Below are 288,358 nucleotides of genomic sequence, written 5' to 3'. Positions count from 1 at the left end.
TAGTCATCTGAATTCTGCTTCACAGATAGCAGAAATTGTTATTTTTTTCCCCATAATTTATCCAATTTTGATCAACTATTTTCCTGCGCTTTTCTGAAGCAATTCACATGATACAGAACATCCTTCCCCACATGGGCATCTGGGACTGCAACTCTCAGAATTGGCCATTTTGGTTGGGGATCCTGACAATTATTGTTCCAACTCATCCAGATTGGCACAGACTGAGGTACAGCCTGCCAATAATGGATAACTGCACCAACTCCCAAATGTTTTTTCCATAATAAACATGGCACTTTTGGAATGTAGAGCTGAGATCCCGTTGGTAGTGGAAAGTCTGATAATGAATTTTTTTGCTTATTTGCTTCCTATCTTTTCTAGGTTTTGGAGGATAGTTGGGGGAGGGTGGGGTTCTTCATTTTATCCCCAGAACACTAGCCTATGAAATAGGTTGAGCTAAGAAGCAGTGACCCACTATATTACCATAGTCATAGTGGATTTGAACTTGTTTCTAGGCCTAATGATTACTATATTACAGTATACTATATTCAGTCATGTGAAGATTATTGTTCTTATTTGCACACAACTTCAAAATAGTGATAATATCCCTTGAGAATGAAATTAGGACTCTTCTGTCTGTCTCAGCTTTAGGGAAGATAGTTTTGGCCAGAAGAATGCATTGTTCCATTGTTGGCTAGAGTTGGTTGGTTCATTAACACAAGAAGACAGCACCACTGCTCCGCTCCAAACCCCTGATTTTTTGTTTTAATATTTTGTAATTTTAATCTGTTTTTATATTTATAATTGTTTTTATCTGTGTTTTTATTACATCATAAGCTTCTCAGAGTTGCCTTGAACTGCAAGATAGGGAGCATATAAGATGGCGGCGCCTGGAATGGCTGCATTGGCTCTTGAAGGCAAATAGTTTTGGGAGGGATATTAAGGGCTAGTATAGGCCACATGATCAGGAAGATTTTAATGTGTTTGAGCAACATGGTGGAACTAAGGTAACATACGACATACAACCAACAATCTTTGCTGGCACGGTGAGTTTCTAGTTGTTTTGGAACTGTTGGTGAGACCGTTAAAAGTCGTTGGCACTGTTTGAATTTGTTCTACCAGCAGCAAGATCTGACTGCTGGCCCAGTGATGGATTCTACTGCAAATCAGGGCTGTTTCCAGAGGAGGCAGAGGAGGAGAGGACCTGGAGCTTATGGAGCGAAGGAACTGGATGAGGCTGTTGGCAGGCCCAGAGGAAGAGAGAGAGGCTTTTGGAGGAGTTGGTGGCGGTGGCAGCATGCTCCAGGGGTGAAAAGAAGCAAGGCCTCTTAAAAGAAAAGGTGGAAGAGTCAGGATCAGAAAAAGGAAAGAAGGGGAGGTTGTCAGAATACAAGCTAACTTGAGGGCTAATCCACATGGAGCCCCATTTCCATCTGTCCTGTTTGCCATCGTTCACTCCCTAGAGACTAAAATGGACAATGTGAAATTTGAGCGGGCCACGAACAAGGAGTATATATTGGAGGTGGTGACCCTTTGAGAGCTGTATGCAACGAAATTTCATTTTGATGTATGCCGATTGGTGTGCATTCAAAGTGACAATAAAGTTATCATCATATAAATTTAACAATAATAATTTAGCAACTCATTTAGATAATTTAGACTAATTCATGTATTTGTGGAGCCATCCTTGGGGAAAAAAATCAAACATCAACTGTGACTCCACAATGTTGTTACAAAATCAAGACAAAAACATTAAAAGTCACATGTGCACAATAAAAAATAAGTAAAAATCCAGCGCAACATAAGCAGCATTTAGTTAAAACTAACATAAAGGCCAAATGGGCCCTGGAAAATGCTTTTTTAATTTTCAAAATGACTACAGGTAGTGGTTGGGTTATGATAGCAATTAGGACTAGAATTTCCATCACTATTCAATGTGGTTGTAAAGCAGGAGGTGCCACATGGCCCCATTGCATAGCAACAGCAATCCAGAAAGTACTGTGATGTGGGAAAAGGCAGGAACCTCAAGCAAGTAGGTTGATGGGTGAGAGCTATAGGTTAGAGCAGGGGTGTCAAACTCAATTTCATTGAGGGCTGCATCAGCATTGCAGTTGCCCTCAGGGGGCCGAGTGGGTATGGCCTGGGTGGGCATGGCCTACTGGGTGGGCGTGGCTAGAGTGCATATGGCCTGCTGGGTGGGCGTGGCCAGCTCTACATCGTTCGCATCATGGGGGCCTATGGGGGCCTGGGCAGGAGTGGGACATATCTGAGGATCTCTGGCAGAAGGAGGGTCTCTGGGCCAGGGCCAAGGCAGTGGGGGCCGTTCCCTCACTGTTTCCAGGATGGCTTCGCAGGCCACATGAAACCACTTCGCGGGCCGGATCCGGCCCCGGGGCCTTGTGTTTGACATGTCTGGGTTAGAGCCACAGAAAGGCTAGTGGGTGCTACAGGCAGGTGCTATGGAGCATGAATGGGTAAATGGGTTGGTTGTTGTCCCAGGAAAGCAACTGTTGCAAGCAGCAAACTACAGAGCATGGGCAGATGCCATGGCCAGGCACTAAGAAGCATGAGGAAGCAAAAAAGTAATGGGAGCGACTTACGACCTGCTGACTTCCCACTGACTTTCCTTGTGTAGCAGATGACAATCCTGTGCCTGTGGAATGCTGCAACAATTGTACTGTAATTACAAGCTGGCTGCCAAGTACCCAAATAGTGACCATGTGGATATTGCAAGGGCTGAAATTTTACAGACTAGACACATGCTGTCATGAACATTTGAACAGTCGCTGAACGAGTGATCATAATCTTAGTACTACCTGTATACAGTAGGAGTTGTCCTTTCCTTTAGTAGGAGAGTCTTCAATAAAATTGGAGCCACCACTGAGAAGGTCTTATCATCTGGCCCATTCTCCATGAACTTCATTTGTAGGAGGACCTAAAACAGGCCTTATCTAAATGAATGGAGCAAGACAGGCAGATCTGATTTTGACAGGGCTTTGCCTGAACTATTTCAGTTCAGTACTCCATTCTAAAGAGCTTTAAGTCTGTTTTAAGCTTTAAGCATTTTTAATTAAGTCCAGGACCTTATTAATAACCAGAGCAGCAATTTCAAGAGATGTTCTTGCCTGACAGAATTGTCAGATGACTGGCTACCATGACTTACTTCATAATTTGCATGGCTACTCACTTAGATCCAGTTTTCATAACTGCTGTCTGATTGAAACTCTAGCCCAGGGCTTTTCAACCAGTGGTACGGGTACCACCTGTGTGGTACATTGGCACCTGGCAGGTGGTACGCAACCATCCTATAAAAGTAGCGGGGGAGGGGAATGAGCTGAACTGGTGGCAGCACTGCACAAGCCTGAGTGAGAGACAGCTGGAGCTGCAGGGCTGTCAGGGCTCAGCTGGAGCTCGGCGCTGATCCCGGCACGTCTGCTAAGCCCAGAAGAAGCGCCGATCAGCTGAAATGTTGCAGTATCTCCAGGGTCTTGGGATTTACATTCAGATGCTTGGCAACTGATTCATATTTATGACGGTCACAGTGTCCCGTGGTCATGTCAAGTGACCAAAAACCTGCTGCAACCACCCAGCAGATGGGGAGGGAATAAAAACCAAACCCCCCACCCCACCCCCGCTGCCAATCCTCAACAGAAATGCTCACAACAATGAAAACCTCGGTCAGGAGGAAGAGTGCCGCTGGGCAGGCAAGCAGGTGTCTTGCTCTGCTGTGGCTTGGGGGGGTAATATTTTCATTGCCATTGTAACTTCGAACAGTCACTAAGCGAACTGTTGTAAGTCGAGGACTACCTGTACTTCATCACTTTTTTCCTTTTTTTTTTGGTCATCAAGTTTTTGACACCCTGCTAGGCGACTGGTGGTACTCAGATGTTGCCATATCCTAAAAGTGGTACAATGGGTGAAAAGGTTGAAAAGCTCTGCTCTAGCCTATGCTTTTTAGAGGACAGATATATTAAAAGTAATATGATTTATTAGCCAGAACTGTTTCATATGCAACATGTTGGTTGCATAATACTATAACATAAAATACTATATGCATTTTAAGTTGTTTATGTGAATGATCTAAGATCAGTTTCTGTAGATAGTGCTGTATGAAAAATCAGAAGTATCAGTTCGCACACACGTGTGAGTAATTGAAATGCTTATGTAAGCTAGCACTTTCCTCACTGTGAAGAATGCTTGACTCAATGAAAGTTTAAAAGCAAAACAGTTATAAATACAAAGGGGAAACAAATAAGGGTTTAAGGCTATTTGTAAATACTGTGTACTTGTACTAGGAGAGGTAATACAATTTTCTATCTTAAGAAAACTTTTTTCCACTTATTTTAGAATGCACACAGTTGTTAGCCTTTTAATGATGCCTAGATGAGAGATCAACATGCAAAACAGTAAGAACTAATACAGCCTTAGGACATACATATATAAAATCAATTAAGGGATTTTGTTTTGTTTTGTTTTTTGTTCCTTCTGAAATTTCACAGGAGTCATATTTTTGTACAGTATCTCATTAGCCAAAAAATAAATTTAGTCTCTTGACACTAAGGGAAACAATCTTCATACACTTCATCACTGTAGCAAAATTAAATGGAGCATTGGCAAAATGAACATTGCCATCTGTTTCCTTTAATCCTCTCGTGGGGTTTATAATTAACATCCAACTTTTGCTTGAAATTGATCCCCCTTTCTCTTGGTAGTACCTGTTCTCTTTAAGTAAATTCCTGAAATATACTAACATTTATACATGGTATAAAGATCATTGCTTCCTATGTCTGAAATCATGGACATTTTTAGAACTAGAGAGAAAAGTAGGAAAAGTGCTAGAGAGTTATTTCAGCAATGCCAGTAATATACTTCTTCATATCTATGTGCCATTATCAGCAAAACTAACTATATTTCTCTGTCTCTCTCACAGATAAGATTTTATTATGCCGGCTGGATTCTTCCGGGTGTGTTTGGTGGTAATCACAGCTATTGTCAACCATCCATTTCTCTTCCCAAAGGAAAACGTTACTGTTTTTGAAAACACAGAAGAAATCATTGAAAAGATGAAAGAGCGTGAGGAGAACCTGAGGTTAGAGCAACTCAAACTGGAGCAGGAATTAGCAGCACAAGAAGTTTCAGTGGATTCCTCAGAGGAGAAGACTGGGCCAGAAAAACAGTACGACCATGATTCACTTTCTTGGAATTTCTGGACTGCATTGTCCATGATAGTCTTCCTTCTGATTGAATTCTGGAGACAGGATTACCAGGAAGGGAACTGGCAAGATTATACCAAAGATGATGAAGAAATTAATGTTCTGGGAAGAGCATTCAAGGGTTTTATTCTACCAGACAAAGTCACATTGGACAGTTTTTATGAAAGATGCCTCCAGAATGTGACAAGTGATATTGCTAGGAACCGAGAACTTGTGGAAGGCTTTGCAGATGACTTATTAGAAGCTTTGAGAAGCATGTGTAACCGGGATACTGACATGGAGGTGGAAGAGTCTATAGGAGTTGGGAGCATGTATGAAAACTGGAGAACAAACAAGCCTTTCACTTGTGATTTCATTGTCCCCTTTAATCCTCCAGAGCCATACTGTTTCCAATTTGAGACCTGGTGTTCAGGAGAGTCTATTCTACCAGACAAAGAAAGTTATGGTATGATAAAGATCACCCGGACAGATGATAACTCATCAAGTTGTATCTGTGATAAAACTAAATTGGGAGAAGATTTACTTTGTCTACTTCATAGCAAAGTGAGCCAATCTAGGCAGAATAACCATGTGGAAGATCTCCTTTGCTTCAAAGACACTCAGTATCTTGATTCTGACCAGGTTATGACGTGGTTCCAGATGGCACTTACCAGGGGATGGAATAAAATTGCACACAAGTATGAATTCAGTCTTATTTTCAATCACCTGGATACTCCAGGTGCCCTGAAAATTAAGTTCAGGTCTGGAAAAACCATCACATTCAATCTCAGGCCTGTGGTACAATATGCAGATTCTGATGTATATTTTATCTCTCACTTTCCATTCAACAGCTTGGCACAGAGCTCCACCAGCAATACTCATTGGTTTCTCACCTTTACTGTGTATGAGAAGAGATATATCCAGTTTATTTCCAAGACTTTGCCTGCTAATCCTTGCCACCTCAGTTGCCTCCAGATTTTGTCTTTCCTTCATGGAAAGCAGTGCAGTCTGACAGAACCGAGTAGCCTGACAAACTACCATTTCAAAACAATAATGCTGCACTTGCTACAAATCCATCCTAGTTCAGCATGGGCTTCTGACTGTCTAGAGGCCAGGCTGCAAGATGTACTCAACTATTTGGAGAAAAGCTTGCAAGAAAAAAGGCTTTACCACTTTTTCATTGGAAATAGAAATCTGCCACAGGAACTGGGTGTTCCGGTGGAGTTCCAAAAGGCAGAACCACTGAACCTTTTCCGCCTCTTTGTACTGGAACGAAGTACTTACAGAAAAACTATGGACATGTTCCACGAAATGCTTAAAAATACACCAGCTTTAATTAATGAATATTCCATGCATGTTCCAAATGGACGGGCAACTCCACTAAATAAAGAACTTCTCTGACATCTCCTTCTTTGACATACCATATATGCAAATCTCCCCATGGGAGAAGATGTATACATGTAGAATTTACAGATGGCTGTATAACAAAATACCATTTTCATTTTCTTTCCAGTGATCTTGGCTGATATTTATGTAATCTTCAACATTTTTATCACTGTGTATCTCTTTGTTGTAATGAGTTTAAACAAGGAAAAACATTTTTAATTTATTTATCATATTACAGTTTTAGGAATATAGTAGAATCTGTGTTAAGTGTTTTATTATTGCTGCTGTGGCACAAAGTACAGTAGCCAGACTGTACCTGCCTTATTTACAAGGTCTAACATATTTGTTGAGAGAAGAATGTACAATTAAGTAATAGATCTTTAGTCTTGTTCTCCCATTGGCATAAAACTCTACTATTATGATTTTTTAAATGTAACTTTAAGTTCGTTTAGATATATGTAGCAAAACATATAATTCAGTATAACTTCCTGCATTTGACTGCAATTCCAAATTATGCCTTTAGAAGCAGGTTCTACTAAATTTGGAACAGCTTACTTCTAAGGGATCTCAACTTAAATAGGCTAGTCATATTTACAGTCAGAAACTCTTCAGCAGATCCAACTTTGCCCATCTTCACTTAAATGATTCACCTCTGTAAATCAGCAGGAATAATCCCCAAATCTATGTAATGACATAAAACCAGGCTCTTGGGTAACCTTTCTACATTTCATCGAATATTATTTCTTCCATGACTGGTTCCTCATCCAAATACCCTCTCAAATGTTTTCTCTGATTTTTAAAATTTTCCTCAAAAATACCATTTGAAAGAACAAAAACAAACAATTACCTCTGCTGCGTGGTTGCAGCAGGTTTTGGTCACTTCACATGACCCTTGGACACTGACCATCATAAATATGAATCAGTTGCCAAGCATCTGAATGTAAATCACAAGACCCTGGGGATGCTGCAACACTGCAGCTGATCGGCGCTTCTTATGGGCTCAGAAGCACCAGGATCAGCGCCAAGCTCCAGCTGGAGCCTGGTGTTTCCACTGAGCCCTGACAGTTCTGCAGCTCCAGCCATCTCTCGCTCAGGCTTGTGCAGTGCTCCCACCGGTTCAGCTCATTCCCTTCCCCTGCTACCACTTTTCTAGGATGGTCACGTACCACCTGCCAGGTGCCAATGTACCACAGGTGGTACCCGTACCACTGGTTGGAAAGCCCTGCAATAAATTTAAATCAATAATTTAAATCAGACTCAATAACCCATGGCTGGCTCAGGAATTCTGGGACTTGAAGTGCACGAGTCATAAAAGAGCCAAGGTTGTCTACCTGACTTAAATGATCCCTTCAGAATTAATTCTACAGCTACAAGGATAGAGCTATTCTGTATTTGCATATTCATTATCAAATATTTATAAAGTCCATCTTTCAATTCATTCAGTGATTCTCTTTACTAACAGAAATATTCAAACTATTCCTGATCTGATTTAACAGTATTTAAATAAGACTGCTATATAAACTTTTCTTGCACTCTTGGTGTACAGTGAATCTTTGCTTGAACAGACCTTGATGGTTAAAACTGTTGCTATTTGCATCATTTCATTAAATAACAGTTTATATTATTTGTATGATGTCATTATGCCAATGACATAATTTTCACTAAAATGCTGTAGTGCACGGGTGTCAAACCCGATTGCATCACATGACGTATCAATGGTTTTTTTGCTTTTGCGGAGCTGGTGTGGGCGTGGCCTGCGCATGACACATCTGGCCTGCGAGCCATCAGTTTCACACCTCTGCAGTAGTGGGTTTTCAGGAATAACGAACATCTGTCACTGGTCAATGTGTTAAATTAGTTTTAACAGTACAGTGTACATTTGTGGCCACAAGTTTTTATAAAGGTGAAAATACCAAAAAGAGTCACCAAGTGATGACATTACTGGAGCCCTGTCAGAAAAGGTTCCTAGTGGTTTAGGGTGAAAAAGGCAAATGGAGAACTTTATGAAGGAATAAAAAATTATGCAATCTGTGTCGTATAATACAGTGCTTTTCAATCAATGGTACAGGTACCACCTGTGGTACATTGGCACCTAGCAGGTGGTAAGTGACCATCCTAGAAAAGTGGTAGCGGGGGAGGGGAATGAGCTGAACCAGTGGCAGCACCGCACAAGCCTGAGCGAGAGATTGCTGGAGCTGCAGGGCTGTCAGGGCTCAGCAGAAGCTCCAGGCTGATTCTGGTGCTGATCCTGATCATCAGGTTTTTGACACCTTGCTAGGTGACTGGTGGTACTTGGATGTTGCCATATCCTAAAAGTGGTACAATGGGTGAAAAGGTTGAAAAGCCCTGCTATAATACTAAACATATTTTGGAATTTTCTGTCACAAGTTGTATTGATTACAACTGCTATGGAATCTTTACAAAAAATCTAGCAATAAAACATAAATTCCAGTTCTGATCAGTAGATTCTACTGGAAACAGCTTCCTAATGTATATCTGATCTGTTCACCCATCATATATATCTGATGCGCCCACCCCCATATAAATAGCTGCTGTTTCACTGTAAAATGGGCATGGCTGTTTGTTAAGACTTTTGTTTAGAACAGACATATCAAACACAAGGCCCGGGGGCCGGATCCGGCCCGCGAAGTGGTTTCATGTGGCCCACGAAGCCATCCTGGAAATAGTGAGGGAATGGCCCCCACTGCCTTGGCCCTGGCCCAGAGATCCTCCTTCTGCTAGAGACCCTCAGATCTGTCCCACTCCTGCCCAGGCCCCCATAGGCACCCTTGATGCAAATGATGTAGAGCTGGCCATGCCCACCCAGTAGGCCATACGCACTCTAGCCACACCCACCCAGTAGGCCACGACCATCCTGGCCATACCCACCCAGCCCCCTGAGGGCAACCGCAATGCTGATGCGGCCCTTAATGAAATTGACTTTGACACCCCTGGTTTAGAATGAGGATGAAAGTTGAACAAGTCCAGTCTCCCAACAGAAAATAGTATGGCAATCTTATCAAATGTACAATACACATGGCCCTTGACTTATGACTGGTCATTTAACCACCATTCAAAGTTATGGTTTCCTTGGAAAGAATGTTTTTCTGCCCATAAACACTTTCAGCCATCATAAAATGTGTTCCCCCCACCCTGTAACAACTGCATTTTAGGCCCTTGGGAGGGGACTCCCATTTACAACTGGTTGCCAAACGCTGCATGATCAAGTGATTGCCATTTGCAATCTTCACTAGCTTTCCCAGAAAGTCAGTGGGGAAGCTGGTGAGGAAGTTTGCAAGTACTGTAGAAGGACTAGAAGGGAGCCCAAATCCTTCTGAAGGCTACAGAAATGGCACTCAAAACCTGAAGATTTCAGCATGGTTTCTGCAGCCCACTGAAGGATTTTTCCTCCATGCATGGAGATCTGAAATTTTAGCATGGAGCTGAAATCCTCCTGGCAAGCAGCAATTTCATCCTGTCCACTTAACAATCTTAAGAGATTGCTCAGTGAACAAAACTGGGAGTGTCAGGATTGTGGTTGTTGAGCAAAGCAGTCGTGCGAGTGCTTCCCTTTAACTATTGATAAAGGGGGTTTGGCACATAAAACAATTTTTAAAAGGAAATTCTATAATGCAAATCCCAAGAATAGGGAAAATGTGGAAAATTTTATGTTTACATTTTTAAAAACCATGATTCTGAAAAACTGGACTTTGCTAAAAAGACTGAAAATTCCTTTGTGCCATCAATGGTGTTGGAATATCCATTTTCTGATAGCATTCTATTTTGCAGGCAATTTTTGCACTTAAAAAAATGTTTCCTCTATTCATGTCAACAATCTGCTATATAACTGATTCCTTGTAAAACACAGGCTCCAGTTAATAGGTCTATTAAACAGTCCTCTGTGACTCCAGTTATTTTAAGTAATTACATGGTGGAAGTGGAAAATACCTGTCATCTTTCCCTGTCAGCACTATTTCTAGTTTTGTCACTTGAACAAAGTCTCTCAGGAGAAACAAAATATGTTGTAAAATATCCACAAGTTCCTTTCTTCAGGGTATCACTGAACATCTGGAAAGCTTTATTAAAGTTTTAGTAAATACAAATTTAAAACTTTTGCCTATCTCAAAAGTTAGATTATAAGAAAGCAAGGCTGAATTCATAGAACACACAGAAAAGTGGTTCAAGAAATGTGAATACACAGGCTCTCTTTAAAGATAATGAGTATTCCTTTTTCATGCCATTTTTAAGCCATAAGCATGGTCTATACACATACAATAAGCCAAAAACAAAAACATACAGTAATTGAGTAGTAAAACCAATGTTCTCTCTAATTTCTGACATGCTATGAGGGGGGGAGGGAGAAGCTTTGTGCAGCCTTTTCCAAACTGAGTACAAATTTGTGTGCCGCAATATATGAGTAAAATGTAAATACCCATAATAGCATGTTGAAATATTTGTATATTTATAGATTATATAAACTTGAAAGTAAGAGTATGTTAAAGTTGGGCCCTAAAATTATTTATCCTTGCTGGCAACTGCCGCCTGCAGTTTTCTTGGCAACATTTTGAGAAGTGATTTACCACTTCTTCCTAAGGCTAAGAGAGAGGGATGTACCTAAAGCAGGACTAGAATACAATCTTAACCCAGGCAGGTCAAACTGCTGGCCCGCAGGCCGGATGCATCATGCTGAAACCGCACACACCCCATTGCCGGCAATGGGGAAAAGTTGCGATAAGTTTGACATGCCTGATCTAGCCTAGCACTGTAACTACTATACCCAACTGGCTCTACATATACGTGTTTATGGGTTATAAACTCACTAATCACTGGTAACAAAATTATAATCAACCATACCCAGAAGCTTCAACTGATCCAGAGTGCTACAGTGTGGATGGTGATGGATATGCCTCAGTATGGCCATGTAACATCTTTGCTTCGTGAGCTGTGTTGGTTGCCAGTTTCTGGGTGCAATTAAAGGTAGTTTTTTTATTTATAAAGACTGGCATGGCATGGTTACTTGAGGGACCACCTGTCTCTCATAGTATCTGGATGATTCTGTGACAGGATTGACATGCTGCGAGTTCCTTCAGTTAAACAATGCCATTTATTGGAACCCCCAAAGTGCCTCTTCTCTATAGAAGAAGCACTTGCCCTCTAGAACAAGGTTCCCCACAAGATTCAGATGGCCCCACCTTACTGGTGTTTTGAAGGGCTTCAAGACCGGGCTGTTCTCCCAGACCTTTAGAGAATGTGAGGGAAGCCCCCAGATTCTTTCTGTTCCACTTTAGTTGTCTTTTTGCTATATTTATCTCCTACTTTTGCTCGTATTTGAATAGAATAGAGCTGGAAGGGACCTTGGAGGTCTTCTAGTCCAGCCCTATGCTCAAGCAGGAAAACCTGTATCATTTCAGGCAAGTGACTGTCTAGTCTCTTCTTAAAAATCTTCAGTCATGGAGCGCCCACGATTTCTGGAGGCAAGGTGTTCCACTGGTTACTTGTCCTCACTGTTAGGAAGTTTCTCTTTAATTCCAGGTTGCTTCTCTCCTTGATCAGTTTCCAACATTTGTTTCTTGTCCTGCCCTCTGGTGCTTTTTAAAAAATGATGTTTACAGTTATCGAGAGTCGAGTCCTATTTAATATATTTAATAAGTAAAATATTTTGCAAACATTTCAACAACAAAAAATAAGTATTACACACAAATTCTTTATAGTCTCTTTTTTTGGTTTTTTTCCTTCTTTTCTAAACATAACTTAAAAATGACATCTGTAACAAAAATAACAATCGTGGATCTTGTGCTGTCCTAAACTTGAGATATTAAATCTTTTTTGCAGTGAGGATGGGACTCTTCGGTAGATGTTCTGGGGTCATACTCAGTATATTTCCAGCTTGGGCACGATGTACAGGACGATGGCTGCTTACAGTCTTAGGAAAAACATGCCTTCCCCAGGAGCTCCTGCTCAGGTCTGTGCCACTGAGTGACCCATCTTGCTTTACGTAAGCAAAGGTGGTGAGCTTGTGCATGGCTCCTCACAAACTGCAATTTGAAAGCTCATAGTTTCATGGTATCTAAAGTTATTATTTTTGAACTTGAGTTTTGTGTGTATTTGATTTTTTTATATCATGCATGAAGATTTGATAGTACACACAGAGATCTTAGAAAGAACATAGAATAGAAGGTGCATATAGAAAGTTCCAGATTCACTTCTTAGCATATTCAATTATTAAAACTCCTGCCTGAATGGCAAGAACCTCTGCAAGGCAGAGCAATGGTCTGTTTAAATTGCTTTCTTAAGTTGCCACATTTTTTCAAATCATCAACAGGATTCTTGGCCATATAATAAAAAGTATACCTAACAAAATGGGTTTTTTGCACTGTTCCCAGCACCACACCTTCCCCTCCCCCTGGCAAACTTCCCATATTGCAGGCTGAAACAAAAGCTCATAAAACATGTCTGAACACAAAGTAGTCTCAAAGTGAGATTACTACTTGATGTGGGTTTTCTACTTGATGTGGGTTCATTAAATTGATTTTGACTTTATACCTTTAGACTCCATTTAAATGTATCTCTATTACTGACTTAATTATTGCTACTTCATATTTCCTTCTACAGCAATGCAAACACAACTAGTTTTATAGAGATTAAAAATTACTTTAAATCTATACAAAATGCCCATTCATTCAACTCATATTTGCCTATATTGAGATGGGCAGACCTGAAACTTGCAGGTTCTACAACTTTTTTTAACTAGCATCCAAGATCTACCATCCAGGGCTTGATACAAAGAAATGCATGAAGTATTAAAGAATTTTGACTGTAAGAAAAGGAGAACCAAACTTGGCTCCATTTCATAGGATAGTGTTGAACCAAACAAAGGTAATTTTGTGACAAGCTCTGATATACATTTGCATGCCAAGTACTTTATAAACAATTCATACCCCTTACAGAATCCCTAAGTAAACAAGGGTTGATACCATCTACATACTACAAGGTAAACATTGCATTCAGCAAATTTGAACTCATAACTTGCCATTTACATGGGATTATTTATAAGTTTAAATTAAGAAAACAATAGAGCAAGTGCAGATGTTTAATCAGTAAAGTCCTTAAGCCAGACATGTCAAACACAAGGCCTGGGGGCCGGATCCGGCCCGCGAAGTGGTTTCATGTGGCCCGCGAAGCCATCCTGGAAATAGTGAGGGAATGGCCCCCACTGCCTTGGCCCTGGCCCAGAGACCCTCCTTCTGCTAGAGACCCTCAGATCTGTCCCACTCCTGCCCAGGCCCCCATAGTCCCCCATGATGCGAATGATGTAGATCTGGCCACGCCCACCCAGTAGGCCACGCCCACCCTGGCCACACCCACCCGGCCCCCTGAGGGCAACCGCAATGCTGATGCGACCCTCAATGAAATTGAGTTTGACACCCCTGCCTTAAGCCTTCAGAATGTAATTGATTCATTAGACTTAAATTACCCATTTAAGACAATTCCACAAATGCAAAAAAATAGCTTCTCGGATGGTATTGATCTTTCTACCTTCAAGAAACACGAACAGCTATAAATAGCGTCTAGGCATTTGAAAATGAAGATAATTCACTTACAAAGCGGGAAAAGTGTATTTTGAAACATATGTATAATTTCTAGTTAGCATTTGCAGCTGTGAGAAACATTAAGAAATTGAAATTACATGGAATTGTAGAAGACACCATATCAAATATCAAGAAAAATATCTGCTACAACCTACTCCTACTCATAAATCACTGGAAACTTGGCTGGCCCTGCACTAGTAGTCCACACTGTAGTATAGTATTGCTTATACTGTATAACCACAATCTGCATGTGTCAAAAGGAAACCTTTTCTCCAAACATTGCACAAGTCATTGTCTATGTATGTAAAAGAAAATCTAGGTAAATGTGAAATGTTTTAGACATTAGCTGCTCTTCGAACTAATGAACCAGTTAAACTCTTCATTCCCAGACGCACAAGATACATTTGGAGAAAAAAAATAGTTGAAGTATTTGAAGAAAATCTTCCCAACTGTTAAGCAACCAGGCAGCCCAAGGTTTTTGGGAGGTTCTATGGCAACCAATGCCACAGGAAAAGACATGCAAGTGGAAGCAAATATGGATTCACCTAAAAGTCTCAAAGTCAATAAAGAAATTGAAGCTGAAAGTGGATATTTTAGTGCAATATTTTTTTATTTTTTATTTTTTTTAATTCCATTTATATCCCGCCCTTCTCCGAAGACTCAGGGCGGCTTACAAGCCTACCTAATTATGCAATATGTACATGACTGAAAGATAAATATTTTGCCATGGCCTTCACAGTCCCCAGCTTGAACATAATTAAAAATCTGGAGATCTCCAACACACAGTGTATGCAAAGAGATCTAAGATATTTTGGAACAGGACAAGTTCTGCAAGGAAGAATTCCAGAAACAAGAAGTTACTTTAGCTGGTTACAGGAAATGTTTACAGAAGCTATTTTTGCCAAAAGTCATTTTCTAAAGAACAAATGAAAATACACAAAAATTTCTAAATACACAAAAGTTTATATCTCCGACCTATTTTGAGCCTATAACTGTGCTTTAATAAAAATGCACAACTTTGCAGAAAGATGTGTTCAACCTTGTACCATGTAGATGCACATCTTGTTTATGTGGGGATTCATGTTTGATGCAATTGTACCTATCTAGGTCAACCTGCTTTTCAAGCATTATTACTTGGAGAGTACTCATGCTGCTTCAGACCAGCACCAGGTAAGGCAACACAAATCACAGTTCACGCCAATGCAAAATTTTCTGAAGCAAATGGGATCATGGATTAGATGAGAATACTACTCTCAGTTAGAATTGAATGGAATACTTTATTTGGCCATGTGTGATTAGACAAACCCTAACCACTGAACTAGAGTCACTATCTAACACTCCAATTTTACTTTGATTTAAAGCATAGACTTAAATATGGAACAGTAAATTTATGGTTGAGACTGACAAAAATAAGTTCAAGCCTGAGATGGAAGGTCATGTCCTGAGATAAATACAAGTAAATGAAAACCAGAAGTGTGCATTTATCATACTGATCTCAATTTAAGTGCCAGTTGAAAAAACAAAATACTTCCTATATAGTTGCCTTCCCCAATCTGATTTTATCTAAATATATTAGACTAATATATTGATATTGCTTGCTGAAAGTGTCTGGGGAGATCACAAATGGCAATTGAGGATGTTGTTCCCATCATAAATGCACAATAGTCACCAATAACTCAAATCATGATCACATGACTGTGGTGATGCAGTAAGGGCAAAGACTGGTCATAATTCCATGTTTTTCAGTGTGTTATAGCTTCAAATAGTTGCTAAACAAATGCTTGTTAACTGACAAATACCCATAGTAGCAACAGTGTGAGAATAACATTTTTAGATGCTTTCAAAAGTAGTCATGGTTCATCTCTCTGCCATACTGAAAGACAATACAGAAGACCCAAAATAGCTACCCAGACCAAAACCCCTTTGCTCTAGGGACAATAGTTTTCTATGCATGCCAGGTTGCTCAAATTTCCTATGCAGTTGCCTAAATAAGGGAATACAAAATGGAATACCTATAGCGTCATAATAAAGCACAGGTTTTGCATGCAAAGCATCCATGGTTCAATCTTTTGACTTGCTAATGATACAAATATGCCAGTGATTGTATATAAATCTATTTCCAATATTCTTGGAATTCTCCTGCCTCCTTCTCTTACAACATTCTTCCAGGAAAAAATTCTGGATTTGTTCACAAGCATTTAGTTCTTTGACATATCTCCTAAACAGATAAACAAGACAAAAAAGACAAAATTGTCATTTAGACTGGTAGAAAAATGGTAAAAAAAACCCTTTTCTTCCTGATCAATGTTGGCCATTTTCCTTCTGAAAGGAAAACATTTATTGCAGATAATTACTATTTCAGTGCAATTATATACTGATTGAACAGCATATGACAAAACACATCAAGACTGAGCAAAGCATACTGTAAAAGATGAGATGCTGGAGCAATAGTTATCAATATCCTTTGTCATCCATTGAAAACGTTTCCCATAGTTTTCAGAGCCCATAATCACAGGCCTCAATACTATTATTGAAATATAGTTCAAGAAAGCCCTTAAAGATTTGAGGATCAGTTATTGTAGCCTTAACAGCTGGATCTAGCTTCATCATATCAATCCAGCATTTTAATCCTGGAGTATGGTCCAAACATCTGTAAAAGAACAGAAAAAGATTTGAGGTAACAGTAAAACTTTGAGGCAATTATCTGGTTATGCTGCCATTAAGAGAGTGTTCACTGGTATACCTAGGTCAATAGCATAGAAAGGATCCAGGTTCAGTATCCAAGTAAAACTGTGAAACAACTTTGTCTGAAGCGCTGCTATCATTAATTGGGATTGAGAATGTACAAATAGTCCTCAACTTATTACCATAATTGAACCCAAAATTTCTGCTACAGAGACATTTGTTAAGTGAGTTTTGCCCCATTTTAAAATCTTTCTTTCTACAGTTAAGTAAATCATTGGAGATGTTAAATTAGTAACACAGTTGTTAAATGAATCTGGGTCCCCCAGTGAGTCTGTTTGTCAGAAGGTCACAAAAGGTGATCACAAGACCCCAACCATCATAAATATGAGTCAATTGTGCAAGCATCTGGATTTTGGTCATGTGACTTTAAGGATGCTGCAACAGTCATAAGTGTGAAAAATGATTGTAAGTCCATTTTTTACAGAGCTGTAATTTTGAATTGTCATTAAAGGCACTGTTGTAAGTCCAGGACCACCTGCATTGATGGCTTGAGACACTTTCTTACATTCCTAAGTGTAAACATATATGGTTCTCAACTTGGGTTGTACAGATATAGCCAGATAGCTATAGTTTAGATCAAATCCATGATTTCATTAAGTTCTATCAGTTCAAATTATAGGGGGTTTCCAACATCCATGATTGGTTTCCCAAACTTTCAAAGTACTACCTAAAAAGCACTGCTGACAGTGGTAGGAAGTAAATACAGTGTTAAAATAATCTAGCCAAAGCTTTCTACTTCCACCTTTGAATTAGAGGAACAGACACTCTGGTTTGAAACTGTCTCAATATTCTTGTTTCCTCCAAAGCTCTAACTTCTGATTTGCTAACTCAGAAGAGCAGAATGTCAACAGACATAATTACATCACACCCAATTCAAAATATGGACAAGGGCATCAGTTATAAGAAGAAAAATAATGATATAAACTGAGCGGAAGTGAATTGCTAATAAATTCTGGTTCAGAAAAATGTATTTTATCTACTTGCCTTGGGCAGCAAATGCAGAAGAATGGACACATTAAAAAAATGATTCTCCTATTCTCTTTTGAGTCTTAATGATATTACTTCTGTGAACATTAGAAATAAACATATGAGGCTAGTACAGCTTTCCTTGCAGTAATCAGAAAAAGTAACCATGCACAAGATTTAACAGCAAAAACTATAAAAGAATCAAAAGCACTTACTCAAGTAACTGGAAGGCTTCTATCCGTTCAAACCATGGCCAGATTAGATAATCAATCATGGATACTGAATTTCCACCAAAGAACTTAGTTTTGTGGTTTGCAAGCATCTAAGATAAAGGAAGATGTGACATTTCTAAATAAAATGCAAGGCCTACCCCTATATTTACAAAAATTAAATAAGGAAAGATGATAAAAAATGGTAAAGATGGTTCACTGCAATTATTCTGATCGTCTGCAAATTAATGTATTTATTTAAATTATTTCTACGCTGCTCAATTGTGTTTACACTGGTTGGTACAGGTAACATTAAATCCAAATTTTAAGAAATGGATAATAGATACAGAAGTTTTAGCGCCAAAACATTTCCTTTCCCAAAACTTAAAATATATTATTAGGTTTAAGCTATTTAGAATTAAAACTAAAACACATCAGAATATTGTAAAAAAAAAATTAAAAGAAAAAACTATGAGTGAAAAAAATCTTAGAAGTGCTTATAAATAGAAGTAACTATAAAAGCGAGAGGGAATGAAACAGAAGATGGACAATAAAAATGAATCCATGCAGAAACAACCACCTGAAACAATCTTACAAATTAGAAATACAAAGACATTTTCACTGTAAACAGCTTCAAGCATGCATCTTCATAAAACTCAATTCAAGTACCTTGGAATTTTTTTGAATTCAGATCAACTTTGCTTGAAGTTCAACAAATTCCCAAAGCTTCTAAAATGCCAGAAATAACTTATTTTGAAAAACGAATTCCAAGAAATTTTTTCCAAGTCTTGCACTCAGACCGGCTTGAAACAAAATGTTTTGTATACTCCTACTACAAACATATTTTCACTAATGAGACTGTATTTCTCCATGCACACGTACGTATGTCAGCAGGGATATTCCGTCTTCTTTAAAATGATTTAAATAGAGTTTTTAAGAATATGTGCAGCAGTAAGATTTAATTCTAATTTCTACTATTTTGTTAACAGGAAGGGATAGGGACAAAAATGAAGGCATCAATTAAATTGATTAATCTTTAATGAAGAGAAGGGTGAGGGGGGACACGATAGCAGTGTTCCAATATCTCAGGGGTGGCCACAAAGAAGAGGGAGTCAAGCTACTCTCCAAAGCACCTGAAAGCAAGACAAGAAGCAACAGATGGAAACTAATCAAGGAGAGAAGCAACCTAGAACTAAGGAGAAACTTCCTGACAAAACAATTAACTGTTGGTCCACAGAGCTGGGAAGGCTGAGCACTGCTAGTCTAGGGTATACCTGAGGTATTTTCTTATTACTGTGTGCACATGTAACTTCTACCAGATTTGTTTAGTAAGGGAAAGGATTGGATAGAAATAAGGGCTATAATCTTTTGTAGATTTAGCCATTCATTTTGGACCCAAAACAAAGGTCTGCTCTTCAGACCACCTTCTCTTGATGAAATTAGTGCAGATCATCTCTCATACAAAACACAACGACTTTGCCAACCTCCCTAACTAAAGTTAGGAGTATCAGAAAGAATGTTAGGAATTGGAATTTCTCCAGTAAGTTCAAAATAAGAAACTGTTAGGAGCACTAAAAAGAATGACAAGAGAATCAGTGAATCATGGAGGGTGACATGAGCTTTATACATCTGGAGAAGCTGTATATGAATTTCCTGGGATTTCAGGAAGAGAATAAGTCCATCTTATTGATGCTTGGGGCAATGATAGAAAGGCAGCTGCAGCCTGATTCCTAGTGCTGCTGCTTTGTGGATTCTTTTTCAGTGTTCTTTCCATTCTACATCCTCCTGGATCCACAAGCCCTTCTCCTCCCTTTCTGTGGAAGAATTGGTAAAAACACGCACACCTGCTGAGTTTGTGCTCGTCTGATTTTTCTTAAAATAAAAATATTTTTTGTAAGTTACATAAATCTTTAAAAGATGCAAGAAGCATAAGGGACACACAGTTGTTAAGACTTCTTCCATGCAACTCCCCTGTAAAAAAAGTAACTTGCCTGGGATAAATAGCCTCAGACAAAACCACATCTACTCAAGTACTGTATGAGAATGGCTCCCCCTAGGGGACAAATTCAAGCAACTTCATATATACTGAATGAAGTTAAACTAGAAGATTTGACAGTTCAGTGTACCAAAGATACTGTTAGGATCAGATTATCACATAATAATTTTGTATTTACATTTTGATATTTATTGCCCTGTACACTGCCCTGAGTCCTTCGGGAGAAGGGCGGTATAAAAATTTAATAAATAAATAAATAAAATAAAATAATAAAAAGCAACATTGTCCTTAAAATGGCAATGCCTGATGGGAACAGAATAGAAAAGTTCACCTAGCATATACAGTATGTTAATCAGCATTCAAGGAATGCAGGGAATTCTCTAGTTCAGGGAACCTATGGGCCTCAGCCCACTACTGGGCCACGGCCTCTTGGCCAGTGGGCTGCAGAAGTGGCTGGCCAGTGTACATACATGTGCGTGTGCAATCCCAACTTGCGCTAGCACCCGTGGCCATTTGAGCATGCGTGCGTGTGGAAATGGGGCTGTTAGTGTGGGGCAGGTGTGCGCAGCCCATTTGCAGATATGCAAACGGGGCTGTTAGGGCCGGGCAGGTGTGTGCAGCCCATTTGCACATAGGGCTGTTAGCGCCAGGCAGATGTGTGCAGCCTGTTTGCACATGTGTGAATGGGCAAGTATGCGTGGCCCATTTGCACATGCGCAAACGGGGACACTAGTGCCACACCAGCACGTGCGGCGCATTTGCATGCACACCAATTTGGAAACTGCTCTCCTTCCCTCCAGGCCATTAGCCCGGAAAGATTGGAGATCTCTGCTCTAGTTCATTCTGCTCCAAGTCTCATGTCTTCCAGAACTATTCTGCCAATGAAAATCATCAACTATTTACCTCTTCAAGCTTCAGAAGCTTCTCCTGGTACTCATTCTTTGGTGCTGATGCATCTTCACCATTCCTGATAGCCAGAATATACTTGTAGCCTATTGGAGGTAGCTAAGTAAATCAGAAATGATACATTACCAAGATGCACAAAAGTATAGGATTTTCATTCAACAAACAAAAGATTACTATGGGAATATAGAGGTAATAATAATGAAGAAGATAATAAATTGTCCGCATAAAGAATGGGATCATACATATTACAACAACTGGACAAAGTGTCACATTGCTTAGCATCAGCAATCCCTGCTGTTAAACAAGAATTGTGGATAGTTAAGCAAATGCGTCCTCACCACTGCTATCTTCCAACAACCAGGTTCAGCAGGAAAGCTGGCAAGTACAAGGTTGCTTGCAAGCAGGCTGGCAGGCAGGTAAGTGGCTGCTGCCAAATGGCAGAAGCAGCAAGCCAGGGAAGCATAGCCCAAGTGCATCAGGGCTTGGAGTACTTGCTGCGTGGTGGGAGATGATACTTGAGAGAGCACAAGTGGAGGGGAGGCATGCCTCGAGCAGTGGGCTTGGGTGACTCTTGCTGGATGGGAGGGGATGCACAAGAGGCCACAAGTGGCAGACAGGCATAGTGGAAGAGGGTGTGCAAGGGCATATGAATGGAGAGGGAGGCACCGTGCGAGCACAGTGGGACCTAGGCTGGCTGCAGCCAGATAGGAGAGGACATGCAAGGGTGGACAGTGAACAAGGCTACATGAGTGGTGAAGAAGACACAACCCAAATGTGACAGGGCATGGGGTGGCTGTTGCCCCCTGTTGGAGGGCAGGTGCCCAACGTATGTGAGTGGCCAGGGAGGATGTGCGAGTGGTTGGAGAGGTTGGGTGTGAGCTCAAGAATCAGGGAAAATGCACAGGTGGAGGAGATTTCCCAAGCAACTTGCGACCTTTCCTGATGGCTTCCCTATTGACTTTGCTTCAAGGAAATCAGCAGAGGTTACAAATAGCGTTCACGTGAGTGTGGATCGCTACAACTGCTGTAGGTGAGAGCCGGCTGCCAAGCACCCAGATTATGAGTTAAGTGACCACAGATTGCTTGACAGATGGAACTTTGAGGACTAATTGTAACTACCAATTATTCAACACCCCTGTAATTTTGAACAGTCACTGAACAAGTGGTCATTAATCAGGAACTACCTGTATTTATTTAACAGCTCCTATAGATAGTCCCAAGATCATAGCTTTGCTGTCCTTTTGAATAAGGCAGCATTAATCACATCCTGTGTTGTTTAGAGTTATCAAGCATTCAGAATGTAGGAAAAAAGTTAAAAAACATTGTTCCTTTAATTTACCTTATATGAGATATAGGTGATAGTAACGATTCATCTCTAAACTGCCTATATATTCCTTTGTTCATACTGAAGCTCACCATATTGACTTCAGAAAGTAAGTTATCTTTCTAAAAGAGTTTTCATTAACCAACATAATTTTCATTCGGTGATACCAAAACCTTGGATATATTCTTCATGCTCTTTAGTAAATAATCTAAGGCAGTGTTTCTCAACCTCAGTAACTTTAAAATGTGTGGATTTCATCTCCCAAAATGCTAGCTGGAAAATTCTGGCTGAACCTGGGAGCAGTTAATAGGGGAATCAGCCTAGAATCAACTGAACTAACTCCAGCCTCTCTTGAATTTCATTGACCTTATCTAACTCCAAGCATGCGTGCTAGCCGCTAGTTGAGTATATCCCTGCATGAGTCGCAATATTTCAACTGAATTGGAGACCTGATCTTTTCCACCTGTCACAGTCTCCACACAGACATGGAATGATTAATATTGGGGAAGAAAGAACGTGAAAAACAAATACCTAAGCAAATAAAATCTTTGCCCTTCAGCACACCACTCAAATTGAAGCTGCTCCAAGTCTGGGTCAAAGAATATAGTTAGATAATAAAATCTTACTTTCCCTTTCACCTAGGAGTCACAAATCTTCCATAATCACTACAGACCCTTTCACCTATTTCCCCAAATTTACCTCATATAGTTCTAATAATATTTCTAATCAAATCACTATATTTTAGCCTTTATTTGTGCAAGATATTATAGAAAGTAGATTACAGCAAAAGCAGCTAGTTTTAAAGCATTGAGTCAGTCATAATTTAAACCCTACACAATTTAAACCACCTAGCATGAGATTGTACGGCCCAGTTATTTTAAGATGGATCGTTAACTTTCCTTCCATCAATGAATTTATTCTTTGGTAGAATTCATTTTGCCTACTCAAATACATATTAAGAATCAAAGAAGAAAGCCAGCCATATTTTATTTATTTATTTATTTAAATTTATATACTGCCCTATTCCCGTAGGACTCAGGGCGGTTTACAGGGAAATTATTTTAAAATAGATTTATCAATGCAGTATCAAAATATAGTCCTCGACTTACAACCACAATTGAGCTCAAAATTTTTGTTACTGAGACATTTGTGAAGTGAGTTTTGCCCCATTTTACAACCTTTCTTGCCACAGTTGCTAAGTAAATCACTGCACTTGTTAAATTAGTAACATGGTTGTTAAGTGAATCCAACTTCCCCACTGACTTTGTGAGAAGGTCGCAAAAGGTGAGCACATGACCCTGGGACACTGCAACTGTCATAAATATGAGTCAGTTGCCATTTGTCTGAATTTTGATCACGTTGGCCATGAGGATGCTGCAATGGTTATAAGTGTGAAAAACCGTCATAAATCACTTTTTCAGTGATGGTGTCATTTCAAATGGTGACTAAATGAACTGGTGTTAAGTCAAGGACTACCTGTATTAGTTTTAGTCTAATCCTCCACACTAAAATGAATTTCTTGCTATACTTCAGTAGTACCTTGGAGAAGTATTCCAGAAGCATTTTCTGATAAGCTTTTTCATAAGGGTCTGCAGGGTACAACTTATTTTCTGGGTAAGCTTCATCCAAATATTCACAAGTGATTGGGGATTCAGTGATCAGCTGACCCTTGCTTGTTTCTAGCACAGGTACCATTCCAAGCGGGTTCTTCTCAAAAAACCACTCTGGTTTGTTTCTCAAATTGATATTAACAATTTCATGACTGAGTAGAATGAGATGAAATCACCAAGTTAATTCTTTCAGAGATATGTTACTAAGACCAACTATACAAAAACAAGGAGGTTCAAAGTCGTGGTGAGGAAAATAAGAGGAGTTATGTTGGATATGTTCAAAACCTTGACCTATTTGTAAAAATAATAAAGGCAGGATAAAAAAAATGTAAAGAAAAAGATATGACTAGTAATTTCATGTTATATGCTGTTTGAAAAATGCAGCATGGTAATATTAACTCTTGGAAACCGGAAAAGACGACTTTTGGATTCTGATTTTACGGATATATCTGTGTGTCTCTATATAAGGCTGTCTCTGCACCATCTAACCAGGACAACCAGAACATATCAGTCTGACACTGTGTTCCATCATAGTTTTGGATTTCATGGCATGACTAGGGAAGTAACTCACAATATTACTTCACAATTACCATATATTAAAGTCATAGTAAAGCAAGTTTTATCTTTCAGTAGCATGCAGATGATCACAGAAGTTCAACAGCAGCAGTCTTCATTAGCATTAGGATAGGAAATCACCTGGGAATAAAAAGAGCACCCTGAAAAAACAATGGTTATTCACTTTCATATTGTTGCCAAAAATCTGAATGGAGAGACCTATCTATGAAGCCACCAGAAATAAAACTCATCTCTAGAATCCTGACTTTAACTTAACTTGTATGGCAGGGAGAACAGTCTTTTTTTTAAAAAAAATGTCCTATGGTTGTTCATACAAAAAACAATTTACCAATTATAATAAAATGGATCATAGGCAAATGCTCACTATGTAAAAGGAGAGAGGAGACACTATTAAAAAAAATATAACCAAATGTCACATTCCTTCAATTTGCTTTAGAATCCAAAAAGGAATGTAATTCAGGGAAGCCTATACATGAACTATTTCATCATCTAAAACCAATAATCTACTCATGCAATCAATTCTGAGATGATCTCCAATCAGCAGCAAGACAAGAAATCCTGCAAATGACCTGGAAAACATATAATCAGAGCAACAGAAATACTTGCCAGGATTTTAAAAGAAAACAACTACCTCCCTCCCTTTAAGCTATCCATCAATTTCCGCATTATATTTTTAAACTAGTTTTCATATGAAATCTCTCTGGAGCAGAATCCCCTATTGAAAACAAATCTGAAATTGAAAATGTTCTATAGCATTAAGAGAAGGTAAGTAAATGTCTTTAAAGGCAATTTTTATAAGCCCAAATATCTACCAAACTCTGCTAAAGCTGTTGGTATTTTTATATTAAGCCCTAATGAATATGGAAGGCAAAATATCTGCTTATACTCGATTCCTTTGGCTTTTAGGACGAGTAGTGTTCTCTGTGCAAAAGGACAGTGACGCATACTGTAGACACGGATGAATCCTTTGGGGACTGGCCCTGGAGCAGGGGTTCCTGAAAGATATATACAAATCTCTGGTCAGAATTAACAAAACCTACATTCTATACAACAAACAATAAGCCACTGTTCAAAAAAAATAAGGCAGGAAGAAGTAATTATAAACAGGTAGTCTTCAACTTACAACAGTTCATTTAGTGACTGTTCGAAATTACAATGGCACTGAAAAAAAGTAACTTATTACCATTTTTCACACTTATGACCACTGGAGCATCTCCATGGTCATGTGATCAAAACTCAGACGCTTGGCAACTGACTCATATTTATGTCAGTTGCAGTGTCCCCGGGTCATGTGATCACTTTTCGTAAACTTCTAACAAGCAAAGTCAATGGGCAAGCCAGATTCACTTAACAACCATGTTACTAACTTAACTGCAGTGATACTTAACAACCACCGTGTTACTAACTTAACTGCAGTGATTCACTTAACAACTGTGGCAAGAAAGGGCAAAACTCATTTAATAAAAGTCTCATTTAGCAACAGAAATTTTGGGCTCAATTGTGGTCCTAAAAGAGAGAAAAAAGGTAGGGAATAAAACCCTCAAAACAAGTATTGTCTATCTACCTAGTAATTATTGTTACTCATTCCAATAGTTTACACAGCCTGCCTTTATACATATGCTACAGCTTGTGAACTATGTTTATGGCTCTGCGTTGTACAAATTCTCTCATTCATAATAGTCAGTTGAATATAAAACGTCCTTTTGTTAGAATATTCCTTATTGGCCAAATTATAAGCAATTTTATGCACTCAAGTTTAATGTCTGTTAACATGCATGCAGTAAATATACTGTGGCAAGGCTGCATATCGGAGCATATATTCCACCAAAAGTCACATTAGAAATGTACATGCCCTCAACACATATTTATTTGGCTGTAGAATTTTTGATATGTAACATTTTTTAACCCTAATATTGAAATCCATTTATCGCTTCTGACCACACAAGACCAGGGATCAGGGGGTAACATCCTTAAGATTATATTCTCCCGAAAACCTCCATTGCATGTCGTCCCCCAGCTCTTGAAAAACGGTGTACGTGAAGACCAGCCCAGGCTGACAACCCACCGCCTTAGGGAAGGTCACAGAACAGCCTTCACCGAACTGATGATTGTATAACTCCCACAGCCCTAGAAAACGAGGGTTGCCTTAAGCCAGTTGAATTAGATACACGCGCTCCTGCTTGGATCAGAGCGCTTTCTCACCTTTTCCCAAACTTCTAGCGAATTCCCCAGACATCTTACTTCGGGCCACCACCAGACAGAAAACGGAACCAGCAGTGTACGTCGGAACTTCCCAAGACTCCGCCTTTTCTCTCAACCTCTATTTTCCTTAAGACTCCGCCTTTTCTCTCTTCTCTCGACGCAGTTTGGCTCCTCCCTCTTCATTGATAGACAGCATCTCCCTCCGCTGGATGCTAAAGAACTTCGAGCTGAGTGATTGATTGCGAAGTAAACTACTTGGCGGGCTGAGCGAATTGATATCGCGGTAAATAATTCCGCGTAGGAAACTCTGGGACATAGTTAGTGGTTAACTGTGAGGCTCCATATCACCGCAGTTAGGAAGAGTGCAAGTTCCACCGAATATGTAAATATAGGTGTAAAAGTCAAATACAAGAATTAAAAGGTGTAAGAACAAGACGGCAAAGGTGTAAGAACAATACGGCAAGTGGATTCTACTCCACGTCCTCTACCCGTGTTTATTTTCGTTTTGTCGGTCTTCGGACACCAGCGTGTAATTTTCTTAGGAGAGAATTCAAAACGTCCCACACAAAGCTAAAGTCATGTCATGTAAACCCCAGTAACACAGGACTTACACTAAACCCTGTGATTCAACTTAATGTGTAAATCAGGCAACTTGCCTGACGATGCAAGTAGCTATGCAACCAACACAGGAAGGTAGATATGAAACTTATCATCAGCAGTTATATTTTAAATGAAGGTATATTCTAGTGTATTATTATTTATGCTACTAAATATTGCATGACTTTTGTTGGGGTTAGGTGTTTTTGAACTGTTAAAATGCCCAGAATCTCTGGATTGGGTTGGTGTATTAATATTTGTATAAATAAATAAATCCATAAAACTTTGGTCTTGTGCGTGCTTACTGGCTGTGCAGACTTAAAATCACATCCAGAAGGGGAAAATAAATCCCACCTCCCGAAGATACCTTTTACATTCTGTAAAATGCTGATTGTAATTGATATCTCATATACCAGTAGTAATGTACACAGTATATTTTAAAACTATATAACCAATCTCTTAAGAATAAGAGGACATATCTGAAGGAAAGTTTATAAAAGAAGTAGACAATCTCTTGGGTCATTGTTTAAGAGATACTACGTTACCAGATTCCTTAATGCCTTCAACAATGGCTGAGCTCCTAGTGTACTGAAAAGTTCTTAAAAATTCAGGAAGATACTCAAGAGATGTATGTGGCTTGAAAAGTAGTCCTTGTTGAACTTATAGCACAGTCAAACACCAGCAGTTTGCAAAAGGAAATGTTTTATGACATTTTGTATTATGCCAGAAAAAGCTTTATGATAGTTTTTATGTGATAGCTTTATTATATAAAATTTGCCAAATTTCCATTCCATGGGAGTCATGGGTTCCAGATTTTGAACACATTCTGTAATTTAGCCCATTTGAAGGTACCTTGACTGAAAATGTATTGCCCTACAGTGCACTGTTATACTCAGTTAAAGGTTACAGAAACATACCAGTAACCAATGTCTGACCTCTTCATGGTTTTGTTATTTTGAGCCTGTAACTGTGCATTAAGCATGCATTCAAATTTGTAGAAAGATATGTGCAACTTTGTACCATGTAGATGCACATCTCGTTTATGTGGGGATTCATATTTGATGCAACTACTTATCTAGGTTAACCTGCTTTTCAAGCATTATTACTTGGAGAGTACTCATGCTGCTAGAGACCAATACCAGGTAAGGCAACACGAATCACAGTTCATGCCAATGCAAAATTTTCTGAAGCAAATGGGAGCATGGATTAGAAGAGAATACTACTCTCAAATTAGAATTGAATTGAATACTTTATTTGGCCAAGTATGTGATTAGACAAACCCTAACACCTGAACTAGAGAATCACTATCTAACACTCCAATTTTACTTTGATTTAAAGCAAAGACGTAAACAAAGATGGAACAATAAGATAAGTTCAAGCCTGAGATGGAAGGTCATGTCCTGAGATAAATACAAGTAAATGAAAACCGGAAGTGTGCATTTATCATACTGATCTCAATTTAAATGCCAGTCAACAAAACAAAATGCTTCCTATATAGTTGTCTTCCCTAATCTGATTTCACCTAAATATATTAGACTAATATATTGATATTGCTTGCTGAAAGTGTCTGGGAAGATCACAAATGGCAACTGAGGATGTTGTTCCCATCATAAATGCACAACAGTTGCCAAGGATTCAAATCATGATCACATGACTGTGACAATGCTGTCACAAGTCTAAGGGCAAAAACCAGTCACTTTTTTCAGTGTGTTGTAGCTTGTTCAGTGAAGAATACCTGTAGTCAGTCTTAGCAATAGTGAGAATTACATTTTTAGATGCTCACAAAAATAGTCATGGCTCATTTAGCAACAGTGAGAATTACATTTTTAGATGCTCACAAAAATAGTCATGGCTCATTCTCTCTGCCATTCTGAAAGACAGTAAAGAAAACTAAAGTAACTTCTCACACCAAAAACAATAGGGACAATAGTTTTCTATGCATGCCAATTTGCTCCAATTTACTATCCATTGCCCTAAGAGAATACAAATGGAATGACTATAGCTTGGTAATGAAATATACAATCCCATATCCTGCTATGTACCTATCTTCACTTGCTGCTGCAAATAAAAGGAAACCTCTGCATTTGAAGTGTTTTTATTCCTGAAAGACTATAATTACTTTCCAAACAGAAACAAAGTCAAATTGATGTCTCCCCTAAACGGATATACAAGGCAAAAAAAAATCAACATTGTCATTTAGATTGGTAGAAAGATAAGGATAAAAAAAGATTTTCTTCCTGATGAATGTTGGCCATTTTCCTCTTGAAAGGGAAATATATTGAAGATAATTACTATTTCAGTCCAATTATATATTCATTGAATAACACAACACAAAGCACAACAAAACTGATATCAGATGACATGCTGGAGCAATAGCTATCGATATTCCTTGTCATCCACTGAAAAAGCTTCCCATAGTTTTCAAAGCCCATAATCACAGGCCTCAATACTATTATTGAAATATAGTTCAAGATAGCCCTTGAAGATTTGAGGATCAGTTATTGTAGCCTTAACAGCTGGATCTAGCTTCATCATATCAACCCAGCATTTTAACTTTGGAGTATGGTTCAAACACCTGGAAAAGAACAGAAAAAGATTTGAGGTAACAATGAAATTTTGAGGCAATTATCTTTGCTTATGTTGCCCTTAAGATAGTGTTCAGTGACATATCTAGGTCAATAGTATAGAAGGGATCCAGGTTCAATATCCAAGTAAAACTGGAAAAGAACTTTGTCTGAAGCCCTGCCATCATTAACCAGCATGGAGAATGTATTAAATTAGATGGCTCAAGACACTCTTTTACATTCCTAAGTGTACATAGAAAGATATATAGTTCTCAATTTGGATTGTGCTTGACCTCCTTAAAGGAAAGTGCTACAGATATAGCCAGATACCTGTAGTTTAGATCAAATGCATGATTTCATTATTTCAAATTCCGTCAGTTCAAATTATAGGGGTTTTCCAGCATATATGATTGGCTTCCAAAACTTTCAAAGTACTACCTAAAAAGGTATTGCTGACAATTAGCAATTATAGAAAGTAAATACAGTGTTAAAAGAATTCAGCCCAAGCTTTCTACTTCCACCTGTGAGTTAAGAGGAATAGAGGACTATCATTTGAAACTGTCTCAATATTCTTGTGTCAAAGGTGCTTTTCCAAAAGTTAACTGGACTGGTTTTTTCCTTGAGGAAGAAAAAAACACTTCACTTCTCATCCAAAAAGCTTCATTAGTTGTGACTGGGATGGTGGGGGGGATGAAGCATAGATACCGACAGGTCAGGGGGGAGGGAGGAATAGAAGAATTGTATTTCTTTGCAGTTATCTGTTAGCATCATTCTGAGAGTCATTGAGGCCACCTGGGAGTTTATCTGTGCCCTCACAGGTCACTTGAATCAGAGTGCAAATGGCTCTGGCATCTTTTTGGAACTACTGAAAGGACTGCATTGTAGACAGAAGATAGGCAATGTCTTATTCTTCCCCCTCTGTTGACAGAGGACTGTTCTGGATCACTGACAATCTCCATAAACTCTTATTTTTCTTGTTTGTCCCAAAGCTATTAATTTCTGATTTGCTAACTCAGAAAAACAGAATGTCAAGAGACATCACACCCAATTCAAAGTATGGACATGGGCATCAGTCATGAGAAGAAAAATAATGATAGTCTAAACCGAACAAAATTGACCTGCTAATAAATTCTGCTTCAGAAAAATATATTTCATCTACTTGCCTTATGCAGCAAAGTTAGAAGATTAATGGACATATTCAAAACAGAAAAAAGATGATTCTCCTATTCTCTTTTGCCTCCTAATGACATCCCTTCTATGTAAATTAGAAATAAAACAGATGGCGCTAATATAGCTTTTCTTGCAGTAATCTACAAAAGTAACCATGCACAGGATTTAAGAGCAAAAACTGCAAAAGATTCAAAGCACTTACTCAATTAACTGCAAGGCCTCCATCCGTTCAAACCATGGCCAGATTAGATAATCAATCATGGATACTGAATCTCCACCAAAGAACTTAGTTTTGTGGTTTCCAAGCATCTAAGATAAAGGAAGATGCGACATTTCTAAATAAAATGTAAGGCCTGCCCCCATATTTACAGAAATTAAATAGGGAAAGATGATAAAAAATGGTAAAGATGGTTCACTGCAATTCTTATTCTGTCATCCATAATTTGATGTATTTACTTAAATTATTTCTATGCTGCTCAATTGTGTTTACACTGGTTGGTACAGGACACATTAAATCCAAATTTTAAGAATTGCACAATAGACATAGAGGTGTTAGTGCCAACACCTTTTCTTTCCCCAAATTCAAAATTTATTATGTGAAATTAAGCTATAGAGTTAAAACTAAAACATATGGGAATGTTACAATAAGAATACTGTAAAATCGGATTTTAAAGAAGAAACATATGAGGGGGAAAAAATCTTAAAAGTGCTTAAAATAGAAGTAACTATAAAAGTGAGGGGAGTGAAACAGAAGATGGACAGTAAAAATGGATCCATGCAGAAATTGTTTGTATTATTTAGGATCTGTCCTATCCAAAAGCAGAAACAACTGCCTGAAACAATCTTACATTAGGAGTACAAAGATATTTTCACTGTAAACAGTTTCAAATATGGATCTTCATAAAACTCAAGCTCTGATCAATTCAAGGATCTTGGAAGTGTTTTGAGTTCAGATCAGTTTTGCTTCAAGTTCAACAAATTTCCAAAGCTTCCTGAATGCCTGAAATAATTCATTTTGCAAAATGAGTTCCAAGAATTTTTTCAAGCCTTGCACTCAGACTGGCTTGAAACAAAATCTTTTGTATACAAGCGTATTTCTACTAATGAGAGTGTATTTCTCCATGCGCAAGTCTGTTACCAGGAATAGTCCATCTCCTTTAAAATGATTTAAATGTTAAGAGTTTTAAGAATATGTGTTAATCCACCAGTAAGGCTTAATTCTTATTTGTACTATTTTGTTAACAGGAAGGGATAGGGACAAAAATGAAGGCATTGATTAATAAAGAGAGCTAGCACAAGCAACAGCTTCAGAAATGTGCATTTTCCTACATAGAGAGATGTTTCTTTCTTATTTGCCTCTCTTCAGATATTTGATCTGCACATCACATGGTTAAATGTATTTTAACCATGGTTTGTGGAGTATCAAAATGGCAATGTGGCTTATTCTGAAGTATTCTAGTCACTGAAAGATGGAAGGGGTTATCTCCAACTATTCTAATGAAAAAGCATAAGTTTAAAATTTCTTCCTATGGAGAAAACTTATCTCACCAGTCGCACGCAGTCAGCTGAATGTGGCTCAACTCATTAGTATCCTAACAGATACACTTATTAGTAACAAGACCTTTGATTGCTTGAAATCTTTTATCTAGCCTCCTTTTGAGGTGACATTATCAGTTTCATCTTTCAATGACTAGAAAAATACTTTATGGTAGACTCAACAACCATTCCAGTCATTAAAAAGAGAGCTTTCAGGAAAGGGACTATCAAATTCCCAACAAGGATAGAGATTAAGAGACTCACTGTATCAACGTGCCACCAAATGCTAGATAAACTTGGCTATCCTATACAGTTTTAATAATATAGGTGGTACCAACAAGTCACTGCCCTGTTATTGGGAGTCACGTCATGTGACGTGTCGCAACTCTTTTTGCATTGCGGGTAATGGGGTGGGCGTGGCTTCGGTACGATGAAACCAGCCCACGGGCCAGCAGTTTGACACCCCTGTAGCTGAACCTCTAATTAAATGGAGTGTGATGAAAATGGAGGTTTCTTGTTGGCTGAGTATGCCAGAGCAATGCTTTCCCTAATTACTTGCTGATGGTGGATGGTGTAAATTCACATCTCTCCAGGTATCTATCATCTAGGGTATAGTCAATTACCTATCTAGGGTATACTTGAAGTATTTTCTTAATACCGTGTGCACATGTAACTTCTACCAGGTCTGCTTTGGATAGAAACGAGGGGATATAGTCTTTTGTGCTGAATAGAATTACAAATCCATCTTGGATCTAAAACAAAGGTCTGATCTTCACACCGCTTTATCTTGATGAAACACATGCAGATCACCTTTCATTATAGAATACCGTTCATTGGCCAACTTTTCTAGCTAAAGTTAGGAATACCAGAGAGAATGTTAATAGGAATCTGTCCAAAATAAGAAACTGTTAGGAGCACTAAAAAGAATGACAAGAGAATCAGTGAATCATGGAGGGTGACATGAACTTTATACATCTGGAGAAGCTGTATATGAATTTCCTGGGATTTCAGGAAGAGAATAAGTCCATCTTATTGATGCTTGGGGCAATGATAGAAAGGCAGCTGCAGCCTGATTCCTAGTGCTGCTGCTTTGTGGATTCTTTTCAATGTTCTTTCCATTCTACATCCTCCTGGATCTATAAGCCCCTCTCCTCCCTTTCTGTGGAAGAATTGGTAAAAATATGCACACCTGCTGAGTTCTTGCTGACCTGGTTCTCCCTTCTCTTAAAACAAAAATAATTTTTTGTAAGTTGATAAGTTTTTAAAAGATGCAAAAAGAATAGGGGACACACACTTGTCAAGGCTTGTGCCATACAACTTCCCTGTAAAAAAAGTAAAAATCTCAGACATAGCCACATCTACTCAAGTACTGTATGAGAATGGCTCCCCCTAGGGACAGATTCACACAACTTCATATAAATTGAAAAGTTATTTAAACTACATCTGACAGCACTGTGTACCCCTAAACAAGATCTTATTAGGAACAGAGTATCGTACAATAAAAAACAACTTTGCCTTTAAAAATGGCTGCAACTGATGGGAACAGAATAGAAAAGTTCACCTAGCATATACAATATGTCAATCAGCATTCAAGGAATGCAGGGAATTCTCTACTTCATTCTTTTCCAAATCTCATGTCCTCCAGAACTATTCTGCCTACAATATAAATCTCCAAGCCACCACATTTAACAAGATTCTAATCTGGAAGGCAGCTATAATTCATTATGACATTTCATTGCTTTCTTTTAAAGAATTAAGGTCATGAACCATTTACCTCTTCAAGCTTAAGAAGCTTCTCCTGGTACTCACTCTTTGGTGCTGATGCATCTTCACCATTCCTGATAGCCAGAGTATACTTGTAGCCTATTGGAGGTAGCTAAGTAAATAAAAAATGATACATTACCAAGGTGTCCCAAAATATAGGATGTTCATTCAAGAAACAAAATATTATGGGAATATAGAGACAATATCACCAACAAAGAATAAATTGTCCTTATAAATAAAAATGGGGACCATATGTCTTACAACAGCAATTAGGACCAGAGTTTCTATTGCTAAGCAATGTGACAAAGTGTCACATTGCTTAGCGTTAGCAATCCCTGCTGTTAAACAAGAATTCTGGACTGATAGGCAAACACCTCCTCACCACTGCTGTCTTCCAACAACCAGGTTCAGCAGGAAAGCTGGCAAGTACCAGGTGGCTTGCAAACAGGCTGGCAGGCAGGCAAGTGGCTACTGCCAGATGGCAGAAGCAGCAAGCCAGGGAAGCATAGTCCAAGTGCATCAGGGCTTGGAGTACTTGCTACGTGGTGGGAGATGATACTTGAGAGTGCACAAGTGGAGGGGAGGCATGCCTCGAGCAGTGGGCTTGGGTGATTCTTGCTGGATGGGAGGGGATGCACAAGAGGTCACAAGTGGCAGACAGGCATGGTGGAAGAGGGTGCGCAAAGGCATGTGAATGGAGAGGGATGCACCATGCGAGCACGGGGACCTAGGCTGGCTGCAGCCAGATAGGAGAGACAATCCAAATGTGGCAAGGCATGGGGTGGCGGCAGCTGCCCAAGGGTGTGAAGTAGCTGGAGAGATTGGGTGTGAGCTCAAGGGTCAGGGAGAATGCACAGATGGAGGAGACTTTCCCAAGCAACTTGTCACCTTTTCTGCTGCCTTCCCTATTGACTTTGCTTCTAGGAACCAGCAGGGAAAGTTGCAAGTAGTGATCATTTGAGTGTGGGTTGCTACAACTGCTGTAGGTGAGAGCAGTTGAGCAATTCAAAGGTAATTAATTTTGAGAAAATTATGGCTAAGAGTGGCTTGGATACAGTGGGGAAATTAAGCTTAAATAAAAATCTTGAAAACAGGACACATAATGATTTAATAAGATGATTTTCATAAATACAATTGAAATATAAGCTGATTAAAAAGATGTTATATGTTGATGTTATTGTTAGTTGTACAAATACTAGAAAAATCTTTATACTCAACCTTGTACGTATTGCAAATATAAAGAATTACATTTGTTTAATGCAAACAAAAAGGAGAATACTATTGGAAGAAGAGAGCATCAGGGAAATATATCATTGACTAACATATTGATTAATTATAGAAATTATTATTGATTGTTCTTAAATATATGAACCCAGACAACACATTGGGATTGTTATTGTAAAAAAAAATCAATAAAATATAATGATGAAAAAGAATTGTAACTATCGATTACTCAACATCTCTATAATGTTGAACTGTCACTGAACAAAGACTAGATATAAGATAACCTTTATTGTCATTTTTTACTGTGGGCACGAGGACACACATCAACGACTACCCATATTTACTTAGCAACAGCTCCTATACATAGTCCCAAAATCATAGTATTGCTGTCTTTTTGAAGCATTCAGAATTTAGAAAAAATTTTAAAAACAATGTTCCTTTCATTTATCTCATAGGACTGTGGTGGCGAACCTATGGCACGCATGCCACTGGTGGCACGCAGAGCCCTCTCTGTGGGCACGTGTGCCATTGCTCCAGTCCTAGGCCTTCAGCTGGGTTTTATAAAAACCTTTTCGCTTTAGGCCTCCGCCACCATGTGCAAAAAGAAAAAAGTTTCAATCAATCAATTTCAACTTCTCACGGGGAAAAAAAAGATCTTGCAAAGTTGGAATTGATTGAACTTTTGAGTTCCACCCACTCTGCCTTTACCACTGCAGCCACACCAACCCAATTGGCCACACCCACCCAATGGGCCAACCCAGCACACGACGATACATAAGTGCGTTTTGGGTTGCAGTTTGGGCACTTGGTCTCTAAAAGGTTCGCCATCACTGTCATAGGAGATACAAATGACAGTAAGGATTTGTCTCTAAACTACCTATTTATTCCTTTGGTCAGATTCAAACTCTCCATATTGCCTACACTTCACAGAATAATCATCTTCTTCCCAAAAGAGTTTTCATTAACCAAAATAATTTTCATTCAGTGGATCCCAAAACTTTGAAGAGTGTTCTTTATACACTTTAGTAAATAAACAAAAGACTGTGTTTCTCAACCTCAGTAAAATGTGAAGTCTTCAGCTCCCAGAATGCTAGCTGCAGAATTCTGGCCAAATTTGGGGGCAGAATTAATAAAGGAATCAGCCTAGAATCCCTATGTAGCCACAAGCAAAGTAAGTTCAACCTCTCTTGAATTCCTTTGACCCTTATCTAACTCCAAGCATGTGCTAGCTAGCCCTTAGCAGAGAATATTACTGTCCATAGGCATGAGTAATATACATTAATTTGATTTTTTGTACCTCATACCTACAGTTTCAACACAGAATGGAATAATTAATATTTGAGAAGAAAAAAGGTAAAACACAAAGCCCTAAACTAATAAAATCTTTGCTCTTTAGCACAAACTGAGGCTGCTCCAAGTCTGGTTCAGAGTATAGTTTGCTAATTAAATCCTACTATGACTCCTCACCCAGAAGTCGGAAACCTTCCATAATCACTACAGACACTTTGAACTATTTACCCAACTTACCTCACGTATTGGTAATAATGTTTCTAATCAAATTACCATTATCTGAGGCTTTATTTCTTCAAAAAAGCAGAGAAAGTATATTGTAGCAGAAGTAGCTAGTTTCTTTTTTTAACAATATTTTATTAATTTTTTATAATCACAAATCCTTAATATTTTATCAGCAACATGTTATCTGGGTTCCAATATTTAGCTTACTAGTACATGTTAAACTCCTTTCGTTCTACCTCATTTTTCTAGCCATTGATAAAATGTATCTCATGTTCTAAAGTATTCTGAATCTTCTTTCATTTTCAGCGTAAGTCTGTCCATTTCTGCACAATCCAAAATTTTCCTAATTATCTCTTCCTCCACTGGTAATTCTTCAGCTTTCCAATGTTGAGCAAATACAATTCTCACTGCAGTTAGTATATGTAACATTAAATATACACATTCTTTCTCATAATTTCCTACAATTATACCTAACAAAAATAATTCTGGCTTAAAAACTACATGTTGTTTTATCATTTTCTCTAACCATATATCTATTCTTGACCAAAACCTTTTAGCTTTAGACCACCACCTAGCATGAGATTACATTGCCCAGTTATCATAAGATGGTTCATTATCTTTCCTTCAATGAAAGAATTTATTCTTTTGTAGAATTCACTTTGCCTATTCAAACACATTTTAAGCATCGAAGAAAAAGAAAGCCACATTCTCAAGAACGTTTATGGAGATTGTCAGTCATCCATATCATGCTCGTCTCAAACATGTTTTTTTCAAAAGGCAACGGGAGTATCGAGGAAGATGTTTCGCTTCTCATCCAAGAAGCTTCTTTAGTTTTGAATTAATTGATCAATTAATTTACCGCCTGTCTCAATAGAGGGGGAGGAATACAACACCACCTATCTGGTTTACAACACAGTCCTTTCAGCAGTTTCAAGAAGATTACACACGCAAATGCATTCTGCTTCAGTTGACCCTGAGGGCATAGGATAAATCCTCATGTGGTCTCAACAGGTGTCAGAGAAAGTAATAATGTCCAAATGACTGCAAAGGAATATAATCCTTCCATCTCCCCCCCCCCCCCCGCCTCCTCTTTCCCCAACCATCCAGCCAGAACTGAAGCAGCTTTCTGGATAAGAAGTGAAATGTCTTCCTCAAGGAAAATAACATAGTCCAGTTACTTTTGAAAAAGCACCTTTGAGATACTCAAGATTTATCAATGCAATATCAAAATAGAAATGTATCAGCTGTATTGTAATCTTCCACACTAAAATGAATTTCTTGCTACACTTCAGTAATACCTTGGAAAAGTACTCCAGGAGCATTTTCTGATAAGCTTTTTCATAAGGGTCCGCAGGGTACAATTTCTTTTCTGGATAAGCTTCATCCAAATATTCACAAGTTATTGGAGATTCATAGATCAGCTGACCCTTGCTTGTTTCTAGCACAGGTACCATTCCAAACGGGCTCTTCTCAAAAAACCACTCTGGTTTGTTTTTCAAATTGATATTAACAATTTCATGGCTAGGTAGAATGAGAAGAAACCACCAGGTTAATTCTTTCAGGAATACATTACTAAGATTGGCTATACAAAAATGAGGTTGTTCAAAGTTGTTGTAATGGGGAAAGTAAGAGGAGGAAGGTATACTGGATATGTTCACAACCTTGAGTTATTTGTAAAATATTAAAGATGGGATAGAAATAGATAAATAAAAATGAAAGATACGACTAATAATTACTGCTATATGCTGTTTGAAAAATACAACATGATATTAACTCCTGGAAACTGAAGAGAATACTTTTAGATTCTGATTTTAGGGATCCATTTGTGTTCCTCTATATAACATTGTCTCCACCACATTCAAACAAGACAACCAAAGAAGTTAGTGTCTGTGGCTTGCATTTTACAGCCTGACATCCTGTTCCTTCCCTTCTTTCAACAAAGTTTTGGAACAAGACGCAGACTATGTCCGTCCTATTGGATTGCATGGCATGGCTAAGAGTGTAACCCCGTGGTGGCAAACCTGTGGCACGCAGAGCCCTCTCTGTGGACATGCGCGCCATTGCCCCAGTCCTAGGCCTTCAACTGAGTTTTATAAAACCTTTTCACTTTAGGCCTCCGCCCCCATGTGCAAAAAAAAAGGTTCAATCAATCAATTTCAACTTCTTGCAGGGAAAAAAAGATCTCGCAAAGTTGGAATTGATTGATTGAACTTTTTAGTCCCACCCAGTCTGCCATTACCACTGTGGCCACACCTACTCAATGAGCCATGCCCACCCAATGGGCCACACCCACGCAGCACCCGATGATACATAAGTGGGTTTTGGGTTGCAGTTTGGGCACTTGGTACTCTAAAAGGTTCGCCATCACTGTAACCCTTACTTGGATTACTATGGAGGACAGTTGTTTTTTTAATGTATCTAAAGCATGTCCTATGGCTGTTCATACAAAAAACAGCTTACCATTATAATAAAATTGACCACAGGCACATGCTCACTCACTATTTAAAAAGATTGAAGGATACTATTAAATAACTAAATGCCACATTCCTTCAAGTTTCTTTGAAATCCAAAAGGAATGTAACTCAGCCAAGCCTATGCCTGAAATACTGCATTATATTCTAAGACCAATAATCTACTCAGGCAATCAGTCTTGAGCAGATGACCTCCAATCATCACAAGACAAGAAATCCTGCAAATGATCAAGAAAACATATTAGATAATCAGCAACAGAAATTTACCAAGAATTTAAAAGAACACAACTACCCCCTTCCCTTTAGCTATCCATCAATTTATCTATTATATTTCTAAATTAGTTCTCAGATGAAATCCTTCAGGACAGAATCCCCCTGTCATGGTTCCGATAAATGAGACAATTCAAACAAATTACAGGCATATTATTTATCTAAAAAGTCTTAGTAATGAAATGAAACATCGGCACTCATGGAGGGATGCCAGAATCTGACCTCTCCTCCCCTTGATACATCATATCCTGCACAATCTCTCTCCCCTAATTACACGTCATAAATCACGTTCACCAATTAGTTTCACATGTGAAATTACACTTCCCCTTCTGTGCAGCTAATCTTATCTTCTCAAGATAGCCGTTTGAAAATTTCCTTCTCTTCAAGATTCAAAGCGAAGCAGTTTAAACAAAAGGCTTTCTCATATATTGTCAGTGCAAAAACATGTCAATGTTTGCAGCATTGACACCCCTATTGAACTAAGGAACAAATCTGAAACTGAATATGTTCTATGATTTTAAAAGAAGGAAGGTAACAAGTCTTTGAAGACAATTGCTATAAGTCCTGATATGTACCAACTATCTGCTAATTTTCAACCCAAATGGAGATTGATATTTTTACATTAAGCCCTAATGAATATAGGAGACAGATATCTGCTCATACTTGATTCCTTTGGCTTTCAGGACGAGGCGTGTTCTCTGTGCAAAAGGGCAGTAACGCATACTGTAGAGACGGATGATTCCTTCGGGGACTGGCCCTGGAGCAGAGGCTCCTGAAACACATACAAATCTCCAGTCAGAATTAACAAAAACTACATTCTATCTTGAAGATAACCAATAAGCCATCCGAAAAATAAGATAACCTTTATTGTCATTTACCTGTATAATACACAATGGCACATATTAAAATGAAATTCTGATGCCCCCTGCTCTCGAAAGGAGGAATGCCATCCACCAAACAATGTCACCATCCCAAGGATAACAACAACAGCAGCAGCAGCAACAAAGACGCCAAGTTATACAAAAATCACAGTCCATTTTGAATACAGAGCGGAAAAAAATGAGTCTTGATTGTTAGCAAGCTTGATAGTATATGGAACAAAGCTGTTACACAGAATCTAGTTGTTTTGCTTCAGATACCACAAAGCCTTCACCCAAAGGCAACAATGAAAACACGGCATTAAGGTGTATAATATACAAAAAGAAAAAAAGGTAGGAAATAAAACCCTCAAAACAACCATGGTCTATCTTCTTACTACACCTACTCATTATTGTTACTCACTCCAATAGTTTATCTTTCACAGCCTCCCTTCATACAATATGTTAAGCTTGTGTAGTGTGTTTATGGCTCTGTGTTGTACTGCTATTTACCCAGTGTGTTTAGTGTATAGTTCAGTCTCTTGCAAAAATCCACATAAAGTTAATTCAACAAACCAGGATTAAAACTACCCAAGCTTCATGTGTTTTATAAATGCAAATATCTACCTTTGAGTCATAAAAGCAAGGAATGAATACCAAGAATACAAAACATCGTTTTGTTAGAGTAATCCTTATTGGCCAAATTATAAGCAATGTTATGCACTCAAGTTTAATGTCTGTTAACATGCATACAATAAATATACCGGGGCAAGGCTGCATATCAGAGCCATACATTCCACTATCAAAGGCACATTAGAAGGGTACACGCCCTCAACACGTAATTGGCTGTACAATATGTAGCATTTTTTAACCGAATAATGAAATCCATTCATTGCCTCTGGCCACAGAAGACCAGAGAGGGGTAACATCCTTAACGACATTATAAAATTCTCCCGAAAACCTCCATTGCATGTCGTCCCCCAGCTCTTGAAAAACGGTGTACGTGAAGACCAGCCCAGGCCGACAACCCACCGCCTTAGGGAAGGTCACACAACAGCCTTCACCGAACTGATGATTGTATAACTCCCACAGCCCTAGAAAACGAGGGTTGCCTTAAGCCAGTTGAATTAGATAAACGTGCTCCTCCTTGGATCAGAGCGCTTTCTCACCTTTTCCCAAACTTCTAGCGAATTCCCCAGACATCTTACTTCGGGCCACCACCAGACAGAAAAAGGAACCAGCAGTGCACGTCGGAATTTCCCAAGACTCCGCCTTTTCTCTCAACCTCTATTTTCCTTAAGCCTCCGCCTTTTCTCTCTTCTCTCGACGCAGTTTGGCTCCTCCCTCTTCATTGATAGACAGCATCTCCCTCCGCTGGATGCTAAAGAAGTTCGAGCTGAGTGATTGATTGCGAAGTAAACTACTTTGGCGGGCTGAGCGAATTGATATCGCGGTAAATAATTCCGCGTAGGAAACTGGGACATAGTTTCTGGTTAACTGTGAGGCTCCATATAACCGCAGTTAGGAAGAGTGCAAGTTCCATCGTCTATGTAAATATAGGTGTAAAAATCAAATACAAGAATTAAAAGGATGCTAAAGACTACTAGAGCTACAACGCTAGTTGATTGACACGAAGCAAATGACTTTGGAGGGCTGAGCGAATTGATATCCCATTTATCGCGGTAAATACTTCCGCCGTAGCAATCTCTGAGAAACATGCGGATTAACAATAAGGTTGTATGCATTTAAGTACAGTTTGGAAGAGCACAAATTCCATCTACTATGTAAAAATACGTTTGAAAGTCAAATACAAGAATTAAAAGGTATAAGGATAGTACGACAAATGGATTCGCCTTCAAGTCGTCTACCCGTGTTTTATTTTCGCTTCGTCTTGTGTTAGGACGTCAACGTGTCATTTTCTTAGAGAATTCAAAATTCAAGGCTAAACGATAGTGTAAGTCATGTATGTAAACGCCAGTAACATAGGACATATTATGCCCTGTGATTTAACTTAAAGTGTAAATAGCTATGGAGCCAATACAGAAAGGTAGGTACGCAACTGCAATCAGCAGCTGTATTATAGATTGTAGTGTATTTTTATTATTTATGCTGTTGAATATGGGATGTTTTTTGTTTTGGGTTAGGTGTTTTTGTATTCTGGTAAAATGCCCAGAAATTCTGGATTGGGTTGGCGTATTAATATTTGTATAAATAAATCTGTAAAACCTTTGTCTCTTGCATGTCAAGTTAAAACAATGTTTAGTGGCTGTGCAGACTTAAAATCATGACTAGAAATGGAAAAATAAATCCCCCTCCCTAAATTATATTTTATATCTGTAAAATTTGATTGTAATTGATATGCCTCATAAGGTAATGTACAGTAAATTTTAAAACTATATAAAAATATAGCAATAAGAAGACATATCTGATGGTAGATTTATAAAAGAAGGACAGAACCTGTTGGGTCATTGTTTCAGAGAAACTACCTTACCAGATTCCTCAATGCCTTCAACAATGGCCCAGTTCCTAATGTACTGAAAAGTTCTTAAAAATTCAGGAAGATATTCAGAGATGTATGTGCCTTGAAAGGTAGTCCTTGTTGAACTGTGTAGCGCAGCCAAACATCAGCAGTTCACAACAGGAAATGTTATATGACATTTTGTATTACATTATAAAAAGCTTTATGATGATTTTATTGTAATATGCCAAATTTCCATTCCATGGGAGTCATGCATCCCAGATTTTGAATACATTCTGTAAGTTATCCGATTTGAAGTACCTTGAAAATAATTTTGCCCTGCAATGCACCGTTTGTTGTTGTTGTTGTTGTTAGTTGCGAAGTCGTGTCCGACCCATCGCGACCCTATGGACAATGTTCCTCCAGGCCTTCCTGTCCTCTACCATCTTCTGGAGTCCATCTAAGCTCACGCCTACTGCTTCAGTGACTCCATCCAGCCACCTCATTCTCTGTCGTCCCCTTCTTCTATTGCCCTCAATCTTTCCCAGCATTAGGCTCTTCTCCAGTGAGTCCTTCCTTCTCATTAGGTGGCCAAAGTATTTGAGTTTTAGCTTCAGGATCTGGCCTTCTAAAGAGCAGTCAGGGTTGATCTCCTCTAGGACTGACCGGTTTGATCGCCTTGCAGTCCAAGGAACTCGCAGGAGTCTTCTCCAGCACCATAGTTCAAAGGCTTCAATTCTTTGGCGCTCAGCCTTTCTTATGGTCCAGCTTTCACTGCCATACATTGCAACTGGGAAGACCATAGCCTTGACTATACGCACTTTTGTTGACAGGGTGATGTCTCTGCTTTTTAGTGTGCTGTCTAGATTTGCCATGGCTTTCCTCCCAAGGAGCAAGCGTCTTTTAATTTCTTGGCTACAGTCCCCATCTGCAGTGATCTTGGAGCCCAGGAAAATAAAATCTGTCACTACCTCCATTTCTTCCCCATCTATTTGCCAGGAATTGAGAGGGCCGGATGCCATGATCTTGGTTTTCTTAATGTTTAGTTTCAACCCAAGTTTTGCACTCTCCTTCTTCACCCGCAACAAGAGACTCTTCAGTTCCTCTTCACTTTCTGCCATTAGAGTGGTATCGTCTGCATATCTTAGGTTGTTGATGTTTCTTCCGGCAATCTTAATTCCAACTTTTGATTCATCTAGCCCTGCCTTTCTCATGATGTGCTCTGCATATAAGTTAAATAGGCAAGGCGACAGTATACAGCCTTGCCGGACTCCTTTCCCAATTTTGAACCAATCAGTGGTTCCGTGTCCAGTTCTCACTGTTGCTTCTTGGCCCGCATATAGGTTTCTCAAGAGACAAATAAGATGGTCTGGTATGCCCATCTCTTTAAGGATTTGCCACAGTTTGTTATGATCCACACAATCAAAGGCTTTAGCATAGTCAATGAAGCAGAAGTAGATGTTTTTCTGGAACTCTCTAGCTTTCTCCATGATCCAGCGTATGTTAGCAATTTGATCTCTAGTTCCTCTGCCTCTTCGAAACTGCACTGTTACATCCAGTTAAAGGTTACAAACACAAAAGTTTTATTACAGATAAATGTTTTTTAGCAAATACCACTCTTTTTTCATTGCATTGAAAATTGAAAGTTCTCTTTCAGCAGTAGAAAATAAGCTGATGTCCAATATCTATTTAGATGGATAGTTAGCTATCTCAAATTCCTTGATTCCAAAGCTTCTGTCTCTTAGCAGTTTTGAAATATGTTTTTCTCTTATTCCTGGTTTAAAAAGGAAGTCAAAGTTGATTGTTCTCAATTGTAGATCACTGAATTTTCAGAGTAAAACACATTATTGCCACATAGCATTTTGAAATAAGTTTGTCATCAAAAAGATGTTTGCACTACTTCCACTAATAGTAACTAAAAAATCGTCAGCACTTTAACTTTTTAAACTTGCAACCAAATCCCAGTTTTAGAATATATTAACGGGGGAAAAAGATATTGAATGTGTGGATTTTCTGGGTCAAAGTATGACCAGGTATCCAGCAGGACTGTTGGGACTGCAAAAACCTAGAATTACAGGTTGGGAAAACTGTTACTGCAAAAAATGCTCTAGAAAACTTGACAGAAATCTTTCTAGGTTGCCTAATTCTGTACCTCTATTTATGACTGAAGATTAGTGCCAATATTGATAATTGCCACTATTGTATGTATTTTTATTGTTATTATTATTTATTGATTAATTTATTCAATTTCTATAACCATTCACCTCAAGCAATCTGGGTGGGCTACCATTCACTATATTGTATATATAACTGACATTGTGTACAGGAACATCTACACAGATTATGAACTAGACCAGACATGTCAAATTTGCAACGTCGCACGACATATCGGAATTTTTTCCCCATTGCCGGCAGTGGGGTGGCCACGGTTTCCTCATGACATGTCCATCCCATGGGCCGGCAGTTTGACACCCCTGAACTAGACCCTCCTAAATCCAGATAGGAGATCCTGCAGAAGGTCGTTGAAAATGAGAAAGCTAATATCCTGTGGGACTTACAGATCCAGATATACAGGCAGGCACCAACCAATCAACAAGACCTCATGGTAGTAGATGGAAGATGGTGGTGATAGATGTAGCAGTGCCAAGTGACAACATCAGGAAGGTGAGTATGAAAAATGAAAAGTATAAGGGCCTGATGGAGGAAGTAGAGAGGAAGTAGAAAGAAAAGCCCAAAATGGTCTCAGTGGTGACAAGCACTCAGGGCTGTGACTCCTAAGCTGGGAGAGTGGTTCCAACAGATCCCAAGAACATCAAAACTCTGTCCAAATGACCCAGTTTGCTCTAGTGGTTGAGGCACCAGGCTAGAAAGCAGCAAGATTGTGAGTTCAACTGCTGCCTTAGCCGTGAAAGCCAGCTGGGTGACTTTGGGCCAGTCACTCTCAGCCCAATCAACTTCCCAGGGCTGTTATTGTGGGGAAAATAAGAAGAGGAAGGTGTATTGGATGTGTTTGTTGCCTTGAGTTATTTGTAAAAATAATAAAAGATGGGATATAAATAAATAAGAGTACAGTGCTAGGAACAGCTAAGACACCACAAAGACCCCTAAACTCCAAGGCATCTGGTAGAGAAAATGAGATTGAGAAACACATGCATAAGGGTAAGAAAATAATTTTATGTATTTACACACACGCACACTACAATTAAAATAATAAATATTTTAAAACAATAAAACCAATAGAAAATATATGCAGAAACCATTTTACTTGGCCAGTTAACAGTAAAGCGAAGAAACAGGGCTCTTATCAATTTCAAACAGCCAGGGTTTTAAAGCTTTATCAAAGGCTAACGGTTAAGCCAGATGATAATTCTTTGGCTGAGACAGGATTTGCAATGTGTCCAATTTGCTAGATTGAATTGGATGGGCAGAGACATTTGGAAAAAGGCAGTCCCACAGGTAATCTGGTCTCAAGCCATGTAGGGTTTTAAAAGTGACAACAAGCACCTTGAATTGCACCCAGAACATACCAGTAACTAATGCATACAGTACTGGTGTTACGTGAGCTGTGTATATCTGACACTATTTACTACTGCATTCTATATTAGCTGAAGCTTCCAAATGTTCTTCAGGGTCAGCTCCATGTAGAATGTATTGCAATAAGCCAAAGGATAGAAGGACATGAGTTGTTATTTTATTGCATTTTATGTCTATCTTTTATTCATAATCTATTAAATTTAATGTTTCTACATAGTATTTTCTAGTCTAAAGGCTACAGTATAATGAACCTGATCTCTTGCCTGGGGCAAAAAGATATATCTATCTTTATGTGGCAATGGAAAAAAACAAGAGTGACATTTAAAATTCTTCAAGATGTAAAGGAACAAGGACTATTGGAATTGCCAGATTCTAAATTGTATTTTGCAGCCTGATGCTTAGTTTGGATTAAAAAAATGTAGCTTTTGAGAAATAAAAGAAAATTACCATTAGAAAATAACAATTTGAGGTTTAAGGTGGCATGGCTTTTTATGATATGTTAAAGTTAATATAAATTTTAAAATCATTATATTAGGAATGTCATATTGAGGATAAATTGGAATAAATACAAATCCAGGCTGTGCAGATATCTTTATTAGTTTCAGCATAGGAAGAGTTTTACAGAAATAGAGGGTAAAGAGAAACGAACATACTCAAAATATATTAATTCAGGAGTATGGTGAATTTAAAATGAAATCAAGAGAACAATTAACTGCAGAAGGATTTAGTTTTCAATAATTTTCCTGTATACAATTAAGAAAAAAGTTTAACAGAAAAAAAACAAGCGAAATTGAATTATACAATATAAGATGGAATGCAAGACTGCATTAGGTACTAATGATGAACATAGAGCATACCAGAAGAATTATCAAGAATATATAAAAAGTACTTCAAATTTATATTGGAAATGTAAAAAACATGAAGAGTCGTTTTATCGTACACCAGGACAATGTAAAAAAAAGTTAGAAACGTTTGGGTCCAAATACATACAGTGATGATATACAGTACAGCATGTTTAAGATTTGAAACCAATTTTTTTTTAGGAGGGACTTTATGGACAATGAACTAGAAAAGATCATGGAAGACTGTTTTTTATATATGGCAACTGCTGCAAGATTATTATATGCAAAAAAAGGGAAAGGTTCAGAAATACCTACAATGGAAGAACAATTGGCTAACATTACAGAACTTGCAGAAATAGCAAAATTGACTTGTTTTATTAGGGAAAAGACAAGTACATGTACTGATGACTGGAAACTCTTTGTGGACTTTTTACTGAAAATGGGAAAAATTGAACTGGCAATTTATGCTTCTGACGATTACAAAGTGTAAAATAGGGAAAGAAGGAAACCATGATGTAATCTTAAAGAGGAAGGGACAGAGAATAAATTTATTTGCAATTGCTGGAAGGATTATAAGCTGTTTTTCTATATTTTTTCATTTTTATTTCTGTTCGTCACTTTTCTTTATTCTTTTCTCTTTTTCTTAAATTTGTATTTTTACTATTGTATAAAATTCATCAATAAATAATAACAATAATAATAATAGAATTTTCTCCCTGCCCCGAATCATCAATGTTAAGCTGTTGCCTTGAATCTTAGGCATAGTGTTTGCATGGAAATATTCCCTGAATTTGGAAGACAAAACATTAACCTTTGCAAAGTGGTTCCCCTTTCCCATAATAGGAATCACCAAGGGGAAAGCAAAAAGCAGTTTTTAAGTGTGTGTGTGTGTGTGTGTGTGGAAATGTCAAGTCTTTTTATAACGTACAGAATTATACATACAACTGATATATGTGATGCATCAAACATGCATCAAATATTCCCTGAATTTGGAAGACAAAACATTAACCTTTGCAAAGTGGTTCCCCTTTCCCATAATAGGAATCACCAAGGGGAAAGCAAAAAGCAGTTTTTAAGTGTGTGTGTGTGTGGGGAAATGTCAAGTCTTTTTATAACGTACAGAATTATACATACAACTGATATATGTGATGCATCAAACATGCATCAAATATTCCCTGAATTTGGAAGACAAAACATTAACCTTTGCAAAGTGGTTCCCCTTTCCCATAATAGGAATCACCAAAGGGAAAGCAAAAAGCAGTTTTTAAGTGTGTGTGTGTGGGGGGGGGAAATGTCAAGTCTTTTTATAACGTACAGAATTATACATACAACTGATAGATGTGATGCATCAAACAAGAAAAGACACTGCTTACGGACGAGAAAAAAACAAAGCCCTTCTTTGAGGGAGACGGACTATTTGGAAATATAAAATGTAAATCAATGAATTAATTAACAAACAAATAAGTTGTATCTTTGCTTTCTCATCCATGCTTCTTTCTTTAACACCTAGAATGACCAAGGACTCTAGAATATGCTTCCTATTGGTTAGTGTGGCTTCTCACAATATGAAAAGAAGAAAATGACTTTGCTTAAAAGGAAAACATGGTCTTCTAATTTCAAAAGGGGACATGAATGCCTAAAATGCTAATATCACCTTTATCTAAAAAAAACAGTAATGAAGCTTAAAGGCTCAAGTAATGCCATAAAGTGGCTTGTCTAATTTTGGAACAGTATGGCGTGTGAATGTAGCTACGCTAATTTACAAATCATATTTATGTCTTATCATATATAAACCTAATTATTTTCAGTTTATTCAAATCATAGTTATGGAAACTTTCCTTTTAATATTCACAGACGGTGAATTTCTCTCTCAAGTTGTTCTGTTGAAGTGGCCAATTGTTCCCGAAAGCTTGTTTAAAATAGTTCTTTTAAATGTTTTTATTTATTCATTTTCTTTAATTATTGCTACTAGTTATAATGCTGCTCTATTTTTGGAGAGTCTGAAAGGCTAACTTGGTGTGAAAAACAAATTAAGAAACAAACGTCATTCTTTTCTTTACTCTTGCTCTTCCCACGCAGGGTACTACAACGTGCAGCGAAACTTCCCCTTATTTTAACACTTAGGGTACCGTATTAAAAAAAAGGGGGGGAAATGGCAGGCAGGATAGCTGCAGTTAAGAGAGAAGACATTCCTTACAGTTATTTTTAAAGGCCCCTTTCTCATTTTCCTCTATAACCCACTTGAAACGTGAGCTGCAAAGGAGGAGGAGCTTATTAGCTTTAGCCAATCGCAGAAGAGCAGCTCGCGGTTGCTCGGATACGAACATAAACAGCACCGAATAACGTCAGCCTGACGAAGACTGCAGGGCAGCGGGCACCATGGACGCTCAGAAAGCGGGCGGCCGTCGCCCGGCATCCCAGATGCACAAAGCCGAGCTGGAACCCAAGTACGAGAGGAAAAGAGAGGGACGGGATGCTTTCTGGTGTTTCCGAGATGTCATTTCCTAAAAAATCTTTCCTTATTCCCTATCTTTCCTAAAGCTTATCCGGGAATAAGGGCGCTATACTGTAGAATAGTGCGATTTTCTTTCTTGAAGACTTTTTGCCTCGCAAATAAAAATATCTCCGGTTTGGTAAGATAAAGACCGCCGGGTTTTTAATTTGTCCTGTGTTTTTCAAGGATTCCACATGGAAACAAGATTGCCAGCTGCTCATTTAAAAAAAAAATGAAAGCCCCATTGTGTGTTTACTTTTTCATGTCAACATCCTTGGAGACCGTCCTGGGCATATTGGAAAGAGTATTTTAGATGTTTTATATTGAAGAGTGGGATTGAAATAAATGAGTTGACAAGGAAAAAAGACAGGTGAAAAAGAAATAAATGATTTGATATTGCTGCAATTGGTGAAGCTGAAAGAGAATGCATGGGTATTAAATAAAAACAAATATGTGAAGGAAGAGGTTGGATGAAGTTGATGACATTTTCAAAAGTGTAGAGATGAGAATTTTAAAGAAGAAAGGCAATCAATGAAACAGATCTGGTGAGAGTAAAGATAATGTACCCTGGAAGAACTTAGAGAGGTAGAAAGATGAAGGTCTTAAATCTCACCCAGAAGGAGTTTTCATATCTTGAGTTTCATATCTTTTCATACTTGTTGCAGTGTGGAGTAGCAGCTTGATAATTTAGATAGCTACCACCTACCTGCTCAAAAAGAATCAGTCTGGGTTATTGGTTAAAGCACCAGGTTAGAAACCAGAAGACTGAGTTTTTGTCCTTTGTTTGGCACAAAACCAGGTGGGAAGAAAGCAGTGGCAAACCTCTTCAGGAAAACCTTGCCAGGAAAACCACGGACTAACCTAGGTTATAAAGAGTAAAAACTGACCTGAGGGCACACAACCCCTACTAGGAAGCACCTTAATGTGTGAGATTAGTCATCTATAATTAAAAATGATCCAATTTCACTTAAAATATATATTTTTCCCTAAGGTGGGTACAAGGATTCACCAATAAGAAAGTTGGATTTATCAACAACAGGACTGTTTGTTATCCTTGCGGCAATTACATCCTCTTTATTAACATGGAAACACGAGAGAGGTCATTCTTGCAGTGTCGGTTTGGAAGTATTGGAGCCTTTGCAGTGAATGCAAGTCAGAATATTGTTGCTTTTTCTGATCGGCAGTTGAATCCTAGAATCTATGTTCACAATTTTCCAGGATTAAAGAAAATAGCAAAATTAAAAGGTGGGTGTGAGGGCACTTTTATATACAGCATTATTTCATATACTTATGGCAGCATTCAGTTAAATAAAAATCAACCATTTATACTTCTATGTCCTTTATTATCTCCATGCATGTCATGCTCTCAGGACAGCAGAATGTTCCTGGGAGAGATGAGAGAAGAATACAGGTATATGTGCCAAAATATATACACCCAGTAGGATTGCCCTAGGTGTAAAGGTCATTTCCAGTTGCCCAGCTAAAGCAAGCAGGCATTTATGTCAGGCAGTACCGATATATAGAAAGATGCTGAAGGTAGATGATCCATTCAGTGACAACAGCAAAGACATTTCATACTATGCAGGAAAAGGCAATATTAAACCACTCCTGTAATTTACTACAAAAACCAAAGGACACCATAGACATAATAAAGTGAATGGAGGTAAAGTGTGAGTGCAGGGCTCCTTAGGTTGGATGGTGCTATCTACGATAATCATAAAATATGTCAAAGAATAATGTATGATGTATGAATTTTGTAAAGAATGGCAAGTGAGACAAAAAAAAACTAGTAATTGCTGGTAAAAATGGAGGATTAAATTTAAGCATTGGAAATAAGGTTGGGAAAAGTCTATATGGCATATTTATTTATTTATTTATTATTGGGACTTATATGCTGCCCTATCTCCCGAAGGACTCAGGGCGGCTAACAACAATAACATACAATAATACAGAAGTTAAAAGAAAATTAAATTAATGGCCCCTGTAGAATAAATTAAAATTAAAATTAAAATAAGTTAAAAATTACAGTTAAAAATTAAAAACATAATTAAAATCCCTGTCAGTCCAGGTCAGCCAGGTGGAAAAGGAGTGTTTTGAGGCAGCGGCGAAAGGACTGGAGATCTGGGGCCATCCGAAGCTCGGGGGAGCTGGTTCCATAGGGCTGGCGCTCCCACAGAGAAGGCCCTCCCCCTGGGGGTTGCCAGCCGACATTGTCTAGCCGACGGTACCCTGAGGACGCCTTCTCTGTGTGAGCGCACTGGGCAATGGGAAGTCGTTCCCGGCAGCAGATGGTCCTGCAAGTATCCCGGGCCTAAGCCATGTAGGGCTTTAAAGGTAAGTACCAGCACCTTAAATCTCAATATGGGGCTGCCTTTTAAGACCCTTCTAAAATTCTGATTTGAGGGGTTAAAAAAAGCATGTTACATGGTGCCAAAACAGTTTTAATGAGTTTAAGTCAGATATTACTCATATATCATCACACTGTGCCAAGCAGGAATAAAGTAATAATAATATAATACTGGAATAACACATTCAGCTTATAACATGTATTATGGACTTGCAAATTTTTAAATCTATTTAACTTAAATTTAAAAAACTACGTTAAAATATTAAATAAAGCTGTTTTAATAGGCTTTAAAGTCTGTGCTACTTTTAACTTTTAGGGCAAGCCAGCCTAGACTATTCGTTGCTTGCATTCAGTCACACAGGTCCCTATCTGGCCAGTTATTCGTCGCTCCCTGAGTTTTGTCTTTCAATATGGTAAGTGTTGATCGCATATTTTCTTAGGGACAAGTGGGTCAGAATTGCATTCACACAATTTCTGGATCAGAATTCTCTATCTGCTGTATTCATGAATTAGTGTGCTTATTTGCAAATCTTCCTGCTTGGCTTTTTTTGCAAGTGAAGTGATTTACACTAACCAGAAACTTACCAGGAAAAGCTTTAGATTATGTTGAAATCTAGATTCTTACAAACCAGAGTCTGAAGATGGTTCTAGTTCCAAATCTGTTAGCAAAAAGTTAGGATTCAGATTCAAAAATAACTCTTTTGTCTTCAGTAAGTTCCTACTTAGTTTATTTATGCCCAAATGGAAGAAGAGTGGAAATATTATGTTTAAAGCTTGAGATGCATTTTTCCCCCTAGCATATTTTATCTAAATGATTGTTTTCAAATTGCTCTTAAACCTGACAAACATTTGTCATATTTGTCTAAGTGCAAGAAAAAGACTTAAATGTAACCAATAACTTTTTATCCATTGTCAACTAAAAATTGTTTTTTCCCCTCACTATATCACTTCTGATCATACAATGGGTTTGGAAATGAACATTAGAAAGGCAAATAACTTGATGCATGATTGCATGATAATGTTATAACACAATCATAATTTTTAAGCAGATTTCTATAGTTCACATAAATGCTTATTAATTATTGTGTTACTTTAATTGGATCAAATTTATTTATTAAATTTATATGCCACTCAATTCCCATCAATTCTGGCTGGCTTAATCTGGCTGGTTTTAATCTTTGTAAACCTGCCCAGAGTCACTGCTATGTAGATGGGTAGCTCTATAAATCATTTAAATAAATAAATAAATGCAGTTACTGTGTTCCATCATCATCTGTACAATAAACTAAGCAGATTTGTAATGTTCCCAAAAATCATTAATGTTTTAGTGTACCGTGTTGTACCAACCTGGACACACTGTAGAAAATAACAGTTAAGAAAAGACAGATTACAACTGACTGTCTTTCCTGCCATAGTTCTGAATAAATTGGCTGAGATTATTTATTAATATACTTGCCTGATAATTTTTTCAAAGGGACCTAAAATGGTGCAGCAGCGATGTTGAACCTTCATTTGTTTTATTTCATTCTTTTAATTGATATTATTAATAATATTGCAATATTATATTAACTAATATTATATTGCAAAATGCAGATCTGAATAGTTTTGCTTTTTCTTTTATTTATATATTGATATTTTGACCATTAGAATAGCTTCTGGAATTTTGGAGATAAAATCTATATTGACAGAATACTTTTGCAAATACAACAAATAAAAAATTACTTTCTTTCACTTTTAATTAGGGACTGGCAGAACAAACTCTTATTATGTAGTAAGTCACAACCTGAGATAGAAATAACTGCAATGAGTTTTAATCCTATGAATTGGCATCAGTTATGTTTATTTAATGGAGCCTCTGTTACCCTTTGGAGTATTGAAAGGAATAACAAAGAGCACATCTTGATTTCAAAGTAAGTATTATTATGATTTTTATGTCAGACACAAAAAGGATATGCTAGAAAAAATAGAAAAAGTTCTCTGACTAGGGTCTGTAGTTTGTGGAGAGCAACTGTCTAGTCCAAGGATGTCAAACTGCCAGCCTGCGGGCTGGTTGCATCATTTGGAGGCCACATCCATACCAGCTCCAGCAATGCAAAAAAAGTCACGATACGTCACGACATGTCACGTGACCTGGCAAGTTTGACACCCATGGTCTCTAGTCCATGTCTCATAGTAGAATATACAGTATGAAATATACAGTATATGTTTTATTATAGATTACACAGTATAAGTATAGTTCACATATTATAAAATATACTTTATAAATAAGGTGATTGTTTTTAATTCATATTTAAAGAATCATTCTTCCAAGTTATTTTCCATACTGTTTCAGGCCTGTCAAACTTCCTATTGAAGATGGATCCTTAACAGATGAGGAAAATAGCTTCTTTTCCCATCCCAATGTCAGTGATCCTTATTTTGGTCCTGTTCTACCCAATTCAGCCATTGCTGACTTGATAGGAGACGAGGCTGAAACATTTAAGGTTAGTTTTATTCTCAGTATTGCTTCTTATGATTAGAAATCACTGCTTGTTAGTTAAGAACCATAGAGATTAACACATTATGATATATAATTATCTTTTAAAAAATCAAAACTAGATTTTTTAAATTTATTTTTTAATTAAATTTAAAGAAATTTAATTTTTATTTAATTTTTATTTTTAAAAATTAAAATTAGAATGCATTAAAATGAAAGAGTGTTTTTTGTGTGGGCATACCCATACCTTTATATCTCAAGCTCCTGCTATATGTGTATATTTTTTGTAATTTTAGGTATTATATTAATTTAATTGTAGGAGGTTATGGATTATTTATGAATGTGTTTCTTGTACTGATGTGAGACTACAGTAAAGACATTTATGACATTTTCTTTGCTGCATTACATAATTCATTTGTGGTGGCTGTCTGAGATTTTTAACATTTTAGTCTAGAGCATAATAACGTAACTCACAATGCTCTGTAAATGCAGTACTTTAAGAGGAAAAAAGTGCTTTCACAAGCGCTTTTGGGTTTTAGTTGAGAAACGTATTTTTTTAACGTTGTCAGCTGTCCATTTGTGAGTCTTATTTGTGATACTGATGGTTCATAAAAAACAAGCTAAATAAGTAATATGTAGCAAATATATCCAAGCACAGAATGTCAAAGTCATTCATTATAATAACTTGTTAAAGTTTTGTTGTGGCTTTGCATTCGGGTCATATTAAGTGTCACCACCTACAGACCTTGGCTGAGCTTTTATAAAGCTTGTTGAACTGGATAATATTTAGATGAAGACTTGTCAGGAAATCGCAGAGCTGAGATCTTTATTGAGAAATTAAAAAAAAATATCCTAAAATAAATCAACAACAAACTTATATTATGTTCAATAAAACTGTATAGGCTTGTCTGTCAAGTAAGAGGAGTCTAGCTTAACTTGAGAAAGTCATTACCTTCAGCATGTTGGATGAACCTAGAGACCTAGGATACAATAATGTATGAACCTATCAATAACTCATGCTAAGCAAATGATTTAATTAAGTTTGTGGACCAGGCCTTAATAATAACTAAACTCCCCTCTTGCTAATCTCTCTATGTTTTGTTTATATGGACTTCTGTTTTCATAACCAAATTGACAGTAATTGTTTTCTAAATATTCAAGATACATGGGGAGAATAGCAAGGAAAATAGAAATTAAAAGTAAGAGTATGATATAATCAGCACAATATTTTTTTTAAAAAATAAATAGAATGTAGACTTTGTTAACAGGCTTGAGGGATAAACTCATAAACTCCACCCTATACATCTCAAAGCACAAGATTAGCAATGGAGATTAATGGGAACTAACCTAGGGCAACCATTCATTAAGCTTTCAATGAAGTATCATCATTTTTGCATAATAATTGTTAGCTTTGTTAAAACCGTCGCCTAACAAGCGGTGGGAATAGCGAATAAGATACTGGTTGCACATTCAGCTGCTGTTTCTCTTTCAAATGCCAGATGTTAATTAAAGCTCTTAATAGGGACTTTCTGGAATAAAAAATGGCTTCTCTTCAGATCTGCAGTTCTAGGCCATTAAGCCTAACTTAAGCGTATGTAAGAGTACACTATCTAGAGTGTGTATAGTAATTTATATAAAGGATGAATAATCCTTCTGATAAAAACATGTGTATTATATATGCCATATTATAAATATTTGAATACAATTAAATAGTAAAACTTTATGGGTATATAGTTTATGTTTTGTATATTCTTAATTCTTTTGTAACTAAAACTTCTTCATTTGTAATGATAGCCTAAAGATGATATTCAACCTTATGTCCACCCTACTGTCCATTGCTGGACTCCAGATTCTGAGCTGTATCTGGGCTGTGAAGAAGGATATTTCTTGAAAATAGGTGCAGACACATACAGGGCTGTTCTTCTCACTCAAATACTTTCTCCAGATGCTATTGGTGAGAAACATCTTTTTTCTGATTCATTGGGATTCAGGCAAAAGAGGGAAGGATGCTATTTCTCTTTATAGTCCTCAAATAATTATTTTTGGGGGAACAGTTAATCCTAATGAAATTGTGCCATGCACTAAAAAACTAGAGTTGTAAAAAATGAGAATTCTACCTAAAAAACACACGTCACAATCATAACTGATTTGCTGAATATTTTTTAAAAAAGAAATGACTATTCAAAAACATTAGAAAGATTAATTCCCTACCATTGCCTTTCTGATGAATTGAAATTGTCTGTTTCACTGGAAGGAGTAGTTAAACTGCATCCTCTGAAATGCAACTGATTCATGTTGCCAATTCAATACTGTAGTAGTACTACTTCATTGCCACAAAAATGCATTAGGTTTCTTAATGAGAAAAACTGTGAACTTATCAGTAGCTTTGAAATATGAAAACTTAAAATGTTCATAGTAAATATTATTAAATTTCCAAAGAATTTACTGTACTATATAACCTTTAGATTAATTATGTTGCATTATTATTATTGAATTTATCAGAAACATCTAAATCCAAGGACAACCTCTTAAGGAGAGTTAATTTTAAAAGTTGCTATTTCTATAATTAGGAATACAGGCTTCAGAAAAACTACAGGGTTCCCTTTCCATGTGGGGGGGTGGGGGTGGGGGAGAGAAAGAGAATAAAATATATAAATAGGCCATCAAAGCAACAATTAAAAGCCACTTCCAAAAGACATATTGTATTGCCCTGTTCACCGCCCTGAGTCCTTCGGGAGAAGGGCGGTATACAAATTAAATTATTAAATTATTAAATTAAATTAAACATATATTATGACTTAAAAAAAACCCCTAATAAGGATGTTAGACCCATTAATGCTACAGGAAATATATAACTGAAAAAATACCAAGTTACATTCAGACCAGGAATGGTAGACAAACCACATCTATGAGCAGGGTCCATAGAGCTCTAATTTAGATTTATACTATATGCATTAATTCACTTTATTAACATAAATAATGATAGTGTATTTTTTCCTGTTTTAATGGCAACTGGTTCTAATGTACTTCAATATGAGCTAAATAAGCTGCAACTGATATTTAGTTATTAGGTTTTTTTTAATCATTTCCTTTCCAGCGCAAAAACGGACAACGTTTCGATCACTGTCACACAGTTCTAGGAAAATGGAAGGTATTTATTTTTTAATACTAAATGACTTTACAGAAAACATTTGCCCGTGCACACACACACGCATACTGTACACACATACATACTCGATGTATATATTTAAAAAGCTCATGTTTTATTAATACTTTCTGTAGATGAGTCAAGGAAGGAATCTCAAAATGTGATCCTACTTGCTATGGCACTTCATAAGGATGGACTGTATGCAGCTGGAACTGTAAGTCCCTGTTCTGTTGAGCCCTACAACGTTTCACTGCTAAAATTAAATTAAATTAAATCTCAGCTACCAACATTTCAGAATGAAATGTTTTTTCATAACCCATCCCATAATTCTAGAGACAGTCAATAAAGAGAACAACAATGTTGTAAAAATTAAGAACTATTTTTCCTCTAATTGCTAATTAGGTACTGCTGAAGATACCAGATAATCATATTTATACTTTCAGGATTATATTCTTAATTACCACAAAATCTTATTATATATCCTCATGTCCTTTCAGTATGTGACGTGATACAGGCAATGTTTAGGAACAAGCGAACAAATAGCTGTAAATGAAGAGTCAATAATGACAACTTTGCTTTAAAAATATTTTTGGGAATACAAATGTTGAGTTAGTAACCGATGAATTCTGTGGATTATCTAAACATGCAAATTGATTAAATATACATTTTCAATACATATTTATCTGTCACCCCCTTCTACAAGTTTTAGGAACAATAAGTATGCAGAGATGTGCAGAAGATCTATTATTATTACAATATTTACCTAGCTTCTGTTATAATAGTAATAGTACTTAAATAATTTATAAATGCTTTAAGGTACAGATATCTTCACATGTATTATTTATATTATAACATGTCTGCAAAATAGTTATTATCACCAATAAGAGATTGAGACTAAGAATGATTGGCTTGTTAAGTTCTTAGAGGAGATCCTATTGAAGGAACCAGATTTATATTTCAGTTGTCAAAGGATAGAAGTTGGAAAGGCAGAAACCAGCTTTTCCCAGATCTGTTGTTCAGTTTAGTGCTGCACCAAGTATCTGTTAATCTGGAAAGACAGGAGGAAAAACCCCTCACTTCTCAAAAGTCTTTGAACTTATGCCATCAATCAACTTTATGTATATATTTTTTCTCCTTCTCTGTACTGAAGATTCTAGTTTAGTCAAACCATATTTGAGACATTTCTGGCAGGTCAAACCAGGTAATTGAGAGAAGTGTCAGAAGAAGAATTACTACTGAACCCCATGATTGAAGCTTGAGACTTACTTGATTACCATTTTACACTAGGTTACAGGTATTATTCACACATTGCAACAGGTGCTTTCTGTACATCAACTAGTTAACTCAGGCTTCATTGTTTTTTAGGAGCTAGGAACTAGCTAAAAGTTTATAATGAAAAAAGAAATTATCAGGATACTGAATTTTATACTGTGATCACATAAAAGCAGAAAATGAAGTTCTGTGTAAAAGGTAACCACATGTAGAAAGTTCCATAAATGAATGTGAGGTAAATTGTGATGTAATAACAATTTAATAATGTAATAAGCCACTAAAATAGGGAAAGGGCTTATTTTTATAACAAGGTTTATATCCAGTTTCTAGATGTTAAAATGAGAGACAAATGAAAATGAAGTAATAAGACTGTTTCCACAAAATGTGGCAGAGAGGTTTATTAATGCAAAGGAGCTAGTTTTCTGTACTTATATTTATCTAAATATATACTGCATATATTTGGATATACAATGAATTTCGATTTATACAAAATAGGTATAGGGTGAGGAATAAATTGTAATCGAATTTATAATTGTTGTGCAAAGCAAATAACAATTACTACTTTAAGAGATGTTTCCTGTATAAGTTACCCCTAAAATTATTTTCACCTATATACAATTTCTAATCTTGGGTGTTGGGAGTAACAATTTAAATCAAAAAATGAAGGAAGACTTTAAATCTCATAACTTTTGCCACAATTATAACCCAATTTCACATGTTCCTTTTCATCCATACACTCTAGAAAGTAAAAGAGAGCTGACAGATTCACTTAAGGATTTCCAGTGTCAGTATAGTTTGCTTTCAAATATTCTCTGATATTCATACAAAATAATTTTCAAACAACACAGTGCTGTAACTAGGGTTTTTTGAGGGGGAGGGATGGTTGGGAAAGTTGGTAGGAATCATGCTGTTTATGATGTATGTGTGCATTTTCCCCCTAGGATGGTTTTGTTCGCCTTTACAAAATCAAGGGCACAAGCTATCAAGCAGAAGATTGCTTCGAAATTGAAGAGCCAATAACAACTCTTTTCTTCTCCCCTGATTACATTTACCTACTAGTAGAAACAGAAAAGGTAGTTTGTACCAGGCAAACATCTTGTTATATGAGATTCCTAGTTAAATATGTATTTATTATATAATTTTTTCATGTATCAATATCAAGCATAACATAATTTAATGTGAATACAATAAAGAATACAAGCAATCACTTGTACTGTATTCTTTCAGTGAATGCAAGTGATTGCTGTCAAATGAGGGATTGATCTATTCAGTTCAGAAGCAAACTAGCCTAAGATCAGGCTGATTTGTTACTAGTGGGATGAAGGTCTAATAAAATTAAGGACTATAAGAATAACAATTCTAATTGAATTATTTTACTCTTAATGTTTTTGTTGTACCATTTATTTTCTTATACTATTACCTGGTAGTGAAAGGGCTTTTGTTTGTTTCAGATTAAACATTTCATAAGAAATCATTCTATGTGAGACAATATTAATGCTTAAAAAGTTGAAACCCCCTTCCAAATTTCCCAGTGAAACAACTGCGTGGGCATTCCAATTCTGACATCCAGTCAGGATTGGACTGGTTGGATGGGTGGATCTGTACTTTTCAATATTTTTAGACTATTCTGTTATATGAATATCTCCAGATTATTTTAAACATACAACAGATATATAAAAGTACATATTTAGACTTCACATTTGCATGATGCTCAAAAAAAATCAGACTAGGTTTGTCTCATAACACTTATTTTGATCATTTTGGATCCCTTTTGGAAGTGTTTTAAGCAATAGAATATTTTTCATTCTAGTGGATTTTAATGCAAAACATTAAAATTACCTAAAAAATGTAAACATTTGGGTGGAGATGATGACATTAAAAATGTAGTAGTGACAGTTTTCAGACAGGCATACGTAAGAAAATTAATATGATATATGCTTTCATCCTGAGTTCAGCCACAACTGGCAAAATGAGGTATGTATATTTTCTTAAAATAATTAAGAATATGTACTGAACACTTTCTCTGATCTTTCCATCATGGATCATTTTTAATTAATAGGGATCACTTTACATCTTTAATCCAAATTCAAATGAAGATGTTATTGCATTACTAGATGCAAGTAGGAGCCAGTTCTTTGCAGCTGATTTTATTGTTCCAGGCAACAAACACTGCTTGGTAAGAAAATTTCATTGTATTAAATGGCAGAAAAAAAAATCAGAATTTTTAGTATCATGTTGCAATATCATTTGATGAATACTCCCACCATGGCAGTTTCTAAATGAGGCTTGAAATAATATATCTGTATTAGTTGCTTATTTTTTTTTATTCCACTCATTTTCCCAAACTTTCTAATTTGCTCATTTGAATAAGGCAAGTGATGGTTAGCAAACAGATCAGTGGCTTGTTTCTTCAGCACACATGGATTATGAACAGATGCAAGCTAGTCTTGTTCAATTCAGCTGTTGCACAAGGAAAATAATATCTATAATATTGTATATTAAAATAGAATAGCAAAGGAGCTCCAAACTTATACAACCATCAGCTAGTATCAAGATAAAAGGAAAAAAATCCTTTAGAAAAATCTCACCCCAAGGAAGGAAAACAAACATGCAAAAATTCAAAAACTTGCTCAAGTGCATGCAGTGTGTGAGGAAACACACTACAAAGGTAGGAAAGGACAATATGACCCTTCTGAAGGAATGATTATGAGAAGTTAAATTATTTTTGCCCCTTAACCCTTTTTCAATCATTTTATATTTATTAAGTAAAAAACCCCAGTTTTCTTTGATTAATATTTTTGCTATCGCTTAAGTTTTATACTGAAATGAGGGTTAAAGTGAGAATTCAAAAGATGAGGTTTAATTAGTGATTAAGAAAGGTAAAAAATGAAAATCAGGAAAAAAGGTGTTTATAAGAAAAAAACATCCAAGCAATCCCCTTTTATTCTTTTTGCCCTTAAGACCTTGATAAGTGGCTGAAAAGTTTGGCCCTACTTTTACCAGAGGAAAAAATAGGTGAAGGATAGATATCAGCATGATGCAATAATTGAGGTGAACTTGGTGAATTTTACTTAATGGGAGTACTGTGAGGCAGATAACATAAAGTAGACTTATTATGGATATTAGTCAAATAGTTTTGTACAATGTAAATAAAATATACAAATTGCACAACACATGTGCCAAGTCACTCACCGACTTAATATTAAATTCTATAGTATAAAATAATCTGCTTCTATACTGTATATTGTATTTAAGATGTTGTATATCTGTTCTAAGTTTATTCTTTCTTTAATTATTTTGGTGGATTGCTTTCATTTGATACAAATGAATTAGGTGTGATGAGTGTGCTTGCTTTTATTATTTATTGTAAACAGCCCAAAGTTCCCCTATGGTAAGATGACTGGCCAATCAATTTTACAAAATAAAATAAATAAAAAATAAATATAATAAGAAAGGACTAGGAAATCTTTTCAAAATAAATTAATAAAATGTATACATAAATAATAGAAATATACTTTTGTTTCCTAATGTTCCCACATTTTTATTCCTCCTTACTTATAGTCTGTAGCAAAATCAGGAGAGATTCAAGTTTGGGAGCTGGATAATGGCGGTTTTATCAGCACACTGTGTTTACATACAGTGGTATGTACAAATGGAATTTGAGTTTTAATGTATTGGATCTGACTTACTATATGAATACTGCCATCGATACAATTAACCAAATGGAAAGCTAAAGTAAATATATACCAGTATTAAAATTAAATACTATTTTTCCTTTTTAAATATCTTAAATATTTTTTTAAAAATAATGTCTTATTCCTACAGAAAACAATTACATTGTTTCAACTGTTTAATTGTTCACATTAATAAATAGCAAATTGTTTTGAATTATATGTGCTAAGAATGTAAACTATGTACAGATTATTTTGTATGAAATGCTTTTTTGCACTATCAACCTTCCACAACAGTCCCAGTTTCTCATGTAGTTTCTTGGGAAAATTAATTGCTCACTCCTTCTTTAAACTAAGGTTGGTCTAATAAAAAATCATGAAAGAGAAAATAAAATACCTTTTCCCAAAGGATCCACATGAAAAAATTCATTATCATTTCTTCATTTCCAAGGTTACTGCAATGGCTTGTAGCCTCTCCTCTCACAGTGCTGCAGTAGGAACTCCAAAAGGCCGTGTCTTTTTCATAGATCTTACTAATGTTGAAACTCCTAGAGTAATTCACCGAATTCTCCTTTCTGAGAAAATGCCTGTGCAGTTTTTGCTGTAAGTATGTAAAATGGGCACAGCAAAGAAGATTGTCTGATACAGACCAAATGCAAGATTCTCAACATTTTCAGGAATATGGTACCTTTAAACTTTTGAAAGAGTTGTTGTGTTGCATCATGATAAAATTTTACTGTTGCAATATAGATCACATCTATCTACAAAATGGCTGCAGTTATAAATATGGCCAGTTATCACTCACCAATTGTACAAGAAAGAAATAATTGAAAGTTCAGAAATAGACAATTTACCTAAGGATGTGATTACAAAGCTGAGGTGGGGTTCCATAGAACAGTCAACTAGAGAATGCAAACTTCATCACCCCCTGATATCCCCCTTTTAATCTGTCTCTCATCCAGATGGTTACTGAGATAGAGAAAAGAATGTATATTGATACACAGAACTCCATTTACAAAGATGACTGGGGAAAAACCATATAAGCTCCCCTCTCCCTTATTTATTCGCCCCCATCAATTTTCTTCCTCTGATTCATTTGTCCTTATTCATTCTAATTCCACTCTCACTTTCTGATTTACCCCTTTCCTGATGTTCTTATGGTTCTTTTGGTTCTCCTTCATTCTCTTTTTTTCAGATGCTATAGATATTCCTTAAATTGGGAAGGGAAGCAATCATAAAGTACAATGTCACATAACCACATTGCTTACTGACAGGAATCCTAACAGTCTCGATTGCTGTTGTAACTGTCCCAGGATCGTGAGGGTTATTAAGCAGGAAGAGACTGTGGATGACTGTGTGGGTGCATAGAGGTAAAGGTCATTAAGCAGGAAGAGACGGGGGGTGACTGGGGGTGCATAGAAGTGATGGATCATAGAGGCTGTAGGTTAACAGATATTGCAAGTAGGTGCTAAAGAGTGCAAGCAGGCCAATGAGAGCAATACAGATGCCTGGACAGTTGCATGGAGCCCAGACAGGCTGGTAGGGTGATGGCTGGGTTGGCAGGAACCACATGTGAATCGGGGTGCTGCAGGTAGGCATGTGCTATGGAGTACAGGTGGGCAGAGGGATGCTGCAGAGTAAGAGATCACTGAGATCTCATACTCCATAGGAGGGCTCCTTGGGACAAAAAATAGGAGCAAATTAATGTAATGATTTGCAATCTTGCCTGTTGGCTTCCTCATTGGCTTTGCTTGTGGGAATCCAGAAGGGAAGGTTCAAGTGGCAATCACATGACCATAGAATGCTGCAACCATCAAAAGTGAGAGCTAGTTGCCAAGTACCCAAATCACAATCATATGACCACAGAACAGTTGTGACGGCTGGAACTTTGAGTACCACTCATTCAACCTCCTTGTAACTTTGACTGCCATTGAGAAAGACTACCTGTATTTGTCTAACATCTCTCTTTTTTTCTTCATTTTCTTATTTGCAATCTGATCAATACCCTTCCTTATTCTTTTTTTTTACTTCCTGGTGCCTTGTGAGCTCTATTTTTTTATCTGTTCATTTTCTGCCTTCAGCCCGTTATAATTCTATTTCCACTTGCATCCTAGCACTTTCATCCCCAATACAGAAGGAAAGCTAAATTTTCAATTGTCATTCTCAGTCTGCTATGTTGCTTTCCACATTCAGAAAAAAAGATAAAAAGGCAAAGCAAAGACTGAGCAGGAAAAAAAAACCCTTGCTTTTCTTCTGAGGGTCCAGTTCAAGAGACTCTGGCTGATTTCAATTTAAATTCAATCTTTTGGTCTGAGATTAGTTTTAGCATTTTCCCGGCTTGCAGTGCTGCTCTTACTGATCTAATATGTTTTACACTCTCTGTCTTAGAGTTTGGCTGATACATACAGGTTTTGCTCATGGTAAAAAAAAAAGGAATTAACAGGTAGTCCTTGACTTCTTGAGGATGGAATTACGGTTTTAAGTCATTAAGCAGGTCATCATGTGACTGACCCAATTTTATGACCCTTTTTGTTAAGAAAAAACTGCCAGTGTTAAGCAAACTGATTGTCCTTAGTGGGCATTTACCAGAGGTAAATGCCATTTTCTGCCAAAAATGTCATAAATTGTAATCATGTGACCATGAGACACACTAAACAGCTGTAAATTTGGGCTGCATGCTGATCACCCAAAATTTGGTCACATGGCTATGTAGGGGACGATCATCAGAATATCAAATCTTTTGACAGACCCTTTTTTGGGTCTGTCATAATTTAGACTAATCACTAAGAATTTGGTTGCTATAGGTAAGTACCTACTGTATAGCGAGTATTATAGTTGCAATTATTTCAGCAGCAGTAGCAGCAAAAACAAAGTATTTTTTTGTTATTTACAAATTAACCAATGTATTATTGCATAAGCTTTCATGAATCACAGTCCATGTTATCAATTATATTGAGGAGAAAAATAGAATAGTAATCTTTTTTCAATTAAAAAAATGCACACAATGCAGTTGGTCTATATTGTTTGATATTACATTAAGAAGTAGCAAGTGCTATGCTTGCTTTATTAAAAAAAATTCAGGGATATGTGTTGTTCAGTTTTTCTCTTATGTATCAGATCTATTAGAACCACACTTTCTAGCATATATATATATAGTAACTTCTTTCAAACAACTGATATGCCATAATCATGGTTACTAATCAATTGCCGTCTTCTTATTTGCTCTTTCCCCCCCCCCCTAAGGTATGAACAAACTGGTCAATTTCTCATAGCAGCTTCTACAGATGGAAGTGTTTTTATTTTAAATGCTCTCCCATCAGCAGCGTTTAAAGTACTGGGATATGTAGGTAATGTACAAAAATGGATGGATGTGTTATTTCTTCTGTATGTTAGATGTGGACAGTAATTTTTCATAGAATAAATGTTAGCTATCAAAATCCAAATATTTTATTTCAGAATGATCAATTTTCTTAAATCAACGAGAATATTATGTGAACTTCATAATATTTCTGTTTAAAACACTCTGTTGAGTCTGTAGGTTTTTGATAAAATCCTGAATGTTTGCTTTTTAAAAAAATATGGAGAAATTCTGTATTATAGTATGAATAGGTGCAATAGCATGAATAGGTGCAACAAAGAATATCCACTGTAAGCAAGAAAGTAGATTGTTATAAATGAGAAACATTTTAAAGGACAAGCTTATAATTTGATCATTTTTATCACTATACCAGGAAGAGAATTAGTGTTTTTATTTACATTCATTGGAAAGGAAAGGATTACAAGAGAGTAAGCAGATATACAATGGGAAATACACATTGAAAGGAATCTGCTAATACCAGCTCTTTGCCTAGCAGGTTGCTTAGGAGGCAAAGAAAAAAACTTTAGTGTGAAACTGACTACTGTCAATTTCAGGTGACAGTTATATCACATAGCTGAATCTGTTAATCTGTAATCAGCATTTTTTTAGAGACCTGCTCCCCTATGGGAAAAAAACAGCTCAGGCAGAAGGGGACCAAGAAAGAAATGGGTCAGACACAGGACAGTGCAAACTAACATGATTCCGTGAAGGTCATAAATGTGGGCATGGGTCACAAAGTTACTTTTTTGTTACCACTGTAATTGTGAATTATCATTATCTAATGCAGTCACTACCTGTATATTTATATAAACAATTTCTAAAATTGATATAATGCTTAGTAAAAGTGGATGCAGTGATTCAAGATTACAAAATATCTGTGATGCATTCCATATTACAGTTACTGTCCTGGCAACCTATCCCAAAAGCTAGTGAGAGGGTAGTCTTTGTGGGTAATATGGGCTGGGATGACTTTTCCCATATTATCTTGCTCTCATGATGGGATGCTGAAAAGTCAAAGGGTGAAGCCATACTGACAGTATTCAAGAACTATAAACTAGATTGGTGGCCCAGATGTTAGGCACATTATGTGTATTATTTTCTTGGAGATCAACAAGTTTTGGGCCTATGCATTGGCTAGATAGGACACTGCATAAGTCCCTTATTCACCATTTAGTGTTCAGTGATAAAATAAGACAGGATATAAATATCCAGTTTGGCTTTTCAGGGATTTCTAAACTATTGTAGGCCAAAAAAAGTGATAATTTACTTTGATGTTACATCTGGTTTGAATATTGTCTTCTCTTCACTGTAGTGTTGTCTGGTGAGATTGTGGACATAACTTCACAGTATAATGAGGAAAATGAGTTAATTGAAGTGATTGCACTTCTTACTCCAACGATGCTCAAAAGGGCAAGAGTGGAGATATTTATGCTTCCTCTAAATATTATTTCAGGTAAGAACCAATCTAGTGATGAGTTCTGTTATTTCAAAGTGCAGTCACCATTTTAAATGTATGCTAACTTCAAAGTGTGAGTAGATCCTTATGTCCTTAACATATGTTTATAATGTCATTGTTCTATATTTTTTAAATGCTAACTTAATTTTAATTTGTATATGTTTTATTTATCAATTATATTGTGTACCACCTAGAGCTCCTCTTTGAGGGAGATGGATGGTTTAAAAATATGAAATATAAACAAACAAGAAGACAGGCCAATAGGCCACAGAGTTGGAGGAAGGGAAGGAAAAACATCCAAAGAGGAGGGCTAGGTCTGGCTCCCCACTGCAAAATTCGCACTACCAGGCAAGGAGTAGAATGACTATGCAAGCAAGTAAAAGAACAAACAAGGGATTTCCCAGGCAAGGAGTAAGAAGAGAAGGGAAAGTAAACAGGAACAAGGCTGTCGTTCTGCTCAGCAAAGAAGAAAAGCAGGATTTTGACAGCTCTTAGTGGGGCAAATTTCCTAGACCAACTGATTGATTTAGCCTTAAAATTAGTATTGATTCCTGGTAAAAATGCCTGCAATTTTCTTGACAAGATTTTCAGAAGTGGTTTGCCATTACCTACTTCTTAGGGCTGAGAGAAAGTGACTGGCACAAAATCACCCAGCTAGCTTCATACCTAACACAAGAACAGAACTCATGATCTCTCAGTTTCTGTCTTGATGTCTTAACCACTATACCAAACTGGCTGTCTTCTTAGATTACCACCCTGGGTAATGATTTGAAATGTGTATCAGCCCAATAATAATATTTGATGAAATACTGATATTCTGGTAATAAAAACAGTATCAACTTCATTCCAAGGTGAAATGGCTCTATTTTGCAGCTGTGATTTGCAAGTCAATTTTGTTTGCCTGATTTTTTTTAAATTAATAAATGTGCATTTAATGGCATATTGGAATAATCTTTATGTATATCAATGTATGAAATGGTTTAAGTATTGTGCCCTTCCCCAAACTAATGAATGAGTCTTATGAAAACTTGATTTTGAGACTCTCAATATATACTGGTGGAATTTTTCTCATACTATTGCGGTCGTAAGGCCAATTACATCTGGTAATTTGTTTTCTTAACTAATATTCTCTAAGAGAAAAAATATTAACAGAAAAATATTTCTCCTCTTTATCTTTTTTAAATCTGCAGACAATGAAATCTGTATCACAGAAAGAGGGCTTTTGAAAGACAGTATCATTCAGAAACATATGTACGAATTGGAGTACCCACTACTTTCTCTGGTCAAGCGGAAGGATGAAGCAGTAATTGCCTATGCTAGCCAGGCTTCCTACATCTGTAAATATCATCTTACTGCAAAAGTATGTCCTACTTGTACAAGTAAACTTTAATTATGGGTCAAATTAAACAAGATGTAAATGTATGCAAGCATATTTATTTATTTATTTATTTATTTATTTATTTATTTGTTTGTTTTTATAAACCGCCCTTCTCCAGAGGGACTCGGGGCGGTGTACAGAATAGGGTAGGCATACAGAATGAACAATAGTGAAAAACAAACAATAGCAAAATACAAACTGGGACCCCAATTAGAGCTATCAGGCCAGGCCGGACTGCTGGAACAGGTAAGTTTTTAATTCGCGCCGGAAGGTGCGGAGGTCAGGGGCCATCCGGATTTCGGTTGGCAAGCTGTTCCAGAGGGCTGGCGCACCCACTGAGAATGCCCTCCCCCTGGGGGCCACCAGCCGACATTCCTTGAGCGGTGGCACCCTGAGGAGGCCCTCTCTGTGGGAGCGCACAGGACGGTGGGGTGCTGACATTGGCAGAAGGTGCTCCCGTAGGTAGTCCGGACCCATGCCATGTAGGGCTTTGTAAGTCATTGTTAGCACCTTGAACTTCACACGGAAGGCAACTGGAAGCCAGTGCAGCGCACGGAGGAGAGGTGTGATATGGGAGTATCGGGAGGCTCCCAAGAGTGTCCGTGCCGCTGCACTTTGCACCAGTTGAAGCTTCCGAGTGGATCTCAAGGGCAGCCCCAAGTAGAGAGCGTTACAGTAGTCTAGGCGAGAGGTCACAAGAGCATGGGTGACTGTACGTAAGGCATCCAGGTCCAGATAAGGCCGTAATTGGCAAACTAGTCGAACCCGGGAGAAGGCCCCCTTGGTCACAGCTCCTATGTGATCTTCCAGGGAGAGCTGCGAGTCAAGGAGGACACCCAGGTTGCGGGCCCTATCAACAGGGGGTAGTAACTTGTCCCCGATGTTAAGGGATGGGATGTTCTGAGTATCCTGGCTTGCCGGTATGTACAGCCATTCAGTCTTGTCCGGGTTCAGTTGAAGCCTGTTCCTCCCCATCCATTCCCGGACCGCTTTCAGGCAGCGGGACATCACGTCGAGGGCATCACTGATGTTGTTTGGAGTTGAGATGAAAAGCTGGGTGTCATCAGCATACTGATGGTACCCTACTCCAAAGCTGCGAATGATCTCGCCCAGCGGTTTCATGTAGATGTTGAACAGGAGAGGCGAGAGGACCGACCCCTGAGGGACTCCGCAAGCGAGAGGCCTCGGGGTCGACCTCTGTCCCCCTGCCAACACTGACTGCGAGCGACCCTGGAGGAAGGAGGAGAACCAACGCAGAACCGTGCCTCCCACTCCCAGTCCCCTGAGGCGTCGCAGCAAGATACCATGGTCGATGGTATCGAAAGCCGCCGAGAGGTCTAATAAGACTAGGACAGAGGAATGGCCCCTGTCCCGGGCTCTCCAGAGATCATTTATCAGAGCGACCAATGCCGTCTCCGTGCTGTAGCCCGGCCTGAAGCCCGATTGGTACGGGTCTAGATAAACCGCTTCATCCAGGATCTGAGGGAGTTGGTGCGCCACCACGCTTTCAACAACCTTCGCAAGGAAGCGAAGATTGGAGACTGGACGGAAGTTATTCAATGAGGATGGGTCCAAGGTGGGCTTCTTGAGGAGAGGTCTCACCACCGCCTCCTTCAAGGCGGTGGGGAAGTGACCCTCACTCAGAGAAGCGGAGATGACCGCCAGGAACCAGCCTCGTGTCCCCTCTCGAGCTGCATATGCCAGCCAGGAAGGGCACGGGTCCAGTAAGCATGTGGAGGAGCTCAACCTCCTCATAATCCTGTCCACTTCCTTCGGAGTCACAGGATCAAATTCCTCCCAGGTGACGTCGACAAGACTGTCCATGCCTTGTTCTTCCAACTCAGCCCAGTTGGAGTCCAGGCCGGTTCGGATCCGAGCAATTTTATCCAGCAGATATTGGCCGAATTCCTCGGCTCGACCCTGCAAGGGTTCCTCCCTCACCTCTTGGTTCAGTAGGGAGCGAGTCACCCTGAACAAGGCAGCCGGGCGATTATCTGCGGACGCGATGAGGGTGGAAAAGTAGTTGGATTTTGCCACCCTTATCGCAGCGAGATAAGACCTGGTGAGGATTCTTAATCGCAATCGGTCGGATTCGGATCGACTGGATCTCCAACGGCTCTCTAGGCCCCGTCTCCGACGCTTCATTTCCCGGAGCTCCGCGGTGAACCATGGGGCTCGCTGGGATCTGCGCCGGGTCAGAGGCCGCATGGGTGCAACTCGGTCCAGAGCTTCCGTGGCTGCCTTCTCCCAGGCTTCCACTAAGGCATCCGCCGAGCTGTGAGCAGGGAGTGCATGTGCGTCCCCAAGCGCTGCCTGGAACCTATCAGGGTCCATTAGGCGCCTAGGGCGGTACCATCTGGTTGGCACCGCGCACCCACGGCGGGGGGTGGCAAAGGGGAAGTCTAGCCGCACGAGGTGATGATCGGTCCATGACAGGGGCATAACAGTCGTGGCACCCCCACCGATATCATCGCGCCACCGTCCATTTTCTTAGAAATTGCACTTCTGGATCTTCACAGTCCAAACCAGAATTATAGAACAAATGGGAGAAAGTTTAAATCTATCTCCTGCTTCAATTTCCCAATAAAAGTTATTTCCCCACTCTGTATCCACAATAGGTGCTTCCTGTTAGGATGTAAAATAACATATTTAAAGGAAAGTAGTTTGGGGGAGCAATTAATTGGACATCACTGGATCCCAGGCATGCCTATGCATAAGTGGAGATGCTTTGATTGAATATAAAAGTTCAAAGAGATTAAAAATGATAACACACTTAATATGTCATCTAATTTGGCCCTTGGGCTGTTTATTGTCTGGAAAAAAATATTCAATATACTGTATTAAAACTCTTATTTTGCTCCAGATTGGATTTTTGGATTTTAAAATGCTCATATACAGATTATCTTTTAGTTCCAATTTTTCAACTTTGTCCTTTAGAAAAATGTTGATATCCTGGGAATGTTAGTTTTGTGCAGCGGAAGAGTACAGCAAGGAACTGCTGTGCTTGTAGAGGACATTTAAGAAGAAAACATTTCTTTGAATTATGAGGCAGCTTATCAGACAAATCAAACAAGTCCAGGATTACTGCCCCTGCTTTATGTAGCTCTGAACTGTATATAAAATAGAAGGCTCAATAGAGAGATAATAAAAACTGAAAGAAGTGCAAATGGGGTAAATACAAAAGTTGAATTAGTATCAGGAATGGGAGCATTGTATCAATGGACATTATTAGTGCATCAACAGAGCAGCTAACAGCACTCTATATAATGTTATAACCTGGTAGTTACTGGAGTCAATCCACTGTGTGTTTGGTTGGTTATATTGTACAGGTATTCCTCAAGTTATGACCACAATTGAGCCCAAAATTTATGTTGGTGAGAAATTTGTTGTGAGTTTTGCTCATTTTATGACTTTTCTTTCCACATTTTTAAGTGAATCACTGCAGTTGTTAAATTAGCAACACAGTTGTTAAGTGAATCCAGTTTCTCTATTAACTTTGCTTATCAGATGGTCACAAAAGGGGATCACATGACCCTGTTCACGGCAACTGTTATAAGTTTGAGTCAGTGGACAAGCATACAAAGTTTGATCATGTGACTGTGGGCATGCTACAACCAGGGCTTTTTTTGTCATAGAACGCCCAGAATGGAGTTCCGGCACCTTTTTTGGATGGAATCTTGTAGTGTAGGCAAGGCGGGTTATATGACGTGTGTGAGTTCTGGCACCTTTTTTTTTTCAAAAAAAGCACTGGCTACAACAGTCATAGATGTGAAAAATGGTCATAAGTCACTTTTTCAATGCCATTGTAACTCTGAATGGTCATTAAATGAACTATTGTAAGTCGAGGACTGTCTGTATTAGTTTTGTTAATTTGACAGGAGCTACCTTCAATATTCCTGTGACCCCATCAGCTATGTGGCATTGCTGTTTTGCTTTACAGGTGACATCAAAAGACCAACCAATATTGTCAGAGAAGAAGATACCAAGCAAACAGTTTGGACAAGCATTCCTGTGTTTGTCACCTCATGATAAATGGCTAGCTTCAGCTGCAGACAGTGGACTATTAATTATCCATAATGCTTCAACTCTGGTAATTGTCAGAATTTAGTTTTGATTTAATCTATGTTCCTCTGAGTCATCAAATGAATTTCTTTGGTGCTTAAAGTAAATATTTACATACAGTATTAAGTAAAACACTGATTTTACTTGTTCTGCTGTGACTGCAACATGCAACTGAGCTACTACAGAAATTGGAAATTAGCAGAAGGAATGAACAAGTGCCTTTCCCATTTGTTTCTGACCATATCCTAAGGCCATCTTTGGAGGACCTGAACTGCCTGCCCTCTTGTATTGAAGTGCAGCAAATGGATGCTTGAGAGCTCCCCAAATTTGAATGTCCTGCCTTTTCAGTACAAAGCAAAGACATTTTTATTCTCAAATGCCTTTTAATGTATTGATGCCGTTGCAGCATTTTTAACTTTGTTATTTTCATTGCTTATTTTGTATATTTTATGCAGTGCTTTAGTGTATGATCTTATCAGTTATTTAACCTGCAGTTTTAATTTTGGGGGTTTTAGAATCATTTCAAAGTTTTTTAATGGGAACTGGGGAAGGAAAGAAGGAAGGCTATGTTTCCTCATTAAAAAAGATTTAAGAGTTTCAAAGTTCCATCAATCACTAGCTTATCTGTATCTCAATAGTGATCGTTATCTCTAAACCATGGGATTTCCTTTTTTGAAATCTGACCATATTTGATATTTATTTATTAGAATTAGTATTAGTAAATAAATATAAAGTACATATTTGAGATATACTTTACATTTACAAATTTGCCAATACCTAAAATTGGGCCAATGCTACCAAAACATTTTTAGTCTTCTCACATAGTTAAACTATATGCAAGCTGCAAAAGTTTTCAATACCTCTTTCCAATCTTTCTTCATAATAAATTCCTTAGCCAGCAGATAAATCAATAATTTGTTTTCCTAAATCTCTTTCTTTAAGGATGTTCTGACTTGTGAATACAGCCATTCATATAATGGACGAGGAATTAAGTCATTGGCATTCTCATTGGATGGCCAAAATATACTTGTCACCGGAACTCAAGATGGAGCTCTTGTTTGTCTAAAATGGAAGTATGTACATATTGAAGAATAAAAGGATGATGTAAATATTCAGATTTTCACCAGACTGCTGCTTTTAAAACATGGCTATTTGCCTTTATATATTTTGATTTGCATTAGACCAATTGATAGAATTATTTAGCCTCAACCCATTTCAGAGATGTTTTAATTTTATTTAAACCAAATACTATCTCACTTTCTGTAGAAATAAGTATGCATTTATTCAAAATACATCAATGTGGGATGCTGTCAGAAGATCCCAGAAACAATTTGGCTGTGATGTGTCTGTTTTTCTAGATATTAATACTACAACATGGATGAAAAGGAAGGAAAAAGCAATATACTTAGTATAATATACTAAAACATTTCAGGAAAAATGACTTTCTCTTGTTTTGCATCTGCTCTGCAAAGTGGGGCTGCAATACTACAATTACTGACCAAACTTTATGGAAATGATTTTTGAATAAACCAGAAAAGTGGTATATTCGTATTCAAGGGAAGTCATCTTGCCCTGAGAATAAGACATTCTAGGTTGCTTGAATTTCTTGTGAAGGTATATAGATATAGGATGAAATTAGCTATTAGTTTAAATTTTATGACAACGAAAGTATATTCAGTGGTTATAACAATAAAGGTACATTCAGTGCTTGTTGAAGTCTGCAAGCATTAAATATTATAATAAAATCTGCACTAAATCTATTGGAAAATTTGCCAAACTGGGGAATCTGGTGTGTTCTTGTCTTTCACTAATAAATGGTTTCTTTTAAAAACAAGACACATAAACAAAACATGAAGTTGAATTTCTTCTTCAGGATGCATATGATTATTTTATAAATCATATCTGACCCATCTATTAAGGATTGCTTAACAATCTTACCCACATTATCTTCTCTGACTTTTTCTTTCTTTGTTTCTTTAATTCTTCTAGGAAGATTGGGGAACGCAAAATGAAGGATGCAGTAGACTTTGGGACGCAACTTCTAATCAAACTTAACAACTATATTTTCAGGGAAAACTCATTTATGAAGACTATGGCAGAATGGGCAACAGCATCAAAACCCACATATAGCATATCATTTGCCACTAGTTCTTCACAGGTCTTACAAAATTTAAATACATTAAGCTAAGCAATAGAACAAGTACAAACATGGGACATAGAATTAGATTAATTATTTGCTGTAAAATCTTTGAGCTTCAGACTTACTTTTTCATTTCATTAGTAATATAACTGGCTATGTAGATCTGTGATGTGTGTTCCTTCACAGGGAATAGAAACAACCAAGATGTCTTACTACATGTTAAAAAAATGGGCCCATGGTAGTTTCTTAACTTGGTTGTATTCTTGCACATGGGCTAGGTAACATCATCAGTGCAGTGTTACTAGCCTGGTAATATTATCAACATTTGCTAGAAAATAGCTGAGTTCAGAGATCACCAAAACTCAACAATTTAACTCTGAGCTTCAAAAATTCTCTTCTATTGATATTGAAAACTAAAGAAGCTTCAGTTGTTTAGCCATGAACAATTTAGTCAGTGATTTTAACTCTTGTCTATGAATATTTCTGCTATGAGAGATATAGGGAAATGTGTAGGTAAGTGGTTAATATTTATTTTTTTTAGAAATATGTGAGGAAACAACTGATGATCTTTATGGAAAAAGAAATGTGATATATTTGTGGAATTCTTAATACTCTTGACAGAGTGACAGAGACTGAGCTGAGTAGGAATGTGAGACAAAAATAATTTATTACCTTACATATGAACTGCTAAATATTTATTAGGATAGATGTATATGGTATGTAACTCTATATAAGTATTAAATAAAGCACCACTTAGGACAACATTATTCACACTGAATATCCTCTATATAGGCAGACTTTAACTTCCCAAATTCTCCATCTAATATTGCTACAGTTGAGAATTTTGGGGTTGAAACCTTGGAGAGCACTCAAATTGAAGAAAGCTGTAGCTATGGAAGGGAAAGAGACATTTATGTTGTCAATAGCGTTAGTTTTCAACAATCAAGTTTGGTTTATTATATTTAGGTCATAAATTACTGATGACTAGAAGATCACTAATGACTCAGGTCTATATTTCTGAACTAATAAAACTGATTAATAAACATTTGACCCCTTTTTCCATCCCTTTTACAATGACAAATATCAACCAAAATTGCAGCAAGTTAGAAGAATGGTAATGGATTATCTCTTTTTTCATAGTAATTTATTAAAGATTATAATTGCAACAGTAAAAACTAATACAAACCCAGAATAGAATAATATAAAGAGTTGAAAGTGCAGAAAAGAAAAAGAGGAAAATATAGAAAAAGAAATAGAAAAGAAACCAATTGACTAAACCAATTTTATATTCCTTCCTCTTCTAACAATCTTAATCCTTAATCCATTCAAATACTATCATAGCAGTTTATTCCTTTTCATTTCTTCTTGTCCTGTTTAACAAGATTCTTCAAAACTTTAATAAGTCTCTTTTGTAAATATAATATAAGAAAATAATCTAGGTCATTTTTTTGGTTTATTGTTTGTACTATATATCATTTTTAATTATGTAAAATATCAAATGGTTTCCAGGGCTTCATCTTTTTCCATGTCATTTTTGTAGCCTGTCATTTGTAAATCCATTTTCAACTTGTTCAGAAGCACTTTAATAGATGATCTCCATACTTTATTTAGCTCCAAATATGGAAGGAAGTAGGATTTTTGTAACATGTTTGTTGAATAGTTTGCAGAAAATCCAGACTTTTGTTTCGCTGCAAAATGGAGGTATAGAAAGAAGGTCACAGGCTTTCTACAAATCTTGTCACCTGTTTCCTTCTCAGATCCAAGCAGATAAATAAAAGTGTGTGTCTCTGCTTCTAGGATTTTCAAAAATAGGTGGGAAAGGAAAGGGAGAAAAATACTTAACTATACATGGATGCACCCACATTTACATTCTAAGTATGAACCATCAGGCTTTAAAAGTGCTGTTTTAATGACTTTCTGATAAATATAATGCTTGATATAGTACACAATCCTTTTTGAAGTAATAGAATATAATGAATGGCAAAGATGTATAAAATCAGGCAAGCCCTATATTAATAGCATACGTAATTCTATAATAATTGATCAGTAAAGTAATTCACTTAGATTAATTTGTACTTCCTACCCTGAAATTAAATATATACCAAAAATTAAGAAACTGATACTAAATATAGTTAAAATATAGATTCTATATCTATTCAACTAAACGTACAATACATTGTTACTTAACTATGTTGTAAATGAGATTTTTTTCATTCAAGTTACATGGGAAAACAAGCATTGAAGTGACCGATGAAGATGAATACTATTTACTTACAGAAGCAAAATCTGAGGAGACTTCATGGTTAGATCAGAAAGCAGAGAAGGTACTTTTCTACCTTAGTAAAGTATGAAGTATTATAGTAAGATCTAAAATGGACAAATGGTTGTTTGTCTCTTTGTTTATTGTGACTTATGTTGATATCTTATTGCCCTATGAAACTGACTATAAATAAAACCAAGCAACTTAGGACACATGCTCAATTCAACATAAGCAATACATTCATTTACCATAGGATGCCATGATTGGCTTTAGCCATGGTATATTGAAAATGTCAGAATTAAGAAAAAGCAGAGTGTAGGAATATTCTATATTCCTCAATCTATTAAATCCTAGCTGGTTGGTTTGATGGCTTATGCTGATATAGAACCAGAAAATATGGTTTGTAGGGAGCTATCAAATTGTAATTGTCCAGTTTAGATATCACAGGAAACTATTTTAATGTTAAAAAACAGAGATGTAAAATATGATTCAAATGCAGATCAAGAGGTTCTAGGTGGTTCATATTCGAGAACGGGAAAGGAAAGCATAAGAATAAGGGAAGGACAGGCAGGTCAATACTAGTAGCAGTTAAGAGAAGAAGAGGAAAATAAGAAATAGAAAGGAGTAGATGTACAGGCTATGAGGAGAGAGAGATAGGTGACCAGTTTTATCCTATTCACCTATTATTATTATTATTATTATTATTATTATTATTATTATTAAAAATTACAAAATACTGCAACCTGGCCATTGAAATTGCGCGATTATGGGGCACTGGGAACTATGTCCAAAAACTTTGCAAAATACATCAAGAAATTGCAGCTTCCTGCAATAACTCCAGCAAAGCTACAAAATACTGCGCTATTTGGAACATATTACGTTTTAAAGAGATACCTGGTTAATAGCTAGGATGCTGGCAGCAACCCGTGTCAACCATTAGTGCCAATCAATTTGAATGTTCAGTTGACTGAGGCTCATGTTTAATGAATAGAAGTTTTATAATAATAATAATAAAGTTGGAAGGGACCTTGGAGGTCATCTAGTCCAACCCACTGCTCAGGCAGGAAACCTTATACCATTTCAAATGGCTATCCAGTCTCTTCTTAAAAACTTCCAGTGTTGGAGCATTCACCACTTCTGGAGGCAGGTTGTTCCACTGGTTAATTGTTCTAACTGTCAGGAAGTTTCTCCTTAGTTCTAGGTTGCTTCTCTCCTTGATTAGTTTCCATCCATTGCTTCTTGTCCTGCCTTCAGGTGCTTTGGAGAATAGCTTGATTCCCTCTTCTCTGTGGAAACCCCTGAGATATTGGAACACTACTATCATGTCACCCCTCGTCCTTCTCTTCCTTAAACTAGACGTACCCAATTCCAGCAGCCGTTCCTTGTATGTTTTAGCCTCTAGTCCCCTAATCATCTTTGTTGCTCTTCTCTGTATTCTTGCTTTCTGTTTGGTTGGATTGCAACAAGACAATTGTCAAACCCTAATGTTTCAGACTAAAACGCTTTTTAAAAAATTTTGTACCCACCCTTACTGGTAATCCTCGGCTTATACCCCCAGTTCAGCCCAAAATTTCTGTTGCTAAGCAAGACAGTTATTGCGTGAGTTTTGCTCTATTGTGTAATGTTTCTTGTCACAGTTGTTAAGTGAATCAAGTTAGTAACACAGTTATTAAGTGAATCTGGCTTACCCATTGACTTTGCTTGTCAGAAGGTTGCAAAAGGTCATCACATGATCCCAGGACATTGCAACCGTCATAAATGTGAACCAGTTGCCACGTATCTGAATTTTGATCACGTGACGATGGGGATGCTGCAATGGTCATAAGTGTGAAAAATGATCACAAGTCACATTTTTCAGTGCTGTTGTAACTTCAAATGGTCACTAAATGAATTGTTGTAAGTCGAGGTCTACCTGTACTGAGATATAGACATTTTCGAAGGAATAGGAAAAGGAAGCAGACAGTGGATCCTAGTTCATTGCTAATTCCTTCTCTAAGAATGCATGGTTTTTTGGATGAGGTACTGGATGTGTAAACTAAATCTTTTTCTGAGTAAATATTCCAGTTGTTCCTTAGAATTTTTGTAGTCCAAACTAGAAATAGCACAGAATTCTTCATAAAATATGGAGGCTTAATTTATTTATTTATTTTATTAGATTTATATACTGCCCTTCTCCCGAGGGACTCAGGGCGGTGTACAGGGCAAATAAAATATGACATACAAAAGTTAAAAATAAATTAAATTAAATTTAGCCCCAAACAAAATTAATGCTTGAACTTTTATAGATTAATGGATCTGCTATTTTTTTTTCAGGTTTTGTACCAGTACTACTCAATCTTAATATGGGGAAAAGAGCTAGCAAGGGATAGTAGTTGGATTTTTTTTTCCAACTTTACAAACCATAGTTTTCACATTTTAATGCTCGTCTACCTTGTTTTGCTTTGTATGTCAAAAAAATTGCAGTTTCCATTCCTCTGTTTCTTGTGACATTTCAGGCAATCAAGGATGAAACTGACCGTTTTGCTGAAAAGAGAAAAGAACTAAAACAAGGAATTAAAGCGCTTCGTAAAAAGGTGTGCATTGATAAATCACCAGTTTGCTTCCAGAAGTGGTGTGAGGACATTACTTTTATGTTTTTCACGCTTACTTTCATGACAGCTTACCGTATATACTTGAGTATAAGCCGAATTTTTCAGCCCACTTTTTGGGCTGAAAAATTCCACTTCGGCTTATACTCCAGTCAACAAAAAAACTTACCGAGGACTTGTGCGCGGCCGAGGCTTTGGTGCTTCCGGGATCGCGCGCACCTCTCCCAAGCCACCGCAGTCCGAGACCTGCAGGTCTCCGTTCCTCCGCGCCCTGCCTGCCTGCTTCTTTCAGCTGTCTGCCCATCAGCTGTCCATAGGGATGCTGCAAAGCTCTCCTTCTCTAGGCCTTGGACTCCCTCCTGGCTGAAGAGTAGATGAACCAAGCCAGCAAGGAGACAAAATGTTTCTGCAGCTGTTTTTCCTCTGAAGGTTTTTTTTGTTGTTGTTTTTTTTAAGTAATCTCCGAAGGTTATGCCAGAAAATGGAGGACGCTGGGTCTTTGCAAGCTTTAGCTGTCCGCCTGGCTGCCTGAAGGCCGCCCTTTTCAGGCAGTCTGACAGACAGCTAAAACTTGCAAAGACCCAGCGTCCTCCATTTTCTGGCACAACTTTTAGGGATTTATTATTATTATTCCTACTACTACTATTACTACTACTACTACTTCAGGAGTAAAAAGTTGCAGAAAAAAATTCTCTCCTTACTAGCTTAGTTCCTCTACTCTTCCATCTGGAGCCAAGGTAAGATTTTAAAAAGGGATATTGGTTGGAAGGCAGAGGGAGAGTTTAGTTTTAGCATCTAAAAAAAGGGGGGGGGGAAATCAGCGAGTACATCCCAACCAGCTTTTTATGTTTTTGTTATTGAAGAAATATGGGGGAGGGGGAGGGGTTCTGGGGTGGGTTGGGGAGGGGATAATATTGTAACTTCAATAAAAAATTTCAATAAAAAAAAAAGAAATATGGCTTTCTGGGGGAAGGTGGGGAGGGCGTTAAGGAAGGAAAGGGTTTTTGGAAGCTCGTCCTGAAGCTGCCTTTTGTGCAAGGGGCCTTTTCTCAAAGCCTAGAGAGGCAGCTTTGTTGCCTCCCCGTAGACAGCTGATGGGCGAACACCAAAAGCTCCAAAAGGCTAGGGAACTAGTCCCAGAACACCTTGGTAGGAGGAAGGGCAGAGGCAGAATTGGGAAAGAGGTAAGACAGGGTTTTCCTTCCCAGATGTTTCTCTTTGGCAAGACAGCCAGCTGTGCTGAAGCCCAGTATCTGGGGGTGGGGGAGACCTGAGGCAGGCGGGCTGGTGCTTGCATTAGGCCTCCCAGGATCCCAGAGGCTTGCAGAGCGCGGATCCAGCCTCCGAGGCATGCAGAACGGCGGATCGGCTTATACTCGAGTCAACAACTTTTCCCAGTTTTGGGGGGTGAAATTGGGGGTCTCGGCTTATACTTGAGTCGGCTTATACTCAAGTATATACGGTATTTGATTGTGGCTTTTATGCAGTCTTAAAATCCTTTGTTTTCCCCTTGCCAAATAGCCGTAACTTTTTTTATGAGGGGTCCTTGGTGCTCTCTAAGCTTGCTTGTTTTGCTTGCAGACGTTTCACTACCCAAACAAGGTAAGATCCTCAGTGGTAATAACTTGCTTAGGATTCATGTAATGGAACTCCACAAAGATGTTGGTTGAATGTAAATAGCCAAATTCTTTATCTGAAAAGATAATAGGGAACTTTTGTATGCATCTTGAAATCCTTCATTTTTAGTTGGCGAAACATCAATACCACTTCAGCTGTATATGAAGGACAGTTGAGAGCAGACTAGCCACAACTAATCACTGAATTCATTCTGTTGGAAGTGCTTTAATTTGGATTTCTGTACTGAGCAGTGTTTTGGATTCAGTGGCCTAAACCACCCATTTCAATTTTATAATATTATAACTCTAAAAATGTAAGAGTTAGAAAGGTGTTCTAACTAAACATTGTCATTTTTATTTGATACTTAATACAAGATAGTAAAACATCATATAAACCATGTCTAATAACTATAACAAAAGTTGCACCTAGTAGAAATTTGCAGAGAAAACAGCCCTTTCAGTCACCATGTAAACGAATATGATCTGGAGCCTTTTTCAGGAAAAAAAATCATTTGATATATTTAAAGTTGCAAAATTTCATGAGATTTTTCTATGATCTCATACCACAATGGCAGAATCTTGTAAAAGTTGGTCATCTGTTGATATTTCAACCTAAAAAAAACAGTTTTAATATTGGTTGGAGAGATGTCTAGCTCTCAAAGACAACGTATCTCTTATCCTGATTTAGGCCTCAGGTGCTTATTTTCAGATGTACACTTAATTTCCTACTTATTGGGAATTAGATAATAGTTTGCAAAAGAACTATTGCAGTCCTTCAAACTAAAGATAGTTATTTTGTGACTACTGAAAATGATTAGTTTATAAAGCCAAATTGCTGTTGTGTGGAATAACTGCTTATTGTTTAGATTGGTTCTGTCAATCTAAACTAGCAATCTTCATGTTAGATTCCCTTGTTCTTGGCAATGACTACACTAGATTTAATTCACAGTGCAAATGATTATCATATATTTTTATGGATTCAGAATTTCCATTACTTTCCTGATATGAAATGGACCTGTTGTGTTTAAAAATGCTTTGCGTGGTTGCTGAAAAAGGTAGTACTGGTAGGGATAACTACAGTATATGAAAATGCAGTCTTTCAAATATTTGGAGACATATTAGCCATATTCCTTGTCTCTTCTTAATGATGTCCAATGGTTTGCATTTCCACTCACATTAAACTTAGCATGGCTAGTGATTTTTTATTATTATTATTAAAACTTACATATTGTGATTATACTTCAAACATACAGGATAATCATAGATTCTCCATCTCTTTATAAATACATACTTCCCTCAATATTAATTTCTGTATCCTTACAAAAATAGATTCAAGAAATGATGCTTGAAAATTCAGTTGCACCTAAAATTGAGAAACTGGACCAACAGGAATTCAATCTGGATGTAGAAGAACAAGAGAAACAGCAAACACACAGTGCTTCAGAAGTAGAAAGGGTATGGTCAACTTGTTGGGATTCAATTTACTTTTATTTGCTCTAAACCAAAAAGAAAACATTGTATAGAGAATGAGAAGAATTCTAGAATGCTGAAAGTCGATCAGAATTATACAGTATATATTATGCCTTAGGGCTAGATTTACATATTTATAAAGATCAAATAACTTCACCATTCAAATAAATAAACAAATCAGAAGTTGGAATGGGGTTATCCTAAGGAACTGGTTTATTTATTTCTGCCTTCATTTTTGTATTTTCTTCTACAGCTGTAGAATCCAAGAAAGGAAAATTGTCCTTGTCGGTCACAATTGTACAATTTTTGCTTCATTATAGAACTGACACTTAAAGATTTACACATATAAATGCCACTGATACTGATGAATAAAGCTTTTCTTTACTTTATTTACAGTTTCCAAACTGACATTTATTCTATCAACATAATCCAAGTGACAAATGTTTAAATCTATGGGTGTTTTCAAGGATTTTTCTGATACATAAGATTTTGATTAATATTATACATTACACGATTTACATGAGTGCAGGGTTAACATGAGTGATATATAAACCCAATGGATTTTTGATCCTCATTTGTTTTCTTTTTTATGATAAAGGTAAGGAAGGATATAGAGATGGAAAATCTAGCCAATTGCTATTTACGTGAGATGATCAAAAGAGAGTGTTGGGATACCATGTTGGTTAAAGGACGTTCAATTAAGGTATTTTTGTTTCTTTCTCACTTTTACCCCACTGTAACTAAAAGTCAAGCAATGCTTAAATTAATTAAAATCTAGGAAAATACTGCAGGTAGTCCTTGGTTTGGCAACTGTTTAAAGTTATGGTGGTGCTAAATAAGGAGACTTACTGCTGTTCCACAAAGCTCCAGCCTTTGCAGCATCCCCATGGCCACGTGATCATAATTTGAGTGCTTAGCATGGCTTTACAATTACGATGGTTGCAGCATCTGTCATGATCACCATTTGTGATCTTCACTGGCAGCTTCTAAACAGCAAAGTCAATGGAAAGCCAGCAAATGGTTACCCCTATGACATTGCACCTAACAAACATGCAAGATTTGCCTAATGACCACAATGGAACTGCTGGAATCATTATTGTAAGTCATTGCATTACATGATGATGTACCTTGTAACTGATGGAGTTCTTAATCCCAGTTGTTATTGTTAACCAATGACTACCTTTAATGTATCCAAAACTATTACCCAATCAGGAAAAGCATCTTGAGACTAATTCATATGGGAGAACATCCTACTATTTAGTAGAAGGTGGCTTTAAAAAGAAAAGAAACAACTAATAGTACAATAGTACACCTCTAATAGTACAACATGAAGCTTTTGTAAATTGAAACTATATTAAATATTGTATTTGGAAACAGCACAAATTATACTTTCAATTTTTTTCTTTCCAAAGACTTTCCATTCTTCTTCTGAAGTTCAGAATTATCCAATGAAACAGCAAAGTCCAGAAGAAAAACAAATGTTGGAAAGAGTTTTATATTTAAAGAAGATTGAATCAATAGATATGAAGGTAGAATCTTCTTTTTTTCTAAAGATGGAAAAATATTTTTCATTGCCATGTTTATATTGTCTGATGATTCTAACATTCCAGTTTTTCTCTTAACTATTGCCATGCTCTAATGGTTCAGGCAGATTATTCATCTAGAGCAGGGGTAGGCAGTCCTGGCTCTTTTATGACTTGTGGACTTCAACTCCCAGAATTCCTGAACTAGCCATGTTGATCCAGGAATTCTGGGTATTGAAGTCCACAAGTCATAAAAGAACCAAGATTACCTCCCCCTTATCTAGAGCCTAGCTCATAAAACATTCCATGTTTTTTGAATAATGGTCAGGTAATTCATGTACATTATTCACATAATGGAAAATGCCTCCAAAAATATATCAGAGAAATATATATTAAGCATAAAAATCCATGGTATAATGGTAAAATATTATATAAACCAAAAACAAACATAGTATGTATGGATTCTAGGACATGTAGAATCCCACTGAAAAGACCATGCTTCCCTGCTTCCCTGAATATTAAATTAACACTACCTAAAATGGCAGATATATGATCTGATAACTGAAATGCCATAAGATTTAAAGAACAAGAAGGTTAGTAATCTTTCATATAAAGTTTTTTTTATTCAATATCCTTCTCTGGTGCTGCTCTTATTGGTTCTGACATCCTGAATTTGCTGCTAGCCTATGTACTAAATTTACAGTATTGCATTGTTTTGGCTTCTGGGTCTTGAAATATGTCTTCTATTTGAGAGAAATGTTTTCTACAAAATTTACAGTTTATGGTATTAGTAATGATTATGCAATATATATATGTATATATTATCCAGCTTCGAAAGAAGATTGTGGAATTTGATGCCCAACCTTCAGTCGTTAAAGAGGAAGGGGAGAAGACAGAAGAAGAAGAAGGAGAAAAAATAGATGCTGTGGTTGGGAGTCTGAGTGCAATGTATGGTGGGAACACATCTCTTTTATATAACCAGCTGGAACTGCACACTAGAGAAGAGAAAATAAGTCAAATTATATTGCTACGGGTAACTTTGTCATTTCTGTTTATTTCTTCCACTATACGTAGGCAGAACTGCTCTTGTAAAGCATTCTGTAGCTTATAGCAAGAATAACTGAGCAATAAGTCCAGGTAGCTATAAATTGGTTTTAAACAAATCATATTTAAGTATGGAATTTGTATGATGCCATGTTTGGATGTCCATGTCATGTTTTCAGGAGAGAAAGCTTCACATGTACAATGGTATATGTCATCTCTTCTGCAGAAATATGTGTTCAAAATATGACTGTCTGCAGGAAGTGAGCAACATCAGTAGGGACAGGGTCTATAAAGTAAATTCTCTTAAATTTAAGGAATTACAGCTAAAATACCCAGAGGCATTTGTAAACTATTGTAATACCCTTGAGAACCTACAGTAGTTAATATTTATTTATTAACAAGAGGCTCATATGGGCCTATTTTACAATGCAGCTCTTAAATTCATTGCACTCTGTGATTAGAATATTACTTCTATTTCAGAAAACAATAAAAGCAAGTCATTATTAATTTGCTTGCTATGATGTTTATATATCATGTATGTTTATATAAAAATCCGAAAACAGTTTTCAATAATCAAATAAAAGATGAATATTAAGAAGAGGTATAAACAGGCAAAATCAACATAAAAAATAAACAAAAAGCCTAAAATGACATCTGGCATATCACAAAACATGGAGCATTCCACTTGTCAGGGTATCATTAAAAGAAAGTGTCACTGACAATTAGCAATCTGCTATATCAAGAATAAGGGACACGGTGGCTCAGTGGGTTAGGACGCTGAGCTTGTCGATCAGAAGATCAGCAGTTTGGCGGGTCGAATCCCAAGTGTCGCGTAACAGAGTGAGCGCCTGTTACTCGTCCCAGCTTCTGCCAACTTAGCAGTTTGAAAGCACGTAAAAATGCAAGTAGAATGATAGGGACCACTCCAGTGGGAAGGTAACAGCGTTCCTTTGGCGTCTAGTCATGCTGGCCACATGACCATGGAGACATCCTCGGACAAGCGCTGGCTCTTCGGCTTTGAAACGGAGATGAGCACCGGTCCCTAGAGTCGGAAACGACTAGCACACATGTGCAGGGGAACCTTTACCTTTACCTTATATCAAGAATGGTATCTTCAAAGACTCGTCCTAAAGACTTCTTTGTTTGCTATTAATCAATTTCTGTTAGAAAAAGTGCAAGGCTTTGAATTGCAAAAAAAACGTTTGGAAGTATAAATAGGAAAATGTAAATGTTTTTCTGAGCTTTTATTAAAGATCTGATCAGTCTTTCAGAAATAATTTTGGGCTGCATTCACAAAATTAGCATCTTGGATTGGGAATATGTTCTAAACAAAGACAGAATCATACTTAAGTAATTCAGTATTCCCACCTCACCCTATTCTTTTATAGGCAGCATGATGTGACAACATTTCTCCTCTCGTGTTTATCACCTATAGTTATTTGTTTGTTTGTTTAGTAAAGTTATTTCCCATTGCAAGCAACCAGCTCTTTGTGGCTTACAAAATATACACCATATAATAATTAAAACATCCATGGTAAATGACAATGAAAATAAAAGCAAATAAAGTATTAAGGATGGTGCAGTGGTTTAAATCAAGAAAATGCCTTGTGGAGTAGTTTGTTTTTTAACAACTTCCTAAAGGTTTGTAGGAAGGATGTGAGTCTGATCTCCAAGGGGAGACCATTTCAAAACAGCAGCATCACCAGAGAAGCAGTGCTGACTCATCTCAATTCAGACTACCTAAAAGTGATCTTCAGAGGTGTTTAATCAGTTATACTTCAAGCAGTATAAGACTATAACTTTGTGAATCCAGTCACTTTGGCTTATTCAAGAAGCCATGGTTGAAAAAGTGAACATAGTCTTGATCTTTTCTAACCTACTATAATCTATCGATAGCTGAATTTGTAGTCACACATAATGTCAAGCCCAACTTAAGTGGGTTTGGCTTAGCATCCTTTATGATTATTATGCAAGAACCAAGTTTAAAAATTATCCCATCTTATTATTAGATATGAACACAACTTTAAAACTGAATCTTATATAATTTTATCTTTCCAACCAATGCTTCTAAGCAAAAGCAATGAAATCAATATAGAATTTTTAGAAACCAGTAGTCAGAATTGCAAACAGTTTTAAACTACTTAAGGTCACTTAAGCAATATTACTACATGCTATTTGCTTGTAATATTTCCATGATATCCTTGATATTTCAGGATATTATCTATAATGTGAAGAGTGCTTTCAATAAGGAGTTTGATTCAGTTGCACGAATGAAAGAGCTGGAAATTTCACGTGTGAAAGAGAAGAACATAAGAATATCACAGATCTTGAACCAGCTTGATATTAAAGAAGAAATCTGGGTGCCAACTCTTACAGATAATGAGAAACCAGAGCGAGCACTGGTGGTTCAAGAATCTGAGGTCAGGTATTTGAGATTCCCAATGCTTCTCACTTGATATACAGAATAAAGATATATAGCAATACTAAGTATGTCATCTAACTTGAATCCTACTCATGGGATTGAGTACAAATTGTTTTAAATGTAAAGAGCATAGAGCTATCTATTTAAACTGATTGTTTTTGTTATGTTTTTTAATATTTTCTATCTTGGTTTTTAATCTTATGAGGTGCCAATTGCCTACTTAGACAGAAAAGTAAAGTAAAAACATTACACATGGAATGCATTTATGTGGTTCAGAGAAAAACTATTATTAAGATAACAACACACTTTTCTTTCCAACTACACCAATGTATAATAGTGGTACCTCATGTATAAAAGCCTTTAAACCAGGGTAGCACAGTTATTAATTTATAATACAATCTTAAATATGCACTCTCATTGTAGAATTCCAATGTTTAAATCTTGTAGGGTACTCACAGATTGAAAAATTCCATGTTTGTTATGAAGTAAAAATTTAAAGGAAATTGTAGCTGGGGAGTTTGTTAGGAAATAAAGTGAATTACTTGCTCATAGAAGAAGCTAAACCTCATCTTTTGTTCCCATAGATCAAAGTAGAAATGTACTTAACCCCAGTGCAGAAGGCAAAAAACAAAATTATGGCTCGGATTGAATATAAAAGACGACTTGCTGCTCAGGTAGCCTGATGACACGGTGCCTTATTTCCCACAGTTTTTCTAGCTTGACCCTTTATCTACTCTTTATCTGATCTTTTATTCTGCCATTCTTCAGGGTGACAATGCAAGAGAACGTGGCCTCATGGACATGATGAACGGAGTCCTTGAAATAAAAAAGGAAGATATTTTGAAGATGGTGAGTTATGTTTCTATTAAATCATAAAGATTTCATGTGATTACCAACTAATATAATATAATCAGTGCTTTTCCCAAAAGGTTATCTCTGATCCAGAGAGGTGCAGTTGAAAAATTTAGGTAGACTAGTAGGCAGGCAAGGAGGAAGATAATAGACAAGAAGACTTACAGAAAAATGCTGCTGAAAGACAAAGAATGAGGGAAAGATTGCTGAGTTTTCACATTCAGAAATAAAAATAAAAGAATTTCAGTATGCAGGCAACAGAGTTATTAAACCACGCAATAAATGTTAAATTTACAAGCATGCCATCCACAGGTGCCCACATGTATAAGTATACACGTTGTTACCTACAAACTAATAATACAATAAATGAATAAAAAATAAAAAAATCAACAGAAATTATCAATTAGAGAGAGTAAAGATCATAAGACACAGAACTCACAGAAAGGAGGAAACAATTCCCAATAGTTTAGGAAATACGTGCAACCCACTCCTTCCAGACAAACAGTTAAAGCAGTTGGATATCTACTGTATGTCCTTCAGTTACCTTCAGAAGAACATAGCTGTGAGTATCTTAACCTTATCTCAATGCCTGCACAGTTCAAATTATAAGTTAACTCTTTGACTTCGTTTTTTTTCCTGCTGCTGTAGAAATTTGGGCTAATTGCATAGTGGTAGAAACTCCAAAGAAAAGGTTAATCATATAAACTACAACATTTTAAGAACTATAATCAACAGAGGCAGTTTTGGGAGACAAAGGATTGGGGCCACATGTCCACCATCATCATCACTATTCCTAAATCATCCATAAAATTTCAAAAGCTGCAATTGCCACATGCCATTCATAGCAGCAAATATATCAGAAATATCCTGTGTTGAACATGTAACAATCCTGAAGAACAAAAAACATGTCCATTATTACTTGCTTCCTCAGAAGAAGCAGCTGATTAACCTGCTCCTTAAGTATTGTGGGAGTCATAAGAGCAGATACTCAGCAATGTACTTCCAAAGTATCATTAGAACCAATTGTATCACAAAGTACAGTATATGAGAGATTTCACACTCTGATTCCATGGCTCTGTCAATCCAGCTAACGGGTTTGTTCAAAATGCAAAGAACCCAAAAGTTTAAAGGTTTCAAACATTTATTTTCAAAGTTATTTTAAACAAGTTCCCATATCTCACTTAACTATTAAAAATTGGCTTTCCATAGGGTTCAACAGATACCAAAGAGAGATTGGAAAGTATGTTATTCTCATATTACATAGAAGATGGATGCATCAGAAAATACATTCTGGAACTTAATTAAATTAAATTAAATTAAGATTTAACTTAATTAAAACTTTTGGTTTTTGCAAATATCCAATGTCCACTGTTGTTTCTGATACGGTGTGCTTTCTTCGATAAACTTAGGAGATTCCACCACCTCCATTTGCATCAAAAGAAGAAACCCTTTGGAGTGAAGAAGAAAAAAAAATATATAAGGAATATGAAAAGAAGGTTAAAGAACTGAATGAAGAAAGAGAAAAACATCGAAAGGTAAACAGATACAAAGAAAGATTATTAAGCTCTTTTTCATTAAAGACTGGAACACTTTTTAAATCAAACATAGATAGTCAAATATGACCAATGTAATCTCTTTTCCAAATATTCCATTGTCAGATTTAAAAATAATCACATTTTATATTCAAAATTTTAAATAGGAATGAATTATATGTCTTAAGCATGAATGAGGCAGTGTTCTGTCCCCCCCCCCCGGGGTACAAACAGACAGACAAGCAGGCACGACTAGCAAAGGTTAATTCCTCAGGCTTTAGTAATTGCCTTCTGATAAGGCCTTGGTAGCAAAATACAAACAGTCAGCCAAAATAGGCTCCTTACCTCAAGCGTCAGCTGGAATGAGATAACTTCCAAACAATTACTCAAAATGAGTCCAAGCAAACAGTCCAGAAACAGAAGTACAGAAGCGTTGTCAAGAATTCAGGCCAGGGTTTCAAACAGGTAATAAATCCGACAGACTTCCGAAGATGTGACCAAAAGTTGATTAAATTATTGTTCATCACAAAGTCCTGAGAGCAGCCACACCCCCTTTTGTACCTTGTGGGGTGTGGCTCAGTGACTCAGCTAATCCCTGACCCTCCTACTCTTCCTACGCTGCTGTATACGCTTGGCTCTGTGCCGTTCTCGGGGATCTAGCCATGATTCATCTCCGCTGCTCTCCATCTGCTGCAGCTGCTCTGGCTCACTCCCAGCCTGGCTACTCACAGGCTGCTCCTGTCGGCCTTCAGATGGAGACGGAGGCCTTGCCAGAGGGGAGGGTCCCGGAGAAGGAGGCCTTGCCAGTTCCTCCCCATCATCCTCAGAGTCCTCTTCCTCGGGTAGGACAGTCTCGGCGTTTGGGGCCACAACAGGCAGTCTTCACTTTCCCTCATAAGACAAAGAGATCATGCCAGTTTTCCTGTATTCAGTTTAATTTCTTTTTATTCCATAGATGTCAGCAGCATGCCACCGTAGTTGTTTACTTTTATTATTTTCTGAATGCTATTCTTTTATAGTGTACAGTTCACAAGAAACTAGTGGACCAATTCACAGAAATAAGGGTAGCTTTTCTCTTAAGTTTTTCTTAATGTCATGAAATTAACAAAATATATTTACAAACCTGAGTTTTGATGAAGGGGGTTTTCTTTTAAGTTATTAATAACCTGATATTAAATTCTTGGTATTAAATTAAAAAGGTGCTAAACATTTCTTACATATTATTTTTATCTGCCATTAATATTGTCACATAGAGACACTGCACCTTTTCCTTCCACAGATTCTAGAAACTGAACTGAGAAAACTTCAGGGTTCAATTCAGGAAAGTACTCAAGGATTTGATGAAATCCTGAACAGGCTCTTTGACAAAAAAGTCCACTGTGAAATGGTTATATATCAGGTGAGCTTGAATGATATTTATCATACTTGCTTCAATATAAACAGCAGCCTTATTGTTCCCTTTTCAAACCTTTTATTAGGAAGAACTTAAAATAACTAACCTCATCTACTCACTGCTTCTGGATGAAGAGCTGACCTCAAGAGAAGCTGCACTCCATCACCATCTTAATAAAAAAAGGAAGGAAAAGGCAAGAACATCTGAGATGGGGTGGGGGGAATGTTGACAAAGTATTTATTTCTCATGATACCTGCCCTTTTGGAATCAAAGTGGCCCACTCAACAGTTTTCCCATAACATTCCCTCATCTTCTTGAAAATATTATCAATAATTCTTCATAAATATCCATTACATTTCACAAAAGTTCACATACTGCTAAGATAAAATATGTTTTGCTTGTCTGTAGTTTTCCATGTGATTAAGAAAGTGTCTCACATTTCTGACTGATGCCAGGAACATGCTGAATTCAGTAAAGATAGTCCAAGGTGGGGAACAGAGTTCCTGTATACAATCACCAGTCCAATTGTGCTAACATAATTTAATACCTTACATTCCAATGACAAGCAATCATATCCGCCTTTGTTTATTTTGCTAGGTAATATCCAGTGAAGCAGTAAAGGCAGCTAAAACAGAAGTGGATGCTTTTAGAGAAGCCTACGATATATTAATTGCTGAAGACAAAGTAAGAATTTAAACTTTGGATCAGTGTTTTTCAACCTTGGAAAATTGAAGATTTATGGAATTCAACTTCCAGAATTCCTTAGCCACACATTTTCAAGCTGCCAAGGTTGAGAAACACTGCTCTAGATTCACAGTTTTTCATCTGAAGCTGTAGTATTTAAGGTTATTGAACTATTGAAGCTTATTGAACTTGATTAATGGATTAGACTAAGCTAGATAATTAACAAATGCCAGTTCAATTTGAGATCATTTGTGTGGGTATTTTATTTAAATATTGAAGCAATTGCTCATCTTTAATGGACGTAATAGCCTTGGAGATTGTTTTGTCACAGCATGGATGCTTTCTTCTGATAAAAAGCCTACTTCATAAGCTGAAAAATCCAGCTAAGCAGACATTTCTTTCTTTCCTGAAATCAGTGAGAACCACTATCATTCTGGTTGTCTCTGTCTTCTTGCAGGGATCCACTGTGTCTGTTTTAATTCCCCTGAAGGGTCAGGGGATTTTTTTTTATTTTTTTTTCTGAACAGACTTTAAAAATCTGAATCTGAAAATCATTGAAGCTTATTGAATTAGTTCATTTTTCAGTTCTAAAGGCAAGACTGCAGCATCTGTAAAATGGGATATATGGCAAAATATCAAGATGTTGGTTGTGACTGTGCAATTGAAGCTCTGCCCATTTTGTATATACCACTATGTTGGCTACACATAGAAAGTAACAGGACTTCAGTCACACAACTCCCATCTTGACTGTTGTTCTGCCCACAAAAATATTGCAGCCAGCAAGTACAACAGTATCAAGGGAGCTCAAAAATGAAGATAGCATTCATAACAGTATAACTGAAGCCCTGACTTTTCTGTATGTGCATCAATGTTGCATATAGGGACAAAGGGTCAGGGGGGCTTTGATTAAACTGGCGACCACATGTTCTTATTGAATTCCTTATGTATGCTGCTGACTTGGGAAAGATCTTGTCATGTCACCTTGAAGTCAGCAACTGTTTTGCAAAGTGGATATGTCAATTAAAATTCAACATTCCTTAATTTAAAGTTTCTTATTTTCTGTAAATGTAATCATTATGTGTAACAGAACTGGAAATAGGTATAATAGTTTTAAACTTGGATGACTTCTGTTTTTTCTCTGACCAATAGGTTATGGAACGTGGCTTTAGAAAGGAATTTTCAGATCTTCAAACTCATTATATAGATCAACTATTCAAACTTTATAAACGTCGACCAAGGTAGAAAAAAATTCATTAGTTCCATCATTTTCTGAAAGTCTGTGAATTCCCTCTTAGTAATAGTCTTATAAGAACCATTACAGCGACATTGCTTTCCAAAGCAAAAAATTGAAGTTGTATAGATAGTATCTGGAAAAAAACTGAAAATCACTGAAGCTTATTGAATTAGTTCATTTTTCAGTTCTAAAGCAGATACGTGACAAGAATATCTAAACAGACCAATAAAGCAATCTTTGTTAAATGAGATGGTGGTAGCCACAGTTACTAGTGATATCATAAAAGTGTCTCTTTTGGCCTGCCACACTCCTTTTTCTTTTAAAAGATTTTTTTTAAAATAAATGGAATGCTATACAACCACAGAGCAAAATATCAGATGCTGTATAACCACGGAGCAAAATAACATAAGCTCCACAAAGAACACCTGCAATATACTGACTAAATGACAACAATAAAGCTGAATAATCTCTGTTTAAATTAAGAAATACTGCAAACATTCCTACTGATCTGTACGTAGAAATTAAAATAATAAAGGAGAATATTTTTAGCTCAGCGTCGACAGGAGGGGTGCTTACTGCCCTCCGAGCTTGCTTGTTTTCTTGCAGATGTTACATTACCCAAACTAGGCAACATCATCAGTACTCATCATCAGAAATTAAATACAAATAAATAAGAGTTTTTTAAAATGCTAGTTTATAATACACACATACTACTGAGATTTTTTTTAAAAAAAGACAAAATGAAACTAGTGATATATAGCTTTTTCTGTTGTATATGTAACATGTCGCAGGAGACATTAAATTTTTCTTTGCCTGTTGTGTTCAATAATGGAAGGGCTTTGAAGATGAAAGTACAAACAGATACTGCAAATCCGTATGGTGAACGGCCGGGCTCTGCCAAAATGTATCAAGATGCTCTTGCTCATTTAATGAAAGCAATTGATGAAATGGACAATCCTGAAAACAGACCTGAGGGGCTTGACATCACCAACTGGGAACGCTTTTGTGCAGCTAGGCGAGCAAAAGTAGAAAGTGAACAGCAAGTATGTAAAAGGTTCCATTATTTAAAAATTAAATTTGAATTTGACCTTTGTATTTTATATAAACAAATAATTCTCTCAGAACCGAGCTAATGGGAAACATACAGCATCCCAGTCATGCATAGGCAGGTGGCTGCTTTTTAAATCCTTTCTAGTTTTTATTTTGCAAAAAGTGGTTTGTTATTTTCATGGGACTCAAACATTCCATCAGCCTCTAGGTGTAAATGAATGATGTAAAAGACAATTTAATGTGATTTGAAAGTGGTATTAATCTTAAATTTCTAAAGGTTATTTTCCTTTTTGCAAAGATGAAGCAAAAAGCCCTGACACTAGCAGAGATGCAAACTTTCCTTCAAAAAAGAATTGAAGATGATGAACAGCTGCGGAAAGACATTGACCATGTTTTTGCTGAGATCAATTTGTAAGTTTGCTTTTTTCTTTTATATTATAAAAGCATATATTACATTATTATTGTACTTATACATATTATCTCATAATAGTATACATTACAGCATACTATAATAATATAGTAGTACAGTAGTAGTAATCTTAACTAAATAAACTTACACTACAGTACCCAAAGCATTAAAGACTTTTTTGTTATGGAGTGAAACTCTAAGAAAACATTATAATTGTTAATCATGTTCTTTATTCAACATTATTGCAGACAATGGAAGAGTTGCCCTCTGAAAAAGGAGGCATCTATGGGTCATTCGCACCTTACAGAATACAGAACCCATCAGATTAAAAATTCTATTTTTCCCCCCAATGCAGGTAGTCCTCACCAAATGCCTGAATTTGATAATGTGATGACAGAAACACTGTGACAGTTATAAATGTGAGAACTGGTTGTAAGATGACTTTTTCAGTACCATCATAACTTTGAACAGTTACTAAATGGACATAACCTGAGGATTACCTGTATAGTTAGATAAATAGTATGATCTAGATGGGTTGTTTTCTGATCAACATTCTCGTAAAATGTTAAAATAAGTTATATTATTTTTAAAATGTTATTTAATTCTAGGTTTCGGGAGCAGAAAATGAGATTTCAATTAGATTTGATGGTCCAGTTCCTTTTTAAACAAGGGCAAGTGGAACTAGAGGGAACCCACTTAATACCAGATTACACAGATGCTGTTCTGATCAACAGGACTATTATTGAAGAGCTGAACAGCATGATCTGGGTAACAACCTTTCTTTGAAAAGATAAAGCCTCTGCAGATGACTTATATGTAAAGTTATTTTTTTTGCATTTACAACTTCTAATTAAATACAGTTCTAATTTTTTAAATAACAATCAACCTTATTTTAATTCTCTTATCACATATTACAGGGGTGTCAAACTCAATTTCATTGAGGGCCACATCACCATTGTGGTTGCCCTCAGGGGGCTGGGTGGGTATGGCCAGGGTGGGTGTGGCCTACTGGCTGGGCGTGGCTAGAGTGCGTATGGCCTACTGGGTGGGCGTGGCCAGCTCTACATCGTTCGCATCAAGGGTGCCTATGGGGCCTGGGCAGGAGTGGGACAGATCTGAGGGTCTCTGGCAGGAGGAGGGTCTCTGGGCCAGGGCCAAGGCAGTGGGGGCCGTTCCCTCACTGTTTCCAGGATGGCTTCGCGGGCCACATGAAACCACTTTGCAGGCCGGATCTGGCCCCTGGGCCTTGTGTTTGACATGTCTGACATATTACAAGCCCCAACTAATATAATATAACCAACTCTCCTAAATCTGAACCTAAATACCAGTGAGCATATAACTTCAGTGATTTTTCTTTCTTATTCAATCTGGCTGTCTTTGCTTTTAAATCCTTCATATTCAATTAGCACACAAATGTTGTTAATTTGAAAAGAGTTAACTTTGCCATTTTCCCTTCAGTTTTACGAAATCTCATCTACATTTTATTAGACTTCAATTTTAAAACAATATGTTGCATGAAGAATTTTTTTTTTAAAGGCTCAAGGAGAAAAAAAGATTGCCAGTATGGTAGAAAGTAAAGATTTCCGTAAAGGGATATTTCAGCTGGAATGGGAACATAGAAAAATGCAGATGCAAGTAGATGATCTGAATCAAAAGGCTCGAGATATACAAAAACTAAATGTTACAAAAGATCATCAGATTGTAAGTTCATATTTTCAAATACATCATGATATAAAAATATGTAACTGTATTAGAAAGTCCATATGGTAGTGAGTGCTGTAAAGCACTGTGAAGTGGTATATAAGTGCTATTGCTATTGATATTCTACCTATCTCATCAATATCTGCATATGAGACCTCTCTGTTTTATTCTACATCACAGTGGTGCTTATAAGTTTGTGAACCCTTTTAAATTTTCAATATTTCTGCATAAATTTGACCTAAAACATGTTCTCCACATAAGTCCTAAAAATAGATATAAAACCAATTAAATAAACGAATATAAAAAATTATTTATTAATTTTTTATCACCCATCTCACCATGAGACAACTCTGAATATATATTAGGCATATTCACTGATTTTATTAAAGAAAATGATCCAATTATGTATTTGTCTGGAGAAAAAAGTATGTGAACTCTAGAATTATCAGTTCATTTGAAAGGGAAACTAGAGTCAGGTGTGGTCAGGCCTCCCAAGTAAACCAGACAGGAAACAAAACTAGATGAATTTATTCAACTTTATTGTAAGACTACATTAACACAATCTTGCAAGTCTGAAATTACAAACTTCCTGCTGCCACTTTTGATCCATTAGTCCTTCCAAAGTTTCCTTCTCTGACCATTAACCCACTGAAACAATTTTCTGATTGTTTCCCAAGCAATCTCTCTTCCCCTCATTCCCCCAGGTTCATCCACACATTATAGGTGTTTCCCTCAGTAGGAATACAATCAGGTGTAAGTGTGGGAGGTCTGAATAGAATTCTGGGTATTTTGATTAAATCTGCTCTTCACAACACAAATATATAGAGGTGTGTCATGGCTTGAAAAAAGGAGATTTCTGAGGACCTCTAAAAATAATTGTTGATACTCACCAGGATGGAAAATGTTACAAACTATTTCCGAAGAATTTTGACTTTACCAATCTATTGTCAGGCAGATTGTGTACAAATGGAGGCAATTCAGTACCATTCTTATCCTTCCTAGGATACCAAGATCTCACCAAGTATAAGATAAGTAATACTCTAGGTGGTTTTCAAATAGCCAAGGATAACATGTAAGGAACTAAAGTCCTCTGTCCCATTGGCAAATATCAATGTTCATGAGACCACCGTTAGAAGAACATTGAACAATAATGTGGAAGGCAGTTACAAGGAGAAAGCCACTACTCTTCCAAAAGAACATTGCTGTCCGTCTACAGTTTGTAAAATCTGGATAAGCCAGAAAACTATTAGAAGAATGTTCCGTGGACAGATGAGATCAAAATAGAACTTTTTGGCTTAGATGAAAAGTTTTATTTTACAAAAGACACAACACTGCCTTCCAATAGGAAAGCCTTATCTCATCTGTGCCATCATTGATGGAATTCTGAATTCTGAATTATACCAACAAATTCTACAGGGAAATATCAGGGTATGTCTTTGAACTGAGAAAGTGGGTCATATGACAACAACCCTAAACACACATATTGTACAACCAAAGAATAGTTAAAAGCAGAAGAAAGTTAATATTCTGGAATGGCCAAGTCAAAGTCCTGACCTTAATCCTATAGAAATGTGGAAGAATCTGAAGCAGGCAGTTCACATGAGGAAGCCCACAAAATTTCTGAGTTGAAGTGTTCGATAAGGAGGAATGGGCTAAAATTCGTCCAAGTTGATGTGTAGGACTGATCAAATTATTGGAAATGTTTGAAGTTGCTGCTGCCCAAGAAGGTATGCTACTTAGTGAAAGCAAAGGTTCAAAGAGGCTTGGTGGAGCAGTGGGCTAATGCCTCCTTAAGTAACACCAGCTGCCTGCAATTAGTGCAGGTTCACATCCCACCAGGCTCAAGGTTGACTCAGCCTTCCATCCTTCCGAGGTAGGTAAAATGAGGACCCAGATTGTTGGGGGCAATTAAGCTGACTTCGTAATAATGCCGCTTGGGGGGGCGGGCGAAAGCCCTAATAAGCAGGTATATACATAGAATGAAGGCTATTGCTAAGCACATTGTGCTTTAGATTGTAAGCCGCCCTGAGTCTTCAGAGAAGGGCGGGATATAAATGGGATTAAAATATATATATATATATCTATATTAAAATATATATATATATATATATATATATATATATATATATATATATATATATATATATATATATATATATATATATATATATATATATATATATATATATATATATATATATATATATATATATATATATATATATATATATATATATATATATATATATATATAACCTCAGAAAACATATATATCTTTGAACATACAAATATGTAGTTTTGGATCACTTTATTCCGTAAAGTGAAAAAAGTATGTTTTTTACTTATTCAGTAAATTAGGTTTTATCTATTTTAGGACTTACATGGAGAGCAGATCAAATTTAAGGTCATATTTCTGCAAAAATATTTTAACATTCAACAGGGTTCACAATCTTAAGCACAACTATATATGCACTATACCTGAGACAGGATATTATAGTCTGTGCTAGCTCAATAAAAGCACTTTGGAGGTAAATGTGAATTTACTTAAGATTTGTTGCTGGAAAGCAGAACAATCTGCCTTTGGAAGATTACTTTTGCTTTGTTAATATTGCAAATCTAGGATTTAACATTGGAAGCATCAGCTATATTAGCTTAATCTTTTGTTTTTCATAGTTCTTATCAGTCTTAAACTATGATAAGCGGATGAATCATGAAGTATCAATAATGGAAGGAACATTTAACTTTCTAGACAAGGTAAGGTTTTTTTATGGAATAAATTTTAATGAAGAAATATGGAATATACAACCTACTCAACGTATTTATCTTAGTTTAGACTTACAGATGCCCTCATATTTGTACCTGCTAAAGGAAGACAATTTTGAGTTCTTCTAAATACTTCCAATCACCTCTACTTTTGCTTTTCACCACATCTGTAACCTTCAAACTAGTCCTAATTTTTCACCCAAAAAACTGTCTTTTTCTAGACCAGGGTAGGCAACCTTGCCTCTTTTATGACTTGTGGACTTCAATACCCAGAATTTCCGAAACCAGCCATGCTGACTCAGGAATTCTGGGATTTGAAGTCCACAAGTCATAAAAGAGACACTGTTGCCTACCTGTTCTACACTGACCTTTTTTCATTGTATACAAAGTTTGCCACATGAAAAGGATTAACTTATTAAAAGAATTTTATTTTCAAACTTATTTGCACACAAATGACCTTCACCCAACTACTAGATGAGATTATTTTGGAAGTTACCTCAGTCAGTAGGATTTATTTCAATATGCACTCTTCAATTCTGCCTCTCCTTCCTTCAGTTGTCATAAATGAACTGATTTATTTCCCTCATTCTGAATACACTACAGCATCAGTTAACCTCCTTCTAGCTATTAGTTATCTTTATTTATAATGTTCAAGAGACAAAATTGAAGAATAGTTTACACCAGTTCGTTTCATTTGCTTATTATCTTAGTATCACTTTTCCTCAAAGAATTTAAGAGTGTACTATAGAACTTAACTCAGTTCTCCTCAATTTAGTGTTTGTCTTGCATTGTTGAACTTATATGAAGTCTAAAACATAAATGGAAAAATATTGCTACAATTCTGAAATATTTCCACAGTGAATCACATTTTTATAGACAAAAAATAAGACCATTTTGGAAAGGGGATAGAACAGATTGAAGAAAAAGTTGTTTGCAAGCAACTTTGGTTGAAAGCTTATCAAATGATAAAGAGATCACTAGCAACTTGAATTATTTAAAATATTTTAAGTAAATAATATATATAATTTGAAAACATCATTTATCTATTGATGAAGCTTCTGTATGTCTGCTTGTATAGGGCTTTTCAACCTGTGGTACATTGGCACCTGGCAGGTGGTTTGCGACCATCCTAGAAAAGTGGTAGCGGGGGAGGGGAATGAGCTGAACTGGTGGCAGCACCGCAAAATCCTGAGCAAGAGACGGCTGGAGCTGCAGGGCTGTCAGGACTCAGTGGAAGCGCCAGGATCAGCACCAGGCTCCAGCTGGAGCTCGACGCTGATCCTGGCGCTTCTGTTGAGCCCAGAAGTGCAGATCATCTGGAATGTTGCAGCATCTTCAGGGTCTTGTGATTTACATTCAGATGTTTGGCAACTGATTCATATTTATGACGGTCACAGTGTCCCAGGGTCATGTGAAGTGACCAAAACCTGCTGCAACCACCCAGCAGATGGGGAGGGAATAAAAACCAAACACTCCCCCACACCCACTGCCAATCCTCAACAGAAATGCTAACAATGAAAACCTCGGACAGGAGGAAGAGTGCCGCCGGGCAGGCGTCTTGCTCGGCTGTGGCTTGGGGGCACTTTTTTCAGTGCCATTGTAACTTCAGTCACTAAGCGAACTGTTGTAAGTCGAGGACTACCTGTATTTCATCACTTTTTTCCTTTTTTTGGTCAAGTTTTTGACACCTTGCTAGGCGACGTGGTACTAGCATGTTGCCATATCCTAAAAGTGGTACAATGGGCGAAAAGGTTGAAAAGCCCTGTGCTTGTACAGCTACCATAAAGCTGAAAAAAAAGCCAGTTTCTTCAAAGAGAAGCCAGTAGAAACAGAAAAGACTCATCTTTGCCTACTTTGGATCCAAATCTTTTATATGATTGAGTGCTCCTGTTTTAGTAATATAATTATTTCAACTTCTCACTTGGGGAAACAATATACCAAAATAATATGTTCTATAGCAGGGGTGTCAAACTGCCGGCCCCTGGGCCAGATTCGTCATGACGAAACCACGGCCACCCCATTCCTGGCCATGGGGAAGAAGCTTCGATACGTAGCACGTCGTCGCGAGTTTGACATGTCTGTTCTATAGTCATTGGGACCCTTACTTTCTATTAATAGTTTCAGTTACCAGCTACATTTTTAAACTTTGAATTAAATCATATTAAAATCTAACATTGCCCTCCTTCACAGAAAAAATAAAATTTGTTTTAGCACCTTTTCACTTAATGCATTCTAAAGATCCCTTTTTAATAAATTTGTTTTCAATTACCAGGTTCACAAGAAAAATATAGAACAAAAAGAAAAAATAATGAAAGAATTAGAGAAACAAATACATTTAAAAGAGGTAGCAAACCAGAAGCTCAGCAAAAAATTACAAGAAATGCTTGTTATTGTATCAGAAAGGCGGCATATTTATGAGGCTACTGGTAAGTCACATGCAAGGATCAGATATCACTTTTCTGCCAAAAAAGATCGCAATGGATTTTCTTCTTCTACTGAGTTCACATTATGCACTTTATGAAAATCATTTTCCCCCCCAAAATAATCTGGATATTATCGAAGTATGTAAAATCTCCTAGGTCAATTTCCAGTTGCCACAACATTGTTAAGCATTGCAATATATTCTGACATTTTTATTGTCTTTAATTCCATTTTGTTATTTTAGATTTTTCAATAATTTTGAGGAGATGGTCACCGATCTCCTACCACTAGCAACTGGATCACTTCACTCAGTGAGCCTTTTAGTAATACTGATAGGCAGCAAATGAATCTAATAAATAAAAATAAACAAGTATTTGGGGTGCAAATGAAGTAAATGTTTCATCAATCGTATAATGATGTACAGCTCATAATAACAAGATGATAGTTACCATAGTCCTACTAGTAAATTTGAAAAAAATTGGGAAAGACTGGTAATTAGTTCATTGATTTTATTCTGAATATTTTTGTTTAAAAACCAGACTCAGAACTACTGAACCAAAACATTGCTAAGGAACATTATGAGGACATTGTACAACGACAGCAGCTGGTAGATCTTGCAAAAGCACAAGCCCAGGAGTTGGCCATCCTTCAAGCTGAAGTAGAAAGATTGAGAATGAGAACATTCCCGGCTTTCTTTGATGTGCAACAATTTTAGCAATAAACTCTCTTAGGCAAGGTAGTTTTTCCCCTTCCTTTCGCTTTCAACTTAATTCTTTATTACATTACAATAGTTTTATAAATATTGTATCATAATTTATTTTGATCACTTCAATATATTTATATTCACAATGCACTTAAATTTTACCAGTTTATATTGTAACAGATTACAACTGGTATATTCCACTTTTACAAAACCAAAAGATGTGTAGTGGAATGCATAAAGGAAATATAGAAATATATCCTTGTATATGGAAAAGTATCCTAAAGCAACTTGGCAAAAGAAATTGGCTGAATGATTGCAATTTGAAGAGAGACTGTATTAAGAACAAATGAGAAGGGACATAACAGAATCATGGAATTTAATGTATTAAATAAGGAGGCCAGGATTTAAATAGAGGCTGGAGTAAAAAAGGAAACAAAAAGAGGTAGCAGGTTCTTATAATAATCTAATCATACAGTTCAGAACTTAGATTCAATTTTTGAAAATAGTCATCTTTTGATATATTTTTAAGAGTGAAATAAAATACTAATTTTTATGGATCTGTAAAATCTTCATCTGTTCGGATATAATGTAAAAGTTTGTCATCTAATCCAAAACTGTCAATCAGTTGAGTCAGACTTAATTTCTTGTTATCAGTAGATAAGGCTGTCTGCAGCTCATATAGCATTGCTTGGGAACTCTTTCTCCATTTTGATATCAGAAATTGTAACTCTTCTGGGTTATTCTGCAAGGAAATAGAAAAAAAGCAATATTTATACAGTGATATAGCTGAAATGGATAACCTAAACAAAGATTCCAATAGAGCAGCAGCCCCCAACCTTTGCGGCTTGGCAGCCTGGCTGGAGGGGGACATGGGAAGTGGGCTGCATGAACAGCAGGCTGGCGCATGTGCACGCAAAGTTGCATGCACATGCTCTCTCCAGCCAGCCACTCATACAGCTCAATTTCAAATAGGCCACAGCCTGGTAGTGAGCTGTGGCCTGGGAGTTGGAGACCCCTGCAATAGAGAACAGAAATTCACAGAATTTAGAAGTATAAATATGAGGATTTTCCCCTTGCCCCATGTTTGTAGTGTACTTTCAAATTGAAAGAATAAAGTATCATACACAAAAACTATTTAAAAAATCTTTACATGTTGGAGACAATAAATTTACTTATCGTTACTTGTAGAATATATTTATCTTACTTAGGAGTAGAATTTTAACATATATTTGTTTGGAAAAAAAAACCCTTTCCTACTTTCCAGAACAAGCAAAGTACATAAACATTGGCACAGTTTAAACAATTCTGCAAGGAATCATAATTTTAATATATGCAAAAAGACAATGAGTGAATAACATTGAGTACAAATATAGTTTATATAGAATTGGTATTGCATAAAAATACCGGTAAGTCTTTTCAGCTTTAAATTAAAAATAGACAACACTTTACATATGGGCAAGAAATAGTATCTTATTAAGGAAATGACCAATTTCCATTACAGTTAAACTTATTCATCCCTAGAATAGAGGAAAGCTATTATGCAAGAATCAAGGAGAACATAAATTGGGCTTGATGAAGTGCTAAGATCAGTTAATATTTGGGAATGCAATAGTATAACAAAAGTATTGAAAAACAGCCTTATCTACATGATTTATTTCTAATACATTTAAACTTATTTAAAACTGTTCATGAAGTCTTAATATTTACTTTACTTACCTTTGTTCTATATAGTTTGACCAATTTAAGTCTTCGAAGAATGTCTTCTTTTTCCTGAAGCTGCTTCATTAGTGTCATCTTTTCCTCCAACAGCTCCCATTGTTTACAGTCTGTCCCCAACAAATTAATTTCTGAAGAATTGTGCGTAGCTTTATTATATCCATTGTATTCAGATAGTGATCTGTCTTCTGCAGAACTCTTCAAACACATAGTTTCATCAGGAACTTTTTCCAAGCACTTATCCTCAGCGTGCGATACAAAATATGGTTCTTCCATTGATAAAGTTTTCTCCTTCTGATTACTATTGTTTTCATCATCTATTTTAAGTTGTTTGGCGACAATAAAATTTGATTGAAAGGATCTTCTTGTTTTCTTCAACCGTTCTCGTAGAGTTGTACTCATTAGCTAACGTAAATGTAATCAAGAGCTGTTTTTTAATAATCTGAATATACAAACATACATTAAAATACATTTCCTGATATATTTATTACCTGTTTCCCTAAGCTGCTGCTTTGAACAGAATTCTCACAATTCTCAGGAGTGTGGAATGATCTAGATTTGTTCAATATAGGTGTCCCCATTTTGAGAACTGAATAGCCTGCTTGAAAGACAGAATATTTCAAGGTTAAGGTAACAATTTCCATTTACTGGTGTAAAATCATCTTTTACAATATTGCTTGAATTCTGGAGTCTTCCATTATAGCACTGACGTAGGAACCTCTGGTTAATTGATCTCATGAAGAGTCTAAATCATAAGCTACCAACTTGCACAATTGTTTCTAAACTAGATAAAACCACAAGTCCGCAACATTCCTAGATACATCTCCTTGTTGCATACATACATTTTGCAACTTGCACGTGAAAGACTCTATACTCTTGGAGATGGTGCACATCCCTTTCACAAGAAGTTTTTAACTAAGCTTCTTTTGAAGCAGAATTTATTCTGCAGGACTTAACTACTAAACAGAAATGTGAGCTGGAACAGTCGCCTATTTTGAGTACGTATTAGACAACACCTGGCCTTTTTGTTATGTCTCCTGTAATAGTTGCATGGGAGCCGAGAACTAGTAAGCCTAGAGGAGGTGGGAGAGGGTGCAACCTGGCTTCCCATTAGCTTTAAAAGTCTCTTATCTTTCCCACCTGAACACTCCTTTCCGAGCATTAAGCATCATTCCTTTCCCACCTGAGCACTCCTTTCCGAGCATTAAGCATCATTTCAAGTACCTTTTCCTCTGGGAGGAAAACAAATTTATCTTCAGAGGAACTGAAAAAGAATTACCTCAGAAACAAAGCACCATCCAAATCTGGCCGCTCGTAAACACGCAGCCCTGTTTTGAACTATCCGCTCAAGCGGAAGCGGTTTAAACGCACCCGGCAAGACGTAACCTCTCCGCGCGGCCTGTGGCGTCACTATCTCAGCTGCAAGGGCTGAACGGCGGGGAAAGACGGCAGGAAGAGCGAATCGCAGAAGAATCCCGCCGGGACATTGAGGGGGAGGGCGGGGTGACGTCGGCTGCACGCCGTGGGTTTAATGCGGCGTTTTTCTCGAACTTTTAAGCTGCGTAGACTTCAACTCCCAGAATTCTGCAGTCAGCATTTTGGAAGTTGAAGTCAATACGCTATTGCAGGGGTCTTCAAACTTGGCCCTTTTATGACTTGTGGACTTCAACTCCCAGAATTCCTCAGCCAGCTGGCTGAGGAATTCTGGGAGTTGAAGTCCACAAGTCATAAAAGGGCCAAGTTTGAAGACCCCTGCGCTATTGGCTCCCAAGTTTGAAAAACACTGGTTTAATGCAACTCTTTAGGATTCTAGGCCGGCTCGAACTGAATGAACTCCCCTTATGTTCAAATGAGCTTATTCCTAGATGAAGTCTGGTTTGCTGTTACGTTTCTCCTTCCCACTTAGCAATTATTAAAATGTCTAGGTGAGGCTTTTAATTGTAATTTCTCTTGGTAGTTATTAAGGGGTGCAAATTCTGTTTTCCATGGTATGATTTTTCTATGTCCTCACACTGATTCTTCCATTCTTTAAACCACAGTTAGGTAAAAGTCTGGCAGGCGGCTGTTTGTTTAAAAAGTAATTCTTATTGCTAATCTTTGAAATTGAGTTTTTATTGGCTAGTGGGATATATGAAGAACTTGAGTTTTTGTCTCCCAAGCCCTTGTGTATACAGTTTAAATACCCAAGAGCTTTTGAATGTTGAACACATTAATCACACAACAAATCAGGGGTATTGTTCAAGGTACAAACAACCATTCTCAAGCTATAGTTCGGACACATTATACAAAGATCCTGGAATGATAATGATGAAAAAGTAGAGAGAACGTGAAGTAAGGACGGATTCAATTATAGTAATAATAAATTAACAGATAAATCTAAAGGGCCAGGCTGAGGATAGAACATTCTGGAAGGAAGTTTAGTAGTTTGTGGCCAACAAGAATTTGAAGGCACCTAGTTAATCAAGAGTTATTTAGTTTGTTTTGACTGTTTTCAGATCCATTTTATCAACATAAGACTGATTTTCACATCGTTCAAACTCTTCCACAGTTGGTCTCTGGTAATTGTTTTTATATAATAGTGATAGAAGTAAACGAAAGGTCTTCAAAATTTTTAATATTGAAAGAGAAATTTAAAACTGAATATGCTCCAGTGGAAATTTACTAGGTGAATGGAGAAGATGAGAACCAGGAAAGGAGAGCACAAAGGAAGGATGTTAAGTGAAACACGTAGGCAAAAATTAGCTGGGTCTTAAGAGTGGGAAAGGAAGAAGACAAGCTATAAAAACGTCTGTTAGAGAAAATAACTAGCAAAAGAGGAAAGAACCTATTTTTTTCTAAAAGGTCACAAAAAGGGGGCCAGAACCCAGGCAACTGAGCATGTGCAATTAGCTGATTAATATTAACTGACACACCTTGCATAAATTATCTCTTAATTTTAAGGTACATGGGATGTATGATTTAGTACAAGGGTGTCAAACTCAATTTCATTGAGGGCCGCATCAGCATTGCGGTTGCCCTCAGGGGGCCGGGTGGGTATGGCCCGGGTGGGCGTGGCCTACTGGGTGGGCGTGGCTAGACTGTGTATGGCCTACTGGGTGGGCGTGGCCAGCTCTACATCGTTCGCATCAAGGGTGCCTATGGGGGCCTGGGCAGGAGTGGGACAGAACTGAGGGTCTCTGGCAGAAGGAGGGTCTCTGGGCCAGGGCCAAGGCAGTGGGGGCCGTTCCCTCACTGTTTCCAGGATGGCTTCACGGGCCACATGAAACCACTTCGCGGGCCGGATCCGGCCCCCGGGCCTTGTGTTTGACATGTCTGATTTAGTATGTAGCAGGAAATATGTAGGAGGTGGTAGGAAACAGTGTAACAGGGTTCACACTATTCTCTGCTGCAACCGGTTTATAATTCAAATTACAATACAGAAAATATTTAAAATATTGTTCTGCCAACAATAACAAATATTAGACCATGCTGGAATGGGAAGGGCTAAAGACCTTTCTCCGCTGCTTAGAAACTGTACTGTACACATGTTCCTTCTAATTAATGCTTCAGGACATAGAAATTAATACGTAGTATGCTTTGCGTGTTAAGCTAAATCATAATGTTTAGCTTTAATTGGATGTACTAAATATGATAGTGAGTAACAACAGTGTCATCTGGATTTGCTTATATATGAATTGGGTGGAGCTTTGGAGGTTTTTGCATTTTCTGCATAGAAACAGAAGCAGAATTTGTAATAAGACAAATTGCCAGCAATGTCTGCAGGTGGGTGGGAAATGACAGAATCCTGTAAATGTCACTGATTAATTAGATTGATATTTTTGCCTTTCATTCAGGAGCTGAAGGTGGATTACATAGCATTCCCTCCTACAGTATTTTCCTCACAGCAGAGAGGGCTGAGAGAATGTGACCAATGAGTTTCTATGTTGGAGGGTGGCTTAAAATGTGGGCCTCTCTATTTAAAGCCCAACATCTTAACTTCTACAGCACACTACTTCTGTGTGACTTATAGACCTACATCAGACATCATAAAGGTAAAGGTAAAGGTTCCCCCGCACATGCGTGCTAGTCGTTTCCAACTCTAGGGGCCGGTGCTCATCTCCGTTTCAAAGCCGAAGAGCCAGCGCTTGTCCAAGGACATCTCCGTGGTCATGTGGCCAGTATGACTAGATGCCAAAGGCACACAGAACACTGTTACCTTCCCACTGTAGTGGTCCCTATTTTTCTACTTGCATTTTTACATGCTTTCGAACTGCTAGGTTGGCAGAAGCTGGGACGAGTAACAGGCACTCACTCTGTTACGCGGCACTCGGGATTCGACCCGCCAAACTGCCGACCTTCTGATCGACAAGTTCAGCATCCTAACCCACTGAGCCACTGCGTCCCTCTTCAGACATCATATTAGATATTAAAACTATCCCTTACATGGGTGACCTTTTTTCAGGCCATCTAACAGGCATTTTTTAAAAAGATGTTTGCATTGTCTGCATATGGATAATGAACAATGACTTAAGGGCAAGGCCCATGAAGCTAGAGAGCAATGCAAAGGCAACAATAGGGGGGAGGGGTCAAAATGTGAAGTCTCTACCCACCGCTGCCTGCCTGTTGCCACCTCTGCCCGGAGCCTCTGGCAGCTTAAAATAAAAGTAGGGGAGAGAGGAAGGAAGGAAGGAAGGAAGGAAGGAAGGAAGGAAGGAAGGAAGGAAGGAAGGAAGGAAGGAAGGAAGGAAGGAAGGAGATTATAATGAGAGGAAGGGAGCCTCTGAGGGAACTCTTGCCTTAGCACTTGGCCACCAGCAGCCCTGCTGCCCTTTCACCATCCCCTTGCCCCTGGTGGTCCCCCATCCTATTGTGAAGGATGCTTTGGTTACAAAGCCAGGTCTCCTTGCATGGAGAGGGAGTGGGCCTCCCTCTGACCCATGCACTTTGCCCTCCTGCACCCACCATGAGCAACCTGGCCAAAGAGAGTGCGCACAGCAGTAGCAGCAGCCTTGAGGAGGTAAGTGCAGCCAGCATCCCGTCAGGAAAGTGGGGCTGGACTGGGTTGATCTGCAGGGTCCTGGTGCCCCAGGAGCTCAAGGGCTGGGCTGGGTGCTTGCCCTCCGCTGCCCAAGGCTCTGGGCAGCCTGCATCACCATCTGGGAGTCTCCCGGGCAGCCCAAGAGGGACAGTGAGGCTCCTCTGATGGACCATTCCCTGGTGCCCACCCTTCTCCACTGGAGACCCCTGGATCCCACCCACCCCCACAAGCGCCCCCCAGCCATTGACTGCTTGTCAAAAGTTGTAAAAGGTGATCACATAACCATGGGATACTGTGACCATCAGAAATATGAATCAGTTGCCAGGCATCTGAATGTAAATCACATGGCCCTGGGGATGCTGCAACGGTCATAAGTGTGAAAAATGGTCATAAGTCACTTTTTTAGTGCTGTTGTAACTTTTGTAAGCTGTTGTAAGTCGAGGACTGCTTTATCACTTTGTTCCTTTTTTTTTTTGCTCAAGTTTTTGACACCTTGCTAGGCGACTGGTGGTACTCAAATGTTGCCTTATCCTAAAAGTGGTACAATCAATGAAAAGGTTGAAAAGCTCTGCTCTAATCTACCGGCTTTTTACCCTGAATTATATGGTATAAACAGTGCTGAACAGATCCTTAGCATATTGCCAGCAAGTGCATATTTACTTGGGAGCAGGAACTGTGGAATGCATTGGGATTTATTACAAAATACCGTAAGCATGTTTGGATATATGTTATGAGCTCAGTGTATGTCCACTAAACTTTTGGCTGAGAGATGTTTATGCAAGCATACATATTACAAATTGAATGCCTTATTTTACAGGCAGTTAAATTTAATAATCATTAATTCTCATATTATTTGAAGTTCTTGTTCCTTCCTTCTGCTTTTTTTTGTAGCCTTAGTGTGCATGTATGCTTATATATGTAGGTATCTAAGGATATATGCACTGTAGATCTATAAAACAGAAATACTTACTGAAAGAAAAATTTCCAGGTCTGAATTCAATGGATATTGACAGCGCTTATATTGAAGGCAAAGGAAACATAGAACGTGTTTATAGCCCTTTTGCTTGGCATAATTTCTTCCAAATGAGTGGCTGTTTTAAATTCAAAATAGTCTTTCTTTTGGATAAATGCATTATTTATCAGCTAAAATTACTCCCTTCTATATCCCTATATATTTGTGTATGTGTGTATGCTTGCAAAACTGTTTCTTTATCTAAGAAGATAGATATAAGATAGATATCCAGATATAAGAAATGATGGCTCATAGCCTTTTAATTAATTCATTTTGAGCTACTTTGGCCTGATTTTGCTTTCAGTATAACAGATCACAACTAGAGGCTGTTAGGAATTTGCTTTCTCCACATGTAATGTTCAAAAAAGTAAGCGTCATTTTGCTTTGTGATATTAAGCAAGTTTCTGCAAAAGGAGAGAAAAATACCCTGCTTGCTGGTAATTTCAGTGAGCTATGCTAGAACTTGGCACAGCTTGCCCTTCTCTAGAAAAACACAGTATCTTGTACCTACAGGTACGAGTTTAAAAACGTTATAAGATTGCCAGATTCCTAATATCAAAGCAATAATTGAAACCAAACATCATGCAATTAAGGTGTCCCAGAATGAAATTTGGCAGCCCTGAGTCCTGCAACTGTGTATAATTCCAGGTGTTAGGTAATGAAATATATGCAGTTTCTTAGCATAAGTGCAGTTAGTGGCCATTGAAACCAGTGACTGAACTTGTTAGTATGAAGTTGTGCTATTGTTTTATTATTAAAAACGATAGTCCTGATAGACTGTGCAATCTGCAGTCCCTATTTGCTTCCTTCTCCAAGAATCTGATAATCAACATTCACCTGACACAAAAGGGAAATAATTATATTAGTCTTTCTTGTTTTCACTTATTTTCACTATTAGCAGCTTGTTTTAATTGCCTGTAAAATGTGAGCTGTTAGAAGTTTTAGGCAAAACAATAAATTGCATATATATTTCCCTCTAGAAAATAGTTCTTAATTATCTAAATCCATTCTTCCCCTTTTTCCTCATGGAAAGTACGTGTAGTACCATGCTAGAGTGTAAGCAATTCAAATTCCTACACCTCGTGTTCATTTTCAGTGATCTTCCAAAAATTTAAGTTAGGGTTGGCAGCGCTTACTTAGATTTTTGAGAAGATCACTAATAATTTACCAGATTTCAAGAGAGGAGAGGATATATTTTTCTGTTAACATGCAAACTGAGCACGAGATGTAAGCATTTGAATTGCCTACACTCTAGCATGGCACTATCTAAACTTTCTATTGCTGGAAAATGTGATACACACAGGGCTTTTTTTGTCATACAACGCCCAGAATGGAGTTCCGGCACCTTTTTTGGATGGAACCTTGTAGGATAGGCAAGGCAGGTTGTATGACAGGTGTGAGTTCCGGCACCTTTTTCTTTTTCAAAAAAAAAGCACTGGATACACATATAATCATATCCTATTAGACCATTTTAATTAGTATATGATCAAAATATATTCAATAAAGGTTTTCATGCTTTTAAGTATGGATTCTCTCAAATTATGGAATTGCAATGAACCCTGCCTATAATGAGGTAATAACTATATTTGGATAATATGGACTGTAAACGTAACATTTTGAATACGTATCACTTTGTTTCTGTTGTGCCAGGGTACATTTTGGGCTCTTGTTATTTCTTTTGTAGGAGTAGTAAATACCTGTCCGAAATAGACAAATCTTCCTAGTATGTAGTGTTCAACTCCCCAAATACTCAGCAATCGTTCTACTGCTATGGAATGCTGGAAGTTGAAGTCTTACACTTATGGTGGGTGCCAGATCAAGGAAGGTTGTGGGACTGAGAATAAACCATATAATTGTCCCTGAATAGGTATGTTTATGACTGTACTGTATGAGGCAAAACATTCTTTTGGCATAAGAGAGGCAGGCACAATGAAAGGAGTCTGTTGGAGTTTTCATTTCATGTCCCATCTTGTGCTAAATGGCATTTGTACTGTGGAATCCTCCCCATGTGAGTTTGTTGGTAGTATTTTATGCCTCTGGAATGTACCTTTTGATAAAGGATTGCCAGTTTTGCAAGTCTCCACTTGGTAGAAAAAGTTCTATGCCCCAGGAAAAACAGGTGGAACAGTAGCAGGCAAGAGCCAGCAGGAAAATTGCAAGCCCCTTAGAATAAAATAATCACCCAACAAAATGATACTAGTCAGCCCTGGAACATAATGGAAAAGGAATTGAGGAAATCTGAATCCCTGACTCTTCCAACCCTCTATATGTAATTTCTTCAGAGATGTCTAATTCTAACTGTGTTTGCAGCCAAACATTAACATATTAGCTTTAACCTACTGTATAGTAATATAAACATTTTTGGCATTTAAAAATATAATTTGAGTTTAGAATTTTCCTTAGTGTTTAAAATTGTTTTATAAATGATAACTTACTTTATATTTTTATGCATAAGATTATCTGCAGCATAATGCTTAAACTTGACATTCAGTTGAGACAGTTGTACAGATAGTGGGAGTAAGTAACATTTATATGAATCAATATTGATTAAAAGATTTACCGGTAAGTTGTTTAGATAAGTCTGGACATTTTCTGCTACCGCATCAACTGGAATAAGTGAACTTTGAAGGGAATTTCTTCTTGTTTTTATGATGTTAGATTCCATTCAGATTTTTATAGCAAAATACATGCCTGGGCTACAAACAGTCTTGTTCATCATCCACTACTCATTTTGCTTCATGTGATGTTAAAGAAGGCTGGGAAATCCTTTCTGACTCAACACATGAACAAAGAACTCCAGACAATCTTGTTATCACCTGCTATAGTTCCCAAAGTAAACTACTTAAGGTGTGATTTTTAGATTTTGCATAAATCTGCCATATTATAAATCAGGCTGTATCCTTTGTATCAGTCATGCATCCTGGGGTGCTATTGCATAGTCGTAAAGACCCAAATTTTGCTTTATGGTTATCTTTGAGAACAGGAAAAATAGGCTTTGTATTCAGTTCTAGCCATCACTGAATTTTCTTTTTTTCAGCTGCTGTAAGTCAGCCCAGTGTATTAGCAAATCAGTTATGCTGTCTGCTCTAAGTCCATGTTATCTGAGGGGAGGGTATATGTCTATGTATGATTGGATACAGCCATGGCATAGTGAAGTATTGGAGTGCATTTTCAGGTATCCAAGGAAACCTGTGGTCTGTATTATCTGCATCCCCCCAGAGTCATTGTGAGAAATCGCAACTTGAACAGGCATGTTCAGCTTGTCTGTTCTCAGAGGCCGCACCCTTCTTCACGTATCAGTCATATACCTACAATGGCAGTCCCCTCCTAAGGCAGTTAACTTCTCCATGCAGCATCATGTAGCAACAAAACCTTCACATGTATAATGCACACACATTTAGGTGGTGGAAAGTCACACAGAAGCAGCCTTCCTTAACTTAGCAAATGCCAAATCCATAACCCCATGAGTCTGGGTGGAGAAGAACATTTCCAGATGAAGTTACTTGTTTCATTTTATTCATCATGCCTTGTTCAAAAAATTTTTATGCAGAGTTCAGATGAGTCTATTTTTCTTTTGCAACATATTTTCTACAATTTCTTCTCTATGAGGAAAGGAAAGATAGAACCGATCTAGTGCTCTACATGTGCCTCCTGCAATATTGTATCATAATTCAACATCTAAATCATGCTCACTCTTTCAAAATGAATCTAAGAAACAATATGTAGTAACAGGATTAATATGTACCCAGAGCCAAGTGGCTTATTTTAAGTCACTTGAATAGGTTAGCAAATGCCACTGAATCTGATTCAACTTTTGTATAGAAAAGTGCTTGCAATTTTGCCTGTTTTTACTAATTGAAAGCTCTTCCAAAAACATGGAATTTGTATCCAGCTATCATTTTCTCCCTTAAACCTTGCATAATTATTTCTTTTAGTCCATCATTTACATCACATGGTTGCAATAATGTAAGGTTCTTCTTGCTGATCATCACCTCAAAGTTGCAGTGAGCCTTTAATTAGCTTAGGAGTGATTGATGCTTTCTTCTTACAGTCCAAGGTACTCTTAGTAAGTGTACTTGGATGGAAATCAAGCATAATTGTTTGAGGGATGAATCCAGCCTGCAGGCTACAATAACATCAGTGCACTAAAAGGGTATAAAGGTCAAAACAGAAGCTACATGTTGGATAATAGGATACACCTATTTTGCAAGGGAGAATCACAGGTGTCTTTCAGGCAGAGTGAAAATGGCAAGGAGTAGAGAAGGAAGTACTTTTACATATTTTGTGTGAACAATTAGACAAAACTTTACAAGGCATTTTCACTGCATCTTGGGGCTATATTAGTTTTATACATGTTAGTTTAATAAATGAAGAGTTATATTTAGTGTTACATTAAACATGCAGTGTGCAACTGACCTTATGTTTTGTTGTTGCTTTGTTTACATTAAAATAAGTGTGCTGATCTTTGATGCAGGCTACAGTTGGAAGTCAGGAAAGATGAAATCTTTTCCTCAGAATTTTGCTTTGCAAAATTGTTTCTCCCTAGTTCAGGGAAACTAACCTCCCTTTGTGCCAATATAGGTGGAAAAGGATAGTTTTCATGATTGAAATGAGTGGCTGGACAAAGCTTTTTGTTGTTGTTAGCTGCGAAGTCGTGTCTGACCCATCGCGACCCTATGGACAACGTTCTTCCAGGCCTTCCTGTCCTCTACCATTTTCTGGAGTCCATTTAAGCTCACGCCTACTGCTTCAGTGACTCCATCCAGCCACCTCATTCTCTGTCGTCCCCTTCTTCTCTTGCCCTCAATCTTTCCCAGCATTAGGCTCTTCTCCAGTGAGTCCTTCCTTCTCATTAGGTGGCCAAAATATTTGAGTTTTAGCTTTAGGATCTGGCCTTCTAAATAGCAGTCAGGGTTGATCTCCTCTAGGACTGACCGGTTTGATCGCCTTGCAGTCCAAGGGACTTGCAGGAGTCTTCTCCAGCACCATAGTTCAAAGGCCTCAATTCTTTGGCGCTCAGCCTTTCTTATGGTCCAACTTTCACTGCCATACATTGCAACTGGGAAGACCATAGCCTTGACTATACGCACTTTTGTTGACAGGGTGATGTCTCTGCTTTTTAGTGTGCTGTCTAGATTTACCATGGCTTTCCTCCCGAGGAGCAAGCGTCTTTTAATTTCTTGGCTACAGTCCCCATCTGCAGTGATCTTGGAGCCCAGGAAAATAAAATCTGTCACTACCTCCATTTCTTCCCCATCTATTTGCCAGGAATTGAGAGGGCCGGATGCCATGATCTTGTTTTTTTTTAATGTTAAGTTTCAACCCAGGTTTTGCACTCTCCTTCACCCACAACAAGAGGCTCTTTAGTTCCTCTTCACTTTCTGCCATTAGAGTGGTATCATCTGCATATCTTAGGTTGTTGATATTTCTTCTGGCAATCTTAATTCAAACTTTTGATTCATCTAGCCCTGCCTTTCTCATGATGTGCTCTGCATATAAGTTAAATAGGCAGGGCGACAGTATACAGCCTTGCCGGACTCCTTTCCCAATTTTGAACCAATCAGTGGTTCCATGTCCAGTTCTCACTGTTGCTTCTTGGCCCACATATAGGTTTTTCAAGAGACAAATAAGATGGTCTGGTACTCCCATCTCTTTAAGAACTTGCCACAGTTTGTTATGATCCACACAATCAAAGGCTTTAGCATAGTCAATGAAGCAGAAGTAGATGTTTTTCTGGAACTCTCTAGCTTTCTCCATGATCCAGCGTATGTTGGCAATTTGATCTTTAGTTCCTCTGCCTCTTCGAAATCCTGCCTGTACGTCTGGTAGTTCTCGATCCACATACTGCTGGAGTCTAGCTTGTAGGATTTTAAGCATAACTTTACTAGCATGAGAAATGAGTGTAATGGTGCGATAGTTTGAACATTCTTTGGCACTGCCTTTCTTTGGAATTGGAATGTAAACTGATCTTTTCCAATCCTGTGGCCACTGTTGAGTTTTCCAAATTTGCTGGCAAATTGAGTGTAGCACTGCATCGTCTTTTAAGATTTTGAATAGCTCAGCTGGAATACTGACACCTCCACTAGCTTTGTTGTTGCTCAGCTTTTCTAAGGCCCACTTCACTTCACATTCTAGGATGTCTGGCTCGAGGTCAGTGACCACCTCATTGTGATTATCAGGGACATTAAGCTCATTCTTGTATAGTTCTTCTGTGTAATTTTGCCACCTCTTCTTAATCTCTTCTGCCTCTGTTAGGTCCCTGCCGTTTTGGTCCTTTATCATGCCCATTTTTGCATTAAACGTTCTCTCCAATTTTCTTGAAAAGATCTCTGGTCCTCCCTATTCTATTGTTTTCTTCTATTTCTTTGCACTGTTCATTTAAGAAGGCATTCTTATTTCTTCTAGCTATTCTCTGGAATTCTGCATTCAATTGGGCGTATCTTTCTTTTTTTTCCCTTGCCTTTCGCTTCCCTCCTTTCCTCAGCTATTTGCAAAGCTTCCTCAGACAACCATTTTGCTTTCTTGCATTTCTTTTTCTTTGGGATGGTTTTGGTTGCTACCTCTTGTACAATGTTGCGAACCTTTGTCCATAGTTCTTCAGGCACTCTGTCTATCAGATCTAATTCCTTAAATCTATTTGTCACCTCTACTGTATATTCAACAGGGATATGATTTAATTCATACCTGAGTGGCCTAGTGCTTTTCCCTACTTTCTTCAGTTTAAGCCTAAACTTTGCAATGAGAAGCTCATGGTCTGAGCCACAGTCAGCTCCTGGTCTTGTTTTTACTGACTGTATAGAGCTTCTCCATCTTTGGCTGCAGAGCATATAGTCAATCTGATTTGTGTGTTGACCGTCTGGTGATGTCCATGTGTAGAGCCATCTCTTGGGTTGTTGGAAAAGTGTGTTTGCTATGACCATCGTATTCTCTTGACAAAATTCTATCAGCCTGTGCCCTGCTTCATTTTGTACTCCAAGGCCAAACTTGCCTGTTATTCCAGTTATCTTTTGGCTTCCTACTTTAGCATTCCAATCCCCCACGATGATAAGGACATCATTTTTTGATGTTAGTTCTATAAGGTGCTGTAGGGCTTCATAGAACCGGTCAATTTCATCCTCTTCAGCATTGGTGGTTGGGGCATAGACGTGGACTACTGTGATATTGAATGGTTTGCCTTGGATTCGAACTGAGATCATTCTGTCATTTTGAGGATTGTATCCCAGTATTGCTTTTCCTACTCTTATTGACTATGAAGGCTACTCCATTTCTTTTGAGGGATTCTTGCCCGCAGTAGTATACCTGATGGTCATCTGAATTAAATTGACCCATTCCTGTCCATTTTAGTTCGCTGTCGATGTCGATGTTCAGTTTTGTCATCTCTTGTTTGACCACGTCCAGCTTTCCGTGATTCATGGATCTTACATTCCAGGTTCCTATGGAGAAAAAATCTTTACAGCATCGGACTTTCCTTTCACCACCAGACACATCCACAGCTGAGTGTCCTTTCGGCTTTGGCCCAGTCGCTTCATTCTTTCTGGCGCTACTAGTACTAGCCCTCTGCTCTTCCCCAGTAGCATATTGGATGCCTTCCGACCTGAGGGGCTCATCTTCTAGCGTCATATCGTATTGCCTTTTGGTACTGTCCATAGGGTTTTCATGGCAAAGATACTGGAGTGGGTTGCCATTTCCTTCTCCAGTGTATCACGTTTTGTCAGATCTCTCTGCTATGACCTGTCCATCTTGGGTGGCCCTGCATGGCATAGCTCATGGCTTCATTGAATTATGCAAGCCCCTTCGCCACGACAAGGCAGTAGTCCATGAAGATGGGACAAAGCTTATTTTCTTTTAAATATAGTCTTATGGGATATTGCTATATAAATGTGACACATAAGTTGTCCCACAGAAAGAATTTTATATAGATGAAAACAGTTGCAAAATAGAATTGGTGGCCTAGGGAAGGAAAGAGAACAACTACTTTTTTTTCTTTTTTGTAGGTAAATCTGAATCAATTTAAATATTAGTCTTTTATTACCATAATATATACATGAGAAAAAATAATAACCAGAATATAAAACAATATATGTAATAATAAGTATCATTAAACCACAAAGAAAAATCCAATAAAATCAATAAAAAGACAAAGCCCTTCACTGCTCTTCTAAACAGCAACAGAGTGGACCATCACAATCTTGGGGGGGGGAGCTCATTCCAGACGGCAGGCACACTTCTTGGGTCCTGTGAAATGACATTATTGAAGATACCTGGAGCACATTGATCCTGCAGGATTGAATCACTCATGCAGATGTTATAGAGAAGAGGCAGTCCTCAGGTAACCAGGCTCTGTGCTGTAATGGGCTTTGTAGATTGCAACCAGTACCTTAAATCACACCCAGAAGAAAGGGGCAATCAATGCCACTCATGAAGCAGTGGTGTTAAATGAGAAAATTGAGGAAAAATCAAAATGAATCAATATACATACAAGAAAAACCTAATGTTATATATATTACAATAAATACATACTGTAATTGCAACTCAGTTTTTGAGTTCATGAGCTTTTTTTTTTAAGAGGAAGCTGGATAAATAGTTAGTACACGTTGTTTTTGGAATACCTTTCTGGTTCCAAAAGATGGGTGCTACCATTTCTTGAATCCTGAATCATCAATTCTCAACAATATTTTATTGTTCCATTTAAGGCATCTCTTCCCTGGGGGGGCGGGGCGAGTGAGAATATGACTGGTGGTTTAAAATGAAATACTGTAAGCAGAGTGATTCATAAAATAGCATACTAAGCAATTGTCAAGAAACACCTATCTGGTTTCTTACTCACCAGTCTTCACGAAGTACACAGAGAGGCAGTTTAAATAAATAAATAAATCCCCCCTTTTTGTTGCAGTATTTATATAATTCTGTAACTAAGAATGGTTATTAGAAGGATTGAGACCCATACTAGAAAACTAATATTTTCCTCTGGAATAAGTAAACAGATTTTGTTGTAATTCAGCTAGATGAGTTGATCAACAATTCCTGGTGTGAAGCGCTAAGTGCTTTTTATAATAAAGATGGTTCGGACATTTGTTTCTTCTTTCTGCCCATCTCATAAATCAGCAAACTTTTTGTGTGATATTTGGTGGCCTTGAATTTGAGTGGTCTTTGATTGTGCTGGCTAAGGAATTTTGGGAACTGAAGACCATAGATCTTTAAATTTCTAGAGTTAAGAAATACTGACTTGTATAATTGCCAGTTTGGCCTGAGGATTGCTGGCTCTTGGCTCACATCTTACAGCACATGAGAGCAGTTTCTCCATAGTTACTTCCTATAACTTCTGATTATTAAAGAGAAGGAAACTAATAGCAATATGGAAATAACAGTCATATGAAAAGTGCAATTTTAGAGATTGCTAATATTTGTTTCACTCTATGTCCTGCTTCTAACACTAAAGTCCTCATTCAGTTACCTGCATTTTTTAAAATCAAAGTTTTTGACTCCATGTATATCCTGACAAATATGAAATAAATTGGTTGATTCCTGTCTTGTAGATTGAAATACCTTCTCTATGTAGCATATAGTATCAATCAGCTTAGATATATAATATGCACAAAAATTAATCTAGATCTCATTTTAGTTCTTTAGACTTGCAATAGTGAGGTAATTATTTGGAATCATTGCATTGGTCTTAAAATTTGGGGGGGACCGGGTAAGAGTGTCATTGGGGGATCACCCATGGCAGCTTATCACCTCTAAGAAACCTGATTCTAACATGTCTCAACCAATGTTCCGTAAAATTACCATTATCATAAAATGAAAGCAAATAACAAAAAGTCAAATTGTATTCTTTATTTATTTATTTAGCATATGGCACGCAATGTCAAGAAAATCTACAAATGCTAGACACAATGCAGTCCTATCAGCCTAGATTGCTAGTTCATTCTGTTTGGTGCTTGCGTGCCTATCCTTGGTGCACCACAGGGGCTGAACTAGCTTACACTAGCTGACTAGTGGCACTTGGGTTGCTGGCTCTTCTGGGCTTCTCTGCCAGTCTCACCTTGCCACACCGCATATTGTATTGTCTTGTGTCGGCCAGGTCCAGCACTGGTTTCTGCTGTCCGCATACATGAATGCAGATAGATTATTCCCATGGAAGTGGTACCCATTTATATACTTGCAATATTGTATGCTTTTGCAGGAGCTGGGGAACAGGCAGCAGGAGTTCACCCTGTCTCGCTGGGCTCGAACCGCCAGAGTGCAGATAATTTTTGGCCAGCATTTCCTGCATCATTAAGTCACTGCGCCACTACATCCCCATTGCTATTTGTATTTTTTCATGATTAAAACTTCATTTTGCCTTCATATACAGTATTTTAATTTGGTATCAATAAATTGATAAGATAACATAGCTGTAATTTACTAAAATGACAGAGGGTTTACCTACTGAAAATAGATTATGTCAAATTCAGTCATAGAAATATATTGGCACAGATGGCTGCCTTTTGTATATGGAAAGGCTCCAGTAAACTCTTCACCATAAATCTCCTTTTTTATTTATTAAAATTGTACAAAATTGATCAGATGCTGAAATGTGGGATCCTGGACAATTGCCTAATTTGCCCCTCTTAAAGTTACCATTGATGTTTAAGACAAAACAAAACTACTTTAGCTCAATTTATAGTGATGAAATGAAAAAGACGGGGCATTAAATATGGGTTTTTGCATGTAAAATGGGATCCATTCAACTCTGGTTCTTTAAAGAGATTCTCGGTATCAAAATTTACTAGTTCTAAGGGTCTATATTTTCTGTCTTCCTGGTTGGTAGCCATAGAGTGCAATTAAAAAAAGGTAAATCCTAAAAACTTCAGTCCAACCCCTGGTCTAGACGAATTGATAGTCTTCAACAATCTTGTAATTCTTAGCTTCCTATATACTGTAAGGATTCCACAAGAACTAATAAAATGCTGTTGAGCTATATGAAGGCAATTTTAATAATCTTGAGAATTTGTCCCAAACTTTGCATCATTTGATATAGCTTCTTTCTTACTAGCAGCTCACTATAATTAACAGAAGTAATTTATTGCCTGAATAATATTTCTAGCATAATGTAAATTCCTCACTTCTGCTGATAATGGCAAACTGAAAATGGGGATGACGTGGAACAATCTTTCAAACGTGTGGCAATGGAAAAGCCCATAGTAAAAATATTCTGTCTTATGTGTATATAATATATCTGAATTATGAGATTCCCAAAAAGTTCAACTAAATTACCAGGCAAAAACATGAAGTTAAATGTTTCTGCCATTTCACCGTTCACTCCTTCAATTTGCTGCCATTCTGTTTTATCTTTTCTACCACACAATTTCTTTGATGCTTCACAGGTCACTATCTGTATGAAAGCTCCTTACCTATTCCCAATGTCTCACGATTCAACTGATTTTGCATTCATGTGTTACTGATGTGTGTTTCCTGTGAGTCCAGTGAAAATGGTGCTGAAGTAAGGAGACATTTGGTCCTATCCAACATAATTCTCCTTATATTTGAAATGGCTCATCTTTTTGAATTTAAGTTGCTGCTTTTCTTCCCTGTAGATAAATTTGATTCCTGGAGGCAGGTTTTTTTTTTGCCTTCTTTCTCTCCTGCTGTTTTAGGTAATTTATAGGGTGGAGTAAAGCAGGAAACTGTGATACACCGTTGTCAGGACTTGTTTAAGACAAACGTTTTGGGAAACAGAGCCTACCCATTGGAAGGGTGGGGAAAATAGATTAAATACAAGACCAATCCAGCATTCTTTGAGGATCACTCAGGAACAACTTACCACTGAAGCAGTGCTGTTACACTTGTGGTCTTGTGGAACATCTGGAATACTGGGTACGAAGCAAACAGTAACAATTACCACCAGGACCCAGGTATGCAATATAAGCAAAGAATCAGAAAAGATCCACTTTCTATTATCCTCTGATTCTTTGGAATAAGATTTCACCAACTAACAGGGACTGACATTGAAAACCAAAATGTTTAGCATCTATTAATGCAGAGGAAAGAGTATGTGCTGGGCTGGTTTGCTTTTTGCAGGGCAAAAAAAATATATCATGTGTTAGCCATAGAGGTGTTTGCTTTTTACAGGGCAAAAAACATATCATGTTTTAGCCACAGTTAGAGGTGTCTCGTTAGAATGCAGGGGAGGGGGGGAAGACTGAGATGCATTTCAAGGAAGGAAGGATGGCAACACTTCATATTTATATTTATCAGTTTCTGATGTGTATTTATCAAAATTCCTTTGTAGCTAAGAGATTGTGTAAACAAGGTTCATTATTTTAATTTAATTTAATTTAATTTAATTTAATTATGGGACTTATATGCCGCCCTATCTCCCGAAGGACTCAGGGCGGCTAACAACAATAAAACAACAATAAAAACAATAAATACAAATATTAAAAGAAATTAAATTTTACAAAGCCCCACTAAAAGCCAGTAAAAATTAAAAACATAATTAAAACCCCCAATGTCAGTCCAGGTCGGCCAGTTGGAAAAGGTATGTCTTTAAGTCGCGACAAAAGGACTGGAGATCTGTGGCCATCCGAAGTTCTCGGGGGAGCTGATTCCAAAGGGCAGGCGCCCCGACAGAGAAGGCCCTCCCACTGGGGGTCACCAGCCGACATTGTCTGGCCGAGGGCACCCTGAGGAGACCCTCTCTGTGTGAGCACACAGGGCAATGGGAAGTCGTTCCTGGCAGCAGACGGTCCAAATATCCCGGACCTAAGCCCTGTAGGGCTTTATAAGTAAGAACCAGCACCTTGAATTTTCACTACCCGGGAGCAATGTATTCTTTCTTTTTGTATCTAGCAAGCCAATCTTGAAGTAGTGAAAAAAGATATGAACAAAGTATTGTTTGTAGCATCCTTGTGATCTTCATCATGCACCTTCATTTACTAGATCTTTTTTTCATCAAAAAATACAAAAATAATATAAATTATATATGTTCTGATAAATACAAAAAGGTTTTGCTGAATAAGGTTAAAATTTTGTGAAGGCTTAAAAAAGCAAAACAAAAACAAATAAAAAACGGATTTAAAGTGGTATAGCAGGTCTTGAGACTACAGAATCCATGAGAGATCATGTGCTTTTGGCTTTTGGCTTAGAATACAGGAAACTAGTTTCCCAACCCATCTAGAGGATGCCAGGTGAAGAGAGGCTGATTTAACATATATGTTGAGCAGAGGATAATCTGTGAATTTTAAATTAATGCATTAGTTATGACCAAAGAGGAAATAAGAAGAGATCATTATTGATTATGGAACTGACGAAGCAAAGAATTGTTTCTTTCCATACACCTTATTTGCCTGGGTGATTGTCCTCTAGATGAGACTAAGCAACAGGTACTGTCTGAGAGCCACAGATGCAGCTCAGTAAAAGGGAAAAATTATAGTGCTAGTTTAAAATTTCAGCAGGACTTACTGAAGTATAAGAATTGGAGGGTGAAAGAGCATTTAGGGTAAATTTAAAATAAAAGGACATTAAGCCCTGGTCTTTAAAGGTGAGAGTTAGGGAAGAATTTTAGCAATATTGCCTTGTTGCTGAAAAAGTGGGTTGATAGAAATCACATGATAAAATGGAAATTAGTAAGATTGTTAAGTGTTATCACTTATATTGTTAGGCACAAATAAGTACATTAGTTTATCTGCTAGGTTTCACATATTAGAAGTATATATTTTGTATATTAAACCAACACTGTGTACATATCAACAGAATGGATCCAGCCTCCTGGTCTGTTGTTTGTACTATAACTTAATTTGAACTTTCACAAAATGTTAATTTCCTATTTAGGTATACATGGAACACAGCTAATTTAATATTATTAATCCTGATACATTTAAGTAGATGGTCATATTTAAAGGATGGGACATAAACCTTGTTATATTTGAAAGACTGGGCCCTGTCTAACAGACTTGAGGTTGTTTTGCAACAATTATCTTCTCAAGATAATTAATATATTTTGTTTTGCAAAAATTATCTTCTCAAGATAATTAATTAAGACATTAATAGTAATTAATGTCTTAAAAGCTAGGGTTTATTCTATCTAGATAGCTATGCTCAAAACCCAGTTTCTAAGGATTTAATACCTTCTACTCCCCAGAAGAAGCAAGACTCCCCAAATCTTTTCAAATTCATATTCATTTTAACTAAATGCATTAAAAGTGGAAAGTGCTTAGTTATGAAGAAAAAATTGATCAATGATATCAGCAATGCTGAAGAGTCACTTAGGTGATATGCCATACATTAAGTTATAGTAAAAAACTAATAGTCAATTCCTCCTCCTCCTTCTCCTCCTCTTCCACTCTGTACTATGCCCAGAGTCTCTTTCATGTCAGGTGGGCAGCTATGCAAATATGATATATATGTATAATATGTATAAATAATACCTTTACACCAAGGAATAATAAGGGAGTTACTTGGCAGCCAAAATACAGTTTATTATACATTATTTAGACAAGACTATCATTTTCCCCATGGCCAAAAAGCAATAATTAGTAGATATATACTTACCATTTTTAGAGCAGAGAACATCATTTTCAAACAAATTGGAGAATAATGATCCTTAATTTATTTTATTGTTAAGATCTAATTCTAACATATTTCAATCGACCTTTTCAGAAGAGCCAGGAAATTATAGATTTGTGATCCTTATTATCCACATTTGTCTTGTGAGGTTCCTTAGATGAGTACTGTATATGTGAATAGCCTAGAGCAGAGGTAGGCAACCTTGGCTCTTTTATGACTTGTGGACTTCAACTCCCAGAATTCCTGAGCCAGCCATGCTGAGGAGAAAGGGAGTTTCCAAGCTGAGCCATGCTGGCTCAGGAATTCTGGGAGTTGAAGTCCACCAGTCATGAAGGGGCCATAGTTCCCCTATGCTGGCTCAGGAATTCTGGGAGTTGAAGTCCACAAGTCATAAAAGAGCCAAGGTTGCCTACCCCTGGCCTAGAGTATTAATGTTTAATGTGTTAAGCAGAATTTGCACTGCAATACTACCAAGACAAGGTTCTTAGCCTTTTGACTAAGATCAAAGGTAGTATGTGTATATATAAAAAAATGTTATTACTTCCTCCTTAATTTGCTGCTCTCTGGAACTGGAAGCTGGAAATTATACATGTTGTTATATAAATATTGTTAGAGACCAAGTTGAGGCAAGCTGCTCTAACCACTGTTCAATAGAGTCCTGAAAGCCAATTGAAGCAAAGAAATGCTTATAAAGAAGAGGCTTAAAAAGACAATCGACAATAGTGTGGTAGGGATGTAGTTCAGAGCTCACAATATCCCCCCTCCAGGGTTTTAACATTTCGTGTGCATCTTTCAAGCATCTTCCTTCACTGTCAGTGCTTGTCTGGGGTGAACTCATAGTATGAGTTTGAATATGACTCAAAGATGAACAAGGTGTGGGTTTGCTTTAGGTGCTTCAGGCATCTTTTATTTGGAGGAACAAAAGCCAAGCCATTAGCTAGCTTGAACTGTGAATGGATTTAGATGATTTGGAGGGATTTGTCTTAAGAGCCTCTTGAGATATAAAAAAAGTAACTAAAACCCTACAAAGACATAGAATTCATCTTCAGGTAAGTACATAAAAGCCGCATAGAACTCCTGAAGTGATGATTAACTCTGTCTCACCCACCAGTTTGCTCTCTTTTTCTGAGCTTAAAAAGTAATTCGTTAAATATTTGTCTGTTTTCGTAACAGGCAAATTGTTCATGAGGGATAGAATCAAGATCACGTGAAGTACTAATACCACTTTACAATGTTTTGGTAAGGCCACACCTGGAATACTGCATCCAGTTTTGGTCACCACGATGTAAAAAAGATGTCGAGACTCTAGAAAGGGTACAGAGAAGAGCAACAAAGATGATTAGGGGGCTGGAGGCTAAAACATATAGGGAACGGTTGCTGGAATTGGGTATGTGTAGTTTAATGAAGAGAAGGGTGAGGGGTGACATGATAGCAGTGTTCCAATATCTCAGGGGCTGCCACAAAGAAGAGGGAGTCAAGCTATTCTCCAAAGCACCTGAAAGCAGGACAAGAAGCAACGGATGGAAACTAGTCAAGGAGAGAAGCAACCTAGAACTAAGGAGAAACTTCCTGTTCAAAATATTATAATAGAGATAGTATGGAGCATATAGGCATCACCATATCCTCAAATAACTTTTAGGTTCCAGGACCTATTAACCAGTGGAACAACCTGCCTATTAACCAGTGGAACAACCTGCCTCCAGGACCTATTAACCAGTGGAACAACCTGCCTCCAGAGGTGGTGAATGCTCCAACACTGGAGGTTTTTAAGAAGAGACTGGACAGCCATTTGCCTGAAATGGTATAAGGTTTCCTGCCTGAGCAGGGGGTTGGACTAGATGACCTCCAAGGTCCCTTCCAACTTTATTATTATTATTATTATTATTATTATTATTATTATTATTATTATTATTATTATTAATCTTACAGATTATTAGACATTTGTGGTTTTGATCACCTTATACCAATGCAAACTCATGATTATCCAATCTGTTTATCATGCATTATACAAAAATTAATTCAAACTTTTCATGCTATGATTTTCTGTGAATAAAGAAAAAAGTTGGCTAAATATTCATAAATTATCACTAGATGGCCCTGTCGTAGCATTTGCCAACTTAACAACTTCTGGTTGTATGGACTTTAACTTTCAGAATTCCTCAGTAGTTTGGCCACTGCTGAGAATTGTGAGTTGAAATCCACACGTCTAAACATTGCCAAACTTGGGAACACGCTGGACTGTAACAAAGTCTTTTTCATCTTTTACAGATTATGGTTCATTTGAACGCAGTCAGTCTTGCTAACTCTCCAAAAATCCTAGCCTTGGAACTTCCCTGGAATAATTACCAGTTTAGAGTTTTGAAAACTGAAGCTTTCTGGACAAGTTATCTTAAGAAAGCTATTGCGAAGTGTTTCAATAGAAAGGAACCACAACTTCTCTGAACATTTATAGTGAATATTTCATAGGAAATAAGCTTATATTAATTCCCTCCCCCCCAAAAAACATTACAAAGTTGCATCTTATTTCATGATACATCATGTGTTCTGATTTAAAAAGTCCCTATGAAGTGGTTAGTAATTATGGAAACATGTGAATTTCCTTCACTTACCACAAAGGGGCTTTGCTTGTACTTGCAAATGAACAGTTGGATGTGTGTTAATTTTTACTTTCTTTCTTCACATGTAAATAGCAATGATATGGATTCCATAACAAAGAAGAACAAACGGGATGGAACTGAAGTTACAGAGAGACGTAAGTATTTTTAGAAATATCAGGACCCTTACATTATCTTTCACTTTCAATCTTGGGTAAAAGCATACTCACTTTCTCCCATATATTAATATTAATATGCACATGGTGTAATTAATTACGCCAAGTTTCTGGTTGAGAATTCTGAGAGTTGTAGCCCAAACATATCTCTGACAAGAGGCTGTTCAAAATATTATAATAGAGATAGTATGGAGCATATAGGCATCACCATATCCTCAAATAACTTTTAGGTTCCAGGACCTATTTTCTTTTTTTTAAAGATTGTTCTACAGTTCTTCAAAACAAAGTGCTAATATTTAGCATCAGCATTTTTCTCACCTCTGCATTCAATAGGTATTCTTAGAAAATTTAAAGTTGGACGTCAGTAACCTTGTACTTTAGAAGTACAGTATATCTATTGCCCTTTCCTGCCCCCTTCTGCAGGTTAAAGGAACTACCTAGAGTGGAGTAGGTAATTAAAGAAATCTCACTATTTTGCCTGTTTAATAAATCAGTGTTTGGTAGCTTTAAACATTTATTATTTTGTTATGTTTTCTTAAGAATAGAGAAGAGTTTTCAGTTTTTTTCTAAATTACCAAAATGTTATTTGTGAATCCATCAGAAATGTTCAAAATCATTTCGAAAGCAGTACATTTATTCTCCTAATTTCAGTCTGACAATAATACTAGTTATCTCAGCAGAATTGGTACACTAGGTTCCTGGTATCTTATGCCCCTTAGGTTTTTATTTTATTTTCTTCTTGTCTTTTTAAATTTCTTTTCAGTTATTACGGAAACAGTTACCACCAGATTGACATCTCTCCCTCCAAGTAAGTGATTGCAGTAAAGTTTCTAAACTGGCATAGCTGGTTTTGATTCAGTGGTATGTAAGTAGAATAAATAAATGAAAAAAATATACATTCCTAATGGTAACAATGACTTCGAACATGGATGCTATTTCAATTGTTTGTGGAAACATGTGTTTTTTTCCTAAACTGAATAATTGTTAGTATTACTCAGTAATATAATATTTGATTGTACAAACTGTTCATAGTACACATTTCCATTTTTTGCTCAAATTTCAAGTCTCTCCTATGAATGTAATTTTCAATGTTTTTATTATGAACTCTAATAGGAAGGTGATTGATTGAAAGACAGCAGGAAATATGCATTACTTAAATAAGAATATTTCATTCAAATTGGATACATAGAATGAAGGCAACTGCTAAGCTTGTAAGCCGCCCTGAGTCTTCGGAGAAGGGCGGGATACAAATGGGATTAAAATAATAAAAAATAAAATAATTTAAAACTGCAAGATATTCTAATTGCAAAACTCCATTGAAAATATAGTTAATCGGGAAAGAATAAACTCATACATTTCAGTGCTGAATCTCCTGCCTTTTCTGATTCACAAAGTTTTGTGTTTTCTCTGATAGAAGGAGCTGGTAGCAGTGGGCTCAAATCAACAGCTTACAGTGGAGGGAGCAGCATGGAAAGGAGGACATATGGACATGGCAGCAATTATATGACAGCCAGTAAGTGGTTTTCAATCTGACAGCAAATAAGAAGAATTTAAGTGAAAGTCATACATGGAAATAAAAAGGCCAGAGAATGGATGGGTTAGCAGAAATGCTAACTGCTAGAAAATGACAGAAATGGGAAAAATGAGACACTCTTTTGATTCTTTACTAAAGAGTGATTATCACAAAAGTATAAAGATACAACTTATAGATATTGGGTGGCATTTATTAATTGGGATGCTGAAATTTATTTTCACAGGAAATGCTACCATTCATTAGTAGGAGATCAGCCTACAGTAAGCCAACTATGCCAAATATTCATTGAAATAGACCGGTTTAATCTCCTCCTAGACCTGCAGCAAAGTGGAGGGCTGCATGTGCTTTTAGGGAGAAAGCATCCACAGGGTAGTAGCTATTAGAGAGAAGGCCTACTGACCATCCCACCCACATAGAATCCCATATGCAATGAGGCAACTTTGAATGGGCCCTCTCTGTTACTAGACTTAGTAAGCAGCTTTAGTTCTGGCAAGGCATTACCGGATGGATCCCAGAGCAATGACATTTAGAGCTTTAAAAGTAATGACATTGGGCCAGGGGAATCTATTGGCAACTAAGGCAGTGTATTTCATTCATTCTATCCTGGCAGGGTTACTGTTGTATTTTACACCAGCTGCAGCTTCCTATTATTCTTATCTTGATAGATCTCAGTCATTCTTTGGTATGGAGATTGGACAAAAAAAACAGGATCCAAGGATTTTGACAAGCCACATGTTAATAAATTATTTCAATTATGCTTTGTGTTTAATTATGTCTCTAATCCTTATGCTGAAATAGTGTACGCCCATTATTCATTAAATCTGTATGATTACAGTGGTGGGATTCAAATATGTGAACAGCTGGTTCTCTGTGTGGATGCTGCTTCCAGAAGTCCATTCTGGGCCTGGGCAACAAAAAATTAGCTACCGGTTCTGCCGAAGTGGTGCGAACTAGCTGAATCCCACCACTGCATGATTAGCTGATAAATATCAAAGTGTCTGTTAGAAAGTGCAAACAAAATTGAAGTTTCCACCAGTAAGAATCCACAATAATTATTCAAGTATATAAAACATTGGATAAGCTGGAATAATGGTTAAAATTGTGTTAATGGAATTATTTTCCAGTTTCTTCTTTATGCTTCAAAGTAGCCACAGTTCCCGCCTTTTTAAAAATAGCATTTTAAAACTTAGAATGTGTCAAAAACTAACAAAATTATTGAGCTAAAATGCTTGTGAAATGCCTTAATAACTTTAGATCAGTCTTTCTTAAGCTTTTTACTCTGAAAATGCCTTCACACTTTTGAAATTTATGGAGGACAACAAAGCTTTTATCTATAGAGGCTATATTTATCAATATTTGCCATATTCAAAATTAAAATTGGCACATTCATAAAATATTTATTTACTATATTGTGAAAAAATAAAGCCATTAGATATTAACATAAATAAAATACAGTACTTTTCACAAAAACATATTTTTAACAAATAAATAATGATAAGAGTGATATTATTTAAAATTTTTGCAAATATCTTTAATGTCTGACAAATAATTTTCATTTTACAAACAATAAGAGGATCTTGGGGACACTTCAGGGCCTTGGACTATACTTTTAGAAACAATGTTTTAAATGAACCCATAGAGACCTCTGATAGCATTTAAAAGTATAAAGTTATAGAATGTTCCTAGGTTGGGCATAATATATTTGTGTGGTCCTATCGTGTATTGTACCATGTTTCATTGGTATGTTTGTTTTTAGCCCTGGCTGCTGTGTTTGCTTCATGTGTTTTTTAACTGTTATTTGATTTTGATAATAAATAAATAAATAAATAAATTTGGAATATAAGATGACTGGAATATAAGATTCCTTCGGGAATAGGGCAGTATAGAAATTTAATTAAATAAATAAATAATCAGAATGACCTCAGGAAAAACTGATATTAGGACATTGTTCAGAATAAGCAGATGCTACTTGGTCCTTTTGAGGAGTATGTTAAAAGTTTTATTCAACTGCAGTATATACTATATATCAAAGTAAAAGTATGTGTGTTAATATATAATATCTGATATATAAATGTTATACACTGTATTGTTATATAGATAGCAAATAACACCCAGCATCTGTTACCTCAGACATAAATTCCAATGAAGCGTAAATCTTTATTACTCTGGCTCACATATAAATTTATTTTTCCCTGAAGGAATTCACTGGGATTAAAGGGGCTTAAGAAAAATTCTCATTACTTAAAAATAAACTATACATGTTGTTGAACATTTTTATCAATGCATTTTGCTTATATTTTGTTTGCTATATTTAATACAGAAGAGAACTAACATTTAGTATCTGCTGAACAACTTTTAAATCGTCTGTTTCACAGACCAGTCACTCCAGAGGTATTTTGTTTGTAGGGTAATCTTTCTAGAATTAGAGAGATCAAATTCATGTCATTGCGGCTATCTAGAGAAGACAAACAACAGGCCAGTTAACTGAAAAGACATCATCTCCCACACAATTCAGTCCACCAAATGTGAATCTGAGGAGGTTTTGTTTCATCTATAGGTGGGAATGCTAGAATGAATACCTCCTCTTCCTCCTACAAGCAAGCCACCTCTCCTTCTTCCACTCTTACCAAATCACCTGGCTCCACTTTTGAACGAAAAACCTATGCTACCCACCATCCAGCATATGAAGGTATCCTAAAAAGAAGCAGGGTTAAATGATTTTAAAGAATTTCAAAGAAACAGGATTAGGACAATTTTAACTGATAATCCCAATTTTCCTTAAGAACCAGATACTGTATGGCTTGCTCTTTTTAGTGAATTTTGGATCGATCTGTTGTTCAGTAGAACAGTTCCATTCATGATCTTTGCAGGCGCTTTCCTTAAGATACAGTTTTCTAGCATAATATTCCAATGATGATATTAATTCATCTCTGCTTCATTGAAGCAGTACACTCACTTATTTTGCAGACTAATTAATACATCTTCTGCATGTGTTGTTCTTCAAGCACTGTTTAAGTTTCAAAATAAAGCTCTGGGTGCTTTATTACATATTGTAATATGATGGAAATTCAGTATGTGGACTAAACTACATAATAATGTTTTCAAATTTCTTTTAATTTACATTTTTCTTTTTCAGGAAGCTCCAGTGCAAATTCCTCGCCAGAGTTTCCACGCAAAGATTTTGGTACTTTTTCCATTTTTGAGAATGACCTTAGTATCTGAAATGAATTAAGAAAGTGATTCAGATTTGCCTACATTTCTTCTAATGATAGAACTGTATTCTCTTTGTAATAAGTTCTTCCAAAAGTATGCTATTGAACTATACTTTTAAATTCCATCGGGGCAGCAAAGGAATGAATATGTACACCTTTTTATGGTTTTTATTTAGAAAAAATAATTTATGAAATTCACTACATTTATGGCAAGTTGTTTTCTTGCCTAAAGTTGGAGGAACCTGACCATCAATTCATTGTACCATATATATTCAGCCATAAAGGCAAATATAAAAGCTATTAATAACAAATGAAGAAAAAGTCCAAAAGTGTCAACAATCCTATATTTCTTTGTAACTCAATAAAATAATGCCTACAAATATCTCTATTTTAAACCAAATATGGATATGTTAGCTGGCTATTGTTTTTTTTAAGGCAAGATGCTGAAGACCTTCACAGAGAATCTAAATAGACTATATATTGGTTATTTTGCATATGTATTTCAATATAAACTGAGCAATGTTGCTGTTAGTTTTTAGAGAGCTACTCTAAAATTAAATTTCAAAGAGTGATTTTTTCCCCCCAGGTTCTTCTGCTACCAGAGGACGAAGCCAAACACGAGGTGAGATCTCCTATATATATAATGATACTGGGCCACAAACCCTTTGCCTTGTCCCAAACTATTCTTAAATATTTATTCCATTTGAAAAAGATAAATTGATATTTGGAATTGCAAGTTGCTGTTCAAGAAAATTTAAAGAAACTCTGTTGGGATTTTTCACAGAGAAATTCTCTAGAATTTATGCTGGAAATATGAACACTATAAAGAGACATTTTATCATGTATGGTGGATGTGTAAAAAAGCTAAAAAAAAGTTTGGATCTGCATACATGCACTAATTCAGAATATTTTAAAAACTAATGTACAATTGAAACCAGAGGCTTTTCTTTTGGGATTACAGATAGCTAGAAAAAGTTATGGAACTTGTTTTTATATATGACAACTGTAGTATGATTATCATATTCTCAAAAGCAGAAAAGTTCAACATTACCCACAACATAGTAAAGATGATAGAATTTTCAAAGATAGCTCAATTGATTAATTCTTGATTAAAGAAAAGACAACATTTACATTTTTGGCAGACCAGGAGTCTCTTATAAACTTTTTATATGAAACAAAAAATATACTTATGACTTATAGAAAAAGTAAACTTTAAAATAAGAGGTATTTTTGTAATTGTATTTGCTGCCAAGGAAATTATAAAGCTTTTCTTTCTATTTTCTTTTTATCTTTTGACTCTGTATTAGGTTTTGTTTTTTATGTTTTTCAAAAAATTTAATAGCACATATTACAAAAAAAAGAAAATTGAAAGACACTGAAATGTCCAACTTGGCATTCATAGGAAATTTATCTGTGAGTGTTCAGTTTTTCCTCCCTAGTTTGAGTGTACTGTGTTTATTGTTGCAGCATTGCTTTTTGCTTTTGATTACTTTGCCTAAATATAGTTCACTTATTACCGTATTTTTCCGGGTATAAGACTCTATTTTTTCCTGCAAGCACCCTGTTCAAAAATCAGGTGAACTGGCGGATCTGATCACTGATAAAAGAACTGGAAGACGGATGTTGACTTTTGAATCTTTAGAGTATGGCAACCAGCAATTACAAGGAATAGACAAGTAGCAAGAGGAAATTAAAAAGGAAGAAATCAGATACAACTAAATATAATGAATTAGATCATGTTCATCTATAGCTTTGTGGAATATCTTAAAATTCAACACTAAATACTGCAGCTTTAGGATATCAAATAACCAATACATCTCCTACTTTAAAATGAGCCTTTTGTTTCTGTTTGTCTTACACAGAGAGTGAAATCCGAGTGCGGTTGCAGAGTGCTTCTCCATCAACCAGGTGTAAGTGCTATAGCTGTTGTCTATATTCCTAATTTGAACAAAGGTAGAGTTTTTGGTAAACAATTCACAATTGTCATCAGTAATCTTTTTCTTCAACTACAATCCCCGCTCAGTATGTCATATCATCAGAGTAACCAGTTGCTCAGAAATGGGAAATTGAAATAGGTAGCAAGAATAATTATAATGGCTACTGAATTATAGATGGCATGATCATGATAAGAAAGAAATACTAGTATTGAAAAAGGCAGTTAACACAGAATCAAGTTCTTTCCCACTTAATGTTCAAATTCAGACATCCATCAAAGCCTGTATCATTGGTTTCAGATCCATCTACTGACCAAAATATAAAACCTTGCACTTAGTGTTGAGATTAGTTGATTTGAGTAAGCAATTCATTGTACTTTCGGGTGCAGTTTATATCTGAATACAATTGATGTGGTTAAGTTCCCAGTATCTTTTTTCTCCTTCAGGGACAGAATTGGATGATGTCAAGCGACTCTTACGGGGAAGTCGATCGGCGAGTGCTAGCCCTACTCGTTCCCATTCAGGCACACTCCCTATTCCAAAGAAAGCTGTTGTTGAAACCAAAATGGTGACAGAAAGCTCCCAGTCAGGTACTTTGTGCTGAATATGATGAAGTAAAAGTCCATTGAGAAGCTTGAATTGATGGGGAAGCCACAGGTTTCTATTAAAACAATATGGAAGACGCTACAAATATATTCTTTAGATCATTGAAGAATAATAGAATAATAATATTGGAAGGAATGTTGGAAGCCTTCTAGATCTACCTCCCCCTCCCCCCATCCAGCAAAAGTACTCTCTTGGTTATCTAAATTTTGCTTGAAAACCTCCAGGCATGGAGCACCCATGATACTGAAAAGTAGGCTTTCTTGCTGCTTAATAGTTCTCACCATCAGGCAATTTCTTCTTATTTGAAGATTGGATCTCCCTCTGTAAAGCTTCCATTCTTTTGTTCTACCATTTGGAGCTATGGAGTTTAAATCCATAGGGTTTTTTTGTGTGCCTATTCTTTAAGTCCCCTTCATGGATTACTGCCTGACTCCAGAAGATGGTAGAGGACAGGAAGATCTGGAGGAACGTTGTCCATGGGGTTGCGATGGGTCGGACACGACTTCGCAACTAACAACAACAACAACAACAAAATTCTTTAAGTATTGGAAGACTACTCTTATGCCCCCGCTTTAATCTTCTGTTCTTTAGGCTAAGCATACCCCTACCTATATCTCATTTACAAGCCATTACAAATATCTTCAGTGATCAGAGTAAGGATCAAGGCATTCTGCTACTAACGCAAATGACATAATGGTGTTTACTCACGTTCTTTGTACAGAAGCTAATTAGTATAGTAACTTAAATATAGAGAATCCTTCCCTAAAACCTGAGGGAGGTAAGTTATTTCACAAGTACATACAGCCATGCTGCTTAACATCTTACTATTGATTCTCAGCATCAGTACCTGAAATAACTGTTTCTCTGCCAAATGGTGACACAAGCCAGTTCTGTTCATAGAGGAAGGGAAACCTAACCCATATCCTAGTGGTGTCTGATGAGTGAAGAGAATGTTTGCTAGAAGATGGAACATATAGCAACCTGCCTCAAATTAAGTAGTAATGATTAAAAATTCCTCACACAGAGATTTTACTTCCTTGCCTGGATTTCTGAGGAGGTGGTTAAACTAAATGCTTTTGAATGGCAGCCATACCCTCATCTTCAGAACCCACACTAGTTCTGCAATATAGGCACTAGAAAACTATGCACAATAATGCAAACTTGTTATCCTATCTGCTGAAAGGAATATAAAAAAATCCTCTTATTATTATATACTATTAAAATCCAATCTGGGATAATGTTCTTTGATTTTCCTTCAGTTTCAGGGACTTATGACACAACAATCTTGAATGCTGCCCTCCCATCATACATGTGGTCCTCCACCCTGCCTGCAGGGTCATCTCTTGGCGGCTACCATAACAACATGACCCAAAGTTCATCTTTGATCAACACTGCAGCCCAATCTACTGGGTCAGGTATGCATTCATTTATAAAAGTCTCTGCAATGCTGGGCTGCCAAATGAGGCCATTAATGGCCTGTCCTGGTATTTAGAAATGTTGTGTGTCTGGATGACAAGAAACAGAGTCAAGCTCAATCTTAATAAGACCAAATGGCTGTGGGTATTTTCCCCCCTCATCCTGGTAACATTTCATTACTAGACTTGGATGGGCTTGTACTTCCCCATTCAAGACTGGTGTGTAATCTGGGGTCTTTTGGGATTCACAACTTCTGCTCAAGGAACAGAGAGCAGCTATGGCCAAAAGGGATTGCAAATTGATTCATTCCCAAAGTTGCTTTTTCAAAAGGCAATTGGACTTTGTTTCTCCTTGAAGATATTTTGCTTCTTATCCAAGAAGCTTCTTCAGTTCTGACTGAAGTTCTGACTTCTCCAGTCAGAACTGAAGAAGCTTCTTGGATGAGAAGCAAAACATCTTCAAGGAAAAACAAAGTCCAGTTATCTTTTGAAAAAGCACCTTTTGGACAACCATGACCTGGATGGCTGAGAATCTCCATGGATAGATTGTTTCATTCTGCTATCTGTTATCTGTTCTACTATCTGGTAGGGAGGCCCTCTGGATGGTCACCTCCACCCTAATAACCTAACAAATGGACTATTGAAAAATATCCACATGAGGCTTGAAGGCAACTCAAAAAGCAGAACTTGTCCAGAATGTGGTGTCATGAGTTGCAATATGATACCTTTATACCACATGCTGCACAAGTTGCCAGTTGACTTTTGCATGAAATTAAAGATGCTGGTTACCACCTGTAAAGCCTTTCATATTATAGGGCCAGTTTTTACTTGATCAGCTATCTCTAATAATTTCTTCCTGTCTAGTATGAATCAGCAGAATGGGTGTCTTCCAAGTCCCTTTAATTAACAAACTATCAGAATAGTATAACGAGAGCCTATCTTGAATTTCATGGATGCTGTTTGAAAGCTTTGATTAATTAGCTGCTCATTATTTTGATCAAAATAGAGCAGTCAGGAATTTGGAACGTAAGGGAGGCTAATTGTAGATGTGTGTAAAAAAGGCTGTGATTTAAAGAAAAGGAACTGTACTCGGGAAAGATAGACCTGATGAGAATCTTCTTATCAAATGTTTTCCAGGCCACCTTTAGGGGCTGTGTGTTTTTTAATGGAGACCCAATAAATCTAGTACTAGTGGATAAGATGTATGACTGTCACACATCTGAGGTGTAACACAGCCATTTTTTCTTGTAGCTATTCAACCACCAGTACCAGAGCTTTGGGTTGTGGTTGGCTCATGCCTACGTTTTCAACACTTTTTATTTCTGTTACTTTCTCTTGCAGTGTTTGGAGTTCCAAACAACTTGGCCCCAACTTCATCCACTCTAAATGGTGGTCTAAGCAATTCTTCTACAGGTTTGTTTTCTCCATTCTTCCCTGTTTCAGAAAAAGGAAACATTCGAGCATCTGTTATTGCTCTGTAATCATATGTTCTGTGTTAATGGCACAAGAGAGGAGGCATATCCAAATACGTTTTCCTTGCTTACTTTAAATTAATGCCTCGGTAAATGTAGATGTTCATATTTGGTATATATATTTATACATTTAATAACCTATGAAAAAATCATGATAAAAATGTAAACAAAACAAATGTAAACAAAAACAAAGGTCAGCTATTAAATAACTAATATATATTCTCCATTAATCTTACTCCAATGATTGTATGAATTATCACTGCCAGAAATGTTGGCATAGCACTAAGAAAGCAATTTTTTTCCATCTGTAATCTTGGAATTTCAAAGATAATTTTCAGGATATTTCCTTATGATAAAAGTTGGTTCCAGCATGAGGGGAAAAAGGACAGTGAGTAAGCCTGCTAACCAGCTACAATTCCATTATTTGTACATGATTAATTCCATACCATCCATACAAAATGTTACTCACTTGGGCTATATATATATATATATATATATATATATATATATTAAATATGCTTTTATCTGACCCTCAGTTATTTTCTTTGCAGTATATGGTGTTCAAAACAACCTGGCTCCAAACACTCTTGGGGTCACCAGTGCTACAACCACAGCTTCCACAGGTAACAACACTTGATAAAAATACCTGGAATTCAAAGCATTTTGGCTAGCAGTCATTTGCTTTAGAAACAATGGAAGAATATTGGAAAATTATTTCTTATTGCTTATTTCGAAATACTGTAACTTGTGTGGAGCTCCATAATGTATCTCAGATAAATCTATTGTTTTGCTAGCTTGCATATCCACTAATTTCAGTGTTGTCCTAAATTATTCTTTATCTCAGTAAATCACTTGTAACTGGATAAAGAATACTTGGGTATGGGGACATCGATCAGAGATAAATAATACATTCTGAATATTAAAGCAAAACAGATTAAATCCTTGCAGTTGTGACTGGGGCAATCTTCCATGCGAAACCTTCAAACCTAGTGAATAAACGGCTACATTTGTGGTCTCCAAAGCCTCTATAGACCACAGCATTGAAATTCAGTGATAAACTATCATTTCAATCCCCACACTGAATTTTCAGTGATAAACAAAAGACACGTGGTTACATCATAAATATTAACTCACCTAAGAGTTCCCAGCCCTGTCCCGCAGCAGTAAAAGTATATACATCCCAGCCCATGTCCAAAAGCTGGGGAAATACATAGTTAGATAGTTTCCTTGGACTTCTGGAAATCTAGAATTTTGTCTTTATTCCCCATTCCTTTTCTTTTTCAGCAGCATATGGAACAAAGAAAAATGCAGTGCAAAGCTCTGGTGTGACTAGTACAGGTGTATCCACATCATCTACAACTGGTGAGTCTCCCCCTCTTTCACGTGAAACAGCCAAGAAGACTCTGCAGAACTGAGCAATGCCTCTTTCTGTGCTACCTGTTGAGTATACGAAGGGGAGAAGGACTTGTGCTTCTGCCTTACTGCCCTGCCTGCTATCCAGCAAATCAGCGCCCTGCCAGTTTCCTTTTCCTGGATGTCCCAAAGGTACTTTGCCAAAAAGCAACTGGCCTTTCTTGGTTTATTTTGCTGTTTCGCTTCTCATCCAACTATTTTCTTCAGTTCTGAACTGAAGAAGAACTGAAGGAGCTTCTTGGATGAGTAGACAAATTTTTTCAAAGAAAAAAAAAACAACCCAAGAAAGTCCAATTGACTTCTGGAAAAACATCTTTGGGACAACCATGACCTGGTGATTGAGAATCACCATAGACTTTCCCAGGAGATTTTTTTTTGCAGAGATTTTTCTCTGCAATGCTGCTACTTGTGGGTTTTGATAAAATGTACATCTTGGTCTATTTCAAAAACAATTTTTTTCTCTACATTTAAATCTTCAGACTTTCTGATGTTAGAAAAGTTGCTGCTTTAGACAACACTTCATCCAAATATGGAATAGGGCAGCAGAGGCCAACAAGGCATGGTGGGAAAGGGAGGATTTTGGTCAAATTTAGGGTTGGCCTATGTTTGATCTGAAGAAAAGGAGCATAGAAGAAAGTGTAAGGGAATGTATTTGGTTTCTGCTTCACTGTATTGTTGTAGGTACAAACCAGTACATGATACTAACAAATTTTCCAGCCTTCATAGTAAAGTAAGAATATCATAATAGCTCCCCCCGCCCCTTATGAAGGTTCTGATTCCTCTTAAACAGTAACTGGGGGAGAGGACTGACTCTAAATTTATCACTGATATGGTTTGGCTAGTGCAGAATCTAGAGAAGCCCAAATGGGATACCTGCTGGAAAACCTACCTTCTGATACTGTACATTTCTTAAGCTATCTCTGCTTTATATAGGTTTACATTAAATGTTAAACCTTAAAATAATCTACAGTATTTCGATTTGATTTATAATTTGAATAAGTACAGCCACAGAAATTTATCAACCATGTTTTTTCCCCCCTTGGTGTTATTTCAGAACTTAATGCTTTCATTACAACAACTCACAGTGCAGGGTTATCCCTACCTCTTTTTGAGATCACCTATTTAGTGGAGAAATTCACATATTTAACATAGGGAATTTACTCCACAAGACATGGGGACATCCACGTAATAGGATGGCTTTAACGTGGGACTGGAGGATTAGTTGGATATAAAGCCTGAAGATTCAACATCTCTCAGAGTTTGGGTAGCTACTCTGCAAATACCTTGGAGGGGTGGGGGGGAGGGAACAGTAGAAGAAAAGGTATGTCTTTACCTCTTTCTGGTCACTGTTGGGCCAATGTGAGAAACAAAATGCAAGATTAGGATAGGCTTTGGTCTGACCTATCAAGGCGTATGTTACCAACAAAATAAACTTACCAGGAGACACTTTCAATGAGATGTCCACTAGAGGAAGCTGCTGCCTTTAGAAAAAGGAAATAAAAGCAAAACATTGAAAAAGTTACTTTATTTTGCAGCAGAGTTTCTTTGATTGATACCATACTGCCTAATGGCAAGTCTATAAATTCTATGTTGGACAGTTTTCAGAGAAGCTTTCTATGCTCTCTTGCTGCATAAATCAAGCAGAAAGCTAGTTTCTGTTCTGATAGATTTCTCAGATCTGCATTACAAAGGGAAATGACTTCACCTATCAATATTAAAGGATCTCTTAAGCAAAGAACCAAGATCTGCAATACTTTTACTACAGAAGATGTATCTAACTTGTGACATTCACTGCCTTATCACTATTGTTGATAAAAGATTTTCTTAAAGAATGCCATACCATATCTGCTTAGATATTTTGAATTATGTTGCCTGAAATTTGCAATATGCACACATACATAGATACATATGTGTTTCTTTTTCATCTTTTAAATCTGGGTTTCCATCTCCTTTTCGTGCTTTTTTTTCAACTATGTTCCTGTGCGTTTAATATAGAGATAGGCAGTCATGTGATGTCCATGCTCTTGATTGGCACCAAGGCTACAGTGTTTGGGAACAAGATTATGAATAAGGATAGATTCTTATTTTTTCTGCGCTTTGTGGGAAATATTTTATGGGATTTTAAGTTTGTTAAGTTTACTTCCGTTATATGTTACAGTTTTTGTTCGTTTCCTACTGGCCATGCAAGCATTGCAAAAAACTGAGCTAAGTGTCATCGGCAGTTTTACTACTTTGATTACTAAGTTTTCTCCAGAAGGCTTTATAAAATGTGATTTTATTGCAACAAAATTGCTTAAAGCTCCAGAGTAACATCTGTATCCAAGTTGATATTTTAAATTAAATTATTCTGGAGAAAATCTATGAGATCACTAAGAGTCCACACCAACTTGATGACACATTATCAATCAGTCTTTTCAAGCGGTTTCATCAAAGTAGGATAGCTGCAATATCCAATCTGTATATGTTTGTTTTCTTCTGTCTTTTCTGACACTCAGCTGCCACCTCTGCAAACTCTCAGAGTGATGACATCCTACGCAAAGACTGCAAATTTCTGCTCATAGAAAAAGATAATGTAACTCCCAAGAAAGAGATGGAACTGTTGATCATGTCCAAGGACAGCGGGAAAGTTTTTAGCGCATCAGGCACTGGCCTCAGTGGAGGTCAGTTTTCTACCCATTTTGGGGGCCACGTATTGATTTGATGTCTGTTCAGAAACTACATGCTACTTATATAGGATCTGTTTTCCCCCAACCTTGTTTTATATCATCTGGCAATGTCAGGGGAAATGGCACAATTCCTTCCCATGTACAGTAAATATTTTCTATTTTTGTGTGATACACTGAATCACAAACAATAGCCACCATTCTTTTTCCAGTCAGTGTTTCTGAGCTATCTCTACATGTTGGAGAACATAATCTGGTAAAGCTAAAAAGAAATGCATGTCACTTCAATTAAAAATAAATGTTCATAACAACAAGAAGACAGAAGAGAAAAGTAGAAAGTTGCAAAATATAATTATAAAAACATAAAAGCAAATACTAGTTTTTTGGTATAACTATAAAGGTAAAGATAAAGGTAAAGTTTCCCCTTGTCCAGTTATGTCTGACTCTAGGGGGTGATGCTCATCTCCATTTCTTAGCTGAAGAGCCAGCATTGTCCAAAGACACCTCTTTGTCATGTGGCCAGCATGACTATATGCCAAGGCACACAGAACACTGTTACCTTACCACCGAAGTGGTACCTAGTTACCTACTTGCATTTGCATGCTTTCGAATTGCTAGGTGGACAGGAGCTAGGGCAAGTAACGGAAGCTCACCCCATCACATAGCACTGGTGACTTGAAACTGGACAATTGGCTTTCCAGCTGACAAGTTCAGCATCTTTAACAGAATAGAATAGAATAGAATAGAATAGAATAGAATAGAATAGAATAGAATAGAATAGAATAGAATAGAATAGAATAGAATAGAATAGAATAGAATAGAATAGAATAGAATAGAATAGAGCTGGAAGGGACCTTGGAGGTCTTCTAGTCCAGCCCCCTACTCAAGCAGCAGAACCTATACCATCTCAGAAAAGTGACTGTCTATCTAGCCTCTTCTTAAAAATCTCCAGTGATGGAGCACCCACGATTTCTGGAGGCAAGCTGTTCCATTGGTTAATTGTCCTCACTGTCAGGAAGTTGCTCCTTAATTCCAGGTTGCTTCTCTTTTTGATCAGTTTCCAACTATTGTTTCTTGTCCTGCCTTCTGGTGCTTTGGTGAATAACGTGACCTGCTCTTCTTTGTGGCAGTCCCTCAAATACTGGAATACTGCTATCGTGTCCCTGTGTGGGGGTTCAGTAATGAGGGAGGATGTTGCCCCTGTATCTACCAGCCACTCATATGTTTTTCCTCCTATTGTGAGGGAGAGGAGGGGCTCTCCCTCCTGGCCATTCCTTAAGGGAACTGCGAGGCCGGTGAAGGTTGCCCTGTATTCTAGTGGCTCCTGGCTGAGTCAGGAGGAGTCATAATGGTCCTCAAACTGCACATATCGAGGTGGTCTGGGGTGCCCAGTCTCACTTAAGGCAGCTGGTCCCCTTGGGATTGGAGCTCTGGGAGGGGGATATGGTTTCCTGGGTTCAGAGAAACTGGCCCTGCAATCTTTCCTCATGTGTCCCCTCCTCCCACATTTGAAGCATTGAGAGCACCTATTTCCTTGCTCCCCTGTTTGCTCACATTGGGTCCCCTTTCGATATACCTCACCTTTATGGTGAGGTAAATTACTGTAGCTTAATAGATTTAAGGGGAACAAAATAAATTTGACTAGGTTTTAGGTTGGTCAAGTGAGATGATTTTGAGTGGCAGTTGCTTTTTTCTGGCCAATGAGCACAAAATATTCGTAGATAAGAAGAAACATCAAACTTACTTAGATGGGGGAATGAGCAAGGAAATGCCAATCTTCCAGACAGGCAATCTTGTATGTTTGTGAAAGGATACTGGCTGGGATATGACTGGAAGAAGGAAGGAAGCGGAGCACTTCCCAAGAATCCACAGAAAATTTAATCTACTAAGCCTGAACTTCACTGTGACTAGTTTCTCGTGGGCTGAAAGCTCCAACGAATTTTTTAAAAAATCTGGTGTTATTGTGTACTGAACTGTTTGTAGGAATAAACCTTCAGGCTTATATCTCATATTACTGTACCACTCTAACCACTCTGCATATTTAATAGATAACAGCAACTGCATTCAGTCCTGCAGCTGCCACCTCATTACTTTTCAGACTGATCATAGCATACCACATGAGAACAACATGAGAATTGATGACCTTGTTTAATCAATATTGGATTAATACGATAGTGATATTAGTGAAATGAACTCATTAAGGCTCCAATTCACACCATATTCCAAGCAAGGATAGATATCTTTTTCAACCTGTGTATTAATTAGATTATAATCTTCTATCCTGCTGGATGGTTACAAAGTTTATGATATCCCATGGGGCTCAATTTATTAATATCCGTTCTACAAGGAGGTTTAGTGTTTAAATAGGTTCTGGGGGAGGGGATTTGATCCTTATGTAAAAATATTATTGGTAGCTTAATTTGGGGAGTACATAAGGATTTGGAAAGTGTTTAACAGATACTGTACACTTCTGTGAAGCTTCTCATTTTACTTTTAAAACCCCTCATCCTCCACAAACATGGAGAAAGGTCTAAAATTCTTGGCTCCAAAAATCAATAAGACTTAAAAGAAGCTTTCTGGTTGTTGTTGTTGTTGTTAATTTGGAGATAAACTGGTATTAAGCCATTTCATGTTTATCCTGAATATGATTTATTTGGGCCCACTACAGGCTATTATTCAGAAGACACCTTACAAAAAGACAAACAGGCTATTGCTTCTTATGCTGGAGATTCCTATCTGAAATCAGAAACAAATGGTATGTCATTGATTCTCTATCTTGATTTGACTAATTAAAAGAAGAATAAAAATACAGCTCACACAAACATTGTATTTATTTTCATTTTATTTAATTAGTTTACAGGGCAACATATAAAAGACAATATAAAATTAAGATAAAATAGAATTAAAATGAATTAAATTAATTATAGCCCAAAAAATTAAAACAATGTTTAAAAAAGCTTAAAACCCCTTCAGTCCAGGCCTGATAGATCGAAAAGCCAGGTTTTCAGGTCCCGGCAAAACGAACGCAGATCAGGCTAATTAAAACAATGGTTTTTCTAGTGACAAGGCTGTGAAAGCTGGGCAAAGAGAAAGAGTGAGAAACAAATAGATACCATGAAAATTATGAATTTGGATGTCATGGTTCTGACAGACAGAGACAAACAAAGCAGAACTCCAAGGCTCATTTGTAAAGTTGGAGATATTTGCTAGGGTTAACATGAACTATAAAAAGAATCAGAACCCAACTATTTCTTTGAAGTGATAATCAGAACACAAAAACTAGTATACTTTGGTCATGTGATGCTAATGGATGATGAACTAGAAAAACAATTATTCTTGACAAAGTTGAAGATAACGGAAGAAGGGAAAGAGAATAATAAAGTAGATGAGCAACTTCTAAGAGATCACTGAAACATCAGTGGAAAAGTTATCAACAAGGGGAGGTCAGGTTGGTGAGCATTTGTCCATACAATTCACCAGAAGTCCACATGACTATCACCAGATAAGCACCAAGAATTCCTGGTCAACTATTTGATATAGTAAAAAAGGCTCATCTGCATTCGCTCATCTATACTCCTGAACATCAGGCAGAAAAATATCATGCATATGAAACTATTAGGATATAGGAAATTAGTTTCTTATCTGTGCAGTCTTTCTATTCCATTTTTTTTTGGGGGGGGGGGTTGAAAAACAAATCTTAGTTTATAATTACAGTGTGGTTTGCAGTAATTCTTCAAAGTCATGTCCCTGTTCTCTGACCACTGAAGCCACACTGTAGTATTGTCTCACATTCATATTACTACAGTGGATTAAACTGTTTATAACAAACAACAGCTCTGTGCAGGAAGAGTTACCCTTATGTTCTTTTTGTTGTTACAGGTGGGCTTAAATCTGTTTCCACAAAAGACAAAACCACTGTTGCAGGTGAACACCCATACAGTATTCATTAGTTCTTGGTTTATATAGTGCAGAAACCATTGGTGGTTAATAATAGATTCAAACAGTTTTTTGGAAAAATATTTATTTAAAATTGGAGGCCATTCAATGTGGTGGGTATTGTTTTTACAGACAAATGCTAACACACTTTTTTATGTGAACCTGAATACCACACATGCAGGATTTAGAAAACCCAAAGCACATTTACTTTATTCTGTGCTAATTAAATTAAATAATAAAATAAATGACTTTTAGGACTATTCTATTCTTTGGGGGATTATAACTGTACAATTGTAATCTTCCAGGGAGATTTTCTGACTGGACCTGGTTGTGTTGAACAACTGTGACACAACAGGTTATTTTTCATTTGATGTCTATATCTGAAGCTCAAAATATCCAGATGTCTCATAGTTGAACTGTTGTTAAACTTAAAAGAAAAAAAAACACTTTTGAGAGTGTAATATGTACCAAAGCTGCATCAGTAATGGAATGTTACTTCATGCTACAAAAATAATTACAAAGATTTCTTTAAAGAATTTTTAGAAACTAAAATCAATAATATAAACCTATGTATGGTTTATCTCTGTGTATATTTATATGTATTTGCATATGTGTGTGTATCTCGGTGTGTCTGGGTATCTGTATGTGTCTCTGTGTCTCTGTGTGTGTATTTGCTGTTTGTACTAATTAAAGCCCAATGTTTCTCAAAAACTGAAGACTAGTTCTCGGTGTGGGTTCTTTAACTATGAAGTGAATATTTATTTAATGCTAATTGTTGTAATAATGGATTTAGAATTCTGAATAAGACTCAAAGATATCTAGATTTTTATCATCGCCCCCTCCCCCCCACCCCCCACCAACTGTCGGCCTTTGCAGTGACTAACTTGTTTTTATTATCCTTCTCTGTAGATGGCAGAGGTGATAATGGATGTGGAGGGGCCGGGGGCTGTCCAGCCTGGTGCCCCTGTAGCTCATGTTGCAACTGGTGGATGTGGCTCCTTGGATTGCTACTGGCCTGGCTGCTCCTTCTTGGTCTCCTTTTTGGACTTATTGCTTTGGGTAAGATATTATCATTGAATGCAAAAAGTTCAAGATCTCTTCAAATGGTTGATCCCCAAAAATAAGTGTATATCATATTAAGTCATAGTTTATTTTAACCATGTTTTATTGAGCATACTATAATGGCCTGGATTACACATAATATTAAGATCCATGATTGTACTGTGTACGACAGTGACTGTGTTTATGCAGCATGCTAAGCCAAAACCAGAGCAAAGCAAACTCAGCATAACTTTGTGTAATGTGTGAACTAGATTTCTATGATTCTGAACAAAAACAATTGTTTCCATTTTTGAAAGAGGCTCACTAAAAGAACTGTCTTGAAATTTCTTCAGTTCATAGTTATTTTCTATGCAGTAATTATTTCTTAAAAAGCACGCATGAAACTACAAAGTCTAAGGACAGCTGAATTCTTTATTTTACTTCAAACTTTCAGCGGAGGAAGTACGGAAGCTGAAATCCCGAGTGGAGAGCCTTGAATCACCAATTGAGTATCGGCAAGCAATTGGCACTTACTCAGAAAAGTTAATCAGCCAGGGAGGCACACTCAGCAATATGAATGCACATGAACTGCAGAATTATCTGAGAACATTGATAAGTATGGAGATGAAGCAAGGTGAGAAACATACAAAAATCAAATTGGTTAGGAGATGAAATGATGTATTTGCCAGAAAATTACTGAACTGTTTAGCTATTAGTTATCTTTTCTAAGAATTATGTGATGAGGATGACTGGATCAATTTGGATTACATACGTTTTGAGGTCAGTCTCCCTCAGGACACTGTTATGTTACAATTTTGTATCACTTTGAAAGCAGCTCTGATATCTGGGGCCTTATAACATTTAGAGCTACCATATCTTTGCTGTACAAATCCGGAAGACCATTTTGTTATTGCCATTTGTTACTGTTTTTGTTCGGTGCTTCTAACTCCAACTCACATAACCTCCTTAGCCTGCTCCAAGAATGATCCCCTGTTTGCAAAGGACATGTCCACATGCCACTACCATTCCATAGCCCAGGCAATCTGAGGATGGTTTTAGGTGCTCCACTGTAAAGGTTTTCCATCTTGTCCCACCTCCAAATGCTGCACATGCAGGCAATCTTGATGCTAATGGAGCAGGTAGCCCTGTGGCTCCAGTTAGTTTCACGTAGGTCGATTTCTATCCATCCAGTTCTTGACATATTCTTCTGGCCTTCAAACCTCTTTCAGTATGAAGAGGAATAGAATTCAGTTCCACAGCCACTTTTTAAAATTAAATCAATTTATGTGATTGTACATCTCACAGATGCATCTCTGGGTGATAAAGACATTAAAAACCAATTCAAAAAACAGTATCAGCAAAACATAAAAATCCTGTAATGGTTAAGAACAAACAATAAATACTAAATAGCACACAATGACATCTTATTTCATGGATCATTTAACCTCCTGACCCCGTGTACTGGAGCACATCTAGGTCTTCGGTGCTTTGTAAAAGGTCAGCAGGGTCTTTTTTAATGGGTTCATCAACCAGACAACTGGTCAGCTGCCAAGCATTAGTTTTGATTAGTCTGTCCCAAATTAACACTGGTAATTGGAAATATAGTTGAAAGGACTTGCATCTTGTATTTCTGTAGCCTGCTTCCTTTCAGGGTGCCATATTCGCTTATGCCATTTTAAGAATGGTTTCTTAAACATTTTGGAGAAAGTCATGCTGGATAGTGCTATACTAAGTGAGTAATACGTAATGTTAGAGGGCTAGCAATGGCTTCTAAGCAGATTTTACATAACATGCTTTCTAAGCCACACATATTCCATTCAGTTATACTGCCATTATCAGTAGTAAAGCAGAAATAGTTTTGCGTGCTTTGTACAAGCATTTGACTGTCATTCCATATTCCTTTGTAGGTCAGCTCCGAGGAGAACCAGGACCAAAAGGTAGCAATTTTCTAGATTTGTTTTAATATTTGTTTTAATATTTGAATAAGAATCTCTTTTACTGTTGATTTGTATTCTATACAGAAAGGGGGCTTTAAGTACTGTCTTTAGCATTAAAAAAATTACTAGGATTCTATGGAAAGATACATAATAGTCAGACACATTTGAATTTCTACTTTGGGCATGCATTTTATTTAAAATTAAGTGAATCCTTAGAATTTGTATTTTTTCCAATGAAATATATGGAGCAGTGTCTCGGAAAATAAACCACCTGAGGCTAACTGATACAGAGCCAACAATATTTCTGCCTTTCATGAGCTTCTCAAATATATTCTAAGTGTGGTAGGAATTAGAGAAAGGTAAGCAAAATAAGGGAAGTCTGGTATAATCTGTCTATAACATGTTTGCTTTTCTCCCATATTCTTTCCTAGGGGATATTGGACCAAAAGGTGAGTTCAAAATTTTCCAGTAGCTTTGCCCTGTAAAAGCAATGTAGACATAGCTTTTCATTATGCACATATATATGGCGAGATTAGGAAAATATAGTTAGCCACATATTCCTAAAAATCAGCAATGTAAAACTTGACTTATCCAACAATTGATACTGAATAATAGTTAGTAAAAAAAGAAAAGTTGAGCATAGTGCCTGTCAGACCAAACAGTGTGGATTTTATATGAAGAGTTTAACACTGTAGTTTGAAAAATCTAGGTGAAAAAGACATTTACATTTTTTTAAAGACGGCTCAAAATTAGATGGCTAAGCAGGAACATTCCGGAGGAAAAACATTATTCATTTGATCTTCATTTGATCTGTCAAAAGCCTTGAATAGTGCAGGCACAGAGTTAATCCAAGTTTATCATTTCTATTGTGTGTCAAATCTCCTTTGCCTTCTGCACTAAGCAAATGTTACTGACATAATGTGGAACTTGAAAGATCAGAAAATTGCTATTGGCAAATTATGTTACTAATTCATCACTTTTTGTTTGTTTATTTCTATAGGAGACCAAGGACATCCTGGTCCAGCAGGTAGGTAGAACATTGAAACAATAGCCCAATTTCTTGTAGCCATCTTCTTGAGATGCACCAGTAAGTAGTGTCAGTGTCAGTGGTGATGCTACGTTCACATTACCCAAGAATTCAATACTTCATTTTTTATTTAAAGATAAAAGTAGCTAACTGGTCAGTTGTCCCTGAGTTCCCTCTTGATAAAAAAAGCGGTATTTGAATTACTAAAAAGTCACATTCTGGTCTTACAGGACACTTTATATTTCCATAATTATACCTCCTGAAATCAAGCAAACTAAGAAGCTTTCTTAGGTTCTGGAATCCAAATGCAACAGCAAACTAACAGATTGGAACAGTGCCTTTTCTGCCATCGAAATTACTACAATCTATTTTAAAATGTTGCTTGAAAGTGTTCTTTTAAAATTTCTACAGATAATATGGATTTTAAAGGCCAGAAATGAAATATAGAAAACTGTGATTGTCTTAAAATAGCAGCGCCAATGTTAGGAATAGTTGTGCATTGTAAGAAATCAATACAACATCCAGTACAAGGATTTATAAATTATTTTTAAGCTAGTCAGAGTCATTCAAAGGATTATTCCTCTTGTGATTCATTTGATTCTTAGGGCAAAAATAAAAAAAATAAGTTAAAGTTTAAGTTAAACTTTAACTTAAAATTGACTTAAATAATATATATGTAATTTAAGTTTTTTTCTTATGATTCTTTGTAGCTGAGCATAAATAATGATACAGACCGTTTTGTGAACATGCATTTCCTCTCTAATAGGTATTCCAGGCTTAATAGGTCACCCTGGGCCAGAAGGACCAAGGGGACTGAAAGGCAGCATGGGTAAGCAAAAGACTTATGTATTCTGGATCTTCACCATTTTGTCATTATAATATATATAATTCTCTGTAACAACAATTATAGTCCAGGAGAAGAAGTACTGGGTAAAACATAACTGTGATGGACCTACATTCTGAATAATTGATTTTTTAATAGGTGAAACTGGCCTGGAAGGCCCCATAGGACCAAGAGGGCGAGATGGGCCTCCAGGCCTCCGTGGGGAGCCTGGTCCCTCTGGATTTGGAGAGAAAGGTGACAAAGGTATGGGTTTTTTCCTGCTTCCACAAATAACTAGAAAGTATTATTTGGAAGGTTTTTCAAGATTCTGAACATATTATAGCTGTGACTTTCATAAGTTCTATTTTCAGAAATGCTTAATTCTAGCTGTCCATGATGCCTGTTGAGAGGTCTGTCTGCACTGCAGAAGACTTTGAGAAATGTTTAATCCTTCTTCTTGGAGAGGCTCAGTTACAGTTCCAAAGCTCCTGTTACAGGGAGCCCCTTCAATGCTATTTTGCTATTCATTAGTGAAGCCCTTTCTTTGCATGGGCAGCTGTGCTTCCATTTATTTTTTTTCCTATGCTTTCCCTTTATCTTAAGGTAAACATATAATAATAGCACTTAGACTTATTTACCACTTCACAGTGCTTTACAGCCCTCTCTAAGCAATTTACAGAGTCAGCATATTGCCCCCAACAATTTGAGTCCTCATTGTACTGACCTTGAAAGTATGGAAAGCTGAGCCAACCTGGAGCCAGTGAGACTCGAACTGCTGAACTGCTGGCAGTTGGCAGACAGCAGAATTAGCCTGCAAAACTGCATTCTAACCACTGTGCAACCACAGCTCTCTGTAGCAAACAAGTGGCAAGCACTGCAGGTGCCCACCATTTAAGTTCACCACGGATGCTCTTCTATTTCTGGTGGACAGATTCAGACAGAGAAAGACCGTAAGAGGAGATTTAAATGACTAACAACACTTGATCCAAAAGATATATTACCCCCTCTGCATTACAAACAGTACAAAGTTGCCTCATTTGGAAATGAGAGATAAATGAGAGGGCAGTGGGATTTCTAGTTATCTTGGATATTTGTAAAAGTCTGAGGTTTTTGAACCTCTGGCTGCAGACTTTCTTAGACACCTGTTGCATATTTATGTGCGTAGAGAAAGACAATTCATTGCAGCCAAATTACTTTTGAGCAATAGCTTGCCTACTCCTACTTATATGTACAGGAATTCCAGATTGGTTTTCAAGGAGTATAATCCCAGTTCATGTCTTTGGAGCATACAAATGATCCATCCTTAGTTTTAGCACTCTCCAAAACAAAATAAAAAGCTAGAGTCATTGCTCTTACCACAAAGGCTACAAAAACAGTATTATCTGTCAAAGTGATATAAAAATCACAAGGGCTGAATCTCTCGCCCCAAAAGAGATGAAACTGAGGTTTGTTTTCTATATTATATAGCCTATTGTTCTTTATATATTCATTAATCAGAAATGCAAGCAGGGCTGGAAATAAAAACGGTATTCTAGTCACATACTAAGTAAATTGGTTGCCAACCCTTCATCATTTCCAATGAGTAAGGAGATACAATAAAAGAAAGCCATCTGGTACTTTGTTTTGTAGCAAGCAAACAATGCCTTATCTGTCCACAGCATTTTTGTTACTTTCAAATGCGTCCCTGCACTTGGCATTGAGAGTTAAGGAAATGTAAGACAGAATTGAAAAATAACACTCAGAAGCTATTTCTGCGCCTTGGGTTCCTGTAACTGACCACTTTTAAGTGGTGTCCCCTGAGTGCTTGTTATAATAACTGTGTCCTATAAAGGTTCCTGAAAGGAAACAACATTCCTTTTAGGGAATGGAGAAGAGAAGCATCTTCCCAGTATTGCAACATACTGTATATGAACAATGTATTATTGTTATAAATAACAGTCATGGTTTTTCATGCTACAGGATTCAAAGAAAGCAAACTTCACCAAGTGACCTAATGCATTTATTATGTAGGTTCTGCTGGGGAACCAGGTGTCCAAGGTCCACCAGGTGTCCCAGGTTCCAAAGGTAAGTGTAAATCTGATGCAAAAATCTAGTAAAATAAAAAAGGTAAGAATTAGAAAATGTTTCCTTCAAAGATCATATTCCTTCCACTTCAACATGTTGAGTGTTAGCAATAATTAGAATTCGTGCCAGAATCAAAAGTGGATCAGGCTGAACCTTCCTTCTCTTTCTAGCTTACTTATTCCTTATGTGTCCATCTTTTTCTCTTATGATACAGTTCCCCCCTTTTTTTCTTTGATCAAAAGGCTACCAAAGAAGAAATAACTCTGCCTTCCTAGAAATATGAACTTTTCTAATTATAAAACCCAACCTGAAATTAGGGCCACAGTTTATTGGACTTTGGGGATCCAGGTATGCAGAGCCTCTTTCTGTTAAGATATCCCAGAGGAACATAATTGGATTTACTCAGCACATTTGAGCCTTTTTAGGACTGAAAGTCCTGGCAGAGAATATTAATTTGAATACTACCAACTACCACTACCAGGCACAACACTTTATTCTCAGTACATCTAATGTCAACTTAGGTTTCTTCTCCATTGTTTTTTTCCCCATTAAAAACAATAGCCCACAGTATCCCTTGTAAAATATATGTTTTCAGTCTGAACCTATTGTTGCCTTCTTGATGCCACGCTTTGGGGGCAGCTAAGAAATATAGCCCATCAGGAAAGCACCCAAGTATTGCATAGCATAATGTGCAGCAAATCAAGATATTACAACTAGGCACCATCCAGTTGGCTACAAGTAATTAAATATGTACAAACATAATGAAATGAAATTGAAAGCTCCATGTTACTTATTTCCTGGTCTTCAATTCTCATTTATCTCTTGCCCAACCTTCTTAATTATTCTTGCTCTTTCTTTAGGTCCTCCAGGAATTCAAGGATTTAGAGGTGAAGCAGGTATCCCGGGAGCTAAAGGTATAACTCAAAAACCATGCTTGTCTGTTTGAGGAGTGGGATCCAAAAACATATACTGTACTACCACCATGTGTTGGGCATGTAGAACATAGTATTGAACATAGGCATAGAGAGGAAGCCATAAAGATGTCATTAGGATCATGTTGTCATCAGGAGAATAATGTAAATTGTATCAGTTTGGACACAAATGATATACTGTATAGTGTTAAAGTGCATCATTTGCACAATGATACAAGAACATACATGGCTTTCTATTGTTGAACCCTGACCCAAAGGAGGCCTTGGGCATTGATGTGATAACACAATATTAAAAATAAACAATGAAATTAAGATTTCAATAGATGAAAATAATTTTTCTTAAAGAATTTGATTTGTGCTATACACACGGATGGAGCAATTTTAAAAAAGGTAGTGCCTAATACTGAGTTCCAAATTTGGTGTTCTTTATTCGCTGCTGTATATACTCTGTGTGTGTGTGTGTGTGTGTGTGTGTGTGTGTGTGTGTGTGTATATATATATATATATATATATATATATATATATATATATATATATATATATATATATATATATATATATATATATATATATATATATATATATATATATATATATCTGTGTATATCTGTGTGCATTATTCTGCTCCTTAGTTCCAAAATGGATTATATCAATAAAAAAAGGATTTTCATATCTAAAGATTTAGAGCAGGGGTCTTCAAACTTGGCCCTTTTATGACTTGTGGACTTCAACTTCCAGAATTCCTCAGCCAGCGTGCCTAGCTGAGGAATTCTGGAAGTTGAAGTCCACAAGTCATAAAAGGGCCAAGTTTGAAGACCCATGATTTAGAGTATAAAAATGCACATTACAAAAGGCAGAGCCATAAGGAAGGAAGCAAGCAAGCAAACACAAATGTCAGAAGATTGCAAGAAGTCACATGACCCCAGGACTCTGCAACCATCATAAATGCATGCCAATTGCCAAGTGTTTGAATTTTGACCATGTGACCCTGGGGATACTGCAACAGTGATAAGTGGGGAAAATTGTCATAAGTTTTCAGTGCTGTTGTAATTTCAAACAGTTATTAAACAAATGGTGGTAAACTGAGGACTACCGAGATGTATAATCTATAAATTAGAAGGAATTAATGTGCCCAATTCACCCAACAGTAGGCTTTATTTACTCTTCATTTCAGCCCACTATAGCTGAGGAATGTTACCACCAGCATTGTTCTGCTTTAAATCCTTTTTCCTCTCTATTGTTTAGGTGAAAAGGGAGCCATGGGAATACCTGGACCCAAAGGTAGCTATGCTTTTACATCTAATTCTAACAAAATGAAATTCAGGGGTGATAAAAGTAAAGTTCCACAACTATGCAAGAAAAACCAAATGCACAGGTATAGAATAGGTAGTACCTGGCTCAACAGTAGTAACTGTAAATAGGATCTTCGAGTGCTAGTGGGATAATCACTTATATACGAGCCAGCACTGTCCTGCAGCTGTCAAAAAAGTCAATGCAGTCCTAAGCTGCATTAATAGAGGAATATAATCAAGATCATGTAAAGCAGGGGTGTCAAACTCAATTTCATTGAGGGCCGCATGAGCATTGCGGTTGCCCTCAGGGGGCCAGGTGGGTATGGCCAGGGTGGGTGTGGTCTACTGGGTGGGCATGGCTAAAGTGCCTATGGCCTACTGGGTGGGCGTGGCCAGCTCTACATCATTCGCATCAAGGGTGCCTATGGGGGCCTGGGCAGGAGTGGGACAGATCTGAGGGTCTCTGGCAGAAGGAGGGTCTCTGGGCCAGGGCCAAGGCAGTGGGGGTCCTTCCCTCACTGTTTCCAGAATGGCTTCATGGGCCGCATGAAACCACTTCGCGGGCCGGATCTGGCCCCCGGACCTTGTGTTTGACATGTCTGATGTAAAGTGTTAATACCACTTTATAAAGCCTCAGTAAGACTGCACTTGGAATATTGCATCCAATTTTGGTTGCCATGATATAAAAAAGATGTTGAGATTCTGGAAAGAGTGAAGAAAAGAGTAACAAGGATGATTGGTCTGGAGGCTAAAACATAGGAGGAACATTTGCAGGAATTGGGTATATCTAGTCTAATGAAAAGAAGAACTAAGGATAACATGATAGCAGTATTCCAAGGGGCAGCCACAAAGAAGAAGAGGTCAACCTATTTTCCAAAGCACCAGAAGGCAAGACAAGAAGCAATAGATGGATACTAATCAAGGAAAGAAGAAATCTAGAACTAGGGAGAACATTCCTGACAGTGAGAACAATTAACCAGTGGAACAGCTTGCCTTCAGAAGTTGTGGCGCTCCATCACTGAAGGGTTTTAAGAAAAGATTGGTCTACCATTTGTTTGAAATGGCAGTGTTTCCTGTTTAAGCAAGAGATTGGACTAGAAGATCTCAAACTCTCTTCCAACTCTGTTATTCTGATTTCTGTTATAATTATCTTTTATTTATTTCCCTCCACCAACCTGGAACTTACCAAATGTGTCTTTTCATTCTTGACCGTGATGGGGATTATAATACAGATTAATTTAGTTTCATTTTATTTCCATGTGTGTTTTAGGTGATCCAGGAGAGAGAGGACCCCGTGGTCTTACAGGTATATATATGACATTATCAAAGATTTTGAAACTGTCACATGAGTATTTACTTTTGTCCAGAGATAAGCATTCAGATTTATCAAAGGATTTGTATGAAGATTGTTGGTCTCCTGGCATTCCATTTACTTGATGAAATGCAATAGACTATCTGCTGCTTCCAGTGAGAGGACTGAAAATTGCTGTACATGCATTTTTAGCAGCAAAAAGGAAATGCTTATCAAGGTGTATATAAAGAGGAGTGTGAAAAGTGTGGGCACAAATGTGTGTGGAGAAAGATGCATATCTGCATATGTTTACCTATCGGTGTTCATTATGTACCAAGTACATCATTACAAGCTTGTCGATCGGAAGGTCGGCAGTTTGGCGGGTCGAATCCCGAGTGCCGCGTAACAGAGTGAGCGCCTGTTACTCGTCCCAGCTTCTGCCAACCTAGCAGTTCGAAAGCACGTAAAAATGCAAGTAGAAAAATAGGGACCACTACGGTGGGAAGGTAACAGCGTTCCGTGCGCCTTTGGCGTCTAGTCATGCCGGCCACATGACCATGGAGATGTCCTCGGACAAGCGCTGGCTCTTCGGCTTTGAAACGGAGATGAGCACCGGCCCCTAGAGTCGGAAACGACTAGCACGCATGTGCGGGGGAACCTTTACCTTTACCTTTACCTTTACATCATTCAAAAGCCCGAGTCAAAGCTGAATGTAATTCTGGGGGACTAAAGGTTATCCCATTTTAAGCTACGTATATATGTGTTCGATTTCCAGGTGAACCAGGATCCAGAGGACTGCCTGGGCCAACAGGTGAAGCAGGACCTAAAGGATCAGCAGGTGACAGGCAATATTCCATTACGACACTTCTAGAAAATCTATTTCAAATTAATTACTTAGCCTGTAGGACTCTTGAAATGTACATCCTAGAATTAAAGATACTTTGATAAGGAAAATTTAAGACTCATTAAAAGAAAGCAGGAATGGATTTAAAAATAGAGTGCTGTATAAATATCCTTTGCAGTTTAGGTGTGTCTCTGGTATATAATCTGTGTGTACAGTACAGGCAAATATGCAAAAAGTTAGATCAATTTGAGTCCTGGTGATTTGATCCACATGTAGCGTAGTGATGAGTGGAAATAAATAAATATATATTATTTGTTACCTTTTTTCTACTTCCAAGATTACATTAGTTGCAGTAGTGAGATGCGAGGCTGTATTATAGTTTTTGTAAAAGTTCAGCCAGGAGTGTGTGTGAAAGTTCAGACTAAACAATTTTATTACATTAAAAACAGTATGGTATGAATTAATCAAACATATTGAACCCGGTGAGTATTTTAGCAGCATCTGAAAGGTCTTTATATTTCTATAGGTCCACCTGGCCCAGATGGACATCAAGGTCCCAGAGGTAAATAACTATTATATTTCCACTTACAAAAGAAAAGAACATGATAAGCATAGCTTTTTAACTGTGAGGATCAATTTTACTAGCTTTTATTGCCATCTTTTACATATTCACTGCATGTCACAGCATCAAATGTTTCAAATGAAACCTATCATTTAATTATCCTGGGGGCAAAAGAGATATACAAACTTTCGCTATCTCCCTTTCTATCATTTTGTTCCTATCTCCACTTCCAAACCCCACCTGCAACCTATGGTAATAGTGTATCTCAAGTCAGGTGGTCATCACAGAATATCATTCTTCTGGAATGAGAGCTACAGGACAATCACCATTTAGTGAATACCATGCTGGGGAAGTTTTTTGCATACTATGTTGTGTCAGATATAAGGGACTTCTGCCAAAGCACATAATTATTATGACACACACAGAAACACACAGAGACACACAGAAACACAGACACACACACATATATCTTTAGTTGTAATCAGTTCCATTTTTATGAATGGCCATAATTTTCAAGAATACGAATCTTATATCTTGATTAACTTGTAGGGGAACAAGGACTTATGGGTATTTCAGGTGCACGAGGACCACCAGGACCTGCTGGAGATGCTGGGCAGCCAGGTAATACAAAATCAAAAATATTAGCAGCAAAGGAAATTTATTTCTCTATCTGGAGATTATGTCTCCCTGCCTGTGGAGTCTTCTGGAGTAAGAGTCAGGCTGGGGTTTGGGCAACCACTGTGAGAATGTTAAAAATGGTATATATTTATTTATTCAACTTGTATTAATACAAACAATTGACTCTGGGCAGTATAAACATTGAAAATGGAAAGATGTTAAAAATGTGGTTGTGATTTGCTTATGGAATAGCTGTGTGAGTTGTTAACATGTGTATGAAGCCTGGGTCAATGCTTGATGACTGGTGGAATGCCATTGTGGTTCCTTTCTCTGAAGGGAATCATAACAACAATAACAAGAACAAAACAAACCCAGTTGTTTCTTCTGACTGGGAAGGTGTTTAGAGGATTCTGTTTGAAGAGGTACAAGAGATGACAATGAGAAAAATTTGAGTATGCAATATGTGATCTGTTACAAATGGTAAATATTGGTCCAAAGGAGCGGAAAAAAATGATGTTGTCTAATTGAGAATTGGATGTCACGAGAAACAAAAAATGCACTAGCAATGGATTACTTAAGAAGAATATGTGATAAAGCAAAAAAGATAATAATAAATGGGTGACGAATTAATATAGATTGAATATAAAAGGGGGGGAATCAGTACCAAAGAGGTACGTAGACATGTTTCAGTCATATACAGAAGATCAAAGTGCAAAACAAATTAATGAAAGGGGAATAAAAGGACTGAGAAGATGGGGAAGATCAAGAAATCATGATTAGTTGTAGTTGACGAGTTCCCAAAAAGAAATGGATGAATTTGAGGACTTCTCCTTCGCAAGGAAAGTTTAGACACTGACTAAGCCTAGCCAGCGGAGAATCCAGTCTCCAGAGTTTTGGGGAGCCCTTGTAAAGGCATACCTTATAAATGCTGAAAAGGATTGTCTTGATATCAGAAGGGAGAGAAAAGGTTGCCACTGAAGTGAAAAAGAATTCACTCCTTCAGCAAAGATTTCTCTTGTTAAACTTTCACAATCAAAATTGTTTGATTATTATTCTGTATCTACTAATTTGCTTTCCTTCAAACTTCATACAATGCCACTGTTTCCTTAGGTCTCACAGGACCACAAGGCCCACCAGGTAAGATACTGGGAGGGAAACAAATGCTTAATGAATAAATATGTAGATTAAAACGTTTATCTTGATGGGGCAGTAACAAACAATTGGCAGAATTCCTACACTGAACAAAACTGAACCAAACCATAATTTGCTTAACCACAATGTATTGATTAAATCGTACATATAATCCATAAACATTATATTTCTTTACGAACTCAAGTTGGAGAGCAATAATGTAATGAGAAATGGGATAGTCCTTTTTTAATTTGAACAGATTATTTATTTCTTTAAACTGGAACCGGAATGGCTTTTTCTTCAATGTAATTTCTGAGATGGTAGCAATGGAATTTTGCATTCCAATTTTATACACGTTTGCTTAAATGTAAGCCACATTTAGTGCTGCAGACCTATTCCTAGAAAGTAAGCATTTACCTCCATTTAGATGCATAGTAATTCTTACCTGTGCATTAGTCATTTTCAACATAGTAGATAATGAAACAACATGAAATGATGCCTACATGCGTATCTCCAGATTCTGGAAATCCCTGAAATGAATGGACATATATGTGCTAGGTTTTTTTCTGCCAAATGATGAATTCCAAATTGATAAAAAAAAAACCAGGCTGTATTCATCCACCTTTGGAGACCCAAGGGGATCTTACAGATGCAAACAAAAAGCTAAGAAGCAAAGTCTTCATAGCATGAAAATGCTACCGCATACCAATTAAACAATGGTATAGAATATTATTCATTCCATATGGTCTTTCCTCAGGTCTGACAGGAGCTCCAGGTCGACCTGGATCTAAAGGTAAGTCTTTCAACATTGGCTATAAAAATGTCTTTGTTCTCCTCATCAGGACAGGGCAGTGTTATCACGTTATGCTAGAGCAATAGTCTAACTTCTTCCCTGTACTCCAGAGGCCCATACAGCTGCAAAATAGCTGAGACCTCTGTATTTATTCCTGATCATCAAGAGATTCTGTCTGACTCCTTTTTCTCCTAAAACAAGACTATAAAGCTGGAATGTTTCAGTCTTTTTCCAACCAAGTCCTTCAGTCCAAAAACAGGGAGAGCCAAAAGAAACACTGTGTTCCATTTAATTTAATTTAATTTTAATTAAAGGGAAGGACAATTGAATTAACTGAACTAAATATAGTTAGCACATTTGTTTTCTGTGTATTTAAAATGCTTCCTTTAAAAATTGATGGCGGGGGGGTTTGGACCTGCTCCCAAATCTTTGGGGTCGATGCATGTGGTCTTGGGCCACACATTGCATGACCTGATATAAAGAATCATCCCCAAATATCATTGAGTAATTAGGTATTCTAGCAGAGGACTTTTCCCCAGTTCTCCTCCACGTTATTGTAACAAAGCACTGTCTAATTGAGTCTATGAGAAAGGATGTTGGAAAAAGACATTGATTTCCTTGGTGTATTTTTCTATTTTAAAGATGTTTGCATAAACATGTGTGCATAAAAACCTAATGTATGTTTTTTTTTAAAAAAAAAGAAAACAACTTGCAAAAATGTATATTTTTTAAAATACACAGAGGTATAGATATTTGGAGGTGATTTTTATTAAAATTTAAACTGAAACAGAAACTGAAGATGGGGAAATGAAAAAAATGACCTCATATAAATTTGAAGTTTCATTTATCTCCCAGATAAACAGATTGCATTAATGCCATATTTCTCTCCCCAATCACAGTGTTATAATAATATTTTAAACAGATTTATATTCCGCAGTTCAATAATCTGTTATTTAAAGTCCATGTAATATTTCTTCTTCTTTCTATAGGTGAACCTGGAGCACCAGGCCGGGTTACCAGTTCAGGTAATACTGCAGAAGGAACACTCATTTCTGCTTAATAGCTTTCTTATCCCATGGCAATCTTTCTGCGTGCAATTATGTGTATTTTTTAAAAAAAATCTCTTTGTTTCAGATGGTGCAGCAACTGTTGCACTTCCTGGCCCACCAGGCCCACCCGGGACTGTTGGACCTCCTGGCCCACCTGGTGTACCAGGTGGGTATCTCCTTTCATTCTTGACTAGTTTCTCTTGATTATTTCTGTTGTGATTAACTGTTAACTGTGATTAACTTTAATAATACAGTTTGACTCTGTGGGCCCTTGATGAAGTAGACAGGGCCCTCTTCAGGGTCCACCACAGTGTCGGTTAGATTCTTGTCCCTCCTGGAGGGTGAAAACCTCTAGCACAGTGACTAGCAGGTGGGTTCAGACAGTGATTAATACATCACTAGAGGAGGGGACATTTCCAGATGCTTTTATGACAACCCTAATTCAGCCCCTCAAAAAAAATCATCACTGGATCACACCGGCCTGGACAACTTTTGTCCAGTTTCCAACCTCTCCTTTTGGGGGGAGGTTATGCAAAAGGTGGTGGCCTGGTAGCTTCAGAGAGTCCTTGATGAAATGGATTATCTGGACCCCTTTCAGTCAGAATTCAGGCCCAGATACAGGATGGAAATGGCATTGGTTGTGCTTCTTGATAATCTTTGGTAAGAGCAGGATAGGGCAACCATCCTCACTCTCCTTGACCTTTCAACAGCTTTCAATACCATTGACCATGGTATCCTTCTGGGTTGGCAATAGGGGCTGGTGCTGGGTGGCACAGTTTTGCAGTGGTTCGGCTCCTTTCTCTGAAGCCAGTCCAAATTGGTATTAATAGGAAGGGAGAGGTCCAGCCCTCAACCGCTATCTTGTGCCATGCCACAGGGTTCAGTTTTCTCTCCACTCCTTTTTAACATTCACATAGAAATCAAATAAAACATAAAGATGCTGGGTGAGATCATTCATCATCGTGGATTGAGCTATCTGCAGTATGTAGATGATACTCTATATTCCGCTCCTGGTGACCCAAGTGATGTCATTGCTGCCCTCTTACCTTGCCTGGAAGCTGGGGAGAGGCTGCATGGGGGACAACAGGCTTTGACTGAACTCTGGCAAGACTGAATAGCTTTGCATGCACAAGGCCCCAAGATATGGGACTTAGTCATCTTTGACTCTGGATGGAGTGGCACTACCCAAGTTAGATCCAGTCTGCAACTTGGAATTTCTACTGGACTTGCGACTCCTGCTTGAAGAGCAGGTGGTAACTGCAAGTGGGAGAACCTTTGCATAACTTCAGGTTATTCGCCAATTGCAGTCTTTGCTGGATCACACTCATCATTGAGGCCTAGTCATCTCACAGTTGAATTATTGTAATGCTCTGTACATGGGGCTACCCTTGAAGAGCTTTCGGAAGCTACATTTGGTATAGAGTGCAGCAGTGCAGGCAGTTCTTGGGGCTCCAAGAATGGCCCATATAATTCCAGTGTTCTGCAAGCTGCATTGGCTGCCAGTCTGCATCTGGATGCAATTCAAGATGTTGGTAATCACCTTTAAAGCCCTTCATGGCATGGGTCCAAGCTACATGAGGGACCATCTCCTCCCACTGGGATTGGCCCGTCCTACCCATGCTGGCAGAAGAGAAATGCTGCAGGCCCCATTAGCCTGATTATTTTGGCTAGTGAGGTCCAGGTGAAGAGCCTTCTCTGCTGTTGCACCTGCCCCCTGGTGTGAAGTCAGCCCCAACCGTCCTGACCTTTCATAAGAGCCTAAAGACCTCACTTTGCCAGTTAACCTGGTACTCCAATGAGAGAGCATCGCAGTGGAGGTGATTGATAGATTAACAACAGATTCCCCAAACCCCCCCCCCACCTGTACACTCCCCATCTATAATTGGATCATAGCATTTGCTTGTATTAACTTATGTTTTTAGCATATATGTATATTTATTTTTTAGGACTGTAAGTAGCCCAGAGTTACCGTGTGGTAAGATGGGCAGCCAATCAATTTTGTAAACAAATTCCAGAGTGTAGGAGTGTGAAGTACCTTGTGTAAGCATCCAAAATAGTTAATTTGCTTAGATAGGCCCGGTGTTTTTTTTCTAAAAAAAAAGGTTCCAGAACTCAGAAGTACTGTCACTGGGAGCGATGCCACTGTCTTGCTATGGCGTCGCTGCCTGTCCTTTGCACCTGAGTCTCGGAGCCACATGCCATGGGGATTCCCCTCCCCACAGCCACCGTGGGATTCCCCTCCCCACAGTTGTCGCACCACAGCCCATGCTGAGCCCCCACCTGGAGCTGCTCCGAAACCCAACCCAGAGCTGTGTTCCTTGTGGCACTGGTCTCCGGTGCCAAACAGCCTCTTTCCAACCACATAAAAAAAAAAATTGTAACAAACATTGGAATTCTCAAGGCCATGTTTGGTATTTCCCAGCAATCTGTTACTGGAAGGAAAAAGCAACCCCTGCTGCATTACTGATCCCAGAGAAGCATTTGCATGTATGCAGGTATCCTTAGGGTGCCATAGTTATGGATGAGAAATATTGGTTGCAAAGTTGGCATTTCTGGATGTAATACAGATATTTTGGACTTATTTTTGTTTCTTTGCATGTTTTAGAGCATGGAATGTGAAATTGAAACCTGTAAAAAATAAATTGTGTCTTGCAGACACAATCATTATTTAACAGGCTACTTGGTTTTCCTTCTTGAAGATGAGATATAGTTGCTTCATTTTTAGGAACAGTAGTTCAGTTTTATTTCTTACTTCAGGTCCTGTTGGCCCAGCTGGTCTTCCTGGAGCTCAAGGTATTAATTACATTTTTGAAAAAAAACAACATTGCTTCCTTTCTTTTCTGCCAAGATGCTCTCAATGTGGTGTTCTTTCTTTTTAGACTGCCTTGATCAATGTATTTAATATTTGCTTATATTTTATGTTTTTTGTTTCTTTCTTTATGATTTCAGCCTTGTCCTTTTACTGCTTGGAATAGTCCTATCTGCACTATGCATTGAATCAATACTGCTCTGAAAGTGGTTTTTGTGTAACAGAGAATAGAACAGAGTTGGAAGGGACCTTGAAGGACTTCTAGTCCAGAGGTCTCCAACCTTTCTGGGCTCGCGGACCGGAGGGAAGGAGAGCAGCTTAAAATTGGTGTGCGTGCGCGTGCAAGGGGCCACACACAGTGGGGCAGCACTAGCAGCCCCATTTGGTCATGTGCTGGTGCCGTGCACATGTGCAAATGGCTGCGCACCCCCCTCGGCAGGTAGCGGCCCATTCATGCATGCACAAACAGGCCTCGGACACTTGCCTCATGCTAGCCTCCCCATTTGCGCCTGCGTGCATGTACAAACGGGGCCGTGGGCGCTAGCGAGAGTGGGGGGGAATGCGCACCCACCCATGCACGCACCTGCCAGCCATTTCCGCAGCCTGCTAACCAAGAGTCCCAGGCCACAGCCCATAGTTTGGGAACCCCTGTTCTAGTCCAACCCCCTGCAATAACTTTGAGCATCTAGCAAGAGCACTTATATACCGCTTCATTGTTCTTTACAGCACTCTCTGAGCGGTTTATAGAGTCAGCATTTTGCCCCCCAAAATATGGCTCCTTCTACTGACTACAGTATGGATGTCCAATCTTTTAGCTTGCCTGGGCCTCATGGAGTGAAGAAAAATTGTCGTGGGCCATATATAAAATATATAATATAGTTAATGTATATATATAAAATACATAATAATGTTAAAAGTTTATGATCTTATGGGGCCGCATTACTAACTGTCCAAGGCCACATGCAGCCCTTAGGCTGCGGGTTGGACACATCTGGTCTACAGTGTTCTTATTGCTGTTGCTGCATTCACTGGCACTTCTTGCTATCATTACTATTACTTTATGTTAGCAGAGGGTGCCACTTATTAAGATCAGTTGGAGAGTCTCTCCATCACATGTCACCAAAATATGAAACATAAGCACAGATGCAAGTGCACCCATCCTCTGAGCCCATGGTCTCAGTTTGGAGAAACATATTGAGGAAGACCTTCCTAATCACCCTCTGATAGATTTTTCTCTCCCCCTCCTCCCCCTCTTCATTTTGTGAAGACCTCTCTTTCTTGCCTGCTGAGCCAACCAATGTTTCAATAGCAAATTCTGAAATTCTGCTGCATTTCTGCCTTCTCTAAAATCGTAATTGTTTGTTTCATTATCTTTTTTTTATATTTGCTATAAACCACCTTGAGTTATTCTTAAAAGGTTGCCAGAGTATAGGTGTTTTAGAAATGAAAGTATTGTAATTTTTTAAAAAAATGTAAAGTTGGATATTAAATAACATCATTTCCACATAGAGCCTGCAAATTATCTAGTCTGTACTTTTCTGAAATGATTCTCAGAATCCTTGAGAATCCCTCTGAGTTCAGATAATAAGGTGGAAGCTTGCAAAATCCAAATTACACTTCTGAGGAATGCTTTGCCCTGCTAAGACCCTGCAAGCCCATGCTTGGATAATTAAGGAATGTTGCATTTTTTATGTTCTGATGCAGGTCCTCGTGGTGAGAGAGGCATTCCAGGTGAAACCACCTTTGTTGAAACCACTAATCCTGCAGTTGCTCCGTTGGAAGGTAGAACAGGTTTTTTTTTCCTGATAGACATAAATGTTCTAACAGTATTGAGAATAGTAAAGAGATGGATTATGCCATTAGGATGTTAACTATGACTCCCCAGATTCCATAATCATTAAGAATCTGGGATTCTCTTTCCTATTCTTCTTATTCCTCATGATCAACTGCTTAAATTATAAAACAAAACAGTTGACAAGCTATTGATGATTTAATGATTGGAAGTATTGCATATCTGTTTTGTATACTGTATGGATGAACTGTATGAACTGACAATATTTTCATATAATTATTACTTCCAGCTAAGATGAAAGACTGCAGATTCTGAAGTATAAATCTCTCAGGATCAAAGAGAATAAGCTTTCTCTGACATCCTTTTAATTCAGCTTATACAAGTTGATTTGTTCAACTACAGCTCTTATTTTCTTCAGCCAACATGCCCATTGTTCATATTACCTGGCAATTAGGAAACTACCGGTATAGTCATGGTTACAAACTTTGGAGAACAAAGCACGTTCTGCCTCTGCCCACTTCCACAGGTTCTGTAGAGGATCATGTTGCCTGCCTGACCAAGACAAATGGTATCATCTGACTACTACAGTAGTCAGTGCTATGTCCCCCAGATATCCATACTGCACTATAAATGACTGAAACTCAGATTGTACTGTTAGTATTTGTACTTAACTGAATGTGCCTGCTTCTCAGGAAGAATAAAAAGTTTACATCTGTGGTGATAGGCCAATACATCTGAGGACCACCAGATTGGGAAATTGCTTTGATTCTTTTTTAATGTGTTTTCATCTCTAAAACATATCTAATATTTAATCTGTACAATGGAAACAGTAATTCCACTTATATGTTTTGTCTAGCGTTGGCACAGCTTAGAGGACCTGCAGGACCCCCAGGACCCCCAGGACCCCCAGGTCCACCAGGACCCCCAGGTATATACTTTTCTATACATAATGTTTAAAGAATGAAGAGGAATTAGATTGTAAGATGAAGCATGCTTTAAGTCCTCCAATGGAAGCATGGCTCACCATATCTTAGAGTTAAATTCAGTTGCTACTTCTGAGGAAAAAAACCAAAGCTAGAAGTTTTCTAGTTGTCCCAAACTTTATTTCTTAATAGTTGTAGTTTATTGTAGGCCTGATTCTCTGTGTGTGTGTGTGTGTGTGTGTGCGTGTGCGCACGCGCGTGCGTGCATGTGTAATTCTATTTGGTAGAAGTGATATTTGAGCTGCTATAATCTCCAATATCTTTGTAGAAGACAAGGCACTGTTTTATCTGAATTCAAGGTAACTCTTTTCTTTCCATTTAACAGGTGCCTCTATTGAGGGCCCTCCAGGACCCCGTGGCCCACCAGGTAAAAAATATTTTCACAGAATCAATACATTCATAATGCTTTCAACACTTGTGCTAACTTCAAAGACAAACTGCAATCAATTCATACCAATATGTCATAAGCACACAATAGATGCTTTCTCTGCTCTAGTTGCACTGGAATAGATTAATGAAGTCTTTAATCAAAAAGTAATGAAGGAGTTATAATACAAACCCCAAACAGCAGAGCCAGGTGTGCCTAAATGTGTCTTTTTAAATAAATATTTTATTTATTTTCTAATTTTACAATCATAAATTTTTACAATTTTACAATTTTACAATCATAAGTGCTTAATAAGCAACGTGTTGTCTGGGTCTATTAGTAATTCAGTGGTACATATTAACTTTCTCAATCTAGTCCATCCAGTGCTTCCTTGGTCCTCTCTTCTTCCGGTAGTATGCATTTTTCCATACTGGGCAAATACAATTCTTGTTACTGTTAATACATGTACAATTAAATATCGACAGTACATTTAAATCATCAAGTAGTTCTTCCTCTGTTTTTGTATATATTGTTTGGAACAAGGAAAAGAATTTGGTTGAAGTGTTTTTGGAGAATGCTCAACCCATTGATATTCATTAAACAGCCTCCATCCTTCTTCAGTTTTTCTTTTAATTTCTTGTTTGACAATATTCAGCATTTCTCCTGACAGCTTTATCATCCATTCAATCAGCTCTTCTTCCTTATCCTCAAATGTGTTCTGAACTCTTGACAAGTACGATGTCTTTTCCATTTCCATTGTTATCACTGCATCTTCTAATTTTTCATTTGTCTGTATCTGTCTGTTAATTCCTTCCTTTAGGTCTTCCATCTTTGGATCTGCTTCTTCTAATTTTCCTTTTGTTTTCTGGGTTATTAGTTCCTCTTTGCAGTCATTGTCCGGATTTGTAAGTTTAGGTTAGAAAATTGCTCTTTTATCTCATTTGAGTTATTTTTAGTCTCATCCTGAAATAAAACAATTATCTCTTGGATTGATTTCAACATGGAAAGAATTTCTTTCTGAGATTCATTAACATTTTCTTGTTGATATATCATGCTGGTAGGTTTGGAGACAGGTGTTGAAGATGATTTTTTACCATTTAATGCTGAGTATGGAACAGTCATTTTGTTTTTGTATTTAGTCTTTATAGTCCAATAGGGTTCCCAACCCAGATAAGCAGCCCAAGAGTTTTTGTTTTTCCCTTTTCTCAGAGGCAGTCTGCAAAAGTGAAAGTATCCAGGAACAACTGAGAGTCTTATCTGACTCTGGGCTTTAAGCCAGGTTTCCCTTAAGCATAATAAATTGTAGTGCCATAATTCTCCACTAGATATCGTTAACACCATCTTCCAGCTTTCCAAACCCAAGCTTATTTTGCAAACTTTCACATATTTTTTCTAAAAAAAGTTTCAAAGGTACTTTTAGTCCCCAAATTTCAAAGCTATAGATCTGTATTAGTTCCAGATTGATCTTGTAGTTTCCTGTTTTCTCCCAAAGCAATTAATTTGCTGCTTTTCTTTTCCTGAGGGAGCAGGGCAGTAATTTCCCTTCCCTCTCTTATCGGGGGGGATTCTTTACTTTGGGCATTCTTTTTTCCAGGAAAGTAGTGTTAGGGCCATAAAAAGAAGATAAAGTCTCACCAAGTTCCATCCATTGCTAGTTAGCGCTTGTCTTCAGTTGTCAGCAGCTTCTGACTGGCCACACAAATGTAGCCAGTCTTTCCTCTGCTGGTTTGGAGGGCTTCCTCAGATCCAGCAGAAGGGCCGCCACCCCTCCACAATTGACGAGGCTCCCCTGCTTCTTTGTTTCTTTAGGGTGACTTTCGACCCTTTTTAGGGTCCCCAGTGGGGCAAAATCAAATGTGGAAGATAGAGCCCTGTCTTCCTGCGTCCGTTATACTGCGGTGTCAAACCGGAAGTCCTCCCTAATGTGTCTTGAGCTGCTGTAAAACAGTCACATCTCTGTTGTGGTTCCTATAAAAATAAATTGAATGATCTTTCATAGAGATGTATGTACTAATTAGCACTGATACATTCAAATATTTCTATTACTTAGGAGAAGGCTTACCAGGCCCACCAGGAAGACCAGGTTCTTTTGTGCCCACATCAGGTAGTTTGATTTAGAAGTTCCCATTCCCATCCTATACCAATTATAATTGCTACAATCCTGGAGCAACTATTATAAATGCTTCGACACAAGTAAGACAAGCTTTACATTAACAAGAGACTTCTGACCAATAAAGAAAGCCCAGGATTCTGTGCCTGTGGCTATTAATGTGTCTTGATTGTTGTTGAAGATCGTAATAATGTTCTTTTACTACAGAAACTTACTTTGCTGGCCCACCAGGACCCCCTGGTCCTCCAGGTCCAAAAGGAGATCAAGGTGAGTAATTTGAAATCTGTTTCTTGAGTATAGAAAATGATTACATTGGGAAAGCTGATGCTGCAAAGGTGCCAAAGCTACAATAAGGTAGAGCTGATTTTTAGCCTATGTAAAACCAATGTAAAACTGGCTGGCTGGCTGGCTGGCTGGATAGATGGATGGTTGGATGTTGGATAATTGATGGAAGGAAGAAGGGAGGGAGGGAGGGAGGGAGGGAGGGAGAATTACAATGATGGAACAAATGAAATTTTGCTTTTAACACTATTTATGTGTTGGTTATGATACATTAAGCAGATACTCCCTTGAATCTAAGTGTCCATCTCATATCCACTGAAACAGGACCAGTTGTTCTCAATATTCCTTAAATACCGTTTTTGTGATTTATTTCACATAATATACCTAGATGTTAAACTTCAGAAATTATTCTGACGATATGGTATACCTTGCAGTGAAGCTGCACCCTATAACGTAATTCAGCCTTCCCTGTTAGCAAAGAAGTTATCTCTTCCTTTCCTTCAGACATGTTTAATCTCAGGTTATTGGCAGCTACTCAGGTCACTGCTACTATTTGATAGACTGGTAGAACCAGATTCTCATCTAGATAGAATGTCATACTATTTGGCAGGAGTCATTAGTACAAAGTAACTGAATCTTCATGCATAAATACAGGCAACAGAAAATATGTCTGCTCTGTAAACCATACTTCCTTAAAAGAATGGAACAAAAAGAATGGAAATTGAAACTGATGAGGAATATCTGTGCCAATAGCAGTGACGTTGGCCAAATAAATCCTGTGAGAGTGCCCTCTGCATTAGCATTGCAAATCTAATAAATCTTTTCATTTGCAGGATCGCCTGGCCCACGAGGATTCAAAGGTAATAAAAAAATGAGGGATTTGTTCATTGGATGGAATGAAAAGGCGGTAATGTAGTCATTGTCAAGTTAAATGATTGTTCAACTTTCTCATAGGTGAACAAGGTCAGCCAGGTCTCCCAGGAGCCTCCGTTCAAGGTGAGTCTAAATGTATGTTCCTTCCTTTCCAGGATTTTACAACATAGTCCTTTACATGATTACTGTAACTTGTAACCGATGACTTAATGTTAGGTCATAATCTGGCATATTTTATATTGGCAAACCTGTGTTGGTAAACGTTGGTGCATAGTCAATAAGGAAATAAGCCTATTCTGTCACCTTTAGGAGCATACCTGTATTGGAGGTATATCTTTTCAAACATGGGCTTTACCTAAAACATTTAAGGCGTACAACATAATGATACAACAGCCTACATGCATAGTCCCAGTTCCCCTTCAATTCTCTTTGATTTCTTCCCATCTTTTTTAGCAGGAACTGGCATTGCTGTCCAAGGACCACCTGGACGTCCTGGACCTAAAGGAGACAAAGGTTTGTGCAAAGAGGGGCGGCTCTTTCCACAGAGCACCTTATCAGAGTCTTGAATTCCAGATGGTAGAGACTGGTGCCTCTGATACTGTGTGAACATTCTCATTTGAAGTTGGCTGTGAAGTTTTTAAAAAATAACGTTTAAAATGATATAAATAATTTCAGTTTCTCATTTGAGAATCTCATTTGGCTCCTATTTTACTTCAATAGGACAATAAAGATTGTTCTATCCTGAGAAAAAGAGTAATGGTGTTATATAAATGGACATATTTTGGAGTTACATAATGGACCATTTTGTTCTTCCCATTAATTTTTTTTAGGTGATGCAGGTGTACCAGGAGCGCCTGGAATCCCTGGAGGAGGTACATTTGCATGCAATGTAATCTTAACAATAAGGGATTCTGCAAGGGTAAATGCAATTTGAGTTTTAATTTCTCCGAGAAGTTTGTATGTGAGTATCAGTGCCATACAACTCTACCATGAAATACTATCCTGAAAGCGAACCACCCTGATTAGTCATATTCTTAATTTATCTAAACATCATGCCTTGAAAATAGAGGTGGAGTTATTTTTGCACAGTAGCTGTAATAAAGTTTAAAGATTCAGTCTAATGTATCTTTTGGAAGCTCAGAAGCAGCAGCTTGCTGTATAGAAAAGCCTGACCCAGAAGTGAACGAAATAAGCAGTAGAATTAGACATTCAGATTCATGACCATGGTCCTTGCTGGCATGGGCGGAAGAAAGACTGTGTTCTTTCCCAAAATAAACACTGCAAATCTGGCCTCGATTTGCTTCATGTAATTGATCAGATTCAGATTAACCAAGAGGAAGCGCAAAGGGCTGATGCTCTGTACTGGCATACCAACATACCCAAAACTTTTCCCTGTGATAGTTTTCTTTTTATCCCTTTATTTCCATGGGCACTTTAGGTAAGGTAGGTAGGGGAAATTTATTTTTATTGCTTATTATTAAATTTATTTACCACCCATCACATCATGGTGCTACTCTGGCTCCTTACAAAAATGGACATAAATATAACAATAATGTGAATTATGAATATGAATTAAGTATGAATATAAATGAAAAGATGAGTGTGGAGGGAGTAGGATGAGTAGGGGAAATCCATTAAGAAGAACATCAAAAGCTATTATAAATAAAGTAACTTTTTTCTACAGCTGGATCCAGAATTTCTCAGGGCCTTCCAGGTCCCCCGGGCCCTCCTGGACCTCCAGGAATTGGAATTGGCTCAATGCAAGAGATCCAACAGTACGTCTCTGAGTACCTACAGAGTAAGTACATACACTGGTTTTACATGGCTTTCCAGAAAGCTATACATTTTGTGCCCAGCAACCTACCCTACCCTACCTAAAACATTCATAAAAAATGATGCTCTCTTCAGAGAAAATCTGCCACATTGAACACCTTGAGATCAAAGGCAATTTTGACCACTTTCCTAAAGGATTAAAAAAGTGGTGGTTTATAACCTCAGGAAGCAAGCTGTTCTAAAGTGTGAAGATCAAACTGGAGAATGACATTCCCTGACTCCCAAACTCCAGGATATCTTTAGACCTGGGTATCTTCTCCTGGCTAGATTATGTACAGTGGGCAGATAGTGCCTGGAAAAAGGGTCCCAGAAGTTGCATATGATATATATAATATCAGAGGCGGCAAAATTATACACTGTGATTTTTGAAAATGAGTGTCAGATGAGATTAGATCTAATACGGTCCACTCCTCTGCATTTGTAAAGAAAAAAACCTAGATAAATATTTCCAAAAGATAGAGTAGCATATGTGTAGACCTGCCTTTTCTTGTTTCCATTTTCTCTTTACAAGGAAAATTTAAATGGGGAGGGGAGAATAACATTTAAAAATATGACTTTATCTCTAAAGTCTGAGAGCTGTACAGAAATGTTTTCCGCAACATGCATTTCACCACAAGGATAATGATCCATTCACTTAATTGTCTTGGTATATGATTCTTCCCAAGTAAGTGAGAAAAATATAAATTGATCTTCCTCTTATTTTGGTATCTTATAAATGCCTACAGACACAATTGGCATGGCTAGTAGTTAGAGTTAGATGGGTATAACAATAATGGGCATCTTATTGAGGAAAGATGAGCTGCACTTATATGCCACATAAACAATTCTTATAAGTGAAAACAGCATGTCAGGAACTTAGAATCTTGATTCCTAAATACTCTAGTCAGGTTTTTCTTGAATCTGAGTTAGCAGCTAATTCTATAAGAATGCTGTGGAAAATTATCTTTACAATTTCCCTAGATTATACTGATAGAGAACCTGGAAATAGCACTAATCCATCTCTGTAGTGATTTAACTTTGTTTTTTAAAAAAATTCTTATTAGGTGATAGTATTGGCCATTACCTGATTGGACCACAAGGCCCACCTGGTCCTCCAGGACCTCCAGGAATCACCATTGGTGGCGAATCTTTGGACTATGGTGAATTGGCCCGTCGTGTTATGAGCTACCTATCCAGTAAGGGCCTCTTTTTTATATACTGAGTTTGCATTTCTTTAGTTATTCTTCATATTTACACATGAAAATACAGAACTGATTTGTCTGAGATGTATAAATTATTTGAGCATTGCTACCACACTGAAGTTGTGTGGCTTGCTTCTTCTCAATGCCTTTAGTTGAATCCCAACAGTGTCTTTTTTACATAGTGGCAGTTTATCAGGAATAGGAAATAATTTTAATGTGTTGAATAGATTATATTACCACACTGATGCATTTCTATCAGATAGTTTAGGTCCTGTTTTCTCATCATCATCTGCTTTCTTTGTTATATGTTGGAAATAATTGTACGTATCTTAGTTTTTTGTCTGAATTTACAGTTTATGTTTTTGAACATTTTTCTTTCTCTAGCTTCCAGCTCCGCATCTTCTCTCTCTTCATTCTCCTCATCACTGTCTTATGAAAATCTTCTTGCCATGCTCCAGAGTAAGTAAATGCTCTAAGGCTAGTAAGTGGTTCATTGGCTTTTATTGCCATACATTTTAAAGAAATAGGGGAAAGTGCTATAAAGAACAAGATTGTCTCTGAATTATTTGGTGCCAATATTACATCTATTGCAGACTTAGGCATAATTAGAGCTTAATTGAATGGTTCTAAAAGCATAAGAACATTGCTGGATTAGGCCATTCTGTGTCACAAATACCCAAGTAGATGCATTAGGGAAGCCCACAAGGCTGGAAAGAGAGTGAGTGCCCTCTTCATCTTTTGTTTCCCAGCCATCAGCATTTAAAGTATGCTGCCTTTGATTGAGGAGGTAATAAATAGCTTACATTTATCAGTAGCTTTGACATCCTGACTTTTCATGAACTATCCAGTTTCACTGCCATTACATTTATTGGCAATAAATTCTACAACTCTAGATTAACATACTGTAGCTAACAAAAATTAACGTGCTATTTTTTTCCTGTTGGTGCTTAATTTCTCTGAATTTATTTTCAGTAGATAAATAGTAGACAAATTCTGTGAAAGAGGGAAACATATTTTTTTCATGTTTTCCATGCCATGCTTTATTTTAAATAAGTACATATGTCTCCCTTTAAACTCTGTGGTATTTATCATTGCAGCATGCAATAATCTCCAAATGGATGTTGAGCTCACACAATTTTTTTTTGGCTCAGCAAAATTCAATAAAATAAAACTTACAGTATTCACCAAATTTTCAAGACAGAGAGCAGGAAATATAAACAATGTTGGATATACGAGAAACAAAATTAAACATACTGTATTTATTAAGTTTAAGGGATCATCACATTTCACATTCCTTTGTTCGAAGCTGAAGTACATCAAGCTACCTTATGTATAACTAGTCTAGTCCTAACTAAAAAAACTAGAATCAGTGGAGAAAACATTTCTAGAAGTTGAAAAATATAAAGTGTGTTAAAGATGGCCAGAAAGTTACCTAGAAATATTGCTGGTTTGGGAAAGACTGAAAACTCAGAAAAATAGACATTGCCTATTTTTTTAATCCATTCTTTAGGAGATGACATTCGATCATACCTTATTGGACCTCAAGGTCCCCCAGGTCCCCCTGGACCACCTGGACTGGGAGGAGACAGCTTAGCTTTGTCAATGGACTATGATGAGTTGACAAGACGTGTTATCAGCTACATGACAAGTAAAGTCTTCTTTCATAACAAGCTTTATAACAAGCATAGCGATTCCATTGCCTCAGTGATTTTCTCAATTACATACCATGAAAGATAAATTGAATGCTCTGTACTGTTCATTGTAATCCCATTAGAAAAGTCAATTGCCAGATACTCTGTAAGAATGTAATAATATCTCAGCCAATTGTTGTTACCTGTATTTGTTATGGTATCAGTTTCTCTCACTATAATGAAGTTGTCCTAGGGTAGCCAACATTGTGGAAACTATTTTGAGTTAGTTTGCAATATCAACAAAATAGACACTGGTCAAAATGTGTTCATGCAGATTCCATGTTTCCCATATACAATATTTGGCAGGGATGGGCGGCACATAAAGACCATTATGTTTGGATGAGACACTAATGTAATCAATCTGAAAGTATATTCATATATTTTAAGTATCTCTCATAATTTACTGCTTACCAAAAGTATTGTAGAAAATACATAAAATCATTGATTTCAAACTAAACCATCCACTTGTGAATAAATTTAATTTGCAGAATGGCTCTGGGAAGAGGGAAGCATTGATCATTTGAATTTTTTTTCAGGAATTAAGAACCTGAGGCAGTTATTTTTAAATCTGTTTACAAATGCCTTTCTCCTTCTCTATACTCCTTATTATATATGAATGCATTCAAACAATTATTTTGGTCAGATCTGCATCTTCAGTATGTGACTGGAATATATTCTTGGAATCAGAAAACTCAGGTGGTGATTGTAACCTTGAGACGAATCATCAGACTGAAATTTGACAAGTTATCAATGACTATAAGAGAGAAAGCAGTTTTTAGTTTTAATCATATATAATTAAACACGTTTAAAAAAAGAATATAAAGGTTTTTTCCCTCTTACAGGTTTGGCAAAATCGAGGCAAATTTCTAAGTGTGCTTCAGGGCAATTGCTCCTAACTCTATTGTAGTAGTCAAAGCAGATTTTAAAGATAATAAAGAAAAACAGAATAACAGAGTTAAAAGGGTCCTTGCAGGTCTTTTAGTCTAACCCCTTGCTCAACCCTATACCATTTCAGAGAAGAGGCTGTCCAGTCTCTTCTTAAAAACTTCCAGTGATGGAGCACCCACAACCTACGAAGGCAAGCAGTTCCACTGGTTAATTGGAAAAGAAATTTCTCCTTAATTCTAGGTTGCTTCTCTCCTTGATTAGTTTCCGTCCATTGTTTCTTATCTTGCCTTCTGGTGCTTTGGAAAATAGGTTGAGCCCTCAAATATTGGAGCACTGCTATCATGTCACCACTAGTCCTTCTTTTCATTAGATTGGACAAACCCAATTCCTGCAAAAATAGAATAGGTGGTAGGAAATTGTTAGAGGATTTGAGATTTTAGTTTACTTCTATAACATTTCAAAATCATGAAAGGCTGATGTGGAAGCTTACCATGTTTCCCTGAAAATAAGACCCAGTCTCCTTTTTTTGCCTCCACAAGAAGCACCAGGTCTTATTTTCGGGGGGGGGGGTGTCTTTTACACTCACCTCTGGCACTGACAGCCTCATCCAGCTGGCCCACTTCTGCGGCCGAAGGAGAAGCTTCATTCTGCGACTGAGAATGGAACCTGCATTTCGCAGTCAAGGGGCTTTCTGAAAGGCCACTGCAGCCAAAAACCGAGTTATGGATTCAATCTGTAGCTCAGTTCTTGGCTTCAGAGGCCTTGCAGAATCAACCTAAGGACTGAATCCATAGCTTGGTTCTCTGCTGCAGTGTCCTTTCAGAAAGGCCTCTGACTGGGAAATGCAGACCTGGAGATGCCGCAAAAGAAGTGGGCCGGCGAGGAGAGGCCTGGCTGCCAGGTAGGTAGGTGCAAGGTGCGTGGGGGAGCTCCACACCCCCAACCCCGCCCTAGTTTGATTTTTAGGTGTGTGCCTCGCCCCAAAACTAGGGCCTATTTTTGGGGAAACATGGTATTTAGTCCAATCATTTGTGATAAGAGTAAAATGCCTCCTGAAACTAATTTGTATCTTTTGCCCACATTCTATGATTAAATCAATATGAATGTTAGATGCATGTATTTTCTGAGGAAATATATAACATGGCTCCTTCCAGTTTTCTTACATAATTTCATAGCTCATCTTTTATTAATTTTTTAGGTTCTGGAACTACTATTGGACTTCCTGGACCTCCTGGTCCTCCTGGTCTGCCAGGAACATCTTATGGTGATATCTTAGCTTTGCTTCAAGGTGAGTCTTGTCATCCTATCATACCATCCTAAAAATCATCTTCATAGATGAACAGCTGAAGGATATGCATAGTAAGGTTTCCTCTCTTGATTTCCTTACAAATAACTACAAGTCCATTATCACCCACCTTGAATTTGCCATCTTTGATTCTTTCTCTCTGCAGTTCAAGCATTTAGGTTTCTGTTACTATAATTCAGACATGTCAAACACAAGGCCCGGGGGCCGGATCCGGCCCGCGAAGTGGTTTCATCCGGCCCGCGAAGCCATCCTGGAAACAGTGAGGGAACGGCCCCCACTGCCTTGGCCTTGGCCCAGAGACCCTCCTTCTGCCAGAGACCCTCAGATCTGTCCCACTCCTGCCCAGGCCCCCATAGGCACCCTTGATGCGAACCATGTAGAGCTGGCCACGCCCACCCAGTAGGCCATATGCACTCTAGCCACGCCCACCTGGTAGGCCACGCCCACCCAGGCCATACCCACCCGGCCCCTTGAGGGCAACCGCAATGCTGATGCAGCCCTCAATGATATTGAGTTTGACACCCCTGCTATAATTGAAGCAGACAGCAGAAAATTCAGCTCCACCTCATTCATATGTAACATATTGCTAGAGAATAAGTGGAGTATTTAAGCCTATTTTTCACGATAGTGGAAAATGGAAACAGCAAGGGACATATGTGAATGAACTATAAAAATGGTATCGGATATGGCAGTTCCAGTATCGTATACATTCTTACAGGTTCCATAACCTCAGCATAAGAATGTGAGGTCCTGAAATATTTACCATGATGTAGTAGATTCTTCTGTTCTATCCTCACTTCTTTAAATGAAGAACCTTTCTGAATAGACTGCTTAATTTTGTTGGCATAGTTGCCCAAATTGGCAGCAGAATTCTATAATTTGGAGTCAGAAACATGACTACCGTAGTATGGTTGCTAAAATAATCTATAAAGCAACAAAAAAAAACCAACATCTCAAACAATTTTTAAAAAATGAAAAGTCCCATCTGTGTATCAGATGGCTTCATTCATTTTGCATCCTTATTATTAAGAGTCTATGCTGATTCTCAGTCATCCAGGTCATGGTTGTCTCAAAGGTGCTTTGTCACTAGGCAACTGGACTTTCTTTAAAGACGTTTTGCTTCTTGGATGAGGGATTCATTTCTCCTCATCCAATCAGAGCTGAAGAAGCTTCTTGGATGAGAAGCGAAACATTTTTAAAGAGAAAAAAGAAAGTCTAGTTGCCTCATGAAAAAGCACCTTTGGGATTATTATTAAGACCATTCCCCTTTAAAAAAATACATGCAACAAAAGATTATCTATCCCTTACCTGATAGTCAGCTAATTGAATGGGACAGTAGAGGGGTGTTTTTATCTATAGGCAACAGTGATTTTGCCCTGGTGGATTTGTAAATGAGTATGAAGTGGTGTGTTTATATGTGGGTTGGAGAAGAGAGCAGGAAAAGCAATAAATCAGATACTAGTATTATTTACTTGCTTCCTTTGTAATTTCAGATTCAGAGTTCAGAGGCATTGTGGGACCACCTGGGCCTCCAGGCCCCCCAGGAAGACCAGGTAGCTCTGTTTCCACCCTTACTGCAGAGGATATCTCCACATATCTGCAAAGTAAGGAAAGTTACTTTGATATACGTTGTGTTTGGTTGGCTAGATTAGTGTTTTTCAAATAGGCAAGGTTAAGATGTGTGGACTTCAATGTCTAGAAGTTCCCAGGCAGAAAATTCCTAGCATGCTGGCTGGGGAATTCTAGAAGTTGAACAAGTGTTCCTGAAGTCAAGATTTCCAATTCTCAGGTTTAATCTGGTCCATCAGATCAGTACCTCTGATGCAAAAGAATTAAAAAAGAAAGAATTAAAATTAGCTGAGGGAATTCTAGAAGTTGAAGTCTACCCATCTTGAAAATTGCCAAATTTGAAAAATTCTGGATTTAGATGCTAAGATATAAGGCTTCTAAAGAGGAAGAGTTTCTGTAACTTTATAGGACAGATAAGATAATCTAGGGATGGTGATATCACAGAATTTGAATAGTTAAAATGACCAAATAGCATAGTGGACAAATCAGTTTGGAAAGTCTACTCGGGTTTCCACTAAATTTTTTTAAAAGGTAAAAAACTGATAACAGAACTATATTGATATCTGTTTTAGGGCAGATCTACTTTTCTAAGAATTGCAACTGTCATGGCGTACAGTAATATTTCATGTTATTGTTTCAAGTGATAATTGATTTTTCCCCCTAGAAATTGTGCTTAGATGTAACTAGTAGAACCCCATCTTGATTTCCCCTTACCACCTCCAGACTGAATCAAAACATTCTAAGATAATTTTTAAAAAATGAAATTAGTATTGAAAATGTTGTGATATTGTTTAAGAAAAAAATAATGCCTTTTGTGTATGTGCTTTCAAGTCAGTTTTTGATTCCTAGTAACTGCCTGGACTAGTCCCTCCAATTTTCTAGGCAAGAATTCAGAAGTGGTTTGCCACTGCTTACTTCCTGGATCTCAGAAAGAATGACTGGCCCAAGGTCATCAGCTTTTTTCATGTCTAGAGTTCACTTGTCTTCCAGTGTCTAGCTGTCTTACCCACTACAGCAAAGTAGTCCTCAATACCTTTTTAGCAAATATTTATATGAAAATTACATTCTGATAAAATTATTGTGAAGAAATCCCTGTTTAATATCTGATTAAAATTAAGGCAGTAAGTTTGGAAGAACATGGTATACTTGCCTACTTAGAAGTAAATTCATTGAGTTCAGTAGGACATAATCCAGAATATGATTGAAGTCATAGTATAGTGGTACCTCAGTATTCAATTGCTTTGAAACTTGTTGAATTTGATACTCAACTCATTTTGACTGGAAAAAATTTTCTGATACTTGTCATTTGTTTGATACTCGATGCAAAAGCTAGAACTTGTCAGTGTTGGTTGCCTCATGACTTGCTATACTTTCCAGCCGAAACAAAGGGTGACATGTTAGTCATGCAATAGCAGTTGCCCTGTGTACATCCTCTTTGTGTATTTTTGTGCTTTTTTTCTCATCAGTACAGGTAAGTGAAGTTTTTATTTTATTGAGTCTTATTTAATCTGAGTATCCATCAATTTTTAGTTTATTCTTGAGGTAAAGTAATGATATACCACTCTGTCTTCTTACATATTGCCTTAAAATGTCTTTGGTTTGGGAACACATTAAATTTATTTACATTATTCCTTATGGGAAAAATTTGTTTGGTACTCATCATTTTTGGTATCCATTGTGCCTCCCAGAACCAATTAACAACAACTACCGAGGTACCACTGTATATCATAAATTTCACAGAATACAGTGAAATTTACTTCAGTTATTGTTTTTATGACTATGGTTTTAGAGTCTATGAAATAACATGGGAAAGAGAGAAGCAGAACACAGAACAGAGAGCTAAATTTAAAGCTTTAATTGCTAGTCTTAAATAAATCTCTTATGAAAAATAAGATGCCTCTTTTTAATTAAATAGTTTATTCTTTTCCTTTCAAGGGATGGGATATTCCTTGGGTGCTGGTCCCCCTGGGCCACCAGGTCCCCGAGGCCCCCCAGGACCACCTGGCTTTTCAGGAACTGGCCTTATCTCTACTGAGGATGGAGTTTGGACTGACCAGTTCAGGAGTGAATTGATCCAATACCTTACAAGTAAGCATATGGCTCCTTCTGCAGTTTTATTCAAGATTTGGACCTCATCCTGGTTCATGATCTGATTGATCTCAGAGTTCTTTGGGGTTTCATATCAGATTCTTGTGTGGCAATCGCATTTATCCTAAAATTAGTTATTAAAACTTTATCTTTGTGGCCTTCAAGAAAACATTAAAGGAATAAACAGTGCACATTAAATGTCAAATTAACATACTGAACAACAGAAGAACACCAGGTTCAAAAATAAATTGCACGGGGTTTATTTTCCAAAGAAAGGTGAGAAACTTGTGTTACTCTGTGTTTAATAAGCTTTGTTTAAAAACATGGACTTAATATTTATTCATGTCCTTATTTGTATATTTTTTAAGATAAAGTACACTTTTAACATGAATGCAATTATACAGCAATATAAATTCATACATACAAAGGAATGTATATTCTGCATGGCCACAGTTGAAAAATATTCTTTATTCTACCATATGGAATGCTTTTTCAGCTGTCTCATAAAAAAAATAAGAATTCTCTACTATTTTCATCTTAGATGCCCTTGAAAGTATTTCTAGAGTAATGAACAGAAGCACCCCAAAAAGTAGTTTTGTCTTCTGAAATGTTGAAGTATCAAGACTTGAAACATCCATAATGGTTCTCGATCTTCATGATGCATATACTGATATAGAAGTATCCTTTCTCCTTGATTTTCATTTTCAACATCCTTTCAATACAAATGGTGTATATTGTGCTGAATTCTTGATAGAGAAAAGAAACAACAGTTCCACTTTAGTTTCCGATTCACGGTCTTCTCAACAGAGATTATAACCATTGCATGGCAAAGGGCCTGGTTACTTGAGGGACTGCCTGTCTCCCCATAACACCTGCTTGGCCAATTCAATCTTGCAGGGGCTGTTGTGCTCCAAGTTCCTAATTAAACAATATCAGTATCAGGACCCTACTACCCTTCTCTGTAGTAGCATCTGCCTTCTAGAAAGAGGTCCCCTCCAAGATATGGAAGGGCTCCCAATCTGATGTTGTTTAGAAGAGTCACAAAGACCAGGCTTTTCACCCAGGCCTTTGGCCTTTTGCTTCAGTGCACCTAAAGAAGCAAAGTGGAATAGAACTATGATAATAGAGTACCATTTAAAATATTCCCGTCTACACATGTTTTGCACCTACTGAATAAAAATCCTATTTACTTATGTATTTATGATATTTCTTAGAGGATTCTGAGTGGTTCACAATGAGCCACCACAATGAAAACATTAAATGTAATAAAGCCCTAACCCTAACACAAACTGTAATAAAACAAAACCCATAACACAACTTATTGTGTAGTGGGTTCTGGAACGCAGGAAAGACGCCAGGCAGAGGAGTGCAGCATGCAGCTCTTTATTGGTGGTAAAAACTGTACTGAGAAATCAGGGTTACTTGTGACCCTTATATACCTGGCCGGGTACGCATTCAACCAATCACTTCAAACCTCAGATTTCCCGCCGAAAGCTGATCCCTGTCACAGCAGTTTCGGTACAGCGCCACCTGGTGGTATCGGCTGTGCAGCTGTTGCAACTGTTCTCATTTAACCCAGTACATAACACAACTAGTACCAGCAGCTCCTCCTTAATCTGGTCCTAAAGGCTTTTACAAGCTTCCAGGAAATCGTAGGAATAGGAGACACCTACGTTTGGGACACAAGTTCCAAAGGACAGGAATCCCCACAGAGACTCTTCATTTCTAGAATTCTTCCTATCCTATTTCTCAAGAGATGCAGAGCTTTGGCAAACATTTTGTGTTCCCTCCAGATGAGTAGGCAAAATCTGATTGTGATAAACAGTTTCATAGACTTGTAAATTGTAGGTTATTGCCTATTTTGATACACATCCCTAAGTATCAAGTTAATCTTTTAGGGCACAAGCTTTTAGGAGAAAAGATGCAGGGCCTTATTCATTTGAAGTTACCCAATTATCTGGGATTTTCCAAATGTTTTATGGACAATTCAGAATACCTCAATATAATTTTCCATCACTATAGAATAAGCAATCTATTGCAGACAGTAGATTGTTTCACTTCTGATCTCCTGCTACTGCTGTAGACTTTTATTATTGTTTATTATTATTGCCAATAATTATTATTGTTATTTTTTAATATTGTTGCTATATATCCAGCTTCTCCTCAATTCTGCAAAACTGTAGACGATCAGAATCTATGTTAATTGATGTAGTCCTATTAATATGCACCATATGATTTGTAGGTGATGATGTACGTAGCTTCATCAGAGGACCACCTGGACTTCCAGGACCACCAGGACCAAGAGGAGATGGCAGCTTTAGGACTGAAAATTATAGAAGCTCTGTAAATTCAGAAGGAACATATGGCAGATCCACAAGTTCTGGTTTATCATATGATGCATCATTAGCTGCAGGAGGATCAAACAGCAATTCATTCAGAAACAGTGGTGGATTACATGGAGATGAATCTTACGCTGGAACATTTGGAAGAGAAGAATCACAAATAGGTGCAAAAGGATCTTCTTATATGAGATCCTATGATGTGTCACTGGATTACAATGAATTAGCATCCAGAGTCTCTGAAAACATACAGAGTAAGTACACAACAATATATTCATAGTTTTATCTGTGCCAACCTTGGGGAAATAGGTGCAGTTTTTAAGCATAATAAATATAAATAACTCAAGCTCATTGAATCATTGATAGGAAATGTTTTTTGGCTATGGACTCAGAAATTGCATGTAGTGATACCCAAATTTTCAGTTTTTGTTGTCCTTCTGTAAAATTTGAGAGTTTAAATTGTGTATGTGTGTTGAACCTTGCAGATTTGTCCACTGTTTTTTGGGGGGTGGGGGAGTTGCTAAAAATGCTGGAAATCAGAGGTTTGCCTTCACACCTGAAGGTATGAACTGGGGTTGCAAATCACATCCGGCTCATATGCCTCTTATTGCTGCACTAAATATTGGCCTTAAAAAAATTGATGCCACCCTGAATATTTAATTTAATTTAATTTAATTTAATTTCAGCCTATAACTCTGTGGAGCTCCCCCCCCACACACTCCTTTAGCAATTCTCCAGCATTCAGAGTTTATACTGATTGGTGTTGAACACCCAGATTTTAGCCACATGATTTTGGCCTTTCAGGGATGATTTTTAAAGATGGGAATAGGACTAGTTTACATCTGGGAGGCCAGATGTTTTTATCCTTAACACACCTAAAATAGGACTGGAAATATTTAGCCTTACTACCCATCCCCCTCAAATGTTACTCAACTCTCATTTCATAGAAAGCATTTTTGGAAAATGCTCAGCACGTATTCCTTTTCTGAATGCCAGTACAACAAATGCAATGGAGGTGGTAAAGTAGTACCATAGAAGTACATTCTCACAATCATGCCCTTGGATTGTTCTCAGTACTGTACTTATCCATAGACGTAATTCCTTAAGTATTTGCTCAAACTTGATGAAGGCTAATTCTGCAAATTAGGGCAGATTTGGGTATTACCGTAGTTTAGAAAAACATTTTTTTTCAGCAGTAGGCACACAACAAATTATTTTTGATAGAACCTACAATAGGCTAAAATCTTTGGTTCATGTTGTTAAGTTATATCCCACACTGAGAATATAGCAGTGATAAGTGCCTTAAGAAATTAAAACCAAGACCTAACATTGACCAGCTCCAACAGTGGAATACTGTTTCTTACATGACATAAATTAAGTAGGCATATATTTTAAATCATAATATAGTAGTGGGGTAGGACAAAACAGTCATTGTGTAGGATCTAAACTGTGGACTTTGTGGGAGAATGTTGCACTATTTTTTACATCTATTATCATTCCTAAAACTTTACTTAATATCTGAAAGAATTGGAGTTATACCTGTGGATCCCTAGCCTAGTTCTAAGATAATGCTTGAGTTAATTATCAAGTTTTTAGAAAACAAAAACAAAGCATTACAGGATTCCAAGAACTGAAATGGATTGTTTCACTTTTACAGAGACCAGAATTCTAAATTGTTAGCTCTAGGTTGATAACAGCAGCAATTTATGTAATTTGTGTACTTCTTATAATTGTTTTGGAAACTCACTTTACATACCAAGCCTTGCGTTAAAACTTTACATTTTGTGTGTGTGTTTGTGTGTGTATCAATCAATCAGTTGGTGTCCATACATGCAGAGCAATGGTTCAACTTCACATTGAATATTTTGGTAGAGATTTAAAGACATCCATGTGTGTTTTCTGTAAGACTTTAGTGCAGCTTTTTATAATATCAGTCAAAATTATGACCAAGAGATAAATGCAGTTCTTTAGAGGAGCAATGATAGTTCTCATTAATTTCAGTTTTCTTTACGAGATGGGATGTTTTACGAATTTGGGTGTGAATCAGCACAGATAGTTACAGTAAGTGGTGTTTCAAGAAAATGCCACAACATCATTATTAAAACAGCCTCATTCATTGCCATTTCTCTTTCCCAATCCAAACTCATCAACTGAAAAGTCTAATGTTTCCAACAAGAACCTATACTGTCAAATAAATTGCCATTGTGATTACTATTAGAGCTGACCCTTGCCCCATTTAGGAAAAAATTTCCTAAATTTGCTTCTATACCCAAGCTGTTTTTCCATTATTAATGTGTTTTTAAATCCTATATGTTCTATATAATTCTTATCAGCAACCCAGAGGTACATGAATTGGCAGAATACAAATTAATGATAATAATAATAACAACAACAACAACAACAACAACAACAATAATAATAATAATAATAATAATATTAATAATAATAATATTAATAATAATACCAAATTTATTTTCTAGGTCGAGGCCTTCTTCAAGACGTGTTTGCTTATCATACACAAGGCCCACCTGGACCTCCTGGGCCCCCTGGTATTAGCAAAGTGTTTGCGGCCTATGGCAACATCACTGCAGACCTCATGGATTTCTTCAAAGGTAACTTAATAATTTCTTATTTACTTTTGCCTTTTATATACCATTTCCATATTCTATTTCTTTTTTTGTATTTATCTATATCAATATCTATATACCTAGACTAGCATAACTGTGAATGGTAGAAGTAAAGGTTTGTCATAAATGTGATCTCTGGGCCTTTTTAAAAACGATATATGAAACAGTGTCAGAGAAAACTTAAATAGCTTAAGAGATCCTTACCTGAAAGACCTAATGGCACTTAACTCATAATAAGAGTAGTTCACTTGTTTCTGAAATATTTGCATAGATAGCACTTATTTTATATTTATAAGCAGAATATCTAGAAATGCTGATTTTGATTGTTTTTTTTTACAGCTTACGGAACTATTCCAGGCCCACGTGGACCACAAGGACTCATGGGATACCCAGGACCTAAAGGTATTTTATATGCTTCGATGGGAAACTTTAAGAAACAAGGTTGGCTTTCATATGCAGTGACTCTGCGACATTCAAATAATCTAATAGGTTGGGAAGGCAGTTTAGACAGACATTGTTTTTTTAATTGATACTGCTAGTACCTGGATGTCTGGAAGCAGTCCAAAGGAGTTGGATAAATGACTCATCTAGATGAACATGTAATCTTTTTTTGATCATATTGAAAGGAAATTATGTGAAAGTCTAAATTTTGCTTTTAGAAGATGCAAGTGGAGATCTAGAACAAAATGTTGCAATATGCTTTGTAACTGGATTTAAACAACAATCATCTCTTTTTCTAGATGTTCCACTCTTTATGCTCCTTTAACTTTTGCTGGATTGTTTTCCATGTATGTTAAATATTCTGCTCAGCATGCTTTGTGGCCTTTAGAATTTTTGGGAGACCCCTTTAAAAATAAAGCCTTTTTTTCTGTAAACCTCAGAGTTTCCCTCAGAGTGCCAGTATTTTGTCCTTGTTCCTTGAGAAAACCTTTGGGCCCCAATTCTGTTGGCACACAAATGCTTTGAATTATTCACCCTTAGAGAAAATGGTAACATTTCTTTCAGTTTAGCACTACAGTAAACTTAAGGGCCTTCACTTGTGTTCTTTCTTATTCTAAAAAATATAAAAATGAAGCAAAGTCATATACACCAAAAGTAAAGCAACTTCTACACAAACATGAAAGCATTTTCTCTTGTATTTAATTTTGTTTAAATAATAACCTGTTGCTTACTAACATTAAATTGATTCATTCTGGCTGTTTGCAGTTAGGCAGGTATTATCAATGAAAATGCTGATAATCTCATGCATAAAGTAATTCATGATTTGCATAACTGAAAACTGCTGGAAAGTTTGGATGCAGAAAGGGAAGCAAGTGAAACATTTTCCAGTTTGCTTGATACCTTCGTAAGAAAATGGCTGGGAGTGTTCTTGGGACAAGGAATTGGAAGGCCTGTGATCAGTTAACCTTTTAATTTGTTAAATGACTTAACAAGGTCTTTTTAAACTTTTGTCAAATGACCCAGTTTAGCTTCCTAGATTGATTACATTATTTGATTTTCCCCTTTATTCTAGGTGATACTGGACCAATTGGCCCACCAGGCCCTCAAGGACCAAGAGGGCCAAAAGGTGAAAAAGGTACAATACTATCTTTAAATAAAGATAAGCATAATGTAAACCCATGATCAAAAAGTTTTAATCATAATTTAGATTTATAATCCACTGAACTCTTAACTTTGTGTGAGCAATTTCTTTTGTAACTTTCAGAGATCTACAATATAGGCAATATAATACTACAGATCCCCTGCATATGTTAGATCCCAGAAATAGGGAAAATCAGATTAGCATAAGCATCTGTGAGGAAGGGGTGGCAAATGTGATCACAAAACATGTGAACTTGGGTCTGTTAGGATGGAAATGTACATGGGTGGGGTATGTAACATAATGTCACGTTTCCTCTTTTCACCATTGTGGTTAATAGCAGAGCTAACTCTATATGGCAGGACATTAACTCCATTTTGGATTTTTATAAATTCATTTATTTGCTCCTTCTGTTTCCATCAGGTGAACCAGTATATAGTGGCCGAAGGAGAAGACAAAGTACAAGAGCCTAAACTAAGAACACAAATTTGGGCACACCTTACCCCAAATATTGCTATTTTTTTTTAACACCAAAAGAGATGAAACACCAATGTCTTTTGACTTTCACTAAAGAAACATCAATCTGCTACGAAGACTTGGTATTTGGGGAATTATTTTGCTAACATGTTCTCTTATGTCTATATTCTGGATGGCTTTCAGATAGCTTATTTGTTATATCTCTACATTAATTAGAAGGTCTATCATTGAAATATGAGGATTTTATAAGTGCATAGCCTGCCCAATTCAGCTTATTATCCAGGACAAACACATCTGAATTCCTTCAGATAAATACTAGAACATTTTCATACAATTTTTGAAACATTTTTTTAAAAAATCATTTTCATTTTGAAAATGAATGAAAAAATTAAAGTTGTGTACTTTATCTTGACATAGCAGAGGATGTATCTAAAAAAAGTGCTGCATTTAAGACAGGGGACTAAAACCAGAGGTAACAATACCCAAAATATTGCCAGAAGGATGTATAAAACATTACATTATATATTTATCCATCCTTTCAAACCCTGTTAACTGCACCGTGAAGAATCTTAGAGTTAATGATAATTAAGCATTTTTGTTACAACTGATACAAAAAGTTTTCTATGGTTTTTTATCACATGAAATGCCATTTTAATATCAAGCTTTCCCATTAGATCTTGTTTAGCCTTTGGTTTCTACTAAAATTAAAATAGTGTGTTGTTCTGACATGGTTGGGGGGAAGTTTATAAACTAACTATTGACTTGTTTTGGTTTTGGTGCTTTCATGTCATTCTTGACTCTTGGAAACTATATGGGCAGTTTTTTTGGCAACACTCTCAGAGGTTGTTTGCCACTGCCTTCTCCCTAGGGCTGAGACTGAGTAGTCTAGTTTTTCAATTTCAAGTCCGGTACCTTTAACCACTCTGCATCAAACTGGCTGTCATAATAGTAACTACAGTAAAATAATTTCATATTGTGTTCAGTATCATATCCTCCAAAACAGAATGATCTTACTTAAAAACACATCTACCTTTACAATGAACACCTTTCAAGCTTTTTTCAATAAGCATGTACAATCCCAATTAATTTCATCATAGAATTATATGCACAAAATAGATAAAGGAAATAAGCATATTTATCAGTAAAATTTATTTTCATATAGCTTCAAATCGGTCAAGTTGACAATGTTATTTTGTATTGCCTAAATTCTCTGATTCCCCCATCATAATGCATTTTAGCAGTATTTGCAAAACAATTGGTACCAAAAGTGTAATTAAACATGATATAATCATGCACACACAGTAAATGGTACAGTACTATGCAATTCGGTGCATGTCTGCTCAAAAGGTTCCATTAAATTCACTGGAACTTGTTTCTTGATAAATGTTTGCAAAATGAAACTGTAATGTATTGCAGTATCCAGCTTTCCTAAGCTGTAAGATGATAGATGATAGATAGATAGATAGATAGATAGATAGATAGATAGATAGATAGATAGATAGATAGAGATAGATAGTGTCTGCTTATTTGTCTGTCTACCTACCTATCTATCCAAGTGTTTTGACTCACACTATAATCTTTTATACTTTAAATCCTGAAATGATAGCCGACATTTTGAATCTATGAACTATAAGTACAATTATAGTCCATCCTCTATTTTCTCTCATTTGCTACATGATCTTACCAATATTCATTGCTTATGTGACATCAAGTCATTGCCAACTCTTAATAATCAGTTTGTGGTTGGTAATGAAAGGCTACAGATATAGATAATTAACACCAGTGCTAGATTGCCAATTTACAGATTACAAATGGTCAAGTGACCAAACTAATATTCTCTCTATATGATGACCAATCTCTAATTCTTGAAGTTGCATGAATGAAAATTTAGTATACTTGGAAGGCACCAGATTAGGCAAAAGGGAGAGATTTATCCAACAAAACATACAAGATGAAATCAAGAACTGTTAATCTTTTTTTTCCCCTCAAACCCAGTATTTCCCATTTTAAAAAGGACTGGAGGCTATATTCTAGCAGTATATACCAGCAGTTTGCCTTGACAACTGTGAACCATATTTGCAGTTAAAATTGGATTAGCTGGCTGTCAGTTTCTGAATCTTCCCTAAACATCAATCACAAATCCTTAAGTGTATAAATACTTTTCTGAATTTATCATTATCATGGAAAATGAATTCAAGTTTTCTTTTTTAATTGAAGTACAAGTTTTTATTCAGGATAAAATGAATAACTTGTAACTAAAATCCAAGCGTGGAGGTCAGTTGTGGGATTTTGAAACAAGAATCTGTTTGAGCTATTTGCCATAGAAGTAGCGCTGTGCATTTAATCCAACTGTCATTTGTAAATGATTTTTTTAAAAAAATAAAATAAAATTACTTTAAGAATCTGTAGTGTGTTTTCTTTCAAAATCCAGTAGGGTACAATCACAAATGGGAACAAAGTTGGATTAACTCTAATTTACATTTTAACTGATCAGGTTGACATTTAATTAATGTATTCTACAATTATTCAGCTATTTCTACTTGAGTAAACAGTAATTAGTTTTTTTCTTTAAGCTGCCTCAGGCATGTCACAATGTTGCAACTGGAGCCTGAAAAGCTTTGGCAATTACGAAAAGTGATAACCTTAGATTAAGCCTGTTTACCTACAAAGAAAACTTGCTAAAAGCCATAGACGGACTCAAGGGGTAAAACTAATTACATAGAGATTAAACCTACAGAAGCCAACAGTTTGGACTCATTGCTAGTCTTTGTGAAACAGACTAAAATATTCCAATAACCAAAACACACAAACCGAGCCTCTGAATTACAAAACGCTGTAAAAATTCTATAAAAATTCTTATAACCCAGTCAAGCTGCCAGCTGACCCAGAACTAAATAAACCAACCTCCGTTCTGACATGCTCATCTCCTGGCTTTTCATTTCATCAGCGCTGATTGCATTCTCCTGGCTGGAGAAAATGAACCAGGGGGGCTTTTCTTCCAGCAACAGCTACCCTGTCTTTTTCCTCCCTGCCTGCTGAGCTTTCCTTCCACAGCTTCTTCTCCATCCCTTTTCCTGCCAAAACCCACCTCCTTTTATATACTCTCCTTTTCCCCCCCTCTTCTCTTCAGTTCACCTCCAGCTACGTGCTGCTTCTGGAAGCACCAATTAGCTGGAGCCCTACTGGTGCTCCTGGGGCTTCTGCCCAGGCCCAACAGTCCTGCAGCTCCCAGCTGCCTCTCCCTCAGGCTTGGGTCGCTTCAGCTCATTCCCCTCCCCTGCTACACTTGTCTAGGAGGGTCACCTACCAACTGCCACATGCCAAAGTACCATTGGTGGTACGCGTACCACCAGTTGAAAAGCCCTCCTCTAGAGGGCAGCAATAGAAAATGTATTCTTAGACCAATTCAAGAGCTGGTTATCCTTTTTTTGGAACACCTTTGTCAAAACCTCCCAGTGACTCAGATTTCTCATGATTGGACAGCATCCTTAGAACACGCAACAAGCAAAACACAGCAAGAGCTTGATAACCTTATTATTAACTTGTTCTCTGGGAGTGCACAGTGACACATATGGTGTTTTGCTCCCTATTTTACACCTATGATAATAGAGCTGAGAGATTCTATCATGTTTAGTGAGGAAAAGCTGACAACCTGTCACTGAGAAACAGACGCTATGAATGGGAAGGGATTTCATTATGTCACCTATACCACCCCTACTAATGCCAGAATCCAATTAACTCCCCTAACACATGGCTAGCCAGCTCCAACACAGCACAATTTCTCACTGTTCTTGACATTGTTCTAGTATTAGTGGTTCTTATTGATGAGAAATTCTTCCTAATTGATCCAACCAGACAATTCCAACATCCCGGTAGCAGTTCCAGCTTCTTTCATCTCTTCTAGAATGAGATGCCCAGAAATGGGATAGTCCAAATATGATCTAACTAATACAATATACCATGGAACAGTTGCTCTCTGTGACCTGGATAAAATCCTTGTTTATTCAGTCCAATGTAGGATATGCAGTTTAGCACTTTTTTATATTGAAGGTCCATTGATTCTTCTCACAAGCCTTGTTCTCAAGCCAATATTTACTGTCTCATACTCAGGGCTTTTTTGGTCATAGAACACCCAGAATGGAGTTCCGGCACCTTTTTTGGATGGAACCTTGTAGGGCTATCAAGGCGGGTTTTATGATGTGTGAGTTCCAGCATTTTATTTTTTTACAAAAAAAAAAGCACTGCTCATACTTACGTGATTCTTTTCTATGCAGGAACAGATTCTTATATTTATCACAGCTGATGCTGAATACAGGTGTGTCTGTGTCTGCCTTTGAATCAGTGTTGAATCCTATCAACTTCCTGGATTAATCCCTGCAGTTTTCTTTACCAGGTTTTTCAGAAGTTATTTGCCACTATCTCCTTCCTAGGGCTGTGACTGGCCCAAGGTCACCCAGCTGGCTTTGTGCCTAAAATAGGACTAGAATTCCCTTTTTTGATGCTTTAAGGCAGGGGTCTTCAAAGTCGTGCTTGGCTGAGAAATTCTGGGAGTTGAAGTCCATGAGTCATAAAAGGGACAAGTTTGAAGACCCCTGCCTTAAGGATTACACCAAATTACCTCTATACTGAACTACATTCATGAATATATTCCACTAATTACAATATAAATAAAATCAAGATTTGAATCAAAAGATGACTTATTCTGTATGATGTTAAGCTTCAGTATCTGGCTAACTCAATTTTATTCCTTTGACACAGTACAACTGAAATCAGAATGATTTTTTAAAATGTTGCTTTGACAATACTAATTTCAACAGGAAGCATCAATGCTCTATCAATTTATGAAAGTAATTTAATTTAATTTTAATTTATTGAATTTATATACCGCCCTTTCCCGAAGGATTCAGGGCGGTTTACAGGGTATAAATTTAAAACATTAATACAAAAATTAAGACCAATTTAAAAAAGATTAAACTAAGTCCCTGCAACATGTAAAACCCCAGTTAAAACCCAATTAAAACTCAGCCTGAGCCGGAAAGCTCGAAGAGCCAGGTCTTCAGGTCTCGGCGGAATGATCGAAGGTCGGGGGCAGTCCTAAGCTCCACAGGCAGCTGATTCCAGAGGGCAGGCACCCCCACAGAGAAGGCCCTCCCCCTGGGTGTCATCCGCCGGCATTCTTTGACCGGCGGCACCCTGAGAAGACCCTCCCTGTGGGAGCGCACAGGACGAAGGGAGTTTGATGCCGGCAGCAGGTGTTCCCTCAAATATCCTGGACCCAAGCCATATAGGGCTTTATAGGTCATCACCAGCACCTTGAATCTCACCCGGAGGGCAACTGGAAGCCAATGCAGCTCGCGGAGCAGAGGTGTTACATGGGAGTAATGGGAAACTCCCATCACAACTCGCGCGGCTGCATTTTGTACCAGTTGAAGCCTCCAAGTGGTCCTCAAGGGCAGCCCCATGTAGAGAGCGTTGCAGTAGTCTAAACGGGAGGTCACGAGCGCATGAGTGACTGTGCGTAGGGCATCTCGGTCCAGATAGGGTCGCATCTGGCGCACCAGGCGAACCTGGGCAAAAGCCCCCCTGGTCACGGCTCCTATATGATCATCAAAACTGAGCCGTGAATCCAGGAGGACGCCCAAGTTGCGAGCCCTATCAACGGGGGGTAACACCTCACCCCCCATTGTTAACGATGGAATAACTTGGTCAACCTGAGATGCCGGTATGCACAGCCACTCAGTCTTGGCAAGATTGAGACGAAGCCTGTTTCTCCCCATCCAAACCCGGACCGCCTCCAGGCAACGGGACATCACGGTGAGGGCATCACTGGGTTGGTTCGGGGTGGAGAAGAAAAGTTGGGTATCATCAGCGTACTGATGATACCCCACCCCAAAACCACGAATGATCTCGCCCAGCGGCTTCATATAGATGTTGAACAGGAGGGGCGAGAGAACCGACCCCTGAGGAACTCCACAAGCGAGAGGCCTCGGGGCGGATCTCTGCCCTCCTGTCAACACCGACTGCGAGCGGCCCAGGAGATAGGAGAACCACCGTAAAATGGTGCCTCCGACTCCCAACCCCCTGAGACGCCGCAGTAGGATACCATGGTCGATGGTATCAAAAGCCGCTGAGAGATCTAATAGGACTAGGACAGAGGAACAACCCCTGTCCCGAGCCCGCCAGAGATCATTCACCAGCGCGACCAATGCCGTCTCCGTGCTGTGCCCGGGCCTGAAACCCGATTGGTACGGGTCCAGATAATCAGTTTCCTCCAGGAACAGAGGAAGCTGATGCGCCACCACACTCTCAACAACCTTCGCCAGGAAGCGAAGGTTGGAGACCGGACGATAGTTGTTTAAAACAGCCGGGTCCAGGGCAGGCTTCTTGAGGAGGGGTCTCACCACCGCCTCCTTCAAGGCGGCAGGGAAGACACCCTCCTTCAAGGAAGCAGTTATTACTGCCTGGAACCAGCCTCGTGTCTTCTCCCGGGCCGCAAAAACCAGCCAGGAGGGGCACGGGTCCAATAAACAGGTGGTGGAGCTCAGCCTCCCCATAATCCTGTCCACATCAACAGGGGAAACAGGATCGAACTGTGATTAAAAATGCACTTGTAGTAACAGACCCACATTGCTTATAGTATTTTGTGTAAGAAAGTCATCATGCCTTTTTGCTCAGATTGATATGCCAAAGCTACAGGCCCATGAAGAGTATGACATTTTTCTACTGCATCAAACCCAGTGATGGGATCCAGCCAGTTTGCACCACTTTGGCAGAACCGGTAGTTAATTTTTTGTTGCCCAGGCCCAGAATGGACTTCCGGAGGCAGCATCCACACAGAGATCTGGTTGTTCACATATTTGAATCCCACCACTGGTCAAACGTATACTTTTCAATGGAGTTCTGCACATTTACTTTTTCAGAGATTATATAAAAGACCACCAGAAGTAACTTCTCATGTTATCTGATGAAGAAAGGGATATTTTGACAGAATTATGATTACTGATGGACAGAATATCAAGTTATTCCAACTGATTTAAACTAACCATTTAAACCGAGGCAGCATAAAACGAGAACGTATTAGAATATATCTTGCTAAATAGTTATGAAAATATATTCATGAGATATGTCGCCTGATATTTCTATTTGAAAGAATCCTTTATTATTAAAGGTATCTTTGAAACCCTTTATCTCAGTTTCTAAAATTGTGTGAATTTTACAGGCTTTTATATATCATTTATTTATTTATTTATTTTATTACATTTATATACCGCCCTTTCCCGGAGGACTCAGGGCGGTTTACAGGGTTATTAAAAAGCAAAATACAAAAGTTAAAAACAAATTTAAAAAAAGAAATTATATGTGTCCCTGCCTAAATAAAACCCCAGTTAAAATAAGATTAATCCTCAGCCTGGGCCAGAGAGCTCGAAGAGCCAGGTCTTCAGGCCCAGGCGGAATGAATGCATTAGCCTTATCACAAAGAAATCACAAAACTTAGGGCAGAATAATAACTGAATGGGAATATATAGGAAAGTTGAGATGAAAGCTAAATCATAGGCAAGAATTATTGAAGCTTTTTATTCTGTCATCCAACTATCATATTTCTTGAGGTATTAGTGAGTTGTTCTTAAGAACCATTTTCCTCTGGTTGGCTTATATAGGCAGTTTGATACTATGTTCCAATAGGATAGCAGCACTGTGACTGAAAAACAGAAAACTTTTAAAATTAGAATAGGAAACTATGGATCCTAGTAGGTATCCAATCCAGGTTTCCTGTCATGATATAAAAGAAACATGTGGCAATCAAGACCTGAAATAGAGAGACTGTGATAAATAGGAGTCAATGGAGTGCAAACCCAATTTATGTTATGAAATTGTATCTATATTGAGATAAATCTCCTAAGAAGAAAGTCACACCACAGATAACCATTAACGTGGGATACCAAGCAATATTAATATAATCCAAATGTTACTGATTATCTAGTTCAACATATAGATGGTATTTAATAAACTCCCACAAAACACCACACACCAAAAGGAAAACCATTCAGATTAGCAAACAATGCTTCCATTTGTACATTTCAGAATTCTGTCTTAATCATGCTGTCCAATTAATTGATTCTGAACAAACTCAGGTTGCTTGTTTTATCTCCAGAAAGCTGATGTATTAACTATCAGAAATGACTGAAAAAAATCAACCCAAATAAGGAAAATGAATACAGAAATACAAGAGTCAATTGACTTTAGATTTTTTTAAGCAGACTTATATGTTGATTAAACAGAGAATTTAATGTTACAGTCAGTACTAGTTGTTTTACAAGGTGAAGCTTAAAAAAAAGTAAAGGTTGATGGATGCTTTTTCATCCATGCAGTTCTGGGAAAAAAACAATTAGGATGTAATAAAGAAAACATAACACTCTAGTATCATATAAAGGAATTTACAACCTGGTGCACATTACATATTTATAAAATACGATATCAGATATTAAGGCTAGCTATACATTGCAAAAAAAATATTATTTCTGATGAATAGAATTTAACTGAAAATATGCACCTTCAACCTATACTTATTATATAGAAGCAATTGAACAAGTGAATAAAATCAAACTCAGTGTCTGAATTCAGTAGCCAAAATATTGATCACATTTCATTAAGGCAGTCTGTAATTTTTTTAATCTGTTTCCTTTCTATAAAAGGTAAACAATTTTGCCTTCAATGAAAGATAGCAAAATATGGAAATGTTTGGATGATAATCCAAAATTACCTATTAAAAGATTAGGCTGTAGAGGACATTTATATTACAAACTTAATTTCGACATATCAAAAACAATAGTTTTCGATATGGTTCAGTTCTGAAAAGCTTGCCTCACTGAATGCAGAAATATTTCCCATCACCAACAGAAAATAAATTACAGTGGTGCTATGAATTTTAGAAATAAATCGTCTACTTACTTCTTAGCAAATGAAGTAGCAGATTAAATTGTTTCAGTATTTAACTTAAATCCTTCGATCAATGTGCATACTGAAATTTTACAAAAAGATCACTCATACCCGGAAATCAAAACATTAATTTGTAAGGACGAGGGCAAAGACTTTGCAGCATTGAAATCTAACAATGCTCTTCTGATCATCTACCCTACTCTACATGAGGTCATGCAGAGCTTCAAGGAGAAGAGGGAGTGAAAATGCATTTCCCCCCTTTTAAAAAGATATAAATTCTACAATTACAATGCATTTTGTAGAATACTACTAGCCAAATAGAAAATGGAAAGGGGGTGGGGGTGGGGGGAACTATAAACTGTACATTTTAAAGTTGAGCAGGAATGCTCAATTTAAGGACTGGACAAACATTGTCACTGTTAACAGTAACCATTTATATTGATATCAACAGCTTACTAAGTGATAATCACAAACCTTTTATAAAAGAGCAGTATGTTTGTTTCAGGCACTGAATAAAATGAGGCTGGGCAACTGTTGCCTCATAAACAAGATTTGGTTGAATTAGTAGTACTGACTTTGTCTAAGAATTATCTGTATTTAATTCTTGGGACACTGCAGATGATCTTTAAATGGTTTGGCTTTCTTCCCAGTGCAAATATATTGGATATACAGTTTTTAGATCAGTTTTCAAACAGGTATATATTTCTGAAACACGTTATACCATATTCTGTTTTGAGATCAGCTTCTGTGCTTCTAATTTCAATTGTTTTCCAGTGTTAAAACAAAAGAAAGCAAAAGCAAAGAAGGAAAATTCTGATATCTTTGATTGTCTCCATTGAAAGCGGATGAAGTTGGACAGAGTATATGTTGTAGATTGTGTATGTGTGTATACGTACAGAAACAGAATATCGTAAATTGCCAATGCCAACAGCACATTGAAAGCCACCTCACAGAGGTTCAACAGTTATGATCCAGTGGAATGCAGGCTAGGAATTGGGTAGAATTTAGAAATCCGGCTTTGACTTGAAGGATTAAGGCATTCAGATTCTCCAGACATTTTAAAGAAAACTTCTTGTTCTTGAAGTTTCCGGGCAAATTCCTCTTCTAATGTCTAGTGATTAAACACACAGAAACAAATAACTTTAGGATTTTTCTTAATTTATAGAAGACATTGTATAAAACTATCTTGAAAAAATGCCGTAGTTTATTAAATCAAGGAGTATATGGGGGAAAAGCACTAGTTCTTGACGCACAGGTAAATTGTATGTATGATTGATTATTTACACAAAATATCCTTATATTCTAAAATACTTTATTACCTAAATACTTAGATATAATCTGCAAAGCTAGCTTATTCTTCTCAGTTCCCTTTCAAAGTCTTTCCATATTTTTCTCAAGATTCTAATCTGAATCTGTAGTTCAGTTACCACCAAAAGATAAAGGTAAAAAATATGACCAGGGATAACAATTTATTAAAACCACTCCTAAAGACAGGCGTCTGAACTGCTGATAATTATATACAAACCTAAATAGTCAAATGTTGATGAGCAACTGAATTTATTAAAGGAGGACTTAATTGCTGACATTATATAAAAGAGACCTCTGGCAACCTCTCTACTTAAAAAATGGGTTGCTAGCCAGGGCTTTGTATGGGTTCTCCATGGCCAATTGCATGTTTGGCGAACAAATTATTCATATCATACGTGAAACCTTACATCTGTATAACAAAGGTAAGTTTAATGTAAGAAATGCAGGATCTTTTAATGTTTACTTAACTGCACCTAATTATTCTAATTTTGTCATATTGTTTACTGTAAATATTCAGTAGAAAATATTTTTAATGTGCTTTGTCACTATAGCTTCTGGATGGATATATGAATGAATGATGTAGTATTTCAACAATTGCACTATTATGTAACTATAAAAACGTACACTTTTTCCAGTAAGAAGTCTGGATCAGAATATTAAAACACACTGGATCACTATATAAAAAAACAAATACTTCTCTTCAAGGTACAGCATTCTGTTTAGATTTCTGTATTTCTCAATTTGAAGTTTTACCTTTTTCCTTGGTCTTAGTTTCTCTCTCCATTCTTTAAGCTCTTGGCTATGTTCTTCATCCAACTCTTTTAATTTTTGAGTCTCATGTTCAACCAGTAGATGGCATTTCTCATTCTGAAAATGGAATATCATTTAGTAAATTAAACCAGATGGTATAGCCATTTGGTTACAGGTATATGCTGACCTAATTTTTTAAATTAGGTATAGTCTGGTCTGCCATTCAGGCCACAGATGAAAATCAGTTGTCACTATTTAAACCTAAATATAATAAAAAAAAATAGTTACCTGAGTTTACCAGTCTATTAGAAATAATCCAAAACACTATTAGAACAAGATCAGTTCATGAGAGATATCATTCAGATTATGAGTTTTTAGATACTGCTTAATACTATGTTTTATTGACTACTTTCACATTTCTTTGGAAAAACAGTGGTACAAAATTATTGCTCAAGAGAACACATGAATTCCCAGGTCAAGTGTTGGAGGAGAAGGCCCTTTTCAAATTGATATATACTTTTGTACTACAAATCAATCAACATTATGTTTTGTATAACTGACCTGTAGCTGGTGCAATTCTCTAATGTTAGCTTCACACTGCAATTGAAGATCTCGCATTTGGTTTTCATGTTTCTGAAGCTGAGCCAATCTTTCATTTTTCTGCCTCTTTTCTTCTTGAATGGCAAACTTGTACAAAAACAGAATTTAAATTAAGACTTACTATTTTTATATGTAACCACATAGACATGGTACATAATATACAAATGCACCTTTTACATGCTATTTACAAAGTTTCTGGCAATTTGGGTACATGTTATAGTTTTCATAAACTATCAAACCTATAAATCTTCATTAGTTAACTGTTCCAAATTCATTCTAACTTGTCAAAAGAGTCAAGAGTGTCATAAAAATTGCTCTTAGATTAAATATAATACTTCTGAACTCTGGAGAGAAGATTATCAGTTTCACAGAACTTACACTCTCACTCCCAAAGGTAATTTAAATTTTAATTAATATTATTGCTTCTTACCTGCTTGATTTTTTCACGATCTTGATCTGGAGTGCTTGAAGAGTTAATTCTGAGGCTTTTCTTAAACATGGCCATTCTTGTTTTGGCTTCACTACGCTGAATTTTGGGCAATCGAGCTTTTTCCTGAGTATGTTTGTTTTTCAGTTCTTCAATCAGTCGTTGGTTGTATCTCTGCATTTGTTCTGTTTCCTTAAAAACAGATAAATGTCCATTACTAAAAGGAAAGCCTGCCAAATAATAAAGGCACCTCCCAGAACATTAAGTTAAAAAAATATAAAACAAATTAAAATTACACTAACTTTTTCATGCCGTTTAAGCAGCTGGTGTCTCTGCATGAAGTACTGATCCTTCAGCTGCTGCTTCAGCAGCTGATGTTTTTCCTGTAAGTGTCGTTCTTCAAGTTCCCATATTGCAGCTTCCCTGGCTAGAATGGAAAAAAAAATGGGCTTCTGAGTCTGCTGAGAAATGGCACTCCAAAACAGGTCTTCTGCAGCTTCTGTACTTCAGTGATTTAATTAAAGAAAATCCCAAGCATAATTCTTATTGGTATTAAGTTAAGAAGGAATTACTTTCTGACAAAGACTTGAATTGACACAGTTAAAGATTTGACATATAAGAAAATGGCAAGCAAACTTGAAAGAGGACTTTGTATATCATTTTTTTCTGTTTTGGAATGAGAACTTTCATTTGAATGAACTTTATCTGAAGTTCCGTTGCAGTCTTTCCTGGTTTTGCACTTGTATCAAAGAGACAGAAATTTAGGATGTTACTCCATATTCTCTCATTTTCATGGGGTTTACTTTTGAGCAATATAGGATGGATGGAGTCCCTAATTCTACTCTGAGTTCATAAAGGCTCAATTCAACTATGAGAAAAAGGAACAAATACCTCTCATGAGCTGCTGCTTGTTGTTAAGACAATCTCGTTCAATGGTTGCCAGCTCTACTTTCTGCTGCTGAATTATTTTTTTTAAGGATGCATCCAGTTCTTGTTGTTGTTTCTGCACAAACTCTTGCTCCTGTTAAAAATGAGTCCAAAGTCAGTAATTACAGAGTTTATAGAAATACAGATTTGCATCCCACAGTAACTCCAAGTAACACTAAAGTCTCAAAAGCATTGTGTAAGGAGAGTTACACTGAGAAACAATCCCCAGAGGGCCACCTAACACTTCCATAAATAACGTCTATGAACGAGGGCTTCTCAGATTCAGACTCACCATTTTATCTAAAGGTTAATTAATAGTTTATAGAAGGTGTGTTGAACCTTTCAGATTTTGCATCTTGCAGCCTGAGAAACATGGTTAAAGGGTGATGGTACAAGCTACACTTCAATATTTCAACTAATTAAGAGGACTTCCTGCACATACTAAAGCTGCAAGACTCAACCCAATGGCTGGCTGGATGGATGGATGGCTGGGCACACACGCGCACGCATGCACACACACACACACACACACGAGTTGTAAAATTTAACTGATCTCATAATTCTTCCTTTCCAAATAAGTAATTTATCTGAAATCCATCTGATGCATTCGTGGGTTTTACAAGCAAATTGCTTCATCTTGTCATAGTTACATCTAGAGCTAAAGAAAAACACAAACTGAAAATATGGCAATGAACTAACCAAGACCTTCAGTTTTCGCATATAACATTATTAATATGCTACACAAATGTTTATAGCTCTCAATTAACCAATTAAACTAGTTTTAAATTGCTGTGGTTGATGGGAGAAAATATGACCAATAAAATTCGGGCTGAACTAAAAATGAGTCCTTCACAAGTTTATTGAGATCAGTTCAGCCCTTTGCCCTGAAAGTGTTCAGATGGTTATTTTTGTGGGTCACTGCAGAAGAAGCTAAGAAAGTAGCAATTTTGTGATTCTTAAGAAACAGGCTTCATCTCAATCCCGCCAAGACTGAGTGGCTGTGCATATCGGCATCTCGGGTTAACCAAGTTATTCCATCCTTAATGATGGGGGGTGAGGTGTTACCCCCCGTTGATAGGGCTCGCAACCTGGGCGTCCTCCTGGATTCACGGCTCAATTTTGAAGACCATATAGGAGCCGTGACCAGGGGGGCTTTTGCACAGGTTCGCCTGGTGCGCCAGTTGCGTCCCTATCTGGACCGAGACGCCCTACGCACAGTTACTCATGCGCTTGTGACCTTCCGTTTGGACTACTGTAACGCTCTCTACATGGGGCTGCCCTTGAAGACCACACGGAGGCTTCAACTGGTGCAGAATGCGGCCGCGCGAGTTGTAATGGGGGTCTCCCGATACTCCCATGTAACACCTCTACTCCGCGAGCTGCATTGGCTTCCGGTTGCCCTCCGGGTGAAATTCAAGGTGCTGGTTATTACCTATAAAGCCCTACATGGCCTGGGTCCGGGTTATTTGAGGGAACACCTGCTGCCGGCATCAAATGCCCTTCGCCCAGTGCGCTCCCACAGGGAGGGTCTGCTCAGGGTTCCGCCGGTGAGAGATTGCCGGCGGGTGACACCCAGGGATAGGGCCTTCTCAGTGGGTGCACCTGCCCTCTGGAACCAGCTGCCGGTGGAGCTGAGAACTGCCCCCGACCTCCGGTCATTCCGCCGGGGCCTGAAGACCTGGCTCTTTGAGCTCTCGGGCCCAGGCTGAGGAGAAATTTTTAATTGGGGTTTTAATTGTGTACAGGGTCAATTTAATATTTTTAATTTGGTTTTAACTTTTGTATGTTGGATTTTTTAATTCCCTGTAAACCGCCCTGAGTCCTCAGGGAAAGGGCGGTATATAAATGTAACTAAATAAATAAATAAATAAATAAATAAGAGAATGGAATTCTTCAAGTGCCTATATAAGAAGTCTATAGGACTTACAATCTTTTCTCTGAATGGTGTGTTGAACCATTTGGCTTCCATTAATAATATTAGCAGGTAGTTAATCCCTGGGAATATAGTGTTGTGACATTGTAATTCACAATATTAAGAGCTAGCATTAAGAGCTAGCATTATTTAAAAAGTTTTCAGGAAAAGTAAGAAATGTACCTTAAAACTAAAGTAGAGATTTATGTCTTTGAGGGAAAAGGATATGTTTATACTATAAATAAGTCAATATTTTAAAATCAAAAAGGAACCCTAGGTAACATTTAGTATAATATTTAGGCACAAATATTCAACTAAAGTGTTTTTTCAGTCTAAGTAGATATCAATATTTGCTGCATGGTAATTAATTGAACAATGTTGCTATCTAATTATAACAAACCTATGACAGATCGTATTTTGGAAGAATAATTAGTTGCTTTCTTTCAATTCATATGCAAACAAACTTAAAAAATCTTCAGGCTTTTAACCTATTTAAAACATCTATATAGTGACTTACAAATGTATATAATATGTGGAATAATGTATAGCTGATTAGATCTCCAAATATACCTACAACTAACACATAACTGTTCTTGAATCAGAGGTGTATCTAAACTCAATATTTTAAGTTGAAAAAACTGTGAATTATAACATTTAAAGATGGTTCAGAGATTACAACCAGTAATCTAAGTCTAGAAACAAGAAAGATAATGCAAGTCAAAATATAATCCTGAAGTGACTAATAGACCAACAGAACGCAAACAAATTAAAATGTCCAGCATTTGCACATCAATACCTCATTTACATTGCAAATATTCAAAAATTTAACCACAATATTTTTTTTATTTTTTTTAAATTCCATTTATATCCCGCCCTTCTCCGAAGACTCAGGGCGGCTTACAAGCTTAGCAGTAGCCTTCATTCTATGTATATGCCTGCTTATTAGGGCTTTCACACACACCCCAAGCGGCATTATTACAAAGTCAGCTTAATTGCCCCCAACAATCTGGGTCCTCATTTTATCTACCTCGGAAGGATGGAAGGCTGAGTCAACCTTGAGCCTGGTGGAATGCGAACCTGCACTAATTGCAGGCAGCTGGTGTTACTTAAGGAGGCATTAGCCCACTGCTCCACCAAGGCTCTTTAAATTTTTAATGGAAGGTATGAAATATGCTGTGGAAATTTTCTCCTGAAGGTATTGCTATGGTTTCTGTTAGCCATATTAGAAGAAGACTTTCTCTCCTCTCAGAGCTATAACTTAGGGGTCTCAGCCTATGGGGGTCTCCTAGGTCACAAACCAAGTTATAGAACACATCAGTTAAAGAAATGTTAGAGTGAGTTTGCAGAGCTTTCATTGCATTATTGCTTAGTGCCAATGGTACCTAAAAGAAGGGTGGATTGCAATTCTGGGTGATGCTCATTATTGTCATGGGAAAAGGCTATCACTGAACAGGCTTTTAAATTGTACCTGCACATTCTGGTTAGCCTTCTTCTATAACCAGCCAGACCAATATTTCAACAACTAACAAATAATTTGTGAAATTTTGGCTTCTTTTTTTTAAATATAAGATTAAGAAAATATTTAAAAATTAATTTAACTTTTTAAAAAATTCTTGGACCTTAGCCTCAAAAATATGTGTGAAAATATATAGAGGATTGTCTCAGACAAACATCACAATTTCTCAGACTGCTGCAGAGAAATTATGCCATTCTTGTGAAAGCCATTCCACCATGGCTATGAATGGTTAAGAAGCAGATGTTATAAGAGAACAGGTTTCCATCCATACTTCATATGAAATTATTACCCTTGCTTTTCATGTAGCTTCTTATCTAAATACATTCCTGCATACTAAAGGCATCTATAATGCTTCTGGATCAAAAAACACACTGGGGAACACAGTGCCATGGAATAATGGAAAGGAAAGAGATATAGAACCTGAATGCAAACCAAATTGAAATTGACATTACTTAACACAAAAAGGCTACTTCTTTTACCTTGCAGTTCTCTTGTTTGACTTCTACATGACAGTTTAAAAGCATTTAAGGAAAACATTTGAACATGTAAATGGCACTGAAGTATGATCATTATTTACTAGGTAGTTCTGTGAATGAAAATCAGCAGGCCTATGGTGAAAAAAAGATCTTTATTCACCAGCTTTGTTATTTACAGAAGATCAATGGTGACTGTATAAATGCAACTCTCTAATACCAATAGAGAGATTATAACTAGGTATGCAATGTTTTTAAAGCAAAGTAATAAAAGGCCATATCAAAAGTTTGCATTGCAAAGTAAAACATACTGATAAGATCTGACCCCTTCTTAAAGTTCTACTACCTGATAGGAAGGGTGGAAACGCTACCAAAAATGAAGGTGCTTAAAGGTTTTTCACCACTTAAGGTGGGAAAAGGGTATTTTTTATCCTATAATCGAAACGTAGGAGAACTGTTATTAGGTTAAAGAAGGAAAATGCACTGTCAAAATTATATCTACAGGCACTCTGAAGAAACAGCCAAGTTTCACAGCACACAGAGGAAACAATAATAGTTCAGTTTTACACATGTGCTGAAAATTCGCCTATTTTGTTCTATTAATTTCTTTTTGCACATTAATAAAGTTTTGTGTAGTATTTTAAAATAAAAATAATTTAACAGCACATGCATGTAAGAGGAAAAAAAGAAATCTAACACGACAGGGGTCATATGTTTTTTATGGGAGTGGTATATGGACTTACATCCTGCATTACTGCATTGAAGAGAGCAGATGAGGACAACTGAAATGACTGAATCATAACCTGAGCAATGGCCTGTGGAGCAGAATACAATGTACTTCCCGTGTGAAAATAACCACAAACAAAGCATTTCAACACTAAACAGAAGCAAAACAACAAAAGAACTTATAACTTCAGCAAACACCTCTTTACCAGGCCCTATTGAAACAATAATTCTTCATTATTTATGGACAGAGTGTTTCTGAAGCACTGTTTATACTTATAGTCTCAACTAAGCGTTTATGCATGCAGGTACCAATCACAAACTAAATGAGAAAAAAGAATAATAATCACTATTTATTTTCCTATGCCTAATACTCTATAACCTATTCTCATCCACACCTTGTTAACTTCACTTGCTGTGTTAAAAGGTATTATTTTTTTCCAATAATTTAAGGACAACCTCACAAAAAGGACAACTTACCAAATACACCCTCTATGGATAAGTAATTATTAGTAAAGTTTGGAAAAAGGTACGATACACTGCTAGGAAAAATAATTGCCTGTGAAAAGCAGGATTCTGCTCGATGGATGGGAAGATTCAGCAATTCAGCTAATGTCTAAGGCAGACTTTAGCAACGTCTATCTTGCTCTAAATACTTTACTGTTTTTTATGGTTATCCTCTCCTATTGTTTAGAAGAGTCAAGACCTTGCTCTTCGCCAGGTCTTCATACACTTTTCAAACTTTTAGAGAAGGAGGAGATCCCTCACTTCATTGCATTTGTACCTTTTATCATTCTTTTAAATCATGTATTGATTTTATTGACATTTCTGTTTTTTTATGAGTCACCTAGAATGATTGAGAATTGGATCAAATACAAATAAATTATTATTTAATATTATGATACTACTGGGAAGTTAAATTCTCTCTCCACTATTCACTAAGTAGTATATATAATAAAATATAAACTTAAACATCATATTGGTCTATATAATGAATTATAGAGAAAGTCCAGTTCGAGGTCCAGATAGATGTTGCAAGGATTAAAAGAACATCAGGTGACCAACCAGGTAACGTGTGTAGTCCCGGGGTCTCCAATCTTGACAACTTTAAGACTTTAAGAATTCTGGGAGCTGAAGTCCACAAGTCTTAAAGTTGTCAAGGTTGCAGACCCGTAGTGTAGCCAACAGAAGCCATGCTAGAATCTAGTAGATATGGACCTCACACTAGGATCTATGAAAGTAGTTGCAGTGGAGATTGTGTTTTAGATTGTAGACTTGCAATTATTCAGATTTCTTCTATCCATCCATGAATTTGTTCTGAGGTATTTGCTTGTAGAAGAGCCATAGAAGAGCAACAGGCTGGAACCTTGGTCTTCAGAAGGAACTGTTCATTTCTTTCCTGTTTTATTTTCAACATTCTCAACCTTGCTGGATATAATCATAATTTCATGGGCTAGAGGTGCTCAATCTGCAAAAGGATCTAGACTTTGGAACACGCTTCCCTGAGAGATCAAATGACTGAAGAGATTGTCCTTTACCTGCTTACTGATAAATCTACAGCAGTGGGGTTTGGTAACATAATAAAATCAGCTGCCTCCTGGAGTTTTGAGACAGATACACCAGAATTATGGAAAGAGGATTCAGGAGTCCTCTCACTGTAACCAGTGCAGCCCATTGTCCTATATATATATGTGCATGTACAGTACAATCTATTTGCATGCTATTGTATCAGAAGTATTTTTCAAAATGAAAAGTTAATGTTGATATTACCTATTACTAACTACTAACACCAAACGTTGGACTACAGATACAGCAATCACAATGCAAATTTTGTTTCAAACAGCAAAAATATCAAAATATACCGTCTACAGCAGTATCTTTGGAAGAAAGCTTTGATTATCATGTTCGTAAATATGCACTTAATTAACACTAGGTCACTGTATGGAATTATAGACTTCAGTGATTTATTTTTTTTAAAAAAGGTAAGCAAAATCATAATAACCTTCCCATTATTTTCGATTCTAAAAAGCTTCAGTTAAAGTAGATGTAAAGTATATATGACAGACATTTTAATATACAACATACACTGAACTTTAATTACTCTGAATGCTGTTGTCTATGGAGATTCTCAGTCATCCAGGTCATGGATGTCCGAAAGGTGTTTTTTCATGAGGCAACTGGACTCTGTTTTTCTCTGAAGACATTTCACTTCTCATCCAAGAAGCTTCTTCAGCTATGACTCAAGAAGCTTCTTGGATGAGAAGTGAAACATCTTCAAAGGAAAACAAGAAAGTCCAGTTGCCTCTTGAAAAAGCACCTTTGGATGCTGTTCTATAAATAACTAAATATTTGTTAAATAGCAACATTTTTACACTGATATTTTAACATTAAAATTTAATACACTTCTAGCTGCAGTTCTGGGAAAGAAATCACTACCAATGAATAGGTTCCTTCACAGGGAAAAATGCCCAATCACTATCAAACTATTAAAGCAATGCAAACAAAGCTGGTTGGGGGGGGGGGTTTAGAAGCAGGAAGCTGCTGTGGTTACCTGAGCATGCTGGGTTTGAGTAAGCTCCTCTTTCTTGCGTTTCATGAGCTCTTTTCTCAGCTCTTTTGGTGCTTTCTCCACTTCATTAAAAACCTACAGTGCACAAGCATGCAGAATGTGGGGAAAATAACCCTTTTTCTCCACAGCAAGCATTTATGGTAAATGAAGAGGAGCAATAAGCATTCAGAAGATGTTACAAGTGCATGCAAAGCTGGAAGTGTTAGCTTGTGAGAAAACGGTGGGAAGAGCATACATGCATAAAGTATTTATTGATTGTATTCCAGAAAAAAGTGCACATGCCAATAGCAGCCTAACAACGAATCTCTGTTTGCATCCGAGTACTAATAAACTGCTTCCATAACCAATTTTTATGCAGGAGAGATAGTAATTAAAATAGAAAGCTTCTTGAAAGGACAACAGAAAGGATTTTGTTTTTCCAAATAATAAAACACAAACAACACAAGAATAGCTACCTCTGCACTTGTCTATATAAAGTACAGATAATAGTTGTTAAAAGAACAATTTGTATGAAAAGCCATAATCATCTCAAAAGTGATATTCACATATCATTGGAAAAGTAAATCAAATGTTCAATTTTATACTGGAGCTAAAGGGGCCGTGTAGGCCATCAAGTCCAACCCCTTATTCAGTATAGAAACCAAATTAAAATATTTCTGATGGATGGACTGTCTAGCCATTTACGATTAAATTACTTTTTTGAAAACGTAAAGCATCCATAGGAAATAAAGCCCAAATCACCACATGCTATTCCTGTTTCCATGAGTGTAATAAAACTTTAACCAGCTTTCCCCTTTGAGATCCAATCACCATTAGAAACTCGAAGTGCAAGAAATTTAGCAAAAAGGAAAGAAGTTAATATTATACAATTTGAAAAAAAGACAACTGGATGTAATTACAGTAATAATGTCGAACAGTTAGCATAAGAACAATGGCATTGAACAAATTATCAATAAAATATATCAAAACAGAGGGTCAAGAAATTTCTGCTGTAATTATATTATGTAATAATATAATAGCTTGGTAATCATTAGGCTGGGGGTATTTTGGAGAAGTGTGTTGTCAAAAAGAGTAATAAAGTGAAATATTAATGAATCAGACAAACAACAAAAACTCAGAATATAAGATCTGACATACAATTCCTTCATTTTTCATAATTTTGGCCTTACTTTAAGTAAGGAACAATATATTAAAATACTGAGTTTTAAGTTGATTTGAGTTTGAGAAAGAATTTCTTACCATTTAAACTGGATTAGTTCCAAATAAAGCCAAAATGGTAAATTTCACCACTACTTCAATTTTTAAAATTATCTTAATAACATACTGCATAACAATCCCTTTTTTATTTCATGCAGAGATACCAATTCTGTAGTTTTTCTACCACAATTATATTTAAATGTAAAACTGTTTTATATTGCATGTAGGGTAATCTGAGAGCAAAAAATAGTGTTCTACAGCACTTTATCTCTGATTCTTCTGATATAAAGATCACCCTTCTGCTTACACAGAATTTTAAAAATTCTGTTGTGACATATTTCATGAAAATCTCCATGACTTTTACCTGTGATTATGTTACGAACAGCCAATTTAAAAAATCTTAATAATTAGCCAGTATTCATAAAAGCACATGCAAAATCTTTCTACAGTTCTAGCAATTATTCTGATGAATAACATACACAAAAACTCTATCAAAGGTCTTGACTAAATAATACTTTTTACTATTTCAAATACATAGTGAAAGCCCATCATAATTTATTACTGAAATTAAGGTGTTGGAGACCCCAAGTGTACATGTGAGTGTGTATGCACAATTGTAACATGGAATGAAAATGTAAACATCAGTAAGGCCAAAAACATTCATTGTATTTACTAAATTATTTAAAGGGTTTACCTCTTTCTTTTTGTTTTTCAACATATTTTGAAACTTGGATAATTCTTTTTCTTGTTCTGCTTTGATGCGCTTAGCTTCATCACGTAAACGATTTGTATGCTCCTGTTCTAAGCGCTCTATAGTCTGTTTTTGCTGTTTTTCTAGGTTTTCAATTTCCTGGTCATATTGCCGCTTCTTGCTCTAAAAAAAACAATGGCGTTATTTTCACTGATTATCTGAGTGATAAAAATTGGGATGTGAAAGTGAGGAATCTGCATACATAATGAGGAGCTATATGTAGAAGAGGCAGAACTGGAGGGTGGACTCAGGAGAGGGCCGAGGTTAGAATTGTTATGTGTCACAAATGCTCCAAGTCCACCCCCCCACAAAATTCTATTGACTCTCACGTCAGGCACAAAGATAAAAATGAGGATGGTATGTGGAATGAGAATGCATAGCTTCTTTCCTATATGCAATTATTTTAGATATTTTTAAAAAATCAAGAAAGAAAGACAGAACAAATACTGATATACTGTTCTGAGCAGTCTTAAAATAAAACAGAAGAATCTCATGAAAAATAGTAATCTAATAACTGCTTGAATCCTTTATTAAAGTTTGTAAATTGTTTATTAAGCGATAGATTGTAACTGAAAGAGGAGAAAACACCATCTGTTAGTAAGGCATTTTTTCTCTGCCTTAACTCATTTGTATAAGTAAATAAATTCATTTACTTAAATTCAAGAAAACAGTTAATCTAATCAAAATTGTTTCTAGATTTTGCTGAAATCTTTAGCATATTTTGAACTGAATCAGCACAAGTTAATCACTTACTCAGCAAGACAGGGAATATGAAATGCAAATACCGTATATACTTGAGTATAAGCCGAATTTTTCAGCCCACTTTTTGGGCTGAAAAAATCCACTTCGGCTTATACTCCAGTGAACAAAAAAAAAAGAACTTACCGAGGACTTGCGCGCGGCCGAGGCTTCGGTGCTTCCGGGATCGCGCGCACCTCTCCCAAGCCGCCGCCGTCCGGAGACCTGCCGAAGTTTGGGGAGGTTTGGGGAGGTGCGCGCGCACCTCCCCAAACCTCCCCAAACGTCGGCAGGTCTCCGGACCTCCGCGCCCTGCCTGCCTGCTTCTTTCCGCTGCCTGGCTGCCCTACGATGTAACCCGCTTCATGATAGAGTGCGACGCCTGCAAGGACTAGTTTCATGGCAGGTAACACAAAGCGGTCATTCTCGCCTTTCCCTCCCCCCCTCGCCCGCCCGCTCGCTTTTTTTTTCCTCTCAAGCATCACTGGACTGGGCCAGGGAAATCAGAGAGAAGCTGGGCGTGCAGCGTCACGGTGACGGCTGGAAGCCTCGCCCAGCTAGAGACAGAGAGGGAGGGAGGGAGGGAGGGTGCGCGCAGGGAGGGTTTGGTCAGGGTGGCGGCGGCAGGTAGAGGCCGTTATGGGAAGGAGGCGGGAGAAGGGACGTGTGGGGGAAGTACGGGGGCCGTGTAAACGGAGTACGTGCGGCGCCGCGCAGGTCTGATAGAACTGGGCCGGCAACGGGTGCTTGTGAAGCGGCTGAGGGCTGGCTAGGAAGGGGGCGGCAGCGGCGGCGCTGGCGCTTTGTGGGTGGGACAAGGCTCTCGAGAGAGAACATGGTGGAGGCGGAACCGACCCCGCCGCTCCCTGCAGGGGAGAGAAGCCGGGCAAGCGCTGCTCCAGTCCTCGCTCTTCTTCCCTCTCCCGATTTTGCCTTCCTCTCCAAGATAAGTTCGAGTGGTAGGGGAAAGTTAGAGCCCCTTTCTGAGGCCGCCCCTTACTTGGGATTGTTGGGCGAGAAGGCGACGTGGGCACGGAGGAGGAAGTAAGTCGCGCTTTACTCGTCACTGCGGGGCGGGGAGAAAAAAAGTTCTTGCCGGCCGGACTTGGATGGCGGCAGCGGCATCAGCTGGGAGCTGCAGCCCCGCCTAGTCCGGCTGAGCTGAACCAGCTCAACACAAAGCGATCGGGCCTTTCCTCCCCCCCCTTTCCCTCCCCCCTCCCGCTCTAGGGCAGAGATCCCCTTCCTATCGCTCGGGGCCTTTCGTCTCTTTGGCTCGCCAGGGCTGGAGCGGCGAGAGCGAGCGGCAGAGGAGAGATGGTGGCCTTTCCTTTCCTTCCCTTCCCTTTCCTTTCCGTTAGAGAGCTACCTTCGTGATTACAATGTGGAGTGGCCGACTGAGGCTGAAAGCACATTAGGTAGCACTTGAGACATGCAGGCAAATCCTGCTAAAGGGCTTTTCCCCCCCACTGGATCCGCGCTCCGCAAGCCTCTGCCGCCGGCGGAGGCTGGATCCGCGCTCCGCAAGCCTCTGCCGGCGGCTGGATCCGTGCTCCACAAGCCTCTGCCGCCGGCTGGATCCGCGCCCCGCAAGCCTCTGCCGGCGGCAGAGGCTTGCGGAGCGCGGATCCAGCCTCCGCCGCCGGATCCATGCTCCGCAAGCCTCTGCCGCCGGCTGGATCCGCGCTCCGCAAGCCTCTGCCGCCGGCGGAGGCTGGATCCGCGCCCCGCAAGTCTCTGCCGGCGGCGGAGGCTTGATCCGCGCTCCACAAGCCTCTGCCGGCGGCTGGATCCGTGCTCCACAAGCCTCTGCCGCCGGCTGGATCCGCGCCCCGCAAGCCTCTGCCGCCAGCTGGATCCGCGCTCCGCAAGCCTCTGCCGCCGGCGGAGGCTGGATCCGCGCCCCGCAAGCCTCTGCCGGCGGCGGAGGCTTGATCCGCGCTCCACAAGCCTCTGCCGGCGGCTGGATCCGTGCTCCACAAGCCTCTGCCGCCGGCTGGATCCGCACCCCGCAAGCCTCTGCCGGCGGCAGAGGCTTGCGGAGCGCGGATCCAGCCTCCGCCGGCGGCAGAGGCTTGCGGAGCGCGGATCCAGCCTCCGCCGGCGGCAGAGGCTTGCGGAGCGCGGATCCGTGCTCCGCAAGCCTCTGCCGCCGGCTGGATCCGCGCTCCGCAAGCCTCTGCCGCCGGCGGAGGCTGGATCCGCGCCCCGCAAGCCTCTGCCGGCGGCGGAGGCTTGATCCGCGCCCCGCAAGCCTCTGCCGGCGGCTGGATCCGTGCTCCACAAGCCTCTGCCGCCGGCTGGATCCGCGCCCCGCAAGCCTCTGCCGCCGGCGGAGGCTGGATCCGCGCTCCGCAAGCCTCTGCCGCCGGCGGAGGCTGGATCCGCGCTCCGCAAGCCTCTGCCGCCGGCAGAGGCTTGCCGGCTGGATCCGCACCCCGCAAGCCTCTGCCGGCGGCAGAGGCTTGCGGAGCGCGGATCCAGCCTCCGCCGGCGGCAGAGGCTTGCGGAGCGCGGATCCAGCCTCCGCCGGCGGCAGAGGCTTGCGGAGCGCGGATCCAGCCTCCGCCGGCGGCAGAGGCTTGCGGAGCGCGGATCCGTGCTCCGCAAGCCTCTGCCGCCGGCTGGATCCGCGCTCCGCAAGCCTCTGCCGCCGGCGGCGGAGGCTGGATCCGCGCCCCGCAAGCCTCTGCCGGCGGCGGAGGCTTGATCCGCGCTCCACAAGCCTTTGCCGGCGGCTGGATCCGTGCTCCACAAGCCTCTGCCGCCGGCTGGATCCGCGCCCCGCAAGCCTCTGCCGGCGGCTGGATCCGTGCTCCACAAGCCTCTGCCGCCGGCTGGATCCGCGCCCCGCAAGCCTCTGCCGGCGGCTGGATCCACGCTCCGCAAGCCTCTGCCGCCGGCGGAGGCTGGATCCGCGCTCCGCAAGCCTCTGCCGGCGGCTGGATCCGTGCTCCACAAGCCTCTGCCGCCGGCTGGATCCGCGCCCCGCAAGCCTCTGCCGCCGGCTGGATCCGCGCTCTGCAAGCCTCTGCCGCCGGCGGAGGCTGGATCCGCGCTCCACAAGCCTCTGCCGGCGGCAGAGGCTTGCGGGGTGCGGATCCAGCCGACGGCAGAGGCTTGTGGAGCACGGATCCAGCCTCTGCCACCGGCGGAGCGCGGAGCGCGGATCCAGCCGCCAGCAACAGAGGCTCGATCCGCCGTTCTGCAAGCCTCCGCCGCCGGTTAATACCCTGTATTCAGCTCTGGGAAGTGGGGGGAAGGGGGAGAGAGGGGGAGTTTGGAGGAGGGGGAGGGGGAGCTCCACGGTACAAAAATAAAGCCCTGCCGCTCTTCGCGTTGCTTGCCCGACTGGCTGTCACGGGACCGCACGGATCACCTCGCTCCTACCGGCAGCTGATTCCTTCAAGTTTGGTCTCGAGCGATTTTGCATTTTCTCCAGTGCTGAAAGCCACTCGGCGGATCCCAGCCTCGGCTTATACTTGAGTCAAGAACTTTTTCCAGTTTTTGGGGGTAAAATTAGGGGTCTCGGCTTATACTCGAGTATATACGGTATATACATTTCTTCACTAATGTCAAGCAATTCTGAAATGGTTTTACAGCCATTAACCCCCTAAATTTTAAAATCATAAAGCTAAAATATTTACAACAACAGTGCTTGTTTGGTCACAAGTTGCATACTTTTTCTAATTTTTAAGGATAAAAACGTTATTGTTTAAACTCTTGCTACATTTACCCCAAATTCTTATACTGATATCAATTTCTCTATTATCAGCACTTTTCCTGTGGCATGTATCAGATTTATGAGAGTAGCATCATGCACATTATGTTCCTAAAAGGTAAAGGTAAAGGTTCCCCCGCACATGCGTGCTAGTCGTTTCCAACTCTAGGGGCCAGTGCTCATCTCCATTTCAAAGCCGAAGAGCCAGCGCTTGTCCGAGGACGTCTCCGTGGTCATGTGGCCGGCATGACTAGACACCGAAGGCGCACGGAACGCTGTTACTTTCCCACCGTAGCGGTCCCTATTTTTCTACTTGCATTTTTACGTGCTTTCGAACTGCTAGGTTGGCAGAAGCTGGGACAAGTAACAGGCGCTCACTCTGTTACGCGGCACTCGGGATTCGACCCGCCAAACTGCCAACCTTCTGATCGACAAGATTAAGACTTTCTTTAGCAGTAACACTGTATAAACAGATAATATTGGATTTAAGTTCTTTATGTTTAGAAGTACAAAGCCTTTGCTTATTTTCAAATTGACAATTTTCTTTATCACAACCTACATGCATCTTATTCCTTTCATTGTAACTATCTCCTTTTCCATTCCTTTTCTCCTTTTCCTCTACCAACCAGCTTTCCTGCCCTTTATAAGGAGGAATAGTTCATTTTTTACTCTAGAAGAATGTCATAATATACTGTTTCATCACAGAGCACTAAACATAAAATGTTGAGCTTGCCCCAAAATATAAAAGCAGCAGGAAACTGGAATCTTACTGTCATTTCCTGTTCAAAGCGCCTAAACATCTGTTCTCGTTGTTGTAATAGCTTATTACTGAGTTGCTGCTGAGCTCGTTGTTCTTCTTTTTGAAGAAGGCGCAGCTCCCGTAATTCTTGACGTCTGGCATTAAGGAAGAAGGAAGTAATTTTAGTCTCATCAGTAACCAAGGTGAAATTAGAATTCTGAAGTAATATGACTAATAACTGAAGGGTGGAACTGAACTACTGCATTTTATAAGACTAAGCTAATGAAAACTGTTCCTTATAGTCTAATACAGTCCAATATATGTAGACTGTATATGTGCATGTACATATTTCTATGTTTATGAGTTCTTATGTGAATATGTATTGGAGATAAGGAATCTCTCTCATTTGAAATGAATATTTTAAAACTCACCGAAGATACCGAAGTTCTTCACTTTTAGAATCATTGTCAGTGACTATTTTTGAAGTAGTCACACTCACTTCTACACCATCAATAATAAATTTCCGAGTTTTCTTTAAAGTCTTCTTGTGTCTTTTGGTTTCCTAAATAAAAGATGGCACATCATATAAAGACTGGAAATAACTAGTTGAAGAAATATATTTTCTTAAAGGAAATATATTAAAACAGATTTTACTTAATCTTGGTTATAAAAAGAATAGCTTGAAACCATATCTTTTAAAAATATGGTTTCAAGCTATTCTTTTTATAACCAAGATTAAGTAAAATCTGTTTTAACTTATTTCCTTTAAGAAAATTCATTTCTTCAACTAGGTATTTCCTTTCTTTGAATTTCTGAACATATAAATAAGATGGCAATAATTTCTTAAATACCATGTACAGTAAAATACTTGCATCAACCATTATAAATATCTACTATTAGTGAACTATGGGCAATAGAAGAAGGGGACGACAGAGAATGAGGTGGCTGGATGGAGTCACTGAAGCAGTAGGCATGAACTTAAATGGACTCCAGAAGATGGTAGAGGACTGGAAAGCCTGGAGGAACATTGTCCATAGGGTCGCGATGGGTCGGACACGACTTCGCAACTAACAACAACAACAACAACAATTAGTGAACTATATCAATGTATTAGATGAATCTTCTATTGATCACATAGAAAACATGCAAATTAAACAAATGAAAGAATAATGAACAAGCTGAGAGAAAAGGAAAAAACAAGTTAAGTGTGATTGTGAATGGACTTTCTAAACACTTAAAAAAAGATAGAGGGAACTTTAAAAAACCAAAGGGCAGGGTATAATTTGGCATTTAAACATAGCAGAAAGAAGGACATTTGCAAGGATGAAAGGGTATGAGGAGGCAGGTACAGTAAAGACATAACTAGGTTTAATTATATCTGTTTCCTTATCTATTGCCTTTTGTTTACTTTACGTGCTACTTCTTACTCAGTTATGCAGTTTCCATAACACTGCTGAGTCTGAAAAAGACTACAGCGACATCTATGTATGTATATAATCTGATCTCCATTTTGCAGGAGAGGTTAAAAAGAGAATACCACAGAAGAAACATTATATACAAAATACATCATAAAATGTCCAATAATAATCTATATTAAATATAATTGGAACTGTAGCCTTTAGATTTTTGTAGTACAGTAATTATTTCTATATTTGGAATTAATTTTAAATAAAGTACCATACAAAAATTTGGACTAAAAGACATATAATTGATATATAGAATTAGAAGAAAACATGACAATGCAGAAATACTGAACTTCAATATTCTAAGGGCACAGTGATATGGAAATTATTTAATTTGTAAGTAGTTATGGTAAATAGAGAAGGGACCCTCAGTGTATATAATTTGTTTCCATTCAAATTCACGCAGGGCTTAATTTTAAATTAAAACACTTACTTGTAAAGATATTGATCCACTATCTTTGTTTTTAGTGAGGAAGTTAGAAATGGACAAATTTAAATCAATGCTGCTGTTATCAGCTGTAGAACCAGTGCCTGAATCTGTATCATTTTCTTTAGCAGTCTCAGGATCAAGATATTGTGTATGTTCAATATTATTCTGCTTCCTTGATTTATCTTCTGTCTCATTTTCTACGCAGCTAACATTAATACTTGGTACTGGAGATGCCTCATGTTCAAGAGGCTGTTTCACTGCACTATCTTCAAGACGATTTTTAATAGATAGCTCACTGGAAACTACCTCAGGATCTGTGCTTATTTGAGAATTATTCTTGTGGTTTTCTTCAGCTCTGATCTCTAATTTATCACCAGGTTGTGCGACGTAAACCGCATCTTCGGTGTTGATTTCTTGAATTGTTTTTTGTTTTTCAGCATGTACAGCATCATCCAATCCTGGCTTCTGTTTCATGACCTCCATTTTTTTTGAAATGTTGACCTCAGTTTCCTTTAAGGTGTTCTTCTGGTTAAAATCATCATAATCTCCCACTCTCTGTTGCTGATCAGTATCCACATCATTCTGAGTAAATGTTGGTTCAGAAGTAATTTGTCCCTCAGAATCCTCAGAACTACACTCTGTTGGCTGTTTGGTGCTTTCAATTACTTTAACTGAATCTGTGGTCTGAACCTTGGTAGTAACACCTCCCTCTTGAGCACTACTGATACCTTCTTTTATTGGTTTCTGCTGCTTATCACTTGATTCTTCTATATCTGTCATTTCCTTAATATCATTTGCTTCATATTTCTGATTTTTAATTTCTTTCAGAACATCATCTTCGCATTTTTCATTTCCTTGTGATTCCTTAATTGCTTTAGTTTTTTCTGTTGACATTTCCTCCACAGTTTTGTTTTCCTGGATGACTATGAAACTTTGCTTTTCTTCTTGCATATCAGTCTCATTAGAAATTGTTTCTCCAGTTTCTGCACTGCTGGCTTCAATTTCAAGACTGATTTTATTTCTGCTCTCAATTGATGATTCATTTGACGAATCATTGTCTTTTTCTGTTTTTAGATCAGGTTTGACATTTATTATAGATAACACTGTATTGGTTTCCTTTTCTTCTTTCTGTGCTATAGTGTCTTCATTCAATATTACATTTTGATCAGCATTTTCACTCTTTTTTGCTTCTTCAACTTCATGTTGTAATGCTGATTCATTCTCTCCTTTTTCAAAATGGCTCTCCTTGGCATCACTTGTGTTTTCTGTGAATACTTCATTTTCATTTCTGCCAGGCTCCATACTTATCTTTCCTTTTTCAATTGTATTAGTACTTGTCTCTTCCATGGATGAATGCTCTAGTCTCTCCGAAACAGATTCCAGCATAGATGCATTCTGTGAAAGTTTATCCTCTTCTGAGCTGGCAATACTGAGGTCAGATGAGGCTCGCTTATTTGCAGGTAACTGCTAAAATATATATTGAAATGATTATTAGTTATACATGTAATTACTTCAATTTTTAGTATTACTGAATATTATCCTATTACTAAAGTTAAGATTATGTAGAACTTATAGTATCAGTATATAGGATTTATAGTAAAACAACTTCTCTGGATAGGCTTCTTCCCAATGTGCACCTTGTGTAATCCAAATTTTCTTTGCATTTGGGAATCTATATGCATACCTGACAAAAAGATGTAGTTTTTAAATGTGCAAGCTAAAAACTTACGCATTACAGCATCTGCCTTCAATGAGATGGGCGGCTATATAAAATTTAATAAACAAACAAACTGTACACTTCTGAACTTGGCAACCTTCCTTATAACTTAGAACCCATAGGTACAAGATTACATAAGTCTAAAGTATGTTATTTTATTTATTAAATTTTTGGCCATCCATCATACACTGAGTAACTCTGTTTAACTGACATCCGTTCAACTAGCTCTGACCAACTGCAACAGGAATGGAACTCGTACCTGCCATTTTATTGCTAATGAAATCTGAAAATTCTTATGCTTTGGAGGAACATCAGAACACTCAAACAAACAAAACTCAGTTGGTCTTGTTTGAAGAACAGAATAACATTCCAAAATACAGGTTGCAATGTTCCAATCTTAGAAATTCAAAATGATTCTATTCTATTCTATTCTAATTTATATATTTAATTATATTAATTGAAAGAGCAAATCAGTTTATATGACATGCTTCTCTTAATATAACACTGTAATAAAAATTACATTAACAAAAATCAACATAATTTATAAACTTGGCTTGCAATATAAAGTTTCTTTTTAATGTACAAATTTTAAATTTCTCACTAGAGAATTTTCAGATTCCTCCTCTTCATCTTCATCTTTTCCATCCTCTACTTCTTCAGTGACTTCAGCCTTTGCTTCTGCAATCAGCTCTCTGATTGGTTTACTGGAAGTTACAGTAACAAATGGATGCTAGTAAAAAAAGGCATACAGAATTTAATCAAAATTAAAAGGCTTTAAAATCAAAATTAAAAGTTTGATGCAAGAAAAGTAAAAACATAGGTTTCTATTAAAAGGCTTACAACGCATTTTTTCACTGAACACTTCTTTATAAAATTCTAAACAATATTTTTCTCTTTAAAAATAACATTTCTATTCTTCAGTAAGTTCTTATATTTGCATGTGTAAGTCTGTTTGGGAGGAAAGAAAGTCATACGCTGATTCAATTTCACAATTATAAACGAGATCTATAAACACTGTAGTTTCTTGAACAACATCCAGCACTACTTGATTTGCATTATAAATCCTATATTTGGATATATTTTCTCAAACCATTTCTTCTAAACAAATATATTTCAAAATTATCCTTTACAAATTATCCTTGTAAATATGAAAACTAATCCTAGTGAAATCAAACATAAAAATAGATAACAAAATTAATAAACAATTCCTAGATTAACCTGTGTTAATTTCAACTCAGCTTTGTCTGGTCCTATCTTGTTTTTCTCCAAATGGACATTTAATTAAAGTTTAAAGCAAAGTGCTATTTTTACATCTCACTATATCTATCATTGCATTTAAAAATTCTTAATTGTTTTGGTTATCATTTAGATGAAAGCGTAGAGTATAAATTACCAGGGCTTCAGATTTGTATTTCCATGGTGGATGCTATTACAACATTAAACATGTAAAGTCTCATTTTAGCATATTAATGTCTTCAATTGCTCCATACAGTCCAAATTGTAAAAGCAAAACAAAAAAAAACCTCATTGATATACACTAGTCCCTTGACTTCCTGCAGAGGAATCTGGAGCTGTTCTTTCTCAAGAAACTATTTCATTGTTTGCTGATTTGCTGCAGTGTACATTGCTCTGTAATCAGTAGAAATTAACCAGGCAGCCCAGAGAACTTTACATGAATAAATAACTCATTATGACTGAGCATTGCTGTACAGTATATCTGAATTCTATATGATTGGAAAACAGAAGTCCAAACAGTAAAATATTTCATTCTTCACACCTGCAGAAGTTCAGCAACGTTCCATCTGGCATCTACATTCTTTTCCAAACATTTCTTTAAGAAATCCTTAAAATCAGCAGACCTACACAGAAGCAATTAAATTGGTAAGTTATAAAGATAAAATTTATAATGATAACTTAATTAGAGTGGTCCAAATAAAATGCAAAATAATTGATAATATTTCCATTCATATTTAACAGGCAGTTTTCTTTTATTACAGTAGTTTAGAACAGGACTTTTCAACCTTTTCACCCATTGTACCACTTTTAGGATATGGCAACATCCGAGTACCACCAGCTGCCTAGCAAGGTGTCAAAAACTTGATGACACACACCCCCAAAAGGAAAAAAGTGATGAAGTACAGGTAGTCCTTGACTTAAAACAGTTCGTTTAGTGACTCTGTTCGAAGTTACAATGGCACTGAAAAAAGTGCCCCCCAAGCCACAGCCGAGCAAGCCTGCCCGGCGGTGCTCTTGCTCCTGTCCGAGGTTTTCATTGTTGTGAGCATTTCTGAGGATTGGCAGCGGGGGTGGGGTGGGAGTGGGTGTTTCATTTTTATTCCCCCCCCCATTTGCTGGGTGGTCGCAGCAGCTTTTGGTCACTTCACATGACTCTGGGACACTGTGTCCGTCATAAATATGAATCAGTTGCCAAGCATCTGAATGTAAATCACAAGACCCTGGAGATGCTGCAACATTCCAGCGGATCAGCACTTCTGGGCTCAGAAGCGCCGGGATCAGTGTCGAGCTCCAGCTGGAGCCTGGCACTGATCCTGGCGCTTCCGTTGAGCCCTGACAGCCCTGCAGCTCCAGCCATCTCTCGCTCAGGCTTGTGCGGTGCTGTCACCGGTTCAGCTCATTTCCCCTCCCCCGCTACCACTTTTCTAGGATTGTTGCATACCACTTTCCAGGTGCCAATGTACCACAGGTAGTACCCGTACCACTGGTTGAAAAGCCCTGGTTTAGAATATAGGCTTAAGATGTCTTTCGGAAAAATTGCTGTCAATTTTGGAGCAAGTACTTCCTTTTGTCAGTTTATTTTAATGCTGATAATAAATAAAGAGAAAAATAACCATTTTGATGGTTGTGCCAACGAAGGTGGTTCCGACTTTGCTATTTTCAGCAAAACACGCATTGGATTCAATTCATGATGAGGTGGTTCTATTTCAGCCATTTCTATTAAAGTGACACCTAAAGACCAAACATCAGCTTTATAATCGTAAGGTCTGTCTTTAGATGTCTCACACATAACCACTTCAGGAGCCATCCTGGAGTAAGGGGGGAAAAAAATCACATTGTTAGCAATAAATAAGGCCTAGTCTAAGACCTGAGCTAATTCAAAAGCTAAGGAACGTAAGATCAATATTGTTTGTATTATTGTAGTTGAAAAAAAGTTGTCACTGTTCTTATTTTATATAGCTCTAAAAATATACAATGTTTTATGTAAGAAAAGGTTATCCTCAAAAGGCTATAAAATGACTTACCAATATGGAGTACCAATGAAAGAATCTCGTCTCTGGATTGTCCGTGTATTTTTAGCAGATACTCCAAAGTCCGCTTCAACAAATAAAAAATATTGATTTAGAATCACACATAGCAATTTGCATTTATGTTTCAGTGCTACTTGCTTTGCTTCCTAAAAAGGAGAAAACACTGTTTCATTCTTAGCAATCTCCTGATTCCGTTTTATTTTTTCCATTTTGCTCCAAGATATATTTTTGGAACAATTACTTTCATGCATTTAACATTTTTTAAAAATTATATCAATATCTCATGAGTAAAAGTTACTTTCAAGACATGTTTTTACTTACTAACTGGTATAAATTTAAAAAATAAAGAGACAAATGACATGTATATCCTTTATGTTGATTTAGTGTGAGATTCAGTGTAACATGTCAAAAGTCTAATGGTAACTAAGTCTTATGGTAAGTAAGCAGATCAACTTTTATTGCTGTCATTGACTGATACATAGATATGCATATACACATACACACAAAATATATTAAATGTACATTACGATGCTAATTAAAAGAGATTAAATTAGTAAAAGAGGAAGAGAAAAAAATGCTAAAAGATATCAAATAAATACAGTTTTATTAGACAATATTTTTGCCTCAATTTCCAAGGCTGAGGCTGCCTCTAAAGAGCAGTGCTATCAAAGCATAAAAAAGCAAATCATCAAGCCTGTATCTATAACTGCAAGACATTATAATAAAAAACGTCCTAGTATGATACGTTTGGCCATGTTTTTTGATAGAATTTCATATGTATGTATGGCAGGAAAGCAATTTCCAGTAGGATGGCCAATTTCACAATTTAAATGGTATCTGAGAAACAACCAAGAGAGTATTACATTCACATGGCACACAAACCAACCAAAGCCCTTCAAAACATCTTAAGTAAATGAAAAGAATTAAAGAATTAAAGCCCAAGAATTAAAAACAGGAGTCATCTACAACATAAAGGGTAAGGACTATGGAGAAAATTACACGAGCACCAACTAGCTGTCAAACAACATGAGAAAATTCCATAATTTCACAACATATGGACAGACTCAACCATAGTTTCAACTAGGAAACTTAGCATCCTAGACCAAGCTGAATCAAAAAAATGCCAGGGAATTCCTAGAACCTTGGCACTCAAACAAATCAGCCATCAATAGGCACATAGAGATAAACAACTTTATAAGCAGGGATTGATACCAAAATTAACACCAGACAATCAAGAAGTAAACAATATCCTAATCAAGGAACTACCAATAAGAAAACAACGCCTCCACTAACACTGACAGGGCAAGCTCAGAGAACAAATCCCATTTCCTTTTAGCATTGAAGATGTTGGGTAAAAAAAGGTCTGCACACAACTATGCTCAGAAAGCATCAAGGACTTCACAATTCAAACCAGAGCTACATATCTTCTCTTCATGCAATGGAGAAAAAAACAACAGTTTTCTTTGAGATTAAAATCAGCGAAAGCAGATATACTAATTAAGTTCCTATGACATAGAAACAGCTGTCTATATTTATTGAGAAACTATTACTGATACTACACTAATATTAAAACAATGTAACTCTATTCTACTTTAAGAAATAGAATACTCACCTAGTTTAATATCTCCATCCAATGTGAAAAGAATATTGCCAGCTTTCAGATCTCGGTGAATGATCTTGCTTTCATGTAGATAATGTAGCGCCTCAAGAGTCTGCCTGCAAACTACCCTGATCTGTGACTCTGTCAGTGGTCTTTCCAGTTCTACAAGCAAAGCATACTCTTGGATTTAAATGTCTTTTTTTGTCAAAAATCTTGATAATTAAAGCAAAATATGCAGAAGTTGGGGAAGGAGTGTTGCCAAGTCAAAAGATCCAAAATAGATTATAAAGATTTTAACATTAAAATGCCCAAGCAGGAAATATGATCAAATAAGCCAATTCTACTTTATTGTAAGGCTACATTAACAAAATCTTGCAAATTTGCAAATACAATTACCTACCATCTCCCTTATAATCTGAGAAACTAGGAAGGTCCCATCTGAACCTCTTGCCTTGCCCACTAACCAGTGCAAGAATTATGCTGTGTCTTATCTGTTCCCTTATTTCTTGCATTTCTTCAACATCCCAAGGTCTTTCCCACTAGCATCACACGTTTTAAAATTAGAATGATTACTTAAACTCATGGTCTAACATTATGCATTCATGTATATTTATCTTTGTAAATTAAACTAAAAAAGAAAAGCTAGGCATTAATGCAGACATGTCAAACTCGCAATGTCACATGACATCGCACAATGTATCAGAAGTTTTGCCATTGCCGGCAATGGGGTGGTGTATTAATGGTGTAAAAAATAACAGAAACTACCAATGAAATTGTATATTTTTCCAATATTTTGAATGTTGTCGTACTTACCCAACATTACTGCATCAACTGCACCACCAGCACAGAACTCAATGAGGATCTGCATATTTAAAAGAAAATAATATAGATGTTTACTTTTCAAACTGGCTTATTGTAGAACAGGAATGAAGCTTTCCTAATCAACTACACTAAACTTCTGGTTAGAAGTGTGCAAAACAGTATGAATGTGAAATGTTTTAACTCAAAATGCCCACTTTGAGTTTGAAAGAATTGCTTCAACCTTGAAGAGATTGCTCTGTCTTCCTAGATCAGGGGTCTTCAAACTTGGCCCTTTTATGACTTGTGGACTTCAACTCCCAGAATTTCTCAGCCAGGCATGCTAGCTGAGCAATTCTGGGAGTTGAAGTCCACAAGTCATAAAAGGGCCAAGTTTGAAGACCCCTGTCCTAGAAAGTGTTCTGACTTTACTAAAAATATTGTCTGCTCAAAATTGTTCCTTTCTGAATTCAAAACAGGTTGCCCTAAGTCTGGAACACCTCTGATATGTTAGGATCAACACCAGAATATTTTCTATGAGGGTAGGACAGCTGTCTTCAAACCCTGACATTGTTTTCAGAGATTCTGAATTAAAACATTTTGCACATCTCTACTTCTGAGTTTCATTAGTTTCTTTTACCATTGTTTTCATTCTTTAGACAAACTTGATGAGACACATAATATCGGTTCTATTGTGGAAATAAGTTGTCTGTTGTTCAGCAGTGCAGTTAAAAATTTTCACTGGGCCAGTGCTGCTGTAATTTTTCCAGAGCGAACATGAATTTAAATAAATTTACAATTACGGCTTAAAATGTTATTCCATTAAAAGAAAAAAAATGAACAAAGAAAAATATTCTACCTGCTACAATAACAGAATTTTATGATATGTCGATTGATACTGAAACAGATATAATATCAATAATAATCAATGGGAACTGTGATTCTATTAAACTTTGGGGAAATTAATGTTTGATTAATTTCATTAAAAGGTCCAAACCTTGTGCAATTCAAAAATCAAATATGGTTCATAATCTTTATATGTTTTAGAATATATTAAACATAAGGTATGCATTTGGAATGAATCCTGAATATGATATGCTAACTGTAATTTGTTCTACCAAAAATTAAATAGAAAAGAGTCATGTAGCCTGGCCTCTGTATTTCTTTGATTAGATGAAATTAAGTCAGGACATGACTAATGAATAGAACAGAATATGTTTTCTTCAAGTTACTGAGGTCACCAAATCTGACTTGCCTTAGTAATCAGTTATCAGTTATTCTTTCTTTTCTTCCTTCCTAGTTGCTTTAGTGTCTTTCCGACTAGTTAAGCAATTCCTGTTGTTTGGAAACATGAATGGCATTTGCCTTGTTTCAATATATGACATAAATCTTTCTTCCTCTTTCTGAGTGGAAGGGGAGAGAGAAATTATGGTCCAATTTTTCTCACAGGTGAAAAAGGAGAATAAAATCACCAATGCACATACAGTGCTATGCCATAACATTGTTAATTGTCGTCCATAGCAAAAAGGATGATTGTGCTTATTAAGATTTAATGTTATATATAAAATAGGTAATTTATTCAACAAATCATCATTAAGAAAATCCTAAGTTATAGTTAAGTGAAAACTTAATCATTCACATGGCAATGGAGCAGGTATTATTCAAGCATTTTAAAAAATGGTATTTGACATTTTGTTCCCCTTCTTTCATATTTCTCAAACATCCCATTGCAGCATAAAGCCCAAGTTCACAAAAAATATGAAAGAGGGATTGAATCTAGTCTTTCTACTTTGGCTGGCACAGCCTGCGCACTCTAGCCTAAATCTAATATCGAAGACAATATTTTTCTTTGTACTTATGCACAGATAATAATTTCTACAAAATGATTCTTCATGAACAGCCAGCCATTATTTTGAAATGTTTAAAATGTTCACCATTTCCAATAGATGCAGTGAATTGCAAATCTGTCTCTAAAAATATATTTTTTAAAAATGCAGACTGCATGGAGGCAATGTTAAGATTTAATACATAGTACCTTTTCTTCACTAAAGCATGTAGTTAAGAACAAAAGCAAACCCTTACCCAAAGATTATTTTCATAATAGAAAGCATCTAGCAATTTGACAATATTAGGATGATCACAGGATGCTAAGATATCAATTTCAACCATGTAGTCTTCAAGTTCTTCTTCAGATTTAGTATCAATGACCTTTGCAGCAGCAAGGACTTTTGTTTCTTTGTTCTGAGCCTGCAGAAAACATTAAAGCAGAACACGGTTGTTTTATTCATTTATACTGTAGACATTTTATCCAAGTGTTCCTCCATGTTCTGGATATTTTGTAAATACATACTAGCATGTACTGGATCATCTAGAACATATTATTAGCACTTTCAATGCAACCTTTCCTTCTTCTGCAAAGCCTTCACGTTGAAACCATCTTACTGAAAACAGTCAGCTAAGGCAGAAAACAGAACACATTGTCTAGATAGTATTATAATCTGCCTATTTCTTCCAAGTATCAGTACTAAGGCTTATTCCATTCCCAAATTAATTGGGAAACCAAAACACAAAGCATATGAAAACAAGTTCTACACTACGAATTCTCTGCATATAAAAGCATGTGATTTACCACTATGCAATGGTTTCTTTGTAGGATCAACCATTTCCACTTTGCTAAAGATTACTGAGAATTCAAGATTGTGTACATGCGTGCTAGTCGTTTCCAACTCTAGGGGGCGGTGCTCATCTCCATTTCAAAGCCAAAGAGCCAGCGCTTGTCTGAGGACGTCTCCGTGGTCATGTGGCCGGTATGACTAGACGCCAAAGGCACACAGAATGCTGTTACCTTCCCACCGTAGTGGTCCCTATTTTTCTACTTGTATTTTTATGTGCTTTCGAACTGCTAGGTTGGCAGAAGCTGGGACGAGTAACAGGCGCTCACTCTGTTACGCGGCACTCAGGATTTGACCCACCAAACTGCCGGCCTTCTGATCGACAAGCTCAGTGTCATAACCCACTGAGCCACCGCGTCCCTTCTTATACCCTAGGAAAGCTCTAATGCTTATTAAACTAGTGTAGCATACTTCAAAACATTTTTACATAATATGATAAAGTGACTTTGCTTTGCTGTGATTCAGGATAACTAGTATAAATAAATTTTATTTATTCATTCATTCAATTTATATGCATGGATACAGTAATCCTCATACAGTCAAAAGTAAAAAATTGAATGCTATATCAAGCCAGTATTAAAATAAAGAACAGATGGAAATTGTATTTTGTACCCAAAAGAAAATTACTTCTATTCCTTTAGGATTGGACAGAAGAGGTTCAGAAAATCTGAATACTGATTGCACTACTGCAGGGATGTCAACTCTGCCAAATTTCATACAACTCTTAATATTCCAATGCTCTTATCTCCATGCAGTCACTGCTGTCTGCATAGAGTAAGATTCCCCACACAAAAAATTAAATTACTGCAAAGCTGATATCAGAAATCGCAATATATATAAATAATGGGGAGCATGTGAACTTCTAAGATACTGTTCAAGAAGGGACACCTGAAGGTAAGTTGACAAAAGATTGATTGAGATGAAATGAAAGTTATAAGCAGCAGATTAACTCCATGTCCGACAACATGAATAAAAATATCACCCAACCCTGAATTTGTAATAATCTTATGTCTCTTTATTCTTTCATTTACCAATTAAACATAACAATCTTTAAACTATAAGGCTATCATTCTTAATACTATTTCTAAGAAAGAGTTAAAACTTAATCCTTGCTATTAAGTATAAGAACACAACTGCTAATTTGATTTTTCCACAACACAGTTTCACTGGTCTCAACTGTTACAATGTCACAGTAAAAATAACAATAGAATTAAAACATGCAGTCCAAATTGCAAAAGCAAAACTAAAGTTGGAGAGAAAAATAATTACAAGAAATGTGGGTGAATGTTACTGAACGGCTGTATCACAAAGCTCCACTTTTAACAATTTCCTAAAAGCTACCAGGGAGGAACCAGTCTCATCTTAATGGACAGCCCATTCCACAGTGCTGGCATTGCTACGGTGAAGCAGTAACTTGTAGATTGTCTATCCTGATATTCCAGAAATTTGGAACAATACGAAAGCCCCCTATATGATCTAACAGTTTGGGATGAATTTACTTGAAGGAGGAGGTTTTCTAGATACATGAGTGCCAAGTCATGAAGGCTTTATTGGTTAATGCCAGGACTTTAAGTAGTACTTGGAACTGAACTATAACTTGTGTAGGGCCTGCCATATAGTTCTAATATGCTCCCAATATCAGGAACCAGTAAAATTTTGGCCTCCATATTCTAACTATCAGCAATTACCATGTAATCTTTAAAAATAGCCCCATGTAGTTATTATAGCAGCCAAAAATAATAATGGGACCAAAGTAGAAGCCTAATGTATGAATAGCAACTGTGTCTTGCTTAGGTTGACTGTGAACCAATTCTCTTCCTTTTAGACCAGGGGTAGGCAACCTCGGCTCTTTTATGACTCATGGACTTCAACTCCCAGAATTCCTGAGTCAGCTGATTCAGGAATTCTGAGAGTTGAAGTCCATGAGTCATAAAAGAGCCGAGGTTGCCTACCCCTGTTTTAGACCATCAGTCACCAGGCATTGGGATAAAACATCAAGAGCATGCTAGTGACATAGTTGGGTATAATCAGCATTGTTTAATCATTGGATGACCTCGCCCAGTAATTTAATACAAATGTTAAAAAACAGGAGGGGACATGGACTGAACCCTGTGGTACCCCTTAAATTAGGAGTCTTCAGGCTGACCTCTCTTCCCTCACTACAACAGATTGAAACCATTCACAGAGGAAGAAGCAAAAGCTCTGCAAAAAGATAACCCCATTTTTTTTTGCTAAACTATAGTCAACTTTAGATTATAAGGATTTTCAAAATAATTTCAGGTTTATTCCTAAAGTATTATACATTCTTACTACCATTTATTAAGGCAATCAAGGAAGAGACACAATAGATTAAAACCCATTATTCTTTAATTCATTCATCAATTATTAAAGATCTATGAGCTATATAATTAAGAATTATTAGTCTGCCTGAAAGTCTAAGTGCCTGCATAATTTTATACATAGCTTTAAAAACCCTTCCTTTCCTTTTCAACATATTATTCAGAGTTTCTTAGCTTGTACAATAAAAAATAAAAACAATTTCCACTTTGAGGTTTGTAATCTCAGAAGAGAGACCATTTTAAAATTCTGCTCTAGTTGGATAATTATCAGTTCCTATTCATAGGACTATTACTAACTGCTCTCTGGAAAGATTCCCAAAAGAAAGAAGCTCCAACTATATTCTTGTTTTTCAGGACTCTCTCATTTATACAGCCACACTTCTTAACCTTATGATTCTGAGTGGCTTAAAATGCAAAACATAAAAACAAGATGCAACAAACATTATAACAAAGGTGATATCCCTAAAAACTACAATCCAATCAAACCCTCTAAGTGGGGCTTCCACTAACAGCCTGGCCCCAGAGCTTGAGGCAAAATCTAGGTCTTCCAGATTTTCCAGATCTTCCAAAGTTTTCCAGATGGTTTATATAGTTAGGGCTATCCAGAACTCTGGGAAATGTTCCATAAGACTATAGGTGCTATAATGGAGAAGGCATGCTTCTTGGTTTGCATTAGATGAGACTGTTTTAAAGAAGAGAATAAGCCCATCATGCTAGATATAATAGAGCAGTTAAAGATAATAAGAGATTGACAGTTCCACAGGTAACCTGGCCCAGTACCATGCAGAGCTTCATAGGTGATAACCAGTACTTTAAATTATACCTGGAAGACTTGAATCCCACAAAGCAAAGACATTATAGTAAATAACTATAATAGTGTTATCAGTTTGGATCCAAAATTCCCTGCACGTGTGTGTTCTGGAACAACACCAGATTCTAAAATTGGTCTAAAATGGAAGGCCCCTCTAGAGCACATTGCAATAGTCCAACAAGGAAGTAAGGCATGTGTTCCAGGAGAAGCACAATTGGTGCATTAGATTAAGTTGTGCAAAGACCTTCTTGGTCATGTCTGTCACTTGCTCATCAAGTGGAAACTGTGAGTCCTGAAATACTCCCAAGACTGAAGTGAACTGAGTATGACCAATGTATTGATGGTACTAATCCCAAAATGGCAATAATTCCAAGATGGCAATAATCTCACCCATGTAGATGTTAAATAGAAATGGTTCAGAGCTGCAACTTGGGGTGGCACCTTGCACTGTAATATTTAATAATGACTGGAATATTTGACAAGATATTTAACCTGCAAGATGGGATACAAATAAATGCTACAAATAATCAGGAATGGAAATTATATACAAACTTCCCCACAATTTAAATTTTATAGGACTATGTTGAGAATACTACAATTAGCTTCTGAACCTTCTAAATCTAGTTAACAGAATGGGACAAAAGTTGCAATTCAGAAGTAACTATTTTTTCCTATGGTGATTACTGTAGTTATTTCACTTTGAGCTCTTAATTGTATTTGTGTTCATCATTAAGCACTACACAAATTTAACTCCAAGACAATTATCGAGAAAACTAAAAATATCTGTTACAATTCTTTGGAAGCATAATTACAAACAAGTTACCATGTTCTTCTGTAATCCAAATCTAAGAACATATTAAAATGATAAATATACTTCAAGGGGTTCTGTTTTAAACAGAATATTGTTATGAAACTTATACAAAACAAGCTCAAAAGTATTAAGAGTTTAGGAAATAATTGTCAATACATGCTAATTATTTCAGGGTCCACAACTGAAGATACCATTACCTTATCTGAGCCATGGTATTTTTTTCTCTTCAAAACAGTAGCTCTATAAACCTCAAGAGAATCAGTAAACTAAATATGGACTGAAAGTACAGATTCATTCCATCCAAAAATGTATTTTGGATAAACCCATATAAGTATCTAAATAATTGGGGCATTGTTCCCTAGTAGATAAGTAATAATTACCATTACAATAAACTTTAAGGTACTTAAGACCAAATTACAGTCACAAGATAGAAGTGCAAATGCACACTTGTGCCATTGGGCTCAACATACATATTTCAGAAAATGTTTTTGCACATAAATGCAAATAAAAGCAAAAACACATAGAAAAGAAGAGCAAATAGAGCTCTGTAGGGTTTGACGCTATTCCCCTAGTCACTTTCCAAGGTGGAGAAGCAGTCTCTTTCTCCGTGAAAAAACTTCAATATCTTTAACATAATTATATCTATGTGTGCCTTCAAGTGAGTCTGACTCCTGATGACTGCTTCAACATATCCCTCTTTTTTTTGGGGGGGGGGGGCAAGATTTTGGAAGTGGTTTGTCATTATCCACTTCCTCAGGCTGAGAGAGAATGATTGGCCCAAGATCACCCAGCTAGCTTTGTACCTAAGGTGGAACTAGAACTAATGGTCTCCTGATTTCTAGCCCAATTCCTTAAGCACTACACAAATTTAACTCCAAGACAATTATCGAGAAAACTAAAAATATCTGTTACAATATAAAAATATACTGAATATTTTTGTAATGTCACTGATCCCAAACATATTGTCTCAAACAAAACACGTGATGAATCTTTCCCAAAAGCCAGAGTGCATCTTTCCAACATCCTATTAGCAGTGCAAATGTTAGTACCTTGTAAATATGTATTACGCTGCACAATACATTCAAACATTTGTTTCACAATATGCTAAGAAGGCATTATTTTTAAGTGTTAAAAGAATCACCCCTGCTTTAAACTGCAGTACAAAGTCCAGGATAAATTTTATCAATGCATCTACAGATATGGAGGACTGCCTTTGAAACAATTGACTTAACTTTCCAAAGGATTAGATTGTTTGAGAATGCTATCATGCTTTATGAAACACCTTTCCGACTGCTTTGGAAAGATTTTCTTTCTGTCTATCCAGTTCTATCAAAGTTTTTCTTCCAATGTTATGTTAATTCTTTTCCAATTCATTATTCATCCCTTTTTCAAATGAACGAAATTCAAGAACTAAGAATAAATTATAACAGTAGATGATTTTTTTTCAGATTTTGCTTCCTGAGCTATATACTTTCAGAATGTATTATTGCTCCTAAACATTCAGTTCTAAGGAAACCAAGGCATCACCAGACAACACATTGTTCCAAAAGATTTGATTTCTGAAAAACTTTTGATGAAGATAGACCCCTTCAAACTGAACACAAATATAATTTCAGAATGACTGTATCATGTAGGGTTAGGTGTAGGAATCTTGAGAAATAAGAAATTAATGACTATTTGGTTTAATTGTATAATGTTTCCAACATGCTGCATGAGTTCAACAGGGCCAAGTGTTTTGCTGCCAATTTTCATTTGTACTTAGTGTCGGATATATCTCGCTGCAGTGTCCAACAATAATCAGCCAGCACTGATGGATTCCAGTTGCCCTTATGCCATTTTTCCATTGTTGTAGGATAAGGACTGGCAGAGCCAGGGAGAGATTAAAAGAGGAATAAGTCTTGAATCACCACATAGGCAGAAATGAATTAACTAACCCCCACTTCTGTTGACCGTTATCTAACTCTAATGCTAATCAAATGATGACCATTAGTTGAGAAGATTTCTATGCCTAGGCTTTCAACAATAAATCAGTTAAATTGAACCTTCAGGTGGGGGCCTGGTCTTTTGCGCCTGACAATTGTGGCAATGTATGAATGCAAAAACTGAATCTTTAGTGACATGACTTTATGGTCTTGTATCCTGTAAGAAACGTACCAACCAGCTGAATGTAGTTTAGTGCTCTGTAATTGCCAAGAAAATGCTCAACAAATAACAAAAATAACAAATAACAAATCTTCACTTTCATTGTTCATCATTTTCACAAAAATTTTCATCAGTCTGAGTTTTATGTGAAACAGAGGCAAAAAAAATGTTTGTTGGGTCAATAAGTGATTCATGTGCCACATTTTTCTGTCCTAGAAACAAATTCTTTCAGAGTGGCCATTTCTTTTAATGTTATGTGACTCTCTTGCGTGGCTGTCCCATTTGCATATTAACAACATACTTGGTATATCCAAGCTGCATTCCAAGTAGCAGAGCCACTACTTTTAGATCTCCACAGATATTTTAGTTTTAATGGATACACTTCAACAATTCCATGTTTTCATGTTTCTTCCATGTGGACAGCACAGTCAACAGGTACAAAAGGGTGTACATTGCCATTGTATAAAAACAGAAGATTTCTATAAAACAGTCAATAGGTTAAATTACAGATTCTCATTATTATTAGTCAAAAATCTACAGTATAAGATACACCCAAAGGTGTTCAAGAAGCATTTGTTTCCCAATGTACTATATCAATCAATAATACTTCCAACAACCAATCTCCTGACCAGCAGATAGAACCAGAGCATACTTGTCTTCATTCTTGCTGTCCCAGGATATAAATAACCAAAAATGAAAGCTCTTTCTAGAATGGAAATTTAAGCAACCAGCTTGGAGCTACTCTTCCTTTGTCTATTAGATGGGGTTAGATTGGTCTCCTGCTTACAATTTATTCTCTATGAAAGAGATGCAAGCTTCCAGACACCATTCACTCCACTGCCATTGAAAAGATAGAGTATGTTTCTTCTCAGCTCTGCAGAGCAGAACTAGGATGATACAAAAAATAAATCTGAAGACATTTCTCTGTCGATAACATCAACAAAATCAATGTTTATTTTTGGCCATAATGACATGCAACCTTCAAACGTCTACCCTAGCCCATAGATATTAGTATATGCAACACAAGAGTTAGAACAATACCTACCAATTCAGATAGAGTATCATTTATCTACAAACAATATGCACCTTCTTAAAGAGCATCATATTTATTGCAGTATAGTCTTTCATGCGTTACAACTCCTTTTGTCAGATGCAACTTATCTGCTTTGGATCATCTATCACAGGCAACTGTCTTTGTAACTGAACTGTTTATTCTTAAATGTTAGCTGACAAACAAAACTATCATGATTCAGATTTGTTAGTTCTGAGGAAAAGAAATAATTGAAGATTTGGTGACTCCATAGCAAATATTTATCATACAAGCTTCATGTTTGTAATATGATCATCAAGAATATTTCTTATTCAAATGAAATTATTATAAAACAGTCTCAAGTCTTGGGAGAAATATTGTTCTATTTATAAAAGTTCATTCTGCTGCAATTTTAGTTTAACTTTTATTTTTTGTATAATAAAAAGATATATGTATATGTCATAAAAATCAAATACTTTAGCTAGGAAAAAGACAATACAATATACAGCAGTAAACATAAAGCATTCTTACAGTTGTAGGAATAAAATGACAAGGCTAACTATAAAGCCGTAAACAAAAGCAGATACTTTATACTAAATCAGATAATTTTTTTATTTACCTCCTATGGTCAGCAATTTCCATGATTTCAACAGGTTATTATCATACAAAGAAAAAGAAACCAAAGCAGAATCTTTTCTAAATAAAAAATATTTTTAGTATAATATGAACATTTTGTTTGTTTCTAATTATTTTGACATAAACATTTTGTTTATTTAATTCACTACTGCTGCTACTTCTGTTCAGTTAGTCAATCCACTTTGAATTATTTAATAATATTCCATATTATTATTAAATGGGCTTTAAAATGGCAACTTGACTTCAGTCCTTTCTTCTCCTAAATGCATCTCACCAGAACTCCAGAGCAACTTTTGCAGATAGAGATGAGCAAGGGTACAGAATGAAGAAGAATGAAGGCAACTGTTTCATGCAATTCCTTTCTATTTATTAAATATATCACTCCTACTGAAGGAAATATTGTCATAAACATGTCCCCAATTAAACATATTAAGAAGAAAATCCAATTTATTCTTTAAATTATGATTCATAGTGATCAATCGGGATTTATACCTGGAAGGCAGGGCTTTTTTTCTCATAGAATGCTCAGAACGGAGTTCCGGCACCTTTTTGGGATAGAACCTTGTAGGGTAGGCAAGGTTGGTTGTGTGACATGTGTGAGTTCCGGCACTTTTTTTTTTTTTTTTACAAAAAAACCACTGCTGGAAGGTATATGAAATATAATGTAAGACAAATTGTAAATTTACTTGAATATTCGGATAAGAACAACCAAGTCCCTGCAGCATTGATATTTTTTGATGCAGAGAAAGCTTTTGATCAATTGAATTGGCAATTCTTATTGAGAGTTGTTGAGGAAATGAATTTTGGAGAAGGATTCCTACATTCTATTAAAGCTATATATCAACAACAAACTGCACAAATTATAATTAATGGGGGGGCTAACAGAGATGTTTAAAATTGAAAAAGGTACAAGACAGGGATGCCCCCTATCACCATTATTGTTTGTTTTAACGCTAGAGATTTTATTAATTAAAATTCGAGAGTCCTCTATGATAAAGGGAATTAAAATAAAACAGAATGATTATAGATTGAGAGCTTTTGCTGATGACTTGGTTGTGACAGTATCTCAACCGATACAATCGGTTATAGATTTGATGGAAATTATAACTCAGTATGGTAAGGTTTCTGGGTTTAAGGTGAATAGTAATAAGACTAAGATATTATCTAAGAATATATCTATGAGTGAAAGGGAAATGTTAATTAAATTAACAGGTTTTGAAATAGTAAAAAAGGTTAAGTATTTGGGAGTGTATATTGCAGCAAATGTAAAATTATATAAGAATAATTATGAAACATTATGGTTGAAGATACAAAGGGATTTAAATAATTGGAAAAAATTACAATTATCTTTATTTATTTATTTATTTATTTTAATTTCTATACCACCCTTCTCGCAGTTGTTAAAATGAACGTTCTGCTGAAGTTTCTCTTTTTGTTTCAAATGATACCTATATTGAAAAAGGATGCCAACCTTGATGAATGGCAGAAGGGTATTAATAAATTTATTTGGGCGGGGAAAAAACCAAGAGTTAAATTTAAGATTTTACAAGATGCTAGGGAAAGAGGGGGACTCAAGGCGCCGAATTTGAAACTGTATTATGATGCGGTGGCCTTGACATGGGTTAGCGATTGGCTTAATTTAACTAATAAGAGAATACTTCACCTTGAGGGTTGGGATTTGGTATATGGATGGCATGCATATTTGCTTTATGATAAAAAGGTGGATAGGGCTTTTAAATCTCATATTCTTAGAAGTGCCTTGTTACGTGTCTGGAAAAAGTATTATTATAAGTTAAATTATAAAATACTGATTTGGGGAATTCCTGGACACACGATAGAAGGTGTATCTATGGGAGTGAGTTTGGATATGTTTTCCTATAAGGAATTACTTAGATTGGAAGGGAATGATTGGCAACTTAAATCATTAGAGGAGTTAAGACAAGAAAACATAAGTTACTCTTGGTTTTAATATACCCAATTGAAAGCTAGGTGGAAGTTGGATCAGAAGGTTGGCATCAAAATTACAGATGAAAATTTAGTAAAACAAATTAGAGATTTAAATTGTGCACATATAAAGAGGATATATAATGTTTTAATTGAATGGGATTCGGAAACAGAATTAGTTAAAGATTGTATGATAAAGTGGGCACAAAATATCCAGGAACCAATTCCGTTGGATACTTGGGAGGTAATTTGGGTTAGAAATGTTACATTTACTCAGGCTCAAAATTTAAGAGAAATTTTTTTATAAAATGTTTTATAGATGGCATCTGGATCCCAAAAAGTTGTCTAACATGTATCCTAACTTACAGTCTAAATGCTGGAGATGTGGTAGTTTAGAAGCCACCTATTTTCATATGTGGTGGACTTGCAGAAATATAAAAGCTTTTTGGGTTAAAATTTGGTGGAACATTCAAAAGATTTTTAAGAGAAAGATAAAGTTCTCTCCGCAATTGTTTCTATTGGGCATTGTTGTAGATTGTGATGTTAAAGAAACCAATTTGATGTTGAATTTGATAACAGCAGCACAGTTACTGGTGGGACAATACTGGAAGGATAGTTTGCCTACCATAGAAGAATGGGTGTTTAAAGTATCGAATCTTGCAGAAATGTCTAAGATTTCTGCTTATTTGAAGGATCATTCACAAGAAAGATATATTTCAGTTTGGAGGAGATGGATAGATTATATTCAGAATAAATATGGGACTAAAAAGTTTCATTTAGCTTATGAGTAGATTTTAGAGGGATATTGTTATTAATTTTAGTGTTAGTACTTTGTATGTATCTATGTTAAAGGGGAGTTAAAGCACATTATGAATTTGGTTAATTTTATATTATGGATAATTTTTAGTTAGAATATGATTATTATATCTATAACCCTGTATTTAGCTCTGGGAAGCGGGGGGGGGGAAGGGGGGTGGTTTGGGGTGGGTGGGTTTTGGGGATATGTATTGTAAAAAGTTTTTTCTGTAAAACTCTTTAATAAAAAAAAAATTGCCTGAGAATATATCCAGTATAAAACTGAACTGGAAGGAAGCAAAACGTCCTTCTTAGAAGAAAAGTCCATTAAAGCAAAAAGTAAAGATGCAAAGTACACATATTGCTTCCTCCTTTTTTAAATAAATGTTTGAGGTAGATAAGATTTAATTTATACCTTGAAAAAGGTGACTGCTGCTAAAAAGAATGGGTGGAACCAGCATGTATGTTTGAGCTGACACACAGAATATATTCAAATATAAAAATAAGACATCAGAGTTATTCAATATGTGCCTGGAATATAAGTGACTAATATAAGAATACAATACAAGAACCAACTTGCCTACCATGCCTCCTAGATCTGTGGAATTAAAACAAAAGCAACAATTGCATTCATTGGATTGAACCACAGTGCTATAAATATTGCCACTCCACAAAGTTATGCTCACTATAATTCAGAATCTCCATTTGTAATTCAAATCTAAGATTAGACATTGACAGTGAGCAGCTTTATGACTGACATGCACAAACTGCTGTCCAAATAATGACTGAAGTAGAAACAAAATCACCGGCATAAAAAATGAAATCACAAAACTGATCATACATATTTAATTATTAAAAGTAGATTATTTGAAGCAAAATTTGTTAGCCATACCTGCCCGCTAAAAAACTCTTCCTGAGGAATATGGGTCAGTCTCTAAGTTACCCTAATTCAATCAACACTGTCAATAGTCCATTGCCCCACCCCCATTGCATCTTCAGTCACTTTCAACCAGGTTCTGAAGTTTTCCAATGGACTCAGAAGCCTGCAGGGAGTGGATTGAAATCTTCCCTTACATTAAATGAATTTTGTTCTGCTAAAAATTTGTCATATTTGTAAGCTGTTAATAATTAAATCCAAACAATGAAAAAAGTTTCACACTTATTTTAAAAACTGTCAGTTTAATATTGTATTTTTTTCCTTAATGGATTTTTCAAAAAGTATTTACTGTAGGAAAAGCTTAGTATAGTTTTAAAAAAAACTATATTAGTCATAGCATAGATGGGCCATCTGAAGTTCTTAGTCACTGATCAATTTAGCTAGTAGCAGTAAATAAATTACTAGCTTCTTAATGACATTAATGGAATATAATAAAATAGCTTAGTATCACTAACTGGCAACTAATCACCAGATCAAATGATTGGAAGGGTGAAACTGCTGGATTATGTTTATGGAAACAGTAAAGTTTAATGAGATGAAGAAGGCATGAATATACATGGCAATTTGTAACACTGAAAGAGCAGCCCATTAATTCATGGAATTCAAACATTTGACATGTAATAGTTAATCTCTGTTCATATCATCATCAATGACCCAATTATGAATCTAACATTCTAGGATTATCCAGGAAACACACGAGGAAAGCCTATCTCACATCATGAATTAGACTACAATTCTAAATATACTTCATTTCCCACACTTTGAAGGAAAGGAACAATATTAAATAAGACCATTGGGAATCAGGATTATTATATAGTAATTTAAAAGCATTTGGTCTTGATGAAATTCCTATGTTAAGATATGCTCACCACTCTCTATAAAACAGCAGATTCCAAAAACAAATAATTATTGAAGTCATATTTTTAGAATTTGTTTTCTAAATATATTTTCAGTATCAAACTGTAGCCTTGCAGGCATGTCAAACTTGCGACGTCATGTGACGTTACATGACATATTGAGACTTTTTCCCCATTGCCAGCAATGGGGTGGGTGTGGTTAGTTTGACATGCCTGTAAGGAAATCATGTATTATATGAAAAATCCAAACTACCACTTAATTGAAATGTGTGAACTTTTATCTATAGACAACCCCGCACATTTCTATTTTTAATGAGGACAGTAGAAAAAAGAAAAAAATAACTTTGCAATACTTAGTGAAGGCAAATGGGTCTATGTTCCAAGAACTTTTTCAGTTTCTTTATTCTAAGCAGTGATTAAAAATTGACTTATCACTAATTTTGATAGCTACTTACATTCAAGAGAAATCCGTTATTTTACTATATCATGTAAAAATAGCCCAACGCTCATTATTCTATGGATTATGAATTTTTATAGTGTTTTTAAATTCAGGGCCTAGAAAAATACAATTTACCAAAGCAGCATCAAATAAAAAGCATTTCTTACCTTAAATACTTTGCCAAAAGCACCATCACCCAATTCTCCTATAATTTCCCAAAAGTCCTCTGGATTCAAATCTCTTTTGACATGCTCATACTGCTTCTTTTTCTTTTCACCACCCAACTTGAAGATCTTACGGAAGTTAAAGAAGGACATATTTGCCCTTTTTAGTTCAAAAACTATTTTCAAACTCGTCAGAAAAAAATAAAGCAGTTGTTCTCTCTGTTGTTTGGTCTAAAAGAAAAACAGTACAAAATTGTGACCACTGTGCTATGTGTCAGTAACAGTGCTAAGAAAGGAGCAGATAAGAACAATTTGCAGTCTATATTTTCGATTCGTCAATCAGAGCAAGTAGCAGCCACATGCAGTTTTCCCTCAAGTTTATCGCTGTAGGTTTAGCAACCTAAAACATATAATTAGCACTAAGTTCTTCTAATTACTCAGTGCTTATGACCAGGCTCCAGAGACATTATCCAAAAAGATGTGTTGATCGTTAAGAGTCTGAAAGCTGAGGAGTGGAAAACAAATGCCCACTTGATTCACGATGAAGGATCCAATATTAAATGGCGAGCATGTGTGCAAAAAGCAGACAGCTGTATTCAAGTCCTGCCCCTTATTCAACAGCACAGACTACTAACATCGCGTCAAAGGCAACTCTTCCCTTGGTGGTTGAAAACTTCAGCAATCCACGAGAACGGAAAAATATGCATCTTCTTTCCTACCCTAGCACGAGACTTGCCTTCAAGAGAGCATGGTGTCTATTGGGAGAGAGGCAAGAGACAAAGTAAGTGGAATAAGAAGATACTCCTCAACAATTTTCTTACATATACATTAAATTATGTATGTGTGTGTGTGTGTGTGTATACAAGCTGCTAAGCTTGTAAGCCGCCCTGAGTCTTCGGAGAAGGGCAGGATATAAATTTAATAAAATTATATATATATATATATATATATATATATATATATATATATATATATATATATATATATATATATATATATATATATATATATATATATATATATATATATATATATATATATATATACACACACACATACATATACATACATATACATATACATATATATGTATATACATACATACATACACACACACACATATATATATATATAAATATATATATACGAAAACAAATACATACATATATATATATATATATATATATACATACACACACACACACACACACACACACACACACACACACATATATATATATATATATATATATATATATATATATATATATATATATATATATATATATATATATATATGAAATTTAAAGTTATTTCCTGTGGAAACATGGACTTACATGAAAACCTCCCTCCCCTTCTTCGTTGGAGAAAGATGGAAGAAAAATAGGTTGGGAGCAAAATAGTTTTTTTTTTAGGAAAAGCAGCAACCTTCAATGGTGGAAGCTGCTTGCCTTTTCCAACAAATGGGGGAGGGGAAAGAGGAGAATGAGAAACTCACCAGCCGAGACGGATTTTCGTCTCCCCGCCGCGGCAGAGGCGATGGGGAGGATGACGCCCGCCGCCTTAAGCGTTCTTACTTCCTGCGCCTCCCCCACTCCCTCAGACAGGGGGGGGGCGGAGCACAGGAAGAAGGCTCGGTGGTCTCGCTTCCTTTGCCCCCCTCGCCTCCCCTCCCTTGCTCTTGTTCTATCGACCGCTGCCGCGCGCGCGCACGCACGCACGCAAGCAAAGGCCCCTGGAATCGCTCCCGGCGCTTTCGCCCGCACCCGACGCGGCGGCGCCTCCTCTCCCTAGCGAGCTACGCAGGCGCTCTGGCACTTCAGTTCCCTCGAATGCGTCTTTCCCCAAGCTTTCATCCTTTCGCTGTAATTCCCTCCTTCGGTTCTAACCACCGGATATTACCTCAGCAAAAGGCGGGACAGGAAAAATAAAAAAACAAAAGCAAAGGATGAAATCTCTTCCGGTTTCTTTACGCTAGCTCACAGCTAGGCAACCTCGGCTCTTTTATGACTCATGGACTTCAACTCCCAGAATTCCTGAGTCAGCTACGCTGACTCAGGAATTCTGGGAGTTGAAGTCCATGAGTCATAAAAGAGCCGAGGTTGCCTACCCCTGCGCTAGCTCGTCCTGTGCGAGACCGGGTCGCCTCCGTGAACAAGCCAATGAGAGCGCGCCGGTCCCTTTGGCGGGTAAGGCAGGCAAGTGTTTAGAATTGAGGTCAGAGGAGGGCTGGGCTGGGGGGGGTTACTAGGAGTGGAAGCGCGAGGAGGCCCTGCTATGGTTTCCCCGCTAACGAAAGCCGTGGGGTTTTTTTCGGTTTATTTAGGCCAGGGGTCTTCAAACCTGGCCCTTTTATGACTTGTGGAGTTCAACTCCCAGAATTCCTCAGCCAGCAAAGCTGGCTGAGGAATTCTGGGAGTTGAAATCCACAAGTCATAAAAGGGCCAAGTTTGAAGACCCCTGATTTAGGCGCTTCCTCTGTAAGACGGCAGTACGAGAAAAGCAGAACAAAACCTTTCAGCTGGTGTGCTGGGCTGGGAATTTGAGACTTAATGATCACGTTCTTTAAACTGAGAATGCTTGAATGAGGACAGTTAGTCGTGACAGTTTTGCCGGCAGATCTGCAGTTTAGACCTCAGTACTCCCCTAGTGGAGCCACATAAGAGGGGATAATGTTTCCTGTTATGAAAACACGATTTTTAAACCATGAAATCGGTTCGAGATGAAATACATTTTAACTTGCCAATGTTTACATGGAAAAGTGTGTCATATATAGTGTGAATTATGGGTAGTCATGAATAAAATCTTGTCTCGGATTGATGAAGCCATAATGATTGTGTATAAGAATTGCATTAGCCTACAGGTAGTCCTCGACTTACAACAATTCATTTAGCGACCATTCAAAGTTACAACAGCACTAAAAACATGACCGTTTTTCACAGTTACCACCTTTGCAGTATCCCCATGATCATGTGATCAAAATTCAGATGCAGCTGGCAACTGGTTCATACTTATGACATTTGCAGCTTCCTGGGGTCGTGTAATTTTTTGTAACCTTCTGACAAGCAAAGTCAATAGGGAAGCCAGATTCACTTAACAGGTTACTAACTTATCAGCTGAAGTGATTCACTTAACAACTGTGGCAAGAAATGTAAAATGGAGCGAAACTCACTTAAATCCTCACTTAACAACATAAAGTTTGGGCTCAATTGTGGTCGTTCATCGAGGACTACCTGTATATACTTTTTAAAGAGGAAAAGCTCTTTGTACCTGGATGTTGATTCAAAAGCAAGTGCTGCTGATTTCAAAACTGCTTTGCTGGAGTAAATATAGTTTCAATCTGCATGAAACATTGTAACAATACTTTGGTTATTTAAAGGCTTACACTGAGCGAAAGGAATGTCTAAAGCTACTTATTCTAGAAGAACAATTATGACTGCTGCTTCTATTCTTGGTCTAAAGCAAAAATGCTAGATTACTGTTATCACCTGTTTGCAAATGTCTATGAAGATTCTCAGCCATCCAGGTCATAGTTATCCCAAAGATGCTTTTTTCACGAGGCAACTGGACTTTGTTTTTTCTTTGAAGACGTTTCATTTCTCATCCAAGAAGCTTCTTTATGACACCTGTTTGGGACACCTGTTTGCAGATTCAGAGTAGTTTCATTGCTATTAGTGATTTTGTTGTACATGTTGTATAGCTTCCCGTTTTTCATGAATAAGCTTATTAAATCCATGTCTTATAATTGAAATTCTTCCATTTTTATTTGAGAACTGGAGATTTTTGTTCTGCTTTTAGAGGTGTTTTTTCAAGCCTGTATTTTTGACTACTATATTTCCCAGTTTATTCCTGAGTTTACTTCTCTTATTAAATTCTGTTTACCCTTGGAGATGTCGGTTTCTCATGTCTTGATCTTGGAAAACATAGTTGTTCACAAGTTTCAGACTACTAAGGAGAATATTAAGCATTTGTCCATCTTTCTAAGTAGATTTCCTTTCTGATTTCATAAGCATATTTTACTTTTAGTTTCAGTTTTAAAGTAGTAATCTTGTACATGTCCTGTACATGCTTATTTAGCTATCAATAAAAGAAGCCTCAATTTTTCATCTGTCTGCTCGCTCTGATCTGGGAATCATTCTTCCTTCCTTCTTGATGGAATTTTTTTAAAAAATGGAAATTGCCAGTACTATAATAATGATATGGCATTACCAGTGTTATTTTTAAAAATCTCAATAGTGTAGATAAATCTGCAGTTTTCTCTGAATTTAAGGAATCCAGCCAACTGAGCAATATGAAGTTCTAGAAGAAACTTCATAAGAATAGATTGCTGGGACACATTGAGGAAAACAAACATCTTTGCTGACTTGCAAAAAGATGGGCAGTTTTTCATGTGAAGGCAGTAGAAAAAATCACTTTTTGAATAGAAACATTATTGTGCAGTTTTGTTCTAAATATTGTTATGTATCGTTTGCAGACAAAATAAATAATGTGAAATTGGGATAGTCCTGCTGCTTCGCTATGAACATAGTTTCTTTTTCATTCAGTTTGATCTGATGAATCTCATTTGTTCACTCATTTGGTAAAGTGATATTTTGTGAAGTACCGTAAGTTCATGTTTGTGAATTCTGTAACAAATTTATTCAACTACTGTAGAAATTAAATCGTTGTATTAATACTGAAACTAAAAATACAGTGGATTATACAGCTATGGAGGGAACCAATTTAGGATCTCCTTAAAAAGGAGAGAACTGATTCTGTTTGGCAATTAGTAAGAGCCAAACCCATGGATTATGGATGATGGTTTAAGTTAAAGCATACAATTTTTCTGTCTTTTTTCCCCCCTGCATGGTGTTTTATATGTCAGTGAGGCATCAGTCTTATACTTAGTTAAATTAAGCTCCACTAAATACAGTTGAACTCAAATCTCCAGAGGCTTGCTTAATAAGTGTATACAATGTTATTTTTTCCTGCATAGGAACAATAATTTTAATATTGTTTCTTTAGTAGAAATAATACATTGTTTATCATTTTATGAAAATGGCAATTATAAGCAAAAATACTTTTAAAACCAGTGAAATTGATATTTTAGTTCATAGAAAGTAAGCAGCTTATTACTAACTTGTCAGATAAAGCAATTAAATAGCCCTCCTAGAGATAAAATGTCAGCTGAGTTCTTATTTGTAGTTGTACTTCATGTGATAAGCTCTTTTTGCAGAGATTATTAGGAACACAAATCTTCCTAGTGTTTTGATGAGGAAAGAGAATGAAAACAGAATTTCAAATACTGTAGTCTTAAAGTACATGAGGCAAACATAGACATCAGTATATCTGAAATGTTCTCTGATATTTACATTAAATTTTCTCTTAAAGTATAATTGGCTGAATAAACAGTAGTCTTAAGTAATTTTTATTAATATATGTTTGTGTATGCATACTATTTGAATTAGACTTAGCAAAGCAAATGTGCAGTATTTCTGAGCTTTTTAATTGTACTGTAAACTAAATCTTGACATGATTCCTGCTGACCTCCTATTAAGGGTATTTGGGACTGTACTTTTAGTAATGCAATCATATTAAGATTGAGGTGTGTATCAATTAGGCTCAGTTGTGTTGCTATAATTTAAAATAGAATATATTCTATATTATACCATAAAGTCAAGGTTCTATTTTTGGTTTATATACTATATTTCTATATTGTTAAATTTTGGTGAACTTGAATGCTACCTCTGCAAGAAAGACAGAAAATGTTATACCTGAAATGTATTAATTATTAATAAAAAACATGTGAGACAGCTTATTAAATCCCTTAGTCAGAATCATATTAATATTAATTATTGTACTTCAGTAAAGTAGGTAATAAGTATTACAGGCACATGTCAATGTATCTTAAAATAAGAACCTTGGTGGAGCAGTGGGCTAATGCCTCCTTAAGTAACACCAGCTGCCTGCAATTAGTGCAGGTTCGCATCCCACCAGGCTCAAGGTTGACTCAGCCTTCCATCCTTCCGAGGTAGGTAAAATGACGACCCAGATTGTTGGGGGCAATAAGCTGACTTTGTAATAATGCCGCTGGGGGGGTGTATGAAAGCCCTAATAAGCAGGCATATACATAGAATGAAGGCTATTGCTAAGCACATTGATTTGTGCTTAGATTGTAAGCCACCCTGAGTCTTCGGAGAAGGGCGGGATATAAATGGGATTAAAAAAAAAGAGCTATGAAGTATGGTTGATCAGTGCTTTGAATTGGAAGACAAAGGTTTTTCAGACAGCATGGGGTGAGCATGGAGCACCTGTTTTCTGTTTCTTAAAGTCTGAGTGTGTTTCCGCAGGAGGAGGAAAGGTAGATGTACAGTCATGGGAAAATGTGCATATTGGACTGTATGGCCCTCATATAGTCCCAATGCACTCTTGGCCTCCAGATACAAAGTACTGTACAGATCTATTCTGTGATAGGAACAGAGGGTAGCTTGTAGAAGTTACTATAGGAGCTCCTGTGCAACTTTACTTCACATAATATCTCTGAGTTCTTAAATCTGATAGTGTTTCTTTTTTCTGTTGCTGAAAAATGAAACAAGCATGAACTATCCTGTCACTTCAAAGGAGTCAAAAGAAGATTGTGTAGCAAATACAGAACATGCTGAGGTTCAGCTAATGAAGAGAAAAACTTCCAGAAAATGAAACTACAGGAGTCATTCTTTAATGACTGATGTTATATTCCTAATTGCTCTATTAATGTCACTGGAAGAGAGGAAGTATACCTTGATCAAGCATGAAGGACAGGTCACATTGGCAAAGTATGGGTTGACCTATCTACAGTTCTTATCTAAATTTTATATTACATTCCATCTTTTCATTTACACCCCCAATTTCATGATTCTTATTATTGCTGATATTAAACTTCCCATTCATAAGTGTAAAAGTATGAACTTGCATATTCATGTTTTCTCTGTAGATGCTCTATTAGGTATAGGGGAGTAGATAGGTAGGATTGTGTGAAGCCTCATATGGATGTATTGTTTTGATAATGCTTAATTAAAACTCCAGACCGCCTCCGATCTGCGTTTATTTCACCAGGACCTGAAAACCTGGCTTTTCGATTTATCAGGCCTGGACTGAAGGGGTTTTAGCTTTTTAAATATTGTTTTAATTGTTGGGCTTAATTAATTTAATTTATTTTAATTTTATATTATCTTTTATATTGTATTTTATGCTGCCCTGTAAACCGCCCTGAGTCCTTTGGGAATAGGGCAGTATAGAAATCTAATTAAATAAATAAATAAATAAATATTTTAATGAAGGCCTGCAGATATTTTCTACTTCTAAGCAACATTTTGGAACTGCTATGGTACATGGAAGCCAGCCATACTAAACCTTAGTAGTCTTCTGCACTCACATGTGCAGAAGACATTTCTGCTAAAACTGAATGGCTAGGCTAGGCCAAGTGAAAGGTTTCAGCTAGAGGCGTTGGAAAAAGACAGTTCTGCATTATATAAAGCCAGGGTTAGCTATTGTTTGATACCTCTCCCTGGTCCTATTTGCCTATTTTAGCTATGTATGTATGCTTGACACTGTCTAACATAGTTTCCCTTTCAGAAATCATGCTGAGTCTTCTGGATCTTAATTGTGTATGTTTATACTTCCTTAATAGGCCTTCCCATTATTTTTTCCAGAAAGTGAACCAACCACTATGGAGCTAATTATATCCATTTTAAAACTTGAATTCCAAGTTGTGTTTTTAAAGATTCTTACAAATGACTTCAGTAAAAGACTATTAATACTAGTAGATATTTTTAATATCATACAATATTTTCAAACTTTATAATAACAAATCTCCAAAAAAAGCTAAGGACACTAAAGTCAGAATATTAATTAATGGAACAAGTAAAAATAGGTGCTCTTCCCCTATTGAAATAACATAAAACAAGAGAAACCAAATGGGAACTGCCTAAATTCTCAAATAGCTGTCTTTTTACCTATATTCTAAAACAACAGAATTTTAGGAGCTGATGGATTTAATTTTGTTTCCCTGGAACGTGTAATTCTGAAAAGGTATCCTACTTATTAATACATGCCAGAATTTATAAGTTTACGTAAACTGCTATAAGCCTTCCAGTGATGGTTGAGGGCCTATGTGGAGAAACATGTAGAAAATTTGCATTTGACTACTCCCAATTTAAAGAATGTCCTTTTTATTTTCCAGATTCCATATCATAACAGTAAAGTTTTTACATAATTAGATATAATATTTTTGTAAGATAGCATTTTTTCAGGTTTTTTTGTTGATTGTAGTCTATTTCAGTTCACATCCTATGATATATTTATTTGTGCAGAGCACAATTAAAATTATGCTGCATCTGAAGGTTTATATTACATATACTTTGCTTCCACCAGACTTATTTCATATCAACTTTAATCTGTTCTTGGAGCTAAATTATTTTGGAATGTCTGCTGCATCTACAGAATCAGAAGATGAGGTCCCATCACTTTTGTGGGGTTTGAATCCCATCTTTTCATGCTTTGCAAGACTATACATTAAAGACATATTAGAAATGAAAGAGTCTAAACAGATTCCAGGTAAGTAGTGAAATTGCTAGGAATGTGATAACAATAGTATAGCTTGTTTTACTGAAAATCAAGCAAAATTAAGTTTTGGTGGATAATCTTGACTACAAATTGTCTCTATTCTTTTGGCACTTCCATTAATGTGCTGAAATCTCTTCCTTTTCATTCCAACTTTGTATTACTTTCAGAGAATTCAAACTAGAATCTTTTCATTGTTTGGAACATAATGAAGGTACAACTTGAATCTAATATAACTGGAAAAATAATTAGAGGTATCTGTAGTTATTTAAAATAATTCATTGGTGCTTTCTGATAATATTTTAAATTAACAGTTTTTAATCAATATAAAATATAAAAGTACATATTTGATTCTGTTCTATTCTTTGTGTTTCTAAATCTACTTTATTTCTTGAACCTTATAAAAATTAATTATATAAAGTTGCTTTCCTCCATTGATTCTTCAATGTGAGTCTTTCCAAAATATTGATTAATTGTGCAACATATGTGATGTTATGATTTTTCTTGCACTAAAAACTCTGTCTTGATGTACATGTAGGTAAGGGCATGGCTTTTAATTAAATGAAGTCTTTGTTTTAATGCTGTCTGATTGCTATAACTATACAATCAATTGTATAAATCAGACATCTCAAACTCGTGACGTCACATGATGTCGCACGACTTATTGGAGCTTTTTCCCCATTGCTGGCAATGGGGTGGGTGCGGTTTCCTCATAATGCATCCCGCCCGCTGGACGGCAGTTTGACACCCCTGGTATAGACTATGGTATAGATTGTATAGTTACCATACAACAAAGAAAAAACTACTGTATAAAAGCTTTTTTTGTGTTTTTGTACATAACCTTGAATATTTTAAACATTGGAAAAAATGTGAAATAAAAAAAAAATAAGACTGGCTGTCTTTTTGCCAATAATACGCTTATCTGATTTCCTATTTTCCACCAGCCTAAAAATAATCATTGGATACTTTTCATGCAAAGTTCCTGATTTTCCATCTCTTCACAAACGAAATAATGACTCAGACTATGAAAATATAATGTTTGTAATTGTAGTACTATATAACTAAGGGTGTGGCATTTTCTAGTCATCAGTTGGGGTGGCAAGTTTGTCATCCAGATAAGAATGAATCTTTGTTTTTACGTGGTAGAAAAGAAGGTTTGTAGAATATAAAACAACTGCCATTTAAGTGAGTTCCATATTAATCTCTGTTAATGACCTTTTCAATAGGGAATGAGGATGTCATACAAGCACTGCATGCCCATACAGAGGAATGGGGCTTCAATTGCTTTGCCTCAACCACCAACTTGACTTTTTTAAATTCTCCCTGAAGCTATCAGTAATTTATATTCTGAACTGCTACTCAAAAATAACACTTCATGTGGAAAATGGCTATTGCGGAAGAAAATTTAAGGGATAATTTTATGTATACAAATTTTAGTACACAAATTGGGCCAGGGTAAAGCCTATGATAGTAAGTTTGTTTGTTTGTTTATTTATTTATTTATTTATTTATTTATTTATTTATTTATTTATTTATTTATTTGGTTGGTTTATATACCGCCCTATTCCCAAAGGACTCAGGGCGGTTTACAAGGCAAAATTTAAAAACAATCCAATATAAAATTAAAATAAATTAAATTAAGTCTAGCCGCAAAAATTAAATCACAATTTAAAAATATTAAAGCCCTCAGTCCAGACCAGATAGCTCAAAGAGCCAGGTTTTTAGGTTTTTAGTTGTCTATACCCTATTAATTGTGACTCTATGGTTGTCTTTTTTTAACCAAAGTTTAATCAAATTTCATTGTCTTAAATTACAAAATAAATTTAAAACATTTGAATTAATATACGGTAACATATTTGTCATAGTCAAACTAATGCATCAAAATATTTTAAAACTGTACTTTGATCAATTGTTTTATATCAGTGGTCATAATCTTTTGAATTTCTTGATCTAGGACTATACACTTTTCATTTTTTGTTTTTCCTAAGGTATATTCTTTTACAACAGACATCCAATAAGACAAGTGGATATTTTTGGTACAGTGGTATTAATAAAAGAAAAAGATTCCTTTTATATTTATGGAGGTAATTGATAATTCAAAATGTTTGTTTTTTAGTTTTATTTTCATTTTTAGTAGGATTAATATTCTGAATATTAATCTAGAATTCTGTAGAATCAATATTTCTAGAGAAAGTTGTCTTTAATTATGTGTAATATATATGTGTGAGTCCCTCTAGGTCAGGGGTGTCAAACTTGCAACATCACATGATGTGTCACGACTTATCACGACTTTTTTTCCATTGCTGGCAATGGGGTGGGCATGGTTTCACCATGACGCAACCGGCCCATGGGCCGGCAGTTTGACACCCCTGCTCTAGGTAGACCAAACTGGAAATCACCTCTATAGGAAAGTTAGAATTACTTATATTAAGATTGGTTAATATAGTTCTGTATCCCTTTCTACTCCTCCTTATAGTTCAATGAATTAGGGAAGTATTTGCCTGAGTTGCTTCTGAATGTTATCTTGTTTATAACTTTAAAAAAATGCTTCAAGTTCTTTTCCCAAGCAACATATACTGCATATTTCCATCAAAGTTATCTTCTTGCACTATGTTTAATGTCATTACAAATATAGAGAAAAATATAAACTATAGTTTATATAATTATATAAATTGTAGATCAAAGTTATATCATTCAAAATACTGCCTTCATTAATAGTGAAAGCCTATGCACATATACTCAGAAACAAGTTCCTTTGTGTTCAATGGCATGTATGATGATTGACATCTGGAATAACCTTCAGTTTGTTAATTCACATTTCCTTCAAAACTTCTCTCTTGACATCTTTTTAGATTTCCCTCTCAAAGATGGATGGCAAAAAAAATGACCTGCCTATTACTATACTGATAATACTGTAACCTAATTGTTTTGGTGACCAAAGCCATTGATTTCAGATCGTTTCTAAGGCAGAAATGTTGATCTTATGAATCAAAAGGAAAACATCTTCCTGAGGCACTCCTCACATTAAATTTGGATATACCCAAATTCTTGGCATAAAGTAAGTGCTGTTGTTCAGCTTTGGCATATGGGGTGGGAATGGAGTAACTTCCTTCTTGTACTGCCTTCTGGGAATGTATAAGGAGGTGTAATAACTATCATATGCCTAAATTAAATGCTAAACTATACCACTTGCTTTATGCCAAGAATTGATGCATATCTAAACAATGTGAGGAATGCAAGTGTTATTCTTGCCTTGAATGTTTCTAGTACTTCAGAAGCTCTGGGTATGAAAGAGAGAAACTGTGACTCTATTACACATAGTTTTCTCTTTCTGATCATCCTTTCTTCACTCTCATTGTAAATCTTCCATTTTTCATTTTGTAACCAGTTTTTTATTGCTGCCCAAGCTGAAATAAGTAAAAATAAGTATTTTCTTGGGAATAATTACTGTACCTGTTTCCGATCCTTGTTCTCTGTTTCTCCACATAGTCAGACTATTTTTAGTTCATTTCTCAGACTGTGTACCAATGTGCCCCTCCCTGTTCTCATAGCCACAATCAAGCTGAGTGATCCAAAATAAGTTGCAACTTCCCTTTCAGTTTAAAAATGAGGTTGTGCAGCTGGCAAGCTGAATAGCAAGTGTTCCATCAGCTGCCAAGCCTAAATGATTCATGAAACTCTCCTGTTTGTGCATAGAAATTGCAAGAGAAAGAAATAGGAAGTTCTTTTTTATTTTTCTAATGAAAAATCTGAAATTTATCTTAACATTATTTATAGTAACTTCGTCATCAAAGAAAGAAGTTTCTTACAGAGTCTGTGATTCATTACTGAATAATGCACAATTACTGGTAGCTAGCAAAGTGCATAGGAAAGTGAGGAGGAGCTAAATCATTGCCAGACTTTAATCATTCTCAGGAATCACAATACTTCATACAGGGCTAACATAATAATGCACATCTATAATTAACAGAACAGAAGGATAGGAGTTCAAAAACGGTTCCTTATAGACTGAAAGTAAAATTGAAATGATCAGAAATAGAAAGTCATGCATAATGGAAGCAGACTTTCAAACCACTACTAGAAAGGTTAAGAATAACACTTCTAAGCTGCTCTTCAATGTATACTCAGCTTATGAGACTAGCATTAATGATATATATTACTCCACAAACAGATATGCTCGCTCATCAAATACTTGTTAATCTGCTTTGATATTCTTCTCTACCGTATCATTTTACAAATGCTTCTATCAATCCCAGATAAGGACTGCAAGAAGACAGAATCATTTATTATGAGTAGAAAGCTAGTTTCTATATTAATTGCTTATAATAGGAAAACTTTTAAAACTAAGAAAATTGGATGAGAAGAAGCTGGTAGAGTTTTAAACCCCAATATGGCTAAAATGTAAGGCTTTGTCTTTGGGAGATCAAGGGGAAAAACATCTATCAAAATGATCTAAATTATCACTATTCTTTTTCAGTGGATGATAGCACTGGCGTAATAAGCTGCACCTGTTGGAAAAATGCTTTAGCAGAAAAGAAAGAATTGTCAGGTAATATTTGTGGCTGATGTTTTCATCTTTTATTCAATATATGCTGCAGCCATGGCTGTTTTCAGATACTAACCTTTCCCTGTTTGGCCTTTTCATTTTCATTTTACTGTTTTAGTAGCCCTTGAGATATGGGCTGTTGTAGCATTGTTTCCTCTCATAATGGGGCATTTGCTTGGTTAAGGGTTATATGTTCTTTGATATATAAGTATAGGTATTATAGCACTTTATGCTATTGTTTTTATTATTGTTGTAATAATAATATGTTTTAATCTGGTATTTGGAGATCAGATATGTATAGCACTCCCAGGTTGATAATGTTTGGGGTAGCACATAAGCTCATAATAAGTCTAAAACTACATGTCACAGAAAGAAAGAAAAAAAGAAAATTGAGAAATTTATAGCTTTATCTATCCCTGTTTTGTTTTGTTTTTTCATCATCATTCTGCTTTCCTAAACAGGAGAGTGGCAGTTTTTAAATGAGAAAAAATACATCTCTCTGGAAACATGACCTGCATAATTGTAGTACTTGAGAAAATGTCTTTAATTTTATCGTGAACATTGTTATTAATAACATAGCACTTTATGAAATGTATATATTTCTTTGCAGATTTGGAATCTCACCCTAGTACTTTAAGTGGTCTGAATCTAACTGACTTGATAAGAAATCTCCAAATAGCAGTTAGAAAAAAAACAAGTCTGGAAATTGGTGATCTAATCAGAGTTCGTGGTTACATTCGAATTTACAGGCAACAACGGGAAATTAAGGCTTCTGTGTATTGTGAGTAATTACCTTACAGCAGTATGCATTTTTATCTTTATTTTAAAGTTGAAAATTGCAATCTGAACATTTTTCAGCAAAGATTGTTTTTCTCTGGTATGTAGTTTGTCTTATATTGATAAATTTTGAATTATTTTATATATGAAATGTAGTAAATAATCTTTGAGCACGATTAAGCACTATTAACAATTTCAACACCTTTACATTTCTCATATCTTTTCAGATAAAGTTGATGACCCTATGTATGAAAATCAAATTTCCAGAATGCTAGAAGTTCCTCGTTTATATAGGGATATTTATGATAAGATATTCCAGTTCCCAGAAGAAATACAGAGGTCAGTGAACACTATATATATTGATAACTCAGTTTTGATATGGTGTTAATTTGTTAATTCACGGAACTGAGAATCCCAGTTAGAGACAATGGGACAGGCTATTTTATAAGAAGCATTGTATAGAAACAGAGGAAGAATGATGAGGAATCAATAAATATAGGATGAAATAAGGAAGAGATATAGTTGATGAACCTATAATACATATAGTGTTAAAGAATTTTTAGATGAATTCAGCAAAATCATCTTAAATCTGTAATGAAAACTTTGGCAAATTAAAAGAAGTATTAAACCCTTGACTATCAGTGGGCCTTCAAGATGGCCACCACATTGAGTGAAATAAATAGACATCTTTCCTAAATATGCCATTTATATTCTCATTTTCAAGTCCAATTCTTGAGCTTCAGATACTCCATGACAGATCAACCAAGAGCTAGTTCTTCCAAATATATTGTGCAACTCACATAATTCCCAATCATACAGGTCATGTTGGAAAAGCCAGAAAAAAGGTCAAAATAATAGAGTAGCTGGCAGTAATCAAATGTGTCAGCCACATTTTAAGCAGAGATGTGCTTAGTGTGCTGTCTTATGTGTGCCAACAGCAAAACTGTGATTGGTAATAATCATGCCATCCAGTTCCAAAATTATATGCAATCCTCATTTAGCCATTGCAATCCATTTCAGTGAAATGGCAGTAAGCAACACGGTTACTAAGCAAACTACATGATTGACAGCTACTATGAAGATCATTAAGATGCTGTGATCTCTATTTAGATAAAGTTGTCTTGTACAGCAACACCAGTGTTACTCCAGAGTGCAATGTCAGGCACAGAAATTTGGTCCTAAGCATGCATATTGGTGAGAAAATGATTTTTTACCACCATTTATTTCTGCCATTGCATTTGTAAAAATCTGAGGTAGTCATTAAATAGGGATTGGCTACATTTGTAATTTGACAAGTTTATCATGAATGCATTTTTAAATCAATGCATGCATTTTTAACTGTGAAGAATGCATTATTGGTACAAGATGTTCAGCAGTTCTGGAAAGCTTCCTATAATTTCATTATTAGTTTTAGATACTTTTTTTATTTTGGTTACTGTTCAAACTATTTTCTCTGCATTTTTAATTTTGTTTATTCTCTATTAATAGTAATCATGGTGCATCAGATCAACTAGATTGTGTTATGAATCTGAGTAAAAAAATAAGGGATTTTCTATTGAAGAACAAAATTCAGAGCTTCTATAAGCAGGAATTGGAAACAGTTGAGGATTTGGTATCATTGGCCAAGCAGGATGAACTTGGTACTGAGCAAGTGAGTAAAGTTGACTTTCTAAGATGTTTTTCTCTTCTTTTGAGAAGTTGTGAGAATTAATTAATTAAGAATGAACTAAGTGTTAGGGCTAGACAATTGTTGCATATTTTAAAAAAATAAAGTTCACATCTATTAATGGTGTGTCAGCCTAATAATTTGTATACTTCTTGTTTTAGACCCAAGTTAGGACAATTAAAAAACTATTTAAAAAAAATTAATACAAGATGTACCCAATTTAAGAATGAGTTCCATTTCCAAAGTCTGTTTTTAAATGGAATTTGTATATAAACTGAGACAGTATCATTGTATACTACTGTTTAAGTCAGGGGTTTCCAAAATATGGGCCGTGGCCTGGGCTCTTGGCCAGCGGGCCACAGAGGCTGACCACGGTGCACATGCATAGATGTGCATTCCCTCCCACTTGCACTAGCGTCCACGGCCCTGTTAGCACATGTGCATGGATGCAAACAGGAATGCTAGTGGGGGGCGTGCGCGCCCCGTTTGTGCATGCACGAATGTGCATGTGTGTGTGCAGGGTGTGTGTGCATGGCCCATTTGTGTATGCGCGAATGGGCACTAGCTGCTGCGGGGGTGTGCAGCCGTTCGTGCATGTGCCAGTGGGTGTGGCCCCATTTGCGTGCATGTGCACACCCACACAGTAATTTGGAAGCTGCACTCCCCTCCGGGCTGTGAGCCCGGAAAAGTTGGAGAACTCTGGTTTAAGTAGTGTTGTGAAATGAATTTGAAGCATTATGTATTTAACTTGAATCACCATGTGTTTACATTTTGCTACAGTAGGCTCCTTTCTTAACTGTGGCTCATTCTTAAACCCGGTGTTTTAATCTAGGCACTTGCTTTAATGAGATTTTAATAATCATCCAGGAGTTGGATGAAATAACTGATATTATGCATGGCTTTTAAGTGGTTTTTGATAAAACCAGGGCTTTTTTGTCATAGAACGCTCAGAACGGAGTTCCGGAACCTTTTTTGGATGGAACCTTGTAGGGTAGGCAAGGCGGGTTGTATGACATGTGTGAGTTCCAGCACCTTTTTCTTTTACAAAAAAAGCACTGGATAAAACCTATTACATATATAGACCAAACTACAATGCAACATTATATGTTGGATTTCAGTATTCAGCTTTAACTCACTGTTTATTATATTAAAGAGTATTTTGGAATTTTATGTTTTTTTTACAAATAATGCTTTTTACAAGTTACAGGTTTTACAAGTTCCTGAACTTAAGGGCAGGTTAACTAGGGTCCAATTTCTTACAAAGATGGGACATTCATTGTAATGTTCTATCAGAGCATTCTGACATCTGCCTCACATCATATTTCTTCCTGGGTATTTCAACTTGTTTGGAAAGGATCTTAAGGGTGAGGGATTTGGGAGTCTCCAAGCCACTAACCTCTAATTGAAATCAGAATTGTTCATAAAGTAAATTCTTGTTTGAGAGTTTGACTGATTTTCAATAGCATAATGTTTCTGTTTTACATCAGAGAGGACTGTGTAGAGAGAGTTTCCTCCTTTAAATTTCTGGGAGTCTACCTCTGTGAAGATCTGACCTGGAAAGTTAACACAACCCAGGTGGCTAGAAAGGCCCAACAGAGGCTTCACTTTCTTAGGATCTTGCGGAAGAACAGGGTAGAGCAACAGCTAATGACCCTCTTTTACCGGTCTACCATAGAGAGCATCCTCTCGTATGGTATTGTGGTTTGGTATGCTGGTCTGACAGCCGCGGATAGGAAAGTATTACAGAGGGTAGTGAGCACAGCACTAGAACTTTTTCCTAGTGGTTGTTTCCTGACAACCATTTGTTTTTATAAAACAAATCTTTGTCATTGAAATGTAATTAAATGGATTTTAATTTAAACAAGAACTCTGCTGATCTTTTTTCACATTGATATAAAACAAAAGGAGCAAATAGTACATACAGAAGGATTCAGTTCAGTAGCCAACCAACCGCACAAGGAAGCCCACGTCTGCAGTCACACTGCTATCAAGGCTCATAGCCATCGATTCCCATGACTTTCTTGAACAGGTCCAACCCTTTTTTGAATGCAACCAAAATAGTTGCCATTTTCATATGGAATGTTTAGCTATCGTGCATATTAATTCTTGGTTTTTCTCATTTCTCTTCTCTTCATTTTCACTAAATCTGTACTCTTTTGTAATTTGTCTTGAATTTTCTTTTAATGTATACTGTATGTTGGCTTTGAGCTTCCTAGCTAAACTCAAATTATAGATTTATCTTCTAAAAACATCATGGTCAAACAATAAATGTATAAAGGAGCTTAGTCTGTTAATCTCTCATAATGCATATTGAATTTCTAGAGCTTTCTGCTTCCATCTTCATTCAGAACTGCAAGCTCAGTTCCTGTGGAGATAGAATGTCTTCCTCACCTTTAATCTTGCATCCTCAGAATCAATCATTCTATTTTTACTCTTAGTCCTTGGATAAAGTTCCAATATCTTAACTAAATTATCTTTTTTAATTTTAAACACAACATACAGAAACACTCCATACTACAGCAGAATTACGTAATTCTTTTCTTGTTATGTATTTATTTCTTGTACTCTATCAGCTGAGAAATAGCAAGAACTCTTGCATAATCATATAATCTAACCTCGATTAATCCATTAACCATGATATAAGAAGGAACAGAAAGAAGGAACATATTTCCTCTGACAATTACCATATATTCCAATAGCATCCAGCTTTAAAACAAAGGGTTCATAAGCAATTATTTTTTATCAAAGTATTATGGTTTATCAGCCTGTACTCAGGTAATTTACTCAAAGCTATTTATGTAATAATGCAACATACTAGTCATCATGAAACAGCATTTGATTATGTATTTTGGTCAATTTTCAATCTGTCTCCTGTCATTATATAGTTGGAATATTGTGACTTTTTAATTAACTTTCTTTAAAGAAAACTGCACAACATTCAGAAGACAGTAATAAATGGGGAGAGTAAACTATGTCACTTTATCCCCATGGAAAGTTGACTGAATGAAAAATTAGGTCTGATAGCAATCTTCAGATATTTAATAGAACAAATACACATGGGAACTATAGATGAGGAAGTTGATTAAATTACAGGAAGGCAAGTTTTAGAATAGATTAAGGAAAACTTCCTTACTATGAGAACAGCTAGATTGTCTCAAATTGTTTAGGAAGGCTGCAGGATACTAAAATTTCTCTAACGTTTAAAAAAATTGATTATTGATAGGAAATTGAATGGATGATTTTCTTTATTCCTCAGATGAATTTTAAAGGTTAGCACTGCATATCTCTCACTTCAGATCTACCTCTGAGCACTCTTGTTTGGACAACAAATAGAAATTGTGCATATTGTAAATAACTTCAATATAGTCTTCATATATTTCAGTCTTAATAATCAGGCTATCAAAAATGTAGTGTACAAATAATCATTAATTTATAACAGCAGTTGCAACCGGAATTTCTGTCATTAAGTGATGCAGCCATAAACTGCAATCCCTGCAGTCCAAGTTGCTGTTATTAGCTGAATTTCATGGTTGTTAGGTGAGGCAGCTTAACCAAAGTCATAACCAAAATCAGTGAGGCAGCCAACACAAAGTTGTTAGTCTCAAGCCAGCAGGCAGGCAAGGGGCGATGGCTAGGCTGGAGAAGAAGCATGAGGGTCCATAGGAGGGTGAGCAGGCATGGTGGGGGGGTGCACAAAGATGTGGTACAAGTTGGGAAGAGTGCAGAAGAGGTATAGCACAGGCCAGGGAGGTTGCACGAGTGGTTGATGCAGCTCAAGCACAGATGGGCTGGAAGAGATTATGCAGGTTGGGGAGATTTTCCCCAGCAATAGTGGAGAAGTTGGTAGGGAAGGTTGCAAATGGCAATCATGTGACCATGAGTCACTGCAATTAATCATAAGCGTGAACCAGTTGCCAAGTACCCAGATCAAAATAATGTGATCATGGGGATTGCTGTGGTAGCTGGAACTCCAAGGATCAATCACAAGTGTTATTTATTCAACACTGTCACAACTTCAAATGGTTGCTGAACAAATGGTTGTTAAGTCAAGGATTATTTGTTTATTGACCAACATTTGTTAATACTTTAAGAGAAATATATTTATTGTACCATAGCTGTCTATAGATATCACTGGGTTAATAAATTACTCACTGAGCTTGGCAAATCTTACGTATTTAAAAAAATTCTAATAGGCACCAATATGTGTATCATAATAAAATGAAATGTATATAAAAAGAGTTTATCTACTTATGCTGGGTCATGTGTGCCTTGGAGTTTCATGGCCTCATGAACACTTTTCATATGAATGAACACCATTCTGGCCTAAATCTTGGCTCATAAAGGTTCATAAAGGTTTTGAAAGAGCAAAATTTATTGATTGTAGACAATACTAGATGACTCAACTTGGCAGAGTAACATGAAGCTCAGTAGAGTGTAGTACAGTTTATAAATTATCTGTATGCTCTTGTAACAAAACACAGATAAGAACAGATTCCAGTATGATTATTGTTTTTGAGCTAAAAAAAGCATACAAGAATTATAGAAATATTTCAGTCTTCCTAATAACTAATCAAATATTATTTAGGACAGAGTATCTAGGCTTTTCCTTTAAAATCTAGATTACACATCCAGAGTACAGTAGAATTAATGTTTTCCTTTTTGAGTTTTCTAATCTGTCTTCTGCATGTTCTCCATCTAATCACTTCCTGATACTTCTTTCTTATTCTTTCAGCCACTCCTTCTGTGGCTAAAATTTTAGTTAGAACAGGTAATACTGTACAGCAGGGAAGAGTTTTAGCAGGAGTATCTGTAGGAGGTCAGACTTACGTCAGGAACATTTCAGAGTCATATGCCCCATCCTTTTTTCTGTGTAATGCAATATTGCACACACCCCAAGTTGGCAGAGCTTACAAATTGGTGGAACAGCACAGCAGTTTCTGTGGATGCATACTGGACTTACAATTGGATGATAGCATTTTAAAGTCCACGTCAGCCATAAAGATAAGAAACTGACCTTGAGCTAGTCCTAAGTTATCTTATGGAATGATTGTGATGAACAAAAGAGGAATATGTATGCTGTTCTGAGCTTCTATTTTTAGCAAAATCAAACCGTAACAGAACATTTTAACCCTGCTATTCCACTGGCATATCATTACCAGACACTTCATGTCTTTCAGAGAATAAAAATAATGAAAACAAAGGAGTGTGGCTCAGCTCAACCATATTGCATTACTTCTTTAAGAGGGGAACTGGGGTGGGGACATCCTGAGTCCCAAATTGGTCGCTCGGATTGCTAAACTTGAAAAACCCAAGGCTAAAGAGCTGGCCACCAAGCTTGGATAGATGTGTCAGTTTTTCTGTACATAAATATAAAATTCTAAACAAAAAAAAAGTTAAGAAAACCACAGAAGTCAGGTTTCCTAAAATGTTCCTTTGTTGTTTTTCCTAAGCTGCTACCTGTTTCTTGTGTACTTTTTCCTATCACTCCAAAGTATTTCATGATTTACAACTCTGTCTTATGCCAGTTTATATAATGACTTTAATTGCAGTCTGACTTCAGTTATATTATTTTCAGTTATTCCAATGGGAATAATTAGGAAGCTTTTTTCTTTCCTCTGATAAATCTTTTACTTCATTCATTTACTGTTTCTATTTTATTAATAATTCATCAGCATTTTCTTAGGTAAATTGCTTAGGCAGCAAACCTTCCTAATTTCTGAAATACTGCTAGTTGCAATCTATTTAATCATAAGGATAAAAAGTTTGCTATTTAAAGGTAAGATCTTCTCACTCTAAGAAATGAAATAAATAGCCTAAACAAGCATATAACTTGTCTTCATACCTCCCTATGCCATTATGTTATCTGCTTTTTACTGTTTTCCCATCAGACAGGTTCCAAAGCTGGTCCATGCGCCAGACTGATTAGAAAGTCATTCATGCAAGCAATAAAATTATTGCAGAAAGATGGTGTTCTTTTTCAAAAATCAAAGACTCCCGAAAATATGTATTATGTAAGTATTGAAGGCCGTATAGTTTTTCTTGCATCCTACTCTATTTACATTCAGTTATAATACAGAATATGCTGGTGGCAAGCTAATGCTACTGGCAAATGAACAGCACAATTTGAAAATACCTTTAGATTATCTGAAATGAGTAGAATGATTAGATAAATAGATACAAGCACATTTAATTTCACAGGTAACTTTTGAGAGATGCAGATTGGGTATCTTCATTAAAAATGTAGAAGGAAAAAAATAATTTTCTTTTTCAAATAGAAATTGGAGCTGAGTGCGTATAGTATCAATAAGTAGAAATCTTGGGGCTGAATAGTACTGAGTTTATTGGCCACATTTTAGCATAGCACTAGAATTTAGATAACAAGTGCCCCTTATGGCTTTCCGTTTCAGAAATATTTCCTTACCTAAACAGAAAAACAAAATGAACATGGGTGGGGGGAAAAATAAGTGAGACGGAGCGACTTTCAACTGTCTGTCAGCTTGCCCATTGAGTTTCCTTGTGGGAAACTGGCAGCGAGCATTGAAACCTACCTTCCTTCCTCCCTCCCTCCCTCCCTCCACTTCTTTTTTCTCTCTGTTCCCTTCCCTTCTCTTTCCAGAATGCTGATAAATGGCTATTATCAGCTGGGGGATATCATACTGCAGGTCATGTAGTATGAGCGGTATGAACATAGGTACTGGCACTCCCATGAATTTGTGGGAAGCTGTCAGGGAACATTGAAAATAAGAATCATCTGGCTGTAGTTGATTGGGTCAGTGCAGCAGTGAAGCAGCAGCCCTGCAGTGGTGAAGCAACCACAAATTCCCCAAATTTCTTTTCTTTGGGAGTCATGGATCCCAGTATTCTGTAAGTTTGGCATTTTGAAAAAAAATTGCCCTGTGATGCATAGTTTTGCCCAATTAAGAGTTAAAGGCACAATCATTTTAGTAGTAAACAGATGATATAAGAATCTCATGATTGTAGTTTGTAGATGATGATTTTAATTTGAATCTGTTGTTTGAACATTTCTGATGAATCAAGTCTGACTTATTCAGTGGCTTAGCACAATGTATGAAGCTGGCTATAGCATCTGAATGGGCTGATTTTGAATAGGAGATCTGAAAGATGAAATATCACTGCATGAGGATTGCATGAAATTTTCCTTTCCACTATTTTATTCTTTTGAGATGAGAAAGTAGCAGTCTCAAATTGTAATCCTAACTTTTTATTTAGCAATTTATCCTTATATTTTAGGTTACTGAACAGGATACAGAATTGCACAAAGTAACTCTTGAACTTATCAGAGCTGATTGTAAGAGACCAAAATGTAAGTAGGCTCACTATCTTAATTGCAAACAGAAGTATATTTCCTATTATTTCTTATTTGTATAATTCACACAATATAAAAAGTGGAATTATCTGCAAACTCTTGTAGGGAATTCTTTTACATGTTTTCTTATAATTTTAGATACTTTTTGATTTCTGTATTAAAATATTTGTCTGAGATCAATCTGAAACATTACATTTTGAGCTCATTTAAGAAAGCCCTGATGCCTTAATACAGGGGTTCCCAACCTGTGAGCTGTAGCCCACTACCAGGCCACTCGTGTTAGCACCACTGCTATGAAAACGGGGCGGCACGTGAAAATGTGGCGCTAGTGCTCCTGCAGCAAAAACAGGGCAGTGCTAATGAGTGTCATGTGAGCACTAGCACTGCTCCATTTGCATCATGTGTGCTCGCGGCCCTATGTCTGTGCACATGTGTATGCGTAAAATGCTTCCCCATCCCTTTCCCTCCAGTCCGCCAACTGAGAAAAGTTGGAGACCTCTGCCTTAATAGATCAAAGTACAAAAGAAAAATACTAAAGGACAAAATTAAGAATATGTGAAAAATGCATTTTCTTTTAGGATGGGGGAGAAGAATCAAAACAAGGTGGGATAAGAGTGACCTTGCATACTGTCTTTCCTCATAAGTGAGTCATAGATACTGCTCAATAGATACCTCTACCAGTCACAATGGAATGCTTATCCTATGACATTTATTATATTTGCTGAACAAACATTCAAATTTTTGCAATGTTACTTGTGTTGCTTTAAAAAAATACAAAAAGAATAAGTCTGTGTATCTTAAGCCACAAGAATATCAGATTACTTCTTTTCCCTGAACAAAAGTTATAGAAGTTCTTACACCAGGATGCAGATATTTCCCACCCACCTTATAATGTACCCCACCTAAAAGCTAAAAAAGATTGCCAGTTATGTGATGAATGAGCACCAATAATCTGGATTTTTTTTCAAACAAACAAGTTTTTCCCCCTATCACCATCCAATTTTTCATTAGAAAGAAATATCCTAAGTGGAATGCAGTTACTCCAGATTATTCACTCCTTTGTTTAAAACATAGACTTTCATATCTGAAAATAATACAAGAACCAGGACATGATGTTCTTAAGCTACTCATTTATTCTTCACCGTTAGTATTAAAAAGGAAGAATGAAAGTGCCAGACCTTTAGATGCCACCCTACTAACTGAATGATGAGTTCTGCAATTGCACCAGGAAGACTATGTAAGAATTCTGTTCTTTAAGAAAGAGAAGGACAACAGCCCACCATTTATTATCCCATGCTTACTTTCTATTTGCAGATGCTGAAAAAGGGTGCCACCTTCGTCACATACTCTGCTGTATTCAGCAAAACTATAATCCTTATATCACTGAAGCTGTTGTCCGTTGTCTCCTTGATTGGTTGGAGATCAACAGTGATGTTGTCACTACCATGGAAGAATACTATACAGTCTTTTAATCTAAGGGAATACAATGGATGCTTGGAGTCAAACATTATCCAGTGATCTACAGCATCAAAGATTTTACTATGTACCTGCTGAGCTATTTTTCTTATTTAGAAGGTAATGCAGAATATAAATCATTTTATTTTGTGGTATTCCTGGTAGATGTCATTGTCTGAAACATTTCTACTTTTTCTAAGAGGAAAAGGTACTAAACCAGGGGTCTTCAAACTTGGCCCTTTTATGACTTGTGGACTTCAACTCCCAGAATTCCTCAGCCAGCAAAGCTGGCTGAGGAATTCTGGGAGTTGAAGTCCACAAGTCATAAAAGGGCCAAGTTTGAAGACCCCTGTACTAAACAGTGATATAAAATTATGTTGCAAGTGCCCCCTTGTGGTTGGATAGAATTAAAAACAAACAAACTGGCTTTGGACCACATAGTAAAGAAAAAAACCAAAACAAAAAGAAAGCATGTAGGGAAGAGCAGTTTGATTTGTTTAACTTTCTGCCAGAGACCGACAACACAAAAATAAAATTCCAAAAATGACAATATAAAAAAGTAAAAATGACAAGTCAGACAAAATAAAAAAATAGAGGAAAAAGCTTTGACACACAGCCAAGATACTTATTGAATAATTTGTGAATATAATTGTTGACTATTCCTCATTTAGCAAGAAGTGGTGGTCTGGACACTGTGAAGGATATCAGAGATTACTTGTTTCAGTTCTGTGTTGTATTGGCTCCCTCAAAAATTAAGTATTAAGTTGAGAAGCTGTAGTTTAAAATCTAGGGTCCTTTTTTCCATACAAGTTGAAAAACGTCCAGCAGAGTCAAAATGGTGAAAGGGCTATCGATTTATCCCAAAATCTAAGGTGACAGCTTCATATGAACCCCTATAGAAATACTCCGGATACCAATTACAAGAAAGAATTGGGCACATTCTGAGGCATTTAGAAAGGATTTTAAAAATGTCGATTGGATTTTTTTTATTAGTTCTTACGCATTTGAAGAGGCAAATTTAAGGATATTAATGTCAATAGGCATATGGTTAATGCATCTGCTGTCTGCACAGTTCAAAACTGCATAAATAGTTTAGGCCCGATTGGAATCAGATTTCTAGTGTTTCCGCAGAGAATGGGGAAAAAAGATTCCTAAAAGAGATAGAGTAATCATGGTATTATTTTATTTGCAACAATGAGTTCAGCTAGCTAAACGTTTGGTTGAAAACCCTACTTTTATCTCAAGGGAGTTAACCCATTACATTGGTTCATACCAGCAATTGATGGACCCAGATAGGTTTCAGAGGGACTGTGGGATATTCCTACTGCTCTGCTGCATGGTCCATCTGAAGTCTCAGTTGCCACTTGGAATAAGAGGGTGGTTGAGGCATTGGGTCAGATTGCACCTATGCGACCACTTCTCTTGTGGATCCCATCAGTCCACATAAGAGTTAAGGAATTGAAATGAGAGAAGAGACATCTAGACTAGTGTTGCTGGAGTTCAACAGGGGACAAACTCAACCAAACATGGGTTTGAATCACTCTTAAGGCCTGCCTTGTGACAATATGGGTGGTAAAGCATCAATACTTCTCTACCCAGCCACCTTCTGCAAATAGCTATTCAGGTAGCAAGTAAAATACTATATCTTTTTATCTAGTATTTTTTGTAAAAAAAAACTTTTAAAGAATACTCAAGATATCACACATTCCTTAATATGACCAATCTTCCTTTAAAAAATTGTTAAAGCATCCTGTAATACCAGTACTGTTCCCTTTTGTGTCCTATATTCCAACAAGCTGCTTTATTTAACACTTAAATCCTTTCATCAGGTTTTTAGCAGGTAAGAGCTGTGTTCCAAGTGTTTCTAACAGTTGAGAGTAATTTGTTTTATCTACAAATCTGATTTTGGCACCAAAAGCCCTTTGTATGTCTTCTAGAAGCCACTGGACGTCTAGAATGTATGATTATCAAGTCCATAAGTTCACAGTGAAAAAAAACCCCTCCAAGTCTGTTGTCAGACTGTATGGAAAACATATTTCCTAAATAAAGATTCAGATCTTTTTCTTTAAAATATTTAAAATTTTATTACTTAACTTTTAAAATACCAACTATTTCCTTATTTAGTATCTACTGCGGCGTCTGATAATCAGGAAGTTTAGTTTCCCTTTCTTTTTGTAATACAGTATCAGGGTTGTTCATAAAAACAATTTAGACAGGGAAAAACATTTCTGCTATTCTGAAACTAAAGCTGTGGCCTCATTTTATTTTCTTGTAACCTTGATGACAAAAGCACAGTATCATGCACTTTTATTCTTCCATAGACATTGGATTCTCATGGAATGGAATGGTAATCTGTTTTAGGAGTTGGTAATTATCTTAACAAGCAAAAGTAACCTAACTTGCAAATCTGTATATTACCACAGTGTGGTGCTATTGAAACAAACTTGGAAAACATTTAATACAGGAGTTTATATATATATTTAAATGTTTAATTATTTAAATACACATTTAAATTTAAGGTGATTTGCCATGTTCAAAATGAGAGCTGTATGTATTTCCTGACTGAGATAGATATGCATCTTGAAACTTTAATTACTATATTTAAAAAATCTGGCTAGTATTTTTTTAATTTCCTTGTCCAAAAGCACACTGAGAACAGCTTTAATATTGTATTTAGGATATATCTTTCTACTAAACTGCATTTTCAATAGTGATTTTTTCCCAGTCTGGTTTTTGAATTTGTATTTTATATATGTAGATATAGTAGATATAAAAAGTCTATAATATCTGTTACATGCCAGATTTTTCACATCTAAAAAAAATCTGACCAAGATTAATCACTTAAATTATTTCCACCTTCATTATAACACATAAGATGTACAATCCAGTTTATAGAAAGATATGAGTCTTATTAGAGAGGTACTATGATCCCTTGTATTGTACCTGTTTTTTTTATTTGAACATACTGTATTATTTGTATTTATTTATTAAATTTGTTTGCCACCAATATCACCATGAGGTGATTTATCGTATTTTCACCAAATAATACCATGGAGGCCTGTCTGTTATTATTTTCCACTATTTCCTGATTAAATTCTCAGTTTTCAAAATTTGCAATTTGCAATAGAGCTGACTTAAATCAATATATTCTTCCCTATGGATACTGTCATATACAACGTATCATATTTTTCTTCACAATAAAATAAAACAGTAAAACAATTTTGCAAATTTCTTCAGAACCTAGAATTTAATTTATTTTATTTTAATTTGATGTAAATACCTGGCTAGCCTTTCTCTTAAACTTTGATTACTAGACCCCTTTCCCCATCTATATTTCACTCTTCTAAAAAACCCAATCACTGTGACAGATTGGGAAAGTAGGGGATAAGGTAAAGGTTCCCCCGCACATGCGTGCTAGTCGTTTCCAACTCTAGGGGCCAGTGCTCATCTCCATTTCAAAGCCGAAGAGCCAGCGCTTGTCCAAGGACGTCTGGCTTAAACTGACACATACAACATACCAAGTGGGTTGTTTAGTTTTGATTTTGTTATTGTGAATTGTACATATATTTATGTTGCTTATTTCTGGACATCATAAAATGTTGTAGCAATCCCCCATCACGTGACTCCATTTCAGGTGCTTGGCAACTAGCTCACATTTATGACTGGTTGCAGCATCCTGCAGTCACATGACTATGATTTGCAATGCTTTTTTCCAGCAAAAAAAGGCCATTTGGGAGAATGGATTTAGATTTACGACCGTGGGATTTGGACTTATGACTGTGTGGTTCATTTAATGACCTCCGTAAATAGTAAAATGAGATCAGGTCACATGGGTACCCTGACTTATGACTGTCATGAATTATGAATGAAAATCCTATCCCAATTGCAGTTGTTAAGTCATGGACTACCTGTATTGAGTTATCTTTGCTGTGGTGTCTTACAATATGTTTATGTCACCACTCTGCCTTAAGAGATGCTCAAATGACTTGTGAGATGGACAGACAAAATAGCGTAGAGACATCCCAACAGAGTCTTGAAGACTGATCTTCCCCATCCCTGTGCAATGTGCTGATTGGTGGAAGTTTAAGCTACTAGCTGATAACTCTGTAAAGGGGATGGCAATGAAGCCATAAGAGAAAAACAGTAATCTTGCCTGTAATGAGTGTCGTATTCATTGATCAGGTCAATGACTCAGAAACAATGAGCAGGATATGATAGGGTTGGGATAAGAATAGCAAATATTATGTCAGCACCATTTAATGCCATCTCTAGGATGGGTGAATAACATTTTAAATTCGAGGTGGAAGAAATGCCCTAAGACAGCATTGGCACCTAACTAAAGTATAGAGTGTTTTCTTAAATATTTATAATTATTTCTGCACGCCAGTGGATATTAAATTTTAATTCTTTGTATAGTTTCCTTTATTGCTTTTTCCTCTGAGAAAGTCTAGATTTCTATAGCATAACAAATATATATTGAAGCACAGACAACTTTCTTTGAGGTAGAGGCATACAATGCCTTATTTCCCAAGGGGAACAACTATATAGATTATACATTTGCTGCTAGTTACATATCTATGATTACAATTTTCCAAATAGATTTTTCTACTGCATGGTGAAAATGTGTTCCACAGCTCTTTTCAAAGCTGTTTATTTTGCAAAACTGTGTACACAATGCACAATACTGATACTGTTAGGAATTTCGTGTAACAATCACCATAGTATATTATTTTCAAATGTGGAAAGGCTCTCTTGTGCTGGTCTGAAATTTCTATGGATGTGTGCATGTGATGGAATTTATCTATTGCAAAAGACTTATAATACATAATTATTGCACCCTGCTCTCTTCCAAACAAGAGGCTAAAATTAAGCAGAAAACTGTTTTGTAGCAGCGTCTTTAGGCTTGTCTGATTAGCACCAACTTGGATGTTTTATTTACAAGGTATTTGTCAAGCTAATTGAAGTACCAGATACCCATAAATTATTATTATTATGGTTTGTTGCACAGTTATCCAGATGTTCAGACTGGATTTGGCACTTTTATCCATCTATAGATGGATCTGGGATAGACAGATGTGGATGTTTGATGGTGATTGCAGATATTGCCACAGGATATAAGCTGTTCCAAGTAAAGTTGCCTTTTGCAATTGACTGAAGGTGATTTTCTTAATGCAGATGGTGTTAAAGTGGTGCTCTGGTTGTTTGGGATTGCATCCAAGGTGCTTATGTTACTGTTGGTACTAGCTTTGTTTTCTTTTGCCACAGTTTCTATTTCTGTTTGCAGTTCTTTGTATTCTTGATGTTATCTTTTCCAGTTCCTTCTATTCTGCTTTCTCCAGGTACTGCCATGTCACTATCCAGACTTTTTTTGTCTTACTTATTAACAGTTGTTAAGTACAGAGTGTTATGTGGCCTGTTTGTTTGAATTCTAAAGATCCAGAGCACTTTCACTTCTTCATTTTCTATTATTTTCTTTAGTTTATGATCCCACCAGTTCTTGCTTGCAGGCAAATGGTATTTCTTGCAGTTTTTCCAACGTATCATTGTTGCTACTTTCTCGTGCCATTGTTTGTAGTCTATCTGTGAGATCTTCTTGCAGTAGCTAACCAGGTGATCCACTATTTCTTTAGCTTCTTTGCAGACATGGCATTTGTTGTCTGTCGCTCTCTCTCAATTCTGGCTTTGTATGCATTTGTGCAGCCACAAGTAGCCTCTCTGTCCCTTTCTTCAACTTTCCCTGCCCTTAGCTTTGTTATTATCAGCTTTGCCTGCTATTTTTTGAAATGTACTGCCGATATAATGCTTTGTCTTCCCATGTCTCATCTGTGTTCTTAATTTGGTGTTTCTTATAGGCCTATTTAGTCTCTCCAGTATTCAGTAAGCCTTCCTGGTACACTAGTTTCAGTGAATCTTCTTCAGTCTTTCAGATATTCTTCCAATGCCTTTTTCTTCAGTTATCTGATGTACTTGCAACATTCCATGCTGACCTATTTTCCTTGGTAAGGAATATTGCTGTGTGGATGAAGTGAATGATTCATTGTCATTATTTTTCTGGTCTTACCTATCCAAAGCTTTTAGTTCAGTTAACACCAGTCCATTATTCCAGCTGTCTATCTAGTGACTGGAATTGCCCAGATATTAATTACCTTGATGGTATTTCCTCCACAGTCTGGACTTTAAGATCCATCTCTTGATGTATTCACCTCTAACCTTTTTCTTGACTTCAGTGTGCTTGATGCTACTAGTTTGAAGGTTGGTCAGATATTAGTAATGATCATGTTCATCCAGACTCTTGATGTTATTTCCATAGGGTATCTTGATTCCTTCAAGCTACCTGAAGATACTTGAAGATATTTTTCCTGTTTGATGGCATGTTTGTCCAGTCCAAACTTTATTGCAATGTATTGGTTGTATATATGGACAGTGTTAAGCAATGATTCCATGTCCAATGGTGTTTTTCCATGCAGCTTCAGATTGTCCATATACTGTAAAGGAGATGGGATAGCACAGCAGATATTCTTGATGTTTGATAGCCATGGCTTGACCTGTTCAGTATTGTGACAGAGGATTCACAATGGTGGTGGTGATAGTCTTGGAAGATTCCTCTCTCCTGTTCTATCACCATTGACCAGCAACCATGTCTTTGTGCCATCAATCTTTGCACAAAGCTTCTGATGTTTCTACTGACTCCTGTTATTTCTAGCACGATTATCCTATCCAGGGAGTTGAATGTCTTCTTGTAATCAATCCATTTAAGTTGGTCTTCCTTTTCTTTCTATTTCCAGAATCATTTTTCAATTAGGAGTTGATCTTTTGTTCCTCTGCTGTTTTGGGTAGTTGCCTTTCTGGACAGATGGAAAGAGCTTGTTTTGAACTAGATGCTTTTGGACTCTATCAGCACTACACCAATTAGCAATTTGAAAGTTGTTGGTAAGCAGGTAATTGGTCTGTAGTTGCCTGATATTGCTCCATTTGCTGTATCTTTCATTATTAGGTAGTTTTTGCTTAGTCACTCTTCAATTTTACCTCCTTGCAGTATATTGTTAAACTGCTTGGGAATAGTGAGCATAGAACTGGGCAAATGTTTCAACCAGAATGCATACAGTTCTTTACCTGGTGCTGATCAATTCTTGATTTTCCTTGCTCTTTTCTCCACTGTTTCTGCTGTTACAAGTTCTTTCATTCAGTACTATTAAATTTATTTGCCACCCATTTCACAGTTCAAGTTGACTCTGAATGTAATAAAATATACAAATATTCAAACAATTCTAAATATAAAAACAGATTAAAATAAAAAAATATGGGTTTGGAGCAGAGAAGTGGGAGTATATGCCATAGTTTGTACATACGAAGCAAATACAAATAGCCTTCCACTTATGACCATTTGTTTAATGATGATTTGGCTTTATGAAGGTGCTGGAAAAAGTGACTTAACAATCTGTCCTCAAAGTTACATCCATCATGTACGCAGCCTGGCCTCATGATCACAATTTGTGTGTTTGGTAACTGGCTCACATTTGTGACAGTTGCCTCATTCTGCAGTCACATTATCATGATGTGAAACTTTCCCGGCTGGTTTCCAACAAGCAAAGTCAGTGAGAGAAATAGGATTCACTTAACCATGTGATTCGCTTAATGACTCTGGTGTTTCACTTAACAACTGCAATAAAAATGAACATAAAATTGGGTTTGGTCATGTGATAACTCACTTAATTACTGCCTCATTCAGTGACTGAAATTCCAGTTCCAATTGTTATAAGTTGAGCGCCACCTATATTTCTGAGTTATGAATGTAGATATGTTGAATAGCAGTAGCAAAGCATGATCTGTCTTTTAATATTCCTGATGTAACAAAACATACATACTAAGCTAATGCTAGTAAATCAGAGACTCCAAGTAATACACAACTTATTTAATAGCACCTACCTACTAGGAAAAAAACAGCTTCTGACTGGACTATTTGATGGGAGCATGAAGAAAGTTCTTGATGTCTGCTTCAGGCACTGTAATTCCCTCTTTTCTTGTCTTTCAGCCAGTAAGCAAAGGCTTGTTTATTCCTGTTTTTGGCATTTAAACCGATTGTAAAAATGGATTTAACTGGTGAAGAAATAAACTATGGAGATTCTTTGTAATATAATTGTATGAATTCTACTGAATGTTTAATTCATCTATATATGTGAAGCATCTATATCCCATTCTTCAGCCTACAAGTCCCAGTGAAAAGTTTAGAAGTCAGTGGAAAGAAAGAAAACCTAAACCAAACAGTCCCGGCTCACAGGATCTAAAAAAATATAACATGGAAAAAAAAGAATGGGAAGGACAGAAAAGCACAAGCTCAGGCATCTAAGCTCCTCCTATAAGCCATAAAATTATGGTTGCATGCAGGATGAGCTTAACAGAGAACAGTTGATGAAAGGGATTTGCCTCCCATCTCATTTTCTGATGCAATGATAAAAGGGTTGCCAGTTGAACTAAGCCCTTTTCATTGCCTATTTTAGAGAATCTCCTACAAGTAAATTTGGCCTATGCTGCAGTCTACTGAGCAGGTTTACTCAGGGCTGGAAAGTCAATGGCCCATTAGAAATTGCTTAACTTCAACTCCCTCCAGCCCCAGCTAATTTATGGGATGTTGGGCATTTTAGTTCAGTTATAGCTGCAGGGCCACAAATTCCCCATCCCACCCAAATAAATGGCTTATGGTCATTGGAAAATAGCATCCAACCTTTTGGCACCCACTAACTTGAGTTCTCTCATGTCATGGGCAAATCTGGATATGTATTTGGAAAATTATTTGATTTCTATCTCGGCAAACAACTCTGCTTTCTGCTACATGGAACCATTTGCAGTGGAAGGCCTGATCTGCACTCCACAGCAGGAGCAGCAGCCTCTGTCATCAAAAAGACCTGTAACTATTTTGAAATCTCTTAAGTAACATCTAGCCTTGCTCATTGTCTAGAGCAGATCACCACCTGAGACTTTTAAATTCGGAGCCCTAGGTGGACAGTCTACATGCATCTCGCTGCATTTAGGATACAGGATTTGGTAAATTCGTTAGGAGAGAGAAGGGAGGATGTTTTCGAGGAAACTGGCCGGAATCGATTCCGGCCAACGCCACTATTACTCTTGTGTGCCCATTTAGTCCTATCCCCCCCCCCCGTTGACAACTGAGACTTCTAGACTTCTTGTGCACTTTGGAAAGCGCCGAGTAGGGGAAAAAAACACGAGCATCCGACGTGGGTTTCTTTTAAATTGCATAAAGCGAGAATCTTTTTCTCCTTTTTCTGCTGCACGGCAGCCGCGTCCCTTTTCCTCTTGTCGCCAGGCAGCTTGAGGAAAGGACGGGGTGGGGAGAGAAGAAGCGAACGCCTGAAACGCCCGCTTCTTTCCTCTTTCTTCTTCCAGCCCAGGGGTAGGCAACCTCGGCTCTTTTATGACTCGTGGACTTCAACTCCCAGAATTCCTGAGCCAGCATAGCTGGCTCAGGAATTCTGGGAGTTGAAGTCCACGAGTCATAAAAGAGCCGAGGTTGCCTACCCCTGTTCCAGCCTATGCCAATCCTTTGCCGGCCGACCAGTCGGCTCGAAGTGGCCGCCGCCCATCTCAGCGTCCCTCGGGCTTTGGGCACGGAGAGGTGATGGCCCCCTTCCCCGTTCCGCTCTCCTGCCGCTGGGTGGGGGTAGGCAGCGCCCTCCTCTCCTCCCCCATCGGCAAACCGCCGGCCCTCCTGCTCAGCCAGCCCCTCCCTCCACTCCCCCCCCCCCCCAGCCCCTCGCCTGCTCGGCTGGCGGCGAAGACAACGGGCAGAGGGAATCCGGAGGCGAGCTGGGGAAGGGATCCCCATCCAAACCAGCCCCGCCGTATCTTCTGCCGGCCTGCCCGTTTCCTCCCTTTCCGCCTCCCCCACCCCCACCCCCAAAGGCGGCTGCAGGAGCAGTCGCGGCAGCCGCTGTCAGACAAGGAGCTGAGGGCGAAGATAACTGCACCACGGCAACTCACTCCGGTGTAGGCGGGAGGGGGCAAGAGGAGGGGCAGGCAAGAGGCAGGCAGGCAGGCAGAGAGAGCGAACAAGAGGGGCGGACATACACACACACACACACACACACACACACACACACGCACGCAGCACGCGAGCTCTATGTGAGGGGTGTGCAGAACTTGATCCTTTCCCAGAGCCGAACTCCTCCCCGCCCGCCCGTCCGCTCCAATGCGGTGGGGACGAGAAGAGTTCCTTTCCACCAGGATGAAATATTGGAAGTAACCGAAGACAATTCCGATTTTCCCCGCGTAGGAGGAAGGAGAGTTGGAAGCGCGCGCGTGTGCCTGCGGTTGCGGGACGCGCTGGCCTAGGGTCGTGTTTTGCTCGTTTCCCGCGTGATTTCTTTATTTTTTTTTCCAAAAAAAAAAGGAAAATTAAGTATTCGGCAGGCCCTTCGGGAAAGCTAAGTTGCGAGGTGTTTGGTCCGTCTCTTTTGTACAGACAGGCAAGGGAAAGAAAGCTGGGTCTGAGGGGAGAGGAGGCTCTGTTTTCTTAGGAAATCCTCCTTGAGCGCTGAGGAGTCAAAGAATAAGCGCAGTCATCATAATACAAGGATACATCTGGACTGTGTTCGCGTTTCCTGGTTTTCCTGGGGACGAAGATGCTGTCCTACACTGTACTGGATGCTAATGTGGTGGACGTGGAAAAAAGGCGAAATCCTTCCAAGCACTATGTGAGTACAGGATGAATAATGCTGGCAGTCAGGCCTTGGTGCCTGCTAGTACAAAACGCTGCGGGTCCTGACAATGGGGGGAAAAAGAAGCCTTTTTACTGATTTGGCTATTGGGTTTATTACTACGGTGAGCCAGATAGAATTTGAGAAGGCAGGCAGGTGGGAGAGGGTTCCCTTGCTATTGTATGTGTTCCTTCCCCTTGGAAAACTTGCCTTAGCAGTAGCTTAGGTATGGCAAAGAGGACAGCAAAGGGCCTTTTTTGTTTTTTTGGCAGTTGTCACCAGTAGGCATCACTCTGGAATATGGTTCACGTGATGAGAGAACCTGAGAACTGGACATCAGAAACTTATGGAACAGGTGGGGCAAAGCCTCTCCAATGGGATCCGAAAAGCATGCCAAATGGATATTGGTGTAAAATGAGACCCCTTGTGGTGTCATTTAAAATCGGAATTGGAAGCTGTATGAAATCCTTTGCTACAGTATTTCGGCTGAGGATGCTAGGAACTGGCATAACTGGTTGGCATAGGACACATTGCTCAACCTTGGCCATTTTAAGACGTGTGGGCATTCCCAGAATTCCCCAGGCAGGATGCTGGCTGGGATGTTCTTGGAGTTGAAGTCCACAGATTTTAAAGTTGCCAAGGTTGAGAAACACTGATACAGGAATTGCCACAACATTATTTTGCATCCCTGACTCTTATTATTGGCAGGGCCACCATCAATCAAAATTAATTGCTGTTCCTATAGAACCACGTGGCACTTTTCAAACCAATTTATTTCACCCAACGCCATAGCTGTAACCTCACTGTGCATTTAGTAAAATGCCCTTAGGTTCTCTTTGTTCATTATTTGTGAAACACTTTTTGTAACTCTATTCTTCTGGAATTCAATGTGCGTTTGCTTGGACATTTACTTCAGCCTCACAAATCAATCAAAAAGGCATGTGTGATATAAATGAAGAAGTATAATTTCTGTAATTTTCCAAAGTGAGTATCCTAGTTTTTCTGTCACCCTGTAGTGACTGACATTGCTGGACCTTTTAATGAAGATCTAAGCAATGATGATTCGTGAACTTAAATTCACTTTAGCTGAGGCAGTTTGAGCAGTAAGCAGTGGAGTGCAAGCCAGGACATGTGCATGGTACTGCTAGGATGAAGCTCACTTATATTGCAAAGTATGACTGTTCTCTTGGGTTTTCAACTGCTGGTGTTGAGGACACTTTGTTGAAATGTAAGACTATAAAAAAATAATGATTTCAGATTAAATGAAGACCTGTTCAGTGATTTACATGGTGAACTAGCCAGATCCTTCCTGCAAACTCATAAGCTGTGCATGAAAACAGCTCTCCCTTCTCTTACTCTCCCCCTCAAGCCCTGTAATTGATTAACATGTTGCCCAATGTATAGAGGTTTTATTTGGTAGTCATAAGTAATAAGTAGCCATTAACTGACCATTTAAATTAAACACGCATAATGGGCACCAAAAAGCCATACTCCCCCATCCAAAAAGCTTTGGATTTGATCAGAATCCCTTAAAAAAATCTGCTTAATTATAATTGATATGTGAGAGAAATGCATGGGAGAAATCACATGAAGAATAGATATTTCATAATAAAATTAAAATGAATTAAATGACATCAAATCTAGGTTTTGTCCAGGGCATCCCTACTTTTTCTCTCCCACGCCACTTAATTTTTGTTGTGTACCCCTCCTTTAAACCATTAAAATCAATAATATCATTTGTACAGATGTTACCCCAGTAGTAGAAATATTCACATGTGCTACATATATAAAGCAAAATGCAACTCAGCCACAGAAATGAATGACAGAAATCAAAAGTCAGTTGTATTCTGCAAGATAAGTATTTCAAGTATTTCAATTCTTTTATAGATTGGGTGGAGAGGCTGCTGTCTAACATAGCATTGGAACTGTAACTTCCAGAATTCTGGGCTCTGTGTGGTTGTAGATGATGCTGATCAAAGCATTCTAAATATTGTAGGCTCAATATATTGGCTGGGATAGGAGAAATCAGGCCAGAAAAGGGGTAACATTAGCATTTTATGGGCTACCAATTAAGTTTTAAATAACACGCATAAGATTGCATAAGAAAGATGCTCAGATTAGCCTTGCAAATTGTATTAGATAAAAAAGCAATTTCTGTTATTAATTTAGCTATCATCAATGACTGTTTTACCATTTGCCATTATATAAGCATCACTGTCTGCACTTTGAGCAAGTCCATCCCACTCATCTGTCTTTCCAATTCCTTGCTAATCTGCAGTGTTCCTGCATCGACCTGCAGATCACAATGTTTCATACAGCTGATGAAGATGATAGTAGTAAAACTTATGTCATAATCCATAACAACAACAGAAAACATTACATAGAAACAAACTTAGAGTTATAGATATAAGTTAAAAGAAAGCATAAAATACAGGAAAACAAGATGACCATAATGTTGATACAGTAAGAGTCGTGATTACAAATACAGTAAGAGTCGTGATCACCAAGATTAGCAATAATCTTTAGTGTACACAGATCACAGAGAACAAATAGTAGCACAGAATTGGGCAACCTGGGGGAAGATATGTCAGAGTCCTTATCGGGTAAAAGAAGCAACAAGTAAACATTGTTTTTCTGACAGGTTATACCTTTAATAGAGGATAGATGGATTATCCAAGATGCCCTGTGAAGAAATCAAGAGAAGAGAATGTGGCTCAGGGATTTCATGGAGCTGTCCCATAGCTGCTCTAGGGGGATGTTTTTAAAATGACCCCAAAAGACAGCAGAGCCAGCACATCCAGTTTGGCCTAGGTGAAAGTTAGACAAATACTGATGAAATTTCAGAGTTAGAATAGAAAACATAGGATGATGGCACATGCCCATCTAAAAAAAAAGACTGTGGGTTTGATTAGATTAGATTAGATTTATTGAATTTATATGCCGCCCTTCTCCCTAAGGACTCAGGGCGGCTCACAACAAAAAATTTAAGAAACATGGAATACAAAATTTAAAAAAGAATTAAACAATAAATGTAATAGATACATGACAATTTAACTCAATAAAAGCCAAATTTTAAAAAAACATAGTCAGTCCAGACCCGCTTGTTGGAATAACCAAGTCTTCAGGTCATGGCGGAAAGACAGAAGGTCAGGGGCCGTCCACAGCTCCGGAGGCAGTTCATTCCAGGGGGTTGGCGCACCCACAGAGAAGGCTCTACCCCTGGGGGTCGCCAGACAGCATTGCCTGGCCGACGGCACCCTGAGGAGGCCGACTCTGTGGGAGCGAACCGGGCGATGGGAGGTTGATAATGGCAGCAGGTGGTCTCGCAAGTACCCCGGGTTGATACTAGGCTTACCCTGGTTTGGAAATCAATATTCCAGATACACTGCTTAAGATAATGAGTTGAAATTTAAGGTGCTCAAGGCCTTTTGTTGGTTTTTCTGCAACAGACTAGTGTGGCTATTCCTCTGCAAATCATAGACAGTATATAATTCTTTATATGTAATTGATTGGATGGTCACCACAGTACTTCAAATATGGTCACATCTCGAAAGATCTCAAGTTGCAGTGAAAATTAGTCGTAAGCAATGGCACTAAGTATTAAATATTACAATGACCATTTCTGTTGCATGTGTTATGGCTGCATGTGGCTAAGTAACTTAATTTTGCTTTGTATGTTTTAAGTTTTTTTTTAAAAAAAGTACTGTGCTTTGAAAGTTGAGATCCTTGTGTCTTTAGCCAGTACTTTACCTTTGTAAAGTAAACAAGCATCTCTGTCATTAAGAAGACACAAGTAAATTAAATACATATGGTTTCTTTCAATTTCATGGCAATCCCTTTGTTAGATTTCTCAGTTTAATGCTGGTAGTTTCAAGGGATGATTGAATACAAACCTATAATCATTTTTGTATATTTTCTTATGTAAAAAGTTGAAAAAAAATCCATTCTGTGGTAATGATATTACCTTGATTTTATGGATATGCAGATAGACTTCTGATTATAGAAATGATATCAAACGTAGAAATCTTAGAACTTGCTAAGCTGAGATAAATTTCTACATAAAATGATTAATGCTATAATTTAATTAGAGCTTCAGATTCTGTTTTTTCCATTCAAAATGCCCAGAGGATGTTCTTTGATTTCTCAAACTTCTACCATATTGCTTAATACGTCAGATTGATTTTGGCAGACTGGGTTCATTACAGATGCTCTTAAAATATATACATATATTAAACAAAATGTTCAAAATTCATATATGGACTAAACGCATATGGATGCATGCCTTTTCTTCATTTCTCTACATTAATGCCGGTTTAGTGAATCCAGCTGCTGTTATAATGTTTGCTTCAGGCTTTTTCATGTGCTTTGTTTGGTCTTTTTGAGTATCTCTGTTCCAGTGCGGAAATCTTTTTGTTATTTTTGTTAGCTTTGGAGGTGGGAACCATACCTCTTCTATGGCATTCCTATTCAAGGTGAATGCTGCACAAAGGTCGCTTTAAGTATATATTGCTCATTTTTATCTCCAAATTTATCTTAGATATTAGGGAGCATACAGGGAACAACATGCTTAAATATTTGTGAATGTGAATCACAAAGACCCACCTAAAATCTTATCATGTACCAGGAAATGTAGATGTCATCAAACTTAAGAAAGTCTACATATATGTAATCTCATTGATAGATGTTTATCGTGCCTCTCCTTTACTTGCCTGAATTCAGATTTCATCCAAAGATTTGTGTAAACAGTTCCATTTATTGAATGCTCTTACACAAGGAGAACCTATACTAGAGTAGTGAGGTACAGATTTGATTCTTAGAAGATGCTCTGGGGATGGGAATGAGGCATCTTCAAGAAGTAGCTGCACCTTTTCCTAGAACCATGGTGGCGAACCTATGGCATGCGTGCCACTAGTGGCACACAGAGCCCTCTGTGGGTACGCGCACCGTTGCCCCAGTCCTAGGCCTTCAGCTGGGTTTTATAAAACCTTTTCCCTTTAGGCCTCCCCCGCTGTGTGCAAAAAAAAAAGGTTCAATCAGTCAATCAATTTCAACTTCTCGCGGGAAAAAAAAGATCTTGCAAAGTTGGAATTGATTGATTGAATTGTTTAGTCCCACCCAGTCTGCCGATACCACCACAGCCACGCCCACCCAATGGGCCACACCCACCCAATGGGCCACGCCCACCCGGCACCCGACAATACACAAATGGGTTTTGGGTTGCAGTTTGGGCACTCGGTCTCTAAAAGGTTCACCATCACTGTCCTAGAATATACATGAATTAGAAGCACCATGCAACCTAACTTGTACAGTAATACCTATAATTACTATACCTAGTTAAATCTACTCCTGTTGTTCATTACAAACAACACGATGGGTAGTACAAAAACTGACAAAAGTTAGCCTTACCAGAGTCAGCCCCAGTTCTTCAAATGGAAGGGGCCCTTTTCCAAATAGAGAAATATGTTCAGTTTCAGTCATTGATAGCACAAAATAAAAAGCACATTTTTGAAAATAGTGGCTGAAAGGTCAGTGGCTTATAGAACTGCAATGCCATGGGATCTTCATGGACTTTAAAAAGGTGCATGTTTCTGTATATAATAATAATAACAATAAACAACAACAACAACAATAATAAAGTTGGAAGGGACCTTGGAGGTCATCTAGTTCAACCTCCTGCTCAGGCAGAAAACCTTATACCATTTCGGACAAATGGCTGTCCAGTCTCTTCTTAAAAACTTCCAGTGTTGGAGCATTCCCAGCTTCTGGAGGCAGGTTGTTCCACTGGTTAATTGTTCTAACTGTCAGGAAGTTTCTCCTTAGTTCTAGGTTGCTTCTTCTGATTAGTTTCCATCCACTGCTTCTTGTCCTGCCTTTGGGCGCTTTGGAGAATAGCTTGAGTCCCTTCTCTTTATGGCAGCCCCTGAGATATTGAAACACTGCTATCATGTCCCCCGTCGTCCTTCTCTTCATTAAACTAGACATACCCAATTCCAGCAGCCATTCCATGTTTTAGTCTCCAGTCCCCTAATCGTCTTTGTTGCTCTTCTCTGTACTCTTTCTAGAGTCTCAACATCTTTTTTACATCATGGTGACCAAAACTGGATGCCGTATTCCAAGTGTGGCCTTACCAAGGCATTGTAAAGTGGTATTAATACTTCACGTGATCTTGATTCTATTCCTCTGTTAATGCAGCCTAGCACCGTGTTGGCTTTTTTGGCAGCTGCAGCACACTGCTGGCTCATATTTAAGTGATTGTCCACTAGGACTCCAAGATCCCTCTCACAGTTACTACTATTGAGCAAGGTACCCCCTATACTATACCTGTACATTTGGTTTTTCTTGCCTAAATGTAGAACCTTACTTTTTTCACCACTGAATTTCATTTTGTTAGATAGCGCCCAGTGTTCAAGTCTGTCCAGATCCTCCTGTATCTTAAGCCTATCTTCCTGAGTGTTGGCTATTCCTGCCAGCTTGGTGTCGTCTGCAAATCTGATGAGTTCCCCATTTATCCCTTCGTCCAAATTGTTGATGAAGATGTTGAAGAGCACTGGGCCCAGAACAGAGCCCTGGGGCACCCCACTACATACTTCCCTCCATGTAGATGCGGTTCCATTGAGGACCACATGCTGAGTATAGCCGGTCAGCCAGCTACAAATCCATCTGGTGGTGATTCTGTCTAACCCACATTTTTCTATCTTATCAAGTAGAAGGTTGTGATCTACTTTATCAAATGTTTATTCAAGCATTTTATTGGGCTGGGAATAAATTTGCTTAAACACACTCTTAAGTACATGAAACCAATTTGAAGGAAGAAGTGTGGATCCTAAACTAAAATGCATACTCAGGTGGTATGTTTGTATGGATCAAACATAGAGAAATGTATTTTTACCCTTTAGAAAACCAGTGTGGAATAAAGGGATTTCTTTCTTAAACCCTGTATTTGATTATTTCTACATGTTAAATATATTCTTAGACATGATACAGTATTCCATCTTTCTGTTAAAGAACTTTTGGTTTATTTCCTTTCCCTAACACATAATATATACATGTGAGTAGTTCATTTTCTACAAGAATTCTAATCTGTATCTCATTCGTATGGAAAGCATGTTAAATTTAGGAACATTGATTGCATTAGCAAAGGATTTTCTTTAAAAAATCTGGCATGTCTTAGAGAGTTTATTTATTTACTAAGTTGCTCAGCTTTGCTTTCTGAAAGTAATATTTTCTTTTCTTTCAGACTAACTTTCTAATAGAACTGATAGGGGAAGATTGTGTAACAAAATTCCTAGAGTCTAGGATTCTTCAATGCTATTTGCAATCTAAAAATTACATTTTCTATAGGTAATTGTGAAATACAGTTCAATAATGATCCTTAGTACTTGACTGTATCAGTTGTCTTTGGTGGAAACAGCTGCTCTTAGACAGCATATATGCTGGTTTTTGGTGAATAGCCATGTTTATGTTGCTTCCTCTTCACAACTATGTGTCCATGAGAAAGGAAACTGCTCATACTTAGCAAAACAGGATTGTGTTCTGGAAAGCAGTTTGCAATATTGGGCTAATATAAACGTCATCAAGTGCTTTGATGTGTCTGAGCTGAGCTACCAACTTAGTTTCACCCTCAGGTACCGAAGGTAATTTGTCTTTGTAAATACAGGAGATTGGCTCATAGTTTGTGTCTTTGTTTTGTCTGACACAGTCATTTGTTAAAAACTATTGTTCCTCCAAATAAGCAGAGGGCTTTTCTTTTGTATTCTCCTGTGGATTGTTTCTGTGTGAAAGACATTAATCAGACTTAGCATCTCCTGCCTGTGCTCTTACTGTTGAAGCATACCCCTCAAAATCCCCTATACAGAGGATGGACAGAGGTTTATTTAAAATAAAAAAAGTGTGGGGTGGGGAGGATATGGTGTATTGTTTAATTGGTTAAGACTGCCTCATAGTCTGGCTAAAGCCAATGAAAGAAAGAGATCAATGCCATCTCTTTTCAGTTTTATACCATAACTGTAAACTGCATGTTTTTCTGTTCTATAGGTAAGGAATTTTCTCTTTAGAAGCTTTATGTGTGTTTGTATTCCCATATATACAAAAAAGGCATGTTCAGTTGGATTCAGGAAAAAATATTTTTACAGACGTGAAATACATATATTAGATGTAAATACTGCTTCATCAAAGTGGGGATAATTGTAATCTAATGTGGAAGGAAATAGGTGAAATGAAACAGTTCAAATCTAAATCTAGATCTAAATTTTAGATCTAAATCTAAAAATCTTATTTTTCCCATATATTAATGTTGCAAAATGGAACGACTGCTATAACTCCTAAACATGTTAAGCTTACAAAATACAGGTAGTCTTCAACTTATGGCCACAGTTGGGACTGGAATTTCCATCATCGAGTAAGACAATCATTAAGTGAGTCACACCTCATTTTATAACTTTTTTTGCCACAATCTTTAAGGAAATCACTGAGTTCGTTAAGTGAATTGTGGTTTTTAAGCAAATCTGTCTTTTGCCATTGAACTTGCTTGTCAAAAGCTGGGTGGGAAGGTAGCAATGGTGATCATGTGACTCTGACACTTTAACAGTGGTAAATATATGCCAGTAGCCAAGCACTGAATTTTGATCATGTGGCTACAGGGACATTGCAATGATTGAACATGGGACTGTCATTTTTTTCAATACTGTCATAATTTTGAATGGTTGCTAAAAGAATGGTCGTAAGTTGAGGACTTCTGTAATTGCAGTTAATCCTAAGTAGATATAGAAAAAAGTGCAAAAACTACTGTTGTCATGTGAGGAGTATGCAATCATTATAGAAATTATGACAAAGTTATAGTTGTAGATCAAGAACCACTGAGTATTGATGAAAATAGAAATTTACAGAAAAGATACAAACCAGTAATTTACATATTTAGATTCTTAGTTACTGTAATCTGCCCAGAGTTAGTTACCCTGTGGTAAGATGGGCAGCCAATAAATTTTATAAACAAACAAAGAAATACTTCACTAATTGAAAACTAATTGACCAAAATTCCAAGCACATGCTATGACAGAAAAATATGGAAGCAATGAAAGACACAACAGGGTGTTGTGAAGTGCTTATTTAGTATTTTTTAATTATAAATCACTCTTAAGAATGGGGAACAGTATAGACCAGGGGTAGGCAACCTTGGCTCTTTTATGACTTGTGGACTTCAACTCCCAGAATTAATTTTTTAATTTTAATTTTATTATCATTTCTATACCGCCCTTCTCCCGAAGGACTCAGGGCGGTGTACAGGGCAAGAATAAAACACAGAAATTTACAAAAATTAAAAAATAATTAAATGCATGCCCGATTAAAATACAATTGATACATAATAAAAACCCCAATAAAAATGATAAAAACCCCACCAATCCCCCCTCAGGCCAGGCCGGCTTGCTCGAACAAGTATGTTTTCAGATCGCGGCGAAAGGAGCGCAGATCGGGCGCCGTCCGGAGCTCAACCGGTAACTGGTTCCATAGCTCCGGGGCGCCCACAGAGAAGGATCTCCCCCTGGGGGCCACCAGACGGCATTCTCTGACCGGTGGCACCCTGAGGAGGCCCTCTCTGTGGGAACGCACAGGGCGCAGGGAGCTTGATGCCGGCAGCAGATGTTCCCTGAGGTACTCCGGCCCCATGCCATGGAGGGCTTTGAACGCCATTACTAGCACCTTGAATCTCACCCGGAAGACAACTGGCAACCAATGCAGCTCACGGAGCAGAGGTGTCACGTGGGAGTATCGGGACACTCCCAACACAACTCTCGCGGCTGCATTCTGTACCAGTTGGAGCCTCCGGGTGGTCCTCAAGGGAAGCCCCATGTAGAGGGCGTTGCAGTAGTCTAGACGAGAGGTCACGAGCGCGTGAGTGACCGTGCATAAATCATCCCGGCTTAGATAGGGCCGCAACTGGCGCACCAGGCGAACCTGGGCGAAAGCCCCCCTAGTCACGGCCACCATGTGATCTTCCAAGGTAAGCCGCGAATCTAGGAGGACTCCCAAGTTGCGAGCCCTATCTACGGGGGGTAATAATTCACCCCCCATAGAAAGAGATGGAATATCCGAATAGACCCGGGATGAAGGTATGCAAAGCCACTCGGTCTTGTCGGGGTTGAGTTGAAGTCTGTTCCTCCCCATCCAGACCCGAACCGCCTCCAGGCAACGGGACATCACGTTGAGGGCATCACTGGGGTGGTTTGGGGTAGAAAGAAAAAGCTGGGTATCATCAGCGTACTGATGATACCCAACTCCAAAGCCACGAATGATCTCACCCAGCGGTTTCATATAGATGTTGAACAGGAGAGGCGAGAGGACCGACCCCTGAGGAACTCCACAAACGAGAGACCTCGCGGTCGACCTCTGCCCTCCTGTCAACACCGACTGCGAGCGTCCCTGGAGATAGGAGGAGAACCACTGTAAAACCGTGCCTCCCACTCCCAATCCCCTGAGACGCCGCAGCAGGATACCATGGTCGATGGTATCGAAAGCCGCTGAGAGGTCCAATAGGACTAGAACAGAGGAATGACCCCTGTCCCGAGCCCTCCAGAGATCATTCACCAGCGCGACCAATGCCGTCTCCGTGCTGTGCCCGGGCCTGAAACCCGATTGGTACGGGTCTAGATAATCCGCTTCATCCAGGACCAAAGGGAGCTGGTGCGCCACCACACTCTCAACAACCTTCGCAAGAAAGCGAAGGTTGGAGACCGGACGAAAGTTGTTCAATACAGCTGGGTCCAAGGCAGGCTTCTTGAGGAGGGGCCTCACCACCGCCTCTTTCAAGACGGCAGGGAAGCTACCCTCACTCAAAGAAGCTGATATAACTGCCTGGAACCAGCTGCGTGTCCTCTCCCGGGCTGCATAAGTCAGCCAGGAAGGGCACGGGTCCAATAAACATGTGGTGGAGCTCAGTCTCCCCATAATCCTGTCCACTTCCTCCGGAGTCACAGAATCAAACTCCTCCCAAGTGATATCGACAAGACCACCCGCGTCCTGATCGCCAGACTCTGCCCAGTCGGAGTCCAGACCGGTCCGAATCCGAGTGATTTTGTCCGACAGATAATTGTTAAACTCCTCGGCACGACCCTGCAAGGGTTCCTCCCTCGCCTCCTGATTAAGGAGGGAGCGAGTCACCCTAAACAGAGCGGCCGGGCGATTATCTGCGGACGCGATAAGGGTAGCGAAGTGATTAGACCTCGCCACCCTTATCGCAGCGAGATAAGACCTAATATGGGTTCTTAGTCGCAATCGGTCGGATTCGGATCGGCTGGACCTCCAACCGCTCTCTAGGCCCCGTCTCCGGCGCTTCATCTCCCGGAGCTCCGCGGAGAACCATGGAGCTCGACGGGATCTGCATCGGGTCAGGGGCCGCAAGGGTACAACTCGGTCAAGAGCCTCAGTGGCTGCCCTTTCCCAAGCTTCCACTAAGGCATCTGCCGAGCTGTGAGTGGGGGAGGCAGGTGGGGACCCCAGCGCTGCCTGGAATCTCGCGGGGTCCATTAAGCGTCTGGGGCGGTACCATCTAACTGGTTCCACACACCCACGGCGGGGGGTGGCAAAACGGAAGACCAGCCGCAGGAGATGATGATCGGTCCATGACAGGGGCGTAATAATTGGGGAGCCCCCACCAAGATCATCTAACCACCGCCCAGATAAGAAAACTAGGTCAAGGGTGTGGCCTCCCTCATGAGTCGGTCCTGAAATTACTTGCGTCAGGTCCATGGCCGTCATGGAAGCCATGAACTCCCGAGCCAACTCAGATGATCCTCCCAGAGATGGTAGATTGAAGTCCCCCAAAACTATAAGTTTCGGGAACTCAACCACCAACCCAGAGAGGACATCGAGAAGCTCAGGCAGGGCTGCTGCTGCGTGACTAGGTGAAAGGTACACCAGCAGCAAGCCCAACTGCGCACCAGGGCCGCATCTCAAGAAGAGAGACTCACAACCGACTATCTGCGGAACGGTGGCCTCCCGCGGAGCTAAGGTCTCCCTCATAACAACAGCCACTCCCCCACCCCTACCCTGAGCCCGAGGCCGGTGTAGCACCCGGAAACCTGGTGGGCAGAGATCAGCCAGAGGAATACCGCCCTCTGGGCCCAACCAAGTCTCCGTGATGCAAGCCAGGTCCGCCTGCTCACCCTCGACCAAGTCACGGACGAGAGGAGCTGACCAAGTCACGGACGAGAGGAGCTTGTCTATACCAGGGGTAGGCAACCTTGGCTCTTTTATGACTCGAGGATTTCAACTCCCAGAATTCCTGAGCCAGCCATGCTGAGGGGAAAGGAAGAGGTTTCCAAGCTGAGCCATGCTGGCTCAGGAATTCTGGGAGTTGAAATCCTCGAGTCATAAAAGAGCCAAGGTTGCCTACCCCTGGTATAGACAAACAAACAAATGCTACCCACTGATACCACAAGCAAAAAGATTCAAGATTAGGTCATTTCCTTTATCAAAATATGTCCTGCCTTGCTGGTTCAGACTTGTTCTGTTGTTAAAATACAATTCATACATGATTGAATCTAGGTATATGAGCAGTTCAAAAGGCTAAGCTCTCCTTTCAGTAATGTTTTACCTATAGCCGAAGAATCTAGAAGTTAATACCACAGACATAAGGACTCAATCACTGTATAATAAAAGACTGGAGTAGGCACTTTATAATCCAATGATTCTGGAGTTCTGTCTGTCTTCAGCTGTAGACAACAAAGCCTGCCATAGCCTCTACTTTTA

General features: G+C 37.5%; 8 protein-coding genes across 16 annotated transcripts in view; 4 read left to right on the top strand and 4 right to left on the bottom strand.

The window, feature by feature from the left end:
• The window catches only part of ITPRIP (inositol 1,4,5-trisphosphate receptor interacting protein), a 19,608-nt gene extending 12,833 nt beyond the window's left edge, over positions 1-6,775 (top strand). Inside the window, exon 2 of the mRNA XM_081329920.1 lies at positions 4,928-6,775. Within this exon, the coding sequence (XP_081186046.1) occupies positions 4,941-6,590 (1,650 nt within the window). The 5' untranslated portion in view covers positions 4,928-4,940 and the 3' untranslated portion in view covers positions 6,591-6,775. The remainder of the gene's footprint in view (positions 1-4,927) is intronic.
• A 7,493-nt stretch (positions 6,776-14,268) lies between these two features.
• Positions 14,269-26,783, bottom strand: LOC308668417 (glutathione S-transferase omega-1-like). The gene is made up of 6 exons (XM_081328296.1): positions 26,699-26,783; positions 25,383-25,491; positions 23,850-24,072; positions 20,984-21,085; positions 18,091-18,197; positions 14,269-16,814 (listed from the first exon to the last, which is right to left on the bottom strand). The coding sequence occupies exons 1-6, from the start codon at positions 26,730-26,732 to the stop codon at positions 16,661-16,663; spliced, it is 729 nt and encodes a 242-aa protein (XP_081184422.1). The 5' UTR covers positions 26,733-26,783; the 3' UTR covers positions 14,269-16,660.
• Positions 26,784-29,374: 2,591 nt separating this feature from the next.
• Positions 29,375-41,938, bottom strand: GSTO1 (glutathione S-transferase omega 1). Its single transcript, XM_081328295.1, has 6 exons — positions 41,836-41,938; positions 40,473-40,581; positions 38,367-38,589; positions 34,340-34,441; positions 31,232-31,338; positions 29,375-29,870 (listed from the first exon to the last, which is right to left on the bottom strand). Exons 1-6 carry the CDS (start codon positions 41,867-41,869, stop codon positions 29,717-29,719), a joined length of 729 nt encoding a protein of 242 aa, XP_081184421.1. The 5' UTR covers positions 41,870-41,938; the 3' UTR covers positions 29,375-29,716.
• A 3,805-nt stretch (positions 41,939-45,743) lies between these two features.
• On the top strand, positions 45,744-102,979 carry CFAP43 (cilia and flagella associated protein 43; the record flags this gene model as incomplete). Its single annotated transcript, XM_081328564.1, is given in 41 exon segments — positions 45,744-45,788; positions 49,754-49,840; positions 49,844-49,947; positions 50,986-51,239; positions 52,658-52,754; positions 54,084-54,251; positions 54,674-54,824; positions 56,612-56,771; positions 57,915-57,968; positions 58,100-58,179; positions 60,179-60,310; positions 61,297-61,413; positions 62,799-62,879; positions 63,360-63,511; positions 66,152-66,255; positions 67,579-67,719; positions 68,913-69,082; positions 73,041-73,190; positions 74,105-74,235; positions 75,152-75,320; positions 77,522-77,626; positions 80,058-80,135; positions 83,096-83,221; positions 83,835-83,939; positions 84,649-84,765; positions 85,589-85,792; positions 88,017-88,223; positions 88,810-88,899; positions 88,994-89,074; positions 90,487-90,612; positions 91,889-92,008; positions 92,088-92,195; positions 92,600-92,686; positions 93,836-93,924; positions 94,756-94,963; positions 95,269-95,381; positions 95,988-96,147; positions 96,916-97,080; positions 99,754-99,834; positions 102,116-102,269; positions 102,804-102,979. Coding segments are annotated over 41 exon segments (5,247 nt in total).
• Positions 102,980-103,508: 529 nt separating this feature from the next.
• Positions 103,509-106,088, bottom strand: SFR1 (SWI5 dependent homologous recombination repair protein 1). Of its 3 annotated transcripts, none has more exons than XM_081329539.1 (4): positions 105,963-106,088; positions 105,175-105,281; positions 104,684-105,088; positions 103,509-103,709 (listed from the first exon to the last, which is right to left on the bottom strand). In XM_081329539.1, the coding sequence occupies exons 2-4, from the start codon at positions 105,262-105,264 to the stop codon at positions 103,518-103,520; spliced, it is 687 nt and encodes a 228-aa protein (XP_081185665.1). In that variant the 5' UTR covers positions 105,265-105,281; positions 105,963-106,088; the 3' UTR covers positions 103,509-103,517. The 3 variants fall into 3 exon arrangements, with proteins under 3 accessions (XP_081185665.1, XP_081185667.1, XP_081185666.1); XM_081329541.1 differs by having other exon boundaries at positions 104,684-105,110; positions 105,963-106,076; XM_081329540.1 differs by having other exon boundaries at positions 104,684-105,284; positions 105,963-105,995.
• A 16,411-nt stretch (positions 106,089-122,499) lies between these two features.
• On the top strand, positions 122,500-189,884 carry COL17A1 (collagen type XVII alpha 1 chain). The gene is made up of 56 exons (XM_081330132.1): positions 122,500-122,606; positions 127,950-128,011; positions 128,793-128,837; positions 129,444-129,542; positions 132,121-132,252; positions 132,700-132,747; positions 133,362-133,397; positions 134,638-134,685; positions 135,156-135,299; positions 136,575-136,730; positions 138,072-138,143; positions 138,754-138,825; positions 139,487-139,564; positions 142,111-142,275; positions 144,947-145,033; positions 146,158-146,202; positions 147,124-147,273; positions 147,710-147,889; positions 149,163-149,192; positions 149,624-149,641; positions 150,193-150,219; positions 150,986-151,048; positions 151,202-151,306; positions 153,053-153,106; positions 153,967-154,020; positions 155,284-155,319; positions 156,601-156,636; positions 157,397-157,459; positions 157,992-158,027; positions 158,577-158,648; positions 159,756-159,782; positions 160,534-160,569; positions 161,559-161,594; positions 161,704-161,784; positions 164,376-164,411; positions 166,132-166,209; positions 167,076-167,147; positions 167,528-167,569; positions 169,620-169,673; positions 169,887-169,946; positions 170,795-170,821; positions 170,916-170,957; positions 171,288-171,347; positions 171,665-171,706; positions 172,519-172,632; positions 173,711-173,842; positions 174,233-174,307; positions 175,359-175,496; positions 177,626-177,715; positions 179,227-179,337; positions 181,238-181,390; positions 183,633-183,983; positions 186,210-186,341; positions 186,696-186,758; positions 187,870-187,932; positions 188,359-189,884. The coding sequence occupies exons 2-56, from the start codon at positions 127,957-127,959 to the stop codon at positions 188,406-188,408; spliced, it is 4,371 nt and encodes a 1,456-aa protein (XP_081186258.1). The 5' UTR covers positions 122,500-122,606; positions 127,950-127,956; the 3' UTR covers positions 188,409-189,884.
• A 6,371-nt stretch (positions 189,885-196,255) lies between these two features.
• SLK (STE20 like kinase) lies at positions 196,256-242,416 on the bottom strand. Of its 4 annotated transcripts, none has more exons than XM_081330057.1 (20): positions 242,050-242,416; positions 240,555-241,306; positions 227,057-227,221; positions 224,990-225,038; positions 224,189-224,338; positions 222,571-222,643; positions 222,160-222,354; positions 221,088-221,169; positions 219,912-220,040; positions 217,597-219,060; positions 216,132-216,262; positions 215,732-215,855; positions 210,446-210,625; positions 208,537-208,629; positions 201,326-201,455; positions 200,737-200,861; positions 200,438-200,626; positions 199,969-200,094; positions 199,411-199,524; positions 196,256-198,460 (listed from the first exon to the last, which is right to left on the bottom strand). In XM_081330057.1, exons 2-20 carry the CDS (start codon positions 240,702-240,704, stop codon positions 198,314-198,316), a joined length of 3,816 nt encoding a protein of 1,271 aa, XP_081186183.1. In that variant the 5' UTR covers positions 240,705-241,306; positions 242,050-242,416; the 3' UTR covers positions 196,256-198,313. The 4 variants fall into 4 exon arrangements, with proteins under 4 accessions (XP_081186183.1, XP_081186185.1, XP_081186184.1 ...); XM_081330059.1 differs by having other exon boundaries at positions 217,597-219,057; XM_081330058.1 differs by lacking the exon at positions 242,050-242,416 and adding an exon at positions 241,889-242,047.
• A 192-nt stretch (positions 242,417-242,608) lies between these two features.
• STN1 (STN1 subunit of CST complex) lies at positions 242,609-268,115 on the top strand. 4 transcript variants are annotated; one of them, XR_014026629.1, is made up of 11 exons: positions 242,609-242,740; positions 248,943-249,125; positions 251,120-251,215; positions 253,609-253,680; positions 254,288-254,458; positions 254,682-254,793; positions 255,943-256,105; positions 262,009-262,131; positions 263,372-263,444; positions 264,026-264,090; positions 264,762-264,963. XR_014026629.1 is itself a non-coding variant. In XM_081329280.1 (10 exons), exons 1-10 carry the CDS (start codon positions 242,632-242,634, stop codon positions 264,917-264,919), a joined length of 1,260 nt encoding a protein of 419 aa, XP_081185406.1. In that variant the 5' UTR covers positions 242,609-242,631; the 3' UTR covers positions 264,920-268,115. The 4 variants fall into 4 exon arrangements, 3 of the variants coding, with proteins under 3 accessions (XP_081185406.1, XP_081185407.1, XP_081185408.1); XM_081329280.1 differs by lacking the exon at positions 264,026-264,090 and having other exon boundaries at positions 264,762-268,115; XM_081329282.1 differs by lacking the exons at positions 242,609-242,740; positions 264,026-264,090 and adding an exon at positions 249,302-249,385 and having other exon boundaries at positions 248,976-249,125; positions 264,762-268,115.
• The last annotated feature ends 20,243 nt before the right edge of the window (positions 268,116-288,358 follow it).

This window comes from Vipera berus, assembly GCF_964194415.1.
Source record: "Vipera berus genome assembly, chromosome: 5".
Classification (NCBI taxonomy): Eukaryota; Metazoa; Chordata; class Lepidosauria; order Squamata; family Viperidae; genus Vipera; species Vipera berus.
This window is presented reverse-complemented; position numbering and strand designations above follow the sequence as displayed.

Excerpts from the sequence above, each read along its gene's own strand:
- LOC308668417 (XM_081328296.1), bottom strand. The coding sequence starts at position 26,732 with ATGTCTGGGGAATTCGCTAGAAGTTTGGGAAAAG. Across the intron at positions 25,492-26,698 it reads CGCTAGAAGTTTGGGAAAAG|GAACCCCTGCTCCAGGGCCA; the intron begins GTGAGAAAGCGC and ends TATATCTTTCAG. Across the intron at positions 16,815-18,090 it reads GAAGCCTTCCAGTTACTTGA|ATGTTTGGACCATACTCCAG; the intron begins GTAAGTGCTTTT and ends GTTCTTTTACAG.
- COL17A1 (XM_081330132.1), top strand. The coding sequence starts at position 127,957 with ATGGATTCCATAACAAAGAAGAACAAACGGGATGGAACTGAAGTTACA. Across the intron at positions 135,300-136,574 it reads GACAGAAAGCTCCCAGTCAG|TTTCAGGGACTTATGACACA; the intron begins GTACTTTGTGCT and ends ATTTTCCTTCAG. Across the intron at positions 146,203-147,123 it reads AGACAAAACCACTGTTGCAG|ATGGCAGAGGTGATAATGGA; the intron begins GTGAACACCCAT and ends CCTTCTCTGTAG.
- STN1 (XM_081329280.1), top strand. The coding sequence starts at position 242,632 with ATGAGTCATAAAAGAGCCGAGGTTGCCTACCCCTGCGCTAGCTCGTCC. Across the intron at positions 254,459-254,681 it reads AATTAAGGCTTCTGTGTATT|ATAAAGTTGATGACCCTATG; the intron begins GTGAGTAATTAC and ends ATATCTTTTCAG. Across the intron at positions 256,106-262,008 it reads ATGAACTTGGTACTGAGCAA|ACAGGTTCCAAAGCTGGTCC; the intron begins GTGAGTAAAGTT and ends TTTTCCCATCAG.
- SFR1 (XM_081329539.1), bottom strand. The coding sequence starts at position 105,264 with ATGGGGACACCTATATTGAACAAATCTAGATCATTCCACACTCCTGAG. Across the intron at positions 105,089-105,174 it reads GCAGCAGCTTAGGGAAACAG|CTAATGAGTACAACTCTACG; the intron begins GTAATAAATATA and ends CATTTACGTTAG. Across the intron at positions 103,710-104,683 it reads TCAAACTATATAGAACAAAG|AATAACCCAGAAGAGTTACA; the intron begins GTAAGTAAAGTA and ends ATTTCCTTGCAG.
- GSTO1 (XM_081328295.1), bottom strand. The coding sequence starts at position 41,869 with ATGTCTGGGGAATTCGCTAGAAGTTTGGGAAAAG. Across the intron at positions 34,442-38,366 it reads TCCTGGAGTACTTTTCCAAG|CTACCTCCAATAGGCTACAA; the intron begins GTATTACTGAAG and ends TTATTTACTTAG. Across the intron at positions 29,871-31,231 it reads GAGGCCTTGCAGTTAATTGA|GTGTTTGAACCATACTCCAA; the intron begins GTAAGTGCTTTG and ends GTTCTTTTCCAG.
- SLK (XM_081330057.1), bottom strand. The coding sequence starts at position 240,704 with ATGTCCTTCTTTAACTTCCGTAAGATCTTCAAGTTGGGTGGTGAAAAG. Across the intron at positions 221,170-222,159 it reads TTGGCACAACCATCAAAATG|GTCTGCTGATTTTAAGGATT; the intron begins GTTATTTTTCTC and ends GCTTCTGTGTAG. Across the intron at positions 220,041-221,087 it reads ACGTTGCTGAACTTCTGCAG|CATCCATTTGTTACTGTAAC; the intron begins GTGTGAAGAATG and ends TTTTTTTACTAG.